At 42.0% G+C, this 247398-nt stretch overlaps 12 protein-coding genes across 18 annotated transcripts in view; 8 read left to right on the top strand and 4 right to left on the bottom strand.

Annotated features, from left to right (window-relative positions):
* The first annotated feature begins 15831 nt into the window (after window positions 1–15831).
* On the top strand, window positions 15832–22058 carry crip1 (cysteine-rich protein 1). Its single transcript, XM_083924222.1, has 5 exons — window positions 15832–15985; window positions 20548–20642; window positions 21356–21413; window positions 21702–21746; window positions 21871–22058. Exons 1-4 carry the CDS (start codon window positions 15946–15948, stop codon window positions 21740–21742), a joined length of 234 nt encoding a protein of 77 aa, XP_083780348.1. The 5' UTR covers window positions 15832–15945; the 3' UTR covers window positions 21743–21746; window positions 21871–22058.
* A 14926-nt stretch (window positions 22059–36984) lies between these two features.
* Window positions 36985–64615, bottom strand: mideasb (mitotic deacetylase associated SANT domain protein b). Of its 5 annotated transcripts, none has more exons than XM_083924638.1 (13): window positions 64475–64615; window positions 56088–57910; window positions 52344–52616; window positions 51524–51863; window positions 51173–51239; window positions 49020–49162; window positions 48274–48377; window positions 45099–45174; window positions 43680–43768; window positions 42966–43109; window positions 42443–42565; window positions 40042–40241; window positions 36985–37460 (listed from the first exon to the last, which is right to left on the bottom strand). In XM_083924638.1, the coding sequence occupies exons 2-13, from the start codon at window positions 57636–57638 to the stop codon at window positions 37223–37225; spliced, it is 3348 nt and encodes a 1115-aa protein (XP_083780764.1). In that variant the 5' UTR covers window positions 57639–57910; window positions 64475–64615; the 3' UTR covers window positions 36985–37222. The 5 variants fall into 5 exon arrangements, with proteins under 5 accessions (XP_083780764.1, XP_083780765.1, XP_083780762.1 ...); XM_083924639.1 differs by lacking the exon at window positions 64475–64615 and adding an exon at window positions 60334–60390; XM_083924636.1 differs by lacking the exon at window positions 64475–64615 and adding an exon at window positions 59970–60096.
* An 813-nt stretch (window positions 64616–65428) lies between these two features.
* On the top strand, window positions 65429–69096 carry ptgr2 (prostaglandin reductase 2). Its single transcript, XM_083923828.1, has 8 exons — window positions 65429–65574; window positions 65678–65796; window positions 66973–67164; window positions 67316–67486; window positions 67821–68030; window positions 68268–68477; window positions 68598–68637; window positions 68740–69096. Exons 1-8 carry the CDS (start codon window positions 65538–65540, stop codon window positions 68817–68819), a joined length of 1059 nt encoding a protein of 352 aa, XP_083779954.1. The 5' UTR covers window positions 65429–65537; the 3' UTR covers window positions 68820–69096.
* A 2216-nt stretch (window positions 69097–71312) lies between these two features.
* tmem62 (transmembrane protein 62) lies at window positions 71313–81487 on the bottom strand. Its single transcript, XM_083923680.1, has 13 exons — window positions 81127–81487; window positions 80210–80321; window positions 79963–80100; window positions 79505–79550; window positions 78859–79000; window positions 78378–78502; window positions 77989–78111; window positions 77408–77563; window positions 76356–76515; window positions 75979–76177; window positions 75479–75574; window positions 75227–75345; window positions 71313–73825 (listed from the first exon to the last, which is right to left on the bottom strand). Exons 1-13 carry the CDS (start codon window positions 81328–81330, stop codon window positions 73505–73507), a joined length of 1941 nt encoding a protein of 646 aa, XP_083779806.1. The 5' UTR covers window positions 81331–81487; the 3' UTR covers window positions 71313–73504.
* A 3530-nt stretch (window positions 81488–85017) lies between these two features.
* On the top strand, window positions 85018–102914 carry ttbk2a (tau tubulin kinase 2a). Its single transcript, XM_083924940.1, has 17 exons — window positions 85018–85078; window positions 85267–85328; window positions 90682–90842; window positions 92586–92733; window positions 94057–94130; window positions 95220–95360; window positions 95780–95884; window positions 96391–96456; window positions 96556–96648; window positions 96763–96888; window positions 97064–97221; window positions 97376–97583; window positions 97679–97902; window positions 98002–98554; window positions 99409–99747; window positions 100543–101561; window positions 102186–102914. The coding sequence occupies exons 3-17, from the start codon at window positions 90774–90776 to the stop codon at window positions 102631–102633; spliced, it is 3771 nt and encodes a 1256-aa protein (XP_083781066.1). The 5' UTR covers window positions 85018–85078; window positions 85267–85328; window positions 90682–90773; the 3' UTR covers window positions 102634–102914.
* Window positions 102915–108858: 5944 nt separating this feature from the next.
* cdan1 (codanin 1) lies at window positions 108859–120760 on the top strand (the record flags this gene model as incomplete). Its single annotated transcript, XM_083923992.1, has 28 exons — window positions 108859–108936; window positions 110405–111123; window positions 111213–111413; window positions 111745–111935; window positions 112199–112318; window positions 112440–112518; window positions 112657–112777; window positions 113345–113454; window positions 113654–113743; window positions 113868–113943; window positions 114098–114303; window positions 114619–114751; window positions 114950–115093; window positions 115313–115479; window positions 115726–115807; window positions 115963–116052; window positions 116145–116199; window positions 116437–116573; window positions 116666–116769; window positions 117029–117178; window positions 117366–117429; window positions 117555–117633; window positions 118448–118674; window positions 118794–118901; window positions 119000–119063; window positions 119219–119430; window positions 119649–119756; window positions 119866–120760. The coding sequence occupies 28 exons, from the start codon at window positions 108859–108861 to the stop codon at window positions 119986–119988; spliced, it is 4038 nt and encodes a 1345-aa protein (XP_083780118.1). The 3' UTR covers window positions 119989–120760.
* A 1668-nt stretch (window positions 120761–122428) lies between these two features.
* stard9 (StAR-related lipid transfer (START) domain containing 9) lies at window positions 122429–155153 on the top strand (the record flags this gene model as incomplete). Its single annotated transcript, XM_083924202.1, has 22 exons — window positions 122429–122667; window positions 126114–126183; window positions 129536–129652; window positions 141828–141944; window positions 142152–142184; window positions 142270–142328; window positions 143216–143328; window positions 145590–145732; window positions 145910–145977; window positions 146168–146265; window positions 146462–146665; window positions 147252–147349; window positions 147439–147516; window positions 147824–147901; window positions 148623–148802; window positions 149812–149863; window positions 150247–150372; window positions 151369–151451; window positions 151701–151762; window positions 152241–152434; window positions 152578–153058; window positions 153239–155153. Coding segments are annotated over exons 1-22 (4416 nt in total), but the record flags the coding sequence as incomplete, so codon positions are not given.
* A 1-nt stretch (window position 155154) lies between these two features.
* LOC310954619 (stAR-related lipid transfer protein 9-like) lies at window positions 155155–167173 on the top strand. Its single transcript, XM_083924201.1, has 11 exons — window positions 155155–160018; window positions 160366–160572; window positions 160676–160859; window positions 161380–161526; window positions 161729–161828; window positions 162085–162248; window positions 162414–162478; window positions 162755–162957; window positions 164045–164124; window positions 164545–164703; window positions 166084–167173. The coding sequence occupies exons 1-11, from the start codon at window positions 155157–155159 to the stop codon at window positions 166213–166215; spliced, it is 6303 nt and encodes a 2100-aa protein (XP_083780327.1). The 5' UTR covers window positions 155155–155156; the 3' UTR covers window positions 166216–167173.
* Window positions 167174–171095: 3922 nt separating this feature from the next.
* sptb (spectrin, beta, erythrocytic) lies at window positions 171096–220330 on the top strand. The gene is made up of 37 exons (XM_083924090.1): window positions 171096–171286; window positions 176735–176990; window positions 190184–190335; window positions 190438–190611; window positions 192942–193039; window positions 194716–194796; window positions 194963–195078; window positions 195212–195324; window positions 195410–195597; window positions 195894–196011; window positions 196728–196886; window positions 198235–198537; window positions 198630–198780; window positions 199516–200386; window positions 200561–200698; window positions 201247–202006; window positions 202219–202421; window positions 204153–204243; window positions 204689–204835; window positions 206128–206394; window positions 206853–207077; window positions 207610–207699; window positions 208205–208495; window positions 208818–208948; window positions 209182–209386; window positions 210242–210465; window positions 210667–210817; window positions 211432–211676; window positions 212952–213090; window positions 213453–213537; window positions 214611–214807; window positions 215019–215101; window positions 216211–216274; window positions 216563–216813; window positions 218093–218266; window positions 218599–218641; window positions 219394–220330. Exons 2-37 carry the CDS (start codon window positions 176843–176845, stop codon window positions 219583–219585), a joined length of 7068 nt encoding a protein of 2355 aa, XP_083780216.1. The 5' UTR covers window positions 171096–171286; window positions 176735–176842; the 3' UTR covers window positions 219586–220330.
* LOC310954825 (uncharacterized protein) lies at window positions 180613–182844 on the top strand (the record flags this gene model as incomplete). Its single annotated transcript, XM_083924513.1, has 3 exons — window positions 180613–181180; window positions 181337–181386; window positions 182758–182844. 3 exons carry the CDS (start codon window positions 180613–180615, stop codon window positions 182842–182844), a joined length of 705 nt encoding a protein of 234 aa, XP_083780639.1.
* Window positions 220331–222599: 2269 nt separating the features above from the next.
* On the bottom strand, window positions 222600–238656 carry snap23.1 (synaptosome associated protein 23.1). Of its 3 annotated transcripts, none has more exons than XM_083924903.1 (8): window positions 238522–238656; window positions 233618–233732; window positions 229121–229162; window positions 228583–228631; window positions 227555–227672; window positions 225907–226080; window positions 225598–225742; window positions 222600–224826 (listed from the first exon to the last, which is right to left on the bottom strand). In XM_083924903.1, exons 2-8 carry the CDS (start codon window positions 233672–233674, stop codon window positions 224764–224766), a joined length of 648 nt encoding a protein of 215 aa, XP_083781029.1. In that variant the 5' UTR covers window positions 233675–233732; window positions 238522–238656; the 3' UTR covers window positions 222600–224763. The 3 variants fall into 3 exon arrangements, with proteins under 3 accessions (XP_083781029.1, XP_083781028.1, XP_083781027.1); XM_083924902.1 differs by lacking the exon at window positions 238522–238656 and adding an exon at window positions 238337–238467; XM_083924901.1 differs by lacking the exon at window positions 238522–238656 and adding an exon at window positions 237109–237161.
* Window positions 238657–246746: 8090 nt separating this feature from the next.
* The window catches only part of efna2a (ephrin-A2a), a gene marked incomplete at its 3' end in the record, with an annotated part of 79467 nt that continues 78815 nt past the window's right edge, over window positions 246747–247398 (bottom strand). Inside the window, exon 4 of the mRNA XM_083924499.1 lies at window positions 246747–246871. Within this exon, the coding sequence (XP_083780625.1) occupies window positions 246747–246871 (125 nt within the window). The remainder of the gene's footprint in view (window positions 246872–247398) is intronic.

Raw genomic sequence — 247398 nt, 5'->3', positions numbered from 1 at the left:
AACACCCTGGGAAAAAGAAAGATACCAGAAAAGTAACAGCCATTCAAACAGAAGGCGGATGTCCAATGTCTTGTCCTCATGGCAGAAGCATGAGTCCGACTTGGCACAGTAACAGATCTTGGACATAGACGTTGTTGCCAAGTGTTGCACAACACGGATTTATGAGCCATCTTTTGTCCATGTCAAAGCCTGGTTAAGCAGTCCAGCATGCGTCCACCTACTGTAAACTTTAAAAAGGTCGGGAAATAGAAAAGAAAGCAAGCTTGGAGCTGCTCAGTGGGAAATGCTTTTAGACTTGTTCTGACTGTGCCAAGTCTACAATGAGGTGACACGAGACCCACAGAGTTCCTAAAAACTGACAAACGAGTCTTGATGTAGCAACTGCAAATCCCATGTTTGCATTAACGTGTCGTCATTTATGTTCCAAAAAATATTAAAATGCTCTACGCAAACATTTCTCTTTCTTTAATAGGCCCGATGGTGCTGAAATAAGGCAGCCTGAGTTGATATCACGGCCAAAATCTGCATCTAATGAGCAGAAATCTTAACACATTCAGAGTTTCGGAGGCACCAGAGGGACGAGAGACTGTCAACAGGTACTAAATTATAGGACTGTGGTCAAGAGATATTTGACACCTTTCAGTGAAAAGTGGCTTGATGTACAGTGAGGATGAGGGGTTAACAGAAGCTGCTGGTTTCAGTGAATGGGAATCGCCTTCGAGAGGAAAGAATCTTGATTTATTGAATGTACACACAGCAGAAGTTGTGGAGGCCAGAACAAAGAGGGCGTTGTGTCTTCTTTTGATCACTTATTGAGGTTGGGTTGGAAACCCATTCCAAACCCAACAAAGTGTAAATATTTAACCAACAGTGTTGGACATATTTCTGCTGTCTATCTTTCACATTCAGCGATCGAAGTAGGAAAACGCTGAATTGCAATCAGATAAGTAGGCAGAGGAAAACGCTGCATGGCACGCTGTTTAGGCAACTGTTAAAGATCATGATTTCACCAGGCAAGTATTTTAAGCTGCGTTCATTATTTTTTTGGCTCCTTAGCTGCAGCTCAACAAGCTGTAAACCAACACTGAGATATTATCACCTTGTAAAGTTTAGCTCTGTTTTTGGTCTCTACCAACTCCTGAGGGAAATATGTGGCTCTTTAGCTGTTAAATGTTAACTTGCTTGATAATTCAATATGATATTTATGCTATATTGTGATATATATGAGATGGAAGACACTGAAACACTCAGTAGAGTTCAGAAGAATCTGAGCTTCTCTCCTCTCTGTCTGTATCATTCGTGTCTCATCAATGCATGTCACTAATTCAACTTCTTCCCTGGAGTTGTTTGTGCTTTGTCGTCTGGCAGGTCTCTGCTGATCGTGGTGGTGCCTGCTGCCGTGGTCCTGCATGACGCTTCCTGCTGCTATTATAATCTATAACCTTAGCTGTGCTTGTTTCTACTATTCTGCTGTATTAACTGCCATAACATATAAGTCATACTCACATTACTATAGATATTATTATAGTTACTGGAAGTGTGTCTGTCTCTGTCTCTGTGTCTGTCTCTCTCTCTGTCCATCTGTCCGTCTTTTCTCTCTTTCTCTCTCCTTTCCTTCCTCCCCAACCGGTGCAGACAGATGTCCGTCCTCCACAGAGCTGGGTCTGTCTGACGTTCCTGTCTGTTATAGGGAAGATTTTCGTTGCCACCGTACTCTACGGGGGAATTGTTGGGTCCATGTAAATCATAAATAAGTCATAGAGTGTGGTCTTTACCTAGTTTGTAAAGTGTCCTGAGATAACTTTTGTTATGCCTGTCACTTAACACATAATAATTCGATCCAGTGTTAATATAAAACTATTGATTAATGCAAATTTAAGAGGAAATACCTCTTGGTTGACAACACCAGGATAGAGGACAGAAAAGAGGAATAAACATTAGATCAGAAAAGCACGATAAGAAGCCAGTTTGCAGAATTGAGCAGGAAACATTTCAAATCAGAGCTGCAAAAACAAGAATACCACTAAAAGCCATTAAAACAAGCAGTGTTTTTCCACAGTACTCTGTTTAAACTGCTGAGCTTTCATTTAAAAAAATATCCCACCTTCAGTCCCACGGCCATTTTATAAAAAGCGCATTGTCTGATTTCGGAAAATTTGAGTCATGCTCTTTAGAATAAAACAAAAATTTGAATCCAGCCTGCCTGGTTACCATTCAGCTAATGAGTTCCAGCAAATGCGGCTTTCGACAGTAAATTTGATATTGTAAAACCGTGGTTCTAAAACCAGCAAAGAAAAAGGGTTTGAAGTATGTTGCGGAGGAGTGTAAAAGCCGCTTATCACCAGGCACTTTCTGTCAACAAGCAAAATAACAGAGTTTGTGAGAAGCCTGAACGCGGAGCTGCTGCTGCTGCTGCTGCTGCGATCCACAGAGCAGACTTACATAGTTGAGAGTGAAATATAATGTTTCTCTCTCAGTCAGAAAACAAATTATGTGATGCAGGTTACAGTGCGATGAACAGGCAAGTACGTGCAACAAATCTTAAGGCTCAGGGGGGAAGACAGTGAGGCTAAACGCTGCGGCGGTAAAACCAGATGTTGATGATATATACGCACTCCTGGGCCAAATATATTATCTAAAGCATCCAAGCAGCAGAACTACTTCGGTTATTTAAGCGCACATCTCATTTTTAATTCACAGATTTATGGTGGATAATATTTCCAAAGTGTAACAACATTTTTACTTACAGCTCCTTCAGAAGCGGCATTTAGTCTGGATTTAGTTCTGATATCGATGTAGAAACGCCCGTCGAGATTACCACTTGCAGACAGTACATGAGGTTTATAAAGATAATTTACCCCTAAAAATGTTGTTTTTTATGTCCTTGTTTTCAGTCAAAGGTACCAGAAGTGCTCGGCCTGCCAGATTGGTTCGGGGTCTGCCATTAGGGTGGTTGTACATCAGGGCTGCCCAATCCTGCTCCTGGAGGGCCACTGTCCTGCATTTTTTACGTTTCTCTGCTCTAACACACTTGAGTCTAATGATTTTCAAACCTGTGACAAGCTTCCGCTGCTTGATGACGAGCACATCATTAGATTCAGGTGTGTTGGTGCAGAGAGAAACCTAAAACATGCAGGACAGTGTCCCTCCAGGAGCAGGATTTGGCAGCCCTGTTTTATTTTTATTCTTTTTGATGAAACGTTTGCAGCTTACGTTAGAAAAACACCTTTTTTTGAAACCCTTCCTTACAGTTGTGCTCTTGTATTCTGGGCTCTGCGCCCTGTTACGGTTGCTAACATATGATCGGACAATCACTGTATTTCATTATAATAATTATATCCTATAATGTGTTTGTTTTTCTTTATAAACTACAGTTGACTTGAACTCGACAGGGACTTTTCTTTCACCTCTTTAAAAGGAAACGATCTCACGGTATCCTCAGAAACATTTCCTGTTATTGGGGAACTCACTGTTGCCATAGCAGCGGACACAACTTCACTGACAAACGATGACCTCGTCTCTAAGGAAATTACGGCTTACCACAGTGTTCATTTGTTTGACCTTTCGGTTCCTTGTAAATAGTTGAACCAGGTCCAAGCATTGAATGAGCCTTAACGTCAATGCTTTACCATCTCAGTGGACGGCCGTTTCAAACTCGGACAATCTGACTGGTATTCATGGGATCCTTGTTTGAAAATGTAATAATGTTAATAATGTTTTTCACTTAATGGTGCCTAATTTGGGCATTCGTCCCTTGACGGTTCCCATGAAGATTCAAATGCTTGACCTGTTCTTACCCCGACTAACAGTGTTTGTACATGAATCTGTGTTTACATGAGAATATTTGTTTTGAATGCGCGCCACAACTGAAAGGCATCCAAGTCAAACATGGCCTAAACCTGTATGTCATCTCTGACTCCTTGCACAGAGGCTCGGAAACACTTACACCTTCAACCACTGGAAGAAAACAAGGCACAAAGTACACAAAACCCGGGCAAAAATGTTTTTCTCTCTTTGAAAGTGTGTTCGAGGCAAATCAGGTAGAGACAAGTTTATTTCTAGAGCAACTTTCAACAAATAACTGAAAGTGCACTTAGACATGGAAATGAATTTAGGTTATGATCCTTAAGATCTTCATGTAGTTGCTCTGATGTTGAATTTAATGGTGAGCATTTCGTCAGCTAGCCTTTGAGTGTTTTTCTTCTTTTCATTATTTGTGATATAAATTCACGAGCACAGGTTATTTACAGGAAACGAAGCATGGATGCAGTGGTGACATGTAACTAAGTTTGTATTTACAAATTCATTTTATATTTAAGTACAATTTTGACGTACTCTTTCTGCTACTTCATACTTCTACTCTACTACATCTCAGTGGCACATACCGTACTTTTTACTGCACTACACTTATTTGTTTACTTGAGTTATTTTGCAGATAATAATACAAAATATAATCAACAAACAAAGTATGACGTACTACTATAGATTTAGATAAAACTTTTGATCCCTGGGAGGATATTCACAAGAACCCAGCGGTTTATAGATAATAATATTAATTATAATTAGTCAAACCTTGACCATCTGCAACAATACATACATGAACACATTAGTGCATGGTAAATGGACTTGTATAGCGCCTTTCTAGTCTTCTGACTACTCAAGGCACTTTCACAGTGTTTGTCACATTCACCCATTCACTCACACTACCCATGCGCAGCACGAGGAGCAATTTAGTGTCTTGCCCAAAGACACTTCGACATGTGGACCGGGGGAGGTGGGGATCAAACCGCCGATCTCTCAAACGGAGGACGACCCACTCCCCACTGAGCCACAGTCGCCCTGATCCAACATTATAATATACATATTATTCTGAAACGGGCCTCTGCCGAATGTTTTACTTTTAAGAACATTTTGATGCTCATACTTTTACTGAGTAAGATTTTGAATAGTATTTCTACACTATGGTATTGCTGCTTCTTCCACCGCTGCATGAACATTTATTTGCCTCAGTACCATACAGAGGTTTTTAAACCAACATGGGCATTTTAAAATCAAATATTTGACAAACAGGAAGCCGGTGCAAAGATGTCAGATGTCAGGTGTGTTTCTGAATAAGCTGCAGCCCTGTAGGGACACCATTACATGAGTTTTAGTAGCACAAGTTACTGCTCCAACAGAGCTGATCAGCAGGTGACTGCGGCCACACATGGCAGCATTTCTACAGCATCAACAGCTCATAAAAGCTTCCCTGTGGCCATCATGTCAACAGGATTCACTCACTATTACAACACTTCCAGCATTCACTCATCTCGTCCAATCAGTATCCTGAAAGAGGCTAAAGGGATCTGTTTGCAAACCCTAAGCGTGCTAAGTATAACTCATCAGAGGGCGAGCGACATGATGAAAGAGATAGAACGCCATCGAGATGATGTGGTGCAAGACAAATGCTGTCAGTGGGCTGAGTGACGGGGATGTTCAGGGCCGTTGTGGAAAAGCTTTATGAAAGCGTGCACTGTTGTGGCATGAACATCAAGAGTATGACACATTCAACATGTCATATCCCCTAAAAATGGAATCACACGGGAAAAAACTTTCAGGTTACGTGTCACCATTGCAACATCTTACTTTAGGTCAAAATACAGCACATACAGTCATCGTCCTGAAGCCTTTCTGGAGGAGAGTTTTCCTCTTCATATTATAAACGTATCATTACCCTTCTCACTGACAACAGCTGCCTACAGCGCAGGACTGATCAAGTCTCCTCCCTCTGATGTGGGGATAAGTAATCAATCCAGAGAAGGCTAATCGCCACAGCAACCACAGCAAAGATCAGATGCTCCAGTGTTTCCCAGTTTGACTCAAATCACAGGAAACACATGAGGAGCATGAGGTAATAATGAAAATAGGCATCAAAGGCAAGCAGAGATAGGAGACACGACAGTGACCTGGGAAAACCTGGAGTGCGTCCGAGAGAGAAAGCGTGGGAGAAGACGGTGGGAGAAGCACTTTAGATCCTTCAGGAAAAGGACACCACTTTAGTATTACTACTAGGATTTCACTGCTGCGTTGACGACGTACAAATATCAATACCACAGCGGAAAATACTCATTACATGTGAAGGTCCTACATTCAGACTTTTGACTAAATAAAAGTAATAGCAAAAAAGTTTTATTTTCACTGTCTGGTGAAACAGTTTTGGTAATTTTCCATGATTTTTCATGATCAGTTAAAGAAGTAAATAAGAAAATGAAGGAGAAAGTTGGTTTTAAGAAGCAAAAGAAAAAAAAAAACGATGAGCTGAAAGATGCTAACTTGCTGCAGAGTCAGGCGATCACATTCATGCAGAATCTGTTTATAGAGATCGATTATAGGCGCTTTATGTACAGTCCGTGATTAAATGTACTTGGTTACTTTCAGTGTGGCTGTATAAGCATCGGCTGCAGATGTCATAGTGCGTGCAGTTATATTCTTCTCTGTGTCCATGCCAACACATCTGACTGTACAGTGCATGCACCTACAATGAATGTATGCGGAGAAGAATATTTTGTACATTGACACTTATATGACACTTGTATGATGCTCTGACAGCTTCACTGAATGGACACAGTGTCCTCGTCCAACAGGCTTCATGTTCTTCCCAGACTCATCTCCCTCCTCCTGGTGTCAATCTGTAGGAGTTATGGCCGACATCTGGCAATGACTTGTGTTTTTGTTTTGTTTAACATGTAATTTTATTAATAATTATTAAGTATGGCACATGAAAATAGGGTACAATGTCAGAGTAATGATGAGAATCATTCATTCATTCATCTCCAACTGCTTTTCCTGTCGGGGTCATGGGGGGGCTGGAGCCCATCCCAGCTGACATCGGGCGTGAGGCGGGGTACACAATGGACAGTCTATCGCAGGACACATAGAGACGAACAGAGAAAGACAACCATTCACACCTACGGCTATTTTAGAGTCATCAATGAACCGAACACCTGCCTGTCTTTGGACTGTGGGAGGAAACCGGAGAACCCACGCAGACACGGGAGAACATGCAAACTCCACACAGAAGGGCTCCAGCCGGGATGCAGACCTCGAACCTTCTCGGTGTGAAGCGACAGTGCTAACCACTATACCACCGTATCACCCATGATGGGAATCACAATCAAGCCATTATTTCAGCCACAGGAACAGAAATAATGGCTTGAGCAGGAACAAAGCACAAGAGACAAAGAATGTATCATAAATAAAATGAAAATAAAATAAATAATAAAGAAGAAAACCCAGTCATTTATCTTTAACGAAAGTATATTTCACCAGACTATCAAAGTAGTTCTGCCACGCCCTGTTTGACTTCACTCCCTGATGGTCTGTGCTCTGTGTGGACCCTGATCCATCACTGTATAATTACAGTGCTGCTCACATACACTCAAATACCAAACCAAGAAAATATATTGAACCAAGCATAGCAGGGGTAATTTTGGGATCCATGACAAGAAATTTATTGGGCTCATTTTGCTGCTCTGCAAATAATTTCAGACTTTTGTCCGTTAACCTTCGAATCGAGAGGCCTCTCTAATTTCCTCTTCCTTTCCCAGTTGATGCTTAAGTGATTTAAACGTCAGATGATGAAGTGCTTTCACAGACAATTTTCTCCCCACAAATTTGGTTGTAGGAATCTAGGATGTCGTGCGTCAGAATTTATGGCTCCCAAAATTAAAACATACTGTGTTTGACAGTAGCTCACAGAAGCTGCTCTTACAGTGGCTTTGCTGCGTTTGGTAAATTTGAGCCTCTGAGCAGCTCTCTTGGTCAGATGCCTTTGGATCACACGGACTCACAGGTCAAAGGTCACCGCACAGTCTGCATGTGTTTGAATGATGAAGAAAATGGAGCACAAAAAAAAAGTAGTGTGACTATCCTATGGAAGGAAAACATGATCAGCGCCAATATTGGGTTCCAGATCCAGGCCCAGTTTTCAGTCGTTAAATATTTAAGCATTTGAATTTTACAAGATTTCAGTGTGCAGCTCTTTGGGTTGTTTTCTGACGGCTGTGAAGCTGAAATGCATTGCAAAGCACTGCAAAATGAAAAATAAAAATAGACAAAACCCTTCTTAGCAAGCAGTTTGAGATTAAAAAAAAAGGTTTTATTCTTTTTTTTACTCAAAAACAAGCTGCTTGATCCAAGATTTTAGAAATACTGAAGTCCCCAGTTAAGTTAATTTAGTTAATTGTTGAATTATACTTTCTGTAAAAACCTGCTGTTTCAAAGCACCCCTCTACGCTGTCTGAAATAAACCCAGTCAAACAATAGACTGAAACATTCATTTATTCATTTATTGACCAAAGTTGGTGGAATTTAATTATCCTGAGTCTAAAAAATGTGGAATCTGCCTACAAAATGAATTACCATATGTAAGATTTTTCATTCTAAATCAGTAATAAATAAAATAAAAAATCAAAGAAGAAAAAGATCTCAGTGTCCTCACTGGTATCTAGTGCCCTGGTTTGCCCAACCACCACCATAAGCAGCTCTACCTGTTCACTGTTTTGAATGTGTGCTCTTGTCTAGGGCTGCAGCCTCTGGTCTGGTCTTAGTCGACTAAGATCTCTTCAGTCTATTAGTCGTTTTTTATGCTTTTTCATGCTGAATGACTTATTTCTAAGAAAGTTATGAGCACCACATCTCTGGTAAACACAAACTTTAAAGTGATGCTTTTGCCTGATTCTTTGTGGGAGAGACTCAATCAGTCGACAAAATTGTATGAGTGTAGTTGACAAAGAGTTTCTATGATCAGGGACAGCCCCTCTTATCTGCCTCTGTGGCTCAACAAGTGTGCAGTAGCCTGCTAGACTACATGTCTGTCCAGTAGACTGTGCACATTATTGTCTTCATGTGGTAGCAGTTTGAGTGTATCTATCCACTGTACTTGATTTGTGATGCAGAACATGAAACCTCCATGTTAATCATGTCTAATTTAAGGGAGGAGGGCTGATCACTGAGAGATATAATTACAGGGCAGTAACAGAGATCAGGGGCTAACCTCACTGGCTGGACCAGAGCCCAGTTGGGGTGTCCAGGCCGCAGAGACCCTCAGCTACCTGGGTGGCTGGGAGAGATTAGCTCTCTGATTAATCTGCAGAGGGCAGAGCTTCTGCTTCTGTCATCCCCAATTTAATGGAAACCATCCCATGAAGAAAATTACAAGGCGGCCCTCTTATCCCAAGGACTTTGGAGATTCTCCCTAAACAGAAAAACCTGCAGGTAAATCTGTCGCTGTAAACCACATATGAAAGGGATTTTAGGGTATTCACATGCTGATTTTTTATTATTTTATTCGGTTATTGACGTTAAACTGTCCCACAAGGTTCCAGACAAATGCAAAAGCACCATCCCTCGAGTCACGCTGCTAATGTGGCTTAAAACATGTTAAAATGGGTTTCTCTTTCTTTGTTTGGACACGGTGGCCACTGCTGTTCATGTTAAGTAACGTTTCTTCTACCAAATAAGTCTCTGACAAGATCAGCTTAATGTTTGGATCTAATGATGATTTCATTAAAGAGATCCTCAGAGGATAAGTTATAGATTAGTAGTCACACTACTGTGAAAACAGGAACCCGCAACACTCTCTGCAGGTGTTTCTACATCTGCTGCCGGCGTACACACTGCGTAAACGTGAGCATAACAACATTACAAATACACACACACACACACACACACACACACACACACACACACACACACACACACACACACACACACACACACACACACACACACACACACACACACACACACACACAGATACAGATAACAGGACAACTCCCCAACCCTCCTGATCAGGTCAAAGGTCGCCTTGGAGTTGGGTGTGTGAGCTGGTTGTATTGTAATGATTACACCCAGAACTCAAAGCGTGACTTCATCATTATCAAGTCCCAATACAGAGTATGTCAAATGCCACAAATTCCAAAAATACCAGGATGTCCTACTAAATCGAGCAAGCCAGCATGCTTTTCTGGCTATTCCAGCCCACAATCCTTTGTGATTGAGCCAGAGGGTCAAAGTTCAAGGAACAATTTCGACTTCAAAGCACTTTAGGTTCAAACCGCATGAACCACTTTACCTGAGCGAGCCAGGAGCAACTTAACACGCCAATGTGTTAAAAAAAAGACTGAAAGTCCATTTTATTTATTGTTTTTGGTTGTTTTGTTTATTTATTTAGGATATTTAAAATGTCTTTGAGTTCTAGTGTTAAATATTCTTTAAAAGGGTGTAATTGCATCAAAAGGGTCTCAAAACGTCAATATAATAGCTTATCACAATCATTTCTGGAACAATTTATCACCAAGCAAAATTTGTTATCGTGACAGGCTTAGAAACAACATGAGTATCATGAGCCCTAATGTCCAAACAATAGATATGATTTCTATAGACCAACATCTGCAGTGTGTGCGTAAAACTAGTCAACACTAATAAATCATCAACCACGTTCCTCTGTAGTGAACAGCCTCACTTGAATGCACCAGAAAAGACACAAAACTCAGACAATCAAACAAATGAACGATAATGAAGAGAAAAAAGAGCAAAAGAAACTAAATAACTTGCCACTTCTTTAAAAAGAGGAGTATAAACAATATAAACTCTGCAGCAGTTACATCCACAAACACACTCATTAAGCAAGAGATGTGGACAGTTTTAACTTAGAGATAGAATTCTTATTGAATTCTGTTTCTATGGTGTTTATACACAACGCCAAGTTGCTAGGCAACACAGTTGTTTTTCTGAGTGAGTTCATTGGGTGTGTTGTACTGACCTGTGTGAACAAAGTGTTGATCTGAACGGCCTTCTGCGACTCTTGTGCAGAAGAAGTCCTCCTCGATCTGCTCCAGGTTCATTCTTGTCACTTCTCTGGTCCCAGTATAACTCTGGTCCCAGTATAACTCCTCTGGTCCCAGTATAACTCCTCTGGTCCTAGTATAACTACTCTGGTCCCAGTATAACTCCTCTGGTCCCAGGATAACTCCTCTGGTCCCAGTATAACTCCTCTGTTCCCAGTATAACTCATCTGGTCCCAGTATAACTCTCCTCTGGTCCCAGTATAACTCCTCTGGTCCCAGTATAACTCCTCTGGTCCCAGTATAACTACTCTGGTCCCAGTATAACTCTCCTCTGGTCCCAGTATAACTCCTCTGGTCCCAGTATAACTCCTCTGGTCCCAGTATAACTACTCTGGTCCCAGTATAACTCCTCTGGTCCCAGTATAACTCCTCTGGTCCCAGTATAACTCTCCTCTGGTCCCAGTATAACTCCTCTGGTCCCAGTATAACTCCTCTGGTCCTAGTATAACTCCTCTGGTCCCAGTATAATTCCTCTGGTCCCAGTATAACTACTCTGTTCCCAGTATAACTCCTCTGGTCCCAGTATAACTCCTCTGGTCCTAGTATAACTCCTCTGGTCCCAGTATAACTCCTCTGGTCCATTTAGAGCTGAATAAGGCTCCGCAGTCTCAGGGATTATTGTCACAAACAGCAGAAACATCCTCACTGAAGGTGGAAGTTCGTCTGGGGACACAGAAATCACTGAATGAGGACCCATCCCTAGTGTTTTTACTTTAAACAGTTAGCTGCTAGCATGCTAACCTTGACCCAGAATGCACCTGTTGGTGACGCAACATCTGGGTGTGTTTGGGTTACTTTACATGCTGGCCGGGCAGGTGGTGCCTTAAACCAGCTTATCACCCTTCTTTTGTTCCTTTCTAACATGGTTTATCAGGACTTTTTCATTTGACATTTGTTTTATTCTGTAACTCCTTCTATCCTGACTTGAAATGTAGCTAAGCACAATACTTGTGATAAAAGTACTTATAGGCCTAATAAGCAAAACGTCAAATTGTAGATTTTTTAGAAATATTCAATAGAGAAAGCTCCAAGTACACGAAAACAACTTTGTTAAACTGTGACTTTTAGCTTTGTATTTCTGTTTGTCCATCACTTTTAGCTAGCTATTAAGCTAGCTATTACTACATTTAAGCTAAATATTAAAGTTTTACTCTGTAAGATATTAATCTATTTAATTGTCTTTTAAGTTACTGTCTATCAAAGAGTGAGTTAAAACAATGGCGATTGGTCACATTACCCACTAATGAAAGCACTTGTATTTGCCTCTTTGCTGAGTATTACAATATCCGTGTCTGTTGCGACATTGGGCTGGATGTAAATACGCCGCCATGTTAGTGACGCAGCTGACAGCGGTTGGTCTGTCATCGTCACCAACGGTTATGCTGCGTTCACTTGTAATCTGAAAATCGGGAATCTCAACTTCTGAGTCAGGCTTTTACTGAGGACAGAAGTGTAATAGGAACATGTTCACTTCAATTCAATTCAATTTTATTTATAGTGCCAAATCATAACAAAAGTATATCAGGACATATTATAAACTAGGTAAAGACCACACTCTATGATAAACCCAACTATTCCCCCGTAGAGTACGGTGGCGTTGAAAACCTTCCCTATAACAGACAGGAACGTCAGACAGACCCAGCTCTTTAGAGGACGGACATCTGTCTGCACCGGAGAGAGAGAGAAAAGGAGAGAGAAAGACACAAAGACAGAGACAGACACACTTCCAGTAACTATAATAATATCTATAGTAATGTGAATTGGACTTTTATGTTATGGCAGTTAATATAGCAGCAAAGTATAAACAAGCAAATGTGCACGTGGGTATGGATTTAAGAGGGGAGATGACGTAGTGAGGTGAATAGCTGTGTTTGAAATCATTCCCTCATTCACCCACTCACTATCCTATTAATTACCAAATTACCAAACAAGATTTCGGACACTACACTGGAATTTTCTAACAAATCGTTGTGTAATTAGATGCGGATATATGTGTGACGGAAGCGGGTGCGTCCAACTTGATGTACATAAACAGAGCTGTAAACCCATTTTACGGCCTGTTTATGATACAAACCTGCACCCAGGAGGAAGGTCAGAAGTTGTATTGAAGTTGCATGTTAATTTCAATGTTAAATCCCCAATAAATTGTTGAAATGTAAATGGCGTTAAAGTGGGGTTTTGTCAACCCAACTGCGAGCTGTAATAGCCCACGATTCATTTATTTCATGAGCGAGTAACAGTAGTAAGCGCATAAAGAACTAGTCAGCTCGTGAGTAACGGTTCTTTGTGATTGCAGTTAGCTCTCTGGCTACCGTTAGCACCTCTTCTGCTTCTTCTTCTCCTCCAGTTAAATACGACCGCATTGCATTGTGGTATAGGAGAGAACAATGTAGTGCACATCCTAATGTACGCTCAAATAATTTGTGCATTGTGGGTATTTTATAGTGGACTATATCTGGCAGTTAAGTCGGACGCAACACCCTTTTAAAATACGATTTCCAAGTCCAAACGCTTCGTTGAAATAAAACAGCCACAACGGCCGAGCATGTGAACAATTACGATCACCTCTATTGCACTAAGACACCTTTTTCATCCATAAGAAAGAGGCAAAATGACAAATACGTTGTTTTTTAAAAAACTCAGATCTGTTCAGACAGCAGGGAACACAGCAGTATAAAGAAATACGAGGCTTGGACCCGGAAATCACATTTTGAAAGGGTTACGTCACGACTTTACAGCCGGATAGTGAATGAAATTAACCACAGAGAATTCAAACCAACTGTCCAGGGAACGCCTCAGCGTCCCCCAGTTAGAGCTGATTAATGTGGCCCGGGAAAGGGAAGTTTGCGGTCCCCTGCTAGAGCTGCTACCCCCGTGACCCGACCCCGGATAAGAGGCTGAAGATGAAATGAGATGAGACAAATTCGAACCCCACTACAAAATGGCGTACACAAAATATATAGTGCACTACTTCTGTGATAGAGAACGATTCTTAACACAGCTGATGTGTTTCAATAAATTTTACAAAAGAGCAAAAAAAAAACATTGAGTAGTCAACACACATAGTGACCATGAACGTGACAAGATGGGGGCTCTGAAAGAACAACCTCGCCTGCAGTTACATCTTACTGCCAAAGATGCCGCTCGAAACAAAATATCACAATTCTTAGGGAGTACAACTTTAATCAAACCATTTATCCAATACTTTTAGCTCACGTTAGGTTAGCTATTTTACATTTAAGCCAGCTAACTATTTTGTCTGTTTATCTATTAGCCTACTTTTAGCTAGCTTAGTATTTTGAACTCTTAATTACCTCAATGCTATCCAACCCTTTTAGCCACTACGTTTAGCTCTCTAAACTGTTTATCCATTACTTTTAACTAAATAAATATATGTTTATGACCCTTTATCCTTAACTTTTGACGTTCTCTGTACTTAACTGCATGCACTTAATATGTGGATATTGAAATCAATCATTATGTGAGCTACTCTATAGTCTTTCCACATACTCAACCCACTGGTTGGGGATCACTTGTGTATCACTTGTGTTGTTACAAAGTATCCTAGGCTACTACAACCACATAAAAAGATGACTTGCACGGCAGACCAAAGGTGTGTTTGTGTTTGTCTTCAGTCACTGCCCAATCCAAAAGTTCAATTCACCTTGACTTGGATTATTCATCATGTGGGTTCACCTGTCATTCAGCGGTGAATGGATTGGTGGAGTCACATATCAAGTCGATTATGACAGAGCAGCAGGGAGGTCCATCTACTCACGTCATACAACCTCAGAGAGTAAATAATTAAGGATCAGGACATGGCAGCTTACCAATTTGACTTTGGCAACAGTTTACTTGTGGAATATAGTTTTGTGTTGTTTTAAACCATGGGTATTTTGTTCCTATATGGTCTTTAATTAGCGTTGGGTGATTCGGATGAGAGTACAGTCATTTATAAAATCCATGCTGCCAAACCCCTTGAGATAAATCACATGGCAAAGGATAGTATGTCCTACAATAAACCTATGATCATATGATAGTATAAAAAAATCATATAATTGTTCACATATAGATCTGCAGCGGCTCTCTCTGTTGAACTCTGGGAAGGGGAAGGTGTGATGCCAAAAAGGAAATTGGGCCTGAATAAGAACAAAAGAAAGGCTTACTATTAATAATTCAGAGATCATGCCACTGACGTGTTCTGAAGGCATTGAGAAGATTATCTAGCAGACTTTGAGAGCATCGTATATAGTATACAGTACATATACTATATACTATATAGTATATACATTCCAGTAATTACCTGATAGATGCAGCTGTTGGCATTGACATTATGCACTTTAGTCACAGTAATAAAACAGGACTTATAACTAACAAACATTATTGCACTTATAAAAAAAAAAATCCACTCCAGTTACAAGGCATATTAAGTTATTTGATTAAAAATACCAGACAAAAACGTTCAATAAACCACTCAAATATTTTTAAGTAGAAATAGCAATACCACAATGTAGAAATACTAAGATTTACCTGAGTAAAAGTATAAAATATATATAAAATATAAAGTATCAAAAGTAGAAGTACACATAAAGCATCTGGCTCATTTAAAAATAATGTATAGTATATTATTTGATTTTGGTAATATTGGTGATAATATTAAAATGAGCACGTTATAATGACTCATATGCTCATATAAACTCAGAATGTGGGCATAATCAGTGCTAAAACTAAAAAACTAAACACATAACAGAGGAGACGGGAGCTCCTTCAAACTGATACAGAGAATAAAAGTTGAATTCGTACGTTTTAGTGCCCAAATGTGACGTTTTCTGCACGCACACGCACAAAGACTTAACCAAAGCCTCTCCCACCGTTGGAAAAAAAAAAGAGCAAAGTTTCAGATGAACTATTTCCTCGCTGCTATAAATACAGGACGGAGCGCACATCTGGCGTGGTCAGTCAGCGCGCACAGGTGGGCCAGCTGCAGTCACACTTCATCCCCAGGATACCTTTTGTTCTCTGCACTCCACTCACACACACACACAGCTGCAGCAAGATGCCCAAGTGTCCAAGGTGCCAGAAGGAGGTGTACTTCGGTAAGATTTGTTCTCTTTATGCATTTTTTCCTCCAATTATTGTTATTTTATGCAGAGAATACCGTTCTTCCTTGTTAAAGGCAAGTTAGCGGTTCTTCTGCATAAACGAGGAAACAGGAAACTGAATTGATCCGGCAGAGTGACAAGCTGACAAGCACGTGGCTGCAGGCAGGCATTTTTTAATGTATATATCATGTGAATAAATTATTAAATAACTTGTCAAGGGCTTTAGAAGATAACTAATGAATGGTGTATTTATTCAGATCAAAATGTCCTGCAGAACTATCACTTGTAACCTATCAAAAACTACTGGTTGTGCAGAATGACAAACGCTGATATATTATTTGGTTATTACTATTATTGATGCATAAAATACAACCGTCATTGTAGTTGTTCCAGGTGAAGCTCATTTGAACTGCTTCATGGACTCTGGGGATAGTTTAAGACATGAGGATATCATACATAGCTTAAATATGTCATATGTGAAATCATTATGTGCAAATGAATCACTATCATTGTGGAATAAATGTATTAGAGTAAACACTGTCAGCCTAAATGTCCCTCTGAAATGTTGTGTAGTATAAGCAGGAAGTAACTGAAATTTAAGAATAAATAAATAAATAAAATAGATCTGCAAAATGAGTACCTAGTGGCTGTGTGTTTACCCCAGATCATACGTATGTACTTTTACTTAATGCTTCTTCCACCACCGATGCATTAACATGTACCCTAAGCAGTGCTGCTTCATGTACTTCGGGGTACTTGTATAATTGATCCTGTATTACATTTATAAACTGAAGTTCTGGATGTTAAATCTAAATCGGAAGAGTAACTATAGAGTAAAAAGTACAATATTTTACTTATACTATATACTTTATACTTGTACTAGATTTTAAGAAAAGTACAGCACTTGGGTAAATGTACTTTTGTATCAAAGTTTTATCAATATGTTATTTGCTTACTTAATCACTCTTTTAAGCTGTCAGTCTACCCTCTTATTTATTTATATGTGTGTACATTTGTGCAGACCAACGCCCAGTTGCCTCAGAAGGTCACTGAACTCTTTAAGCTATCTTGTTATCAGGTTACTTTAGAGTTTAAGATCTGTGCTTCCTGTGGAAATTGAATTGTTTCGAGCTACACGAACAATGACTCGGCTCCTTCTGTCCTGAAATACGGCTCCATCCTTGTAGGTCTGTCTCATGAGGACACCGTCAAAGCAGGGAGCAATTACTGCATCTGGGGGAGGAAAGGGACAGCTCCATTTTACTCACGTCTTAATCTATTTACCACATTGTCTGCAGCTCAGCAGTGCAGCAGAGTAAATCTTTCCGGGGAGATGCACAGAGGAAGAGGGCCACTACAGAATACAAAGCCAAGTCTTTGGACTGTCACTCAGATGAATTGACTGTGCGACCGGGGAGCCACGCTTCCCATTTTTCCTTTTCATGGATAAACTTTCCCCATCTGGCCAAAACAAGCGAACCAATTTGTTTTGGCAAAAAAAAAAAAAAAAACCCAAACCTCTCTTTTTAAAATATAGCTGAGAGAGGAAAAGTAGCCTAAACAAAGCTTTGTATTCTTTATGTGGCAGCAAAGTCTCATCATTATCCTCAAATGTCAGCATCAATTTCCCCCCCCAGACCTCCTCTATGAACTTACTCCGTGTCTCACTACTTCACTGTGATGGCCTCCATCCCACCTCACTCCTCCACTCCCCTATCCTCCTTCTCTCCTTCTCTCTGTCTCTTTTGCGGCTCATCCGTCTTAATGTTTCTATTAAGCTCTCAGATGGAAACAATCACGCTACCGCTGCCTCGCCTAATGATGAGGGGGGAACTTGATTCACTTCCAGATACACAAGAAGCACCAGACAAAATATTTTAAGCAGAGCTACATTGGCCTTGTGTTCCACTGCAGGATTTTGAGTATGTGTTGGAAGCAAAAAAGCTGGCACATAGCGTGGGTTATTATTTGCACAGAGGTCGTGCATGAAGGCATCCACGGAAGAAATTTCTTGAGAGATGATGGAGAATCCTTGAACAGGCTCTTCCCTGGGATCCCACAGACAGCATTTATCTCTGCTTCACTCACTAATTAATATATCATGAAGTATGTTGTTTCTTTGAACCGTACAAAAATTTGATATAATATGTGACTTTGGACCGAGCCAGGCTAGCTGTTTCCCCCTGTTTCCAGTCTTTGTGCTAAGCTAAGCTAACCAGCTGCTGGTTGTAGCTTTAAATTGAATGTACAAACACATGAGTGATATCAATATTCTTATCGAACTTTACCCAAGAAAGCTAATAAGTGGCTTATTTAACAAAATGTTACACTTTATTGGTGACATTTAGAGGTTTTGGTGAGCAGATTTTGCTACCATCGGACAGAGCCATGCTAGCTCATTCTCTCTGCTCAGCAAAGCTCTGGGTAGCTTCTTATTTCGGCTACTTAAACGTGAAAGTAAGTAAGAGAGAAAGTAAGCCTTCCCAACTTGTAGAACTTATCACCGCTGCCCAGCCCATCTTCTTTCAAACGCAAATGTATAACTTCTTCCTGTTAGCATAGTGCTAATGCTAGTTGGAGTTCTAAACATTGAATGAAATTAGGTTAATTAATTATTCAGCAGTTACGTAGAAGCCCTCATAGCTCAGGCAAAGAATTAGGCTATAGCCTGCGGCTGGTTAAAGCCCAAGCTTAGCACAAAGACAAGAGGACCAAACTCGCCTAGTTAGTTCTAGCTAGTCTGTCTGAAGGTAACATGGTAAATGGACTTGTACTTATATAGCGCCTTACTAGTCTTCTGACTACTCAGGTGCTTTCACAGTGTTTGTCACATTCACCTATTCACACAGACATTTACACTGATGGCAGTGAACATCTACATACCATCTAATGTAACCATTCACACCACATTTACACACCCATGCGCAGCACGGGGAGCAATTCGGAGTTCAGTGTCTTGCCCAAGGACACTTTGACATGTGGACCGGGGGAGGCGGGGATTGAACTGCCAATCTCTCGAATGGAGGACGACCCACTGAGCTACTAATCCACATCCGCCCCACCAGCACATTTAAAGCTTACTCATTAATACAACACACCAGGTAGTTGCAGGCTAGAATGATGTGGTAATGCTTTATAGGTGGACAGAGCCAGGGTAGCTCTTCCCCTCTGTTTCCAGTCTTTTTGATAAGCTAGTTGGCTGCAGCTTGATATTCAGCATACAGGCATGGGAGTGGTATCAGTCTCCTCATCTAACCCTTGGCCAGAAAGGAAAAAAATGCCTAACCACTCCTGTGAAACTTTAATATGCAGTTGGTCTTCATGCTGTAAAGAATTTAAGGTCATTCACTGGACTCTAAATGCATCAGCCTCTTTTTTTTTTTAACTTGACAAACAGTTATACGACCTCTCCATTAATCTTTTTTGGGATGGAATGAAGGAAATAGCTAAACAGCCTCCCTCAGTGTGTTTTTCCATTCAGATTTGTGTCCGTGTATGTGTTTGTGTATATTGGACTGCCTCCATAATGCTCCAGTCAGCGTGAGTTGATGTAGAGAGCAGATTGGCTTATTCTCCATGTCTCTCACGCACCATTTCTTGTCATATCTTCAGGTAAAATAAATATCCCCTGCATAAAAAAAAGCATGTTTATCAGATCCATATAATAACAACAGCAGGCTAAAACGACATTACATCACAACTGATCAGGTTGGAGCTCTAAACTTTGAGACTCTGGTCCATTACTGCTTGTACAGGCAAGACAAGAGCTCAATGTTTGCTTAGTCCACTAATGTGTTGTTTGAAGTGAAGTGCAGTCATTATTTGAGGTCGGACAAGCTCCACCGCATTTTGCAGAAATGTTTTCATGCCACTGGCCCGAGAGGCTGACCTCGCCCTAAATCACTTTCCCTGTTTCCGCTGCCTGTTGAATAATCTCATGCCACATCAGGCTATTTTTAGGAAGGAAATATGTCATATCATAACATTGTGGGAAGGTTCGGAGGTCAGTGGACTTCACCTAAATAGTTAGAATTTTATGTTTGCAGAGTCTGCAGAAGTTTATCAAGTGCTGCAGTTGCGACATGTTTCAAGACAACACTTCCTCCTTTTTCAGCGTTTCCTGTGCTTGCCCTCTCTGACCTTTCACGCATTCACTGAGCAAGAAGTCTTTTGTGTCGAGTCTCAAAAGCTGTCTATGCTCTCGTCCATCTCATACATTAAAGATCTGAACTCAAGATCATTGGGTTGTCTTCCTTCCCACTTTTACAGTACTCCTGGTGGGTGTTGTGTACATATCAGCCCTGCAGATAAAGACGGTCTTTATCAGAGTTTATGAGCCAGGAGGAGTAGAGGTTCCTCAGGGACACGCAGTCCTCTTTTCTCCTCAAGCAGCACACCCAAACAACATTCTCGTTATCTGCAAAGACATGATTTTGTTGGTCTAAACCTTATAGTGTGACCCTGTGACTCTTCCATCTCTGCAGACTACAGCTGCTCTGTGTGTGGTGGAAGCTCAAGCTAGTGGTGATTAATTCATTTTTTTATGTCTTTGGCAGCCGAGAGGGTGACATCACTTGGCAAGGACTGGCACAGGCCCTGTCTGAAGTGTGAGAAGTGCAGCAAGACACTGTCGTCGGGCTCACATGCAGAGGTGAGACACCGAAAATACAAACAACACAGTACATACACGGATTCTTTACAATTATACTCAGGGGTGTGGGGTTTGATAGCACTTCATCAAACCTAACCACTATCAAATCTCTACTCTGTCATTGATTTTACAGGTTTAACTTTGAACACTTTGTAGCAACAAGTAATAAAAATACACCAATGTGTATTGTATGGGCATGTGCTTTACAAGATGTGTGTTAGATATGTTAGAAACACACTAAAAATGGAGCCAGTTATTGTATTTGATCTACGGGATATCGCTCTGCTAGCTTCGACCAACGGTCAAGTGTAGTTTAAAATGATGGGAGGGGTTAGCTTGTCATGCTGTCATGCTAAGTCACACTATATTAAGACACATTTATGTTTATGCCCTTGAGTTCAAGATGACTCCTCAAAAATATTTTGACATTTTATAAAATTGATTGAAATGATATTGAAAAGGCTTTTTAATGGACATATATTTAGCATATATAACAAGAGATCAATGAACAATTAAAACTGGCTTACAGCATTGGAACTTGGATTTCTTTGTATTTTTTGTAGTTGGGGTGTTGGAGAGGACAGAAAATAATATTCACATGCAAAATAATGTGTCCAAAAGACTAAAATAGACTCCTTTTAATTTGTATATTTCAGCTGTTTTGATATTGCCAGTACTAGACATCAGTGATAATACAACTCTGCCTCTTACAGCATGAAGGCAAACCATACTGTCATAAACCCTGCTACAGTGCACTGTTCGGACCTAAAGGTAAGCATGTTCTCCTCTGTCACCTTTGCCCGTAAGTCCCTTGGCACTGGAACACCCTGTGTGAGGATGATGTTTTGCATTCAAGGCTGTAAACTGTCCTATTAAAGCACACACTGCCACCTGGTTGGGTCACACACTCAATAAACTAAGTCCTTACTCAAATGATATCATTTCATTGAACTCTTATCATGTGTGGAAGAAGAAGACTCTAGATTTTCAAAGTAAAAGTCTTTAATTTCTCATGTTAATGTTAGTTCAATGATGTAATTCCTGTCTCTCTCCTCGCAGGGTTTGGCCACGGTGGAACCGAGAGCCACACATTTAATTAGACAGGTGGGCAAGTTCATTGTTCATTCACAAAATACTTTGCTTACATTTGTCTTACATTGTTGTGCTATTTGCTAAACAAATCCATCCCTGCACTTCCTCATGTGTGTTTTTTCTGCGTCATCATCAGGTTCGATGTTGCCTGGAAACTAGATTGAAGAAGTCGGCACACTCACAAGTCCCAATAACAACCTGTGCCTGCATTTTTAAAAATGTGTTTGATCTCTAGTTTCTGAAGATGATTGTGTATATCCATGATATAGTAATGGAGTGGTTGTCCTCCTGTCTACACTCTGATTAAACACCTTTTTAAATTTGTGTCATTCTTCATCTTTATTGCACTTTAATTTTCGATTGCAGTGGCTTTGAATAAAACACCATTGAATTAGAGCAGTTTCTTTGCTGATGATGACGATTAGTTCACTTGCATTTTGTTTCCGTGTGAAATTGAATCTACGTTTACTTTCCATTTCAACCCATGGCATAAAGAAATATGGCCCATTTCAAGTTTTGTTGTCTGTTTACATAATTCTTCATACTTTACTACATCATCCTTCATTCATCTTCAACCGCTTGTCCCTATCGGGGTCGCAGAGGGAGCTGATCCCATCTGACATTGGGCCTGAGGCGGGGTTCACCCTGGACAGGACACATAGAGACACACAGAGACAGACAACCATTCACACCTACGGGCAATTTAGAGTCATCAATGAACCTAACACGTGCACGTCTTTGGACTGTGGGAGGAAACCGGAAAACTGGAGAAAACCCACGCAGACACAGGGAGAACATGCAAACTCCACATAAAAGGGCCCCAGCCTGGACTCGAACCAGGAACCCTCCTGCTGTGAGATGTGCACATTAGATTTAATACATTTATTTGCCATGATATACTGAGTACCAAACTTAATAATCATAATCATGAAACTTTTTGAGCTTACGCGACAATAAACATGAAGCTTTTAATTATATCACATGATCGTCCTCAGCAGATGTAGCTTGACATTTTCAATGTAGATTCAGATTCAGATTTCCATTTTCTGGATCTTTTTAATGTCTATGATCCTTAATTTGAGATTGAAATTGAGGTTTATTTGCCTGTTTTAAGTATCAGGTCAGGTGCAAGAGCTATGGAGGGGGGGGGGGGGGGGTCTTGTTGCTAACAATACCTGTTATCATGTCTTGTTGCTGTTATCAATAAAGGTGTCAAATGCCCCAAAATATAATTAAATAAGTTAGAAGTACGACAGTTTAGCGAGACAGGAAACACAAGATGAGTGAGGGGGTGATGACACAACCAGGACATGCCTCTTTTAAATTTCCTTTTTAATTTATTTAAGAATTAAAAAAAACACCAATCCACAGGATAACGTAATAAATCATGTGACTCAACGACAGAAAATTAAATCTACACGAGTGTGAACTTAGTCTTGCATTGCCACTGCTTCTTTTCTGGAATAGGTTAAAAAAAACACTGGCTTGGTTGTATTTCTTTAAACCAATCATAATTGTCCTGCGCGTCTGATAGCAGAAGAGCTATCTCTCATCCGATGAGCCAGACTAGTGTAAACTAAATCTAAAACATAAACAGCCACATCAATATGCCTAAATACGACACAGATTAATAGCTCAAGTAGAATGACTATTTTAAGGCACCAGTATGAAATAAACACTTATCTTGAGGCCCTGATGTTATAACCAGGTTGAGTATGAAGGTTGAAAGCTCAGAAAAATGGAAGTTTTAACATCTACAACTCCATGACAACTGAGCAAACTTCCTCTGCTGAGGAAGAAAATAGCCGTTAAATAGACGTTGTGGTGTGGGATTGATTTACCAACTATTTCCAAGGTCAGGGATAAACTTTCAATCTCACTAGCAGGGATGTTTAATTAGGTTGACCGTGCTCAAAACATCTTACAACACTAAATGAAAAACTGCGCTGGTGCTGGTGCATTGTGGGTAGCCTGAGGAGCAGAGTCTTTGCAGATCCACCAGATGCTTCCTCTTTGGTTCTTTTAGGTCTCCGTTGCCAGACTTTTGCTCTGCACGGCCACCCTCACTGTCCATGAATCACGTAGCACCCTCCACCCTCCACCATGCCTCTGCCATCCCAGCCTGACAGTTGCTATGACAACAGACACAAACAAGCCCAAACAGTGTGCCCGTCTGTCCGTCTGCCACCCCTTTTTCTCTGCAACAAAGACTATCTCTGTCACAGGAAAATCCAAGGTCACAGACACTGAGGCAACTGATGCAGAGGATGGCAATGACGCACTTTTCAGCTTTTTCTCTAAATTGTCTCTGAAATTAAACACAAATGTAGTTTGTTCATGCATTTTGTGAATTTCGTGTTGTAAGATGACCTATGGCTTCAGCCTAAGCTACACATTTTCATTTTTTTAAGATAAACAATGAAATAATATAGTAGAAATAAACAATTTTGGTCTACTCTACTTGCATGTATGTGCATGACATACACGGTAAAAACGCCCCGTGGCTCAGCTGTAAAGCAGACGTCCCATATAGGCCTATAGAGGCTAAAAGTCTTCCCGCAGTTGCCCCAGTTCTTTAATATACATTTGATGGCCTACATGATTTTGACAAAAGGAGGAGGAAGTAACACCATCACACCAATGACTGCAGGTAAAGTTCAAGATGATGGAGTTAGCACGCTAATCCAACTAGCCTCCAATGAGAAGTGAGGGCCAGTGGCTAACTGTCACTCAACAGGCTGCGCCGCTAATTATTCATAAACTTTAACCCCCAATAAATTAAAAACTAGCCTGTTACAAAAAAAATTCACCCCCTTAGTGTTGTCTTGGAGATATGACCTAAACATACAGACCATAATGTTTTTTTTAAGTACCAGGTCTTAAATAAGTTTAATTATGCTGTGAAATTGGCCTGTTTAACATGGGGGTCAATGACAAACTGCTCTATTATGAAACCTGCCCCTAGTGGACACTCTGCGAACTGCATTTTTTGGTTCTTCTTTATTGGATCGACCAGGAAGTCACTGTAGTGGGGGCTTGGTAGAAACTGTAGCTTAATTAGCTAGCTAGCTAGCTACAGTTGATACAGTAAAAATCCCAGGTTTTAAGACAAGAATCTTGTATTATAGAAAAATGAATAAATAAAAAAGGTCTTGAATAAAGTTGATGATTGTGAGGCATAGACTGTATACAGACTATGCTAAAACAAAGAGGCTAAAGCTAACAGGTCCCAGGCATAAAGTTAGCACCCCCTAACCAGTTGATGATCCACAAAAATAAAACTGTATTAAAGAAACTATTAGTAAAGATAGTAGGCTATAGTGTTCCTTTCAATCTGCATATTTTCATGTTGAATGTTACGGGATAAAATGCTTTTGGGATGAGGGCTACTGTGTTCGGTAAAAAATCCCCAAAAAATAATTTACAGTGGCCTCCAAGACATGCACACATTTGCTTTAGCCTTATTTCTACATGGGAGAAGAATAAAGTTAACCAAAAATGTCCTTGTGGTGCTGTCAGGTCTCAGAGGGTTACAGCACCCTGACTGCAGTGTTTCCAATTCCTCCTCTGATAAAATCATCTCATTTTGAGAATGCAAATACCTCTCGCTCACTCTTCTCACAGGAAATACCAACATTTTGGTCGACACGGTGATGCATGCAGATGTGTGTGTGAAACCTGCAGCATTAAAGTTCACAGTTTGATGGCGGTGAAGTGAATGGGTACCAAGAAGATAAAGGCTATTTCTGACTCCCAATAGTCTCACAGCACATATTTGGTCCATGATGTCAAGACCTAATGAGGTTAATTTCCTGACATGATCATAATGAAAGCATCAGGCAGACATTAAACACCTTTATAAAGCACTTATGGTGACTTAGACTGCACTTAAAGTAAATTTACTGTTTTTCCCCCCCTGCTGAGCAGGAGGAAAGGGTTAGCCGAGGACCTGCTGTGTCAGCGTGAATCAGAAGCCGTCAGTCATGAAGCTGTAAAATTAGACTCATAAACAAATTGAGGGCTGGAAAAACAAAGAGGTGTCTCCTGGATTTTATAACTCATACATACATGCAGACCTGGGTGGCCTTAACTCTTACAGTGGACATTAACAGTATGGTATAGTTCACTTTATTTATTTTTTATTTTTTACGAGAGGGCAGATACAATCAATTCCAACATACTAATAAAATAATTATCTTATATTATAAGAGAAAATAGCATCAAGTCAGACATAAAATAATAAATAAAACTAATAACAACAAGTATTACAGGCTTAAACTTCTAAATATTTTTAAACTATCAGACTTTGGCGACTCCCTGTGGTCATTTTGAAAGATACACTGACACAACTCATAAAATACACACTGTATGATTTATGGTTTATTCTACAAATACAGGGAAAACTGGACACTTATTCATCAATCATGATTATGTGCAATCATGGACAGGTGTAGTGTTGCATAACAGTATTTTTATATGTATAAAAAGCATTGAATGTGGTATTGTTAGCAGAAAGAATGTCATTGACATTATTAAAAAATACATAGAAGAAACAAGCAACAGAAACAATAAAACTTAAAAACAAAATGCTAAACGTGAGAGAAAAGTCCATTTGAAAAAGTGAGTTTTCAGCTGCTTTTTAAGTGTGTTAACATGGCAGGCAGTTAATATACACAGTAGTGCACTAGGGCGTGATTTTGGACATAGACAACTTATTTTTAAAACAACTTTTTCCAATTTCTGGCATCACAGAACTAAAAAGGCACCGCAGAATATAAGGACCATACCCTCATGTCGGTGTTCAGCCTGCACATTTGTGTTCACATCTGGAAATACAGGTTCAGAGTTAATGCAACACATAGTTAACTGTTTTAATGCTTTGTTATGAATTAATTTGTGTTTATTTTACTACTAAACCTGCTCAAAGTCTAGTAAAAGAGGCTCTGTGAGACCCTTTAAGACAAATTAGCTTAGCGTGTCTGGTTTTCCTGCTTTTCTAACAGACAATAAATGAGACTGAAGAATGTGAAGAATACATCACATCCTTGAACCGAACAGTGAGCACGCTAAACTGAATCACATGTGTGAAGCTGTGGAAGTCATAAAATCAGGCCTGCCAGTTTTAATATGGACACACACACATGCCTCTGCCAACAGGGTGTTATTATTTTGGACATGACCTTCCTACAAGATTGAACTTTCTTAAGTCAACCACTTAAAATAATAAAGTTTACTTGTCAAAATAATCTTTACATTTACAGCCCGTACACAAGTGGTCTGCTCAGGGATTTTTAATTTTTTTTGTTTTGATGGCAGTAAAAAAGTAAGATTGCTTCATGCTTGAGTGGGATACTCCAATGACAGCAGCAAAGTGTGGCCAGTCTATGAAAACCTGCAGCGGATGCTCCAAGCCCAGCTCGCTGCTGTCTGTGGCTTAACTAAAGGTTGGGGATGGTTTAACTTTTAGAGGCGAAGTGCGGCCACTCCTGCGACTCCTGTGAAATGTCGACCTGTGTTTATACAAATCAACTTCCAACTTGAAACATGAACATACCTCTTGGCTGAAGAAAAAATATAATTATTGCAAACGAGCAAGTGGGTTTGGTGTGTTTTCAGCGTAAAACTGAATATAAATTCAAATGGTTCGCACGAGCTGCAGCCTCCAGTGCTGCAAAATTAAGCTAAAAACTGCAGTTTCTCAAATGACGACTTGAGGCTGGCTCCAAAACCGAGTGAGTCCCCAGACCCTCGTGTTAAAATGCCAAACTTTACAGCAGAAATAAACATGCGCACGAAGATGGCGACGGCCGGAGCCACACACTTGGAGCTTCACTTCGGCTCTTCAAAAACCTATGAGTAATGTCACGGAGACTATGTCCATATTTTATACAGCCTATGGGAGAAGGGCTTGTAGCTGATTCACTGAACCAGTCACTTACATGGACCATTGGTTCCTGTCACTAATGGCGCTGAAAATAGTAGTCTCAACATAAGGCTACAGCCACTGTGTTACAGCAGAGTCAGGGCTTTACAATGTTAGTTGCCGGTATTTAAGAATGTAAACGGGGAATCAGCTAGCCTGATGAAAAATGTTGAGCGATTCACTTAAAGACTTTTTGAAGAAGTTTGCAAGAGGTGTATAAGGACACATGTTAGCTATCGAATACCGGCAACTAACATTGTAAAGCCCTGACTCTGCTGTAACACAGTCCACCAGCCTCCTCATCGCTAAATCTGCTCAGGCCGAATAAAATCCAGTGTGTGAAAGCTGGAAACTTGTCCTAAACAACATCTTGTCTCAAGAAACAGTAAATCATGGAGCGCCTTCAGCCCCGTGAAGCATCTCCCGGCGTCCTGTTAGAGTCTGGCTGAACGTATCAATCCAGAGGCTCTGGAGAAGAGTTTTATTTGTGGCAGAGGACCAGTCGGGATTGAGGCGGTTGCAGAGCAGAATCTGGTCTTCATTGCTGTAATTGAATATGCGTGGTTGTCTCAGATACTCCCTCTGTTCACTTGATTCCTTGATTCTTATTCTTCCTTTCTTCCTTTTCCCTACCATCATCTGTTTCCACTGCAGTGCCCCATCACAGCACATGTGTATAAATAGGCCCTCTGGCGCTGTAATTGCTAATAAGCATCCAATGTGTGTGCAGAAAAAGAAGAAGAGCGGCTGCCATAAGCATTTGTATAGCAGCCAGTTCTCCCTTGACGCACACAGAGAGGGGATTCATCAGCGACTCCAAGCCCTGGAGGAAGCCTCTGTTCTGGGGCAGATAATGATGCAGCCAGGCCTCTGAGTTTGGGTCTAGATCACTGAAAAACATCTTGGTTCATCAATCAGGTTTTTGTTTTTTTACTTTAGTCAAGCCAAAGGGTAAGAGTCTGGTGAACTATCTTCTCCAATTAGGCTTCCAACAGCAGTGATCTCCACATTAGCGTTATTAGCATGCAATAAAATACCAATATTAGCTCAGGCCTACAGTATGTCTATGAGAAAGGTGGTATATCTGAGCTAAAACAAATTCTGGAGTGATTGCTGGATCAACAGAGATCTGATTTTGATGTTAAATGAAGTGATAAGAGGATTAGTTCATTCTGTAATCGGGCCTTGTGAGGCTGTAGCTACTTGGGCACAGTGGTGCTTTGAGCTAGACGCTAACAGCATGCTAACATGCTGAGGTTTTTCTGTTTAGGCCAGCACGCTCACCATCTTAGTTTAGCCTGTTATGCTAATATTTGCTAATTAGCCCAAAACTCACATGGTGCATTCACATGAATCATTGGGGGGTCATCCCTATGTTCCCCGGTTTATCATAGGACTTTTTTTCTTCACAAAAATGGGTCTGTGTTCCCCAGTTGCATATGTCTTCGCTGATTTAATTCAGCATTTTGTTAGAGTTAGGGGTTACAGTTAGGTTTAGGGGTTACAGTTAGGTTTAGGGGTTACAGTCAGGGTCAGGGTCAGAGTCAGAGTTAGGGGGTAGTGTTAGAGTCACCATAGGTTTATTTGCCGTGGAATCCGGCACTGATTGTGGAAAAAAATAACAGACTGGTCACATACAAAGCGGGGAACATAGGTAAACTTCCCTCATCGGATGGTCCCGTTTCTAGAGTAGGGAAGTTGTTCTTCCGACGTCAGTGTGTTCATGAGCATGAACATGGACGCTACAGAGAAGATGTGTTGTATTCTATTGCTGACAGCGTGCCAGGCTCGTTGCTGCATCAGTTGGCCTTCATTCCCTAAACAACACTAACATATCACCTGACATGTTATCAGGGTAAATATCAATGAATAACTTTTCTAACTAATCCAGGTCACTCTGCATGGACAACAACCAACGGTCACAGCCCGATACCATATTACAAATAACATCTGAGCAAAAATTTAGTCTGGCTCACCGGATGTGTAGTGCTGGGATAAAGCCTGACACCTGGGGCATGTGCGATGCCAGGCCCCCGTTTCGAGCTCCGCTATCTTTACTGCAAGGGTACCATCGCAATTTTCCATTCAATTTTATTTATAGTGCCAAATCATAACAAAAGTTATCACAGGACACTTTACAAACTAGGTAAAGACCACACTCTATGACTTATTTATGATAAACATAGACCCAACAATTCCCCCGTAGAGTACAGTGGCAACGAAAACCTTCACTATTACAGGCAGGAAAGTCAGACAGACCCAGCTCTGTGGAGGACGCACATCTGTCTTGACCGGTTGGGGAGGAAGAAAAGGAGAGAGAAAGAGAGAAAAGACGGGCAGATGGACAGAGAGAGACAAAGACAGACACAAAGACAGAGACAGACACAATTGTGATTGCGGTTGGTTTAAAGAAATACAATCATGTCAACGTGGCAAGTCATACCAAAATTATGTTTTTGATTTTCATTCCGACTTAAGGGGGCATTCACACGAATTTTCCAAGTTGGAAACTCATTCTTTCCAACAATGCATGAACGCAGCGACAGAAGGCCTACAGCTAGTTTTGCAGGTACAACCAAAGTATTGGACGAATCAAAACCTTGACCGTTGATGGTGGCGCTAAATAAAAGGAGAGGTGATCACCAAAGTTTTTTAAAATTCATCCTCTGGGGGAATATGAACATTTGTAACCAAATCTCATTGCAATCCATAGAATATTTCTCAAATATATTTCAATCTGGACCGACTGATCTTCTCTGGAGTCCCTTTGCCGGCACGTTTTTCTCTGTTTCATATAATTTTAAATTGAACACCTTTCGATTTTTTACTGTTTGCCAGACAGAACAAAAAGCTTGAGTTCTGGAAAACTGTAATAGGTGTTATTCACCGTTTTCTGACATTTAACAGACTAAGCTCCTTTGTTGCAGATACCACCTCCTGGATTTGGCAGGATATTGGCCTACAGGCACATGCGGTATCATATCGAGGCTCAGCGTAATGACAGGCTAATGAGTGTTTTTGCATGTGTAGAGGGGCATGGAAACCCTCCCACACACACACACACACACACACACACACACACACACACACACACACACACACACACACACACACACACACACACACACACACACACACACACACACACACACACACACACACACACACACACACACACACACACACACACACACACACACACACACACACACACACACACACACTCATTTCCTCTTCTTTCCTCTACCTCCTACACTTGTGTTCTCACAGCACCTGGGCGTGTTCGCTGTGTTGAGGGTTGTAGACGGTTCAACTGTGCGACGGCTGTGATAAATACCCTGTGGTCTCTCTGTGTCCGTGTGATGGATGCTCTGCAACACATGTGAGAATATATGTTATCGTTAAGCCGGAGGAATTTCTCAGAAGTGTGCTTCTGGATGTAAAAGGCGAGACACTTTAAAGACACGAAGAGACGGATGAGCAAGAGGTTTCGTGCAATTTTGAGATTCAGTGTTGCATTTGAAATCTTTAAAGAACTCGCTCTGGTGTCTAATTTACTCCAGCTGTAAAATAAGTCAGATAAAGTGTTGTTGCAATCAGGATTCCTCTCCTCCGTTCCTCGACTCCCATCCCTCCTATTTGTCTTCCTCTTCCTCCTCCTCCTCCTCCTCCTCCCACGGTTTGGAACAGGCAAAAAGAGGAGGCATGGGCACATCTGAGCTGCATGCTGTTCTGCCCTGCTGCTCGCCCCGGTGCTGGTGGGAGTTTGCTTCTCCCATCATCATTTTGTATCCACTGTCAGATCCTCCTGCACTATAGTTACAGTTACAGTTATTGACCATCCTACTTGTACACGGTCACAGTCATATACACTCAGACATGGCAGATATTTTACATTTTCCCAGAAACTGCTTCATCAAGGAGATGAAAACACAGCAGGCAGCAGAAAACACGGTGACGGGTCTAAATAAAAGAAAAACAAAGCAGTAAACGGAATAATCTTACAGTAAGAATACAGTAAGCGCAGCATGGGAGGGGATACTGTAACTGCAGCTCCTTAAACTGTAATAACTGCCGTGAACAACTGGGGCCGTAGTTTAAAAGATGCACCAGGTAACTTTATATGTTGGCAGCTTTGATCGGTGTATATTTGGCATTAAGATAATGCATCCATCACGACTGAGCCAGATGTCTAATGATTGCTTTATGTTTTAAACGCTACCTAGTTTTAACTTTGGGACACTGTAAAATTTGCTCTAAAGTTTAAATATTTCCCTTTTTGTAAGAAGAAGAAGAATTACTTTATTAATCCCGCAACAGGGAAATTCGATTTTTTCACTCTATTATTTTTTTAATCATGTTACACACACACACACACACACAGAGGCCCGAAATACACAAACAGGACCTATATACATGCAATTAACAGAGAGATGTTAGAGCGAGGGGGCTGCCAGTGACCAGCGCCTTGAGCAGTTGGGGGTTCGGTGCCTTGCTCAACAGCACCTTGGCAGTGCCCAAGAGATGAACTCGCACCTCTCCAGGCTCCTTTCATGGTCCACACACAGGGACTCGAACCAGCGACACTCCTGTTCCCAGCCAAGTCACCTATGGACTGAGCTACTGCCGCCCCAATGTAGGTGATGTTGTTAAAATCATCACATTATTGATAAAAATACCTTTTCCAACATTTAACACCAGTGTCGCAAAAAAGGCTAAAATCCCATTAAAAATCTATTTGTCCTACATTTAATCAGGCAAAACTCTTTGAAGTATTAACACAAATTTGGAAATCAACATTTAAAAAAAAAGTTATATACAGCAGAATGATTGCTCACCTTTTTGCTCTATTACTTTGGGGAAAAAGAGCATTTTCATAGGTTTATTATTAGGATGCTTTCTCTCTTTCAGCTCCAAATTGTTATGTATGCTCATATGATGGGTGTTGTAAAAGTCTGCAACTGTACAACAACACAGCAACAGAGACATAAAAGGACCAGTGAGAGAATGACACTGCCACAGTAACAGAAATATTGATTATCGAGCGTTATTCTCAATAATAAAGGAAATTACATGTGATGAAACAGATGCACGACCGCTGTAAGAGTTAAACCTTAGTACACAATTGTAACCCCGAATTAGCTTTGGGAAATTAAAATGACAGTCGAGATCAAAAGTGCAGTAACAAAGTGCCTCACTGTCCGCAGACGTGACGACCCTCCCCCTCTGCTTTCCGTGCAGGTACTGGAGGTGGAGGCGGGCGTGTCAGAGGGTCATCAGTAGAGTGGCAGCATTGGCAACACCTGTGCCATGTGAGGCCAGTGAACTTTTGTGAACCCTGGTGGGCTCGGTCCCTGGTTCTCTCCTCCCTGGGACATCAACCTGGAAATGAAGGTGGGCAAAAATGCCCCAAGAATTCTCAGCATGCCTGAAAAAAAAAACATGACTGAGGGGCAAAAATCCACCCCTAGATTTTGTAAAAAAACAACAAAAAACTATTATATTTCTACCGGTTTAAACCAATTTCTTAATCCTGCATTAAGCCATTATTTCATTTGCTATACACTCACACAGAGAGCTGTTACATGTAAATGCTCTGATTATAGGTAATGTGAATAGACGGCACGCTTTGTACTTTTTAAACCCTTTTTAAAGTGACACTAAAATTTTGTAAAAGCCCTGATTATTTGAGACAGTGGGGCCAAAAATTGCCGCTGAAATATTTTGGAAATGTACAACACTGGTTGCTGCATCATACGACACTGCTCACATACGTTCTTCCACTCATGCACCCACCTACACTACTGAACTTACTGACTACACGTGCCAATAAATGTGTTTACTCGCTTGTGTGCATCTCCCTCTTTTGTGACACAGACTGTAAAGTCCTATGAGACAGTCTTGTGACTTGCACTACATTAAATTGAACTTGACACATTTAACCCGTCAGACCAGTTTAAAGTCTCCACCAAACAAACACGGCTTGGCTTTCAGCTGGTGTTAGGACGGCGCCCTCCTCTGCTCTTTGTCAGTACTTCAGTGCTTCAACTGCTGCAACAATGCCGCCCCCTTGTGCACGATTTCTCTGACATGGCACCATCATCATCACCACCACCACCACCACCACCACCGTCATCTCTAAAGGTCTTGATGTTACATAATGGAAAAGGATACAAAATGACACTCAAAAGCTTCATGAATATCTTTAAACTTTAATATACAGTGCTTCGTAAATCATTACTAAAAACACAGGTGGTAAAAATCAAATTGAAACATAAGTTACACTGTAGTAAAAAGCATTTGAGATTCCTTTCCGTGTTTCATCATTAGTGTGAACCCCATATATGAAAATAGCATAGAAAGTATGCAAACATAGAATTTCATTCATATATATTTTTCTATTTTTAGCTAAATAAACCTTTTGTCCCATTAAAATTCCCTTAACCAACTGGATGAAATGAGGAAAGTTTACAGCTGTTCTGTGTTTGTGTCGACGGCCTCGACTTCATCTGCAACTCTGCTTTTTTAAAACAGCTTCAAAACCTTTTTCCGTGGCGCCAGAACCTCAAGACAAGCCCGAATAAAAAGAAAATATAAATTAACATACCAAACATGTGAACAGTCTGTAAAACCTTTTTTTTTTTTCTTTGACTGGCGTAGTTTAACATTTGACTTCTCTCTCTCTTACACACAAACACACAGACACACACACACACACACAGACACACTAACAAAAACAGTCTGTGCATAGACCCAGGTTCATCTTGTGGAGTAACTAGTAACTGGAGCCGTTTCTCCCCCAACTTCCCCCGCTGTGGTTTGTCCTTTAAAGGAAAATAACCCTATAACCTATTTGTTGTTATGGCAACAGAAGCTAGTTCCGGGCCGAAGGGATTAACATCGAGATATGTAGAGATAGACGGATCAAAACATGGCACTTCCATAGTCAACTCCAGTGCCTGCTCTCAGCAAAAAAGGTAAACATTAATACAAGTCAACCGTGGATACACACGTTTGGGTTAGACATGAAAATACTGAGCCTATATTAACAGACAGGCCGTTTGTCCACCTCAGATGATGTGAATACTCTCCTAACCACCACTAAATGCTTTGAAATTCCTTCCCTGTGCGTTTGTGAGCTGTGTGGCGCTGCCCTCCAGTGAACTGCTGACCCACATAGACAGGGTTTCAAGGGAGCGAACTAAACACAAAACACTAAACGTTTGAGGCACGGGAGAATACATTCTCCACAAATCTGGCATATGTTTCAATTTAGAGCCACCAAATACCAGCAAACAGGGATTTTAGTGTGAAAATATGCCTCATAAACGCATTCAGAACCCTGTGTAAAGACCTGCAAGATTTGAGGTTGACGGTGTGCACAAATGAAAGCTTCTGCCTCTCAACGCACGTTTGTTGACGACCGTAAATCCTTAACTGACATATTTACAGTCCGTGGGAAAGTGTAAACAAGTCAAGCTGAGATATGACAGAGAACATTTATTATAGATGTTATGTGGTTTTAAAAAAAGAAAAAAGGATATCGTGTCTGGATTCAGAATCTGTTAAAACCTTTGAAATCTGGGTTAAGCTTGGTTCACAGTAAAGAATGCTTCTGCGTCTCTTAATAATACCTGTTAGTAAATCATTTACAGTCAACAACAGTCTGGACAGTCGAATAACGTAAACCAACTGAAATGTTTAGGTGGATAGTAAATAATAAAGATAATGTTGACATCTCTAAAAAGCAAAGCAAATGTCTCACGTCGGTGTCAAAACCTGCAAAATCTGGTTTAAGTTTGGTTTTTACGGTAAAAGAACGCCTCTACCTCGCGAAACGCCGGTTTGCTGACGACATTAAATTGTTCAGTAACGTTTGATATGTGGTTTCCTAAAAGCGGATTAAAACAAGTCTTTGTCAGCATTCAAAAGTTTGGTTTACGGTAAAGAACGCTTCTGCTTTGTTTGTATCAGCAAATCGTTGCGCCTGGTTAAAGTTTGAGGGCAAGTACGCATGTCGTAAACATTGATACCGTGTCTCCAATTGGTTTGTGCTGTTTGTTGTCTCTCCCACTTTATTATGTGTTTCCATAGAGACCTGCGGTTTTCAACAGTCGGAGTCAGTACCTCCTATCAGTTACAGAGTTGAATGCGAGGCATCCAGAGGAGCCGGTTGCGAGCATGACGGGTTGGGGGGCTCTGGTAACTGGGGGGTCAACTTGTTCTATTGCACATACATTTCTGCCTTTTCTTCATTTTGGGCTTCCAAAAAAATCTCACAGTTATAAACAGGCAGCAAGTAGCATTATTTTTGTGTTTTTTTGTTTAAATAAAAAAAAAACAACAACAAAGCTATGGACAAGTACGAAAAAGCGCTCAATTAAATTGCAGCCAAAACCAGGATATAATAATAATAATAATAATAATAATAATAATAACAAGAATATTCACAAAAACAACAATAACCATATATAGCGACACAGGCAGAAAAGTAACATTTACCTGTATATATATATATATATATATTTAAAAAAAAAAAAAACAACAGTGTAAAATTGATTGTCATTTCAAGATAAAAAGCATCAAAACATCCAAGGCATCAACAGTGAGGAACAAACCGGGAACTATAAAAAGTGACGAGGGCTGAGGGGGGGGGGGATTCACAGAACTAAAGCCCAAATGAACAACGCTTGGAGAGAGAGAGAGAGAGAGAGAGAACCCATTTGGTGCGCATCATGCGTCTGAGAAAGCTTTTGGCAGCCTTGAGTGCAGAAGAGCGGCGAAACAAAGGCAACAGTTTTACATGCCATCCCTCCATCTGTCGTAGAGCGGAGAAACTAACTCCCTTCGTTCGCGCTGCCGCACTCCCCCAGCTGTCATATTTCACTGTTCATATGCCAAAACTTCATCCAGTTGGGCTGCAGCTTAAGCAAGTGCGTGTTGTGGCTCATCGAGAGAGAGAAAAAGGGGTCCAACAAGTTGTTCGGCCGTTGAACGAAGCAGGGCGAGACTCGAAGTGCTGAGGAAGGCCGCGGCGTGGCGCGGAGAGCAGGAGAGCGCCGAGAGAGGCGGCATGGCTTTGATTTGACCGAGCCCTGTGACCAAGAGAGGTAACTCTTGAAAAAGCTTTTCAAGCAGAGTAAAGGGGGCGTTGGTGAGTTTTCACACACACACACACACACACACACACACACACACACACACACACACACACACACACACACACACACACACACACACACACACACACACACACACACACACACACACACACACACACACACACACACACACACACACACACACACACACACACACACACACACACACACACACACACACACACACACACACACACACACACACACACACACACACACACACACACACACACACACACACACACACGTAAATCTGTCCCTGAATGTGCCAAGCAACGGAAGTCGTGTTCCACAAAATATACACAAAGTTCACAGGAGGGATTCTTCTTTTTTTTTTTTTTCCCCTCCCGTCCCGGAGAGAAAAGCCCAGCTGCGCGTTGCAGTCATTGTGTGCGGACTTTCTCTCACTTCCAGTCCGCATCGTCCTCGTCCTCTGCGTCCGTCGTTTCGTCGTTGGTGCTGTCCCCGCCCCCCTGCCGCGTCCCATTCTGCTGCCTGGCGGCGAGGGCCGCGGCTGCCTCGGCAGCTGCTTTCGCCGCCTCTCGTTCCTCGGCTTCTTTCTGCCTCAGCGCCGCGGCCTTCTTCTCTTGCTCTGCGTGGCTCTTCATGTGAGCGCTGCGGCTCTTCACCTTGGAGAAAATCCTGCAAAAAAAATAAGGAAGGGCTTATTGATTCACATTACTGGTGAAGTCGTGGCCTTTTGTCATTCAGACGTGTGTGTCCGGGCCACAACACTCACACCACATTTGTCATCTGATAAGAATAAGCCGCAACACCTCTGAGCTGGAAAACAACAACATTATCGAGAACAAAAAGCGTTCTCTCCCAGGCTGCATCAGTGACGGAAGATTTTAAAGCCGGTGGGGCATTAAAAATTCATTAATAACCACAGTGGGCGCGCAGGAAGCTTTTCGCAATTCTCACTGGTGAATCCTGTTTTAAAACCCTTTTGATCAGTTCAATCATTTCTCATCTGAAGAATTATGATGCCTGTTTGATTATGTACAAGCATTGAATGACAGTGTTAAGTTGGGACACGCATCATTCTTATTTCCTCACCAGCTGTATCTGAAGCATTTTAATGGATATCACTGCATTTCATGCAATTGGCATGGATGACTGCTGCTCTGATTAATATAAGATGGTTGTTTCCTGGGCTATTTTCACCCTTTCAATGTATCAATGTATGCAACTTGTACCTGGTTGTCGGTAGCCAACAATGCTATTTTCACCGATTTCTTTTGCCTGACCCTAACCACGTAGTTTTGATGTCTAAACCTAACCATGTGCCTTTGTTGCCTAAATCTAACAAAACTGGGTAAATAATAAAGGGGCCTTCACATGATAAGCTTTTTGCAGTGGGCTCAACGCGAGGTTGGGCACAGAGACCCAGTAAACGGCTAAATGAACGTTAGTATTGAAACAACCGTTAGCTCGTAAACTACCTATTCACAAACCTGGTGTGACTGCTTATGAACCTCCAAGCATTATGTTTTCTTCTGAGATCGGGAAACGACTTTAATGTAACGTTAAATAGTTTGGGGAAACTCGGACACACAATAAGTTTTTCCTTGATCTTGAACCGACTTGATGCTCTCTGGTTGTCTAGGAAAGCCTTTGAAAGGTCAGCAGCAACTAGGTCAAAGTTCAACTGATTTGAACTTTGAGCGCAGCGGCAGAGAGGCAAATCTGAGCGGTGCGCACCGCTACCACGGGCGCTGCCGCCTCTTCCATAGGAAATGAATGGAACAGCCGGTGCAAAGCGATTTTACTGCGTATCCTGTGTAGGGGCCTTAAGTCAACATCATTTTAGGTCCTAGGCTGAATGGTGAAAGTCCAATGCGTAACCCACTCACCTACAGTGACAACAATGCCACACTTTGTTGCTCTTTATACTACTAGAAGGCAGCGGAGGAGTGGTCAGATGTAAATAGCCAGATCGCTGCCATGAGGCTATTCTCACCCAGGTGCAAAATAGACATGCTGTTGTTTTTTTACCCTACACCCCGACAGGAAGGGAAAACAGCTAGTTTATTAAACTGATTACATTTTCTTTGTGTAGAAACGCTGACAATTAAGTGATGCACTTACTATAGAGGTCCTATTTAACCTTGTGCTGCTGTGGACGTGAATCTGTTGGAGCTGACCAAGAACCCGCAGGTGAGTGTTGCTAACATCAGTATATGTGGCTAATGGCGTAGCATGCATCACTCCACAACCCCAATTCACATGAAGTTGGGACATGTAAACATAAACAGAATACGAAGATTTGCAAAAACATGTTCAACCGATATTCAATTGAATACACTATAAAACACGCTATTTAATGTTCAAACTGATACACTTTTTTTTGTGCAAAAATTAATTTCAGTTTATCAGTTTGAAGATTAGATACCTTGTCTTTGTAGTGTATTCAATTGAATATAAGTTGAAAAAGGGTTTGCAAATCATTGTATTCAGTTTTTATTTATGTTTTACACCTTCATGTGAATTGGGGTCGTACATACCCTGTATTCTGCATGCACCGTATCATGACCCCCATGCTTTTACAGTTTGGTAAAGTATAACAATAAACAAACTGTTACAGTCTGACTCTGTGGTCAAAGTTCATTATCATGTATGGAAATAAAGGCAGAGTAATAAAAAGGCCATATCATGGATATCACAGCATGTGACACAACAGCGGGTCTATAGCTGCATGACATGTGACACAATAACTGTAAAGTGGATAATAAGCCTGACCGGATTTGCTGTAAACATACTTTATCAGACTCTGAAGTGGTAGATAATCTATAATGAGCACACTTTGAGCAGCGCGAGTATTTAAAGGGCGAGTGAAGCTCTCGTCAAGTCTTCGGGTAGAGTTGCATTGACGAGAGGCGCGATGTGCCGAATCCACTCTGTGATTCGGTTGCTAGGACACAGTTGGCAATAACAGGCCCGGTGTTGCCAGAGGACGCGCTATTATTTAATCAAAGCATTACAGGACGGCTTGATTCTTTCAAACACCACGAGACACTTTCGCCTCTGTTTACCAATACATATTCCAAGTGGGCAACAGCAGCAGCAATATTTCCTGCAGAAATGTTGTACTTTATATCGAGCTAGTTCAGTCGAAGGTCACTTATGCAACTGCTGCTTTCAGCTTTGCATAAGTAAACAGAGCCATGCCAACGTCTCCAACACAACAGCGGTGGCTGACGGGGTATTTCTGATCACTGACCTGCCACATTTCTTGCAGGGGAACTCTCCCTCCTGGGCGGCCGAGCCTTTGTTGCCCGTTGAAGGGCTGGTCCTACGTGCGTTGCTGTCGTAGCGAGTTTTGGCGCTGGGAGGGGGCGGCTGAGGGGGGTGGATGACCCAGGGCAGCGGCTGGTCCCTCCCGGCGTCCTCCTGGCCTTTCATGATCAGAACGGTCCCAGGCTGCACACGCACATACACACACACACACACACAAATAAAAGTGAGAGGCGTTAGTTAACATTAATGTCCCTGTGAGCAATAAGGAAGGAAAATAATGAGGCTAAAGCTAATTTATGAGCACCTTTTTTATGTAGGATAGTATTACAATGTGCCAGTTATGGACATAAAGTTTCAGAAAATAGAAAAACACACAGCCTGGCACTTTTATCCGCAACAACTTTTGCTAAACGGTGAAATGCAAACGCAAAAAAAGGGGATAAAGGTTTCTTGTCGAGTCATTGTTTGCCTGACTGACATAATGGGGTTACACAATCCAGAGAGAGATGGACATGAGCCAAGTGATCTCCTCTGAAATATCCAGCAGGGGGCAGAAATTCCAACAACTGGCCAAAACAGCAGACAGGAAGAGTTCAAAAGGACAAATGTGTCAAAACGCCTGATGAGGCCAACTGAGGTTTCTAAGCAAGAGCATGCAGAGGATGTTCCTACATATTCTGCACGTTACTTGAATATCTGAGTATATGCAGGTGTGTGTCTATACTAATAAAGTATACTAGAAAAAGACTGATAACTCTTTGGCTTTTTGGCTTTTGCATAAATAAACACTTTTGCATAAATAAGAGACAGCACACAGTATGATAAGTAGAATATAACCACCACAGTATTAATTAACTTTAACACAACGACAGTAATCCCTCTGGAGCACCGACCTACTTCTGTGGTTTATGAGGATTTTTGCATAGTTGTATTAAATTCGTAGAAGTAGTGGTTTGAATACATTTACATATTCACAAAATTTGATATTCTGTGTGCGCTAGCTCCTACAGAGAGCGTTGCATTATGGGTTGTTTGTAGCCACAAAGGAGCAAGACTAGCAGGTTCAGTCAGTCCTAAAAGTTTTTAGGAGGCGCAGTTCAAACTTCAAGAGTGTGTGATGGAAAGTGTAACGCAAGAAATATGTATTTACTTCAATCTTTACTGCAGAAACAATCTGTCCAGCTGCAGCCAACCACAGCTGACACTGAATGTCACCACAAAGAGCTCAAACTAAAGAGTTCCACTTTTACAAGAAACAAAGCATTACAGGTGATCTGACGTTTAATCTTAAATTAACAGGATCTCTGGGAAACTTTCCCAACAGGACTAGTCCAAGGCTTCACCCACACTACTACATTTTTGTTCTAAAATGGCGTTTCCAAACAAAACTGATCTCTGCCCACACACAATTGTTTTAGCTAAATAAATAATCTGCGTCCATATTAACGCACCTGTAAACGCATATCTAATGACCGTTCGTGTACAATGGGCACAGGCGTCCCGGTGTAAACTGGAAGCAGATTATTGTCACTCTGTGGTTGAAAAACACGGATTTATTAAACTTGAAAATAAAAAAAATACTTCAGGCAGTTGATTGGCAGTTCTTGTAAGGAAGATACAAGCACATACTAAACCGGTATAGTGGAGCTCTATCCAAAGAAAGAAGCACCCACTAGAGCAGGGGTGGGCAATTCTGGTCCTGGAGAGCCGCTGTCCTGCATGTTTTAAGTTTCTCCCTAACCCTCACACACCTGAGTCTAACAATAACCAAACTGTGACGAGCATCAGCTGCTTGACAACGAGTAAATCATTAGAATCAGGTGTGTTAGAGCAGAGAGAAACCTAAAACATGTGGGACAGTGGCTCTCTTGGACCGGAATTACCCACCCCTGCACTAGAGGGATGAAATCACAAAAGGAATATATCAGCCTAAATAACTCATAAGACTGACTGATGTGAGCATCTGCATCATCGTTTCCAAAGGTGACAGTTTCAGCCCGTCCAGACTAAATCGCAACCAGAGTTTTCAAACTAAAACGGACTCTGAAAAGTCGTAGTGGTGTGGAGGCGCGAGGCGCAAACGTAGCAAAGGATATGCGTTTTTATACAAAAATGCAGTGGTGTGGCCTACAAAAAACAGGTGTTGGAAAACGGGGAGTCATTTGATAAAAGCCAATACAGTAACAGACAAGCAAACTATAAAAATATTCGGGATTCAAAGACAAAAACAACCAACGTAAAATGGATAAAAACAGAAATCTCTCCCCTTGACAGTGAGGGCTTTGAGGGCAAAGACACACTCTTGTAGGATGTAGGAGCGTTTATCCCCTTATCTATTCATTTTATTTCCCTTCCTTTCCCATGCCGATTAATTTCACACTCACATTCTCAGTGGTCTGCAGCGTGTGGGTCACCCTGGTGGGGCCGACATCCTGTTTCCTGTCAGCTGACCCTTCCCACTTCCTGCTGTCCTCCTCCCTCTGTGGCTCCAATCTCTGAGAGCCCTGCTGGCCCAAGGAAGAGAAAGTAAATTACTAAATGTGAGTAAAGAAAGAACCTGAGTGTCTTACATGATAACTGTCAAATTGCATCACTTAAACATACTGGATACTGGATGATGTGCAGTCGATACTGACAAGTGTGATTTCTGAACTGAACATTCTGCAGTTTCCCTTCTAAATGAAGCTCCATGTTTCATCAGATCACCCTGCAGTCAAACTAGTCATTCTGTCGATTTCTAACCAGAGCGCTTCATTAGTCCCGGCTTACTTGAGACAATGCTCCAGAAGCTTGTAAACAGTTTGCGGTTAAAGCATTTAAAATCAATATTTTCTGTCTCGCGGTTCCTTCTGGGGCACAGGTTGTAACGGGACAGAGGAACAGAACAGATGATAAACGTGGCCTGACCTTGTGGTCCGTCTCCTCCTCTGTGGTTTTGCTCTCGAGAGGCTCCGCCTCGCCGTAGATCAGCGTCCCGTTGCGGCCGATCTTGACGTGTTTCTTGTACGTGTAGTAGAACTCCACACACTGTGCCACCGACTTAGTGGTCACCTGTGAACCACACACACATTCGCACGAGTTTAATGGAGTTTTTGTTTTGTCACTGCATGTTACCGAGCACAAAAGGTCATTTTGAAGCTGCTGAATAGGAAAAAAAGCAGCCTTGTACTGAAAGACAGAGCAACCTCAGATGATGTGCAGCTTTTCTTTTATGCATTGCGCTGCATGCATTGTCTTTTACCATTATACTGTATATTTTGCATTGAGAAATGTCCTTCCTAGATAATAAAATACAATTGGAATTAGCCTTTAATCTGTTGGTTTGGCCACTCTTTCTTGATCACTGAAGTGGTTAAAACAAGAAAATGAAACAGTTTTGCAGCCTTGTGGAAAAACAATAATTGACTGTGACACTGCAAATAATTAAACAAGAAGGAAACATTGTTCCAGAGTGACTGTGTTTCCCTTTTCCCCACCCACCCATTGTCAGGGAAAATATTGTGTGCACAGTTTTTTTTTTTTTAATCTCGGGAAGGCTAATCGGCCCGCAGCTACTGTGTGGTCTGGACTAGAACGGAGAGTTTCTATTTTCCTGCTCTTGTGTTTGAAAGCACCACATACCTGTTTCTGCACCATGAAGAAGTCCTTCTTGTATGCAGTGATGCCTTTGTTGAACTGGCGTCGCTCAGCTGCGGTCCAGCTGTCTGATCCTGAGGGAGAGACATTTAAAAAGAGTTTAATTAAAAACACTCAACAAGTATCTGCTCCCAGACGAAATCTGAATGTGTGCAAACCCTGACAAGCTCACCCCCACCCTTAAAACACACACACAAACACACAGACACGCACACACACACACGCGCACACACGATAAACAATGGCTCTCCTGTCTTCTGCTTAGGATTAACCACATGCTGTAAACCCCCTCCCGACTCCCCTCCTTCCCTCATGGCGTTGACCCTGACAATCCTCCACAGTCACCCGCTACCCCCACCCCACCACGGCCCTGACACTCTCACTGCTGCAGCTGCCGTCGCTTGGAGGCAAGGCTTAGGAAGTCACTGTTAAGATGGTTTCAAAGAAATAGGGGAGGAAACTGATTGTTGTCACGGCCATTATTATGAACCAAACCAAAACATAAGCATATTCAGATTTCATCTCGGCTGAAATCAGGATTTTCAACTTATTATGAGTTTGTCTTGAGCGTGTAAATACCAGCTGGGTGGGGTTAACCAGACAAGGCATTAATGGACGCCAGAAAATCATTATTTCTGAATTTAATGAACCTTCTGTGACTGTAATCAACTTCTCATTGTCTCTCGATAACAGTTATGTTTGTTATCAATTAACCCGGCGACCATTTTCCTGATAAATTAGTTAATGGTTTGGTCTAGAAAGTGTCTAAAAAAATAGTAAAAAATTGACTGTTGTTATCTTCAAATAACTTGTCTTTCCATTCAACAGTCTACGACCCAAATATGATGATTCATTGTCTAATAATACAAAATCAATACAGCAGAAAAGAATACAGAAACGATTGATGGATTAATATAATATTTGGCTTTCTGTCGATCATCTTATCACCTAATTGTTTCATCCCTAACCAAATCACATTTATTTATTATCGCAGGTAAAAAAAAAAAAGACATTTAAATTCTAAGTACATTAATTCATTCATCCTCAACCGCTTGTCCCTGTCAGGGTCGCGGGGGGGCTGGAGCCGATCCCAGCTGACATCGGGCGTGAGGCGGGGTCCACCCTGGACGCCAGTCTATCGCAGGGCACATAGAGACGAACAGAGACAGACAACCATTCACACGTACGGGTGATTTAGAGTCATCAATGAACCTAACACACGTGCACGTCTTTGGACTGTGGGAGGAAACCAGAGAACCCGGACAAAACCCACGCAGACACGGGGAGAACATGCAAACTCCACACAGAAGGGCCCCAGCCGGGATTCGTACCAAGAACCCCTGTATTGTGAGGTGACAGCGCTGACCACCACACCCAGAATAATGTTATTTGTATATGACTTACCTGAGTAGTGGTAGTTCACCAGATGATGAGACTTGGTGAAAACTGGGTTCCTCAGCAGCAGGAGGGACAGCGCAGCCTGAGAAACCAAACAAAAAGAGTTTGTTTTTAACAATGCTTGAAAGAGAACTAACATTTGAGCGTTTATGTAGCAGGTCATCCCTGCTAAGTGACTCTTGGCTCTATTAGGCGCTCCAGTTGTAATCTATGTAGCTGTAAACACACTGATCCGAACAATGAACCTGACAGGTAACCAGGGAGTGAGATAACCATCGTTCCTGCACGTATTAGGTACCGAGTGCATCGTATCATGATTGCACTCTGTCTGGCTTTGTAAAAATAAGAATACACTTTGTGTTTTTTGAGAAGTCTTGATTGTGCTTGAATGCTGAAAGGCGGCAGTTTGAGCCGGACTGCTGCTGCAGAGAGTGGGCGCTTTGACACCCCCCCCCCCCCAGCTAATAGTTTCCTTGACAACGTTGGACCAGTATTGGTCGGTAGGGCCTGAAATCTCCTCCAGTTCTAACACAAACCACTCTGACAGCTCTGCGAGTCAACTCCAGCTTGTGCGTCTTCAATAATGGAAGTATTGATTTAGGATCCCTCTTTAAGCCGCTGTAAGGAGGAAAGTACGCCTCTTTGAGTCTTTTTTCATTTCATCAGTGTCAAATAATTCATCTGTTAAAGCCACTGTAACTTATTGTTATAAAACAGGTCTTCTTAGCACAGGACACAAATAGTCTTTGAGTTAAAAATGTGACTTGATTTTTTTTTAAATCATAGATATCTTAACTTGTTTTTTGCCATCATGTTAAAGCACTTTGTAAGTTTGTTCCAATACAGCTTCATATTGCTGTCTGTCTTTATGTTGTAAAGCAATACGTTTGTATAGAAATTTATGTATTACAAATGCGGTGATTAGTCAATTAATTGATGAATGAATAGTTGATTAGAAAACGAATCAGCAACTATTTGGATAAATGATTAATTGTTGATTTTCAAAGCAAAAATGCCAAATATTTGTTAGTTCTAGCTATTTAGATGTGAGAATTTGCTTCTTTTTCTTGTCTTGACATAATAATAAATGTAAAAATTTTTGCTTGTCCATAGGTGACTTGGCTGGGAACCAGAGGGTCACCGGTTCAAGTCCCTGTGTGGACCATGTATGGAACGTGACAGAAAAGATTGATGATTATTATAATATTTGGCTTTCTGTCGATCATCTTATCACCTAATTGTTTCATCCCTGACCAAATCACATTTATTTATTAGGTGCCAGTTCATCTCCTGGGCACTGCCGAGGTGCTGTTGAGCAAGGCACCGAACCCCCAACTGCTCAGGGCGCTGGTCACTGGCAGCCCCCTCGCTCTGACATCTCTCCATTAATTGCATGTATATAGGTGCTGTCTGTGCATGTGTGTGTGTGTATTTCGGGCCTGTGTGTGTGTGTGTGTAACATGAATAACTATAATAGAGTGAAGAAATAGAATCTCCCCCGTTGCGGGACTAATAAAGGAATTCTTCTTCTTCTTCTTCTTCTAATTATTATCACTATAAGATACAAGCTGGTCGCATGTAGCACGGCTATTCTGAGATGCTAAGCGCTCCTCTCTTTTTATTCATCCCATCATCCCTCTGCCTCACATAAATAATAATAAATATGACAGTTGGTATTTCAATGGGGATGATACGACCTGGAAAGAGCCACTCGAGATGCTGCTTCATAACGTTTAACAGTGGCGGCTATCTGGCTTCATTATCACAAACAGCACAAGGCAAGTTTTCCTTTGTGTTGTTGTTATTAACTGTAATCAGGCAGATTTATTATGGTATGGTGTGTTTTATTTGCTCATGGCAACGTGCTTCAAATAGCTGTTTTCTACAGAGGTCAAAGATGGACGGTGGATGTGTGCACTGCAAGCTGCACTCGCCCTGATGATGCACCCTGATGTAATTAGTGGTCTGACAGTGATGCAATAGGTATGAGACACAGGGTGCAACATTGCTGCAGTATAGGTGGAGCACCCATTGGACCAATCCGATTCCTCTGTAACACTGCGAGTGCTCATAAACATTTATGCCTTTCTGACCTTCCTCAGGCATATTTATGACTTGGATGTTTTGTCCGGTTGCTTGAGTTGCTTTCAAGTACATCCAAGTAACGTTTTCATGCAAACCTAATATAATTACATTAATTAATTAAGGGCAATCTGCTGTATAATGCATGTTGAAAGGACGAAACCTTACCCCTCATCATGCTTCCTGTCTTTGCAAATATGTCCGGACAACACGGCTACAACACTTAACCACTCAACAAGGGCTGCAGCTAACAATTATTTTCATTATTGAGTAATCTGTCAGATTAATCGGTTTATCTTTCGGGGCTATGAAATGTCAGAAACAGCGAGAATTTAAACACCCACAGTTTCCTAAAGCCCTGTTTTGTCTGACAATCAGCACAAAACCCAAATACAATCGGTTTATCATCACAAAAGACAAAAAAAGCAGGTTTAAGAAGCTGGAACTTTACTTGAAAGAACGACTTGAACTAGCAATAGATTGAGCCTGTGCATCACACCTCACTGACACCATGTGCAGCTCTTCTGCTCTACATAGCGGCGTCCCTCCATCACCCTGGCTAAATAACCAAACCGTTTTACTATCTCAGTCATCTCAACGCCACCACACCAGTTTCGGTACACAGCGTACTGAAAGTCTACACATCAGTCACTTCCGTTCAGTAATCATCTACGGCTTCACGTGAAGGCATTCAATCACTACGCTCACATGCGCAGGACAAACCAGGTTAGTGAAAGACATCGGATCGAGGCACAAGGTCGGAGGAAACGTGCGCTGGAACATCCTGATTACTTTAACTTTGTGTTTACATGCAGCTGGTCAGTAATCAGGTTCTTACTTTTCTAACTGCTGTGTGTGAGTGTTAGTGAGATATGAAGCTAACGTTTGGCCCCTGTTCAGACCTGGTATTAACATGCATCCTAAGTGATCTGATCCCAAGTGGTCAGCTCTAAGTATAGGTGTGAACGCACCCAGGGCGCACTGAGGTCCAGTCGCTCAGACCGCATTGGGAGGTGGTGTGCATGTGCGGGTTAGAGCCCGTCTCGTGTCTGCACAGTCCACAGCTGTCAGTCAGTGTGGATTGTTCTGTTGCGCTCACCATTGTGTCCCCTTTGCACTCGTACAGACAATGGTGGGCTAACTCCTGGTTGGTGCCTCCTCCGCACAAAACACTGGAGCAGGCCAGGTGCATGAGGTCTTCCACTGAAAGACACAGATATATTGATATTATTTTGAATACAGTGGTGATGACAATACTTTCTTCTTGCGAGGGAGAGAGTAAACATTAAAAACCTGTAATTAGAAGATAATTGATTCAAGTATTAAACAGTATCGTGTGTAGTTCTACTGATTCTTTTTAAATTTTTTAATGATGCTGGATTAGCGGTGCTCCGAGTCCAAAACAAACTTCCCACAAGGACAATTAAGTCTATTTTACCATATTAAATTGCACCATACATAAGGTATCTGGAGAGTTATAATCTTCTCACTGAAATTGCAAGTATCTAAATTAAAAAAGGAAGAAATAATTTGCTGCTGGAGTCGTTCTAAATTGCAACAGCTTGATAAATGAAATTATTGGACACAGAAAGTTACTTCTGGTTTTCACAAACAAGGAAATGCAAAGCTAAGAAAAAAAGAAAAGTGTCTTCATGGCGATTTATGTACAAAACGATTTTAAAAGAATGTATTCAATATAACCAGAAGGTCAGTTTCACAGTAAGTAACGACCTCGCATGCAAATAAACAAATCCAGCTCCTGCAACAAGAATCTGTCTGTCAGTATTTGTACTTTCAGTTTGAGCTGTAACAGCCGTGAAATACTGTGTGTGGTACTTTTCTTACCTTTCTGCTGAAAGTCAGGCTTTTCCTCCAGTTCATGTAGTGGAACCCAGACCTGCTCCGCTCGATGATGATCCAGCTCCACGGCTGAACGCTGCCTCAGCTCTGGCACCTCCGCCTGATACCGCGACCCGATGTTTATCCGTCTGGGGACAGGACATCAGTGTGAGTGACAAGACTTTGAATCCATTCAAAATCCATCAAATGCCATTGCTGTCAGGATGTATTTATTTCAGTCAAGACATCATATATTAATATCAGATTTATTTTAGGTTTAAAGCTCTTGTCTTATTTCTGAGATCACATTTTGATTTCTCTGCTTTTCTTTCTGCCATGATCTTTAAATAGTCACAGGATGATTGTTGAGGACTGCTGCAATCCTCGCACTGTTTTGAATTCCAGCTTGTCACACGGCTCTCCTTTGTCCTCTCATAATGAATAACATGCAAATTCCTTTTTAAAATGTGTATTTTGAAACACAGCGCACTTCTTCAATTCCCTGAACCGAAAGTAAATGGATCCTGATGTGGGACAAAGGTCGCGTTCAAGTAGGAAGAAAGAGTCAACAAATGCATGCATCTTCGTCGGCTTACATGTCAACTGACACCAGATACCTCCCTGCTGTACTTAGGAAACTCATTCTGTGTTATATTAACGGACAATCCTGTTCCAGCATGCACACCTCCCCTCCCCTGCATCTCCAGTAGGCCTGCAGTACTTCCAGCTGAGTGTGTGTACTCTGGCAGCCTCCCCCAGGGAAGGTGGGCAGCTATAAAGTTGAACCGTGATGGCTCCAGTGTGTTTCACCAGTACCCCAGGCCCAGCTGAAAGCATGATTTATGAGAAGCCTCACTGGCTCGTCCCGGACTAACTGCTGAGCAGCTGGCACCAGTCGGGGGAAACAGCTTGCACAATGCACCCCCATGATACTGCACCTCACTGTTGATGCAACTACAAACCAAACTGCAAGAAAGAAGCCCTGACTGAAAGTTGATAGGTTCAACTAAACAGACTCTTAGTGTCCTTTGAGCTCTCCTCACGCTCTAATTTTCATAAACATCCAAGCTATCAGTGGCTGTGTTTACATTTATTGGCTGTTTGGCTGCACTCTACCCTACTGGTTGGTTCAAATTGTTTATATACACTGTTGTTACCCTGCATTTAGGTTATAATCTTTAAGATTCTCATGAAATCAAAGCAAATTTTTTTACATTATTTATGGACAGTTTTTTTCATTACATGCATTTACATCCAGTAATTACGCCGCTATGTAGTTGTTTTTATGGTCACTGTCAGATTGCCTGTATGTATATGGGTTTCACAGGAGACGATGCAGTGTTACAAAAGTTCCTGTTGCTGCTTCACATTATAAGTGTTTCACATGTGAAACACAGGCTTTTATTGTGAAGCAGCCACAGGAAACCTTGTATATTGTCCTCAAGGTTATCACTTACTAAAATCAGTCATCGAAACTGCGCCTGCAAAACACAGGAAACAAGCATTTTGGACTTTCTTTTAGCAGTAGATATTTTCTAGTTTCCTCCTCGGGAAGGCAACTGGTATCAGGTTGCAGCTATTATGACTGACTTCTTCATAAAACAATGTGACTTTGTTTTGGCTGTTAGGCTGCACAGTGAACAGATACACCAGTTGCTCTTCTGTTGTATTTCTGGAGAAGTGAGTGCTTTGTTCCTAGCATTAAGCCGCCTCTTATGTGCTGCCTGCCATTCGTTTTTAAAAGGCTCTAAGGTTTTTCATTTGACGGATAAAATGGAGCTGTTATGATAGGATGCACTTTTACTGAGAGAGGGACATTAGATTGCATAGTTAGATCAGAAGGCGATTGTTGGCGCTAATGCTAACTGTGGATGACGGGGCAAAAATATTCCAGTGGTAACAGGGCCGCCTTAAAGGACAGCTTCAGTATTTCAAGAAGTCTGTGTCCTTGTTCAAGATATTTCACAATTCAGCCCAGTGTTATGGTTTGAATAATTGATTGCAAAGCTACTACTCCAGCTATGATAGTGCATGCTCTGCTTTTGAGTGCCCATGCAATATCTCTGAAAACGACACACAACCAGCCCCCCGAAAAACCCAAAATATTTTTCCAACGATGGGAGAAGAGGATTGAAGGATGTTGAGAGGGAAATACTCACGGCTCTATGCTGACTGGAGTGGCCTCGCCGATAGCAGACAGAACTGGCGGTGTGATGTCGCAGCTGTCTAAAAAGAGCAGCAACACAAGATCCACTCAGTGATATTATCAAAAAATGTACATGTCTCAGTACAAGAGCGAAGAAAAACAAGAATATCTAATGCACAAATAAGTCAGACTCTATTCTAATACTTAAACAGCAACTGTCCTAATTCACTAACAAATCATACATATAGTCTGGTACCAGATTGCTTATGGGAAATTTTGCCTGATGAAAATTACAAGTGGGCAGAGCAGTTAAGATGTCCTGTGGATAATTCAGGGAGGTCCTATCTTTATTTTCTTTACTCACTGGAGCGCAACAGGCTACGTGTTGCCGACTTGGGTGTGGCGGGAGGCGGCAGGCCCTGGCCGCTGGCCGCAGCAGACGACAGGAAAGTGGAGAAGTAGAGGCCGGAGCCCTCGCGGACAGGGCTGAGGATTGGCGGCGGCGTGTAGGGGGGAATTGAGAGCGGGTTTTCGGTGAGACGGACGGGAGAACGTAGATGGCTCTGGTAGGGTGTGATGCTGGAGTAGACAGGAGGGGCGATGAATAAACCGGGTTTAGGCGGCGGGATGAAGAGAGGCTCGGGCCGGGGACGCCGTTTAGACTTTTTGCCGTCGTCGTCTTTCTCCCCTTCAGTTCTTCCATTCTGGAAAAAATAAGTTTGAAAGGCAGATTTAATTTTCATGTGATCAATTCCGATAAACATGCATGGTTTTTGCGCATTTATTCAGAGAAATCCCAAAGAGAAAGAACAAGACGCCCCAACCCTCAACTGTATGGCACATAATGTACAGTATGGCAGCGCTAAACCCTGATAATCTGCCTGATCTGGGACAGGGCAACCAGTTCACCAAATCCCCCCCAAATGAAACAGGGAAAGGGAGAAAAGTGTGGAGGAGTGAAATGGGGGCAGGGAGACATGAAGCATGATGGGGGGATGGGAGTGTGTGTTGTTGGGGCACAAATGCAAGGACTTGTAGCTTCAGACAGACTGAAAACAGACTGAGGAAGACAGTGGAACACCATCCTTCTTTGAACTTCAACAGTTTAACAAATAACGTACCAATTAAAAAAAGTGGCATCAAAGTACAACACCAAACGCATGAATGAATTCATGTGCATCTACCTGCTCTGAGCTCTCCGACAAGGAGTTCCTGAGTGAGCGTCTTCGAGTGACAATGACCGAGGGTTTGTGGTCGGCACAGCCGAGGTCCTGGGGGTTTGAAGACCTGAGGGGCCAGCTGGAGGCAAGGGCCGCTTCTTCTCTGTCGGGAGAGGAGGGTTCCTGCCTGCGCACCGGAACAGACACTGGGATGACGAGCGGCAGGAGGCTGTCGTCTCGAGGCCGCTTGGTGTTCAGACCCCCTGTTTCAGTAGGACTCCACGGCCTGTGGGGCTCCTGATGAAGACGGGGGAAGAGGTGTTACAATGCATCTAACACACTGATTTCTCCTTAACATAAAACATCAAGAGGGTATGCAAATTCATTGCCAAAATTGTACAGAGTGCTATAGATTTTAATGTTATCAGCAGCAAGTATGATTTGAAAATTCACCTAGTTCGATCTTCTTAAATGTAAATATTTACTGTTTTTTACCATTTGCTTTCTTCAGTAATTCAAAACAGAATACCTTTGGGTTTTAATCTGTTAGTCAGACAAAACAACATATTTGAATAGGTTAACTTGGCCTTAATCATAATGGGCCTAACGATTCATCCAGATTGTAACAGTCGATTAAAAATAACGCTTGGCTGCAGCCATACAATAAAACGGCCAACTTGTGTTGCAGATAGAGTCCACTACGCAACAGGAGCAAAATATCACAACCTCTAACAACTTGGTAAGGAACTGTAGCTTAGCTTTCCAGCTTCGCTCACCCCAGCACAATAAATCTTAAAGCAAAACTGACTTGATTGGCTGCTAATTCACCTGGGCAGGCTGCCAAATTATAATCAATACAGTAAACAAGGAACCCTGAAACCTTGTTCCTTACCTCACACAAAAATACAGAGCGAAGAGAAAATGATGTTAATACTTAAATGGAGTGTGAACGGACAGGTCGATACAGCATTAAACAAGCCTGAGGTGGATTTCTAATTGACGGAATCAAAAGACAGTGAACTTCTGTGAAAAAATAAGCATTGCAAGAAAAACACTTCAAGTTTGACCATGTCTTAGATACTTCAGTGAAAACCAAACAAGCATTTTGTACGCCTGCACCTTGCTACAGTACTGTGGGGTGCAGCACTCAATGCCGTGTGACCACTTTTTAAAAATTCTAGTGATGATTCTCTCTGAGTCGTCTGCAGTGTTTAAACCTCGCCTTTTTTCCATCGCTCGGTGGAAACGTGACTTCTGTGACAGACTTCAGATACATGTCAAAGGAAACGTACCCGAAAGCATTCTCCGCATTTCTGTCTTTGAGAAACCATAATGAGTGGGAGCGGGCGGCCTGTGTGCTTTAGTGCAACTCTGGAGCAACTTCAAAGCCATCTAAACCGCCGCATCATTGAAGACAGATGCATTCTGCCCATGCACACTGCATCTTCATGGGCAGGGAGGCATGCGGCGGTGTGGCTACGCTGGATCCGTGCTCATTATTGCTGGTGGAAAACTCCAGCCCTTACACCAGAGCGGTGGAGAGAGATTCTGCTGAGCACTGCAGGCAGGGCAACCATGCACCCCCTCCCTGTATAGAGGGAGGTGGTGGTGGGGGGGGGGGGGGCAGGCTGGAGTTTCTCTCCTTTGATGGGATGGGGGGAGGTGTGCAGGCATGTAACCAAACACACTGCCTGTATGATCAGCTTCCCCGTGAGGCAATCCAGGGCACAGCCATGCTGAACTAAAGACATACTGACTCAGTGCTGTTTGGCAACAGAACTTGTTGCACAATCACAGATAAGTGTAGCACTTCATTGACTTAACTGGTGAGAGTTGAAAAACACATACTTGTGAAGTATACATCTGCCTTGTGACAGTTTTCGCAATGCAAGGTTTCGTTTTAGCTGCAGATTTTCTTCACAGGGAAGAGCTGAGCCCAGCCCAGTTCTGTGGTGTAAACTTTGTTGGGCGTTGATTACATTCAGCATCTCTTCCAGCAACACGTTAATCACAAACAACACAAGGTTCTGGCACAGTGTTCCTGGCAGTTTGCGTTTAGGCCGTTTGTTCCAGTTCCCGCTCTTGTTCGGGGAGCTGAAGTCCCACTGCAATTATACCCTGGTATAACACTGGAAAAATAGAGTTTTTTATTTTTTGCTCTCGTCGAAATATTCACAACTGAGGCTTACGGCTTGCAGTGACGAATTTAGATAGAAAAACTGCCATGCTATGATAGGGGTTCAGAACACTCTGTCCAGTCCTCTTCTGTAAAACCTTATTGCGCTTGAGAGGAAACAGCTGAGAAACACATGAGTGAGCAAAAGAATGAGGAAAACAGAGAGAAAGTTACTGGTAATTACTGCCTCACAGCTGTAATCCTTCACCGGCCAGCTAAGTTGCAGTTTACATTCACCTCTGCCCAGACTCAAAGTATATACAGTGAAGATTTTAAAAGGCATTTAATGCAGGATTTCAGTGAGAAACATGCTGTCTTCACTTAGAGACTGTTTTTACAGAAGAGTACAGAGGACTCACAGAGAGCTTTGTCACATGGTGCAACGACAATCATCTGAAGCTCAATATCAGTGAAGCCAATGAGCCCTCTTCAAGAAGGGACAGAGCGGACTGTTCTTCCAGAGAGGACTCAGATCTTTTAGTGTGCAACAGGCCCCTGCAGATATTCTATCACTCTGTAGTAGCTTGTGCTTAACAAGAAGGCTAGGTGTTCAGGTTGGAACTGGACAGTGTGGAGGAAGTTGAGGTACAAAAATCAAATCCCTCTTGGGTAAGCCTTCTCACTCTCTCAACAAGCTGTGGCAGATCGACAGCTCGTCGCAGAGAGAACGATGAAGGTCGAGATCAAAGCACGGGCGATGCTCCTCATCCGAGTCGAGGCTGTGACACACCGAGCCGACAGACGGCCGGCGTTCGGGGTTGGGCTAACAGGCGAGCGTCTGTCGCCCTACTTTTTGGGCGTGCGTCATGCACCAGTCACACTAGTCCCTCAGCGAGAGAGATCACTCTGAATGAGCAGTTCAGTCGGTAGGGAAGTCAGGTAAGTAAACAAACGGCTAAAATCAAGAGGATGTGGGATTGAATACTATCAGGTAAGATTCTTCTTTTTAGCCATCGCGTTGTGTTGTTAATGTGCTTACTGGCTAACTAGCATCTTGAATCCGTCCAGTTTCGGTTTCCCTTTTTGAATGAGGAATACAGCCTACTGCCGCCTGCTGGTATGGAGTTATTTCCTCTCATTAAGGTGCAAAACGTACGTGCCAGTCGGACGTCAGCTGTAGCCTTTGTGGTGAGTGCAATTTTTTGGGCGAGACACAGGCAGAATTAGGCAACGCAACAGTTGCCACTAGATCTTTGATGTTGCATCGCTGTGTCTGGGCCTTAAGCATAGAGGATGTCGTTTGGTCTACAGATTGGGAAATTTTGAATTTGTGATATTGGGATACGAGTAAAACTGATTTAACTTCAAATTCCTTGAGCTTCGCGGTGAGAGAAACAAAACCAGAGTCAAATTCATGGTATGTGTTCACATGCTTGGCTAATAAAGCTGATGCTGATAGAACACAAAGTTGGAGTTATGACAGTTATTTCTGAGATATCACGTTCATAACAATGAGACTGACGGACACCCTGAAAAAAGGAATGCTTCTGGCCACGGACGTTAGCGGTGAGAAGACATAAAAATTTAAAAAAGTAAAAAAAAAAAATGAAAGAAGAATGGTGAAACATCTTAATACTGGACTGAGCACTTACCTTTACAATATGTGGCGGTAGAGACTCCATTTCCGAGGCCTTCTGAGCGAGGGTCTCCAGGTTGACCTCCTGGGACACCCTGCGTTTCCTCCGCGTGCTCTGGATGACGCCTGTCGGGGCTGCCTGGATGTCACAGGCGCCGTTCTGGGAGCCCTGTGGCCCCGGGGCAGCCTGCTCTGAAGGGACAGAGAGAAAAGGGTTGTCGGATGGCGCCCCGCCTTCCTTTGAGAGCCGTCGTGATCTGCGAGGTTGCGCTTGGGATTGTGTCTGGGGTTGTGACTGGGACAGGGGCTCAGCCAGGAGAATAGGTGGCGGCAGATCTGAAGGCTGCTGGGGTTCTGGGGTAATGTCCTGGATAATTGGTTCCTGGATCTTTAGGGGAGCTGGAGCAGAGGACTCCTGGGAGTGTATCACCGCAGGCTGTGGATGTGGGTGAGGGTGTGCATTTTGTGCAGCAGGGTAATAGTCAAGCACATGAGGGTTTTGTTGTTGCAACTGCTGATGTTGCATTTGTTGCTGTATTTGGAGCTGTTGCTGCTGCTGCTGTTGTTGTTGCTGTATCTTTTGTTGCTGCTGCTCGTGTTGTATTTGTTGCTGCTGCTGAAGCTGCTGCTGCACATGCTGTTGATGCTGAATGATCTGTTGCTGCTGCATTTGTTGATGGTGCTGCTGCTGAATTTGCTGCTGGATTATGTGATGCTGTTGTTGCTGGCGTTGTATTTGCTCTTGCTTCTGCAGCTGCTGCAACTGGTGTGGGGGTTTTCCTTGTGTTGAGTAGTTAGGTGGGTTAGGTAGGGTTGTCCTGTTGCCTTGAAAGCTCTGGTAGTACGCTGGCAAGTGCTGCTTTGGCTGACCAAAGGCCAACTGGAAGGGCTGCAAGACTGAGCTTCCTCCTGGGTGGGATGTGTTGTGCTGCTGGGTGTTCAGCGCCCCAGGTTTCAAGGTCTCCTGAAAGGCCTGGGACTGTTGCTGATCCCAGTCCAGTCCCCGAGCCTTAACAGCATCCCTGTACACTTCAACTGCAGGGTTAGGCCCCAGAGGCTGCTTGTCTGCAGCCCTGCTAGGGGGCTGCTGATGTGGCTGTAAGCCAGACGTCTCATGCATCGACTTTACAAATGCATTCTGAGTCCTTGAATCTGTTACATTAACTCCTCCGATGTAATTAGCAAAGTTTTGACCCCAGTTGGTCATGGTATTCCAGGTGGCAGCTCTCTGCTGCTGGGACAGAGACGGCTGCTGCTGACTGGGTTCCTGGTGGGCCCATTTCATAGGTACAGTCTGCTGATAATGACCTCTGCTCTGGTCGCCCTTATCTGGGCTGAAGATGACAGAGTTGAGGTACATGTGAGGGGCCTCTGGATTGGAAGTCACAGTGCTTGCGGCCTCACTCTGTCCGGGGTCTGAGGCAGTGCCACCTGGGACATAATAGGACCCCTCAGGGTGTTGAGAAGCCTCCTTCATTGCTATGTTTTGTTCGTTGAAAAATGTGATGCGTTTTCCTGTTCTTTTAGCGCTGGGTTTCTGCTGGGCTGGTACACTCATGACGGGCATGAATAAGCCGAGCTAGGAATTTTTTTTTTTACCAAACCAGCTGTTAATGCTTCACTGGATCACTTGAATATATATATATCAATGCAAAAAAAAAAACATCAGTGAAATGAAACTGTTAAACTACATCAACATCAGATTGAGCAGCAGAAAGGTCAACCAAGATAATCTTCTCTTCCCCTCTGAAGTTCTTTGTGACCCACGCATAGGGTCGCCGGCCTGGGGTGAGCAGATCTGAAGACGTTTGTGGGGTTTTCTCATTCATGGGCAACACCCTGTATAAAGAAAATGAGAGGGAGGTCAAGCATTGAGCCATCAGACTAAAGGGGTCCAAACAGGGGAGGGGGGTCTCATTGTCATCCCTGCCTCAGCCATGTAAAAACCTGCTGTTTGCTTTTTCAACAATAGACCTCCACTGAAAGGTATCGGGTGTGAGAACAGAGAAGGGGAGGGGAGCAGGCCTAAACTGTGTCATTATGCACTAAGCTCACATGACACAGGGATAAGTTCCTGCATGCAGGCGAACAGCAGACCTGCATATACTATTGGAAGCTAAATCAATAGTTCCTGGAAATGCCATTACAAGACATTACAGCTTTACGTTAATTGAACGACCACGCCATCAGCACCGGAGGACATACAATCATTGAAAAAACATTAATCACTGAAGCACACAAACCCCTTAAAAAGGCTCAGTTGACCCCTAACAGAGGCTCTTATTCCCGCCAAATTGCAGAACAGACGGCAGGTTGAATGTGATGGAAACCTCTTTTTACAACTGTGTGACTCATCTGAGGTATAATAAAAAAAAAGAATAAAAAAGGGAAGCTGTGCCCTTTGAACCGTGGCTGCAGACTTAAAAAGGAAGGGCAACTGAAAGCGAGCATGCATGAGTCATGATGAAACGTTCTCTGCGAGGGAAAATGTCAAAATGGCCTTGCAGGCTTCGATAGCTACTAGAGGGATCTCGACAATTGCCATGGTAACCTGTGGCGATTATCAAAAATATTATCTGACGGTGGGGTTTTGGAGCAGTTTCTTTTTTTGACTCTGTGCAGTCTGCCAAAATTCAAGAAGCACACGGAGCCTGACTGTTTCTTGTTCAAATTCAAACCCCTCTGCTCCATCTGCAGGAAATCGTATCACGTGTGTGCGGCAGTCAAACACCAAAACAGAAAAGCAAAGACTTTTAATCCTTAATCTGCAGAACTCATGTTACATTAAACAAACTATGTGTCATGCTGATTACATAGAAAGATACTGGAATCTCTAAAACAGGGACATCTCCGACAACCTAGGAAGTGACTGATAATTGTTACCCTTTACTCTGGTGGCCTAGTAAAACACACGCTTCTTAAAATAGACAGCTGCAGCTGTTCAGATCCTGCACTGGCTCAGGGGCACCGCTCACTGAGGATACTGGATGACCATGCTATGTGGCTAACAAACAGTGCATGCACCAGCAAAACCATGTGATGCTGCACATGTATACGGCCATCAAATCCCACGAAACAACCTCTCTGAAAAGGATGCACGTAAATAAATAAATAAAAATCACAATTCTCTTGCAGAATAAGCAAAAAACAACCCACAGCTGCTGCTGCTTACTGAGCGACCATGCTGCGTGAGAGCTGTGCATTAAACACAGGCTCTCCATCCTAGGTGGAGGGATCACGGTGACGCATCACAAGTACAACCTTTCACTTAAGCCTAAGGGTTTAGCCCAATAATAAAAGTAACACATTTAATTGGCTTAAAATAAATGTCAAGCACCGTTAGCCGCCCTAATCCATCCGCTGTGTCCTCATCCAAGTGAGTCCATGTGGCACGGCTCGATCAGCGGCGGGCACTAGGCCTGCAAGCGTGCAAGAGAAGACGAATACAGAGAAATGTATACAGCAAGAGTCCTTCCGCGACGGGACTCTCCCTCCTCGGTCCACATCACTTTCTGGGTCCAGCCAGCTCAGCGCTATTTACGAGAAGCCCCTTTGTTGCAGGAAACGGCTTATCCAGTCACTAATGCCGTGTCCCGCTGCAACGAACCCGACAACAACAACGCAGCCCTGCATGATGAAAGTGTGCTGGCATAGCAGGCAAACAAACACACACATACACAGCGGACTCGAACTTGTCAACAACACGTCACACACACGTCTCTTTCTGTGCCGTCGATCCGCTTTGATCGAGACATTGAACGCGTCCTCGCAGACGAGCGGTCTCGGCGCAAAACTTTGTCAGCGCAACTGTCGACCACCACCACCACCACAACAACAACAATAACAACAACAACGCCGCCGCCACCGTCCTCCAGCCCCGTCTGTCCCCGATACTTACTGTGTTGGTCATGAAAGCAGCTGCTAACGGCGGCTCAGCCTGCAGGATCGCACACTGGCAGCTCTGTGCGGGCAGCGGCAGCAGCGGCAGGCCCGCACGATACAGACCTGCGACGATGACTGCATACATCCCCAAGGTTGACTCATGCTATGCTGCTGACCTCACTCAGACTCACTGGTACCCCCCCCCCCCTCCTCGACCCCCCCTAAGTCAAGAGGAAAACGGGAGTCGATGCGTAAACTGGGTCCACCCCCCCCCCCCCCGGTCGGTCGCAAGTGGGGCGCTAATTTGCAGGAACGCAGGCGCAACGCAGCCGCTGTCTGTTGCACATTATTGCACTGCGATTGCACACAGAAAAACTCACGCTGGCAATGCGGCCTTTTTTTGTGTGTGTGTTGCTGTACAGCGACTCTCTCCGTCTGTGCTCGTCTTGTGATTCCCCCTCCCTTCCCTCCACCACCACCACCAGCTCCAGCTCCCCCTTGGCCACACCCACTTCCATGCCCGTATAAGGTCTTCCTCTGACATGCAAGGCGTTGTAATTTACGGAGCAAAGATCCCTCTCGGTCCATGCGGGAAATTCCAGCACACATGGGAGGACCGCGGGGATGAAGGGGGGAAAGGAGTCATCGCCCCCCCCCCCCTGACTACTGCACTTCTGTTTTACACTTTCCTTTGCACACACTGCTTCTTTTAGTGAAGAGGAGTGTTCTGGAGGAACTCGCAGGAGCTGCAGGAAGGCCCCATGAGGGTGTGGGAGAAAAAAAAATATATATATAAAAAGACATTTGTGTTTGTGTAAGCTGCCGGTGATGGTTTGTTTAAGTTGTAGAATATTCTAACAAAGCAAATGCAGCTATCCTTCACTTTCTATCTCAATGTGCAATAGTAAGATTTTCCCTCTGTGCCTTAGTGGGAATTTAACATGTTTAATAAATATTGTCTATATTGTCATCTCATCTCATCTCATCTTCATCCGCTTATCCGGGGTCGGGTCGCGGGGGCAGCAGCTTTAGCAGGGGACCCCAAACGTCCCTTTCCCGGGCCACATTAACCAGCTCTAACTGGGGGATCCCGAGGCGTTCCCAGGCCAGTGTGGAGATCTAATCTCTCCACCTGGTCCTGGGTCTTCCCCGAGGCCTCCTCCCAGCTGGACGTGCCTGGAACACCTCCCTAGGGAGGCGCCCAGGGGGCATCCTTACTAGATGCCCAAACCCTCTCTCTAAGGGAGACTCCAGCCACCCCCCTGAGAAATCCCATTTCGGCCGCTTGTACACGCTGTTATTATTATATTTTTTTATTTCCCTATGTTCATATTTTTCTATATTTTCTACAATTTATTGTTTCCTAGTGATGCTTCTTCTATGTTTGCTCTGTAAAAAGGACATTTCCCCTTTGTGGGACTAATAAAAAAAGAATATCTTATCTTATTAACAGACCCTGAATTAATGTAAAATGTCGACTTTCTTCTAACCAGCTGCAAAAAATGATAAAAGAACTAATTTTATATTTAGAGAGCGAAACAGAAAGGTCGTCAGTTTCATATTTTGTCCTTATTAATGACTAATAACGCAAAGAATACATCAGGGCTGCAACAAACAATTATATTCATGGTCTATTAACCTGCTCATTATTTTATCAATGAATCATTTGGCCTCTAAAATATCGGTGTTATGAATATTTCAACGATGTTCAACTTAAAATGACAGAAAAAAAAAAAAGATAAGCAGCAAATCCTCACATTGAACTGGATGGTGTCTGGCATTTTTGATTGAAATATACTTGAAATTGATTATTAAAATATAGAAGCAGGGTTTCCCCCAGAACAGTCTGTGGCAAAGGCTGGTGGCGAGTGTTTTTGTTTGACGGGGACGGGCAGCGTTAAGGTAGCAGCCCTGTAGTTCTGTGGTCACACAATCATGGACAATCAAGAAATGGATATTTAAAAAAAGGCCATAACACATAATCCATAGAGCCCTAGTCAGTGATCAAAGCTGACTGAAGATTTGAAAATATGTTTAAACTTTAACTACTTCCAAAAAAATTCATTAAAATACTTTTTAAATACTTTTTAATCCATTTGGGGTCAATTTAGGCTGGTGGGTCACCAGGCTTGCAATACACCGGGGGGAACCCTGACAAGATGTTGTTAAATAACAAGTAGAAAGACATAATGTCTCACTAGTGTACAGTTAAAGACTATTATCTTTGTGTTTCACTGACTTTAACCTGTCTTCATGTGAGTTTCAGGGTGAAACAACACCTAGTGAACCCTTAACCGGGCCCAAATGTTGCAAGGCCCAGTGACGTAATGCCAAACAAATAAAATGATTAGCCCACATGAAGAAGTGACCCCTACGAGGCAAACAAGCATCTGCATCTGTATAAAGCATCCGTGCAAACCCTGAAACTATTAGCTAATTTGCAGACTGCATAGGTGTTTTTCACAGCAGACACGTGACTGAATGAAGAGCAGGTGTAAATGTTAGAATGAACGATGGCTGGATTCCAGTTTCCTGTTTCAGTGTCTGGCTCCTGCACGCGGGCTCACTGTCACAGCGGACTGGGACACTCGAATAGAACCAAACCATTGTTTTTGTTATTGGTGACGCTTGTGCTTCTCCTACTATGAGAAGGTGAAATGTCTGCTCTGAAAAAGAACGATCACAAAGGGAACACGTAGGAAATGTTGCATTATAAACGGCATTGGACATGACCAGGGAAGTGGCATCCAGATGATCCAGACTCTGCAGGGCTTCTCTCTCTCTCTCTCTCTCTCTCTCTCTCTCTCTCTCTCTCTCTCCTCTCTCTCTCTCTCTCTCTCTCTCTCTCTCTCTCTCTCTCTCTCTCTCTCTCTCTCCTCTCTCTCTCTCTCTCTCTCTCTCTCTCTCTCTCTCTCTCTCTCTCTCTCTCTCTCTCTCTCTCTTCTCTCTCTCTCTCTCTCTCTCTCTCTCTCTCTCTCTCTCTCTCTCTCTCTCTCTCTCTCTCTCTCTCTCTCTCCTCTCTCTCTCTCCCTTAAAATAACGTGCAAAGCCTGAAAACATTCACAGATGCTGTTGACAAGAAGTCGAGTCACACTGACATGTCTGCCTACGATGACACTGTGACTGCACTGGGAATTGTGGGGTTTGTGGTGTGTGTGTGTGTGTGTGTGTGTGTGTATGTATGTGTGTGTGTGTGTGTATGTGTGTGTGTATGTGTGTGTGTGAATGTGTGTGTGTGTGTGTGTGTGTTTCTCTTGGCTTTAAAGCTGATACCAGTAGTGCTGAAACGATCAGTTGATTAATCGCAACTGACAGATGATTAGCGACTTATCAGATTATTAATTGATCATTATTTTTTTTAGCAAAAATGCAGAATAGTTAATGTGGTAGCTCCTCAAAAGCAAAGATTTGCTGTTTTTTCCTGTTTTATTTCATTGTAAAGAGAATATGTTTAGGTTTCTGACTGGTGTTCGGATGAAACAAGCACATTTCATTCTCACCTGGGCCGTGGTTTAAAGTAACTAAGTACATTTACTCAAGTACTGTGCTGAAGTACAATGTTGAGGTACTTGTACTTTATTTGAGTAATTCTATTTTAATCTACTTTATACTTCTGCTCCACGTCATTTCAGAGGAAATATTGTACTTCCTTGTAGTTTCTTGGAGTTCCTTTACAGATTCAGATTATTAACACAAAATAGTACCAACAAATGATATAATCTATTATGTTTTAGATCAAAACTACACAGCGGTATGCAAAGTAAATACAATTAGCCCTACCTTTATCAGCTGCAACATTAAAGTGATATTTACATGAATCTATCAATAATTATAGTCTAATATAATATTCTGAAACGAGCTGTTCTGCATAACGAGTACTTTTTGATGCTGATACTTTCGTACTTTAATTTACCGTAAGTAACATTTTGAGTGCAGGACTTTTCCTTGTAATTGAGTATTTCTACAGTTTGGATTTACTACTTATTATTTTCTGACATGGTCCAAACCTGTGATAAAGAACTGACCCTGCAGATTCACTGCAGACATCAATAGCTGCAACCCTTAACACTAGTATCCTGTATTTACCACTTAAAGTACACTTACTTGACCAATACTGTTTTTTTTTTTTAGAAGTGACATAATCATTATATACCGTTATTCTGCAGATCATGATAGTGACAGGTTTTAGAGGAGGGGTTTTCCAGCACAGCACAAATCAGGGACTATGAATGGGGGCCTTTCCTCTGGGGCTTTCTGGGATTTTGACATTTCGTGTGTGTGTGTGTGTGTGTGTGTGTGTGTGTGTGTGTGTGTGTGTGTGTGTGTGTGTGTGTGTGTGTGTGTGTGTGTGTGTGTGTGTGTGTGTGTGTGTAATAGGGGGGTCATGTCAGGTTTGAACCCAGGCACATTCTGTCCAGAGCTTTTTGTCCACAAACAACACATTAACGTGGCTAATAGCAGATCGAAAACACACACACACATCATAGAGTTGTTAATGCATAAGAGCCTCGCAATACTTACATTAGACTCTGTCCCTCCATGACACACACGCCTTCATTTCCCTGTTTTGCCGATGTCCAGCTGCAGCTAAAGTTGACGGCAAGCTAGTGTAACAGTGTGACAGTGCAACAGCAGCGGGTTACTAAAGAAACCCCCGTAAACTTTTTATTTTTTTCCTCCGCAAAGCGTCACTTCCCAGTTTGAAACACTTTTAGCTAGCAATCGATACTGCAGCCTCTCCACGGGACCTACCCGCGTTTACACTCTTTGATGACAAACTACTCATTGCATTGGCAACGTCGATTGTAAATGTAGTTAAATCAACTGCTGGATATAGTTTAATAGCTGCAGAGTTGATGTGCTGTGCTAATAAAATAGTAGCTGTTGAGGACGCGTACCGTTTCTGATTTTCTGTAGCTGCCTTAACGGCTCAACGGCACAGAAAAAGACGAAAAGAGCAAGATAGTAAACCCCCGCAACACCGGAACATTGGGGAAGGGATGTCCCACTTTCGTATAAATATCATGTTAGAGTTTAGATATTAATTTAAAAAAAGTGTCAGATAATTAGGATAATACATTAATTCGACAAATGTCATAGTACGCATGCGCTAAATGTAATTGTCTGCTAAACATTTTTATTTGTTTTGTTTTTTAAAACCTATCTACGGCACTGTCACTAGCTAACTGGTAACTGTTTAATTAAATATGTAATAAATAAATAGATTAATAAATATGAGATGATAGTTGAATATACTTCTGTATCCAGTATTCTGGTCCAACTGCCTAACGGGATTTAAACGAAGACGGAAGTAGGTAACAGGGAATCATCTTGCTTTGAACTCAATGACACTTTCTCATGTTTATGTTCTGCTAGCATTCAGACAACAGAGAAAACCCGTCTGGTAATTTACAACCACAGTGTTTAGAACAGGTTTTGTAGATAGTTAGAGATGTATTGCGTGTTGTACACATCTTTTTAACTCTTTGACTTCAGCGCAAATAGAAGTTAAACGTTTGTTGCCAGGTCTGCTTATTAGTAATTCAGGTACCGACAGTTACTCGGCTCACGTCACTTTTCGAGGATGCAGGTGCAGAGAGTCGTTCTCAACTCGCGACCAGGTAAGACACTTCATAACAGAAGATGACCTGTTTTCTTGTGTCATGTGCTGCAACATTACTGCACCCGTGTGGCTGACGTTTACTCAAACTACTTGCATCACAGGTAAAAACGGGGTGCCAGTTCCTGAAAACTTCCGCCTGGAGGAGAAGACTTTCGCACCTGACCTGAAAGATGGGGAGGTCCTTGTTCGGACGCTTTACCTTTCAGTCGATCCATACATGGTATTCATTTAACACAGGCAGAATAGACACGCATTTTAAGTTATTGTATCTGCTTATGCTTTTTTTTTTTTTTTTTTGGTGCTAAGAAAGAAGGTTTAAAGTCATCCAGCAACTTCAATCACTGCCCCTGAAAACCTCAAATAAAGCCAGAAATCTTGGGGTTATTATGGATTCTGATTTACATTTCGACAGTCACATCAAATCAGTAACAAACTCGGCCTACTATCACCTTAAAAATGTAACAAGACTTAGAGGGCTCATGTCAGCTCAAGACTTAGAAAAACTTGTCCATGCCTTTATAACCAGTAGGCTAGACTACTGTAACGGTCTCCTTGCAGGTCTTCCCAAAAAAACTGTCAGGCAGCTACAGCTCGTTCAGAACGCTGCTGCTAGAGTTCTGACAAAGACCAAAACATGTGAGCACATTACACCAATTCTTAAATCATTACACTGGCTTCCTGTACGTCAGAGAATTGATTTCAAAATCCCCCTGCTCACGTATGAATCACTACATGGTCTAGGGCCGAGGTATATCACTAATATGCTCCCACTACATAAGCCTTCTAGATCACTAAGATCCTCTGAGACCAATCTGTTAGTGGTTCGCAGAGTAAACTCAAATCAAGGGAAAGCATCTTTCAGTCATTATGCAACAAACAGCTGGAATAAACTTCCTGAAGATTTGAGACTTTCGCCCACTCTGACCACTTTTAAAACTAGACTGAACACTTTTATGTTCACCTTAGCTTTCTGCTAAACCTTTGCACTTTTAACGTCCACACTGTTTTTATTATTGTCTGTGTTTTTATTCTCTTTGTCTTTCTGTAATGCATTTGAATTCATGACATGTTGAGCTGTGAAGCACTTTGAGTCTGCCTTGTGTATGAAAAGTGCTATACAAATAAAGTTGCCTTGCCTTGCCTTGCCTTATTAAGACTGTCTGGTATGAATAAATGTTACAAAACAAAAGGTTTTCAGTGAAGAAACAAGGACTCAAGCATCTTCCTGTCATTGCAAAGTTATATCAAGCCGTCAACTAGTCCATGTGTGTTATTTATAGAAAGGAAAGACTCAAGCATGAAACCACAAAGGCAAGACGTATGCATGCATGAAACCGCATGCAAAGCTCTCTCCGTCTCCATCACTCACACTTATCTTTCTGTTTTTGCTTCTCAGCGATGCAGAATGAACGAAGACACCGGTGTTGACTATGTGACCCCGTGGCAGCTGTCTGAGTGTGTGGATGGCGGAGGTGTCGGCGTGGTTGAGTCCAGCCGCTGCACCACTTGCAGTGAGGGAGATGTGGTCACTTCATTCAACTGGCCTTGGCAGACCCATGCTGTCATGAAAGGAAGCGTCTTGCAGAAGGTGTGGCGTGTTAATGCATGTCAACATTGGGATATAGTTCATCTTGCAGAAAGGAAAATGTGTTTTAAAAAATTGCCTGCACGTGACAAGCAAGCAGTATCTCACTGTGACATCAAACAATACCAAATGTATAACCTTCTGTCTATTGCAGGTTGATCCACAGATGGTTGATGGGCACTTGTCCTACTTTTTGGGTGCAGTCGGCATGACAGGCCTCACCGCATTGTTGGCGGTAAGGGAGAAGGGTTATGTGACAAAAGGGGCCAATCAGACCATGGTGTTGAGTGGAGCGGCTGGGGCGTGTGGCTCCATAGCTGGACAGGTAACTAAAGCAAATTTCAGGTCTGGGTCTGCTGATATTTTGGTGTAACTGTAGCTATCTGGTATACTGGCAAAATGCATGCAAACAGCTTTTTAAAATTGTAGGGTTTCTATACATTTACCCTCTTATATACTGAGTCCTTGTGGCGTGAGTTAGAATATTTCTGATTTTAAATGGCTTTAAGTGTAAGAAAGATAAAGGCAAGATGGTAGGGGAGAACTGTAAACAACAGTCAGGGTAGCAGATCGAATCTAGCTACCCGAAGAAATGATATAACCAAGAAAAGGAAGTGAAAGCTTAATGATATAATTTCCCCTGACTTTTATTTCCCCAGATCGGCAGGCTGGATGGTTGTGTGAGAGTGGTTGGGATTTGCGGTTCCGATGAGAAGTGCAGAGCTTTAGTGGATGACCTGGGCTTTTCTGCAGCCATCAACTACCGCCAAGAGGATGTCCCCTCAAGTCTCAAGGAGTGCTGCCCTGATGGGATAGATGTTTACTTTGACAACGTGGGAGGAGCCATCAGTGAGACTGTAATCACACAGGTACTGCTTGAGTGGTGCTTGTGCGAGCAGAGCATAATATAGTGGGTATTGTGCTTTCCTTTGTTAGAAAATGTGTAAATTTTGAGCTGTTCGTTGTTTTTCTTTTCCTAATTGTACTGCTAGCAGCAACAACAACATTTGCGTTGGCTGTGGATTCTGAAGTGCTGCTTCCTCCTGATCTTCACCAGCGAGTGTTTTGTGTCGATCTGATTGAGCCTCACACCTTCTTACCTTCAGATGAACAAAGACAGCCACGTGATCCTGTGTGGGCAGATCTCACAGTACAACAAGGATGTGCCGTATCCCCCGCCGCTCAGTGAGGAGATACAGGAAACCCTGCGCAGCAAGAACATCACCCGGGAGCGATTTATGGTGCTTAACTACATGAACAAAGCAGAAGCTGGCCTCTGTGAACTCAGCCAACTAGTGAAATCAGGCCAAATCAATGTAAGAAGGAAACGGTGAAATGTGGTTGACTGTGTGGGTGTCCTTCTTTTGCAAGCTGCGTCTCTTCATCCGTCCGTCTCTTCGCATCATTGAGTTGTTATTTTGCGTTTCACTTTGCAGGTGCTGGAAACTGTGGTGAATGGCATCGAACATGTGGGAGGTAAGTAGGATTTGATTCCAGTGTTTTTTTCTTTATTGTATGACTTTTTCTAACTGAACTTATCTCGGCCGAAGATGAACCATTCTTTTCATTTTCTTGCAGATGCATTTTGTTCTATGATGAAAGGGGGAAACATTGGCAAGCAAATTATAAAGATCCTAGAGAGAAGAACGTCACTGTAGATGCATCATTATCAGACAGGCCCCTTGGGAAATTAACCTACAGTTGGCTTTCTGTCACTCCCATTAACACTAGTTTAATGACCCCCAGTAAGACAGTGCATTGATTAGCTGATGCCAGTTGATTACATGAATACATAAATTACGAACCATGAATGAAAAAATCAAACAATGTTCTTTGGAATTTTGTGTTCTTGAGAAAAATAAATAGCGTGCTTGTGTGGAAGTTACATAAGTCTTGTATGTTAATTCGTATTGATTTAGACTTTTGGAAGTTGGTGCTGCAGATTTCTAAATGTAGAGTAAAATGCTGTTGTGCTGCCTCATGGTATTAATTGCAACAGTTTGTCATGGTTTGAAAATATTACAGTGTAGAAAATAATGATGATAATAATAATAATGCCATAATAAGACATCAGCACACGTCTTCCTACGTACAGAGCCCCGAAACTGACAAAAGTCAGTAAAAAGTTATCAAACATGTCAAAGACAAAATAGGCTATAAAAATTTATATTGAGTGTTATATATATATATATATATATATATATATATATATATATATATATATATATATATATATATATATATATATATATATATATATATATATATTTAAAAATGTATCTATCTTTTGAAATATTTAATTGGATGCAAAACTAACATCAGTGGAGCAATTGAGAAAACTGTGACACTGCTAGCTTAACATGCTAGTTACCAGGTTTCTCAGCTTGTTACTTAGCCCAAGCTAACTTTCTCAGTAAAACTACACCAGCCAGTGCATGTAGTATACTGTAGGGCCTGTATTGCTTGTATATACAGTATATATACACATCCATGATGTTGGTCTAAACACTTAGCAAATCTGTCAAGCTGATAATCATAATAAGCTAGCTAACACAATTTGGAAGTAGCATTGTATAATCATCTTAAAATGCCTTTTATCTACGTCTTTTATCTTCACCATGAACCACAATGGAAATAAGACTTTCAAATTGGTGTAGATATTATTTAATGTCTAAAATATTAGTAGCTTTGGCTTGCTAACTTTCAGTACAGTTGCTTCCTAGCTTAAGTTCTTAAGCACAAAGGTTTATAGTGAGGCCAGCAAAATGCTACATGATTTTATTGGCTAATTTTTCACACTGTCAAACTAAGGATTTTAAAGTAGGACTAGCTAACTCATTTTGTTTGCATTGGCTTTCCAATTAAAGTGCTTTAGCTTTGAAGACTATAAAGGTAAGCAGCAGCCTATGATAAATATCACATGCACTAGCTCAGTGGTTCTCAAACTTTGTACATGACCGACCACCTCAGTAAATATCAGGCTCTGTCAGGTGACACCACTAAGACCAATGTTAAATACAGTAGCGTACGTCTACACTATTCAGCTACGGACAGGAAGGTTTATTCCTAATCAGAAGATTTTACGTTGACTTCAGCCAATTGGGCTACACAGTAGTGTAGTGGTTAGCACTGTCGCCTCACAGCAAGAAGGTTACAAGTTTGCCTCCTGGCCAGGGCCTTTCTGTGTGGAGTTTGCATGTTCTCCCTGTGTCTGCGTGGGTTTCCTCCGGGTTCTCCGGTTTCCTCCCACAGTCCAAAGACGTGCATGTGTTAGGTTAATTGATGATTCTAAAATTGCCCGTAGGGATGAATGGTTGTCTGTCTCTGTACGTCTCTATGTGTCCTGTGATGGACTGGCGTCCTGTCCAGGGTGGACCCCGCCTCACGCCCGATGTCAGCTGGGATCGGCTCCAGCCCCCCGCGAATTAGCTGTAGGAAGGGCTTGCATCAGACATGTCAGTGTTTTCATTTGACCTCGACTTACACTCTTCCTACAACTACAGTTTAGCTCGTAACTCATGAACGTGGCTACGTAACAGGCTGATATTGCAACAAAAATATGACAGGAAATGCTAAAGTTTACATTTACGTTACAATTACATATTCACAAATCTCAAAAGTTTAAGTATTTTCTTAGTATTATATTAATTTAGTAATTACTCTTTCCTTCAAGTACAACCAGTGGTACAAGTAGCACAGTTTGAGAACCAGTGCACTAGTTGGTTTAGTTTTATGATGAAAAGCCTGGTGTTTAACTTGTTTATACTTCCACCAATGTTCTCAGTTAAGTTACATACCAATGCCAATCTCATTATAAGCAGGAGGAAACATTTTTGACTCATCTGATGCTTTTTTTTTACTGTCTTTTGTCAGTATTTGGAGGTTTATTATGTGTTTAGTGACTTTTTCTGTACCAGCACTGTGTGTGCATGTTATTGATTAAAAACAGAAATTCTGTTATTGTGACGACCTTAGTTGGGCTCCATGTTCTCGTTCGCTTCCGTGCAACATCATGTGCCAACAGAGTGGAGACAAACACACAGTATATGATTTACTGTAATGAACATTTTATTCCACAGCACTAAAAACCATTAACAAAATAAAATTGTGGTCGGCTCTAATTTCAGTAGTCACAAGAAAAATATGTGCCAGGTGTAAAATCATCATCTTTCCATTCATATAGTTAAGTGTTTGAACACAGGAGGGGGATCCAGAATAAGTTAGTTAGTGAACACCAGTACATCACTTACAGTATATTCCCTCGCAGAGACGTAGAGGTGGTGGGGTCGATGTCTGTTTACTTCAAATCGGCGTACGGTACAGAACAATCACAACCAGATTCATAGTTTAACGTGATCCGTGAGCATTTCTAAACAAACTAAACTGTCTCATCAGGATATGGTTTTGGTACTTTTCTTTTTTTTGCAAAATTAAAAAAAACAGTTCCATGCATAATTTAGAGGGTGAGAGTGAAATGCAACACAATACCACCTCCTTGTGGACAGAATATGTAGCTCATGAGAGGTACTGAGCATCTTAAGAGAAAAGCTCTCCAATAACAAAAGTTCATTCATTTTTAAGATCGGTCTTTATGCTGGAATTATACGTTTGTAGTGCTCCCGTACAAAACATGTGTATAAGCAGAGAGGAGAGGGGGGACAGGGGGGGAATAGTTATTAAATCATTGCCAGCAAGAGTGCATATGATTGAATTTTCTCAGTATCTATCAGCACTTCTCATATTAAACTGTGTGCCTTATCGCAGCACTGAGCAATTATTCTGCACTCACGCTGGGTATGGTTTGAAAACAGGGTCGGACTCTGTTGGAACGTCGCTTCTATTAAGAGACTTGATAAATGCGGTCTTCATCCTTATTTATCCTTTTTTTTTTTTTCAGACCAGTTTGCTCTTTTGGGATCCAGGCACCTGCCACCACGGAGTAGAAAAGATTAAATTAGAGCGCAACAGAGAGCGTTTACTGCTCTCACACCTTCACAAAAAAGGAATTCAGGACAATAGAGACAAACATCGTTGTTTTTTTTTTGTTGTTGTTGTTGGTTTTTTTAACACACAAAGCTGTCAAATTAACTTCCAACTCAGGGAATGCCCAGTTCCAGTGCAAAGATTTAACATGAAGGGGAGAAAATTTAAAAAAAAAAAGAAATCACTCAGTACAATCAGAAAGAATAAATAAAAAAACAGCATAGTAGTGGTTCATCTCATTTCACATCTATAACACATTCATTTTTCTTTTGTTTTCAGCCACCACGCATCTCGATTGTTTAACATGGTTTGTCCGTTCACTGAGCTACTATGGAGTATAAAAACATTGTCCTGAAATACTACCGGGGCCGGCCTATTGTTCAAGTGCTCACATTCCTGAGAAACAAACAGCTGCTCTCTGTCGTCACGTTTGAAGGAGCACGAAGAGTCGGGCCCGCTCGCTGTTGCGTTTTGTTGAAAACCAGCGCTGACGTTTTTCTGACTATTCAATGCGAATATCGAGACGTTTTTAAGTGGCAGTTATGCGCAATGGAATACATTTCATTTAAAAACACTTTCAGTCATTAACTACTTGTACACAGATCAACTACAGTAATCGATTGATTTGTCATTTCCTTCCTTTGATTTCCTTTATCACGAGTAGAATAAACTTGGTAATCTGATCGTCTGGGTGGCGTTACCTGTCATCTTTACCGGAGTTACTGTAACGACCGCGCTGTGTTAACCACAGGGGGTTAGGAAAGCTTACAGAATACAAAATGAAGCTTTCTTATCCACACAATTTGTGTGTCAGAAGGTAAACACGAGGGTCAGTTTGGCACGTCCAGCCTTCATTAGTAAATGAAAATGATTTTCAGAGGGAAGAATAAAAAGGTGGAATCTTTCTTATTCTTCCTTTGGCAGTGGTGAAGTGGCATTCGGCCAAGGCAAAACTTCCTAAAAGTGCTAAAGCTCAAGTAAATGAGTCAGCTTAAACCGCAGCAGAATATACTGTTAACTGTGGCGCACTTTGCTCCAATAGGCTATTTTACTGCCAATGTATCCAAGGTGTTTTGTTGTTTTTACACTGTACACATTGCTATGAATATGGCCAGAAATGTGCTCACCGGTGCTTGACAACAACATGCATATTAAGTAAACAATACTATCTATAAACAGGATAGTGAAGTAGTGATGTACTGTGAAGTGGCTTTTGGAAGGAGGAGAAAAAGAAAGGAGGAGGGGGGTTTAGAGGGCTGCTCTGTGGGGAAAATCGAGGCCTTCAGGGTGGATCGACAGCAAAATATACTGTACGTGAGTCAGGCTCCGGGGAAGTCACGGTGGCACAGTGCAATTACTGTCAAGAGGGATTGACGCTCTTGCTGTTGCCTCCGACGAGAGGTGCGGGGCCTGTCCAGGCGCGGTACACCAAAAGCAGACTGAGCCCGAATGCCCACGTGCGGACTGGTGACAGGAAAAAGGCCATGAGGCCGTAGGTCTCCAGGAGAAAGTAGCAGGAGTGGGCCTGCCAGGTGAGTAGCAGCAGCATGAAGAGGTGAACCGCCAGAGTCCGCCAGCGGCAGCCCGGCCGCAGGAAGTGGGATCGGAAGGTGTTGCCACGGCAACGGTGGTGGAGGCTCCAGCAGAGATAACAGGTGAGGGGCATGTTGAAGAACAGCAGCTGGCAGAGGAGAAATGAGTCCAGTTAAATGAGATTAGTTCTTGATTATCACTTTGAGTTGATTAACAAGAAACTACTAAGACAGCAAGGGGGCAAATATGAACGTATAGTTCAAACAGAACATGTTCAGTACAGATTTCTGAATAAAAGTATAGGGCAGAGGTAAGCAACCTGTTTGGCTTGTGACCCTTTAAAATGAAGTAATATTGTGTTTGTAATACTGTGACCTTCCATCACAGGTTACAGTCAATATGACTTGGAAGCAGTTCCAACGTTTTCTCCTTGTCAGATAGTTTCCTTTGAAGCCTTTTCCTTTTTTAGGCTGGTGAGTTTAAAGTATGCAGTACATGTCATATACAGATTATTTTGTAACAAATGTTTCCTTCTTTCCTTAATTATCTTGTGACACTCTTATTTAATTGTGGGACCTCTTGTGGGTCAGTGGGACATATTAAGCTAACCATATTAAGCCAGCGGATATCCGCCGTCATTGTTTACAGTTCAGTTAACAACTTGAGACCAGAGAATGGAGTTGGAGTTCAGCGGCAGCGTCTCTATAAACATATCTGCATATGAATGCATAAATTGTCGTCACACTGTGGGTTTCGTGACTGCATTTCAGCCAATGTGCTCTGCCTCTGTTGCTCTCCACACAGACAGTTTACCTGCATGCGATCAAATCCTGCTCAAACGTGACTGGTAAATTCTACTCGACTTAAAACAGAAGCAGAAGGCGTCCGCTACCCAAACCTAGTCCTGTTGCCTTTTGTTTAGAAAGTTAAATCAGCAATAACTCAGTTTTTAGCCACTTGGGTGCAGCAGAAACAAACTGTGAACACAGCATTGACTATTACTCTCTATTACTGAGCAACATTAACACACATTTGTGTTCCACTTGAATAATGTAAATTCACTCTCTTTTAGTTGTTTTTGGTCTCAATCTCCTGAGGGAAAAATCTGGCTATTTAGCGGCTTAATGCTGCACTGTGTTCACCTTCTAGTCGCTAACTGTGTCTGTCTGCCATTCGATGATTTGTATTTAACATATTTGTTTTTTTATGGATTTCGTGACAATAACAGCTGCTTGCTGTGGCAGAAAACACTATAAGAGCGGTGAGAATGAACCAAAACCATAAAGTTGTGGTCCAGAAAACCAGAACCCATGAGCTGAAAGTCCTTATAAGGCTCTGTAGAGAGATAATAATAATAATTCTCTGTGAGTTCAAGTACAAGTACAAGTAGTCAGTGACCTTAAACTAATAAAACTACTTTGATTACAGCTGCTATAGTCCATATATGCAAATATTCAGACTGTATACACAAAGCATATCAGCAAAGGTTCTTCCTTATATACTTGCATTACTGAGATGCAGATGTGCTGAATAAAAAGTATTTTCTTACTTGAACGACTCCAACAACATAAGTGAGACTGCCCTCCAGGAAGTGTCCATCTATGAACACCCCAAAGGCGAAGCATGCACCACTGTGGCCATCTATCAGCTCTCCTATGAACCACGGACCTGAGGGAAGAGAGGCGGAAACAGCGCAGGAGTTATTTACACGGGAACAGATGCAGGACTAGGAGGAAATCTTGTGAAGAACCATGTCATGCACCAGACATAATGAGCAAACACAACACAGCAGCTGACCCACCTAAGGCTGTGCACAGGTTGAACAGCAGCAGAGAGTAGTAGAAGGTGTCCATTGTGCTGACGTGATGGAGCGACATACACGCTTGAGAGGTCAATCCTGAAGATGATAGAAAAAACAAAATGTGCGCCCGTCTCTTTAAGCTCCCGTCTCCTGAAAAAGCCTATGTCTGCTCTGATTTGTCAGTGTTTGCGTGTCTCCCACATCTGCGCTCTCTGCACTGTCACTGCAGGGAATGATTGTAACGGCACGGTAGCAGCACTTTCTACCTATGTATGCCACAAATAGACAGAATGTGTGCATTTCTCTGTACATTGTGAGTGTTTTGATATTTTCACATTATAAATAGAGCATCTTGACCTGCTTCATAGTCCTAAAAATACATAGAAAGTTCACTTTTCTACAATATGGGACCTTTAAAATCAGAGTCTGATCAGATGATTGCGCTTCGACATGAAATTATGCGGATGTATCGATTTTAGTGGTTTTCAGCGACAGCTCACCTCTCCCAGAAGGAACACGCAGGAACCTGAAGGCCAGCAGCACCCCGACATTCAGCAGCATCATAAAAATGAAGGCCACTCGGCCCAGGATGTAGTGGTCCGTGAGGAGGATGAAGGACTGCACGAAACCGAAGCTGGGAGTCAGGTCGTCCTCCAGGGTAAAGTGCTGCTCCCGCACTGACGACCTGCCTGCAGAGTCCTGACTCGCACACAAAACAAAAAAAAAAAGAAAAGGAGCGTGTTTTTAATTCCAAGTATAAGACAGAGCACATTAAAAGCCAAAGTGCCCGGAGAGCAGAGCTACATCAATTGAATCATAATTGAACCCAAATTTAATCAAGACCTATGAAATATTTATAAATGAATGCTGTACTGACCTCCACTTTAACTCTGATGGTGTGCAGTCCAGTGAGGTAGAGAGACGGATCCCACAGCAGAACATAGAGAGGACCTCCGGCAGAGTGGCATTTCCCCAGAGGTTCCCCATCTATGCTCACGTGCACCGCTGTGATCGAGACCTCAGAGAAGGCCAAGATCCTTTTGGGAACCAAGAAGATAAATGTTTCAATATTAACTAAAATTACCGCCTTACGGTCGTACACCTCCGCCAACCAGTCACATTGCATTTTACACCCAAACTGTCCAGAGGTATTAGGTGTGTTTTTTGGTGAAACGTTGACACTTTAGCACAGTTTCAAGATTAGTGTCACCACGTGAATAATGGACAGAACATGATGGTGTCACAGTGAAGTTGACCTCTGACCTTTTGGATGTAAAATGCCATCATTTTATCCTGTTGGACATTTGTGTGAAATGTTGTCATAACGGCCCAAAATAGGTTTTTGTGAAGTAACTGTGATCTTGACCTTTGACCTCCAAAGTCCGAAGTGGACGTTTGTGACAAATTTGAAGAAAATCCCTCCAGTGATTCCCAGATAACACACTGACAAGTATGGGACGAGCGCATGGACGATCCAAAAAACATATTGCCTGTTGTCGATGGCGTGGAGGCATAAAAATTAGATAAAACCGGTGTTATTGTGCTGTCATAGTGAAAAACTATTAATGATGAACCTCAGCCAAGGTTGCAAACATTTGATACTTAAGAAAACCTGCATTGAGCAAGTACATGAAGTCATGCTATTTTCATTTAAATGTAAAGTGCGCTAATTCACAAGAAACAGACGTTGTTTAAAAGATGCACTGACTAATTAAAAGCTCTACCTAGCTCTCTGCCAAATGACACTGAAAACCTCTCAGGCAGAGGTAACTACAGTTTATTTTAAAGACTGGGCAGTTGCTCTGTAACAAAGTGTGTGCAGGACATCAGAGGAACCAGGTGTTGTGGATGCACATTGGCAGAGCCAGTGAGGGGTTTTATGGTTCACCAAACAGGCAACACACACACACACACACACAGAACAGACACCTGATGTGTGTTGATCTTCGTATTCGACCCAGTGGTTCCACTCCCGGGTGCAGGTACTGGGCGTCCTTGGGGTTGGTGATGAGCACTGCAGGCCACTGCTCGAACCTCAGGTCAGAGAAACTCAGCAGGTCGTGGTCGAAGGCCAGAACCCTGTACCTGGAGACAGACGTGAGACGGGGGTTTCTGCACAAAGTTAAACTTATTTTCGAGACCTTTTTAATACCGCATAAAGCGCAATTTAATACCTATTTCATCGTATGGAAATACAACGGAAACCAGGGAGGATGGGGACGAGAATTATTCATTATGACATATTTCTTCCAGTAAATCCCAACTGTATATAACAATAATAATTTCTACTGATACAATTAATGTAATTAAGGCAACCTGGGCCCAAATAAACAGCATCATTTAAAATGATGTATTTATTTAGGTACATTGAAGCTGGCAAAGGAATGCAAAAGCATATTACAACTAACAGTTTTTGATAAGGCAGCAAAGGGAAAACATTTTATAATTTTGTAAATTGAGTTTAAGACCTTTAAATAGCTTCTAAGGCTCTTATTTTTTGTTTTCTGTACCTGCGGTTGTCCATCCAGTCGCCCAGCTCCAGCTCCAGGGTGCCTTGGGGATGCCGGCTGTGGAGGACGGGCATGAGGCCGCCCAGGGTGTGCAGGTGGCCGCACAGATATGCAACTGCAGATCTAAACACAAGAGGTCCAAATGAAAGAACAACATTGTCACGATGTGCCAAAAACACTGGGACTTTAAAATATTCCACAGGATGAAATAAATGAAAACCAGCTGCTAACCTTCCTCATTCTAAGATTGTGTGATAAAAGTCAAGCTCGCGTGTCAAAAGAGCAGGTCATTGAATGTTTGCAGACAATGGGATGTATGTATTTACACACCCTGTTTAAAAAAAAACAAAAAAAATGGTTTAACATCTGACAATCAGACATTTTCTTACCTCATCACATCCCGAACTCCTGGAGACGGGGAGACGACAGTTGAGGTGGTGTAGTGGCCAAACCAGATCGACTGGTTGCTCTGCAGACTCTCAGCTCTGAACGTGTCCAGCAAGTCCATTTGAGTCTAGTGAGAACAAAACATTAAAATAACTACATGACCCTTTACATTCCTCATCTACAGTGCATGAGCGCTTCATTTATACCTTGGAACACACATTTAAAGCGCTTTTTCATTTAAAGTATGAAGGATACTGTATGTTTTGTAATGTGTGTATATGTGTAATATATGTGTTAGTTCAACCTTCTATTTGCATATTTCTTGAATAAACAAAATGTGTCTTCACCATTTACTAGTCAATGGCCACATTTCCTTATAGAGGAACACTGCCTTAAATCATTTAAACCTCCTTAAATCACCAAGTGTAATAAAAGAAAGTGAATGTTTATGTTCTGTAAAGAGAAGGTGCTAGACGGTTGTACCTGGTTGAGAATACCAAAGAAATTGTACGGCCTCTTGGGTCCTGGAGTCAGAGTGGCATCCGCACAGACAAAGGAGTAGTTGCCAAAGGAAGTTTTGTGAACATAGTGGAAAGAGCCAACTTTCTGATTAGCTGAGTATTTCCTAGGGAAAATTGAAAAAAAAGAAAGAGAAAAGTTGACTCGAGCCAGGGGATACGGTGGTCTGGGATGGAGCCAGCAGCTCCAGTGGAGTCCTGAGATAATTTGATGCGCTTTAAATAAATAAATAAATAAATAAGGCGCGCATTGGAGACAGACTTTGTCTGGCAGAGGACGACCACAACATTAAGGAATATTAAGGAGATAAAAGATCCATCAGCATTAACAGAAGCAGCAGCGTCACATAAAACATCATTTGTGTCAGAAGACAAGAGAGTCGGTCTCTGTTCATGCAGATCCTGCTTCTATTTTAGTCCCCGGGAGGCTAAGACAGCTTGGATTATTGTCAATAAATAGGTCTGCAACTGCTCATGTTGCACAGGCATTGAAGCTACTATGTGCTCGGATCGACTTCACACTCTTGCTTGCTGCTATAACACATGCAGGAGTAGACGGAGACTGGGTGTGAATCGGGCATTTCATGTAGTGGTGACCATTTCATACTGACCGGTAATAATTGTTGACGCTGTCCAGTGACATAATGTTGAAGGCATCTGTCAGAAGAAAATGAAATAATGGTGAGAAAAACACAGCGGCTTCATCGTGCACTGATAAGGACGAGAATGTCTAATGAAGAAACACATATTTAATCCAGGAATCACGTTGTGGCAAGATACCGGAAACAATATTGGACAAACCGACAGGAGGACACACATCAACAACTGCGATCAATAAGAGAAACTCCAGATCCAATAACTAGCCTTATTTTTTTGACAGATATCATCTTTCACATCTAATAGCTTGCGATCAAATAACAGAGGAGAAAACACAATTGAGGAGGAAGGGGGTAGGAGGAGCACCGCAGTTAATGGATGCTTCAGAAAATCTTAATTGTACCGTGGGATGTTTTCATTGAACCAGTACGGAGAGAGGACACTAAGATAACAAAGTGCTGCGTTTAATCACCATGATTTCCACGGATGTCTATCCACCTAGTGCGCTCCATCACGCGGGACCTCTTCAGGATGTTGTGGTAGGCCTGCCACTCCACCTCATGCTGGAGGGACCCCACCTTACTCTCTGTTTTAGCGTCCGTTAGATCCCCTGTGGAGTGAGAAAAAAGATGCATTTGAGAAACAACACGGCTACACCCCGGTCAACCTCATTACAAGACACTTGCCGCGTAGTTAAAGATGGAGGGGATTTACAGTACCTGTTGCGAGCACTAGAGCTGGCTTGATCACTTCAATTGTGTCGGTGCAGAACTTCTCAAAGTCTGGAATGCGCCTCGGGTCATGAAATCGGCTTATGTGAATGTCGGACACCTTGATCCAGACATAAAACCGGAAAAAAAGATTAAAAAGGGCCTTAAATCTGGCTTTAGGACAGCCCTTTTTCTTTTTTTGTGATTTTTATTTGTTTATAGTTATACAGTAAGAGGAGATGTTACATTGTTACAGTCATATATTTAAATAAATCAAAGTGAGAGGCTATCATCCCTTTGGCTCCTCCAGTCCCATTACCCTCAGCACCAACCTCAAACCCTGACAAGGTATTGCAAAACAGTATACATTGCATATAATACATTTAACACACAACTAGAGAAAGAAGGGAACAAATAACAGTAACAAACTGAGTAAAGAATACAAAATAAAGAATAAAAGGAAAAACCTTCTGCCCAGGTAGCCCATAATCAATACAGTCTAGGCAGAAAAAAGAGTGATTATTGTACATTTAGACCAGTTTCCACAGACATGGCAAACATACACAACATATACTGCATGTATCTCTAGCTCCTTTTTATTGATTAGTATGAAAGCTGTAAAACACAAAGGGGACAAAGTCTAATCACAACTTACTGTGTCGCTGAACCACCTTTTTACCTGACAATGACACACTTGTGTGGTCACTGACCTCTTTCTGTCAATCATTCAGAGAGAGTTCAGTGGGTGAGCCACCACAGCTGGATTACTATGACAACACTGCAGAGCCCAAAAGGTAGGTGCTCTACATTCGTGTTTATAACTGAAGAATATAGTGTTAAACTTAGTAATAATGGTTGATTTAGACAGCATCACATGATCAAAGACAAAAAAAATAAGCTAGCTATGGAGACGGAATAAAGCCCACCTGTATAAACCAGAATATATTGCTCAACTCGCCGCCGGGAAATGGTGGTGAACTCCGCTGAGATCCATCTCCATCCCCGACAGTCAGGTGCTGCTGAACGCTCCTCTTCGGGTGCCAAGCCGTGTCATAGCTGTCCAGCACCCAGGAGGTGATGCACGCCAGGGCCAGTCCGAGGACCACCAGCGCGCCGAACAGCTTCAGCATCCTCCTGCAGTGGCGAGAGAGGGGGGCTAGCTGCCGCCGTCTGTCCCGGACAGAGAAAAACCAGCTACTGGTGGAAACAGCTGAGGGCACGAATCACACTGACATCAACTACAGATATCATGAAGCATTCAGCGACATAGCTCTCAGACTCAGACCGTTTCTGTCGCTGCCATCGCGGCCACGGGAGAGGCATTGAGGTGCGGAGGTTCATTCGCGGCTCCGCTCAGCTGCCTTCGGAGGCGGAGGAGGGGGGGAGCTCGGCAGGTTAGCTCGCAGCTAAGCTACCTACCAGCTACCAACACAGCCGGGTGGATGTGGATGTGGAGACGTCACCGGGAGCGTGTGTGGCGGAAGAGCTCCCACTCTGACTTGTTTTCTGGGTACCGCAACGACCGCAGATGCTGCACCTGTTATCGCGAGGATTTCCGAGATTAACGTAAAGGTCCTAACCTGGAAAGTAAGTGCTGGCTAATTTTTGTTTGCTTGTTTTTGTTTTAAAATAAATATTAATTTCTTTGTTTTAATTAATTAATATACTTTTGGAATATATTTTTTATAATAATTAAATTTATAATAATTGCAATGAATGAAATGTAATTATTTAAAATTAATTAAAATTGATTAAATGTATTAATTACAATTATAATAATTTATTTTTTTAAAATTTATATATTTTATATAATAATAATATTTTTGTTTGCTTGTTTTTGTTTTAAAATAAATATTAATTTATTTGTTTTAATTAATTATTATACCTTTGGAATATATTTTTTTTATAATAATTAAATTGAACTATTATTTAATTATTAATTTATTTAATTATTATTTAATTATTTAAAATGAATTAAAATTAATTAAAATTGATTAAATGTATTAATTACAATTATTATTATTACAATCATTTTTATAATTTATATTTTTTTATATAATAATAATATTTTTTGTTTGCTTGTTTTTGTTTTAAAATAAAGAATAATTTAATTGTTTGAATTAATTATTATCATTTTGGAATATATTTTATATATATGACTTATTTTTGTTTGCTTGTTTTTGTTTTAAAAGAGAGAATAATTTAACTGTTTGAATAAATTGTTATATTTTTTGAAAATATTTGTAAAGATATGATTCATTTTAGTTTGCTTGTCTTTTTAAAAATTAGATTTTTTTAAACTAATTGTTATATATTTAAATATTATATCACATTACACCCGATCTATGTTCCATATATAGTTTATTGTATTCTTATCTTTGCAAACAATCCAGTACCTTTCTGTATTCACAATATTACCTTTGTATTACAGTGCAGCCTATTACTGTGGCACTATCATTGCATAGTGTATTTGTAATACATATGATCAGTGGCGGATTAAAGTGGTCATGGGGGCCCACTAGGCTACTGTTTGTTATGGCCCCCCACATTATTAATCATGCTTTATCAGAAAAAAACCCGCTAGAACAGAAGAAGAGTCCGCAATCTTGAAAAATTCTGTCAATTTAGGAATTTTTTTTTAGTAGATCTTGGTCCCATTGTTCTTTCAGTCATTGTGCTTTTCTTTTTCATGCTCCAGTATCACGTTTCCTTAACATTTTGCCGTCATACTGTCTAGTTACAGTGAATGACGTATCATATGACTACAAAACTGACCTTATGAACCCCGCCACATGATGGCAGCTGATCGGGTAAATGTGTCCCGTATCTATTCAATCAGCAACTTCATCATGTTTCTAAGTTTTTTCCCCCAATGTAGTAAATGAAAAATACATTAAATTTGTATGGCCAATCCGGGGCACCTGCACTCCTGGGGCCCTAGCTGCAGCCTAGGCCAGCCTGTGCATTAATTCGCCTGTGCATATTATTATAATGATATTATAATTTATATTATACAATTTATATATAAGGAGACGCAGCCCACAATTTCATGCACCAAAGAACTTGGCATATCAATAAATCTAAGCACACTGTACACACTATACACATTCACTGCCATATCCACCTACCTCATGTATATAAAGTAACCTGAGATAACTTTGTTATGATTTGGCACTAAAAATAAAATTGAATTGAATTAACCTGTGACATTAATCAATCTGTATTTATTCCAACACCACCGAAATACTGTCTTACAGTTTACAAAATTAATTGCATTGCATTTTATATAAATATAGACATTTTGTATATATACATAGCTCACATTGTAGTCAAATATTTGTTGTCATTAAAATGCTTAGTTTAGTGTTAGTTTTTAGCATTGTTTTTTAGCTGTATGTCTAATTCTGTGTCTGCATTGAGAGCAAGGAAAAAACAAATCAAATTTCTTGTGTGTGCACAAACTTTGCTATGAAGATGATTCAGATTCTTGCTCAAACTATCAAATGTTTAAAATTGAGTCTTAAAATGTTTCTGCCTGGCACATTTAAAAGAGACACATTTTCTCATTGGCTATAGTGGGTGTTAATAGTAAAATAGTGGGGTTGTGTATTTTATTTTTCTCATTTTCATTACCAGCATTAAAAATAAAAGCATGAATGAGTATTTTATTTTCTCGTTCACATGACCCATCCCTTGTGGACAGATTAACTTACAACAAACCCAAAACGACTGTTATTATTTTGTAATGTAAACTTTGCACCAATAATAATAATAATAATAATAATAATAATAATAATACATAAATAAATGAATATATTAAACAGTTGTGTTAAATGGTTGTTTTGGTTAACGCCATCACCTGCACATATGCACATTTTATTTTATATTTGATATCTATACCCTTTGAATTTCTTCTTTTTATTTAGTTGTTATTGTTAAATGATGTGTATTCTTGTTTTTATTTGTGTATTTGTATGCGCCATGCACAAAGTCACCAGGTTGATTAAATTAATTAAAAAAAACAAAAAGACACAGGAAGTAAGAAACCTATAGTACTAGATACTAAGTGGAGAAGGGATAGGAATTAATACGCTAATGCTTCTTCCTATTCCTTTTTTCAAACATACAAAGGGTTTTAATGACTCGTGCTTCAAGTGTTATTTATTTTTCACATGTTTAAAATAAAGCATTCATTCATTCAATTCCTGGTATGTCTTTATTTGCTGCTCTATGTGCCCTGAATTGCCCCCCGGGGTCAAATAAAGATTTTTGAATTGAATTGAATTGAATTGAATTGTAATCTTTTGCTATTTGGCAATAAAGTTGATTCTGATTCTGATTAGTAGAAAAACAAAACAAAACAGGAAACACAGTCTGTCTAAATTGACAGAGGAATAAAAGATGTACACTTTGATAAAGTGGATGATTGTTGTTTTTATTGCTGTGTATAACGTCAGTTACCTGCGCCATCTTTGCCACTATGTCGCCTCCCAGTGGTCTTTGCGGAAAGTGTATTTTTTGGTCTTTTCTCTCTGTGGCCGCGTCCCAAACGGAGATTAGCTTACACATTTGTTTGTTTTAGCTTCACTCGATACCGAAAACATTTCTATTTTAACTGAACGACGTGTTTAAAGTCTAATATTCGATAAAACGTGAAAGCTGTGAAGTCAAACACTGAATTGTTGTTGTGCACAGCGTCGACTGTTGAAACCGTTGAATCCGCGAACGAGCTTTTTAAAGACCCCGGCGCGCGCTCCCGTGCTTGTTGCGAGGGGCGAACGAATCGGGGCCGCGCACGCAGAAAAAAAAACCCGGCTGGTGATCAACACAGAGTCGTCACGTCACGGATCCGCAGCAGCGACGGATAGAGATGCTGAGGTGACAGGCGGGCAGAAGGAGAAAAGGGACGACCACACTCAGACATATTTCACCCTGCGCGCCTTCATTTCTAACCACCGACCTCCTCCTCCTCCTCCTCCTCCTCTTCTTCTTCTTCTTCTTCTTCATGGACGCGTCGCTCGCTATGGGATTCCGCTTGTTGTCGTCCCCGCCGCCTCCAAACGTAGAGGATTTGTCGTAACCACACCCGGCTCTTTTTTGGATCAAGGATTGGCAGCAAAGATCCAAGGTAAGGATTCAGAAATCCCGGAGGCCGTGCTTTGCTTTACCCCCTCCTTCCTCTCTCTCTCTCTCTCTCTCTCTCTCTCTCTGCCCTTTTTTTAACCAACCCCAATTCATTATCGCGTTCAGCTGCATGCGCTTAGTCCTGTAACCCTGCATGCATGCATGTTGTCACAGCTTACAGTATAACCTCCTACACGCCAGGCAAGATGAGGGTGCGTGGCCTGTTTTGGACGGCCAATGTGCGTGGACGCGCCTGAGTAAATCTGCTGTGGCAACCCAACTCGCTATGCAACAGCTCTCCACAGCAAAGCCAGTCAGTCAGTCAGTCAGTCCACTGCAGGGAGGGCAGGGGGGTTCGTTTTTGGAGACCAGCCCTCATATAGGGAAATTGCTGCAGCTTTCTACCTGTCACATCCCACTGAAAACCTACCAGAGGTTTGTCATTTTTACATTTTGTCTTGTACTTATTGCTGTTTAAATTAAGGATTTGAATCACTGTCTATTCAAAATAGTCACCTCTCTTAAGCTTGGTTGTTAAAGCTTCATTTGAGCCATTCTTCCATAGAAACACACACTCATCCGTCACAGTTTCTGCAGGCTGGATCAGTTGCATCCATGCTGTGATTGAGTGTGGAGGGCCTCTCCATGCTGGCTCCTCTCCATGGCTTTATCCTGCACACAGACACTTGTTTCATCCAGCAGCAGCCCGACTACTCTCCCTGTCTTGAGCCACGCCACACTCAGATCCCACCCGAGAATAAGGCAGATGTTTTGATTTTTCTTTAGTGAAGTTATTCTCACTCCTTCCACGTGTTGTTGCACATGTATGCATAGATCAGAGTCAGAGCTTATTTGCTTTTTGTCAGTAATTTACTGACAAAAAAAATCTCCAGATCAGTCCTCTGTGGGTGTGATCACTCGTTTTTTTTTTAATATAAAAACTTGTAGCCCCCATCAGACCTAAAAGGGCAGAGGCTACAACAGGCTGCAGTCAGCAAATGAAAATAACACTGCACCATCGTCACCATGGAGATACAAGAGGTCAGAAAGCGTGATTCACCATGCTGGTTGTCATAGATCAGTTTTAATTTTGTTGGCCCAAAGTCTGCTCTTCCTGCTGGACTGTTTTTTTTTTATTATTCATTGATGGTTGTTCTATGGAGGGGGAGGAGGAGGAGGAGAAAGAAGAGCCTGCTACCCTGTGTGGTGTGAGATTAGTCACAGCGTGAGGCAGTCTGGCTTGTGCATAGGTGGGTGCACTTATGTATTATGTGTACAAGCTTGTGTTTGGAGAAGTGTCTTGTTATATGCAGTCTAAGGAACTTACGGGCAGGTAGCATCCCCGTGGCTTTCCTGCTATTCTGACGCACTCGTGGGCTGTTTTTTAGGGATAAGAAAAAGGTATAAGATGGCTTAAACTCATCCACACTCTGCGTCTAAAAGTATAGGTTCGGTTAGGCACCAAAACATTCATCCTCTCTTCCATATCTTCCACTTTTCTGTCAGAAGCGAATGTTTTTCTCACATCTCTCCCGGATTACTCACTCATCCTACTGCGCTCATAAAGAGAGAAATGTCTCACGCACGACAACTGGGATGTGACAGAACACGTGTTTCTCCCCGTAGCAGAAGGAAAACACTAGAACGGGGGATGACCTTGAAGTTGTGACACCAGACTCACAGCGGAGGTTATTTTCTAATCAGTGTTTACAGTCTAGTCTCTCTCATCCCATTGTGGTTAAAGGGGTTTTGTACATCATGTTTCTTCTTTTTTTGCATCGTCAACAATTAACATAATATCAAGAATTCCACTGATGTTTTTACAAGACACCTCAGCTTGGTTTCTCGGTGTCCCAGAAGATTTGCAGATGCTACACACGAGGAGAAAATCAAGGGTTTAGTCCCTGACATTGACATTGACTGTTGCCAGATAGAGACTTTTTTAGAAAATGTGGTTCAGCATTTGCCAGTATGGCTTTAAAAGAGTTAATGGCACCAATATTTTGTTTTTATTCAACTTCTGTTCCTCCTGTTTCTTCTGGGGATGTCTTTCTGTCGCTCCGCCACTTTGGTCCAAAGTGAGATATCTGTACGGGTTGTACTGATGTTCATGATCCACAGAGGATGAATCCTAATGACTTTGATGATCCCCTGACATTTCCTTTAGCGCTACCGTGTCATCTAGAGTGAAATATCTTGACAAATATTGTATGGATTGATATGAAATTTGGTACACACCTCCATGTTCTCCATAGGATGAATAATACTTGTAGGTAATAACTTTGGTGACTTTTTTATCAAGTGTCATGAGGTCATAATTATACTTTTTAAAATTATGCCAAATACCTACAAAACTAATGACATCCCCTTCAGCTTCAACTGTACTTTCTGTTTAGTGCTAATTAGCAAATGTTAGCTAGCCTGTGAAGGGAGCTTACCTTTGTTCCCTTGGTCCTATATTACCCGGGTCCTATGTTACCGGGGTCCTATGTTACCCGGATCTTAAATTTCCCCGGGTCCTATGTTCCCCGGGTCCTATGTTACCCTGGCCCTATGTTACCCGGGTCCTATGTTACCCGGATCTTAAATTTCCCCGGGTCCTATGTTCCCTGGGTCCTATGTTCCCCGGGTCCTATGTTCCCCGGGTCCTATGTTCCCTTGGTCCTATGTTCCCTTGGTCCTATTTTCCCCGGGTCCTATTTTCCCAGGGTCCTATGTTCCCCGGGTCCTATGTTCCCCGGGTCCTATGTTCCCCGGGTCCTATGTTCCCTTGGTCCTATGTTCCCTTGGTCCTATGTTCCCTTGGTCCTATGTTCCCCGGGTCCTATGTTACCTGGGTCCTATGTTCCCCGGGTCCTATGTTACCCAGGCCCTATGTTCCTCGCTCTTCAAAAAAAGGGTCCTATGTTCCCACAATTGGTGTCGAATTCCCTGGCAAATAGGCCTATGTAGACCCTAACCCTACCCCCTAACCCTGACCCTAACCGTAACCCCTAACCCCCCTGTGAACCAGGCAAATTTCCCCCTCCCGTTCAGACAGACAACTGTTTTAGACGACGACTGACAACTTGTCGAGTATTTGAGCTCCAGAAAGTTGCATTTGCGATCTGGTCTGGCCAGATCAACCATACAGTAATGCACGTTGTTAATAATGTTATGCAAAGAAAGGAAATGTTATTATTAAATGGAAATATAAATATAGATTGTATGTTAGACAGATAAGCTCTGCACACAGTTTGAACTTTGCTCTGAATATTAAATGCTGTGATTTGACGTTTTCAAATTCATCCCATTGAGATAAGATGGATTACAAGTTCTGTTTGCGTTCAGAGCACACTTTGCATCTTGATTGTTCTATGTTTTGAAGTATTTCCACGCAGAGCTTGTGGCGGACATCATGTTGTGTGAGCCTACAATAGATGAATTTACTGGGTCGCAGGGAGGTTACTGTTGTGCTGCGGAGTTTTAAATCCTTGATGATTCTGAGAATTGCATCCACGCGTATTCCCTGGATTAAACCCTAATTTAGATACATTATAATTGTGTACAAATGTCTTAATCTTAGACGGTCAGTGTTCATTCTTATGCACATAAATCTTGACATTAGGTCAGGGAATGGTAATAGATAGTAACTACATACAGTACTTAGAGGATTCAGTTCAAAGGCTATTAGTGTAATAACACATCTTAAAGAGAGATTTATAATCACGAGACATCTCGTCCAGTAGCGTCATCAGTGTGTTAGAGTCCACCTCACTCCTGACTCTCAACCCTGGGTCACATTTGATGCTCGTCATTTCGCTGTTCTCTAGTCTAACCACGCTTTGCCCTTTCCCATCTCCCAACCTCATCCTGGTGCATGATGGGATTGATTGCTTCCTTGATGTCGGGATCATGCCCCGTAACCAAATAGTGTTTTGAAGGCTCGTTGCATAACCGTAGATGTCTGCGCGCCGTGTGCAGAATGACGAATCAAAGTCCGGTGTGCTTTTGAGTGTTTGAAACCAGACTGAAGGAAGTCACCAGCGTGTGCTCTCCTGAGGAATGCTTATCTATGACATGGATGTTGTATAATACAGGAGTGTATACACAGCTTTTCCAGGGGAAATTCCATTTAATCCTTGTTGTACCGGCCGCTTTGCTTTTGACGTAATAAGAACAACTTTTGGGTTGCCTGGTAACCGACAAATCCTCCAGCAGGACCGTTGTCTTTTTAGCCTTTTATTTCATTCACCCTCTGGAAAAACCTGCAGAGAATCTGGTCAAATATGATTTTATTTACAATGTATTAGCACGTGTAACTGCAGACTTGGTGGCTTCTTAGAGGGCCCTTAACCCACAAGTGTTACTAATGCAATAACAATATCTGGCTGCTAAATAGAAATGAATATAAAAAGAGATTTTTCACAATCTGGCAACCAAAATGTTGTTGTTTAAAGCTTGTAATGGATCTATAAAACCAAACTAAAGCAAAATAGCCAACTAAAGCCTTTTATTACAGGAGATTTATCAGAAAGTAGTACCAGTTTATGTTTAGGCTTCAGATATATTTAAGAATGTCGTCCAGGACAGGAACTAACTGACTGAGAACCATTTACAGCTGTGAATTTTGACTTTGGCCCAAACATTTAGTATTACAGTGTAACCTTGCTTAAAATAATCATATTGTGATGAATTGAAGTTATCGCGATTCACATTTGTGTAGTCTTGAATTAGGAATAAAAGATCTCACAAACGCACCAAATTAATAAAACTTTATACAGTTCAATATGATGAACATCAGTGTATGTATACAAAACTTCAACTACAGTATGTGATGAGATATTTTTTTGTGCAAAAAAAATAATGCTTTCATGCTCATCATGATGCAAACATCTGCCATGTTACACAACCAGAACTAACGCAAAATAAGGCAGATTAGTCTCATTATACAAGACCTAAAGTACTTAAAAGACCTGCTCCATGCTGCTGTCATACACACAGAAGATAAATGGTTCGGGAAAATGATACTAAGATGACTGCCTTTTTGTAATTTAATACGTAGGACTTTTGCCTGCGAGTTGGTGGGCCGAGTTTGTCTAGAAAGACAGCTGCTGGCAGCGGGTGCGACAGCTGCAGCGATGGTCCAGTATCAGAAAGCTCCAGCCATTAAGCCAGGGGTTTAACAATGTCTGTCAACTGGGGAGACTTTCAAACTTTCACATAGCTCAACCGGTCCCTAAAAAAACAGGCCTTTTGCATATTCTACTTTTAGCAGTTAGCAGTTTGTGCAGATAAGCCTGTACCAGAATTTAGCTCATTACCTCTTGATTTATTGCTCAGTTTTTGACATTTTTGTGTCTCTTGCGCTCCTGTAGGGTTCTCCATCAAGGCCCAAATGCCTGTCCCAGTCTGAGGTTGCTGGTTGAGGGGGAAGCAGTGAGGACAGCGTCCCTGGTCCACAGCCGGCATGAGTGGGGGCACGGAGCAAGCTGACATCCTAAGCGTGCTCTCCCTGGTCAAGGAACGATGGAAAGTGGTGAGTGACGTGTTATTTTGCGACAATAGGCAGTGTGTTTGTCCAGTCCCATCACTGCCTGTCCCTGCTCACCCTCTGTCCCACAAACAACAAACAAAGTTGTTTGTTCATCAAACAATGCTTCCCCCTGCCTGGGATTCCTGCTTTTCTTGTAAAGTATCTCACCTGGATAGTTTGGGGTCGTGTATCTCCATGTCAAGGTAGGGCTACTGCAGTACAGGAGATCCAAAAATAGCCTGTATCTATTTGTGGCAGTGCAGTGTGCTATAGGCAGCAGCAGCCATGCTCCCTGAGGGCCCATGTCTCTCACTGCTGTGCCTGCCTGGGTGCCATGTGAGGTTTTTATTCCTTACTGGCAACCTGGTACCACTTTCTGTCTTTTAAGGAGCAGAATTACGTAAGAACACTGCAGCTAATCCCACGACTTTAGCTCCTAGTGCGACTCAAGACTGCGTGTGTATGTGTGTGTGCGTGGAGGACAGTGAAGGACACGTGGGAGCAATTAAAGCTCTACTAGTACTGAGAGGTGAGAGTGAAACTGTTGGGGGCAATTCGAAAGAGTGAAATACAGACAAGAGCATTGTGACATTAATCACATACTTCTTGGTTTTATATTTATTAAGAAAAGTCTATTTTGTCCTGCTTCAGGCCTTCATCAGAACAAATGCTATCAGCACCACATACAGGAACCATCTACAGCTGAGCTTATTACCTCGTCACATTTATTCTTGTCAGGTAGAACTGAAGCAGTCGATCGATCGATTGATTGATTGATTGATTGATTGATTAGACAGGAAAAGAATCAGCAACTTCTGATAATGTATTCATTCGATAGTTAATCTTTCAAGTCTAACATTTTAGATAAAACGGCAAAGTGAATGTGAGGGTTTTTCATTTCTACCTTCTCTTTTGTGACAGTTAACTGAGTATTTGGGGGTTTGGGGCCGTTAGCGGGACAAAACAAGCAATGTGATGAGCGTTTTTCGCTTTAATCTGCCATTTTATAGCATAAACATGTAGATCTTAAACACTGCTCCCTACTGTACTGGGATGTTCCAAGCCTTCCTACATTAGTCATACCCATCTATCAGTCCGTAAGAATCACACTCGTCGAACTGCCCGCTCTGAAGGGAGGAACATGCTACAGTTTATTTTCAAGGTTTCAGTTGAATCATCTCCTGTCTATTGTACTTGGATCACTTTCACAACAGGCAGTTCTTTTTAAAATGATCACAATATCTGAGGTCAGAGTCTAATATATCAGTACATATATTAAACTCCACTGTCTGTTAAAAGTTCTACATGCTGCGTCAATACAGTGGGATATAATGCAACACATTAGGGTTGTATAAAGTCATTATATTTTTGTTTATTATAATTATAAACAGTACAAATAACACTTGAAATAAGTGTGGATGTAAAACAAAGTTAGTTTTACAGTATATGTATACATAATCACATAGTATATCATACCTAGGTTGCTTTTATTCATTCTGATTTCATATAAATATTGCTATCAAACCTCAGTGAAACCTCCGTGAGGATGTTCTGTTGCTGACCTTGACCCCAGACCTTCCCGAGGAGAGAGCAAGAAATATGAATCTTCCCACGTTTTAATAAATGTCCGTTCACATTACACACTGTAAATGTGGTATTTTTTCATATGAAGTGGGTACTCGTCATACAAACACCTAAATACATGAGTACAAAGTTGTTATGCGATGTTTCCTCATCTTCCTCCAGGTGAAGAAGATTGGGGGCGGCGGCTTTGGGGAGATCTACGAGGCGGTGGACCTGCTGACGCGGGTCAGCGTGGCGCTGAAGGTGGAGTCGGCCCAGCAGCCCAAACAGGTGCTCAAGATGGAGGTGGCCGTGCTGAAGAAGCTCCAGGGTGAGTCCAAATGGATTCAGTGCATTCAGTTACATTTCTGGAATCGATCCATCGTCCGAGTTACGGCGGTGACCTATCGAAAACAGGACACTGAGTGTATCACAGAAATGCTTAAGGAGAAGTGAAAGATTTTCTGTCAATAATTTCTCCTGGATTGATAGAACAAACAGAAAACAATGGAAAAGAGAGCAGGCCGGTCCGGGAAATGTCAAAAGAAAAAAAACAAATAAACAGGGATAGCCTTTGTGCATCGACAGCGCGGTACAATAATCTCTCTCTGTGAGAGCAGATATAGATCATCTGACTCATCTGCAAACACACCGGGGTTCAGCTCACTTTGCATTCTACATTACATCTTGTGTTTTCAACCGTGGTTCATGGAGGGTATTGAAGTATGGAGAGTTTGAATAGAAAAGTTTCCGATGACACCGACAGCGGTGACAGAGTACTAGTATGCGAAGAAGTATATGTTTGTGTGGCCGGACACTCCCAACGTCTCACAGCAGAGACACAGGATCAACACAAGAGAGCTGCTTCAGGGGGGGTGTATAGTTTTACTCCTCTCTCTCTCTATCTTTTTTTTAACAGTGTCTTTTTCCCTCCCCTCTCTCTTCCTGCCTTTTGACCACTATTCCTTTTCTCTCTTTCCCATCTAAGAGGAAAATCAATGGGCTGGGATCATGTTTGCTGTCTAATGGCCTCGGCCTCAGGCATCATGGGTTTGTTGCTTCCACAGGGAACCAGCATGTAACTCGAGACTGACTGGACTCCAGCTCCCCTAAACATTTCTGACCTGCCCAGTGATACAGAGTAAACATCAATCCACGGCCTTATAAGAAACACTAATGATCGGTCATATCAAGCTAATATTATTTATATATATATATATATATATATCAATATTTTATTTGGAACCTTTATGTGGATCACATTGATTTGTTATAGACTTTTTCTAAAAGTAGTGTTTTCAGCTCTGTAAGTAACTGCTTGCTGAAGGGTTTGGGGCGTGGCCGTCTAACTGCCAGTGCAGCAATGTCCTTTGAGACCGGAGCGCACACACATTTGTTCACACACACACACATAAGCACAAACACACAATTCATGCACATGTGTAGACCTGGTGCTGTGTGCTCTAGCCTATAAATCAGCAGGGTAGTCATACAGGGACGCTGGTGACTGGAGGGCAGCGAGCTGTAGAGGGCAGAGAAATATGAACACGCAAACATCAGTGTGATTCATACAGCTCACAGCATCTTACTGACGTCAGGTGACTGTGAAGTGACCTCATGTTCTGAATCTCTCCTGTTCTCTTTTATTTCTTAGGTAAAGACCATGTGTGTCGCTTTGTGGGATGTGGCCGCAATGACCGCTTTAACTACGTGGTGATGGAGCTTCAGGTTGGTCGAAATGCGGAGGACTTAATTCCTCATAAGCACTCACTTTTAACTGATTTCCCCAGCCCAGTGTGACACATTAACCCTGTGCTGAAAACAACAATTGTTTACTAAGCAAAATGGCAAACGTTTGCCAGTTTTAAAAATGAGGATGTCCTGCTTCTCTAGTGAATATAATTGTAAATGAAATCTGTTTGGGGTATAGACTATTGTTCATACAAAACAAGAAATTTAAAGGTCCCATTTTATCGAAAAACGGTTGGGATGTCGCAACTATACAACATATATTATAGGTAGAAAGTGCTGTTATAGTGCCGTTACAGTCAGTCCCCAGCTGCAATGACGCTGCAAAGACGCAGAGGGTGCAGATGCCGGAGCAAAAACGGAAACGCTGACCAATCAGAGCAGACTGGGCTTTTCAGGAGGGGGGTCTTAAAGAGACAGGCGCTAAAATGGAACAATTCAGACAGAACGTGAATACAGGTATATTCAGACAGACATTATGAGAAAATAATGAGTTTTTTGAACACTAAAGCATGTAAACATGTTCTAGTAGAAATTCCAAATACAAGTATGTAGTGAAAATGAGCACAATATGGGACATTTAAAAATGCTACTCGGGGCTCTGGAAAAATCGAGCTAAAAATGGCTAAAACAAAACCCTATGTAGAGGTTTTACTGTTCACATACTGTATCACCTGCTGTGATCTACAGACATATCAAAGTGTTGTCTGGTTTTTATTTATACAACCATACCCACAGGAATGGTACATTTTCATGTACTGCACCGACTTCTGGCCGCACCACGTGTTTAATTATAGATCATCGGAGCAGCTGAATTTATATTTTTTTCTCACTGTTGGCTTGTTTTCTGTTCGCTCAGAATATTTGGATGCCACCACTATCAACATTTCAGCCAGTAAAACGTAGCGATTTGGTTTTTATTCCAGTTACTGTGTGTTGCTTTCACATATATTTGGTATTTTATGACCAGACAGAGTTAATGGTTTGTTAAGACAAACAGAAGTCCACCTGTGTTCTTGAAGGTGGAATTAATCAGACTTACTGATCTCGAACATGTTGCTCCCTTAGGGTCGTAACCTGGCTGACCTGAGGAGGAGTATGACCCGGGGAACTTTCAGCATCAGCACCACACTGCGTCTGGGACGCCAGATACTGGAGGCCATAGAGAGCATCCACTCTGTCGGCTTCCTGCATCGTGACATCAAACCGGTGAGTCACTGTTAGCAGAGGGTGCAGTGGAGGATATTTGCTGCTTGGTTCTTATTTCATTACCTAGCAACTATATATTCCTGACACATGAGAATATTTTTTATTTCTACTGTCTGGGAAGTGTTTGTGACACTTGCACTTTTTCTTATTGGCTGCTGGTATTGTTGCTGATTCGGCATTTTGTTGCACTTACAGTAAGCTGGCTCACTTTGAGTGTTGGATAAATGCCCAAAATATAGCTGAATGTAAATATCTGTCTTCTGAGCTGCTGTATGAAATTATATTCCACCATAGGCACACATTTATTCCCGCGGGGCTACAAGAAAATAAATAGACATAACATTTCATTGTGTTTTTAATTCACACGTCATTCATTCTTCTTAATCTTTGAATCATTACCTCCTGTTTTTGTGCTGCAGTCCAATTTCGCTATGGGCCGCTTCCCGAGTACCTGTCGAACCTGCTACATGCTGGACTTTGGTTTAGCTCGTCAGTTCACCAACTCTTGCCAGGAAGTCCGACCTGTAAGTGCCCTCTTCCTTACCGAGTATACCTAATGTGCTCATCAGTACTGATGGAGACAAAAGAAACTCTCCGGTCAGTCTCCATTGTTTTATTTTGAATATATTTGTTAAACTACTGCTGGCAGAAAGCAAAACTCACTTAGCTGAACATGGTCTAGAACAGTTAGTGCATAGGTTTTGATTGATAATCCCTCGCCACTAGCCTAGATCTACCCACACTGCCATAAGGACAATTAATTTAGTCACAAAACCTCAGAAGTTGTGTTTTTTATGTGATGTAATAATATGTCAGAATTCTGCTTAATGTCGGGCCGCCTGCAAGTGCCAGAAGATGAACGCCTGCAGGTTTTTAATGTGATCGAATAATGTTGGATAAAACATTGGTGAAAATATAAGCTGTTGTGTTTCATTATTTTCTCTTATGTTAGCTGAAAACCTATAATTAAAATGCATTTATATTTTTTCATTTAAAATCTGTTTATTGTCTTCTTTTTTTTTTTTGTCAGCCCCGTCCAGTAGCAGGGTTCAGGGGAACGGTCCGCTATGCATCCGTCAATGCACACAAGAACAAGGTCAGTATCTCATCTACCCTGTGCTGCACTGCACTGTACACCTTTTTTTGTGATGATCAAACGTTATTGATTAATGTTAACTGTGGTGTAATTCTGCAGGAGATGGGTCGTCACGATGATCTGTGGTCTCTCTTCTACATGCTGGTGGAGTTTCTGGTCGGTCAGTTGCCGTGGAGGAAGATCAAGGACAAGGTAAGGACAACTATTAATCGCTGTCCTTCACGGAAACTAAACAGCCTCGTCCGGGGAAGCTGTAAGTGATGTGATGTGACAGGCGTGTGTGTGTGTGTGTTTGTTCATTCCCAGGAACATGTGGGGAAGCTGAAGGACACTTACGACCATCGTCTGATGCTCAAACACCTGCCGGCTGAGTTTGGTGTGTTCTTGGAACACATCTCCAGCCTCGACTACTTCACCAAGCCTGACTACCAGGTGACACAACTTGGATTTGAAGAGTGAAGTGTTATCTGTGAACATTAGAAGCACAAGTGATGATATAATTTGATATTTTAGTAAAGTGTGCAGTGATCTAAAAAGATCTTCTCAAGTCGATATGTGTTCAGAACTCACAAAAAGGGGTTAATTATGTATTTCTGTGTCGTTACAGCTGCTGATGTCAGTGTTTGACAACAGCATGAAAACCTACAATGTCGTTGAGAATGACCCTTATGACTGGGAGCGGACCAGCACTGATGGCACTTTGACAATCAGTGCCAGTGCCACAACACCGCAGCATCACACCCGCCTCACTCCGGCACACATGGGGTACATTTGATTGAAATGAAGACACTTTTAGTCGAGTTAACGCTGGAGTTATTTGTATTAAATACCATAAATAGCCGTGGTTGAAATTCATCACTTTCTCCTGTCTTTTACAACCTCAAACATGAAATGATCTTTGTACCTTTTGTTGCCCCAGTATGGCGAATGCTTCCCTGATCCCCGGCGACCTGCTGAGGGAAAACACAGACGAGGTTCTGCAGGACGAGCAGCTCAGCGACGTGGAAAACAACCCTGCTCCGGAGCGCTTGCCGGGCTCTCCTCTCCACCCACTCCGCAACCAAGAGGCTGACGTCTGGGAGGAGCTGGACCGCAACCGTAACCGCATTAGGACGGCAGTCTGGAAGGTGGACAGCTGTATTAAAGTTGTATCACCTTAAGTAAAATCCACATGTTTATTAGTAACTAATCAGTCACTGACAAAACTGACTGCTTTCCACAGGCAGCAACGGAGGAGGAACACAGCAACAACCAGGGCAACCACGGATATCAGAGCCCCTATGCTGGGCCGAGCCTGGGTTCCCCAGTCAAACTGCAGTCTGAGGTGGTGGCTTCAGACCGTGATGGCCCCCTACTGAGGAAGCTCCGCAACATTCACAGTTTTGAGCTGGAGAGGAGGCTTGGCCTCGAGTCCAAGCCCAGTCCAGATCGTTTCCTGGAGACCTGGTATGTTCATCAAGTAACTGATCCATCTCTGTTAAAATCATTCTTTCCTGAGGATAGAGCAGAGAGTACATCGTTCGTATATGTCTTGTGTCCGTTCAGCTCAGGGAAGCAGCAGCTTGGCACCCAGAACCAGGAGAAGGAGCCTGACGGAGCTGCAATCATCCAAGTAACTCAGGGTGAAGCTGTACCTGCCGGGGAGCGTCCTGATAGGGTCTGGCACTATGATGAGGAATTCTTGTCTCGTGGTGGTTCTCCTAAACCAGCATCCTGTGGATCTCTGGAGCAGGGAGAGGGAGCAGCCAGCAGCGGGGGCTTTGTGGCCCTCAATCTGAGTTCTGGGAGGCAGGACTTTGACTCAAGGGAGTGGGTAATGGTGGAGAGGCCCAGTGGCTCTCCAGGAGCCAAGGCTACCACCAGCCCCTCGGAGGAGGATGAGGAGCCAGAGGTGCTCCTGCCAGGGGACCAGTCTCCTGAATGGGAAAGGGGCAATCCAAGCCCTAACTCTGGAAAAGCTAGACAAGAAAGCACGGCTTCCTCCAAGGGAAGTGCAAAAGTGGACAAGTTGGAGCTTAGCATGGGTCCTGCAGGAGCATTGCCCCCCATCACTCCAACCAGCCCAGCTGAAGCTCTGGCTGAGGGAGTTCTCACTCAGGTAAGTCCTTTTATTTGAAGGCCCTTTCACAACATGGCATACATGATACTGACTGTAGTCAGCATTTTACAAAGTTAAAAAGCTGTACAGAGTCAGAGCTTTAGAACCTCAGTGCTAAAATCATACAAGTCAGTTCCACCAGCTGCATCTTGCTCTAGTTTGAAGCTAAATGTTACTGCTTTATGTCTTCTTGCTTATTCGCTTGTGTATATTTGTTAGAAAAAAGATATTTGAGTCACAGCTGCAGAGCTCTTTTATCAGATCACAGCATGGGGGGGTGGGGGTGAGAGCTTACCTTGACTTCGAAATGCGCTTTGATTTGCATTAGATATCATGCATAATTTATCTTATTTGCAGACATTTGCAGTGTGTTTATTTGGTTTTATTTACCTAACAATTTCAATGATTTATTTACAAACTATGCTTTGGTTTGCTTAGTTTAAATCACTTTTTTGCTCCTTTACTTTTTATAACCTTCAGCCAGCCCACCGAAATCCTGCTCAATCTACAAGTTCAACATAAACAGCCTTTACTCAATTGTTGAGCAGCTTTTTTCTCTACAAGAGGAATAACTGTCCCCTGTTTCTTTCCTACAACCAGAACAACTGCCTCCAAGTTGATAATATACACGGCTTTCCCAAAATCTACCTTCCTCGACTCTGTCTTCCCTTCCCAGCCTAAAATCAGCCCCTTATCGTTATAATCCTCCTGTCGCTTGTTCAGAACAACTCGACAGCGTGCTCCCCACCTGCTTGTCCGCCCTCACAGCACTTCCATTACACCTCCTCCATCTTCTTGCTCCCTCACCAGTCTCACGACCCCTCCTCTCTCCACCTCTCCTTCCCCTCTCTTAGCTGCCCACTTCTCCTCCGTCCCTGCCAGAGGAGGTTGCGATGCGGACATCCAGCCCCATCCCCCTGCGCTCTCCTAGCCCTCACACACTCTTGATCACCTTGTCGGACCCCTTGCACCTGCGCCAGCCGCCGGGCATGAGGCGCAGCCAGTCCGTCGACCAGCAGCATCAGGAGCGTCCCTCCTCTTCCTCCTCCTGCCACGCCTCCCTACCGCTGCCTCCAAACCCTGCCCCCGGCACCCGCTCACCTAGTCGCAGGAAACTGCCGGCCATCCCGGCGGGTGCTGCCAACGCCAAGTTTCCCTCTGTCATACGCATCACTCGTGCCCAGCTTCAGCAGGTGATGAGCTCATCGCAAACTGCTAAAATCCTCCATTCTGCTTCCTCTACGTCAGTAGCAGTACACCGGCTGTCAACATTTTTGTTCTTCCTTTCTTTTTTTACTTTTTTTTTGTTTAAGTTGCTTATTTTGGCTTCTTTGTTACATTGGCTTGCTTATTGTGTTGTTGTCAGGCAGCTCTCTCCTGAAACCATGTGGGGCATTGTGCAGGCCAGGCAGAGCATGGGTCAGATGTGTCCTTGTGTCTGGACTTGTGTCCTTGTGATCTGTATAGGGGGTGTGTGTTTGTCTGATTGTGGCATGTGTGTTTGGAATGTCGAGTCATGACTACAGGTTGCATGGTCTCTTTTGTTTCAGATCGTCTTTGTCCTCTCTATCTTTCTCTTTCTCTCTCTCTCCCTGTATTTGTTCCTCACCCTCTCTTCGCTGAAGCCCCCTGCGAAGTTGCGTGAACCTTTCCTGTCCTACTTGCTGGTTTAGTACTCACAGCTTGACTGACACTGCCATAGCACTTGTGTGTTTCGGTCTGATAATGGTAGCTATGGTATTGCATGCTGTTGCCAAACCAATTACCATTTATTACCCCATATTATTATAAAATTCTTCTCCTTTTACACATCTGCATCAGGCTCTTGCTACAGAACTACAGCACTACTCGACATGTTGTAGTCTATCAGCAACAGGCCTTTGACAATTAGAATATTATTCCCATTTTGTGTATGGTTTATTTTTTTTAAATAACACCGGTTTGTCTTTCTCTTCCCTCCCGTGTCTCCACCTCCCCCTTCCCTCCAGTTGACAGCTCAGCGTCCCTCTGGGCTGTCCTCCCAGTCAGGATCAGAAAGCGCTCCACAGTGCCTCCTGCTGGAGAGGCGTGGTGATGCTGAAGCTGAGGCTCAGCAGCTCCAGGAGCACACAGCGGACATCAGCTCCCCCCGGGACAATGTGCCCACCCGTCCGGGGACACCCACAGACCCCCTGGCTGAGATGCTGGTCAATGGAGACATCCACACCAAAGCTCAAAACCCTGCATCAAACCGTGTGTCTTCCCCTCGCTCACCCCGTTCTCCACACACGCCTCCTTTGCGCTCACCTTCCTCTCCACATTCTCCACACTCTCCTCGCTCTCCTCGCTCTCCCCGCTCTCCCCGCTCTCCCCGCTCTCCTTGCAGCCCTGTGTTTGCCAATGGCCACCTCTCTCCATCTGTCAACAGCCAAAGGGATTTAAGTCATGGAGCATTCCCCAAGCTGAAAGACCCTGAGAATGATTCTAGCCTGACTCCCTGTGCCACAGAGCCTCAGCTAAGGAGCGAGGGGAACAGAGAAGTGAACCATGCCCCAGATCAGACCAACGGACAAGCCTCCTTTTCCCCAGTTGCCCCCCGTAAAGACCCCAGCCGAAGGCATAGTCGCATCCCAGTCCTGGAGCCCTCCAGCCTGCTGGAACTCCCTCCTGCAGGGTCCGCTAAGGAGAAACTCTTGCAGAAGAAAGCCAACCACCATGGCCCCGTCCCCTCTCCCACTGCCTCACCATCCCTCTCTGATAGGCGTGGACCCATGGTGGCCTCTCTTGCAAGGGACCCGCTGTCCTCCACCTCTGACCGTTCTCAGGATGAGGACTCTCTTATGGGCTCCCGTTCAGATCGTCAGGGAGACGAGGCTCCTTCTCTCTCTTCCTCCTCCAGCCCTCTGTCCCGCAAGAGCAGGATCCCCCGTCCCGTTCATTCCGCTTCTTCTGCTGAGCAGCTAGCTGCGCAATACCTGCCACGCCCGCCCCCTGGAAAGCCACCTTGCCGCCCCACAGCGGAGGGCAGGTAATTTGTTGATCTGCATCTTTTGCTTTTATGGATCAAACATTTTATTATTAACGGAAATGTTTTCTTCTGAAACATTTATGATGAACAACATGACAGAAAGGGCATGAGGATGAGAAAACATAAGAAAACCCTCGCTTTTTTACTTTCTTGTAGATGCTGAGATAAAAATATTGATACCACACTCTGTAAAGAGCCAGCAGGTGATTAGTGTAGCTCAGCATAAAGACAGAAAGCAGGGAAATTCGCTAGCCTGGCTCTGTCCAAAGCTAAAAGAAAGCCACCTACCAGCATCTCTTAATTTTACTAATCAACTCGTTGTAGTCTTCTTTGTTTAATTTTTACCATGCTGGAACTATTTCTTGGTTGGGCGCAGTGTCTTCCTGGAATATAACTACCCATCAAACCACAACTTCTTGTTTTTACATTTCTATGTGTGAACGGATTTTAAATTTAGTCAAATTTAGAGGTACTTGCTGTCAGTCTTTATGGCTGGCTTAGATTAGGAGAGTGATACCGACACTCTCATCTAACTCTCAGTTTGAATTGTCAGCCTGTTTTCTAGTTTGCTTTGAAATATGTGACTTGGCTGTTATTCATAACCCTCCCTGCTTTTTGTCTTAGGCTCAGGCGCTACCGCATCCGAGCAGGCAGCAACAGCGACTCAGACCTCCTGACATGCCTTGCTCAGCTGATGCATGGCTCCCGTGGCTCCCCCCTTCACCACCGCTCCTCAGCCCAGCATGGGGGTTCCAGGATGGGCATCTGCAGCCTGACGAGCTCTCCGCACCACCACCGCAGCTCAAGCGCCTCCCCGCGCAGCTCCTCCTCCCTGCAGCGCTCCGTCAGCTCCTCGCCCTCCCGCCACGAGCACCGTGGCGGCGGGGGAGGGGGTTGCCTAGGCCGCAGCCGCTCGCCTCCAAGCTTCTCTGGCTCACCACCTCCCCGCCGCTTCTACCCTCACCACCAGGAGACTTGCTGCAGCCGCCAGGCTCGCACGGGCCCCTTCCACCTGTCCAGGGGAAAAAGCTGTAGCCGAGACGGCAAGTGCTCCAGCAAGCTGAGCAGATAGTTGCCCACCATGTTGCACTGCCACAGCAGGGGATGGGAAGACTCTCATTATGATAGGGTAGACCGCTGTCAGGATAAAAGCCTGAGTCTTCCTGTGTAAGTTTCCCTTTTTTGCTGTCAGTCTGGACCTTTCACTTGTCTCCCTGTTTCCCGCTGTTCTCTTCACTCCTTCTTTTTGCACACAGGGTTTGCCATTCATTTATGTGTCCAGCTTTAAAGGAGCTGTACTCGAAGTACTGAAAAAAAAAGTTGGGATTACCTCCACACAGCTCTCACAAACCATTCCCCAATACGTGAAAAACCAATGTTCTTTCACGGCCACATACATGCGCACGCGGACCGAAACTTGGATTACAACACACACAGAGGTAGAGTGACTTCATTCTCTGCTCAGGACGCTGTTATTCCACTATATCTATACATGGCAAATATTTGTTTGCTGCTATATTAATGCTCTGAATGTACAGTTCCTTTAAAGGGGTACTCCAGCGATTTAGTATTGCACTATATAAAGTTGTGGGACTTAGAGACAGTTTTTGTTTTTTTAAAGTGATCAAAATCTGTGCAGCAGAAGCTGAGATATCCTGAATTTTAGTCCGTTAAGTTCCAAAACATGCTGGTTTCTACATTTCCCATAATGTAACTCAAGAGCGTAAGCGCCTGTGTCTTTCAAACCCCTCCAGTTTGTAATAAAAGGCTTTCTGTTAAAAAGCCCCATCTGACAATCACAGGCTGAAGAGTTCTCCTCGTGATGAGTCGACTGAACCTCATGTGTACAATTGGTGGAGTGCCCCTTTAAGATAACTTATTACTCAAGCAATGTTGACATGCCAGGTTCCTGATTTTATTTATATATTTATGTTATAGAGCAAAATGGTATAGCTGCAAAATTAAGCGGTGATTTCCCAATGCAGGCAGTACTGTAACGTGTAAATCCATAGTTAGGGCCAGTGGACACATAAATAAATCATTTTCCTGTTTATTTATCTTCATGCATCCTGCGCCACAATATAATATAACTTATTTATCCCCAGTAATAATGCACTTGGATTATACTGATGGAATATCAGTATAGCTGATCACAACTAAATTGAATATTGGCCTGAGGTTGACTCAGTTATCTCCTTTGCATTTGGAGATTTCAGGCAGGGTATACTATTTACTTTATGCTATATGTGAATGCATAAAGGCAGAATTAGTGTACAGTTGTATTTATTGAGATATTTATTTTGATGCTTAGCGATGCTCACGACTCCTACCCTCTTCTGTGTGATTGTGGATGTGTGGTTCTGTGTCACTCGCGTTGGTTTTAAATGTCTAAAAATCAAAAGGGATTACTCCAAAGTGTCCCTTTTCATACAATCAGTCAATCAGTGCGTGAGGACACACACCTTTTTGTGCCTACTGTGTTGCTGAGAGGGAATCAAAATGTCACACTGATGGAAGGGATTACAGGCTAGCATTGTGGAAGTTGTTTCAGTAGTAGCAGTAGTACGCTTAAGCAACACAAGGTGCATTACTGACGAGTAATGCTCAGACACAGATGTTTGTCTCAGCGTGTGCCTTGGCACTTTGGGCAGCTCGAGGATTCACTTACTGTTTGTAATTAGACAAAAACAAAAAAAGAGCCAAAAAACAGACTTGTGCCAGCGGTTATAAGACAACCCTTTTCACCAGTATTCTTTTAATGTAGAAAAGGTAGCAACACAAATGTTTGTAAGTCAAACGCAATTTGAACGACAGCATCCTTGACTAGTTATTATTTATAATGACGAAAAAGGAAACATTTCAAGTCAAAATCAGTCTTAGCTGTCCGGTATATAAATATATATATACCAGGTCAGTGTTGGAGATGATACTTTGAAAAAACGATGTGAATTTCAGACCTCAAATTTCCGACCATTGTCAAATGCTATTGAAAATGGAGGCCATATGTAAATATCTCTCTCACACCAAAACGATGTTCCATGCTACCACATGCAAGTTTTTATTTTGTTCCTCCTGCGCCGGAGAATGTCTTTTTATATAATGACCTACAGTACGTTTGTGCACAAAGGAAAGGAATCAGTGTTGTTTGTGTTTGATTTAGTTAGGATTCCTCACTGAAACTCTCCTCCACCGCCACCGCCACCGCAACCGCCACCGCCACCGCCACCGCCACCTCCTCCCACTCCTCTGCTTGTAAGATACTGTAAAATAACTCCTTCCAATGCTACTCTTTGCATGCTCGACAGAGGGAACACAGAATCAACTACTGAGTAAAAAGCTGCATACCACTTCCCGTCTATCTTGTGGAGATTTTAACCTGACGCTACCTTTTTAAATCTATATATTTTCTCTGAACCCTTTCAATATTCTTTCGCTGTTCCCCTTCCCACCTGTTGTATGACTAGTTTTCTGCGCTTCCTGTTCTGACTTTGGATGATTGCGTCGCTGGAAAATGATTTAACAGTGATGCAGAAAGGAATTACCCAGAAAAATAATAAAGCCGACTAAATTTTGCTGTGTCTAAAGCATTTTATTGTAGGTTGAAAGATTGATGGCAGTCATAGTCACTGATGAGAGAGAGCTGTGCAGAAAAAAAAGAAAATAAATCACATTGCCAAATATTTTGATAGATTTTGCACATGTGGTTTGACTTGAGATGTGATAAACATGGGCGCGTATAGAGATTGAATGGGCACATTGCTTTGTAGATATATAAAGTGTGCTGTTTTGTGCGGATCTCGCAGATACCTACACTAGCCTCACAGAGCAGCTATGATGACTCATCCTGAAGGCAGACAGTGTTCAGTCAGTCAGTCGCCTTAATGTCTCCTCTCTGCCCCTCTGTGCATAGCAGGGGATGACTGAGCCTTGTCTGTGTTGGAGATCATTCCACTATTCGGCCAAGCCAAGCCTTCCCGTCACTCTTTGTCTCTTGTGTGTAAGTGGCATGTGCTGCCGTGCCTCTCAGCGAGGTCGATTTATCACCACTGAAATCAGCGCTGTGAGGCTCCTGCGTGTACAAAGCCGGAGAGCTCCCTGTATGGGGGCCCGTCGACCGATCGACCTATTGACCGGAGCAAATGGAAAACTTTCAGGGTGCAGCGTCGAAGGTGTGTCTGTTAGTGTGATGACTGTATGCTCTCAAACAGGGGCGTGCAATTTCTACGTGTCGCCGGCAATCAGTCTTTGAATCCTCCCTCTTTCAACTCTTATTTCAAGGCTCACAGATATATTTCAAGCTTTCAAAGTTCAGACCGCTGTTGTGCAGACTTTTAATATATACCTGTAAAATATAAAGTAATAATTTAAATAAAACAGAATTACTGTAAATCCATAACTTATACGCTAACAGGCTTCGGTGAAAGGGAGGAACAGACGCTAAACAGTGCTGCGGGTTTTAAAAGATAATCAGATTTCTTCTCATGTTTTTTTCTTTTAAATTTATTATTGCACATGCGCGGTGTGAAGTTGTAGTACTAGTGTTGACTTCCAGATGAGATTCTCTTTGTCACTTTTCAAGGTGGACCGCTCATAGAAAGGTGTCATATTTATAGTAGCTTGCTGGGTATCCGTGGTTACAGATACCCCATAGGCCAACAGGACAAACCTAGCTGTTTTATTTTTTTAAAGGTGAGATGGAAACTAACGAAAGCTTTGGCGTGCACCGGTACACTTCTCGTGTCGTGGTCGGATTACTTGTTAGTGACTTCTAAATACTTGACAGAAATTATTTATTGTGACATTTGCTAATTTGCCCATCCATGGTTTTGACTTTGTCGGGATTTTTTAATGGTTGATATTCTTGTGTTGTAACGTGTGTCACGGTTTTGAAATGTAACTGTACAGTCTCAAGGAAAGAATGTAACGCGTGGGAGTTTTTGCATTGTATATAACTGTAATTATTTATGTTTATTCTATCATTTGTATCATATCAATGCCTTGTACAGTGTTTTTTTTTTCTTTTTTGTTTTGAAATTATTTTGTATTTTATTTTTATAAACTGGTTATAAATAAAATACTCATTCCGCATGCAGACATAATCTTGCGAAAGGTTTTCTGTTTTTTTAACCCTGACATTTTGTCCACAGCATGAGGACATAAGGGCGGTAATAGTCAAATTGTGTAGGTTTAAACTAATTCATTTTTTATTTATTATCTTTATTTAAGAAATCCTATCAGACATAAGACTGTGAAAAAAGGAGGGGAATTAAATACAATAGATAGAAATAATACAAAAGATACAACAACATAAATACTCTAAAATCTTTGATATATTTATGCCAATTCATTTTAGTCAGGTTTTTTTATTTCTATCACCCAATTTACAAATTTGCCTCAAGAGGCTTTACAATCTTTACAGCGTACAACACCCTCTGTCCTTCTCAACCCTAGCGTCGGGAAAGGAAAACACCCCCTAAAATAGACATTTAATGGGAAAAATGGAAGAATGGTGGAGCAACAGAAGAAGGATCCGTCTCCCTGGATGGACACACATGCGTTAGATGCCATGAGTACAGAATAACCAACATAATAAAATTACAGTATAGACCGTGGAGATCGTTGAACATGAGGTGTTTATTTTTGTCACAATTCAATTAAAGTTGTGTTTACTCACTGTGCACGTATAGAAGGTAAATAAAAATGATTTTTACATTAGTAGCAATTGAAGACAGATGGCATAATTAAAGGATTGTTGCAGATAAGCTCCAGGTTTGAACTAGGTGCAGTGAGATGAAAAGGGATCTGCCCCAGGAAGTAGAAGTTACAGAGAGGGGGGGGGGTTCTTTTGACAGGAACTGACTGTTAATTAGAGGAACCGTGTGACCAGGGGACTGAAAAACTGTCTGGGAGTGATGGGACCAGGGACTGCCTCAGCAACTAATCACAACAACCCAATGACTCAAATCAAATCCACTTTATTTATATGGCACTTTTCATACTTTGTGTAGCAGTGCGCCTCATAGGGAATCAAAACATAACAAAACATGAACAACAAAGAAACACCATGAAAACCCAAACGTCCCACCCCCAAAAGTATACACACCGAAAGAGAACAAAACATTAACAAAGACATGAGAGGTGAAGAGAAAAAAAGAAGAAAAAGGGGAGTAAGAGAGAAAAATAAAAATAATATTAGCAGCAGTAAAAGTAAATAAATAGTAATAAAATAAAGGGGTGCGAGAAGAGTCATCAGATGACGTAAATACCTTAAAAGTACAGCATGCACTCAGAGTTTTGATGGCTTTTTTGTTCTGTGAGGGGGAAATTGTTGAAATATAGCTGGGATCGGCTCCAGCACCCCCCGCGACCCCGACCCCGGGATAAGCGGTTGAAGATGAATGAATGAATACTGTTCCAATTCTTTCATAAACACAGTGAAGTGTGGTTTTTTGCTTGTGAATTTACATTTGTGAATGTGAAATTTATCATCTCATCTCATCTTCATCCGCTTATCCGGGGTCGGGTCGCGGGGGCAGCAGCTTTAGCAGGGGGCCCCAAACTTCCCTGGTCCGTCGAGGCCCCTCACCTTCACTGCCACCCGTGCAGCAGCGCACCCGACCCAAGTGGTTCCTCCTGCGAGTGGTGGGCCTACAGGATGGAGAGGAGGGAGGTGCCACGTCACTTTTTTGGACTGTGCCCGGCCGGGCTCCGTGGCAAACCCGGCCACCAGGCGCTCGACGGCGAGCCCTCCATCTGGGCCTGGCTCCAGACGGGGGCCCCGGGCTTCCTCCAGGCAGGGTCTCTCTTCCTCCTCGTTGTTTTTCCATTGAGTCTTTGTGAACCATTCTTAGTCCGGCCCCTCGCCTGAGACCACTTTGCCATGGGAGACCCTACAAGGAGCACTAGGCTCCAGACACACAGCCCTCAGGTCCACAGGTCCACACAAACCTCTCCACCAAGATAAGGTGATGGTTCCCGGAGAGGATGTGAAATTTAGCTAACAGTAAAATCAAATTAACAAGAAAAAAAGCATCCTCATTTTTACAACTGTGTTCATAACAACCAAATACAACATTTTAATAATATAAGACCAGGTCTGGGAAAATACAGGCAGCTATAAATCTATTAATCTCATCCTACAGATCCTGAGTAAATTCACAGTACCACCATAATATGTCTCCTGTCGGCTGCACACGTGGTTAGTATACGTCATACGTCATACGCATTACGTGCCCGCGTACGCGCTGACCCCGCCCCCTCCCCTCAGTCCTTCAGCCGCGCGCAGCTCCTCACCAGAATGGCGGCTCTTTTGGAATCTGTCCTGTTGCAGAAAGTGGACCTTAAAACGGTCTCGGACTGGCTCAAGAATGACGAGGTAGGTCCGAAATGATTACGAGCTACATGAGTGAGACACCTTTTACGCGTTTGCCCTTTGACTGATGTGTTTTATGAGATGACATAGCTCCCAACTGATTGTAAACAAAACTTTTAGCTGGAGAGCTAGCGAGCTACGTTAGCTGTAGCCTGGGCTGGACCTGGACTCTGGTCCGGACGGGACGATACGCTGTCAACTTAGGTGTTAAAACCAAAACACTGCTTTCCACAGCTGTTTGCTACTGTTATTATTAGTATCTGAAGAGGGCTGTGCAGTTTAGCGGATGTTAGTCAGCGCATTGTTAGCTAGGTCAGCAAGGTAAGTTTACTTGTGTAGCACAATTCAACAACAACAAGGTAATTCAAAGTGCTTTGCATAAAACATTAAATGCATTGGAAAGAAACGCATATGAAATGCCATTTAAAAATATTGGATAAATAATATTTTAAGAAAAGTGTTGGAAAACATATAAGGTGACATTTGAGTAATCTAAGTAAAAGATCATTGAAAGCATTAACTGTCCATTAAGTATCATTTACAAGACCTGTAATGGAAGTTATAGTGCAGTAGAGGTATTCATTTTTTCTACAGTCTAGATTTAAAAGAACTGAGAGTTGCAGCAGTTTTCTGGAAGTTTGTTCCAGATTTGTGGAGCATTAAAACTGAACGCTGCCTCTCCTTGTTTAGTCCTGACTCTGGGGACACAGAGCAGACCTGTCCCATGTTTAGTCCTGACTCTGGGGACACAGAGCAGACCTGACCCATGTTTAGTCCTGACTCTGGGGACACAGCAGACCTGTCCCATGTTTAGTCCTGACTCTGGGAACACAGAGCAGACCTATCCAATGCTTAGTTCTGACTCTGGGGACACAGAGCATACCTGACCCATGTTTAGTCCTGACTCTGGGAACACAGAGCAGACCTGTCCCATGTTTAGTCCTGACTCTGGGGACACGGAGCAGACCTGTCCCATGCTTAGTCCTGACTCTGGGGACACAGAGCAGGCCTGTCCCATGTTTAGTCCTGACTCTGGGGACACAGAGCAGGCCTGTCCCATGTTTAGTCCTGACTCTGGGGACACGGAGCAGACCTGTCCCATGTTTAGTCCTGACTCTGGGGACACGGAGCAGACCTGTCCCATGCTTAGTCCTGACTCTGGGGACACAGAGCAGACCTGTCCCAGAGGATCTGAGAGGTCTGGATGGTTCGTAGCTGAGCAGAAGATCTGAAAACCATTCAGTGCTTTGTAAACCAACAGAATTATTTTTTAAATTCAATTATTTGACAGACAGGAAACCAGTGTAAAGAACAGGCTATTTACTGCAGAAATGTCCTGCGGATGACCAGCAGTATTTATTGACTTAGTTATTCTCTATCTTGCCTCCATAATGGATTAGCTAACATTGAATATCTGAGTAATTTCAACTTTTTAATGATATATTTTTCACAATGTCTTCCTTTCCAACAGGAGTGTGACAGGCTGGCATTCAGTGAACCTGGGGTGACAGTTCACAAACAAGAATTTGTCCCATTTCTTTTAAACTTCCTGAGAGAGCAGAGCAGTCAAGCACTAACCCATGGCCCTGCCACGCCTGCCAAGACCCCTAGCCGCCCCAGACCTGCTGCACAGACCCATGCCTTCAGTGAAAGGAGGGGTTGCAGGTCTGCTGGTGGGGCTGGTTCTCGGAGTGCCAGCCGTGTCCAGCTGTTTTCTCCTGCGTCATCGGTGTCACCTGGTACCGAGTGGGATGCTGCCGGTCAGTCAGGGTCTCACTCTCTTAGTGGGGTCAATGCATTCAGTAGCCCTTCCTTTACTACGGGATGGAGCCCCGCCTCCAAGCCTTCAGGCTCTGAGCGCCGGTCTGGCCAGAGGATCAGTCTTGGGGAGTACATGGTTTCTCCTCCTGACCAACAGAACAGCCCCAGCTTCCAGTCACAGAAGGGCCGCAGGAGAAGTGGTGGCAGCATGGCAGTGGGAGGGCAAGGGAAACATGGAGGATGGCGTGGAGGACATCAAAGTGATGAGGTTGGTCGATGGGAAAACGGAGGCCGGAGGTCTGGTAGAGGAGGAGGAGGAGGAGGGAACAGTAGGATAAGCCAGCAGGTTTCACCTCCATCTGTGGAGAAGCTCAACTTCAACAACTTGGAGGACTTCCCTCCTGTAGGGTCATCACCCATTTCACCAGCGTGAGTGCAAACAACTCTGTCTAACAAAATTCAACACTGACTCCATCATTGAGTTTTAGATTTGTCTCAAAGTTTCCATTATCTTTCAGGGCAAGCAAACCATCGAGAAGAATAAACCCAACACCAGTCAGTGCAGAGCGGCCACACTCCAAGCCTAAGACGTGCTTCACCTCCACCCCGTTCAGTGAATCTTCTAGTCCCTCGTTAGTTGCAGAGGCGCATGTGGGGTCAGAGACAGTGGGCAGTCCTCTGAGCCTGCAAGAAGAGAGGGAGCTACTAAAGAAGGAAAAGTGAGTGCACATGCAGAATCATGCTACTTATACTGACACAAGGTTGACTCCTTTTGAGGAATGGAGGAAAATGTGACACAAATGTTTGTATATGCTTTTGATCCGTCCAGTGCTAGGTTGTTGTTGGCTAGTACCTTTTTCTATTTCATGTGGATTTGCAGAAATGCACACAATTGACATTTTTTTCATTTTGATTCTGGTATTATTTTACATATTTCTACGCCTATGCCACAATATATCATTTCTACAGTTTTTTCTCTACTGTAGCATCACTTGCTCTTCACCTCAGTTTATCTCTGCTGTTTCATAATCAGAAATTTCTTGTTTTTAGGACGAAGCGTGCTCAGCATGTCGGCTCTCCTCTGCCGTCCTCTCTGGACCCTTGCACCCCCACCAAATCAGGGCTTAGGATGGGATCTAAAGTTACACCAGATCTGCAGACACCCTGTCCCGAACCATCCAAAGTCACCTTCTCTTTGGAACTGGATCTCCTGGCAGAGCTGTACTGTACCTGTATTTCTGGTAAGTGACCACACGGTGGTGTTAATGTGCTATGTGAAGAAAACTGGAGGAATACCATTTTAAAAAAAATGTATTTTTATATATCACCTCTAAAGATAATTACAGGCATTTACAGAGAAGAAAGCAAAAATCTAAAGTAAGTAATTAAGAAGTCAGACCTAAAACATAGAAAATATCATAATTTTTTAGTTAAAACGCATTAGTAGTATGTCATCAAATGTATGTAAGAAGGGTTTTTGAAGATCTCCAAATATGTTTTACAGAAAACCTTGTGCCAAACATTTTCCTGGAGCTTTTCTTCGTGGTGCAGTTGCTAACGTCTCGGTCTCCTCACAATCATGACGATGACGATGAACAGGAGAGTTTGTGTGCAGTGAATTCAGGTGTGTAAGTTTTAGTTTTTTATATTACTTTAGTCCTATGTCATCACAATATTAGGATTTTATGAGGATAATCTTTCCTTTTATTTGAAATTGATATTCAGCCCCTTTTTCACATTTTTAGAAGTGCTGGAGAGGTGTTTCCTGAGACAAGTACACAACTGTGTGTATTTTGCGGTGAAGGTTCTGGAGAATCAGTTTCAGTGAGTTGTCATATCTCGTGTTGCAGTTGTCCTAAATGTTCTCCTCTTCACTAACAGGAATATGTCAGCACACAACTCTATAATTAGGTGATACTCTAGTCTCCCTGAGTTGATTCCTAACAAATGTATTCTTGTCAGGTTGGTATCTCATTTGGACAAGTGCACCTTGCGTCTGCTGGCAGAGAATGAAAGAGTGGCGTCTTTCTCGCCGTATCTCAGGGACCATCTGACCCAGGCCCAGGATGGAAGCACAGCCCAGGTAACACACTTGTCCTGTATTTTACTGCGATAAATGTATTTTAATCCCAGAGTGTTAATGAATATAATTCAATATTGGTACCAATACATCAGGCTGTTTTTAAGACAGCACCCATTACTACTACTAAATATTTTTTTATCTTTATTAGATTGTGTTAGTAATGTTTAGAGCTGCAATGATCAGTGAAATAACTGATTAGTTGATCAACATTAAACTCATCTGTAACTATTTTGATAATCTATTAAATATTTGAGTAGTTTTTCAAGGATAAATAACCAAAATTTGACTTTTTCAGCTTCTCAAATGGGAGAATTGGTTACAAAACAAGACATCTGATGGCGTCACCTCAGACTCTCTTTAATCACCAAACACTCGATTAACTGAACAATAATTTTATTTATCGGTGATAAGAAATAATCATTAATTGTAGCCATATTAATGTTTAATAAATATATATTGTAGATGCACTTCTTTTACTCATTATTATATAGAAACGTTAATAATCCTTGTCTATACTACGCTATGTCTTGTTTAATTAATATGTTTTTATTCCTCCATCTGTTGCAGCTCTCTCCTTCAGTTTCCACTTTCATCCACTCAGTCCCATTCCAGCCTGCTACTGACAACCGGTCCAACTTTGGTAGTGACAAGGCCTTCCACATCTTTAAAAAACAGAGGTATATTACTGTTTCTTTGTCCTTTTCACGGCTGTCCTCTCCCTACATGTCAAGTAAAAACTACGTGTATGAAAGTTGAAGTGTGTAGCAGATCACTTCTGGACTTGGAGAGTTCATGATTACAAACAGACACTTCAAGAAATTGCCTAATTAGACTTTATCATCACATTTGCATTCAATGTTTTTGCTCTTTCCTCAGAGATATTTTTTACGAGGTGTTACGGGAATGGGAGGACTTTCACAAAGAACCGGGGTGGAACTTTGACGCTGCTCTCGGCACTAAGATAAGGTAAGTCCAGTTAACTTTAAACATTTTAGCTTGATTAGGTGTAATTCAAATATTAAAAAAAGTTTCAATCTAATCAGTTTCTCTGATCTACTTTTCTGCTTCATTATTTCATCTTCTTTTTTAGAGGAATGATGAGTCAACTGACCTCTGCAGGAAACCATTCCCATTTTGCCCGTCTGTTCCTGAAGCAGCTTGTTCAGGTGGACTGTGGCACCTCATTTACACTAAAACTATAGCTCTTAACACATACTACTTATTTATGTCAAATGGACTTTTATCTACAGTGATAACATGTCTACGTTAAATGAACGAGTGGCATACAACACACAATAACTGCCTATGTTTTTTTTTTAGATGTGTAAAGGCCCTCGTGTGAACAACTCTCCCGGGGATACTCCAGATGCTGACCTGCTCGGCATGCTGGGAGCTGACAGCCTGGGGCGACTGAAGCGCCTTGAGGAGCGTCTTATTCAGCCTCATGGAGTCGTTGGCCCCTGCCCTCCTCCGTCCTTCCCTGGTCACCAGGAGTTCTTCAGGGATTTCCTGCAGAAAGCTAGCTGGTAAGAAGATACCAGCAGTTGCACTAAACCATATAAAAAATGATGAAATAATACATTTATTTTAGTGCTATTTAACCTGACTAGCCAGTTCGAGTCTAATCTTATATTTCAAGATATATTGATATATTTCAAAATGGCATTGATAATAACTCATTATGTCAACTTTGTAACACTAGTAGTTTTAATTTTTGAGCATGTTTTTCATTTGCTAGATTTCCTTTTTGAACTGAATTAAACATTTTTCTTTCGACAAAGGCTAAAAGCTTTCATTGTCTGTTGTCTGTGATCTAACATGTCTTACATCTTGTGTACCAGCTGCCAGCTGAACCAGCACTTGCAGGACAGCCTGTGCCAGCAGCTCCTCCAGCTGGACGAGGTGTCCATCCTGAGCCCTCCAGTTTCCATTGGGGAGGTAGAGGAGGAGGGAGATGGGGACATGGAGCAGCAGGTATACTATCAGAGTCAGACAGAGGGATGTTATTGAAATGTCAGTGTCACAGATTTATTGCTCTAAGTGCCCCCTCAGTGTGGATCAAGCTAGCTTTACAATACAGCATTCAGTGGTAAAGAAAAAAAGACAAATCTGACCAACATGCTCTTAATTATTATAAAAACCTGTGTCTCTCCGTTCCATCCACCTCATCAGGATGAGAAGCAGCGCTTCACCTCAGTGCTGCTCCTTGCTCGTCTTCTGGCTAAGTTTCTGGGGTTCATTTCCTTTCTGCCTTACCAAACATCTGAGAGACCATCCAGGGAGATACAGGAGACTGCTATAGCCCTGCGCAGCAAGGTGAGCAAAAAAAAACATTATATTACTCTACTAAACTACATCCTGTTTTAAAATAGAGCAGGTGAAAGCCTAACTAAAGTATAAGTTTCCTTTGTATGCTGTATCTCATAAAGAAAATGCTAAAGTTTTCCTCATTTTAGTCCAGACCAGCAGTAACTAAATAAATGCATGTTTGCTGCCAGGTATTTAATTCATAAAACCAATGTCTTGGATCCTCAGAGTGTTCCAGTGCTGGATGTGTGTGCTGTGCTGAATAACAGTATGAAAAGGAGGCGCACCATCCTGACTGTGCCCTGGCTGGTGGAGTTCCTCTCCATGCTGGACTTTATCGGCCCTCTGCTGCTCTGCTATAGAACTGCATTGGGCAAACTGCTCCTCTTGTACAGGTCTGTCTCAGTTTCTGCACATGTATCCAATAAATATTTGATAGCCATTGTAAAATATCAAATAAACACCCTTTTGGTGGTAAAACAATTGATTCACATTCTTGCCTTTTTAATAGTGTCATTATTGGAGTCATCTTATCCACTTTAATTTTCCCCTTAAAGTGTGAAATTTAAATAACAGCTTTAACAGACTTGTTGTTTGACCTCTGCCTTCTTAGGTTTAATCTTACTTTCATATGCTCGTAGGAGAATGTTGCTGGGCAGATGTGGAGAAGTGTGTTACCTGAACAAGCTACTAATGGTGTCTGTGTTGGGTTGGCTTTTCCAGGTGAGACACAACTTCTGGATATTATTTGTTTTTGTATATCGTGAGAAGTAAAACATGACTGGTTGTTATTCAAAAACCTAGAGTGCTCGTTTCTGTTTGTCTTAAAGTCATATTCATTTTAGACACAACATTGTATGTCATTGAACTTTATGTAGATCCCAGTGATTCCTGAGGACATTTTCTTCACCAATGAGTTCACTGAGGTAGCCAAGCTGGAGGACGGCATCACGACTGCTGCAGGGCTCGTAAGTGAAATAAATATTCATTCAAGTACCTGTCTGTCTACCAAATGCTTGTTTTTTATTTATTGAGTTTTTTTTCTTTTTTATTTTCGTAGGACTGCATTCCCCTGGTGGATCAACAGCTTCTCTATACATGTTGTCCATTTCTTGGTGAGTGAAACATGGAAATACATCTTTTATGTCCCCTAAGGGATTAAAGGCACATTTCTGTGTGTATATTTTGTAGTAGTATATTTACAGTGTTCTCTATAGAGGAGGTAAAAGGCTGTTAATCAGGGGTCGGATAGCTTAGATCACATTTAGTTTATAAATGTTGACTGGGCCACAAAGCGGCATGCGCTTGTTCCCGATGTGGATCGATGTTCTGCCTTGTTTTTATCGGTGTAGGTGAGTTCCGTAAGCTCCTCGCTGCCTTTGTGTCGGGCAGCACAGCCAAGAGCGGAGGAATTATCCGCAAGATCACTCCCACTTCTGCCGAGCTCAGGGATGCACCAACTGCCAACAGGTCGCAGCAGAAACTACAGGTGAGTCAACGGGAGAGGCAGTGAAGCAAAGTGTGGAATAATATCAGTGAATTGCCTGTGTGCAAGTGTTTAAACCAACCCTAATGTGACAGGTGGACCTTGAGCAAGCCTTCTTTCACAACCAGCCTCCGTCACTGCGTCGCACCGTGGAGTTTGTAGCTGAGAGAGTTGGATCCAACGCGGTCAAACATATGAAGTTAGTATCAAAGCTTGATTGTTGGGTCTGGGCAGTGCACATGAGCAGTCGTGGATTTCTGAATGAACCGTGTCTTTCACATTTTACTAAGCAGTTTATCAGTCTGCAACTTTGGTGTGAATTCACCACCCTGTTTAGATGTATGTCTATCAAAACCATATTTTTAACATAATCAAAATTGAATTGTACAAAATGTCAGTGATTGTTGTCCGTGTATGTGTGTTTTGTGTATTCACATCTATGTGTGGATCTGCAACAGGGCCACATTAGTGAGTGAGTTGGTGGAGCGCGGTGAGAAGATGCTCAGAGACGGACTGAAGTCACCAAACTCAAATCCTTCAAAACTGAATGACTCCATCTGTGCTCAGCTGTGTGTCTCAGGACTGGAAGCCCTGGCAAAGGCCACCAGGTACGACAGCTTCCTTCACAGGCAGCTAGCAAAACTGTTGCAGGTTCCTTTTTTAAAAGGGTTATATGCAATTATCAGTGAATGGCCATTTCATTGTTGGATGTAAAAGAAACTGTTGCCCTTCTTGGTTCCTCATCACACCATTTTTATTTCACTGCTGTGTGCTAATCTCATTGGGGTTTTGCAGATTTTGCTCTGAGAAGAGTCCAGAGGCCATACGTATTCTACTCCCAGATGAGACCTCCCCTGCTGTAAGTCCTGTAAAAATCACCAAATCAACCAAAAATAATATCATGTAAAAAAGAATACCCAAAAACACATTAGAAACGTGTGTGTCTGTGTTGTTCCCATGTTTTGTTACACACTATCTCTGAAGGTCCTGACCACATCTGAAAACATCACCAAACGTCTTGCAACAGAAAAGGCCTGCAGCTGGCTCTCTGCCAACATCACAGGTAGCTACTGCACCATGCAGGGCTTTTGCATGTCTTTACTGTGCCAAATACAAATCATGTACAAGCTGAATTGATTCATTCTGTTTTTCCAACACAGGACACAGTATTTTTGTTATTTTTGGCTTACAATGTCCTTACAATGATTTTTGTATAAAAATGTGCTTTATAACTTCAAACAGGACATACTGCAATGATGTACTGCTTCATTAATAATGTATGTCAAGCAACTTTAAAGTATACCTCATTCTAGTGATACCATGCAGTGATGCGAAAGCAGTTCTCTCTTTTTCACATATTTAATTTGAATTAATTAACATGTCAGGAAGCCAGGGATCGCTGTGTCGCTGTTGACAAAAATGTGAATTGGTCATGTCATTTCCGATACCCAATATGCTTAATAACATCCGTATTGGGGCCAGAAAAGATCTGCCGTATCGCTATTTTAATGTTGCTGCAAGTTGATTTTCATGCCACAATGAATGGTAGCTACTGGCTTCCATGAAGTCAGGAGAAAGCATTCAGCTATCCAAATTAAAACACTGTTACATGCCTCAGTTCCAATGTAAAATTTTTGTGTAGATCATAGTTTGTATTTTTGCAGGCCTGTTGAACTGGACTGATTAAAATGTGCAAGAGTGTTGCTGATGCTGTATGTAGTTAACATGTAAACACATCTATCCTTTAAAGAACTGGACCTTTAACCCTCTCAGTGCTGCCAGGATTGCGTTACACAACATCATTGTCACTGTAGAAAGGAAACCAGTGCTGCACTTCAAGGATCCCTAAGATTTTCTTTTTGTTTTCTCACCATCAGCCCTGATAAGACGAGAGTGGAAGACCAGGTATGATCGTGTGGTGAAGGCTATGGGTAGCCCAGTGGCTCCGGACTTGAGGGATGTGGAGGGTCCTGTGCTTGAGCTGGTCACCCAGGAGCAGTTGACCACTCCGAAGAGGAAACAAGGAAGTGAGAGAGGGACATCCTGCCTTCCACACTGCAACCACAGTGCTCCACTGCCCTCCGACATCCTCATTGAGATTAAGGTACGCCTGCATGAGAGGAAATACAGATGCAGGGGAATTGCACAGAAGTTCACTGTTAAGTTGTTCGTAGGCTAAAAGGAAAGTTTTTCTTTTCTTGACATGGTTGAATTTTAATACAGGAGTTGCTGAGCGTTGCAGTAGGCCCCAGGACTGATGAGGAGCTGCCGACCGGCTCTCAGCTCAACACGCTGCTACAGAGAGTGGGAGACACTCTGGCCTGCAGAAAGGTACATGAGACACACACGTGCAACAAAACAAAACGTGTGATGCTTTTTCTGATTTTTGCCAGTATTCATCACATTTTGTTCCTCTTCTTTTCACTTAGTTCTCAACTGTGGTGTCAGAGCAGATGCTACTGAACTCTACTGTCTTGTTGGCCTGCAAACTGGGTAAGGGTGAACGAATGATATGCTCTTAATTAGAGTGAAACTGTGTGATTTTTGGCATGCAATGTGTTCACTGTTTAACTGTAAACTGGTTAAAAGCAACATCGTGTCTAGTTGATGTACGGTGTAACAAAGCTGCCTTTTGTGTGTCTGCTCAGTGTCTGCAGAGCTGCCCATACTGTCTAAGTCAAGGTGCAGCGGAGGTGACAGGGTTGTTGTGGGTCCTAGTTCAGGATCAGAGCCTCCTGTCAGAGCGCTCCTGGAGCAGCTTGCTGAGCTGTGGGAAGGAGACTGCTGTTCCTCCACCCCCCTGCGCCTGCTCTTCACCCCACTCACTGTCACTGCTGTGCTGAAGGCCAGTGACACCGAGGTATGTCTACCACCGCTGTCATGATGGATACAGAATTATTACTGATGCTACTACAACCACTTCTACCCTTTTATATGCTTATAGGATTTTCCCCTCAAGTACTTCATACTGTATGTGCATGACCTTCTGTAGACACTTAAAATTGATGACATTTTTTGTTTGATTTCTTTTAAAGTTATTTGACTCTGTCCGTTTTCTTTGTTATTCTGTCTTTTTAGTGGAACAACTACCTGTTTCTGGTTAGACAGCTGGTTGACAGAGGACTCTTGAGCGAGGACGAGGTCATATCTCATTGGAAGAAGCTAAAAAACTTGGCTTTGCCAGCGGTGAGGCTTCACTGCATTCTTGTCATCGTCTGTTCCTTTTACTAGCAATTTGACCTCTTTGACTTTTTCCTTTTGCTCACTTTGTTCTCTCATTTCTGTGTAATTTCAGGAACTGATAGAAAATTTTCAGCTGCAGTCACAGAGTGTTAAACCCTCCTTGCCTCTGGCTGAGTTGCAAAGCCACATGGATATGCTGCAGGTCTCACAACAGACAGTAGAGGGAGCTACATGACAACAATAATCCTACCCAGCATCCCACGGCATCTTTTCTGTGATAACCACAGTGTTTTACGTCACATCTGTCAGTGTGTTATTCCAGAGAGAGAGACACAGATTTTTCTTTTTGTGTACCATTTTTCTAAATTGCCACTGCACATCACATCAAAGCTGTTCCACAGGCAGCCTCTGCACAGGCTTTCCAAGCTTCAGACTTTTGTTCTTCACCTGTGAAGTGTCAGCAGCCTTTCATGAATCCCTCTGCTCTTTAGCTGAGGTGCAGGTTAAAACCAGAGAACCCTGCCAGTCAGAAGCAGCGGTGGGACCACACCATCTCACACCTTAGATCTATTGAACTTTCCCACAAGCAAACCTGGTAGATGTGTTTGTCCGAAGGGAAAGACTAGTACAGCCGATAAGCCTTTTCAAACAGTCAAAGCCATAGCAGGAAGCTGGCAAAGACACAAGAAGGGTCAGCATCAATCTGACAAGGACTCAAACCGAGTAACTTTAGTGACATTACTCATTTATTATGTCCCCAAGTTTTACACCAGACATGCCATAGATCCCCAAGAAACACTTGTTGGTAAAATCGACTGAAAATGTGATTTTTGTTCTGGTTGTTGTTGGTTTTTTAGACTCACCGGAGAAAATCTAACGTCTTAATTTTAGTACAGCACTTTCACACACTGCCTTGACCGTTACTACTAGTGATTGCATGTTTATTTCATGAATGCAGCTCTGCGTTTGTGGTTGTTTTTAGTTCATGTTGAACGAGCGCTGCATTCCCTGCTGCTTTTTAAATTTAAATATTTTTTATGTTGCCACAAAAATAATAATAATAAAGATGTATTCTGATTTAAATATGTATTATGTGTTGTTATTTAAAAGATTTTTTTTAAAGGGGACATGTGCTTATTTGGTTCAGACTTGTATTTTAGGTATCTGATAGACCAAAAACATTATTTTAAAGATTTGTTTTCCTGCTTAAGACCCATGAACACACCTCCTGGCAGCAGAAAAATGTAATTGTGACGGGCGACACTTCACACATGCTGCGCTTTCTGCATATATGTTGTGACATCACAAACTTACAAAAGTCCTGACTGCACGTTTAAAGGCGGTTTCTGAATATGGGATGTTTGCATTTCTCTGGGGATTGAGAGTTTTGATACATTTAGAGTATTTAAATATTCACCTCGACCTTTTTTAAGACCTATAATATTTCAGGATGGCTAGAGCAGGGGTGTCAAACTCAGGCCCGTGGGCCAAATCTGGCCCGCAGTGTAATTATATTAAGCCCGCAAGATCATATCAAGGTTCTATGAGAGTTGGCCCGCGAGTATAAAGCACATACACGTCTACTTTTCTGTTAACAACCATGAGCATCCATGCTACCAGTCTCTACAGACAGACTTAATCCACCCCTCCACAAAAATGACCAAAGAAAGCTGGAAAACAGGAGCTTTCAACACCGCTTACAATATTACTTGTTTATGAATGTAGAGACCTGTTTGTCCTGTCTGCAGAGCCACCATGGCTGTAACAAAAGAATAAAACGTGAGAAACACCACGACAAGTACAAGGACCTGCACTGAAAAGGTTCAACATTTATCTGGAGAGAATGTTTTTTAGTTAATTTAAAGTTTGCCCGCAACTTTGGCCCAGTTTTTAAATTTGGCCCACTGTGAGTTAGAGTTTGACAGCCCTGGGTTAGAGAGAGAAATTGCATGAATTCAGGGTGTAACAAAGGGCGACGGTGGCTCAGTTGAAGAGTGGTCCAAGAGATCGGTGGTTCGATCCCCACCTCCCCCGATCTACATGTCGAAGTGTCCTTCGGCAAAGACACTGAACCAAACTGAATTCATAACTGAAACACTGTAAGTTAGAGTTTGACAGCCCTGGGTTAGAGAGAGAAATTGCATGAATTGAGGGTGTAACAAAGGGCGATTGTGGATCAGTGGAAGAGTGGTCCAAGAGATCGGTGGTTCGATCCCCACCTCCCCCGATCTACATGTCGAAGTGCCCTTGGGCAAGACACTGAACCAAACTGAATTCATAACTGAAACACTGTGAGTTAGAGTTTGACGGCCCTGGGTTAGATAGGAAATTGCATGAATTCAGGGTGTAACAAAGGGCGACTGTGGCTCAGTGGAAGAGTGGTCCAAGAGATCGGTGGTTCGATCCCCACCTCCCCCGATCTGCATGTCGAAGTGTCCTTGGGCAAGACACTGAATTCATAACTGAAACTGTCCAAAAATCACCTTATTATCAGCCAACAAAACAAAGTAGCCTCGTTTAACACTTTAAATAGTAGATTTAAATAATAACAGAAATGCAAAAAAGAAAAACACATTTGAATATGTCGTAGTAGGTAGGGGGAGTTTCCAGCAGCATCTCCCCTCCCTTTGTACCCAGCAGGAAGTTTCACTCCTTCAGTTGGGAGTGAAGTTGAGACAGCGGGCGGTTGAACCCACGACCAGCCCGGAGAGATGACTTGAACAGCGGATGGCAGGACACCTCCCTCCCGCTCTTTTAACTCTTTTATCGGACTAATATGCAAGAAGACAAAATGCTCACACGGGAACTGTTACTCTACACCAGCTCCGAGTTAAACCACCGTAGAGAGTTGTGTCCGTGAAGGCATCATGGCAAACGTTAAAGTTGCTATCCGAGTCCGTCCCCCCAACGCGAGGTGAGTCACAACATTAACTAATTTAGCTAATGTAACGCGAATTCAACGACTTAATTCACGGACATTATTAGAGATAGCTTTATTATTGTTGCCTCCTCATTTGACTTCATACCCGAACTGTTTGTTGCTGCCAGTCATGGGACTTTGGCTGCTGCTTGAAGCTGTTTACACACAAAACAATAAGCTTGTTTTTGTATTAATTAGCTTTAACAGACACCAACGTCAACTTGGACAACTAAGTTAGCTTGCTAGCTGCAGACTGCAGGGGTGCACATGGTTGGGGATGACAACTGTGGCTGTCAGTAGTGTTGTGTGACTAAGCATCTTGTGTGCAGGATAAGTGTGTGTGGTGCTGCTGAGTAATGTGCAACACATTTGGAGCTAGTTTAGGTTTAAAGTGTCTCACTTCTGCAGCTTTGGTTTAGATTTACATTTGTTTCAGTCATGTAAAAAAGATCAGAAGAGGTCATAGGGAAAATAATGATGTTACACAACTACAAAGCTTAGAGATGCATGAATAAAAAAGTGCTTTTTTGACTAAGCAGTGGGAAGTATACACTTATTTTATCCAACAACTTCTTCACAATCCATTGTTAGTAAGTTAACAGTTTCCTCTGTCATACATTTATTTTTTTTATTTCTTTATTATTATTATTATTTTCCAAACGTTTTAACTTATAAGTATCATACAAAATACAACTTATTTCTCTCATATGTTCCCATCAAATATATATTATAATTTATTGCATAGCCTATTTATTTAATTTAATAAAAAATATAAACGTATTGATGTATTTTATATATATTTTTCAAAATATAAATTAATTAAGAATTAAAAGCTAATTTTCTTTCCACAACAACCATTAAGATAATTAATTAATTCAAATTTAATTTTGATGGATTAAAAACACCATTGCTGTGTGTGTGTGTGTGTGTGTGTGTGTGTGTGTGTGTGTGTGTGTGTGTGTGTGTGTGTGTGTGTGTGTGTGTGTGTGTGTGTGTGTGTGTGTGTGTGTGTGTGTGTGTGTGTGTGTGTGTGTGTGTGTGTGTGTGTGTGTGTGTGTGTGTGTGTGTGTGTGTGTGTGTGTGTGTGTGTGTGTGACCCAGGATGAGGTTTTTTAAAACAATCAAGTAATATTGTACGGAAATAAAGGAAACACATGACAAATTAACGGGCCCTAAAGTTTGATCTCTTAGCCTATTTACCTTTAAATAAAAACATGCTGAACATTTGATGGTGCCTGCATCTCAGATGTGCTTTCCTGCATTATATCTGGGTAATATCAGTGGGTGTTGTATGGTTGGTTGGACAAAACAAGCCATTTAAAATGTTTTTGGAGACCCAATGCTATCAAAATTAAAAAAAAAAAGTTAGTTGCAACACTGCTCATCCCACATTGTCTTACAGTACCATGAGGGTATAGTGTATCAGCTTGTTCCAGCTCTTTTATTGGAGTTAAGGGATGTTTACACTCAGTAACATGGCTCAACCTTTCCATCAAATGGAAATACTCTTATCGATATCTTGTGCATCATTTTATAAACTTGCCACCAGCAGTCAACCTTGCATTGATACGTAATGCAATCTTTGGAATAGCCACTTAAAATAAACTTCTGCGAGTTCAAACAATGTTTTCCTGTTTTACTGAATACATTTGTAATGAATCAATCTCAGCATCCAGAATCTGTTTTAAAGGGTTTAGTAATGAATAGCCCACTGGAGTAACAGTGGTGTTTAAGGAAATGAGATTACGTCAACTAATGCTATTAAGGCATGTATGCAGTTAATGCCTTTTTTCAGCCCTAAGTATATCATTTACAAAACACACTTAATTCTCATTTGCTCGTTTTACTTTCAGCTATTCCCTTCGTTTAGTGTGAGGCATTTATGGAAAAAGTTCTCCTCTTGTTTTACAGTGCTGTGAAATCTGCTGTTTAAGTAGCAGAGTAACGCTGTGAGGTTGTAAAGTTGCTTTGCTTCACTGGAGCACCCCAATTGCTACATCATGTTGAATAACAGGCCCTCAGGGTCTGGATATATAGTACATATAAGTCCCATAGTAGTACACTGAATTAAATTGAACTCCTGCAGGATGTTTTGCTGGGGTGCTTAATCTGAAGGCCACTACAGTAGCGTAACAAAGCATTATTCAGGCTATGAAGGGCTGGACAATGATTCTTTCAGCCAGTCTTCCTGGTATTTTGCATAACAAAAGCATTTCTTATACATAATGTTCACTGTCATGCAAATCCCTGCTTCCTGATTTCTGGTTCTGTCACTCTCACTCTCCTCTGCTCTATTTTATTTTAAAATTTTTAAAGTGACGGATGTATTTCCTTACCTATGTACCTATGAATAAGAGCCGGCTATGAGACAGAGATAAGATTAACATCCTCATGGTTAGCTGTGTCTCTCATGTAGCCAGGCACAGAACAGTGTGTCCTGCTCTTTGAGAGTGCAAGAAGCCACTCGCATGTGCAAAAAACACGTCAGTCGTCTTGGTTGGTGTTTGTACCGACACACATTTTTACGAGGTTTCCCATTTTTCCACCACCGACCTCCTCTCCTTCATGCTACTTGGAGCCTGACATTGAAGGTTTGTGGTTTTGGGTTGGGCCACTGCTGGGGTTGGCAAAATGAGTCCCGCATGGTGAGGCACAGGGAGAGCTGAAGATTACAACAGCCTCCTCGCCTACCCCTTACCCACCACAGAGACGGAGCGAATGCACTACAGGCAGCATTCAACCATCATCATCGCTCCTGGAGATCCAAATTCTCTCAGCTCCATGTTGTGATTGCCTCCAGTTTCGCTTGTGTTGCATCAGATGTGCTTGGTCCAGCTGCTGAAGCACACAGAGCTGAATTGACCTTGTTTTACACGCATCCAAGAACACACACTGGTCCCAATTACACACACACGCACCCACACACCCACACACACACACACACACACACACACACACACACACACACGCTCTCGAATTTGTGGAAACAGCCCCAAGTCTCTGGACTATGTGAGGGTCTGTTTTCATTTGAATCTGAAACTGGTCAGTGACGATTTCACGGATCACACTTACAAAGATTCATTGTGTTAACTGTCATGTGACGGCCTCAAGTCAAGTGGCCTTAATTTATCTGGACACCCTCTCAATTATATCTGCATCTTCAAAAAGGGGGATTTAAACCCATTTCAATCTGTCTGCAGGGCGTTGAATCCAAAGTGAAACCTTTTGTTTAATCTCTGTCCAGTTCGGCGTTGGAGACACTGATCAATACTGATGGCGTCCTTTAGACCTCCTCCTCTTTATTGGAAGCACGTGTAAATGCTTTCTCTCCGATCTGATCTCTCCCTCCCTTCTCATGAACATTTGTCATATTTCTTTAAGCTTCCAAATATGGATGTTTACAGAGTTGACAGAAGCATTTGTCGTCTTCTTCCTCACAGGGAGAGTGCGGATGGGGGAAGGCTAGCAGTACAAGTGGAGGACAAGCTTGTGAGGATCAAAAATGTAAAGGTGAGTATTTTGGTGTGTAAATATCCAAACCGCTTCCCCGTTATACCCAATATTGAGTCTCTACTTGTTTGTTTTTTTGTTGTTGGTAGGACTGGGTACATTGGGGGGAGTGTGTATAGGGTATCTATCACAGCAACAGGATGTTTACAGCTTTGGATCAGCCTTTTCCTACTATATGTCACGGTTGTTTATTATGTGTGTTGAGCTCACACATACACCCGGATTGAGAGACCCCTCCTGACGAACCCATTTCCATCTGATACACTGCACGTCAATACAAACAGTACTCCAGACTGAGTTGCTTTGAAATTCTTTTGGATGGAGATTTAAACCTTAAAATCACCAAAAATTATTCACACTAAATGAAATAGAACGCAAAATAGCTTTGGTGTTAAATTAGCAGTTCGAACAGGGACTCTCACCCCAGGCGTTATAAACCATAGTCCTATTTTCCAAGTGAGGAACAGTGTGAAATGATGTTTTATACTATATTTTTGTTGAAGATGGCCATTTTTGGTTTGCTTTTTGTTTAAGTTATTAGTTTAGGTTTCAAGGACACATTTGGAAATAATTACTGTGTGAGCTTCACATTCTTGTAAGCTGATACTTTCTCCAACTTACCAACCTGCTGTGTCAGATGGCTGAGTAGACCTGTCTGATTGGTTAAGCTGCATTGCCCGCAGGCAGTCTACTATTAACACCATGTTTTTCCCTTGAGAGTGTTTGCATTAGCTAATATTGAGATGATAAAACTTTGGGAGTTTGAAGGGGATGACTTACAAATGCAAGTATAGTTGAGGATCATATATCAATGTCCATTTCTAGTGTGTATAATTGATGCAAACATCCAAAAAGTGACAAGTAATTTCAAAACTCACATTTAGTAACAACCTAGTCACAAGAATACGTGTGTGTTGTTGGTAGTTACAGAGCTGCTCCTTTTTGTTTACATTTGAAATGCTGACGTATAGAAAGAAGTTTGGCAGGAGAGAGTCTGTTACAAATGATGTGACAGAGACGAACCACATATGGCCTCCCTCTGCCATGGAAAGGGATCAAGCTCCACGGCTCACGCGGGTCTCATGGGAATAATTATTTATGGAAAGTGGGACAGTTTGGGAAGATCTGAGGGTGGAAAAGAGGGTGGATTCCAAAGGACAGTAAGGCTAACTAACAAGTACTACAACCTATAAAACCTACTTAACTACATTAATGAGTGTGAAACAAGAGAACGTTTCCCGTCTGTTCTTTTCCCCTAACTTGATTTAACTGTAAAACGTGAGTCTTTATCAGTGGTTGGAGCGCTATTGGCCTGTGGCTGGTGTTGCTATTGGCTCGTCCCTTACACTAAAAGGCCATTGCAGAGTTTCCTAAAAGTGTTGGGGGGTTAAACAGTCATGTTTTCAGATAAGCCAGTTGCTGTGAACAAAACTGATAACCAGAGCTTAGTGTGGCCTAATGCTGTAGGTAGAGAAAGGAAAGGCTATTTACATAGATGGTTGGGTGGATTCATCGTTTGGATGATGATTTAGATAATCGACTGCTTGGTGTAAGATTCAAGATTCAAGATTCAAAGATTCAAGAAGCTTTATTTATCCCGAGGGAAATTATTGTGCAACAGTTTCAATACAAAGGTGGGAAAGGATCAGAGTAACAATAAGCTAACATAATCAGATCAAAATAAAGCTAAGATAAAATAAATCAAACAATAAGTAAGTGTGACAGAGTGCAACAGACATTGTGGTTAAACGTAGGTTTATACAATATACAACAATACGCACTGTGCAGTTAAGTAGCATATTGAAATAAAATAAGTACAAACTAAATAAGTGATAAGGAGCGATAAGTGAAACAGTGTTAAAAGTGTAGCAGCATTTCTGACTGAAGTAAGTTACAGTAAAGTACAGTGAAGTGTAGCAGCATTTCTTACTGAAGTAAGTTATAATACAATTAAATAAAGTGATGCAGTGGTGATATAAAGTGACAAAGTGACATTTTCTCAGGATACAGTGTCTCCACTGTTCCTTACCTGACCGGGGGGAGATGAATTATACAGTTAAAGCACAAAAGTGACTAAAGGACCCCTTGAGTGTCCTCGAGCAGGACATTTAACCCTCACCAACTCAGACCATGCTGTTTTTGCAGCTGGACCTGCTCTCTCCAAATGTAAACATGATGCCCTGATTTCACCTCACAAATGTCCAAGTGCATTGAAGTCTGATAGTAACTCATCTCATATACCAAAAATGAATGGTAAATATCAGGTCTTGGTGTCAGTCTCTGGAAAAGGGCTTTCGAGTCTTGGTGGTCAAACAATTGTTTATCAATATTCATTAAATAACATTGTTTTTTATAAAGGTTCAGATCATTACTGATGTGTTATTGTTTAACATAAATCCTGCATGCCATCATGCCTTTTTATTAATGATATTATGCTAATATATTTCCCAGCTCTATCAACAATCCTAAAGGGAGACATCCTCAGCCCCTTTCTCTACTTTCATTAACCTCAATAGACCAAGATTCAATGCAGCTAAAATACATGTTGTCCTTAGATTAAGGTGTTTCACCACAATAACACACACACACACACACACACACAGTGTGCACAAACCTGCTTTCCACTTAGAATGAATTCCTCTATATGCAAATAGATGGAGTTTTAGGTAAAGTGGATATACCTGAAGAGATCTTTTAACCTTGTATTGAGTTTAAAAAGATGCTGGAATACATTGAACGTCACAAATGGAAGATAACAACATGCTGAGTAAGAACAATATGTCTCTCCAGGTTAAATGCAGTGATTTTGAAGAAATGTTTACACGCTTTACTGTTTTTCCAGTACAACCGTTGTGCCTGGACAAGTCCAAATGCTGCTGTGCTGTCTTTCCTCAGTTCAGAATTTACTCTCAGTGAGCAGAAAGGTGTTTACTGTTAATGCAGTGAGGCGACTAAAGCACTGGAGGAGGAGTGAAAGCATTGCTGATGAATGGAAACCGTTCGCTTGCAATTCCACACCTTAAAAGTCCCATAAACAAAAGCTATAGTACCTGGGTTTTATCACTGGAATGATTTTATATCGCTCCTAATTCTCTTTCTCGACTCTTTATCTTATTAAATGTAAGAACGTGTTGTCTTCTTACTTTGAATTGCAGTATGCAACGTATTAGCTGTTGATAAAGTACTGTAAGGGAAATTCCTTTACTTATTGTACTTACCAAGTTAAGGTTAAGTTAAGGCTTAATCATACTGTATTCCTTGCCTTGTTATGCTTTAATATTGACTCGTATTAGATCATATCATGTAAAAAATAATCCTCATGTGCTTTACTCTTGTGTTTCCTTCCCTGAAGCTGGATGGCCGTACAGATGGTGCTGTAGATTCCAGGGAGAAGCTTCTGGAGTTTTGTTTCGACTACTGCTACTGGTCGGTGAACCCTGCAGAGCCTCACTATACCTCGCAGGAGGAGGTAATGACCTAACTGACTGTTTTTATGCAAACTGGAATATCCAGTATCTGACCTTAGTATCTGGCTATTTTCCAATGATACGTTTTTCACATTGGTTGCTCACTGAACTATTACAATATTCCTATGATTTTCCCATTTGCGTGCTATGTTGCATAGCCTGAATAATGAGTCCGGTACATTACAACATCAGAGTTTACATCTAGTATTCAGCCTCAAACCAAAGTGTTCTCTTATGTTGCTACTGTGGTTCCTTCTTGTGGTTATCTTGATGGAAAAATATAAAAATAAACATAACTTTGACGGATTGCTCATGTTCTCAAGTGGATTGCGAAAGCAGAACCAGCACAAATAAGGTTACCATGGGAGGAAAAAAAAAATCACCATATTTGTTCTATTTACATGGCATCTTTTTAATCTGAGTGTTGTCTTGAATGTTGTACAGTAGTCGGTACAGTGAATGAGATAAGTCAGTGGTAAATGTTTTTGTAATGGATGAATATATTGTATATCTGTAAAGAGGTAGGCTCTGGTTTGACATGTAGCCATTTGTGCAGCACTGCCTAAAGATTTGTCTCATTTTCGTGCCATGTTTTATGCCCTCTTGTGGGCGGAGACCAAGTGCGTGCTGATCCAGGCTCTTGGCCACAAGTCGACACTGGGCAAACACAAGCTCTGTTCCAAGAAAAGAGCCCAGAGGAAACCCTGTCCTTGTCGACAGACCACAACAAGACGGGTGTGTGTGTGTTGTTTCGTGCATGTTTTTACACAGTTGGCCACTCGAGGGATATGATATCAGCTCCATCTGTTACCCAGAAGTCTCTTTGCCTCAGAAATGGCATAGCCAGAGTCAGCTTGTTTTTCATGTCCCGGCTTTGATTGAGCCATTAGGTATTTTGTTGCTTTGATTAAAGGGTGTTGCTGGAACCTGAGATAGGCTCCAGATCAAGAGGAAGTGGTCCCCAAGTCCATTGCAGGGAATGTCACCAAAAGAAATGTGGTCTTTCCAAAACCTATTTCTTTTTTTTTAGATAAGTTGCCTTGGTATTAATTTGTATTTCCATCAAGTTTTCATTATTCAGCACAATAGCCACGGCCTAACTCGGTGCACATCAGTAACCCGAAAATGTTCTAACCCCGGTTGAGGGAATAATCTTATTATTGAAGTTCCCCCAGTATACATGAGCGGGGCAGAACGGGAAAATGACGGCGTAACTCGATCTCCGGTACAGTAGGTGGCGCGCCGCCAACATGCAGCTCGTCAGAATAAGACTTTTTCTTGCAGTTCACCTTTGTCATAATCACAAGCCGACTTTTGGACAGAATAACGTCAGAAATGGGTTTTCTTGGTAGTGATGTTACTTGCCACGGCGAAGTCCTCCCTTGGTTTAAAGGTACCGCTGGTGTTGGTGTTATTTTTTTCAGGTTGTTATCGGCACTGTTGCTTCCAGTTCAAAAGCCACTGCCGCGCTGTGTGGAGAGTCGGTTATAACCCAAGGGGGATTGGGAAGACGCAAAACCCAATATAACTCCGGTTAAGCTGTTTACATGCATGAATACCCGGGTTTCTAAAGGAGTTATCTAGGTCTGTAAACTGGGGTAATAAAAACTCTGATTTTACCCCAGGGTAAGGTGGGTGTTTGAGAAACCAGAGTATTGCCTCTATCCGAATATAATCAGGTTTTTAAACTGCATGTAAACGCAGTTACAGTCACTTCTCTATACTTTCTCTCCTCTGCCACTCCCCCACTGCCTGTTTCTCCTCTTGTCAGAGCCGCCTTTGTGTTTGAAAAAGACCAGGCTGTGATGACGGCCTACACACTGCGCGGAGTAACAGACAACACAGCACTTCTTCCTTTTTTTAAACCTCCTTTTTATTCCTCACTCTGGCTCTTGCTTTGGCTGCCGCTGTCCTCAGCAGAATTGTGTCCAGTCACAGTGGCCCGGGTTGTCACAAGACATTCCTCTGTTGACCCGTGGTGGGTGAAAGGACACCAGTAAAGGACAGAGCCGCTGGATTTCTGACCTCTTTTCCTGCACCAGAATCCAAAGAATCGCATCTTTAACAAAGAATCTTGTAGAAGACGACGTCAGCCGTTTACTGATCCCATCACAGTTAAATGTATTTGAATGAGGCATTTCTCTGGTGGATGTGAAGACACAGTGCCTGACGTAAAAAACAGACAATACTGTGTTTAATGTTCAAGGGCAGCAAGCCAGATTAATAGAGCACAGTGGCAGGTGAACACTATAATTCAAGAGTCACTTTAACCATTTTACCAGACAAATTGCTTTTTGGAACCGTGTAGAGTCTGTCTAAGTGGCAGGTTGAGGAGGGAAATTTGTTTCCCTCAACCAAAAAATCACAGCATTGTTAGAAGTTGATGTAATTTTCCCACAATGTTGTGTCGCCTAGTTTCACTTAGTGGCATTGCATTTAGGTAAAGTGATGTTATTGATTTAGTTTCTCTCTTATCTGGGATCTGAGAACCGCATATTTACAACACATTAATGAGACACATTTCTTTTGCCAGCAATGGAATTCCCTATGGTTTCTACTTTCAAAATATCATTGAGCATGGTGTGAATGGTTGTCTGTCTCTGTTCGTCTCTATGATCCCTGTGATAGACTGGCGTCCTGTCCAGGGTGCACCCCGCCTCACGCCCGATGTCAGCTGGGATCGGCTCCATCCCCCCGGGACCCGACAGGGACAAGCGCTTGAAGATGAATGAATGAATGACTGCTTTTCTTTTTTCAGTGCAGGAAGAAGGACTTGCTCTGAATTCCTCTTGTACTGCAGTCCCCACGAAACTCAAACAATCAGAGCCAGTGGTGGAATGACACAAGGGGAAAAATGGATCTCAACTCTTGCTTTTCCAGTCCAGCGCGATCCCACCATACCCAGCCAGCACCCCTCAGAGACTGGCCGGCCCCTCCCCACTCCTGAGCTCGACATGTCCATGCATCACTGATAGTTTACACCAGATAACTGTGGGAGGCTTTTGAGCTCATACACTGTTATAACACAGAGAGTAGACAGGAATTCGGTGTCTAACTATATGTTGGGTTGCAGACGTGGTTGTATTCTTGTCGCTGAGGGCTACCCACAAGACAAAAGCGTGTCTTGCAGTATTGGAGGCTCAGTTTTGGAGTTGTATATTTGAAAGAAAATCCCAAAAGAAGGTTGAGTAGAGAGGAAGGAGTAGGGCTCTGCCAGGTGAGAATAAATAGGTTTTTGGGAGAGAACCATAATCCGTAATGGGAGTCAGCTGTTGGGACTGTTTGTCTAAATGCTGCCTTTGTTTTGGGGCTAGATATTGAGCTAATAAATAGCTTTTCCACTATTTAATAACACAGACCCCTCACTTTGTTTATTGCTTCTGACAGTAAGAAACATGGAAGAGGGAAATGAAAGAGAAGCAGAGGCAAGAGAAACTGATTAGGCACAAAGAGAGAGTGCAAATGTGAATTCCTCGGGTAGAGGAGGAGCAGGAGGAGGCGGGGGAATGGGCAGGGGGTCCACTGTGCCTCTGCAGCCCCCAGCTCTCGCCTGCCAAACTCACAGCTGCTTCACTAAGTAATTTTTCACAGTTAAATTTCAGCGCAAAGACGTCACTGCTGAGGATTCGTTCTGAGAGCACAATGCTGTTTTTTATTGCCAAAAGGAGTCGGCTTGCTGGGGTTTTTCCCTCTTCTCCTCCTTCTCCTCCTCCTCTTCTCTGTGTGTGTGTGATTTGATTATGCTCGCAGTGTTTCTAGGTCTGTGTGTCAGTGGTGCTGCAGACTGGGGAGAGAATAGCTTCTCTGTTTATGAGAAGAATCCTCCACACGCACGTGTGCATTTGCTCCCCCTCAACACAGTCCGGTTCAGTTCAGCTGGGTTTGAATGAACCACAAACAGGACACCAAAAAAACAAATGCTGTCACCAAAGAAATCAACAACAAGATCTACGCCATATGGAGAAAAGGCACCTGTGATTTATGTAAGGACTTCCTGCTTTCTGTCAGTGAAGGCAGCTGATGAGTTGAAACAGGAGAAACTGAAAGTGTATCAAAATAGGAGCTTTTGATGATTACTACCTAGATTACAGTTGATTTTATAGAGATATGGCATCTTATTGGAGTCATCATAGCTGTTATGGTTTTCCCGTTTTTTCTCTTAGCAGAATATCACAAAAACTTGTGAAGAGATTTTAGAAGAAATTGGTAGAAAGCTATCAGTTTTTGCTACAGATCTAGAATCATCTCCTGAAATTGTTTTCAACAATTTCTAATCAGTAGAGCATTTTTAAACATGTTTATATTTTCTATGCATGCTTGGTATGCTGCACATACTTGACTAAAGGACATCTGGCATGTGTATCCCGTCATTAATCCCTTCCACATATGCACTGCAAATTACTCAGCAGGGCTGTATGTGAGAATGCAAATAACCAACAGGACAGGGCATTAAACTGAGTTTACCTTGCCAGCTCCCTGGTAAAATTACGCTTTAATCTCTGAGGGAGCCTTTGTGCAAATACAGCCACTTATTCTCAGGTGTATTCACAGAGAGAAAATTGGCATCTTGACATTTCTATCATGCTGCAGACCAACAGCAGAATAAAACAAACCTCTGACAGTGAAGAAAGGGGATTTTACACAAAGATGGGCATAAAAATGTTTCACTGGAGACACACAAGATTTGGAAACTTCTGTTGTTAAGGATCAACTCTCAAACCTTCGGACAAACTCAAAGAACAGCAAGAGACTCCATCGGTGTCGTGTAACCAGTCATGTCCTTTCTCCTGCACACTCTACGTAGGCGCAAAACAAGTTATGTCCACTCCTTTTGTGTAAAAGAGAAACTTTGTCTGGACCTAATTCTCCTGACATTGTCACATCTGATGTTATCATTGCATTTCCCATTTTCTCCGAATAATTTCCCCTTAGTTTTGATATTATTTGACCAACTGATGGGCGTGGGCTCTTAACTCAGACACTCAAATGATCTCCAATCGTATAGGAATAGTAGTTAAACTCATGTCTGACTTAAGTAATATTGCACCAGCTGAATCCCTGGTGGATGTACATACAGTACCACTGTACCCTATGGATATCACACAAGGCTCCCATCAGTCTGACGGCTGGAGAAGTAATTTCCAGCCTGCCATAAAGAGTGTGACATACATCTCCACTCTACAGTGTTCTGGCCCATTTAACAAGGATTGGGGGAGGAGCGGCAAATCCCCAAACTCTCTCCAGATATGGTTTTGTTTATTTGTTTTAAGTCCAGCCTTTGCCCCTGTGTCCGTTACAACAAGAGTTTATACTGAGAAATAGAATCCACTGCCAAACTCTGTAATTTTTTCACTTTCCTGTCCTCTGTTCCTCTTTTTCCCACATTCCCATGTGTAGGGAGGCCTGAGTAACGAAGAGCAGCCTATCTGTTTGGCCTGCACATCTCTGTCTCTCCCTCCTCCCTCTCTTGCAGCCTCTCTGCCCTCCCATGCTAATTTGACCTACAAATTCTGTCCAAGTGTGACAAACGAGAGCGTTGTTGAACTCCAGCCAAACAGCTTCCCCTGTCTCCTAATCTGCGTCTTCCCTCCCTCACTGTAGTCCACTCGACACATTTCTCCTTCCCTCACCTCTGATTCTATAACCTAGATTCTTTGCAGGAAGTCAGGATCTCCAGTGACATTGATTGTGTGTCTAAACAAAAGCATTTGGCTTTTGCTCAAGGCCCAGCTGTTTGTGCAACCTAGTTGGAAAGCGTCAGATGGGAACCACGCAGCCCTCGCCTTGTCTGCAGCTGTCCAGTCTTGGACATGGAGGAGAGTGAGGGAAATTGTTTTTCAGGAGTTGATAGCTTTGCTTCTTTGACTGACTGTTTAGGAGAAAGTTGCATCTCCGTTATTTTTTTCACTTGCAGTTCTTTGCGTTGAGCTCAGAGACGTCCTTCCAGCGAGAGTGGTTGTGGAGGGAAAAGGAATCTCGGTCCTCTTGGTTGTGTCAGACCTGGCAAAAGCAATGAGAAGCTGAAGTTTTTAAATGTGGCGAAGTGCTTCACTTTGCTTGCCTGGCCTTTTGCCATCACCCTTGACGACATCTTACACAACCACACACACACACACACACACGCACACACACACGCACACACGCACACATTACGCATACATGTTGCTGATGTTTTTCAACCACTTCGCTGCCTTCCTCCACTTTTTTTTCCTGTGTTACCAGGCCACCAACTAGGCTGCCACTTTGGGAATAAAAAGTGTGTAGTACAAAGTTTTTTATCTCTGGCATAAAACCCAGCTGGTTCTTTGTTTTTCAGGAGACCTCATTTTCCTCAGAGAGGTCTGCTTCAACTTAGACACCATGTGACATTTCAACTTTCCTTTTAAGATCTGTTGCCAAAGTAGGATTTAACAAGATCTCATCTCTCTCCGTCTGTCACCGCTTTATTTAAACGTGGTTGTCCTGCATATCATGTGGCTGTATTATAATTCAAACGTGTGTGTACATTATCCAGCTCTCTCTTTCCATCTCCTGACATCACAAATGTGGATCTTAGCGTTAGTCTGCATGCATTATATTTGGATATATGAGTGTGCTGTGATGGTGGGGTTTGCAGATGAGAGAACTATGCAGCCAAATATCTCCGCTAAGGCATCCCTGCATGGCTGGATGATAAAAAGCGAAATATAAAGATGCTGTGAATATTGCATAAGTCTGTGACATGCAATAAAGTCCCCCTCTTTTCTCTGAATGCTCTTCCCTCACCTCTTCTACTTGATTATATGGTTTGTATTGGAGAGAGGTTAAGATGGTAGAAAGTAGGTGACTTATGCAAAAATCGCCTCTTTTGTATTATAACCTGCACTTCATATATATACACCGCAGTATATGTCATGCATTTAAGCCAAAGAGGACCCTCCTTGTCTATGCCTTCTGCGAGATCTGGAGCCCTTATGCCACCTTTTCTAACCCCACAGCCTTGTTTTACTGTTCCTTCCTTCCTCTATGTTTTGACCAGATGAATTTGACCTGCATTTCCTGCACAAGAATGAATCTATATTCTGCTTTTCCTCTTTCATTGTTAGATTGTGTGTACGTTTTCAGAGGAAAGCAAACTCTGAGGCTTTTGTCCTTGTTGTGGATGCCGTTTCCTCCAAGTGGCTTAACCGACCACAGACAAACACATGCGCACACACGCACACACGCACACGCACACACACACACGCACGTGCAGCGGCCTGCTGATGACAACCCCCTTCCTGTTAATGGACGTGTTTAGTCTGTCCCCTGTGTGTTTTTTGGAGGCGACCGACCAGCTTGCACTCTTACTATGGCTCTTGCCCAGTCACTTTATCTCCAAGCTGTTTTTCTCTTGCTTCATTAGATCCTGGAGTACATTTCCATTCCCACAATGCAACCTGCCGCTTGCCTCAACTGCTTTGTTCGTCCTCAAATACCTCCCAATGCTGCAGGAAAACTTTGAAAGTAGGTTGTAGCAGAGGGCCATGTCGTCCTTTTTAAGCAGCCAGAGGCACAAATGACAAAAAATTGCAATGTTCTGATATAATTTTGTGTGACAGTGATGACAAACAGGATTGTTTTAATGTTGTCTGACATGGCCTGTCTAGACAAACTAATGCACACCGCTTTAATTTTCCCAAGAGGTTGAAATAAGTTTACGCTTCCTCTTGTGGTTTTGTTCAGAGGTCATTTAAAGCATTTTTTTTGCAGACTTTTGACAAAACCAAACTTTTCATTTTGGCTAAATGAGGCAGAAACAGAGAAAACAAAAGGGATAGTGTACAGGGAGGAAAAAGAGAGAGTCAAGTTCAGAGACTGAGCGCACAGATGAAGTGAAGTTCCTGCTCTTTGTGCTAAGCCTGGAGGGACCCTCGGCCTTGTCATAGCCCCCACAGAGTAAATTTAAGAGGGTCAACTTTAACAAGAGCTGTATTGATTCTGTGTGTTTGAGGGAGGAGAGGGTGTCTGTGTCTGTTTTTGAATAGTAGGACGAGGACAAGACAGGGGCGGCGCTGCTTTTTGTCTTCATGTTTAAGCCTCTATTCAGCAAAGAGGCAGGGGGCAACACTTGGTGGTCTGGACTCCAGGGGGCTGCACACTTTTGTCACATTTCTATTTCTTTGGCAACAGTTACAAAAGGAACTCACTGTTTGAATTATCTCTTTTTTTAAATTTAACATTAACATAATATTTAAGTCAGGAAAATAGATTCATCTTTGTTTTTCACTGTCCATGTTTATTTACAGAATATTGATTGAATTTCTGTCACAAATGTCCCCCGGGAACATAATTGTAACAGCAGTTAGTTTGTTAGACTAATTGCTTCAGCACTGAATCAGTTGGCAGAAAATAAATCAACAACCATTTTGACAATTCATTTATCACCTCAAGTCACATTTCAAGCAGAAAGACCAAACCTTTTCTGTGTCCGGTGAATGGTTCCTCATGCTTTCCTTCATTATGTAAATGATTAATTGATTAATGATTGAAATAGTCTGCAGAATAATGCACAAGGAAAAATTCTTGTTTGTCGTTGCAGCCCTAGTTAGTGCTAAAAGTGTCAAAATGGATTCCATACCTGGGAATAATGATGTGCAAGATGTCTCTACCTCAGTGCCTGTTGGGTGATTTATAAGGTCATTGAGTCAGACAGCCGCTGTGGCAGCACTTTTACTAGTTACACGTGGCTGTTGTGTGCAGATGGTTGGCCAGGCTACAGGGTAATACTTTAAAATGAAGAATGTGTTTGTTGGGTTTAGGGCTGCAGCAGACACTTATTTTCTTCATTGATTTATCTGTGTCGCTATCTTTTGATAAATAGCTTAGTCTGTAAACTGACACGACTTTATTATCAAACATCTTGTTAATTTTTCTTTTAAATGAATAATTCAAAGCGTAATTCAGTCAAAATTTGGCCGACATAGTTGTTCTTTTATGGTCTGTCAATGGTATTATTCGATAATTTCATTGGTTGATCAATAGAAAATGTATTGGTATGGATTTTTATTATTATGGCTTTGATTTATAAAGCGCCTTTCTCAGTGCTCAAGGCGCTTTACAGAGTCCAGATTCCATTCATTCACACAGACATACATGGGGGTGGTGAACTACGCAGTAGTCACAGCTGCCCTGGCTGACTGAAGCGTAGCTGCTAATCAGCGCCCACGGCCGCTCCGACCACCTCCTCAAACATACGGCAGTCATACACGTTCACACGAGGCAAGGTGGGTGAAGTGTCTTGCCCAAGGACACAACGACCATGACACAAGTAGGGCAGGGCGGGGATCGAACCGCCAACCCTTCGGACATTGGCCGATTCGCTCTACCAACTGACAACTGACAACTCTACCATTGTTCTTTGACATCTTGCATTAGTTGATTAATCGATTGATAATGGGCAGATTATTCAATACTTAAAATAATAGTTGTAGCCCTAGAATGGATAAAGTGGTGTTTCAAATGCATATTCTGTGACTTTTGAAAGCAAAGTAACCCAAAACATAATGTTGCATAATGCTGATAGAGTTTTAAAAAGTCTCTGTCCTAACCATGGGTGTTTATTTATACACTGGTTTTTGCTTTATCAAATTGTGGTTAGATAGGACATTGATCTCTGTGTGTGAGCTTCACTCCACTGTGCCAGTGTCACATTTGACTTTTATCAGAGAAATATTAAGGCTGTTGAATATTAACACACACGAATTCACACACTCCTAAGAACAGCCGGATGAACATTGAATCCTTTCAGGTTGCTTTCACAAGGCCGGGGCCTTTCACAAGAGCTTTCAACCACATCCAACCTAAACCTATTCCCACCGCTTCGTAAGCCCAGAGTATACACAGGCTTAGCTCCAGGTTCTCGCTTCTCCTGACAGTGGTTGGTCTTCACACACATGGGAGGTTTGTTGAAATGATTCCTGTGTTTGATCCGTGGAGGTCGTGGAAGCTTTGAGAGCATTCCTCCCTCTCTCCTCTGTGTACTTACCCACCAGTATCTGTGGTCCAGGCCTGAGCGCAGGGTCCAGGGGAGTGGACCCCTCACTGATCCCCAAGGTGTGTTATGATTCTGGAGGGGGGAATGTGCTGTGTCTCAGGTCTGGTCTAGATCAGGTTGCTGCCCCCCCTGTGCACGTGTTGCCTTTGGACAGAGATTTTGGGATTACTTTTGGGAACACACTCGTTCTGATGAAGTTTCTTTTTGCTTATCAGTAATGAACAAAGGAACGATAACAATAGAGAAAATTGATAATTTTTCCCAAAATCATAGGGAGTGTGTTTTGCAGGTTGAAAATGTGAGGCATGACACACTGCCTTTTTTGTTAAAGATGCCCTTATCAGACAGTGTCTCCAGCTGCGTTTTTATTGTTATTCTTGCTACAAGACGTCCATCGAATCACCTGTCCTCGGCAGTTGATTTGCTGTGAAGCTAAATGACCTTGCTCTGTGTTGAACTTTTCTCAACTTGAGGCATCCAGGGCACTAAAATGCAAACCTAGCAATGCAAAAAGCGGAGAAAACGCTTCACTCTCATTGAAAACAATGACAATCGGGGCCTTTAGGCACTGCTCTGACCTATAATTCATTATATAAAGTGGAAAACACCCACATTGCTCACCATTCACAATGCATCCTGCGTAGCAAGGTGTTTCTTTATCAGTTCTTATCACAATGCAAATTTATTTGACACTATAAAGATAAGTATCTGGAAATTCTAAGCCTCTGTGAAGCCAAGGACATACAGGTTTGCTGGTTGGCTGTTTGTAAGCTCTGAAAGTAAAAAAAGGTCCATATTTATCCCCTGACGCCAGTTATGTCAGCCACTGTAAGTGTGATGATGATGATGGTGCCAGATAAAGAGCTGAGCAGATTAATCAACAGCACCCCAAACGGCAGCCTCCAAAATTATCATAAAGTTCAAATCAACACTCCTCTAAAGCAGTTTCAGCAAAAACTGAACATGACAACCTTCATGTAGGCTGCCATTTATTGCAGGACTGTTTGACTGCATTAGTTTAAGATGGACGTACCTAAGAAACAGACAAGTGTGTACCCCAGGATGTAAATCTCACTCTTGTTTTGTTGTTGGTATATAAGTAAATTGGATTAAATCATGCCGCACTTTAATTATTCAGCACATTCTATTACAAGACTAATTTGACATGTGTATGACTGTGAGTCAGTAGCAGTGAATACGTGATGACCATCATGAGTTGTTGTCGATGATGGCGCATGGTTACTGTGACAGTGATGAATGGATTTTTCATTTCCCTCCTCCCTCTGTACACAAATACTTCCTCTAGTAAGATGTTTGAACAATATTTCAATCTGCAGAGCACATTTAACCTCTGTTGATTTTCATTCTTTTGCTTTTGATGTCGCTGATATGACGACACTACGCAGGCGTGCTGACGACAACAATGCTTTTTACCAAAGGTGATGTGTTGCTTTGCCCTGATTACAACCTATCCCTTACTGCAAACATAAAACATATGAAAACACAAATTTCATACAGTGTCCACCACCAGACTCCTCATACAAATAGTGGTTGTGATTTGGCCTCATGCTAATAATCTCCAGACTTCATCTCTTGAGAAGGAAAACAAGAGGCCTCAGTTGATTGTTTTGAGTGGGACTCTCCCGGATCCCCCCGTCTCACAACCGCACTTTTAAGCAGGGTTTATTTTCCTGACCCAGTCGCTTTTTTCAGACTTTTTACCCTTACATTTGATTCTCTCACATACACATTCTGCAAAAAGTTGTTTACCCAGAGTATTAACTGACCTCCCTGCTCCTTACCCAAACACCTCAGCAGGAGGAAACATTACCTCCCCACCACTGGCCTGGTGCCACAGCATTGTGATTGTGAAACCTTGGTGTAAGTCTACACTTAGTAAAAACACAATGTGATCGAGATCAAGGATGTCAGCTTACACAGTAAACATCTCATCGGTCCATGAGAACACCTACTTTTTTAGTGAAACTCCTTCGGTTGTACTCATTTACATGTAAACATGAACATGAACGGATTTTTATCCTGAATCAGCTTCTTAATTATCTAGACATTTTTGACTCCATCCAAGTTATTCATAGACATTTCTTAGTCAGTCTTTCTTTGTATATTTGTAATTTTTGTGTGTGTGTGTTAACGTTCCTCAGGTGTTCCAGGACCTGGGTGTGTCGGTGCTGTCCGGAGCCTCAGAGGGCTACAATGTGTGTCTGTTTGCTTACGGCCAAACGGGATCTGGAAAGACATACACCATGATGGGAACACCGGTGAGGAGGACACTGGAATCACTGCATGGCATTATATGCAAACTCACTAGGCACATTTTAGGCATCGAAACTGTTACACAGAGTATAATCCTAAAGCTGGCTGCACTGCAGATGTGAACATTCTGTTATTTGTGAACCAATTATATTCGGCAACTGTCAAAATAATACTGTACACTTTTTGTTTTGTTCTCTTCTGTATGATGCCAGGACGCCATTGGCTTGATCCCTCGGATCTGTCAGGTACGTCAGCGGATTGAGCACACTGATCCATCAGCCACTTGTGTGTCCGGTATTACAGTAAATTGCTTTTCTTCTTTCCTCGCAGGGTCTCTTTAGGTCTGACACATTTCCTGATGGTCAAAACTCAAGCAGAGTGGAGATCAGGTACTGTGTAAATAATGTCTGACTGTGTGATTGTTTTTCCCTTTTTAATAACTGCAAATTAGTACACGTTGCACAGGTACTTAAGGAACAATTATGCTGCAGAGATGCAAGCAAGACAATGCAAATCAAAAGGGATCTTCTTGTCACGATGTTTATTTGACAAAGCAGATATTATGCTTTACCGGTTCTCCCTGCTGTTCATTCACAAGTAAAAATTAAGTATTTTTTACAACTTGAAGATTAGAATATCCATAGTGTAGACTGGGTAACAGCGTAGACCAATTAACCATGACCACGACCCGGTTCATATAAATCCAGGGTCCACTGTGTTATGTCACCCCCCTCCTTTAAGTCTTTGACCTGTCAACTTAAAGGTTAACTTCAAGTTGTATTCCGTAAGATTTGTATCCATTTAATTGTATTTTACGTGACTATCTATGAAAGAGTGAGTCAAAACAATGGTGAATGATCATATGATCCACTAATGAAAGCACTTGTGGCGACATTCCCTCTCTAGATGTTAATAGGCCGCCATGTTAGTGACGCTGTTGACAGCAGATATAAGAGGGTAACATATAGGGGACAGACTGGAAGTAGAGAGGTGAATGTGTCAATGAAGTTTACAAAAGAGAAACAAAAGTAAAAACCGTGAACGTGACGAGATGGAGGGCTCTGAAAGGGCTCATCTGCATTACATCTAACCCCAAAGAGGCCGCTAGACACAATGTATCTCAATTCTTACGGAGAATACAACTTTGAAAATTGTTTCTGATATGTTTTGGAAAATACAGTTGATGAACTTCGAGAAGAACTAAAATGATCATCATTGACATCATATTGAGCGTGTCTTTATAACAGGAAGTTGTATTATCCCTCTGTCCCTGCAGCTTCCTGGAAATCTATAACGAGCGTGTGCGAGACCTGCTGAGAGGAGGAGAGCAGAAGAAGAGAGCCTCCCTGAGAGTTAGAGAACACCCTGAGAAAGGACCCTATGTACAAGGTGAGTGTCCGGGGCACCTGCACCTGTAGTTTGTAAAGCAGTAGACAGCAAAGACATATTGTACCTCCCAGGGCTAAACTGGGTTTCAATTTAAAAGGTACCCTTGCTTTGCCAATCTACCAAGAATAAGATAAAAAAAAAAATGCTGATTCTCAGCTTTTGCAACACCAAGTGTTTTTTAATTTATTTTAATTTAACTAATATATTTGCAATGAAAAACAGATGATAAATACAGGGAGACAATCCTATATACAGTACACACACACACACTTAGATGTACACCTATCTACATGCACATACAGTAAAAAGGTAGAGAGCTAAGGGTAGTTTCAAAGACAAATTAACTGAATTCAAATTCAATATTCAAACATGAGCCCACAGTTTGAAGTGAGATTACACCAGATGCTAAACTAAACAACAACAGATAATTTCTGCTTTTTGTCTTTTCCTGTATCGCTGATTAAATACTTAATTAGAGGTCTAGAGGCTTCAAATTCTCATGACCCCACTAGGACAATTTATTCATTCATTCATCTTCAACCGCTTGTCCCTATCGGGGTCGCGGGGGGGGGCTGGAGCCGATCCAGGGCGTAAGGCGGGGTACACCCTGGTGAGGACGCCAGTATACCGCAGGGCACACAGAGACAAACAGAGAAAAACAACCATTCACACTCAAATACAAACCTACGGGTTATTTAGAGCCATCCATTAACCGGACACCTGCATGTCTTTGGACCGTGGGAGGAAGCCGGAGAACCAGGAGACAACAGACACAGGGAGAACATGCAAACTCCACACAGACAAGTCCCAGCCCGGATTCGAACCAGGAACCCTCTCGCTGTGAGGTGACAGTGCTCTAGGACAATTGAACTAAGATTTAAACAAGATAACATCTGTGCACAGAAAGAACTTTCTTTTGAATAATCTTGCAGCGACTTTAAGTCTCAGACATACAGTATGACGTATATTTAAAGCTTATGGTCTAAAAGATTAGGTGCTTTCACTTGTGATGAGCTCTAACAAGGTATCCACTGTCTATTTGTAAAATGTAAACAAACACTCGGCAGTAGATCATGCAGCAAAACAATCAGTCAGAAACACTTTGCATTAAGAGAGAGAAGATGAGAGCGGAGGTTAAAATTTAAATCTCCTGTCTCTACACGCTCAGACACATCATTTTCAAATTCTGGGCTGGGATGTGTAACGTGGTCTGCAGTATTTTTAGTAATGCTCGTGTCTTGTAAGTTTAGTTTATAAGTCACTGCGGTATGTGGTCACCGGGGGAATTTTGTTCTGTTGTTAAGCTTTTGATCTGTCCCAGAATTGTCCGTCCTGGCTCTAACCCAGACTCCTCTTTTTAGCTTGTCTTACTTACTTTCTTTCTCTCTCTCTTTCTCCCGGGGTCTCCTCATCCTTTCCTTTTATTTCTTCCTCATCCGCTTGCGTCTCTATGTTAAAAGCCCCACATCCACTCATTGTCAGTATCAGGAGAAATCCCAGTTGACCAGAGGAAGTGAAGTCATTTCCTCGTGGTTCCAAGGAGAGCACTTCGCGCACACACACACACACACACACACACACACACACACACACACACACACACACACACACACACACACACACACACACACACACACAGACAGCACATTTAGGGCTCCCAGCTTTTACTTCTTCTTTATCAAACAGTGTTTTACTGTCATTCTGTTGGAGTTCAAATATTTGTATGAAACAAGGAACAAGAAACATGTTTTTGCACCATGAGACTTTGTGGTAATCTGTGTGCATGTCTTTTTCACCCACTTAAGTGATTCACCCTAGGAAGAAGAGCATTGTTGCAGACTTTTCATGCTGTGGGAAAATATTACGAACCAAGCTGGAGCAGCTATTAATGAGACATTTCCTGTTTGAGTCTTTTTCGCATTTCTATCTCTGTTACCAATTATTCCTATAGCAGCCATACATAACCATAATCTTAAACAAATAAAACCTATATCCTCTTTTATCTTTGAGCTTAATTCCTTTCAATATCTCTAGAATATTCTTCAAGGTTACATTATTTTAATCCAAAGGGTTGTATAATGTACATCTTGATACACAACAATGTAGCTGTACTGTTCTCTTACAGGAGTTTCACATCGATTACCGGTACTTTTCACTGTGGCAGTAAATTAAAAAAACCTTTTGAGGTTGATATAAAAACCCAACCACTCTAGGTTTACTTGCTTTAGATTTCTCAGCATTTTTTGTTTCTCTATAATCAGACCTATCACAGCACCTGGTCTCAGACTGCAAGCAGGCCATGGACCTTCTGGAGGAAGGCATCGCCAGCCGAATCACCGCAGCGACCCACAACCACGATGCCAGCAGCAGATCTCACGCCATCTTCACCATCCAGTACACACAGGTCATCATCTCTCTCAGCCCTCTGTTCAGCTTATATACAGCTACACGCACCTATTAATGAGTCGGTCTGCTGATGATCCTCTTTATAACTTTTGCCAGTTATTGCTCTGTGCTATTTTTAGTTGGTACATGCATCATGTATCGTTCTAGTCTGATTACTCTTGACTTTTCTTCACAGGCAATCCTAGAGAATAACCTTCCTTCAGAAACTGTCAGCAAGATTAACCTGGTGGACTTGGCTGGAAGGTAAACTGTTATTTCCTTCTGTTGTGTTTGACTCAAAAGACGTTAACAAAGACATTGACTAAACTGCCCCCTAGTGGATCTTGGAATTTTTTCTTTATTCTCAGTTCCACAATTTTTTATTCAATAATTTGTGTCTTTTATCATTGCAAACGACGTGAACCTCATGTTATGTTTATGTTGTGTCTAACAGTGAGCGAGCAGACCCCCACTACTGCAGGGATAGACTGACAGAAGGCTCCAACATCAATAAGTCGCTGGTCACTCTGGGCATCGTCATATCTGCTCTCGGTAAATGAAGACATTGTTTTATGATTCAGATACAAGTTCAAGTGATAATGTCTAAAGAAGTTTTCTATTTGGAATTAAATCCAGCATGGAGCTCTATAAATTACTATTTTTCCTTCCGCTTTTCCTTACTTACAGTATTCCCTTCTCTTCATAAACCCCTTAACCTGCGCACCTCTTCTTCCCACTGCCCCTACAGCCCAGAACTCTCAGATGTCAAGCAGCTGTCAGAGCATCAACAGCATGGCCTCTGAGGGCGACGGCAGCACGATGGGAAGCCACAGCAGCTCCCTGTCTGGAGGAGGAGGGAGGAGGCACTGCTTCATCCCATACAGAGACTCGGTCCTAACGTGGCTGCTGAAAGACAGTCTGGGTGGTAACTCCAAGACCATCATGATTGCAAGTAAGTGGTGCAGGTGTCCGTATTGTGAAAGGACCATGGTTGTGATTTTTGCACATTTTGGTTCATTAACCATAACTTGCGTGTGCATAAATAAGCTTTCATTTAAATTTTAGAGTTGAAAGGCGTTGCGATCATGAGCTGCGTTCTATCAAAATCAAACCCTAAAGGCAAACATGGAAGAGAATAATTGAAAGTGATAAAGTAAATTTGGTAGTTTATTTTTTAATTCCAACAAAATCTTAAGTCTCTGTAACAGAGTTTCTTGCAAGCACTTGAACTCACCAATATTGAGAACTTTTCAAAACGGATCTTGCTCATCACAGCTGCTGCAGTGTCAGAACAGGCAACTTGAATGTCCGAAAAGATAAACGTCTGCAAGGTTTTTGTTTGTGTGTAATCGAATGGCTGGAAGGTTTGAAATAAAATAAAAAAATATGGTTATGCTTTGGAAAATGGTTTAAGTAATGTGACCACACCGGCAAATCCACTGATATGGCGCCTGCAATAAGTGCTTATTTGTGTGTGTGTGTGTGTGTGTGTGTGTGTCTTGTATGTTTTGTTGTGTGTGTTTGTGTTTGTGTTGCAGCGGTCTCGCCCTCCGCTAACAGTTACAACGAGACCCTCAGCACCCTGCGCTATGCTGCCCATGCCAGAAATATTGTCAACAAGCCTCGGGTTAATGAGGTCAGTGGCTGTTTGGAGTGTGATGCCAAGACTTAATGTTTGATCGAAATGTGTTCAGCAAGTTAATGTGCGCTTTGATTTGTGTGCAGGACGCCCACGTTCGGCTGATCAGGGAGCTGAGGGAGGAGATTGACAGGCTGAAGAGCATGCTGCTCAGCTTTGAAATGGTATGGCGACCTTTTTATCATTAGAGCATAGCACTTACTCTCGCAGGGATACACCCTACGGGGTTTGCCTCCTCCTCTCAAAAAACCCTCTTTGTGCTATAAGGCGTGGAATAAAAGAGATTCCCACATTACATGTTTTTGCAGCAAAGGCTTAATACAGTGAATGCAGTAGATACAGTGAGTGCTTCGTGTCTTTGTGAGAGCTTTAATCCCCCGGGTGGTAAAGATTGAATTGCATTGTAACATGTGGCATTTTTCCTTTGGCACAGTATTTTGACTGATCATTCTTTACCCTCTTGACTGACAGCAGCGAAACCCCAGTCCATCCCTGAGCGACGAGAGGGATGGGAACCTTTCTGACATCGTGCTACAGAACGAACTGAAGGTAACACGGGGTTTACACACATGTTGACGTATGCCTGACATGTACAGTAGTCCTCGAGTGTGACACTAATTTTACTATAAAGAAATACAGTAACATATTATCAGACCGTCTGACCTCACTGACATTTTGACGGGTCCAACATCACAAATGCGAATTTTATGGACAAACATTATTCAAACTGACACGTCTTGAATTATAAATTATAGTCAACAGGGTTTTAGAAAAGACAGAAATATATTATGCAGATGTATTTGTACATCTGTTGTCTTCTGACTTAATGAGGATCTTTCTTAATAGAATCTTTCAGGGAGGTCTGTAGAGTATTCTGGGTAACTAGGACATTGTTTCAATGTATTGAGCTCTGTAAACAAGATCTCATTCACCTCTGTTGTATTGAGATGGCAGCAGACGTCTCAGCAGTGGATATCGGAAAAGCTGTGTGGTTGAATAAGTACATATCTTTGACACATTGTAACATGTTTTTTCTTCTGACTTTGAAACTTGTAAGGGAATCATTGGTATTGAAACTTGTACAAATATACTATGAAACACACGTCTTTGTTAGTAGTTGCAGCAGAAGCATTAGAAGTGGCTGCTGTTGGTATCATTTAGCGTCAGCATTATGCATTAACTCACTGACCACAAGTATTTTCCACTCTGGTTTCAACCCATTTCTCTTAATTGCATTCTTTCATCGTCTTCCTCCATGTCTTCTCGCCAGGTGGAGCAGCTGACGAAGGACTGGTCGGAGAGCTGGAGGGACAAGAAGGAACTGCTGGAGCAGTACAGTGTGGACATCAACCGAGACCGGGCCGGATTCCTCATCAACTCCCTCCAACCACACCTGGTTACTCTCGATGGAGATGTTCTCAGCACCGGGGTCGTCTTCTATCACCTCAGGGTACGATGATTAAAAAGGCAGATAGATGTGTTGTGTCCATAGATAGTATTGATGCTTTATTCTGGTCTTTTCTTTATTAATTTTGTGCAGGTTTTTTTTTAGTGTAAATATCAGAATGCACGTTAGGTATAGAAAATGACTGGTATGATTGTAGCGCAGTTGTATTGTTGTATTAGACGGTACTAAGCGTGTACTGTCACTCCTTCATTTTTCTTTGTACGTTTCTTTTTGTCCCCAGAGACAAAGCGCTTATTTGAACAACATGATGCAAACTATTGCAAAAATATTTTCTTTGCATTTTCTCTACTTGTCTTCAATTCTCAAGTTCATGGTTTTTCAGTAGTCTCGACTAAAACCATCTTTTCTTTCCTGTTAGATTCTTCCCCCTCCTCCTCACACTATTTCTCTCTGTTCTGCTACAAACACTCTTAAGAAAAGGTGCGTTTCTACTGTCTTTTCTTTTCACCCTACCCTCCAACTGTCCTGTCGATCTCCCATCTTTGTGTGTGTGTGTGCGTGTGTCTTTATATGTGTGTGTGTGTGTGTGTGCATATGTGTGCGTGTGTCTTCCGCAATGCATAAAGCTCGATTGGATAAGAGGCTCTTAGTTCTGAGGCTAGGACTCAGGGGAGATTAAGCTGTCCTGATTCTGACAATGACAAGCATACCCTCAGGCCTGACAATTACACTGTTTCCTGCCTGTGAAGAGCTGAGGCCACCTGGGAACACATGTGGTCTTGACACCATATAATAAAGCCTTTAATCCCTTTAGATAAGACTTCAAAGTAAACAAATTATATATTTTTTTCTGTCAGCTAAGTGGAAGATCAGAAGTGAAAGGACAATAGTTCTCAGAATCACTTTGAACATTTTTTGTCATTATATCCACTGTTGCTTTTGTTTTGGGCATAATGAGCGCTAGTCCAGAATGCACAGTAGGTCTTTTGATGTTTTTGTTTATGTTCATTTTAGATAAAGCTGCCATGATTACACATTTATTTTCTTACAGGAAGGAGTGACCCACATAGGACCTCAGGAACAGTTTGAAGAACCACAAATAGGTATTGTTTATTCAGTTGGTCTTCATGTTTCGTCATCCAGCTGCAAATATTCCTTTTCAGACTGTGTAATAAGATTTTTTTTTTTTTTCAACCGTCGTACATTACGAGAGTCTTCAAAGCATCTTACAACGATGCATTATCGCAGAGTAGACATGCAGCAGACTGGCATCTTTAGACAAAACAAGCAGAATATAAAACATGAAACATGGCAGAATATACAAGAGAATGCATAACAAATCAGTATAAATCCTAAAATGGACTTTTCACTTTTCATAAAATGCTGCATTGAGTGTTGAATGCTTTTAGCAGTACAGTAGCTGCATTGATACAGCTTTCTAAATCGGTTTGTGCGGTTGTGTTTTTCTTCTGCATTGTGTCTGTAGTTCTGCAGGGCAGTTCCAGCTGCGAGATTGAAAACCATGGAGGGGTAGTAACATTGAGACCGCTGCCGGGCTGCGTCTGCCTACTCAACGACAGAGAGGTCACTGAGCCCAATAGACTGGCTCAAGGTCAGCTTTATTCACACTGTCTTCTTCCCACTGCATTTTTTACACATATTGGATATTTTGTAGTCAAAGCGTACAGCGAAAAGAAAGTTGTAGCATATTTTTAATATCTGCTCTGTGTCTCGTGGATATGCAGGCAGGCAACTTGCTTATCACTTTTATTTGACTGATTCAAATTCTTATAATAATATCCTGAGAAAGCTATTGTCACTTCAATGCCTTTAGAAGCTTAGCTTAGGTACATCACTGATCCAAAAGATTTCAGTTCTGTTGTCGACACTTGTTTATTAGCACTTGTTATTGTATTACTAAGGCACTAATGGTGTATTAATAATACCCATACTAAGTAAATATTAAGTCCCATAAGTAATTCAAGTAATAATAAGTCCCAGGTTTCTGTTCAAAGTGACGCGTTTCATTTTTAGTGCATGGCAGTGGTAGTAGTTTGCCACTGACATTGCAAACTATCACGCAGAGAGGTAACTAATGACTGTACATTAATTATTACTTATAGCAGAATTATTGCTAAACATAAGTACTACCAGAACTGCATGCTGTAAGCATTATTTGTTGTTAAAAAAAATGAAGAATAGTAGATAGAAAAATATCCTTTTAGCAGAGGTAATGCTGTCATAATATACATAAACATTCAGTGATGCCTAAAATCAGACCTAATCAGCACTTCACACTAAGCATCGAGGCCTGTCATGTGATTGTTGCACTATGCTGGATATCATATATAGGTTAATATACAATTATATACTCATGCTGAGCAGATAAGATTTGATTACATATGTGGGTTAATGTACAATTATATATGCACGCACACTGAAAGGTGGACAGATTCTTTCCAAAGGGCAAACATATAGACACACACTCTCATACACCCTGCACCACTGATACACTGCAGCACATGAACCCACTGTCCTCAGCTTACATCAACACACTGCTACAGGCTGAGCACAGCTTGTGATGAAGGATATGCCTCTCTGTCTCTAGGGATGGTGATCACCTTGGGAGGAGTGCATAAGTTCCGCTTCAACCACCCAGCGGAGGCAGCTGTCCTCCGGGAACGCAGACGGGTGGGTGCTGCTCAGCTAAGAAATGAAAAGGATGCTGTCGGTTGTGATGGCAGCCGTGATGATATTGATAATGAGCATATTAATGAGTTGCTGTGGTCGATATACAGTGATGCTAGTGATGCACAAAATTGTTTCAGATAGTTTTCTTGCAAAATACAGTATACAGTTTGTTCTGATAATAGCTGTGATTGTTTATTTTTTCCTATTTCTGGTAAATATTCAAGTTGATCTTTTCTTTACTGTTCCCAGGCCAGTGAAGGTGGTATGACGTGCACCTACATTGACCTTTGCCCCTTGACTCCTGACCACAGGTAAATACTGTCTCCAAAAAGAAATTCACAGAATAATACAATATTCATCACTCTGTGTATGCTGTATGTGTGTGATACACAGAGAGCCAACTCTGCCAGCATGCAGAGTACATTACATAATTGATAAGATGTACATGTGTTGTACATGTAGAAATAGGACAGTGCTCCATTTGTGTGTCAGTTGGTGGAGATCGCATGTGTTTCCATCAGCCCCCACCGTCCTGAACAATCCCAGTTCGCTGTTTACAGAACGGGCTCAGCCGTTGCTGGGTTACTGCTGAGCCTCTGAAATGAAAACCACAAACAGAAGCGTTTACTTTAAACCTGCCACCACCAAACTACTACATTTTAGACATGATTTTGTACCTAGGTGAGGTGAAAATACTTCTTTGACTTTTTTCTGGGTGTCTTTCTGCTTTTTTCTCATCATAGTCTCCTTCTTTGTATTTTGCCCTGGATGTATGCGTCTGTTTTACAGTGTCAAAGAAGTGAAGCTCAAAGGCCAGCTGGGTGCCTGTCTCTCCCCCAGTGAGGAGCCTACTGTTAGGCAGTGTGTGGAAGAACAGCAGCGCTACGTGGAGAGTTTGCGACAGGAGATTCAGGCTGAACAGAGACGGGCTGAGAGGGAGCTAGAGAGGGAGCAGGCCCATCTCCGACAGGAGCACAATGAGAGTAAGCCGACTTCACACACACACACACACACACACACACACACACACACACACACACACAAACACACAATGTTATTGCTCATGCAGAAATCTGTTAAGATATCAACCCCTTATGATTCCCTTCTGTAAATCTTTAACCAACAGTCCGGCAGTGGATTTTTCAGCAAAAACAGCACCTAACTACTGTAGAGCTGAGAATATCCAATGAGTCTGGGGTTCAAACGGACCTTATCCCTGTACCCGTCCTGGAGCGAGTCACATGTGAGGTGTCGGAGGATCAGGAAGGTCAGGTATTTGACCGTCTGTCCCAGGTGGTAAGGGCCAGGAAGAAGGCGGTGCAGGAAGAGCTACTAAAGCATCACGCACTTTGCCGTGCTGAGAGCCGCATCCGTCGGAAAAAGTTGCACTACCAGCTGGAGAGAATCGCCCGCAAGCAGCATCTTTTGGAAGCTAAGAGGGAATTACAGCGGCTGGAAAGGGCCCTGCCTCCTGGACCAGACAACCCAGAGTCTCCTGAGATGGGATCTCCAACAAAGCTCAGAGGAAGACCATTTGTTTCTCGGAGACACTCGTTCTCTGCAGATCTTCTGTCCCGGCTCTACCCACAGAACACCCCTATCTTCAGGTAAGCACATAGAGTCGTAAAACTTATAGAGTTCATTGCATGGAACTTCTTTGCTTAACTAACAAGCTAACGCAGTACAAAATGTTTCAGTACTTCATTTTTATCCTTCTGTTTTGTGTTTGCTTGTACCACCTAGATATAAATTTAGATCTTAAATTAGTCTTTTTCTCTCCTTGGCAGACACTTCCTCAAGAGAAACAGATCCACAGAACTGATGTCAGATTCTGACTCCATCTGCAGCAGGAAATGGGTTTCGGATGAATGTCTTCCTAGGGAAAGAACCCAGAGTTGTTCCGGTACAATGTCATCAGGACAAAGTCAAGCCTGCAGGAGTAGAATAAGCTCCTCTGAAAACATCAGACAAACCGCCAAAGAAGAGCACCAAGCTCTGCCATGCAGAGAACGACCAGAAAGAAAACCTCTGCTGCCAAACCGAGACTTGTCCTTTAAGAACAGATCGGATCAGAACTCAGCGGTTACTCTGAAGTCACCACTTGGAACTACTTTGCAGCCAGTCAGCAAAGAAAATACACAAGGACACACAACATGCAAAACTAGTTCTCAGGTTGTGCCATGCATGAATGAGATAACTCCACCTCATGCAGGTAACAACAAACTGGAAACCATCAGGAAGACTTTTTCTCGCTCTGTTGGGCCCAGGTTAAAAACGGCTTTCTCTAAAGTGTTTAGGAAACCACCATCGTGTGTGAATGGAGGACGAGGCCCCAAACCTCTGGGGAGGATAGCAAGCAAAATTCACTGGAGACAAAGAAGAGACCGGAGCCTTAAAGATACAAAGATGAGCCTAAGCAAATTTGCTGTTAAAACGTCAGTCTCGTGTGAGCAGCTTGACCAGAAGACTCTTTTTGAGCACACTAAACCGAGGCGGTGGCATAGTACCGATGCTCTAATGATGAGTAAGACCAGCAGATGGGTCGACAGTCAGCAGGAATTGATGGGATGGGAGGAAGAGCAAGAAGACAGAGATGAAGGAACGTCAGACTGTGACAGCCTTTTCTCGCTTGATTCGCTGTCCTCTGCTTATGTGACAGCCCTAGCAGAACAGCTGAGACAGGAGGAAGCAGCTCAGAGTGAAGCAGAGAGCGAAGACAGTCAGATGTCAAAAGATTCATTGGCAATGGAGAGCAGTGGGAAATACTCAACAGTGGTGAAACTTAGCCAAACAGTGGTGCCAGCTTATTCCCTGGTGACAGATTGCCCCCATCCACCAGCGCGACACAATAAAGCAGCTGAGATCAGTTTAGACCGGGACGAACGTCAGAAACCTCAGATTATCCCAGCAGAAGCGTATTGGAGCCAGCAATGCTGCCCAAAATCAAGACCCAGCGGTGCAACAAGGAAGCCTCCTTCCCTCAACTCATTAGCAGATTCCAGAGGCAAAGACACTGTACACAAATTGATTGAGGACTTTGGGAACATGCAGACTACTTTGACCATCAGCCCACGCTCCCTGAGCAGCTGCAGTGTGAGGGAGCCAGAAAACATGCTGGCACTCACCGATGCCTGGTCCTCCACTGACGCAGCAGACAGTCCCAGGATTCACAGGGATTCTCTGCCTTTCCAAAGAAAAATGATGTTCAGAGGGTTAGAGAGCGGCGGCAGCAGCAGCAGCAACCTCTCAGATTGTCTGAGCGAATCTAGAAGCTGTAGCTCAACATCCACCAGCACTGAGGGTGTAAATATAAGGGTGCAGGAACGCGGCCTTGACACATCCGAAACATTAGATTTTCAAGACTCCCAGGTTCTAACATCATCAGATGAAGCCCAGAAGGAGGTAGGATGTGTCGAGCAATCAGAGGGACAAGTACAAAATGTAGATAAGGCAGTTATAGATACTCCAGACAGCAGCATCAAAAGTCCAGCCTCCTCACCCACCTTAGATCAAACCACTCGTGTGACACCCACAGAGCTCCACTGCACTAAACAAGTAGAATCGCTTCAGGTGTGCACAGATGTATCTGACACAGTGGCCGCTGTCACTACGTTGTCCTCTGACACAGAAATGTGTAAGTCAGTTTCTCAATCAGTAACGCATTTATCTACAAGTCCTACTAACCAAGGTCATGTATCGAACACAATGTCAAACTATTCAAGTACCTTCACACCGTCCAGTGAAGATGAAGTACGTAGCCGTCTAGATGGCGCTACAGAAATGTTGAAAACTATTCAGCAGCATGATATCGGGAACACCGAATATGTATCTTTTACAGGATGCAAAGTGTTGGAAGAGGCTGAAACCAAAGGGACCGAGCAGTACATTGCACTACAGCAAGAGCTTGTTAAATCAGCTTGTAAAAATCCCAGGAAGAGGAACAAAGACCAACAGGATCCTTTCATGGGCAGCTTGAAAATTCCAAAAAGGAGCAACGGCAAAGAGTTGGTAACTTTGTGCTCTGCACCAGCTGGCAGTCAGGAAGATATCTGGCTCGATGACAATAATAACACCAGTGACTCCAAAGGGGAACAATCTGCCGTGGAAGCTGACAGCCCTGGATTGGATTCTGTCTGTGTTGATGGCAGCATTAGACAAGACACGGTGGCTTCAGAGGCGTCGCCAGTTTCTGATCCCAGGAGCAGGAAACTTGGACAGATCTTTGATTACTCTGAATGTGGTGACAACAATCTTCAGAGTGGTACCTCTGCGGGAGAGAGGAGGACGGATGACATACGAGATGTAACAATAAAGGCAGTCACTGCAGGAACAAAAAGGGGGGAATCACAAATGGATAACCCCGGAAAACATCAAGAAAGTATAAAACCCATATGCAAGTCTGATGCTATTTGTAGCGCAATTGACCTGCGGATCTCCAAGGTGGTCAAAGGACACATGAGTCTGTCGTTGATTGGCAGCAATTGTGACAGGGAGAGCAGGAGTCAAAGCATAAATGGCTTGCCATCATCTGTGTGTCATTCTGGCTGTAATAGTGATTCAAATAGATATACAGATAGAGAGCTGCGAGATGAAATGAGTGATCAGGTGAAAGAAGGAGCAATCCTTGAAGAAAACTTTTCAATGGAAAGGAAGACAAGTGAAAACACAGTGAACAGCGAGCGCCTGACATCAGATATGCCAGCTGAATTGAGGACTAGCCATGAGACCAACAGGTTTAAATCTGCTGAAGTAACACAGAAGATTGACCACGTTCATAACGTCTCTGATATGACATCAACCTGGCCATTAATTGATCATTGCGTTTCCCAAAAGTCCTCTGCCAAAAACGACATCCGATCACACCTGACACTCGACAGCCACGGAGAGTCTGAGCACTCTGGCAGCCCCGCTTTGCAACCGATTTGTTTTTCCGTAATAAGTGATTCCTCCATTGATTCTCAAGGAAATGCTCTTTTGGAGAATTATGCGTCAATTATGTGTCAAGAAATTAATGACTCAGGTAAACAAAAGGTAACATCTCATCCTATCATTAATGGTGCATGCTTGAATGAAGTGGGCCTCCCTGCTGTGACTCCTGAATGTCACCAAATAACCCATAAAACAGCATCATCCATGGGTGACACAAAAGAAAAGCGTGACTGTAATCCTGTAAAAGATGTCAGTATGGAAGCTACATCCAGTGCTGAAGATAAAGGCGGTAATTCGAACAATCAGACCTCGCCATGGACGAATCAACAATATTTAAAAAATAGTCCTCATTCATCTAGAGCTACAAAATTATTATCTGATGGAGGAAGTCTTAAACTCAAGCCACATGGACGTCACGGCAACCAGAACATAGCCACTGATGAGAATGCCTTTGTGAAAGGGTTTGCTGTTTCTCCTGGCCATGATGGAAATAGTGAAATGGAGAGCACAACAGAGGATAAACCTTGTGTCGCAGCACAGGATGAGATCAGCTGTCCACAGGCTCGTCCCAATGTCTTGGCTCAGACTTGTGTGGTCAATATGAATTACAACAACAAATGTCAAAATCTATCAAATCCACTCTGCAAATTTCATAAGGATACTCAAGATTGTGTAATAAATAGTGAAAAAGAGACGGTGACCCCAAAGATCTTTGAAGAGTCAAAATATGAAACGAGTATTTCCATGCAGCCACGACACAAAATTCTGCAGGGGAACGCCATTAGAAATACAAGTTGCTATGGATCTGTTATGTCCAAGCAGGTCGAGCTAAAAACACAGGATCCTTCTGCTCTTACGTCTAAAAAGGACAAGTCTAAGAGGTTCAGAAAGTCTAAGATCCAGACTTATCCCACCTCTTGGTCTGAGTCCTCTAATAAATCATCGGACGAGGAGGATGACATTACCACGGTGCACCACAGCCGGCTCTCCTCTAAATGGGTTAAGCTTGGCGCTCAGAGTAATGGCAAAGACGTAGTCAAACAGGGTAGAAGTAAAGATGCAGATATTTCTACCAAAGTGTCAGCGAGCAAACCTAATTCGAAGACTTATTCAGCTCGAACTCAGGGTACAAGTGAAGTTAAAGTAAGTAGAGATTACACCCAAAAAAGACTCTCTCTATCCCCTCAAGCAGCGTCACAAAGGACAAATGGAAAAAAAATCATCCCGTATGCAAAGAAAAGAGAACCACAGCAAGACTCCCCTATGCATTTTGCCTCCAGTGACATCAACCCTTTTGCTCACCAGTGGCAAGACGACGACCCTGACCAACACCGTTATAAGAACCCAGCATTCGGAAGTGCTGCTGACCTATCCAGTAAATCTCCTCTTTTGAACAGCACTGAGAAACGTATGACAAGATGCTGCAGTGTTGACAATGGTTTGAACGGGCAGAACTCTCCTTTCTATTCTCATCTGAGCACTTATGCCACCGACAAGGGGCTCTCCAGTACGCTCAGCAGCATGGAGGATTATAAAGAACATGGGAAGAAAACATCTCAGCTCACAATCCGTCAACAGGCATCTGTTGATATTCATAGTCACATAGCCAATCTGACAGTGTCCAGTGATTCTTCAACTAGGGATGCTCCTGGTGGGTTTGGTAACAACTCCAGTCAGGTGGATGAAATTATGTTTGTGTACACATCTGAGCAAGAGTCCCAGGCAAGCAAAACATGTGCCCAAAGGCGGAGGAGGACATGTGAGCATGGCACTCAAACCGAGCGTGGCTTTCAGGTGGTCAATGTTGGTAACAGCAGTAGTGCTCCAAAGAGGAGAGAGCGCCACAAAAGGAGTAACACTGATGTACCTGCAACACAGAAAACCAAAGTGGACATTAAGGAATCTCCAACGTGGGCCAGTATGGAAAGCATGTCGGCTCACCTCTCAAAGCTGATCGACAGCACCTCAGACCTGCTGGGGGACGTCCAGGGAATGAGAACAGGCGACGCCCTCAAGTCAAGTCTGAGGAGGAGCGTCAACTCGTCAAATAACAGCGTCTCTTTCAGTGAGTCTAATGACTGCACACAAAGAGATTGCGCGACTCAAACAGCCGTAGATGTTGGGATCCAAACCGAGAGGTCTTTAGCACCAACGGAGAAGGAAGTCGCTGCTCATCAAGCACCCAGCGAAAAGTCCAAATCTCACGAAGTCAACGTGATAGTGAAAGTGATTGGTCCTGAGGTCGTCAGCGTGTCCCGAGAAAAGAATGTGCACTGCGCTGTGAAGAGTACAGTTGAAAAGATACGGAGCATGCCTGACCTGAGCTGTTTAACTTCTGCTGCAGCATCAAGGTCTGCCTCGCAATTAGAGAATGGCCCTTTAAAGACTGCAGGTGAAGGTCAAAGACGAGTAAGATCGGCTTCTACTAGAGGCACAAAGCAAAGCACGCCCAAAGCACTGTGCCACAAAAGTGTTGCGATATCGGAATTCTCCTGTGGATCATCGAAAAACGTCTGCCAAGAAAATCACAGACCCTCTTTAAGAAATGACCCATCACTTTCTTCAAAGAAACATGCTACATACACAGACCGTGCATCCTCTCCCATACTGACTGTGGGAGCCAGATCACATATGAAGAAGAAAGGAAACCAATTCACACTAAATAAACACAAAAAATCTGAGAAAGACAACTTTACCGTGTCTTCTGGCACACAATCGGCCCGCACAGCTGTTTCAGAGGATGATCAAAGGTCCAGACAGGATTGTGATGTTTCCTCTTGTACATCAGAATCTGTATCACTTGAGAAGGTGAGTGAAATGAGTTGCTCAAGTCCTAAAGCATCTGATAAGTGCTCTGTGAGCCTTAGCTCATCACTGGATAGATATACAGACACTGACTGGAGACATGTTACAAATAAAGAATCCAAATGGCAGATGACCTCTCAGCAGTGGAGGACTTCAACAAAAGATTTAACAATGCCGAACCAGATCTCTCCCATATTAAGACCGACCGATGTGCGCGAACGGCGGGCTGGACAGACAAGACCTGTAGTTGATTCTGTGGATTTTTGCGTTGATTCCTACAATTCTTCTCAGGTCAGCAACGGGACTGTTCAATTTCAAGAGGACGACACGGTGTCACTGGCACCCAGCGAGTGCAACACAGATGTTCTTGTGAACATTAAACCCATCACCAGCGTGTCTGAGTGTCAACACCATCACATAGCTCCAGAGGACCTGCCCATGCACAACAAGTTCACCAACTGGTCTGGCATCAACCCCCTCCAACATTCGAAACCCTCCAACAAACTCGGCACGTGTCTTACCAAAGATGACGACAAGAGACGAAACCGCGCCGAGTGGGGTGAGATGGAGAGCTGGGGCTCAAATGTAGAGTACACGACGCGGAGCGATAGAAGGTCGAGAGAGATAGAGAGGCTGCGACAGGAGAGAGAGCAGGTGATGGCGACAGTCAGCCTCAACGTGAAGCCGACACCACTGACTGTGGAGCTGACGGAGGCCAAGCTACATTACGGCCTCGGAGAGACGGATGCACTGTTAAAGATGCTGTCGCCAAGGACCGGAGAAGAGTCCGAGCCACCGACCTCTGTCACTACCAAACAGCAGCTGTATGATAGGTAAGGACACAACTGACCCAAATACTTTATACAGTTGTCTTTCAAAATGTCAATACAGGCTTGGGTTACAACTTATATATGTGTAGTTCCCACAAACCCTTTTTTCCCCCATTTAACAAAAAGGTTTCATGCATCAGTGTTTAATAGTGTTTAATAGGAAATATCTGAACAAAGACTAAGTAAAGAAACACAAAGTCTGACTTTGCATTTGATGCCAGCTTCTCATACCATGTTTGATATTTACAGTATTTGATGCTATCTAAAATGTATTGTATTGTATGCAAAATTAGCTTAAAAACCTCTGTTTTAACATTCAATTTTTTATTTCTGTGAACTTCTCCTCTTAGACACCGCAGGAGTATCGAGAGTTTGAGGCAGGAGAGGGAGGAGCGTCTCCAGACTTCCCGGAGAGCTCGTAGTCTGAGTCCCAGCAAACATCCGCGCTCCGCTCCACAAGAGGCCGTATACTGCTCCAAGGCACCTTCTTCCGCCATGCCCACTCGGCGTAAAGAGTACCTACAACAGCTGCGCCAAGAGGTGATAGACAGCACCAGGTAAGACACTATACCCGTATTAGTCTTAGATTTAAAACATAAATGTTTTCAGGTTAAATGATGGTAAACCCACTGAGTTCTCACTGAGTTATTTAAATGACAGAATACCAGAGCCCCCACGAAGAGAGGGCCGGTGTCCGTCTGACATTGAGCAGCTTTTGCGCGACTACGGACGAGCCCGCGAGGAGGCCAGGACAGAGATCGCGAAGGCACGAGAACGACTGCGAGAAAGGACGGAGCAGGAGAAGAGGAGACTACAGCAGCAGGCCCTGTCTCAGGAAGTCAAGGTCTGTTTTTGTGTCATAACATGAAATTTTAGTTCAGACGTGTGTCAGAAAGAGCTAATAGTAATCATCTGTGCTTTAGTCAACTCGCTTAAAGCACCAGATAAGTGCTGCAACTCAATATGTTGATTACTTTTTTGATAAATCAGTTAATCATGGTGTGTAAAATATCATAAATGCCTGTTACAAGTTCCCAGAGCCCAAAGTTGTCTAATCAACATTTATAAACCCAACGATTTAATTGACAATCATGAAAGACAGAAAAACAGCAAATTCTCATTCTGTTAAATGATCAAGATTGTTGACATTTGATTAATCCATAAATAGTTTTGGTTGAACATTAGATGTATTCGATAAGTTATTAATAGATATACAAATAATTTGCCAATAAGTTAGGCAGAAAAGTAAATATAGTCAATACAAAATATCATCAGTGGATTTTGGGGGACTTTCAGTTTCATGTAGGACACCGAAGTATTGCCAATAATTTCACTGGTATCTCCCATCTCCCTGTGTGGGGCAGGACGACCTGAGGCATCGGACAAGAATCAGTAACAGCACCTTGTGCACAGGATCAAGCCTGAGCCTTTCCTCCGGACCTACGTCAGGGTACAACAGCGGCAACACTACCCAGTTACAGCACGGCAACAGACCACTTCTGACTGGACTGGTAGGTACACTGATGTTACACATTACAGTAGAATGAGAAAACTGGGATTTAAAAAACTAACCTCGGAAAATCCAAGAGTGTAAACAAAATGTTTGAGCTTGTTTTTATACTGCAAACAGCTCATCTTGTGTATCGTATTGATTGTAATTTTTCTCTTTGAGTGAGCATCACAGAGGGTAATTGTGTCGTTACTGTTCTTCAGATCACAGGGTTCCAGGATCAAGGGCTGAAGGTCAGGACACGTCCTCCTATATGTGGTCCTCAAAGTGTGAAGACACAGAGAGCCTGGTTGTCTGCTCATGGTGAGGACTGGACTTTGATTCATAAAATCCAACCAGACATGGGTGAAACATTGTCAAACGTATTCTTAAATTTGCTCAAATAGAAAAACAAAACAAAAGAAAGAAAGAATCATTGACATAATTTTAAATTTTGAATGTTATTTACAGTATATGATCCCAAAGTACTTTTGTCCGTGTCTGTCACGGGTGCAGCACTTAACCCCCCTCCACATTCTCTGTATTGAAACTCCACGTTAACCTCCATGTGTTTCACTAGATGTCCGCCTTGAACCTCCTGTCACCGGGTTTGAGCCCCTGATGAGTTCATCTCCATCATCCCCAACTACACGTCAACGCACCGCCTCCTTTGGCTCCTCCTCTTCAATCTCCACAACCTATCAGGATATCACATCTAGTCTCCTCGGTCGAGCTCTGGCTGAGGTAACACAGACCTGAGCTCATTTAAAATGAAAAAAGCGTTATTATTTATTTCAGTGAAAACACCAAAAATTCCGCCTTGAGATGTAGTTGTGATGATTGTCCCCGATTACATCCATTCTTTCAGACGTTCGTATCGTGTTGAATTGCAAATCTCTTCCTGCACAGGTGCGACTAGCTTCCTCTGGGGATTTGAGCAACCTGCTAATGGGCGAGGCCGCAGCAGGCTGGAGGTGAGCTCAGTCATTCTCTTTGATAAACTCATCCAAAATTCAGCTACTGTCGGGACTCAAGGACTCTCCGTCTGACGTTAATTAGCTGCAAAGTGAAGCCTTAACTTAGGATCACAAAATCTGATAAATATTAAATATTTCATGTTCAAAAGGAATAGGAAGAAGTTAAAAAAAAGTTTCTGGTCCTACCTGGCCCTCTTCTTTTTTATAAATATTTTTAAATGATTGATCACAAACATTATTATTAATTCGCTAATGACGTTTGTGTTTATTCAGATACCAGGGAGAGGAACGAGGCATCCAGACGTACTACAAGCCCTCCTCCAGTCCATCTGTCCATTGTTTCCTTGGGGCCGGGGAGCTGAACAAATCTCTGGACAGTCTGTGGAACATAATCTGCCAGCTGTCCAAGAGCCACATGTATAACCAGTCGGTCCGTTCTGTGTGGACACGACCACTAGATGACAGCACTCAGCTGGGTGAGCCGGCATGTCTGCTCATATCCTGGCGGGGTTTATATTTATTACAACACCAGTGGTTAAATGCAACCAAGTGCTTTTTGTCCAGAGCTATACTTAAGTGCAAATATGAGTACTTTTCTCCTTATGCCTCTTTATATGTCTACACATGTCATTACTATTCAGCAGGAATTCCACTACATTTAGTTGACAAATGTAGCTACTGTATACATACATACATCTTCAACCGCTTATCCCTGCCCGGGGTCACGGGGGGTGCTGGAGCCGATCCCAGCTGACATCGGGCGTGAGGCGGGGTACACCCTGGACAGGACACCATTCTATCACATTGCAGCTACTATATAGATTTACTTAAAAAAACACAATACTTTCTTAGAATATGATGATCATTTATTTTACTTTTAAAACTTCAAGTGTGTGTTGCTGATTATACTCATTTCGGATGCAGTTCCTTTATGTGTTATGACTACTTTTACTTAATAAAAGGCTTAGAATAGTTTCTCCACCACTGGTTGATACAGGGTTGTGATGTGATACACATTAATAATGTCATTGGTGGATTTTCTGAAATCCATTCATCCAAGGTAAGCAGTTTGCAACCTGAGCGTCATGTGATGGAAGAGTTTTTATTTCTATTGTTGCAAGAATACAAAGGGAGAAAAGTATTTATATTTTTGTCTTTGCTGCAAAACTATTTATATTTTTTGCAAGGTGTTTATGGACCCTGCAAAATTATTTGCTTCAAATGACACTTCTGCATCCATTGGCTATGTATAGTATAGTACAGTACACAGTCCCATTTATCACTGACTAGTTTATTGTGTTGCGTGGCCAACTCCATTCTCACACCTGCAGTATGTCACATTTAATACCTTTGCAAGATCATCTGGTTTCTCTTATGTCATCTACTCTGCTGTGATCAAAAGTTTTATATTGAATTTGGCTTCCCCCCCCCCCCCCCGCCAAGGGGTTAAAAAATAAATTGCTTTTTTAATCTTGTTTGACGATAAAGTTATTTTCCATTGTCTTGTTTCTTTTATATTTCCTTTTATTACCAGTCTGATACGTTCTCTTTGTATTTCTCTAGTTTACTTACTGACAGATCCGTCCACTTGCCACCTCAGCCAGCCGCGGGACTTCTGCTGCATCAGCACAGAGTCCAAACAGGTGAGCACAGCTGCGAAATCAACCAGCCGGTCCTGATGATTACTGCTAGTCACCCTTGTAAAAGGCCCACTGAGCATTTGCAGCAGAGTTGTACACAAAATCACGCTTGAGTATGATTGAGATAATTGAATTTACTGTCTTATTAGTGTGTCAGCTAACCAGGATGGGACAGCTTTGTCTTTTTTTAAGGAAGACCAATTTATCATTAACACTGTTACATTACATTTTTCAACATTTCATACAGCATACTATTTAGACACCACTCACGCTCATAGAAACAACAGTGAACTACAGTAAACATCACTGACCCAGAGGCAGTGGGTGTGGAAGGAACTGTGTCAGTGTACAGTTGCCTCTCGACTGATCAAAAGGCTGCACCGCCTGTTTTATTGATGCTTTTTCTTTTGCTCTCTGCCTCAGGGTGGCTTGTCCATTCTGGCAATGCAGTCTGTGTTCGAGGAGTCTCTGCCTCGTCCCAGTGTGGATGCCGTCCGAGGGGAGATGATGCCCAGTTGCTGGATCCTGCAGCCAATTAGACGTAGTGGACAGGAAGCCACCAGGGTCGTCTACCTTCTACAGGTGAGATTCAACTCAATTCAATGAAATTTTATTTATAGTGCCAAATCATAACAAAAGTTATCTCAGGACACTTTACAGAGTAGGTAAAGACCACACGCTATGACTTATTTATTATTTACATAGACCCAACATTTCCCCCGTAGAGTACGGTGGCAACGAAAACCATGGTTGCTATAAAGTAATTCGCCGGCGGATATACTGTAAGTATTGTGCTGACTAGGAACACCAGCACATTTAAACTGCCAGTAAAAGCACAGATGTTTGTGTTGGTCATAGACGGATATATGTTTTCTCTGTGTACGTGGAAGTCTCAAAACACTGACGTTAGGAAATCGTCAGACTCGGACCACGACAGTATGGATGTGAAAGTGTTGTGCAGGAATTCAACCAGCCTGATTAATGATTATGAACTCACTTGCAATCCAAGATTTCTTGTATTGTATTAAAATGAAATGTGCCGTTTTATAAAAGTGGAATTTCAGCCTGGAAACATGCAGGACAACTTTACATTTCACCATTGACAGAATACTCGATCTGATTGAAAGTAACTTAGGCTTGTTTAGTATTTTTATGCCTCCACGCTGATGACGGCTGTGACCAGAGGCGTTAGGATTTTGGTTGTCAGTCCATCCGTCCTAGTCTTGTGAACGGGATATCTCAGGAATCCCTGGGAGAAAATTTCTTCCAATTTAGCACAAATCTCCACTTGGAAATCGGTTTTGGATGTCAAAGGTCAAGATCACTGTAACGAAACGAGTTTCTGGTCATAACTCAAGAATTCCTACACTTATTCACACAAATAACTAATAGGAAAAGAAATAATGAAGTGATGACGTGTCATGTCCAAAAGGGCAAAGGTCAACTTCACTTCGCAATCGTAACGTTCTCTAAAAACTCTTTTCGGGCCATTATTCAACACCATAACTCCAGAACAGAAGGGTAGGTATAAATCTTCTGTGCTGCTGGTTTTAAGCTGCGTGTGAAGTATCCGCGTTGGGCAAAAAAAAAAAAAAAACTCTTTAATATCTTTTTATTCAATTCCTTCTAAGTCTTTACTTCCTATATCATGTAAGTCTAGACCGACATGGATGTAAACTGCAACTTGAATGGTGGTGGAGGATTACAACTGCCAGGTGGTAATTCTAGTTTCAGATTGAAGTTGTTGATAACAGAACATTTGCAGGTATACAAATACCGAGCTGTCTATTAAAACTGCCCGGCATTTTCCTGAAAACGTTTAAAAAGTACAACCTTTTACATACATCGCAGTTTTACTCTTCCGTCTTACAAATTCTGCCTTCGACTTGGATACAAATAATGGTCGCTAGGCAGTGCTACATGTGAAAAAGGTCATGTCTATATCATTTTGTTCTTCTCCAGGTGGACCTAGGAACTCCATCCTTTCCTCAGCGACTGTTGAACACTGTTGCCAGAAGACAGGCAGCTGTCATCGCCGATCTTGACCTTTTCCTCGCTAAATCCACAGGAGTCATGACGACTCATCAGCAGTGAGCACTTGGACTAAACCTTCTCCATAAGGGAGTCGGTCTGTCTTGTGAATTTGCACCTGAAATTTATTTACTTGACTTTTTTTGTAATTATTATTCAAAGAGCACTGTTACATTGACTCCAAGTTAAAAAGTTGAAGCAGCTTTTTTTTTTTTACATATAAACATATGAAGGTATTTTTTATAAATATTGAAACTGTATTTTTATATTTGCGATGTACATGAATGCTTGTAACAATCATAATCCTATTTTACCAAAGATCTCTTAGAAGGCGAATGACTTTGCATGACCCATTAAATGTGTTGCGTTTAGGTTTAAACAGCTTGATAAGTTATGATCAAAAGCTACAAAGTTTCCCCACCTTAATGAAATAATTCATTCAAAGGTTAATTATAAACTGATACGTAGCAGCCATTTAACTCCCTTAGAGGTCGAAATCTATAGACACCATATTGCTAACACGCATTAAACCTGGGGCTTGGCGAGGTGGGGGTTTGGTCATCATACTGTAAATCAAGTGTTTTGAGACAAATCTAGACTCCTGCTCCTCCTCTTTGCCCCGTTTTCAAGCTTTGGAAAATCTGAATTAAAATCTGCAGCACGTGGAAACATAACAAGAAAAAACACCACAATTTGAAGCAGAGTGAGACCTCTTCCTGCAGCTCTCCCTCTCCGCCCTGTTCTCCGTCTGAACGCTCTCTCTCTGAAATGATTTGATTGGCCAAAGTCTTCCTACACTTCTAAAGCCTGAAAACAGCCCAGAGGAGAGAGAGACCAGCAGTCTAGTTTTCTCTCAGAACGCTTGAATTACAATATGATAAAAGATTATTATGGATTTTTTTGCCCAACGGCTCCAAAAATAAACCGCCTGCCACAGGTTTAAGGCCTGTTAGCAATACAGTGTCTATGGATTTCTACCATATTGTATTGTGCACAACCGAATGTGTAAAGGTTAACAGAAGTCGGTCAACAGATAATCGAGGGATACATTGATTTGATATATATATATATATATATATATATATATATATATATATATATATATATATATATATATATATATATATATATAAACTACGAAGGTGTGTTTTCACCAGTGTGTAGTTTTTACCCATCTATGATTGATCGACGCAGCCCGCTCTGTTGTGTCAGTACACCTGAGATAAAGGCCGTATACAGAAGGAAGCATCACTTTGTTCAAGATCTGGGTCATGCGGTATTTTCTGCTTGACATCTTGGAAAGATGATGAGGGGAGTTTGGCAGATGTCACAGTAAAATGAAAGCTGGAAGTATTTGAAGGTCAGTTGAGCTTTTTTTTCTTGTGAACATCGGCTGAGTTGCCCTGACGAGGTGAACCACATCCAGACATATGAAGGAAATATTTGCAAATAATGTCTAAGCCTGATTTGTCACTGTATGTGTACTGATTTGATATGGCACTGCTTATTTTAACCACTCAAAAGCCTTCAATCTGCATAGTATGAACCTCAAATGTCCAGCAGTTTTGCAGCACAAACGGAGAAGGTAAATAAATGTATGGGACTGTACGGATGTTATTGGGAAGGAGAGTCTTCTTGGAGAGCACGGGAAGGTGTTTAATAGTGAATAGTTGCAATTTAAAGTTTTAGCGAAAACATCAATAATGCTGCGGATGGATTTACCTTTTGACAAAATTAGATATAAGTTCAACTCCCCCAATAATTTACATACAGTCCCTGGTTGTTGTGCTAATGAGACAGTGTATTGATGGAAACCTAAGAATTATTTAGTTATTTGTAACGTGTGAAACCACTCAGCCGCACGCGTTCACTGCAGGAAACCAAACAGTTTTGTAGCAAAACAGGGAGGTGGTGAATTAGACAGTTGAGAACTTTTTGGATATAAAAAGTAAAAGGGCGAGATACTGACGATCCTACTAGTTCTGCGGAGGATGCTCAGTAGCTGAGCCTGACCTCTGACCTCCCTTTAGTTCTTTATTAATGTTACAGTAACATACGGACACATCGTGGTACCCTGAACCTGCATAAGCTGACTTTTGTTCTCACCTCTTTTGAAGTCTGTTGTATTTATTTTGTGCCTTCTGTTTGAAATGCTGTTGAATGTGTTTTACGGCTTCGATGGGATAATTTTTTTTTTTTTACGAGCAGAGCGCGGTGCTGTGTTTACAGCTACTTGCACAAAACTGTTAGTGCATTTATTAGTGTATTAAAAAGTGATTTTGTTTTTGTTTGTACAGTGTTGAAGGCTATGCAGACGCTGATCAAAGGCAGGGCTGTTCTCAGTCAAAGCTGGGTCGGCTGCGTCCAGATATGAAGCCATATTATTTACAGCAGTTGAAGGTTCAGGGCTGTTTTGGCAGCGCTCGGTTTGTTCCCGGGGCAACCAAAGAGAAAGAGACACAAATACTGAAGACACAGAGTGAAGGAACATAGTGACAACTTTTTGTACTGATTTCTTTTTGTATGCGTTTCTCCATGTTTTTAAGTGCTCGTTTCATTTTTGTAAAAAGCATTGTTATTTATGTTTTGATGATGTGTTGTAAATGTATTTTATTATAAACACCCTTCTTCTTCTTCTTGTTGCTAATGAGATGTTATGTGGCCTGTGCGTTTGGCCATTTTACACGAATACAATACATATTTGAAGTGAACTGTTGTTTGTCTTCTTTCTTTCAAATAATAGTGTCTGTTCAGTTCCCAGAATGATCCATAAAGGGATATTTCAGATTTTTGTTATGGGGATATGTAGTTGGACTATATCAATAGTTGGTATATTACCTAAAGAAGATGGTAAAAATATCAATATCACTTATATTAAGAATATTCTCACCGCTTTACCTTGCTGTCAGACAGCCCTGTTTAAGTTTGTGCTGGGAAAACTGAAGCCGTTCAATGCTCCGTTCAAAACCACCAGACTTTGACAAAAACTGTTATTTTACCTCCCAGAACACAGGAGTTGCTGGTCTACATCTGCCTCGATGAGTTTGTTTGTTTGTGTTATTGTTTGACTTTGTTTGTTCCCTCTGAACAATTTAAAAACGGCAAACTAACCGATCAACGAAGCGAAGCGCAAAGTGTGAGATAAATAAACAGTTTTAGTCTGAGTATATTGTAGGTAATACACTGACTATGGACAAGTACCTCATCCATTCCCACTACAAACCATCCAAACTATCCCCTTTTTTGCCACTTATACATCAAATTAGCCATTGAGACAGTTTTTTTCGTGTATGAACTATTAATAGTGAAATCCGGTAGAGTCGCTAACTAGCTAGATTAGCTCGGGCAATAAGGTGAAGGCATTAAAACGGCTTTTTTAACCACAAATACTGCTCAAAGTAACACCAAGCCTCCGCAGTAGCATGAGAAGAGTCCCTACACATAAAACAAAGCACCAATGGGCTCCTTCCTTTTGGATTGACCTTGGTAATCCACTTGAATGGACTTTACTACGAGAGGAGCTGGTACAGGGGCCAGTAGGTAAGTCTTTCAATAAACTCCCGGTTCAATTACTATGTTGTTGGTGCTTCATTTTTAGGTGTAGGGACTCATATCATGCTACTACAGAGGTTTGGTGTTAATTTGAGCAGTGTTATCGGTTAGCTGTTTTAATGCTTTCACCATAGTGCCCCGAGCTAATCCGTGTTAGCCACGTCCAGTTGTTAGCGACTCTACCAGATTTCTCCGTTAATAGTTCATACACGAAAATAACTGTCTTGATGGCTTATTTGATGTATGCATATGCCAAAAGAGATGCAATGGTTTTGTCCCGGAATTACACTTTTAAGTGTCAACCAAGAGTATTTCAGAATCTTAAATTCCTCTTATTTATCTCATCTCATCTTCATCCGCTTATCCAGGGTTGGGTCGCGGGCCCTCCTCTTATTTAATAGTCGACAATTAGTGTAAGTAGGCCTGGTCATGAAACTCTTGTCTTTTCTGATTTAAAGAGTATCAAAAACTCTCAAAAGCCGACAGTGAATCCTTGCTCAGATTTAAACTTGTCTGCCCGTTTTTCATACTCGATGCTTTTGTTCATCATATTTTTGAGAAGCTGTTTTAAAAAGAACAGGTTTTGGTATCGATGCTCCGGTACCGGGTCAGCACTGTGATATAAACATACTTACTGTAAGTCACCTTTTGAGAAACGTTTTGTTTTAATTAGAGATAATGTTTTTGTAACATTTACTAAATCTTTGATTCTTTGTGAAATATTGGATGATCTTACCTCTTTGGGCCTTGTGCATAGAAAAAAAAAATACATACTGTACATACTTTAATAATCCCAGTGGGGAGCTTGACTGTCACAGCAGTTTAAGAATCATACCACACTTCCCAACACTTTAATTTAAAAGAAACCACTTTTCTGTGGAACTAACCGCTCATAGACTTGAATCCTGACCAGATTTTAACATTGACTTTTATTTTATTTAAGTTAAGTTAAGTTTAACATAAAATGGAACTATTCAAGTACCTCAGAAAACTTTCAATAACTGTATTTACTTACTTTCCACCGCTGATGTCAGATTATGTGACAGGTGTTCACACTAGTGTAACTGATGGACATCCTTTGTAATGTGAGGATCTTTCTCCAGGACGTGTTTCCTCTGTGTGCTGCGTGTGAATGGCACGCAGAGGCAACAGTGGAGGTGACATTTCTGAGAGGGTCTCGGTGGGTGTTGTGTGTGCGATTAGAGTCCGTTTGGGGCGGGGTGAAGTGTGTGTGTGTGTGTGGGGTGTACAAGAGATCACAAGTGTCTCTGCCATTTAGAGTCACCAGCTCTTGTCAGGAATGTGCGTCCTGCGCGCACAGATCATGTACTGGATGCGCCCACTTTATTTTTAACCCGGCAGGGTGGGTCAGTCGCTGGCTTTCGGGAATGACCGTGGAGTGCGCGGCGCCTACAGCCCCTTTCCCTCGTCCCCCCTTGCAGGACCGTGCCCTACGCGCACTTTGGAGACGTCCGTACGCTTTGACCAGGACCCCCGCTGCTTCAATGGGATTATAATTGGTTTATTGGCAGGGAGAAGGCTCAAGATAAACACTTTGGGACAGGACAACATCCAGAAGCAAGTAAGTGGAAATTGAAATCGGAGCTAGTTGCTCTTTGGCCAAATAGTTTCTGTCAGCGGTCACAGAATGGCGCGTTATTGTTTGCCTTTGCTCGTAGTGGAGTTAAAAGTTTCCTCCAAAACCACCTGTCGGAGCAGGCTGCCATGTTTAATAAAGGCGTCGTTTTCAAAAAGCTCTCACACTAATTATTTAAAGTGAGAGTCACCTGCTGTTAGAGTGACTCACTTTATTATTTAGTTTGAGTTGAACTGCGTGTTATCAGTTCATCTTTTAGTGGAGGCTTCGAGCAGGGGGACGGTGAAAGTGCGCACAATGACGTCACTGCGCGTGGAGAAGTGCGCTCTCCAAAAGTTGTCTCTAATGCTGAGACGTGCTGGAGAAAGTATTTAGATACCTGAGTAAAAGAGGCAGCACTGCACTGTAGAAAATACTGTAGATATTTTAAATGCCACCCAAATCAAAGTACTCAATTCAAAGGATATACATTTAAGTTTCAGCATGAAATAACAAACACATCTAAAATGTTACACCATTATTATGGTTTTGTTCATTATTATTTAATTTTTTTTACTGATGCATTAATGTGTAAGTAGCATTTTTACTTTTGCAAATTGGTCAAGGTGGAGTTTATTTACACATGTTAACCATTTAATATAGTCTACTTTTGGGATAGTTTAATCTGTAATTGCTTCATATTTCATGTTTTTTCATACAACATTTTTAACCTGGGAAGTACTAAAGCTGTCAAGTGAATGTAGTGGAGCAAAAAAAGTACATTATTTTAAATGTAACAGACGTATGCCAGCATAAAAGGGAAATACTCAAGTACAGGTATCTCAAACTTGTACTCCAGGACGTCAGAAAATGCACTGAATCCACCACTGTTGTTAAACTAAACCCAGCTACTTTACACAATTGCGTATTTCCTTTATTTTCCTTTCCTAAAGCACTTGACGATGCATATTCCCTCCTAAAATGTTCCCTGAGCAAAAGAGACGTTCCCTCTCATTCCCCTTAAAAGGACAAGTGTGTGAGAGTGTCGCCGTGTCTGGACGAGCTGGGACTTTTTTTGTGTAAACACACTCTGGGAATAGTTTACTATCGATTCCTCATAACCGGGCTCAGTATTGCTGCAGTCAAAACATCATCGACCACAACAAAGGAACGGTTTTCTCACAGCTTGTGTACATAATCAGTGGATTATGCTAAACAGAGTAGTTTTATTCTGTCTCCCTCGTGTTTTCCCTCATATCTTGTTAAAGTACATGAGTAATAGTTAGTTTGATGTTGTTATTGATGGTTTGAGGATCATTTTAGAGATGCAGACTTTGGTGAGTCCAGTAACCCCCCCCCCCCTCCTCCTTCTCCTCCTCTCCCTCCATATTGATCTCTGTCCATTCTGTGTTTATGTCTCAGATTTACTCTCTGCCGGACCACAGGCCTCCCTCTCCTCAGTCCAGTTGCTGCTACAGTTTCACACACACTGTTGCTCACACATCTTGAACCACGCCCAGCTCTTATTTCATCCTCTCCATCTGACTCAGAATAATGTGCTCACTACTATAGCCAGCTAATGTGTTTTGCTGCTCAGAGTGCATAATGCATAAACACAGTTGACTCACAGCTGGGGGGGCATCGTTTCCAGAGTTGTTATTCATCGCAGGTGCTGATTCGATGCTTAAATCGTACTTTCTTTGTTTACAATGTAGTTTTGCAGTAACATCAAATCAGGGAAATCACAGGCAGCGGGAAGTTTATCATCAAAGAAATGTTTTTTTCACACCCCAGAAGCAAGGAATTGTTTTGTTTATATTCCAACTCCTCAGCAAATCTTAAGAGTCAAAATCTCATTCACACATTTTAATCATTTCCCCAAAACGATACGCGCAGAGCTGCATCCAAAGGCAGGCTGCATTATTATCATGCAACATGAGTTCTGATTTAAAAAAAAGCAGTGCTTGGAAATCTGGAGAAACTCCAGCCGGCATTTTAATCATCCCTCCTGACATTTATACAACTTCTTAGAACTTATCCGTCCTCCTCTCACAATGTGCAGCCACAAAAATGATGAAATGCTGAACCATGTGCTGAGGTCTTTATCTCGAGGTGATAGAAAGCAACACCAATGGGGGTGCCAGTGTATTTTATCATTTGTTTCTTTAGTCCTATAATAACTTAACGTGCGTTGTATCAACCTCATATCACATTTATACCGAATACCTCATAGTGGTAACAACAACAATATGACTTATGGTAACATTACGTCATTTATGTGTTAATGATGTTAGCTTTGTGGAAGTCAAACATGTCGTGCTGAGTAGATTCCTTGTTAGTCATCTGGTGGATTGCCAGAACGTTAATCATCAGATTAATCGTTTAAATCCTTTATCAAGAAAAACAGCAGCGTTTTAAGCCTCTTAAATATGAGGATTTGATGCTTTTTTTTCTACTTAATATTATTGTAAATTGCATATCTTTGGGATTTGGACTGGTAATTGGACATTACAAACAACTTTTATCATCATTATTTTAAAATGTCAAAAAAGAAAAGTGTCAGAAATCATCAGAAAAATTTTAATTTTCCATTTTTCTTCTGTTGCGCATTGAATTTAATATCAAATACAAAGAAAAACACTAAATCTTCACATTGCTTGAAAAACAATTTAATACATTATGACAATGGTTGCATATTAATTTTCTGTTGATCAACTAATCCATTCATCAGTTAATTGTTAATCGTTACAGCTGTACATTGAAACTTAGTGATTTTCAAAAATCTGCGTGTGCACCAAACACTGTTACTCTTGCACTCAGCACTCTAACTATAGTGATTTCATCTTTTTTCTAGACTTTAATGCTGCATTGCAGGAATTTATAGCGACAGGGTGACCCACCGTGAGTCTTGCTCAAGGACACCACAAGAGGACACCTCAGTTTTGACAGACAGGACACTTGCTGCGGCAGAGAGTGAACTTCCCGTCACAGGACTTGTCTATAAGCAGCTTGCCTGTGATACAGCTCTGAATGAAGCCTAGTACTGTCTCAGGGAGTACGAGACAGTCCCAGCTCCGTTTGGAAGCAGTCAATGAGCTTTTCCACGCGATTAGAGTCTTATAGCTTTTTGTAGACAGCTGACGGTTTGCGGAGACGGGTTTGTACGGTGTGTAAAGAGGGTTTGTGCAGTTTGATTGTGTTCTGCAGTGGTCCTGTCCAGGTTGTGTGTGAGGTGATAAGGGGATCCCCGGTGGTGGGTGGAGCATCCCTGGGCTGATAAGAACCCTCTGCGGAGAACTGATACTGAGCAGGAGGAGGAGGAGGGAAACCTGTAGGGTGCCATGTGCATCACTGTGCATCACTGAGGGCCTCTTCTCTGAATGCACCTCTGTAGTGAAGAGATGGGAAGTTTACAACATTGGGGCACCTTCCATTACCTGCTGCTTTGTACTCCACTATAATGTAGAGGCGAATATTCAGTTGTATGAAGTATATTTTTACATAAAAGTACTAATATCACAATTAAAAAAACCACTTAGTTGTAGTAGTATAAAAGTAGAAGTACAGTACTCACTATGCAGCCAAATAGGCACTTGTTGTTAAACTATTATGTAATGTAATATTAGAGTATTATTATTATTATTATTATTGATGCAGCAACATGTAAAATGCATTTTAATGTTGTTGCAGGCTGCAATAGAGAATAGATATTTTATACTGCTGGGGGGGTATGAAAAACAATTTATTGTATTTCATATACCCATTATATGTTTTTAAAATCTTCTTCTGCAAAGTAACTATTAACTCAATTCATTAAACTACAAGTTAGTTGCAGATCGCTAACGTTAGGCCAGATTCAGAATTTCTCAATGAGGGAGAAACAGTCGATGTGCTTCCAGCTGCACGTCTGAGTTTTTTTTTTTACTTTCTATGTGGGAAATCCATGTTAAACCAAATATAGAAGAGGAGTTTTTAGATATTTTGACACGTGTCTGGGGTGGGACTTTAAATCTCTCATATGAAAAATATCCCAAAAGTATGTGGCAGCTGTTGTACTTAGTCAGTGCCACATGAGGACACTGTCATGTTTCTTTTTCTTCTCCACCTTTGTTTACTACACACAAGTTGTATTCCCCGCCTCGTTTCAACTCACATGCTTATTCTCACAAGTACTCACCGACGGAAACACGCAAACACACGCTGCTCAAACTACATGAGCGGCATCATTCAAAAGAAGGTGGTTTCTTCATGTCCTGCAGGACGGAGGGGCTGCCCTCCCCCCTGTGTGACACGATAAGAGAGCTATGCTGCACCCAGATAGAGAGCTATCTGAGCTGCTACCCTTCAACCCGCCATTCCACACAAAGAATACACAGACACACGGCAGGGTGACAGTTGAGCACAAAATGGAGATTGGGCTACAGGAGCTAGTGGGGCCCACTTGAAAGCTATGATAGGCGGGTAAGAATATACCTGTACCACATCTGAGATAACATAGATTTCTTCAAATTCCCAAAATGACATTCTCATGACAGGTATACGAAGATACAGCTCGTCCCCAATGGGGCTGCTAGATTGAAGCGTAACAGTTTAGTCCCTGCAAATAGTTATTTTCAATATCAATCAATCATCAAAGGATGGTAAATCGTAAATGGACTAAAGGTGCTTTAACACTACATGCCACTTTCACCCAATCCCACATACATTCATACACTGATGGCTGCCATGCAAGGTGCCATCTGCTCACCAGGATCTAATCTAACCCTTCAGACGCACATTCACACACCAATGGCACAGCCTTCGGTTCAGTGTCACACTGCAACATGCGGACAACCCGCTCTACTTCCTGAGCCATAGTCGGCCATCGTTTTTTTAAATTCTTTTTTAAAAGCAATCCCCTAAATGTTCTTTTTCCATGTGGGAAATAATAACTCAAGTCAAAAAGATTAATTGATTATTCAAGAAATAATCTGTACATGAGTTCTATAATTAAAGTAACTGTGAGTTGCAGCCCAAGTGTCACTCATTATTTTCTATTTGGATGGCCTGGGTGACTAACTGTGCACGTTATCATAAATAAGAAGTCAGATCAATCAATCAGTTCCTTAATTCTCAGTCATTACACTGAAACATCTTGTATGGGTTTGAAACAGCAGTTTATCGTAGTGTTTCAGCCTAAATCTGCCTATTTGATCACATCTGTATACGTTCACTTAAAGATATGATTTAAGAAAAAAACTGCTTGAGATAATATTTTGTGTCTGATATGGTCTTTCCACTAAAAAGTTAAATGACTCTGTTTAAAGTTGTCTCCTTCTCCGTCTTTAAAAATCCAGATATCTATGATAAGTAAATATTGTTAAAGCAGCCTCAGCTTCAGCCCTGTGTACGTTGAACCTCAATTAATTATAATCAGTCGTTATGACTTCTCTCTGTCTTCCCCCTCTGTTTCAGACTACCTCCAGTATTCAAGGTCCATTCTGTCTCATCTCCCTACACGCACGGACCACCTGAGGACGCTGCCTGCCGTCCCCTCGCCCGCTTGCCACGCTGGCTACCGCCATGACTTCCACCACAGACTTTGACAATGCGGAGATCACGCAGCAGTACAGCCGCATCAACACCCGCTTCGACCTGACTGACGAGGAGCTAGACAATGATAACAGCTCTGCCCGGCTGTTTGAGCGCTCGCGCATCAAGGCCCTCGCAGGTGAGTGTGTGCGTAGTAAACAGGCTGCGTCCTTTCTGAGGCACTTGTGTGACACATTTTTGAGATGACAGTGTCTTTTTAAAAGCGTGGGAAGGGCAGCAAGGGTGAGTTATAATGGGTGTCTGTTAAACTTCGGGAGGTTTGAATGGGGATCTGTGTCTCTTGATATAAACTAACATTGTAAGTGATTGGTAAGGGCTATCTTCATAGGTCAGGTTACAAAATAACAAGGGGAGATGGAGGTTTTAAGTGCAGTTGGGAAGAATATGTCCAGCCACTGTGGAGATATCTATGTCAGAAGTCAAGAAAACTATTTTATAAGATGTGTGACCCTAGGATAGATACTTTGAACATTTGACCTTAGGAAAAATATTGCTGAGAACATAAAACCATTTGAAAGGTCTCCTTAATTGTCATATTAAAAGGATATTGAGCTGGGGAATATTGATATACTCCCTTTAAATGGGCTGGAATGTGGCACTGACCTTCGCTTAGATTTAATCAGAAAATTACAAAACCTCACTCCAGGTGACCCTTGATTTTACTCCAAAGCTCTCAGCCTGAGCTCTGCAGGTGTTGTGCTGTGTGCTTGTGTGTACACGGTACTCGTGGTGTCACCCCCCCCCCCCCCCCCCCCCAGCAGCTGAGCCCTGCTCTGCCCCCCCCCTGCAAGTACGTGGGATCGCTTGCACATTCCCAGAATGTCTGCCGTTTGACCGCTCTGGACAGCTGCCCTGCCCGTCTGCCTCCCATAGCACAGATCTCTGGCATTTCAGAGCTAAGCTGGTATGCTGTGACACACCTGTGGGGCGGCTGCTTGGGGTTTTAAAATAGCAGTGTTTCTGTGGTCGAAGGAAGCGTAACAGAAAGGGGGAGTTGGGGGTCACAACATGTTTATTTCTGTAAAGCCGTAGACACAAGAGAGGTCAGCCACAAGGAGGCAAAACATTAATTCAGCTCTGTGGAGAAGGTACTTCTGGGTAGCACTAGTGCGATACGGACACCAAAACATTACTTTTTTTGAGTTGTTCATCCGTCCGTTTGTTCCATTCTTGTGAACGTGATATCTCGGCACTAATGTCCACTTGGACTCAAGAATGAACGGATTAGATTTTGGAAGTTAAAGGTCACTGTGACCTCACAAAATGCATTTTCGGCCATAACTCAAGAATCCCAACACTAATTATGATAACATTTTACACACATGTCTAATAGGATCATCATGTTTCTGTCCATTATTTAACACCATAACTCAGGAACAGAAGTGGAGACATTTAGTCGGATACTGAATCGTGGCACAGTGGTGTGGTGGTCACCTCACTGTAAGAGGGTTTCTGCTTCGAATCAGGGCTGGGGCCCTTCTGTGTGGAGTTTGCGTGTTCTCCCTGTGTCTGCATGGGTTCTCTTCGGGTTCTCCGGTTTCCTCCCACAGTCCAAAGACATGCACATGTTCGGTTAATTGATTACTCTAAAATTGCCCGTAGGTGTGAATGTGAGTGTGAATGGTTGTCTGTCTCTGTTTGTCTCTATGTGCCCTGGGATAGACTGATGCCATATGTCAGCTTGGGGCTCCACCCCCCTCCCCCACCCACACCCCCTCATTACATTACTTTATGAAAAATAAGATTTCTACAAACCCTTTCTTAAATCATTAAAATAAGCTTACATGTAAACACAAGCGGATATACAGTACAATCATTTTGCTGATATAAAAAAGGTTATATTTTGCAAATTTGTAGAATAAGTCTGGTGATATTCTAACTTATGTGAAAAGACCAAAATCAGCAATGAAATGATCCCAACAATGTATTGTATTCCTTTGTGCTACAGAGCTCCATTGTTGTCCTTAAAAAAACACTGATGAACTACGCTGTTGCACTTGTTACTTGAAGTTACCACAAATGACCACAGGAATCTGGGACTTCAAGTAACTTCAAGTATGTTTTAATAGTACAGGCTAAACAAAAGGCGTGCTCAACTCAAATGTCTATAGACTATAATGGGTGCCGACATGAAAATCACAAAATGAAGAAATTAAGTCTTCAGAGTTGACGAGTAAGTACTTTTAATGATGCACAGCAGTAGAAGGAAACGGCTAAAGCCTAGGGTTGAAACATGTCTGTTTCCTTCTGCTGCTGTGCAACATTCAAAGTGTTTAATAGCGCAGGTCCCAGAGTGTGTTGACCACTGCACATAGCAAAAACACATAAAGCACATAAAGCACATGTAGCTACTCTGTCAGAAATGCAAGAGAGGAACTGAAACTTCTGATTGCAGCATACAAAAACCAACTGTAGTACTATTTTATGATCAAATGATGTGTTCCACATACATGAAATTCTTACACGCACAAACTTTCCCTGTTAATCCCTCGTGACCCGGTATCTCTTCTACTGGATGGATAAGTAGATAGATAGATAGATGGATAGATGGATAGATGGATAGATAGATAGATAGATAGGAACTTTATTCAACCCTCTGGAAGGTTACTCAGGAAATTGCACTTCCAGCAGCAGCACATCATATCAAAATAAAATTAGAGTTAAAAAGAAGTCGAAATGTGCAAAAGTCAAAAATGCAAAATATACATATATACAGGGAAATAATATACAAGAAGAAATACTATACAAGCAGGTATTTACAGAAGGTGTGCATAAACAGTAACCATGAAGCCAGCTGTCAATACTCGATGCTCTACACACATTTCGGCCTGTGAAGACACAATACAAGGTGTTGAGGCTTGATATCCAGCCCGACATCTGGGTGCTGAGTATATTTAAAGTCATGTCTGCTCTCACCCCTTTATTTCTGTCTCTTTAAGGGATGAAGGCTTCTGTGTGGGTGTTGGTGATATTGTGTTAGAGTGCTGCTGCGCTGATGTTTCTGTAATGCAATCAGTGTTTCCTGTCAGAGAGAAAGAGAGAAAGAGGGAGACAGAGAAAGAGAGAGAGAAAGAGAGAGAGAGAGAGAAAGAGAGAGAGAGAGTGAGAGAGAGAGAGAGAGAGAGAGAGAGAGAGAAAGAGGTAGAAAGAGAGAGGAAAGTCAAGACAGAGGCAGAAGATGGGAAAGGCTCTGAATGATGCTCTCTGCTGATTTACAGCTTGTGAACTCAGAAATATGCATCCAGCGTGCCTCCAAAGCACAGACATAACGTATTGAATATCCGGCTACTTACACCGTCATATCTCTTTTTAGGTTTATGTAAGGGGCAGTTTTATGTTGGATCATTGGCACAGGAAATACACTTCACATTCAGTGATGTCACGACTGTGTGGGAGTGCTGGGGTAGAGGGAGGGAGTTTTGTGAGCACGTGGATTTATTGAAACATATTGTATGCATGGATGAGGCTGAAGAAACCACTCTGAACTGAACCGAAGGCTGCCTGAGCCCTTGTGCCGCCTGAGAGTGTAGGCATAGCATCATCACGGCAGCAGTGAGAAGAGACTGAGAAAGAAAGAAAGAAGGAGGAGGGAGGGAGGGAGGGAGCAGGAGTGAACACGAGAGGGATCTGGAAAGGAGGACAGAGAGCCAAGAGACAGAGAAGAGGAGAGACGTGGAGTGCCAAGCTCCTCTGCTGGCTCCAGGCTGTGTGTTGTTGTTGCTGTTGTTTTGGGGGTCAAGATGAGCAGCCCGTGCCTGCTGCGTGCCGCCCCTATCAGCCAACCCCGGCTCCGGGAGGTCAAGATCAGCCTGAAGGCCAGCAGCAGGGAGACCACAGTCATCCGGAGCAGTAGCGGAGGCGCCAGGGAGGCTGCCAGCCGGCCCTATGCCTCGTCAGAGAAAGAGGCCCCCGCTCGGGTCGGCATGAGCATCAGCCGGAGCAGGAGCACCCCGCCGGTCCACCGGGCCCAGAGACCTGAAAGTAGAAAGACAACGAGGGGGAGCAGCAGCAGCAGCAGCAGCAAGCAGCAGAAGCCCGAACCCCACTCGGAGAGGAATGGCACTCTCCTGCACCTCCCACTGGCGGTGGCGCCCGCTGGACTCTCCCCCTTCTCTTCCTCCTCTTCCTCGTCCTCCTCCTGCACCCCAAGACGTCAGCGGCCCTCTCACCCTCACCCTCCCCCCGCCCTCCTCACCTCCTCCTCTTCCTCCTCAGCAAAAAGTATGAAGCGGGCGCGCTGGCTGAGTTACAGCACCTCCAACATCTGTTTCAACTCCATCCTGGACGGGCGCTTCAGGCAGCTGCAAGGTACAAGGGTCCCGATGGACGAGCTGTGTGTGTCTGTGCATCTGCGTGCGTTGAGAGGGAGTTTGTCCATCCTCTCGCTGCCTCACTGATAAGATAGAAAGAGATAACACTTCTCCAGTCACGCCCCTCCCTTCCCCAACTTGTGTTTGTGTTTAGGCCAGGACGGGGCCGCAGGGAGGTTGGGCTGTGATGTGACTAAGTGTGAGGTTAGTTTGACACCCAGGTGTGGGAAAAAAAAAACAGTCTGAGCTTCCAAAGCGGTTGCTCCTTTATTGAATGTATAGGGTATTCATTTATTTATTTTTCAGGAAGCCGTGGCTCTGTCCCAATTGTTCACTGACTTGGCTTTGAATAATTCATAGGCAAACTCCTAAAAAGGTTGTGATGTTTTTTCCCCATTCAAAGGTAGTGTTATGAACTCTCATGTGCTTCTTTTTCTTTAAAATAAAAACATATTCATCGCTTTAGCTTCCCACCTATTCTCCATACGGCCCTCAGCCTTCACAAACTGTTCTAAAGAACAAAGCATTAAGTGGGGTTTGATCCTGTAACCTACTTTTCCCCCCTGAATGATTTGCATTGGTGGTGATAAAAAAGAATCAATTTCTCTGGCGCTTTAACGTCTCCCTGCCTGTGGTATTAAGGTTATAAGAGAGAGGTTTGCCGTCACTGTGGATTTTTGTTAACTTGCACTATGCTATCCAACTCCCTGATGACAGGAGTGCATTAGCGAGAGGAAGAAAATGGAGGAGACGATGCAGGAACAAAGAGGGAAACATGCTTTTTTTCCTGCCTCTGCTACATTTCAAGTATAGACTGATTCTGAAGACTGCAGAGTCATCTGATACGTGAAGCGGCAAACTTCTGAAGCTTTCCCAAATGAAAGTGGCTGTTCTGAGCCAAGTTTATTGATCCACCAATTGCATTTCATGAGATTTTATTTACTTTTTATTTCACCGTTATTAGGGAGATCTGCCCAAGACTGCAGCAGAATGAAGTTGGACAGAACAACAATGACACAAAACTTAATAAATAGAGAAAGAGAGGGAAGCTGCCTGTGCTTTGCATTTATTGATTTCAACCATTCATGCATTTTCTTATGTCTCTCTTGGAATTTGACACAGTCAGTGTTGAGTATTTCTGCTGCCCTGTTTGCAGACAATAATTTTTTCCATCTTTTTTTTGTGACATGTTGACCTTTAACCTTGTACTGTAGTTTCTCCAGCCCAGCCTCAACACCTTCCCCTCCAAGTGTCTGGGCCCTGCATCTCCTGCTTACTGTTTAAAAAATACAATCTTCCCATGAGTTTGAAATGATTGCGAATGTATGTTCTTTAAGTACATGTCAAGTTCTGTGGTTCATGTGCTCCTTTTGCATCATTTAAAAAAAGAAGCACACCCCTAATTTAGCATTGCACTGTAAGATTGCAGTAATGCCAAGTGCCCACTCTCCGACTTAAGCCCTGATATTCCACTCGCTTACAACTTTTGGAGCTCCCCAGAACTGTCGCAAATCAGGGTTGACTCAGTGCTCGCTGCTCAGAGCACAAGCGTGATGTGGGAACTTTTCAAGGCAGGTTGAGCGGCTCACTGGTGCACCAAGAGCCACGGACGCCTCCGCTGCCCCGGGGACCGTTGAAGCGGTGAAGGAGCTTCTGCTGTAGCCGCAGATAGACCCTGCTGCCCTGTGGGGCCGGCGAAGCAGCGAGGTGAGGTTCCTGGCCGGAAGAGAAGCCCCAGCTGCTTACAGCCCTCTGTGTATGATACCGGCACCCTTGAACATTGGTTTCAGCTGCACTAGGCTTTCAAGTGTAAACCCATCTGCAGCAATATTAAGTGCTCCAGTTTGGAGACCAGACACACACATTCTCAGGATTCTCCTGGTGAAAGATCTTGCAGTTGGTGACTCCCTTTCTCCAGTCAGTGCTGGTAGTGTGGAAACCACAGCAACTTCAAGACTCCTGACACAAGACATCAAGTTGTGTAGTTTGAACAAGACAGCAACCCGCCGACTTTGAAAAGTTTTGTCGTGGAAACTTGGCATAAGATGATTGGCAGGATCAAAATCGATGCAGCAGAACCAGAGATAACGTATTTATTTACTCCACGCATTCTTCTTCCTCCTTGTCAAAATCTGATGCCTACATTACCCATAAATCAATTCCACCGTCGACAGTTTGGACAGCGATTCTGGTGTGTTATGCTGTAGCGACTAATGTAGCCCCCAGCTGCTAGCCTCAAACAGGGATGAGGAGCGGAGTGAAGACTTGTAGTCTTCAGCCCGAATCTATGCTAGTGACATCATTTGAGGCAGTTGATCAGATTTCCTGCAGCTCCCCCTGAAGCCACAAAAGGCTTCAAACAAGTTTTTCCACATTTGCAATACTCAAACTGTAAACAGTTTTTTGTGTAACTCCTCTTTTAATCCTTACGAGTCAAAATACCGGTACGTTTTGCTCTTTACAACATCAAGAAACCCTGACAGCCTCTAATGTGCATTCATCTGATGTTTAGCCATTGCAGAATGTGAGTCCGCATATCAAAAGCTCGGACTATTCATCTTGTCTTGAGGAAGCGCGTAAACAAAGCTAACAGAGGAGATGTTTCTTTTAAACTCCTGGACAGGCCCGTTAATAAAGACATGGCGTCATGGCTGCAGGACATGCAGTGGCATGACTCAGGCATGTAGCTCGGTGCTGTGGGACCCACTGGGCACCATCCAGTAAGAGCTGACTGTGGGGAAAGATGGATCCGGGTGTAAACAGGGAAAATCCATCAGCATGAATAAGTCATTGGGCTTTCACCGGAGTCAAAGAGTGGATGAGCGATAACACAGTAAAAGCATGTGAAACAGAGGGATGTTTAGTAAAGAAGGCACTGATATGCATTGGTAAAGGAAGTGACAAGGCGCCGCTGCAGTCCAGTCAGTGTGGAAGAACCATCAGAAGGGTTGGATGCTGCAGATGACTGCTGCTCTCGCTCAAAATATTTAATTCATGTCCAAAGACGGTATTACAATGGTAGCCTCTGTTGCAGCACCATTTAGTACAACCAAACATTGAACATACAGTAAAGTTGTGGTTAGCTTTTCGTATGAACTCTTACAGCTACTTTCCTATTTATGAACCTAAAAGAGTCCAAGCCTCCGTTTCTGTTACAGCTCTGCGATTAGTGAAGTGAAAATCATACAATGAGTAAATTAGAAATTACAGCTTTCATTCACATTTAATTTCAAAAGGAGGAGAAATCCTGCTTGTGCACTCACTTTAATGTGAAACCTTAAAGACAAGCTAGAGTAAACTAACCAACCGAGTCAGTTGGCTGACTTAATGACTTGTGTTACATTTAAATAAAATCAGGTATTAAAACGCAGCGTAAGATAAGAGAGACGTCATTGTCATCCATCTCTAAACAGTGCAGTACAGTACATAGATGATCAAAACAGTTTTTTGTCCTGGTACCGGTGCAAACATGTAGTGCAATAATAGGCAAATATAAATACAAGTAATATATATAAATATATATAGTGTGTATAGACATATATAAACACAGTTTACCTCACTTATTCCTGGTTGTGGTCCCATTTGACTTGTTCTCTGCTGCTTAAAAAAATGTTTTAAAGAAACTGACTCAGGAGAATTATCAGTAAAAATCAAAGTTTTCAACAAAGGTTACATAGACATCCTCCAAAGGTGGGTAAAGTATAATGTATGTAATTTTATATCACAAAAGCAGCATATAGACAAAATAACTAGACGGGAGTTGTCCCAATATATCCTAAGAATGGCACTCAAAACTAAAAAAGCGAGTAAGCTCAGAAATGCTAACTGTACTGTAGAAGACCTGGAAAACACACTACAACGCATATATCCTGATATTAATCTCACACAACATTGAATCTCACATCACTAATAATTCAGATATTATATTGATTTTCAGTCCAGGTTTACTGCTACTGGAATTTTGAGGTGAATCCGAACTTCGTTTTCAGACTCGGTGCTTAAGGCTTTGTTCAGCAGCGAGCGCACACACGCAGAGCTGCTGTCACATCGAGCTTGTTGAACGACTCATCCCGAGACGGCTCTGTGGGATGTATGCAATCCTTTCTTCCTCCTCCTGCCTCTCTGTTGTCCCGTGCCTCCTTATAGCCAGGAGCATAGATGTGCACTCTGTCTCCTCTCAAAGTCTTGTGAAGTGAGACGATACGGGGGAACCATGTGTATGTTTTGGGAGATGTTTGCTTTAATGGTCCTCGCCTGTAAAATCGCGAGGCAGCACCCCAAATAGTTCAGAAAGCATCGGTCACATGTCTTATTGCACAATGAGCTGTCTTGTTGAGGTTTTTTTTTGTCTCTGCTGGTAGACTGTGATGTGATAACTATTGTGCTAAATCGACTTTGACACCCCTGTTGGAGTTGTTGCATGTTTTAATTGCCATTACTTTTTCATGCCGCGGTAATCTGTGATGACGTAGCGGAGTGGTGCGTGCTGTTGTTCTGCTGAGGGAGCCGAAAAGGCATGATTTATTTACCGTATTCTGCTGCACCATGTGTTTTACATACAACAAACCCTGGTTTCTACTCTTTGATGATGCTAAAACTGGAGCTGGAGCTTTTGTGGTCATTTTTTTTAGATACTGTAGGTAATGTGTCTTGTTCTATTTTACTGGTTGGGTCCCTGCAGAAAGCCTGCATCTCTCTCTATTACTTTCCGTCTGATCCGTCTTGCCCTCCAACTCCTGCCCTCTTTTTCTCTTCATCCACTTCTTTACCTTTGCTCCAGTCTCTCCTCCTCCCTCCCTCTGTTTTATTGTCGTATATTTAAATCCTTCTCTTTACCACCCTTTCCTTTCTTTCCTCCATGTTCTTCTTATGTTCCTCCTCTTTAGTGTGTTCCTTGCTTGTTCTCCACAGCCTCAGGGTCTGAATCATTTATTAGACAAGTCATTAAGGATGCAGGCCTTTGCACTCCTTAGTTTGCAGGGTTCAGGAGTAAACAGGGAAAGTGTAGCAGGCAGAGCAATGGGAGGTTATGTGTTGCAAAATAGGACGACTCAAGGGAAACTATCTCATTACGAGTGGTTGACCTGATAAACTTTAAGGAACTGTGTGTGTGTGTTTGTGTATATACGTGTGTGTGTCTGCTGGGAGCTGTATGTGCAATAATTGAACTGTAGATAGTCTGCATCGTCCTTCTGTCCTCCTTGCTCCAGATTATTATAAAATACTCCAGTCATAAACTAGACACTGCAGCTAATGATTATTACAAGCTGTGACAGCGAGGCTGGTATTGTTTTCACCTTATGCGTCCATCTGTGTGTGTCATCATGGCAAAATGTTGTCCTGGAGACACCGACTGTAACAGGAACTACCAGAGGGGCTTTTGAGCATTTTGCCAGATTTTGTCAACTCGATAGCTCCGTAACCCTGCAGTCATGAAATTTTACAGGTGTTGAAAACAAAATGAGCTAGGGTACTGGAAGCAGGGGGCTACCCCCCCCCCCCACTTTACGCCCCTGGCCCGATTTGCCACTGTGGCTGGTGTGATCCCATTGCAAGATGCTCTCTAGTTTTCATAATTAGATAAATTAATTGGCCTAAAAAATGTTAGCAAAGACTAAAAAAAAAGCCTAATGTGATATTTTTGAATATCCTTTTTTTCCTGAAACCAAAAATTTAGAAACTAGTTTGGAACAAGAATAAAACTACATGGCACAGAAAAGTCCAGTATTAGTTACTTTGAAAGTTCTGATATGTGTGACACTGTTATTATTATTATTATAAGTTTAATATTATCGTTTATTGACATTGAGTCATATAATTAATATATAAGATCATATTGTGTTGAAATTTCTGTTGTCCTAATGAATGATTCCCAGCTTAGCTTTAGCATCAGAGCACCTTATACTTTAGACTACTATCAGAATTATTATCTTACATTTTACTAATTAACTGTTTAGTCAGTTAAACATTTTTATTTTCATATATAATTAAATGTGTATGTGTATTTTAACAATGTTGCCAAGCCCTTGAATTATCTGTAAATTAAACATATTGGCTAATATGGCAATGAGAACCTGACAAAGCTTTTGTTTTAACATGTTATATATTCTTAAAGTTCATATGTGCACATGATGTTGTTTCATGCTAGATCTGTAACTGACTGGGCTGTTATTAGCTTAATGCAGATATATTGTTTTTGGTGCATATTTTAGACGCAGAACTATTTGCTGCTAAATTTAAAACCACTCAGTACATGTCCTGGTCACAGTTCTTGTACTTTATTTTCTGTCCTTAACGTGCAATAAGAGACAATTTAAATCATGAAGGGCATTTTACATGCTTTCTTAATGCAGACACAACCCCCAGTCACAAGCACTCCCACCCACTCACACCACCCCCGTTCCCATTCACATTAAGTGTGTCCACAAACAAAATAAACAGAGTATAGTACATTGGGTCATGCTGACATATGGTCAAAATCAGTTTTATTTTTGCTGCTGAGTAGGAGGCACATCTGCCGCGCACTGAGGTATGATTTTTAAGTATGAGCCTGGCTGTCACCATGTGGGCAGCGCTCATCCTCCCGAAAACATCATCCAAGTCTGATGCAGCTCCCCGTCCATCATTCCTGAGTTTTCAGGCAAAATTGAAGTCGTGGAATTTCAGCATAAATACTAAACACCTGTGTTCAACTATGCAGCGAGCTTGTGTGTGTTTATTTTTTATGAATGTGATGTAATTATGCGGCAATACTTGTTCTCTGTCTACTCTGCAAGGAGGACGAGGAGACATTGACGGTTAAAGTAAAGCTTTTCCTCTGGGTATCTGTTTGTGATGGTGTGTATCAAACTTGCAGCAGGCAAGTCCTACAATGTATTAGTTTTCATGTCAAGCATTTCAGATAATATCCAAAGCAGGAGTCACCAACAGTGTGTGAATAACAGGGGATAGCTTGGCTCCTCTTAATAAGGAGAGCTCCCCTAAAAAAACATGATTTGTGAAATTTTGGGGGGGTTTCTAATATTGACAATATGCTAGTTTGCCACGCATTACTACTTTTCTGTATCTTCATCTTCATGGATCATACATACAATTATGTATGATTCCTGCATGCATGCATTGTTGCCATCACCAGCGAGGTGTGGCGGTGCAATATTAAAGACTTTTCTAGCTTTAATTTAGAAATTCTGAATCAGAAAAAACCCCGAAAGATCAGAAAAAAGCCTTTCTTAGGCTGAGCAGAACTTTGATGTGGTCATTAACTGATCATTATATACAAGATGAGCTGACACAAATGCATGCTTGCAGCAGCGAATGTTTCTTTTCTATGGTATTGGTATTGTCAATAATGACTTCTGCTGCTCCGATAACTGAGCGAAAAGGTCAAAACTTTCAGCGTTTCATCAGGATTTTATGGATTGATACTGCTCCAATTAAAGCTCCAATAGAAGAGATGCGTAGTACAAATTTACAGCGGGGATCATGTGACTGATCCAGATGTTTTAACCTTCATCCTACCAGCTGGGGTACCCGCAGACCCCAGAGGTTTATTATGTTTCTCTGGTGCTTTGTTCTATCAGTCAAATTCTATATATTTTTGTCAATCAATTTGTCCTGAATGACTGAATTGTGTTGTTTTACTGTTTTAATTAGGGCTTTTTAAAAATATCCAAGGGTTCTGGGAGACCCCGGTCAAAAGCATCCAACTGCAGCCTGTACAGTTTTAAAGAGTCTATAGAATAGATAGATGAAATGTAGGAAAATTATGAAATGAAGTCAGACAGATGCAGCAGACACACATTTCCTCGTGTGCTCTGTTTATTTTCATTTAACATAATATGCAAATTAACTTTAACCGTTTTTTTCTTCAGAAGAAATTCATTACATAACTAATAATGTTGTGAGAATAAATAAGTTAACATTTTGCCATGATGGTTGTTTCTCACAGCAGTTTATTCCTGGGATCCCCCGGCGGTAATCCTTGCATGTTAAATACGTTGATACAGAATGAGGGTCAAAGTGGCCTCATTTTAACGTGTCCCCATTTGACACAAGTGTAACAGTGCGGCCGCTTTGGCAGCAGGGCAGCACTGTGTCGAGGTCGACCATTTAATTGACTTTAATTGAAGTTTTAGTGATGGTCATTGATGCATTACTGAGCAGGCCTTGTGGGCGCGAGCCTAAGGCCCTCAGAGACGGAGCTCCGTATAAAACTAGGGATGGTCCTGATCAGATATTGACCTGCCAATCAAATCCGATCCGAGATGTGTTGGTTATTTTTCCTTCACACAGTATTAAAGCTGCACAGCACACTGAGGCTACAGTAACAGTTAAGTAACAACAGGGTAGCTTTACTTCAGGAAAATACAACTTGTCTATCATGTTTCTGTTGATGGTTTTTAATATTCTGTATAATGCTCTAGCATTTTGTTTAATATCTGTGTAGAGGAGTGTCAGCGTGGACCTGTTATGGCAGGAAGCTTTGGATAATGTGTGTCTCTGGCTTTATTTCCAGCATGATTCATAATTAGGTTAAGGTGAAGCGGAAGCAGCACCTGAGAGTTCTGCTTCACCTGCATAATGACAGTTGCCCGGGGCCCATTGTCTCATAATTGTCCCATTATGTAAATCATATTTCTTGTTTGTTAACTACTATTATTAAGTGAGTTGGATTATATTGGTGGAGCCACAGAATCATTTTTGATGCTGTGTTTTTGCTGCCGACAAAGCTCACTAGCTAATACAGATAACTGGCTATGTCCAGGATGTATTTTCTCAGCAAGTGGCAAGAGTGCAAAGCTTAACTCTGCACTGAGGACTCATTTAACCCGTAAGATTTCTCTGTTTCCAGAGGAAATTCAGCTCAGGGTCTCCATCTATCTGAAGAGCCCTTAAGCAGGACGAGTTAATCCGCACCAGCTCCAGAGGTGCTGTTCCGTAGATGTGTTATTTCATTATTCATGGAGCTCATGTGCTCTTTTAAACTTTTTGCTCCCATCAGATGAGCGTGAGGCGGTTCAGAAGAAGACCTTCACTAAATGGGTCAACTCGATCCTGTCCCGTGTCGGCTGTCGAATCTCTGACCTCTACCTCGACCTGCGGGACGGACGCATGCTCATTAAGCTGCTGGAGGTGCTGTCCGGCGAACGACTGGTAAGAAGCTCCCTTGTCAAACCTTACATTTTCTCCCCTTCCCCCCTTTGTTTTATCCCCCTTTCTCTTGTGATCCCTTTTCTTTTTTGTTTCCATCTTCAGCCAAAACCCACAAAGGGCCGAATGCGCATCCACTGTTTGGAGAATGTGGACAAAGCTCTGCAGTTCCTCAAGGAGCAGAGGGTCCACCTGGAGAACATGGGCTCCCACGACATCGTCGACGGCAACCATCGCCTCATCCTCGGCCTCATCTGGACCATCATCCTCCGCTTCCAGGTAAACTAAGACCTTGGCTACAGCGAAAGCTCATATTTAGCTTTACACACTTCTTTTTGCTGATTCCAATCACTTTAAGATGATCAAACTTTTAACTATTCAGTGCGTTGACTGCGTTGATTTCAAGTTGTGGGTAAAAGTAAAAACCCTGACATGGACGGCTTCTAAATCTGCTTGAATTGAATATATATCACTTCACTACCTGCTATTTCCCTCATCAGTCTGTTACAGGAAGCGTGATGTTCTCTTAACCACCCTTCCCCGTGAAGTGTTATGTATTTCTCATCAAAACACAGAAATGTTAAACTTTCTATAAACTGTATATAGTCACCATTCCTTCAATTACGTCCCTCATCAAAATAAGATGAAACGTTATTGATGAGAGAGGAAATTCAAACAGCAGCACAAGAAACAGGCTAACAGATGAATAACTAATTAAAAAATAGAAAATGCAGCTAAATCATAATAATTATGTACAGTGCAATACTTAGCTGTGCAAATACATATGTACAGAGGTAAAAGGTCTAGTACTGCAACTCCACAAGCCTCACTGAGGTCCAAATGTGACTTGTTAAGAGTCATACTGACATAGTGTGTGTATTATACAGTACATAAATATAGGTATATAGATATAACAGTAAAAGCAAAATATATGAAATACACTGTAGGGCTATGTAATTCATAAGGCAAGCTAGATATGTTTAAATGTACACCACAAAATAGGACGTATGATGAATTATAGTCTATGGCTATATGTATCTGTATACACTAGTCATTAGGGATGTGCATCTCCAGACAGAGGCCGGTACGATTCGGATCCCAATGCATTGCCAACGAGCTGATATATATTAAAGATACGTATGTAGCAACAATGATGCGACCTGAGGCGTATTGAAAGCATATTTAGTCTATGAAGAACTCATTTGATTATATCTTAATCAATCAGAATATTCTCTACTTTTAGTTGAGATTGTTTTTCTAGTGACTTTTACTTGAACTTAAGAATATTTGAAAGCTACTTTTACTCAATTACATATTTTCAGTACTCTAGGAACATTTGTGGTAAGAAATGATGTTTGTAAGAAAATAATGGACTATTTCTTTCCAACGATTCTTTACCAAAACTTGTTTTTAGCTTAAAATAAAAGGCTTTTTAGAACCAAAAGACTAAACACAATCTTGTTCAGCATTTTCTTACATCTAAAAATGTCACTATTAGAGTTGCGGTTCTTGAAAATCAAACTATATTAATGTTACAATCCTCAAATCACATGATGAGCTGGTGATACGTGCTGCCCGGCCACAGTTCAAATATCACTCATCTTCAACCGCTTATCCTGGATCAGGTCTTAGGGGCAGCAGCTCTAGCAGGGGACCCCAAACTTCCCTTTCACGGGCCACATTAACCAGCTCTAACTGGGGGATCCTGAGGCGTTCCCAGGCCAGTCAGATATGACTTTAATAAATGTTATTATGCTACATATAGACCATTATTTAAATCAAATCAGGAAACATCTGATTTGGTTTTTATTCTTAACCTGCTGTGTTTGATGGAGACGTCTCTCGTTCACTTATTAGTGTTATTTGGGTGTTTATGCACGCAGCACAGAAACAGTTTCAGCTGGCAGCCCTGGTGTGTTTTTTTTTGGCGTTTTACTTTTTCCTGGAATGAGATGCCTTCAGGCTCCAGAGCCATTATCATCTGCTGTAAGAGGCACATACAGAACATCAGAACATGTCTGTTTGACTCTTTTTATCTTCTTGGAGAGGGCATGTGTTTATTTTTAATTTGACAGCAACACTGTTATTTTTAGACACTTTAGTTCAAACAAGGTGGCCTACTGCATTATTCAGCCTTTTCAAACAAACAAAAAAAGAGGAATCAGGCAAAGAAAGGAGTTGACTTGGTCGCGTCTGTATCTTTTCAGTCTGCATAAACCAAGGAGGACCAAAGCTGGCTAAATTTAGCCGTCTCTCAGGGCCTGTCTCTCAGATCACATCGCTGCTCTAATTACTGGCCCACTGTGTGGGAAAATAAGAACCTCAATAATTAACACCCCTCCTTCCATCAACTGGACCCTAGGTTGAGATTTGTGAGAATCCAGTCGGCTAATAACATCAATGATATATCACTTGAGATTACATTTAGTATTTCTGTGCGCTATAATAAATGATGAATACCAAAACGTTCCCCTACCGCTGCATCATTAGCGACATGTTACCATCAGTTAAGTTTTTGTTCTCTGCTGTGAATTGTTGTTTGCAAACCTCACAGTCATTAGTTACATTTCATTATTCATCATCCAGCTGCGCTTGTTGTTTTTAATCAGATCCAGGACATTATTGTGGAAACGGGCCAGGCAGACCAGAAGGAGACACGCTCAGCCAAGGACGCTCTTCTTCTGTGGTGTCAGATGAAAACAGCAGGGTAAGTGGGATGCGGGACCTTTAGTGAGAATCCACTCCCGTGCACAGCTGTAAATCTTTAAGTGGTTAAAGATATTGTTTTGTGTCTTCAAATTCAAAACTCATCTTTTAGAAGGTCTCATTATGATCCCATTATTATGCTGATTCAGGTTCTTACTTGTATTTTGGGGTTCTGCTAGAACATGTTTACATGCAGTAATGTTCAAACAACACACTGTTTTCACACTTCTCACACTGTTTGTCTGAATATACCTGTCTTCACTCTGAAATGCTCTGTTTTTAGCGCCTGTCTCTTAATAACCTCCAGAAAATGCCCAATCTGCTCTGACTGGTCAATGTTTCCATCATTGCAGCCGGGGAATGACTGTAACAATACTGTAGCAGCACTTTCTACCTGTATAAAGTATAGTTATGACATCACTACTTAAAGGAAGTCCTGATGGCTCATTGGTGGTTTCTGAATGGTTTCTGAATACAGACTACGTGCATTTCTTTATGAATTGAGCATTTTAATACAGAATTTATATAGCACCCTGACTCACTTTAATATATATATATATATATATATATATACATACATATATATATATATATATATATATGTGTGCATACTATATCACATGGATATTGCACTTTTTAGAGGGACCTTTTGGAAAAACTTTTAATATTTCATTTGATGTCTTTTTATGTTTTCTAGGTTCTCATTTACCTGTTTAATGTGTTATGTAAAACATCTTTAGGCATCTTGAAAAGTGTTCTATGACTTCTAGAATGAATTACTTTATTAGTATTATTTTTGATTAGTTCAGTTTTTATGGTAGTAAATGGGTTTACAAAAAGCAGTCACACGCAATTTGATGAATTTTCAATCTTATCATCATCATTAAGTGAAAAAAACAACAACTAATCTAATAAATGTGCAGCACAATTAATGTCCACTCAAAACCACAGTGTAGGTGTTTTCCATTCTTAACATTACATTACACTTTACAGAACACTGATGAAGCCATAAATTATGAGAGGGTTAGACGAGAAGATCAATGTGATCCAAGAGACAGTCAGCTGAGCTTAGCCTAGGTTAGCATACAGGCTGGAAACAGGGGGAAACAGCTAGCCTGGCTCTGTCCAAAGGGAACAAAATCCACCTACCAGCAAATCTAAAACTCACACATTAACACATTATATCTCAATGCGTAATTTGCATAAAAGACAAAGTATAAAACAGCATGTTTTGGTGTTATAGGGGTTATGTGCTTCAGGGCTGATTTAACGCCTCGGACAGAGCCATGCCAGCTGTTTCCCCCTGTCTCCAGTCTTCAAGCTGACCCTAGATAACCGTCTGTAGAGAGCGGTATCGATCTTCTCATCTACCTCTCTGCAAGAAAGTGAATGAGCACATTTCCCAAAACGTTGAATTATTCGTTAGTGTTGTGCTCTGCTAGCATCTATTTGGATTCTGTCATAATTCAGAATCTGTGTCTCTAAATTTTTGGGATCCTTTTGAGTGAATCATAAAATGCGACTGAGTCTGCTCCGACCTGAAGCTGCAGAAATTAGAGGTTCATACGTGCACATGTGGAGAAGCAGACCCTTTCCCGGTCGTTGATTTAAAACAGAAGCTTCTCAGCAATGTCCCCTATGTCCAGTCAGTGACGTCCACTGCTCGTTGTCTTGCAGATATCCCAACATCAACATCACAAACTTCACCACCAGCTGGAAAGACGGCATGGCCTTCAACGCTCTCATACACAAACACCGGTAAGGAGAGATGAATGGCTAAATCCACTCTCACCAGCTCTGAAATGTAAACACGCATGGAAAACGGTCTGCTCAGTGTCTCTCCTCCTCATTCTGCTTCTTCTCCTTCACTGTCTCATTTTCCTCTTTTTCTCTCTTACTCTCTCCATCTTTCACCGTCTCTCAGGCCAGATTTGGTGGACTATAACACTCTGAAGAGGTCCAACCCGACCCACAACCTCCAGAGCGCCTTCAACGTAGCAGAGCAGCAGCTTGGCGTGACCAAATTGTTAGACCCTGAAGGCGAGTGACTGATGGAGGCTGTGCCCTCATGTAGAATAAATGTTTATGAGCTTTAAGCCTGGTGGAAAAAAAAAAAGACCAGAGATGTTGCTGGCTTGACTGTGACTGACTTGTGTGCCGTTTTGTTTTGTAGATGTGTTCACAGAGAACCCAGATGAGAAGTCCATCATCACGTACGTCGTGGCATTTTACCACTACTTCTCGAAGATGAAGCAGCTCGCCGTCGAGGGCAAGAGAGTGGGAAAGGTGAGATGGAAAGATGACGCACACTGACTGAAGAATTTCTTTGTTTATCCCCGCCTCCCTGATTGTCTTTGGCCTCCGTCTTCAGGTTCTGGATCACGCCATCGAGACAGAGAAGATGATTGATAAGTATGAGACGCTGGCGTCCGATCTGCTGACGTGGATCGAGCAGACCATCATCGTGCTGAACAACCGCAAACTCGCCAACTCTCTGACTGGAGTTCAGCAGCAGCTTCAGGCCTTCAACACCTACCGCACTGTAGAGAAGCCGCCCAAGTGAGTCGAGCCAAGACACCCTCACATTACATCACACTCTGTCTCACCAGGCATAACAAAGGGCTTTCTTTGAATAAAGAAAACTCTTACTTATATGTAAATAAAAAAAGGTCGCTGTTGGATACATTCATGCACAACATAGAGAAGGATATCTTGAATCAAGAGTCGGTTGAGGCCATAAAGTGACAAATGCTGTTATTTTCATGAATGGTTTGAAGTTGGGAGGATGCCAAACTGCCGAAGAATAAACAGCTTCATTGTGCCGTTTTAAGTGACCTGTGTTTGTTTTGTGTCAGGTTCCAGGAGAAGGGAAACCTTGAGGTGCTGCTGTTCACCATCCACAGTCGCATGAGGTCCAACAACCAGAGGGTCTATACGCCTAAAGAGGGAGCCCTGGTCGCTGATATCAACAGGGTGAGAAGGATTGTGTTTTTGTTCCTTTATTGATTCATCCATATATTCCCTAGGGAGGTGTTCCAGGCACGTCCAGCTGGGAAGAGGCCTCGGGGAAGACCCAGGACCAGGTGGAGAGATTATATCTCCACACTGGCCTGGGAACGCCTCGGGATCCCCCGTTAGAGCTGGTTAATGTGGCCCAGGAAAGGGAAGTTTGGGGTCCCCTGCTAAAGCTGCTGTCCCCACGACCCGACCCCGGATAAGCGGATGAAGATGAGATGATGAGACGTATATTCATGTGTGGTTTTTCTGTGTTTTAAATCATTTTGAATGTAGTATCTATGAGTTTTGAACTATTAGTTGGACAAAACAAGACATTATGAAAACAACACCCTGGGCTCTCTGAAGCTCTGATTCATGATTAGTTTGACATTTCATAGACAAAATAAATAAATATATAAACTGAATCCATCAAGAAAATAATCATTAGTTGCAGCCCTAATTGTAAATTCTAGTGAGTATATACTATATATTCTACCCTACAGCGTCCTTGAACGTAACACTCAATACCAATCACCTTCGGGAGTTGTTCTGTAGTTGACAGTGACCTTCGAGGTCTTTCTTGATGGAATCAAGCAAAGGACTTCTAAACTGGAAATAGAAAGTATCATATTGCTATTACCCCCCTTCAACTAGAAAAACACAACAAACATCCTCCCATCATCTGTGTGCAGGCCTGGGAGCGTCTGGAGAGGGCGGAGCACGAGCGGGAGCGAGTCCTGAGAGATGAGCTGATCAGACAGGAGAAGCTGGAACAGATGGCGAGAAGATTCGACAGGAAGGCTGCCATGAGGGAGACCTGGCTCCTGGAGAACCAGAGACTCGTGGCTCAGGTAAAACAGCAACAACAAAACTATATATAAATGATGTTATTAACTGATATTTGTTCTGAGGTTTCTCTTGAATAAGGTCTCGATCTCAATTAGTCTGCTTGATTAGATCAAAATGACTTGTATAACAGTACAGACCTTTACAGTCAGTATTTGCATTTGTTAATTGACACAGCAGGTTGTTTTGCACACGTGATTATTGATGATGAAAGTAAACAGCTGTAACATGAATGAGAGATGAGAAAAATGAGAGGTTGACAACAACTAAAAAGTGTCAGTTGAAGTAAAAAAAAAGCAACTTTCTTAGTGTAAAAACTTAGTTAATGTTAAAGAAATGCTTATATGATTTTACACAAAGTGGTGGATGTTAGTATTAGCGGAAGAAGAAGTATTAAATCCATTAAATGCCCTGGGAACCCAAATCCACAATATCCTTCTAAATATGTAGTTTATGAGTGAATGTACATACAGTAAGCATATACAAAGTATTAACAATTACTTTAAATTTAAATTTGAAATATTGTCATTTTAGGTTTTTTTGTAACTTCATGGTAATGGATTTGAAGTGGGCGTGGTAATATTCAGAGATTATGACATAATTTTTTTTATAAAAGCTCTCTGCTCCCGTCTCTTTGTAGAGTCAAATTAACGTTCACTCTTAACCTGCGCAACCTTTGAAATTACATATTTGATATATCGTTCTTCAGCTATCTCCTAATCTAGTTAGTTGTCTAGCTATCTACCTATGTATCATTTTTTTTTAAATCGTTCGTGTTCCATGTGGAGTTTTTGACCTTCTGTAACGCTATTTAACCGTTTTTCTATGATTTCTCACATTATTACACTGACCTAAGGGTGGCGGTAATGATAAGATATGCTGCAATATGCCAGCAAAAGTCATAGAAGAAGACACCACCTAGTAAACACGGGCATCCAACTGGGCATTGCAATCAGTCAAGAAAAAGAGACAGTGAAACATGTCCTGGTTTCTTACAGGAAGTGTCAAGAGACAAAAATGCTGGATGCTGAATTCAAAGTACTTAAAAAATCAGCTTTGCAAATGTTTTATAAGGGAGGATTTGCATTCAGCACATTTGTTAGTGCACAAGGATTCACCCAATACCTTTTGGCGAGCAACACTGAATGTAAACATACAGTACCATGTGGTTGTTAACAAGAAAACATATTTAAGTAAAAGAAGCAATACCTCACAGTGTACAAAGTCCACTACAAGTAAAAGTGCTTTTAAAATTTAACTTGAGTAAAAGAAGAGAAGTATTATAACCTAAATGCACCTTCAGTTAAAGCTTTAACTAATAAATCATGAGGCTTCTTGATGTCCTCTCCTCAGGATAACTTTGGTTACGACCTGCCAGCAGTTGAGGCGGCGAAGAAAAAGCACGATGCCATCGAGACAGACATCGCTGCGTATGAGGAGCGCGTTCAGGTCCTGGTGGACATCTCAAAGGAGCTGGAGTCTGAGCGATACCATGACGCCAAACGCATCGACGTGCGGAAAGACAACGTCCTGCGCCTGTGGGACTACCTGCAGGAGCTGCTGAAGGCACGTAGGGCGCGTCTGGATAAGAACTTGACCCTGCAGAGGATCTTCCAGGAGATGCTGTACATCATCAGCTGGATGGATGACATGAAGGTAAAGCCCAGGAGGCAATAAACAACATCGACTGATAACTTTAATTCTCTCGACACTAAACTGATCAGATCGTTCTTACCGCCTCTCTTTAGGCTCGACTTCTGTCTCCTGACTTTGGGAAACACTTGCTGGAAGTGGAAGACTTGTTACAGAAACACGCTTTGTTGGAGAACGACATCGCTCTGCAGGCGGAGAGAGTGCAGAGCGCCAGTGGTGCCGCTCTCAAGTTCGCCAACGGAGATAGTAAGTGCAGTGATGGGGACACTAAACAGATTGCAGGCCATGGATCTTGACCAGGGTCAGGTTTTGAGCTTTAATACTTTTGGAGCACATCCCAAAATGTGGCTGTTGCATTGAAAATGGAAAGCTGTCTAACCTTTTGAAAGTGAACGCCTTTTCCACACCTTACTTGATCGGATATTTCCTACTATTTTATTTTGTAAAAGTTCATGATTGGATTAAAAACAACATTAAACACTGCTATGTTTATAAAGTTTAGCTTGTTTTATGAACAGAGAAAATAAATGTTCTTCAGATCAGGGCATTGAGAAAGTATGATATGGGTATAACATTAAGGTCATGTTGACACTGTTATGATAAAATTTCAACCAGTGCCCCAATCATAAATTAGTGATATGGATCTTGGGTTTGAAAAGGCTGACAAACAGTACTAACATGTCATCCAATCAAAAAATGTGATTCACACCTGCATGTAAAGTACATTTAGTGCTATTAATATTATGTTTTTTCATTTTAAATTCTACAACAAAGACCGCAGATCATAGTAAGTCATATATATAAATAAAAAGTTATAATAAAATATACAGTATAATTTAATATATAAAATAATAAATGTGAGTGTCCTTTTTTGCCCTGTCCTTCCTGAGATGAACACTACAGAAGAGAAAATTAAACACGTACAGAAATGGAAATGAGTAAATATATATCATGATTATATTGTGCTTCATTTTTCCCCAGGCTACAAGCCATGTGACCCCCAGGTGATCCGTGACAGGGTGCAGCACCTGGACTTGTGTTACCAGGAGCTCTGTGCCCTGGCGGCCCAGCGAAGGGCTCGCTTGGAGCAGTCCCGCCGCTTCTGGAACTTCCTGTGGGAGGTGGCGGAGCTGGAGAGCTGGATCAGGGAGAAAGAGCACATTTTCTCCTCCCTGGATTATGGCAAGGACCTGACGAGCGTGCTGGTGCTCCAGAGCAAACACAGCGCCTTCGAGGATGAGCTCAGAGCCCGCCGCGCCAACCTTGACCAGATCTTGGCCGAAGGAGATAAGATGATCCAGGCCAAGCACTTTGGCTCCCCGAAGGTGCAAGAATGCATGGATGACATCAGCAGGCAATGGCAGCAGCTGGAGGATCTGGCTGCGTTTCGGAAGCAAAACCTTCAGGACACCCAGAGGTTCTTCCAGTTTCAGGGAGACGCCGATGACCTCAAGGCGTGGCTGCTGGACGCTAAGAGGCAGATGAGCAGCGATGATGTGGGTCACGATGAGTACACAACGCAGCGGCTACTGAAAAAGCACAAGGACCTGAAGAATGAAACCATCAAGAACGGAGCCACCATAGATGCTCTATCCAAACAGGCCAACGTGCTGCCAGAGGAGCTACAAAACACCCCTGATATCCAGAGGCGTCTGAGAGACATCAAGGACCTGTACATGGAGCTCATGTCTCTGGCTGACCAGAGACAGAAGAAGCTAGATGACGCTATGGCCCTGTACACAATTGTCAGTGAGACAGACGCCTGTGAGCTCTGGATGGGCCAGAAGGAGACGTGGTTGGTGGGTTTAGAGGTGCCTGAGAAGCTGGAGGATCTGGAAGTAGTACAGAATAGGTAAACAGAAGAACTCATGTTATTATGCACTCTAGATTACATCTTATTCTCTCTCAAATTGATATTCAAAAACAAAAGCAAAGCATACATTTTATGTAATCATGTATCCACGTGTATATGCATCATATGTATCGTGCTGTTTTTATTTTGAACCAGCACTTTTCTTGTTTTTAGGTTGAGCATTCTCGCTCAAGACATGGCAAATGTTCAGCAGAGAGTGGATGACGTGAATAAAGCGGTGAAACAGCTCGAGGACAGCAGACACCCTCGCACCAAAGAGGTCAAAGAATGTCAGATGCGACTGAATAAGAGGTGCCTTGAATCTATTCACTATAAGTGTCATAAACTTTACTGTTAATTTGCTTTTTTCATTCAGCGCTACACCTGAAATAAAAAAAACAAAAAAGGTTCATATTTTGAGGTTTTCGATTTCGGTATCCCTTTATTTTATAGGTCTATAATTTCCTGATAACTTTAAAGAAGAAGAAGACCAAAGAAGTCGGCCATTTAGCACTAATAAGAGTTCATTGCTAGCAAACTCTTTCAGTCAGTGCATTCATCTGGACATGCAGAAATGTGAAATGAGTCCACAAGGAAGCATATAATTTTTAACATATATAAAGGATAAAGTTTCCAATTATTATGAAATAGAAAATAAATTGATTATATTTGCTTAAGTTTAAGTAAATGAAGCAGTACTTCCAATAATTCTTCCCTACAATAAGTATGAAACTACACGGTTCTTTCCAGAAAATCTCAGGATTTATGGGAGATTATTGGGAAATAACCGATCTGTGAAATAAGGTATGGTGAGCTATTAAACATACCCTGATGATGATCAATAAATACTTGTCTTTCAGGTGGGAGGCCTTCAAGGCCATGGTGGAGGACAAGAAGAGGAAAGTGGATTCTGCCGTTAGTCTGAACAACTACGGGCTGGAGTGTGATGAGACAGAGACCTGGATCAAGGACAAGACACGGGTGATCGAGTCCACACAGGACTTGGGCAACGACCTGGCAGCCGTCATGACCATCCAGAGGAAACTGTTCGGCATGGAGAGAGATTTGGCTGCCATCGAAACCAAGCTTACCTTCCTGAGGAACGAGGCCGACCGGCTGGCTAAGGACCACCCGGAGAGTGCAGATGACATCTTGGCCCGCAGGGGCGAGCTGGACGCGGCCTGGGACACGTTAAGAAAGACCCTGAAAGACAGAGAGGACTCTTTGGGCGAGGTCAGCAAGTTACAGACCTTCCTCCAAGACATGGATGACTTCCAGTCCTGGCTTTTCAAGACCCAGAAGGCTGTGGCTTCAGAGGAAATGCCCGCCACGCTGCCGGAGGCAGAGGAGCAGCTCAGCCTTCACGACGCTGTGCGTGAAGACATAAACAACCATGAGGAGGACTATCACCGCGTGAGGGACACCGGGGCTCAGGTCACCCAGGGTCAGGAGGACGATCCTCAGTACCAGCAGCTGGAGCAGAGGTTGAAGGGGCTGGACCGCGGTTGGGTTGAACTGCAGAAGATGTGGGACAGCCGCAAGAACTTCTTGGACCAGGGTCTGGGCTTCCAGCAGTTCATGAGGGATGGCAAAGCTGTAGCAGCCATCCTCAACAACCAGGTACTGTAATGCGTGTGTATGAAGAGCAGGATTAGGATTATTACCCTGTCTTTGAAAGGAGGAGTTGTCAGCTTCCATGGAGTTAGGGTTTACTTTTTAATGATGGGGTTGGTGTTGCAGAAGGTATTGAGGAATGTAGCATGGTCAGCTACCACACCACTGGTTGTGTGTCTCAAGGGTGTTTGTCTTTTTCTGTCTTTGCTTTGTTGCAGGAGTACACCTTGGCCCATGTAGACAAGCCCGACACCTTAGCGGGGGCAGAGAAAGCTTTGAAAAAGCATGAGGACTTTGTGAGCACCATGGAGGTCAACGAGGACAAGATTGACGGCGCTCTGCAGGGCGGGCAGCGACTGGTGGACAGCAACAATCTGTACTCTGGGAAAGTGCAGGAGAAAACGGACTCAATCCGAGACAGGTCAGTCGTTGTTAGTCTGTCTGATTTCAAGTGTTTTCAAAAGAGCTCTTGAGTTATTATGACAGGTCTTTTTTTGTTTTGTTTTTACTTCTGAGGCATATTTGACATGATTTCAGCCACATTTGGTATTGATTGATGGACAGGTTTTGACTTAGAGGGGTTGTTTTTGTATCTTTCTCACAATCTCAGTCATTTTACAAACTGGAACTGGTCAGGGAAAATTTGAATCTATAATTACCAAAAAGTTTTAAAATGACACTTAAAATCAATCTTAATCTAGGAATAAAACACTTCTTTGCTGAGTGTGAGCAATAACACGCATTTATCAAGCGACTTACTCCCACCTACTGTGAAGTCTAAGAGCAACATTTAATCATATTTATGCAAAAACAAGATCAAAATGCAAAATACAAAGACAAAACTGGAGCATAAACTATATTCTACGGCTGATCAACCCCATCTCTATCAAAATTAGGTTCCCGCAAAACTAAAGTGCATTCTCAGTTACATTTAAAGGTAAATGTTCTTTGTAATACCCTGGATTGTGGTCACTGAGTCAAACACCTTGTTAACATTGTGAATTCTAACACAAACTACTTGGTTAGGTTTAGGAAAAGAGTGTTTTGGGATTAAATAAGTATGTTTAATATAATGTATATCACTCTAAAAACATGACTTTTGGGTGCACCATGACCTCCTCCCTCAGACTTCTGCAGACTTTCTGCAAACATCAAAAAGAAATGATGTTTCTCCTCCAAACGTTGATTTTGAAGGCAGTTTTGTTTCAGAATTGGCTGATGGACAAATCAGAGAAATCATATAATAAGCAGAATTTAGTACCACATTGACAAGTTCAGACAATAACTACCTATGTAAAGTGATTGGCAACAAAGCCACTGCCAGCGTTATTCTTGTTTACACATGAAACCAAAAGAAGAAAGAGTCTATACCCTGCTTTTAACGGCTTTTTGTTTTGTTATCTAGTATCTACTCTTAACCAACTTTAGAGTCTTTTGTCAACAGGTCAAAATGTCACTTCTATTTCATTCTTACTGACTGCCAGAGGCGATGCTTAAGCACTGGATGCTCCCATCTTGCGCATGCGCAGGTCGAGTAATTATACTAACAAAGTCACCTGTGACACCTGGGTGACCCATGAACATCTGTGTATTCCAGGGTCACCAAAGGATCTGTTTCAACTGCATGTTCTTGCGAAAGCTGAGAGAACCAAGTATCAGAGAACTCAGGCAGTCACCCAGAGTTCATAGAACCGCAGTTATGTGCGTAGCTCTCGTTTTAGCAGTTTGATAAATACTGTACAGGCCCTGATCTTACGTAGAAAAATAGTTCTTTTCAGTGAAACGTATTCTTCTTCATAGTTTCAAATGGCTCAGCAGTGAAGCTGTTTTCTTATCACCGTATCAATATTGTCAACAAGAGGCAGTAGAGGGGGCATAGGAGCATGTCCTATTAAGTAGCTTGCCAGACAGGCGCCCGCAATAATGGATATTGATCTTTAAGTGCGAGCCGTTCTTCACAGTGTAGCAGAGAAAACAGATGACTCTTTTGGGTTACTGTGTCAGGTGTTTTTCCTGTGTGGAGCAGGCATACTGTAAGGATTCGCTCTCACTTGGTTTCTTCCTGTTATGTCACAGTGAGAAGTGTTGAATTAAAAAGTGGAGGAAGATATGCTCGAGTCTCAAGTTGTATTTTCTCGTGTTTGTCTTTCAGGCAAAACAAGAACAAGAGAAGAGCCCAGGAGGTGTCAGAAAAGCTCAGAGACAACCGCGACCTGCAGCACTTCCTGCAAAACACTCAGGATGTGAGTTCACCGTCAGTTTACTGTTCATGTAATCACTGGGAAACATCAGTTAGTACTTGAATTATTATCTTAATTATTCCCTCACTGATATTTGATACCACAGTGTTTATTATTGTAGTCAATTTGCTGAACAAACGCTGCGTTTTTCTTATTATGGCACAGTGGTACTTGAGACTTTCTTTCTCAGTTTATATCTTCCCTGTTTGGGATGGGGGTCCCATTTGGCTCATTGGTAAATGCTCTGTTTTCAAAAGATAAAGAAGTAAATCCTGCTCAAAGAAAGTCACCTCTGCACAAAATTAAAAAATGCTGACGTTTCCATGACTTTCCCAAGTTTTTTGTTTTAACTGTGCGTACTTGAATCTTAGTTGTTGATTCGGATCCTTTTTTTTTTTTTTTTAAATGTGCTAATCCCTGATACTCACACTTCCTCTCCGTCCTTCAGCTGACTGTGTGGATCAATGAGAAGATGCTGACAGCTCAGGACACGTCCTACGATGAGGCCAGGAACCTCCACAGCAAATGGCTGAAACATCAGGCTTTCATGGCTGAGCTGGCCTCCAACAAGGACTGGCTAAACAAAGTAGACCAGGTTGGTAATGCTGTGAATGAGAGAGGGGTGTTGATATAAAACTACTTTTTCTGACCTATATTTGGCATATAATAAAAGATACCTGAACAATAAGGGACAAAGGATAACTTTTGCAATTGACATCTTATTAAACTGTGCCTTAAATGTACCATATTATGCACGTTTTCAGCTTCATACTTTTTCATTTTGGGTTTCTACTAACATGTTTAAAATGTTCAATTTAATTTAATTTAAAATAACATCTTTAATGTTCAAATACACTTTATTTTTCCCTTACTGTCCGTCTGAATATACCTGTATTTACCCTCTGACCCTTTGCTCTGATTGGTCAGCGCTACTGGGTTTTCCATTACAGCCAGGGAAAGACTCTATTAAGCAGTAGTATAGTACAGGGGCGGAGTGGGACACAAAAATCCACCGGGACAATTCTGACTGCACCTGCCCACCACCGGCCCACAACGGGCCCAACCCATCCTCCACCTCCACCAGCACTTAACGGAAATATGACCACTAGATGATAGAAGGCAGGAGGTTTAAAGCTTTTATGTGTTTGCTACAAATAAACAGATGCTGAAATATACATCTGACACGAGTTAAATGACAGCTGGTCGGTCATGAACATCACTCGGCTGCGCAGAGCAGTCTACCGGCCGGTTCACTTGAACTTATTTGCCGCCGGCCGACTGAGAAATCTCCCAGGTTTCCCGATGGCCACTCCGCCCCTGGTGTAGTATAGTATAGTTGTGACATCACAAGCGTACAGAAATCCTGACCGCTCGTATAAAGACACAGTTTCTGAATACGGGCTGTGTGCATTTCTCTGTGGATTGAGGGTTTTGATACTTTCACAGTATTTAGCACCTCTACCTGCTTTATAATCAAAAAAGAAACAGAAATCACACTTTTTAAAATATGGGATCTTTAAAGGAGCATTTATTGATAAAGCATATTGATTAAGTGAAGGTTTTGGTTGTCTCTGTTTTCAGTTTAAACAGCACAATTCAATTCAATTCAATTCAATTTTATTTATAGTGCCAAATCACAACAAAAGTTATCTCAGGACACTTTACAGAGTAGGTAAAGACCACACTCTATGACTTATTAATGATTTACATAAACCCAACAATTCCCCCGTAGGGTATGGTGGCAACGAAAACCTTCTCTATTACAGGCAGGAACGTCAGACAGACCCAGCTCTGTGGAGGACGGACATCTGTCTGCACCGGACACACAAGACTTAAACAAATTATGCAGTTGTGAATCTTATCTACATTTTCATTTTTCATTTGCAGGAGGGTCAGGAGCTCATGGAGTCCAAACCCGAGTTTGAGCCCATCGTGCAGGAGCGTCTAGCCAAACTCCACGAATTGTGGGACAAGCTTGAGTCCACAACCCAGGAGAAAGCCCGACTGCTGTTCGATGCCAACCGCTCTGAGCTTTTCGACCAGAGCCTAACTGATATGAAGAAGTGGCTTGGGGGGCTGCAGCAGCAGCTGCATAGTGGAGACGAGGACGTCAAAGACCTGACTAAAGCCAACATCCTGCTCAAGAAGCATCAGGTCTGTGTCCTCGTGGCCTTTACTGTATATACTTTACTTTGCATGCTTATTGCGCCTGTAATGCACTTCTTAAATAATGCAAAATGAATTCTCACCATGGGAGTGAATACATCAAAGTTTTAGCTTTAGATTATGTGCTTTCCTAGGATTAACTCTGAGTAAGTGAGCACCAGTGTTTGATCTGTATTTGTGTTTACTGTGTGCTTCTGAACAACAAACAAAAAGGTTGTAAATCTAAATGTGAAAATGAATTACATCTCTGGGAAAGAACCACTAGAACACCATAAGTCTTCTAAATTATATTAGAGTCAGTGTTGCATTAAAGTTTCATAATCCGTAGCTGAAAACATAAATAAAAGACAAACTAACTTTTGGTGGGTTTATACTACAATTCATCCTGATTAGACTCTTGAAAGGCTATTCGTCTTTTTTCCTGCAATCGTATCTCCCCGTGCCAGATGACAGAGAACCAGGTGCGAGACAGGGCGCGGGAGCTGGAGGAGCTCCAGGAGGCCGTCAGGAAGCATGGTGGAGGTAGGGAGGACCAGCCGGAGCTTGAGGCCGAGCAGCAGGCCCTGCAGAGGGATTTCCAGCAGCTCCTCACGCCACTGGCCCAGCGCAAGGGCAAGCTGGAGGCCGCCAAGGCTGTCCATCAGTTCTACAGAGACCTGGCCGATGAGCTCGTAAGCATGGATCCAATTTCAGAGCAAAAATGAAAGTGTTGAAACTCCCCGTGCTCTCACAAAATGATTGATAGCACAAAATCAGGAGTTGGATTAATGTGTGCTTTTGAATGACAGCAAGATAACACGCTTTTGGAAATATTGAAGCCTAAACTTCAGAGTATGTTTTTTCGACCTTATTAATTTGGAAGTTTACAATTGTAGTATGTGCACTTTGTATGCAAGACCACCAGCTCTCTCCATGAAATCCACTGAATCTGGGTAAAAAGCTTTAATCCCTTATTGGTTTCACCACCTAAATCTACTTCAGTCAGGTGAAGGAAACAGCTAAAAGAAGGATTTTTACTATTTGAGATGTTGAAGACGTTTTATGAAGGGGTAAAATTCAGTTTAAGGACCGTCTTCACATCTTTTTATACTCTGTGTACATCTGAGATCTGTAAAACTGTTCAACAGAATCAAGTCACTGCTATTTTTTCTTTTCATCGTCATAATCTTCTTCTTGTTCTTCTCCTCTCTCTCTCTCTCTCAGCTCTGGATTGAGGAGAGGATGCCCCTGGCAATGTCACAGGAGCACGGCCACAATCTTCAAACTGCACAAATGCTGCTGAAGAAGAACCAGGTGAAGGGTTTGTCTGTAGGAAAAGAGATGTACTGTAGATTAGCTGCTTATAAATGATTACTTTTTATTATATTTGTACTTCTTTGATTGATCGGATTTTTTAATCCAGGGGACATCTTCAAATAGCTGCTTTTGCCCTGCCGACAGTCCAAAACCCAAAGAGATTTGGGTTCAGAAAAGAAGCCAGAACAAGTTTCACTATTTTGTGAAATAATAATGATAATAATAAAATGACTGAAACAATTAATAAGTTATCAATTACAGTTGCAGATTATTTATCTTCTCTTTCTAGAGAGTATCCACTACTTATCCTGTCAAAGCAAAGAAAACAACAAACCCTTGAATGCACTTTGTTTCCATTTATATCACAAAAGTATACATGATTGATGTGTGAAGTTCTCTCGAGCAGTTGCAGAGTTTAGAGCCACTTGGATCATCTAAGGAAATCATCATCATATCGTCTCTGGTGCGATGCTTTACGCTCACTGCCTTATTCTCTCATCAGACGTTGCAGAGGGAGATCGAGGGCCACCAGCCTCGCGTTGATGAAGTGGTAGAGCGAGGGAGGAGGATGGAGGCGGCCGCGGGCGCAGAGGGCAGACCGGATGCAGAGCGAATCACAGACCAGCTGAAGGAGCTGGAGGAGGCGTGGGCCCGGCTCCAGGAGGAAATGGCGAAGCGCAGGGAGCGGCTGAGCGGCTCCAGCTTGGCCCAGCATTACTACAACGACGCGGACGAGGCCGAAGCCTGGATAGGGGAGCAGGAGCTTTACATGATCGCGGATGAAAAGGCCAAGGTGAGGAGCGAGTGCTGCTTGTTACAGAGAAGGAAGCAGGAAATCAACCACAGATGTTCTGAAACAGCTTTTATTATCTAAATCAAAATCAAGGAATATCATAATGTGCAAATAACAAGTGGCACTGCACGCATTAGCATGATTACATGGTTAGGGTTTTATTAAATTAAGTTGATAAGCTTTTTATAAATGGCACCCTCTATTCTATTGAGAGCTCATTTGGAGTATTTTGTTTTGCTTTGATCTGTGTCTCCTCTCCCTTTGTCACATTCATTTCATAGCTGTTTTTCTTCTTCCTCCTCCTCGTCTTCCATCCTTCCAGGACGAGCAGAGTGCCATGCTGATGCTGAAGCGCCACATGATCCTTAAACAGGCCGTGGATGACTATGCAGACTCTGTTCAGAAGCTGGCTGACCGTGCCCAAAGAATGTTTGCTGAGGACCACCCCGATGGGTTTGTTCTTTGATCATTTGATGTAAACACTGAAAAAAAATTACATCCGAGGATGCTCATTCACTCATGTTTCCTCAGTCAGTTGTGGTTTAGGGTGATAAGAGAGACAAAGCATGTAAAGCGTATCCTAATCGCACGCCTCATCTAGAGTAAACAAAAAAATCCAATCTCGTTGCCATTTTTCTCTTCCCTCCCTGAATCTCATTTCCGTCAATCTTTTACTTTGTCTGCAGTGAGGAGATCATCAGGCGACAGGGCCAGGTGGATAAGCAGTATGCGGGCCTGAAGGAGCTGGCGGAGGACCGCAGGAAGAAGCTGGACCACACCTATCACCACTTCCTCCTGAGCCGGGAGGTGGAGGACCTGGAGCACTGGATCGCAGAGAGAGACGTGGTGGCCTCCTCTCAGGAGATGGGCCAGGACCTGGACCACGTAACGGTATTATTTGCACAAAAACATTCACATTATGGCACATACAGAGAGAAACATTAACCGAGACACTGGCCACAACATTAAATTATCTTGGACCTGATCTACGCCAACAGGCAAGAAACTTTAGGGCTCATATATCACTAGCACTTTCTTTTTTTCATCTCAACAACATGACAAAAGTGCAACCATTTCTCTCTGAGTGATAGAGAAATATGGATGCTTCTTTATCAAGCAGGCTTTTATCTGTTTCATTTCTTCATTTGTATTCTTTTTATTTATTGCAAGCATACGTTTCAAACTGTTTTACTGTTTACATTTGTCTTATTATCAACTCTATTAAGCCCTTTGGATTGTATGAAAGGTGCTGATACTGAAGTTTGAGTGATTGATTTAGTAAATACACATTGAGATGCATGGGGCATTGCTTTATGTGCCAATCCATTTTGTCTAATACTGCAGCTGTTTGAGATAAGACAGTTATATGCTCACTGACTAGAAGTTTTGCATTATTTCAGAGAACTGAAAAAAAGGGAAATGATAGAAATGTCCCATAAACAACCAGAGAAAAGCAAGAGGATAGTTTTTCTATTTTATTATGTTTTGCTTTTGCTTCTTTTCCTGGAAAGTGATCACATACAATCTGTTTTGATGAACACATGAAATGTGCAGTTTACAGATATCACATCGCATGATTTGTTGGGTATCTAAGTGTAAAATTGTTTTCCCTCACTGCCATATGGGCTCCTATCTTGCACATTGTACCATGCAGCTGTAGAATTATGCGAAATTCCAATTCGCATACAAAAAAAAAATGCTCATTTTGATTCTGTTGTTACCAATATATCTGTCTTTTCCCTTCAGCTTCTGAGGGATAAGTTCAGAGAGTTTGCACGGGAGACGGGGATGGTGGGTCAGGAGCGAGTGGACATGGTCAACGAGACGATAGACGAGCTGATCGAAGCTGGCCACACCGAGGCGGCCGCCATGGCAGAGTGGAAGGACACCATCAATGACAGCTGGGCTGATCTGCTGGAGCTCATCGACACCCGCGCTCAGCTACTCACAACATCTTACGAGCTGCTCAAGTAAGGACCACTGTATTGATGTACCAGACAGTCATCTCAGATTGAGGCCATTTAAATGTCACGCCTAATCCTGTAATGCACCATAACGTGTCCAAACAAGTGAGAATGACATCGATATCTGGAGCAAATAATGACATCAAACCAGAAACTTTACATTGATTATCGTGAGTTGGATGACACATGATCATTTTTTTCTAAAAGGTACTTTGATGACGGGAAGGAGCTAGTGGCTCAGATCCACGAAAAGCAGAAAGAGCTGCCCGACGATGTGGGAGAAGACTTCAGCAAAGCCGAGTCCTTCCACAGAATGCACGCCGCCTTTGAGAGAGACATCACCGCTCTAGGCAAACAGGTACGGGTCAGGGGATCAGCCCTTTTTACTCTGAGGGAACACAGCAGGCAGCGGCCAAAAGGCAAACTTTGAAGATTCATATCGAGGAGGAGGAGAGAGGGTTTTGTCAAAGGGTGACCAGCCATAAACGCTCGTCCAGTTACATTTGCTTCAGCCTCTTAAACCCATTGCTCTGAAATGATCAACCCATTCATACGATTTAGAAAATGAAAGATGCAGTAATTATTTTTTTGTATCAAAACTGGGTCAAATACATATATGCACATGAAAGGGGTAAATCTTGGTGACATACCCACAGAGAATTATCACCCCACTCTGCTAATTTACTCAGCTCAGTCCTTTAAATATCTGTGATGGCTTATTGGATCATGATCGCCCAAGTTGTGATGTCACAAAATCCTACTCATATGTTCACGTCTTAGAATTTATAATGGATACAGAGAAAACTTCCCCCCCAACAGGAGATGAATGTGAAAACATCTTTCTATTGTAAAAAACCCAGCACATACATCATGTGAAGTAACAATAAGCAAAACATGTTTTTTGAATTGAGGGAGACTTTAATTTCTCTAACTAACTTAAATGATCGGACTCTTGATTTCTCCCTCCTCCAGGTTCAACAGTTCCAGGAGACCGCTTCACGGCTTCACGCTCAGTATGCAGGGGGCCAAGCGACCGCCATCCAGGCCACGGAGCGAGAGGTGGTGGAGGCCTGGAAGGGCCTGCTGGACGCATGCGACGGCCGCAGAGCGCAACTGGTGGATACAGCTGAGAAGTTCCGCTTTTTCACCATGGTGCGAGACCTGATGGCCTGGATGGAGAGCACCATCCAGCAGATAGAGACTCAGGAGAAACCCAGGTGAGCAAACACACACACACACACACACACACACACACACACACACACACACACACACACACACACACACACACACACACACACACACACACACACACACACACACACACACACACACACACACACACACACACACACACACATATACATGCACACACAGTCTTTGATAAGGAAACGATTCCTATGAGATTTTGGGAGCATTCATGGACATGACTATAAAAAAACAGCGCAAAGAGAGAGCGAGCAGAGGAGAGGAGAGACAGTTTGTGTGTATCATGGGACTGAGACATTCTTAATGTTGCGAAGTGAACCTAATGAGTAAGCACTGTGAACACACACATACATACATACACACAACGACCAGTGTACAGATACACACACACAAGTACAGACATATGTAGAAAAGCACATGCAGATCTAGACATTTACAGAGACATGGCATGAACACACACACACACACACACACACACACACACACACGCACACACACGCACACACACACACACACACACACACACACACACACACACACACACGTCCAGATATATGTAGAAAAGCACATGCAGAGCTAGACATTTACAGAGACATGGCATGAACATACACACATGTACAAAGACACACACACACATACATACACACACACACACACACACACACACACACACACACACACACACACACACACACACACACACACACACACACACACACACACATCCATTCAGCTTAATATCCACATTGATTTCTGCTAATTCCAAACAGCAAGGACATTCAGACAGATGAAAAACAAACCTGAAACCTTGCCCTTTGAAATTTTGAGTTTCACTTTTTTTTTCTTCCCATCAATTTAAATTTTCAACAAAAAAAAATAAATTTAGATAAAGATGGATAAAAAACATATAAAAATGTAAAAAAAGTAGATACTGTACAAAGACTGTTTTCTCTTTGAGATATGATTTGGACGCCTGAAACCTTGCCTTGAGTATTTGACATATCTTTCAAATGACTCACATATTCTTTAGCAGTTGAGTATAAATCCCTAAAAATCAATTTGTTCACAAGCCTAAAATATAATTATCTTTTAAGCTTTAGTATATTATTTCGTTATCTTACTATAATAATTTATATAGTACAACTACAGTATGTTTGCAATAGATAAAGGACGCTGTAAACTTGCCAGAGCCTGGTCTGTATGTTGCAGTTCCAGGCCCTACCAACAGAGGTTGATACTTCATGCATTATCTTTTATTAAATACCTTCCCTCCCTTGCAATAGGGATGTCTCATCCGTGGAGCTCTTGCAAAAGTACCACCAGGGGATCCGCTCAGAGATCGAGGCCAGGGGAGCAAACTTCAATGACTGCATAGACCTCGGCAAAGCCCTGCTGACACGTAAACACAGAGACTCTGCTGAGGTAAGGCTTCAGCAGAAAAGACAGCTTCTTTTCATCCTCAGATGGGCATCAAATTGCTGCTTTCATTAGATTTAATTACTTTTCTGGGAGCGATTGTTCATGTCTGGCACAATGGAACCAATTGGATTGCAACGAAAGAAAAATTTCCACTCATCTTGCAGTCATCAGGGAGACTATAAAGCAAATACTAATTAGAAATGAAAAAGCCAAAGGAATTTAAATGAACAATTGACCCCGACCTGAATTTAACGTACGGTTAATTACTTCACAATACTAATTCTTAGAGGATAATGGCCAGTCTCGGGGCTGGGTTGTTTAATAATGCTGACGTATAACTGCGACTGTATAACTGCTTGTGTCAGATCAAAGAAAAGCTGGTGCAGCTGATGGAGAAAAGGAAGGAGATGATGTCCAAGTGGGACGACAGATGGGACTGGCTCAGACTCTGTGAGTAAAACCACACTAACCTCTTCAAAACAAATCCTGTACATACATTATTCCTATCTAATGATCTATGCTAAACTAGCATAGGCCAAATGATGTGAAAGATCATATATGTACAAACCTTTGCCCATGAAAGGGCTTTTGTGCATCAAAACCAAGCCCCCACCGCAGCGACTTCCTGGTTGATCCAATAATGAAGTGCCAAAAAAGTGCAGTTCTCTGAGTGTCCACTAGGGGCAGTTTCTCATTGACCCCCACGTTAAACAGGCTGTTTTCACAGCATAATTAAACCTATTTAAGGCCTGGTACAAAAACACATTCTAGTCTGTATTTTTAGGGCATATCTCTGTGAAAACACTGAGGTCCTTTTTTTGTACCAGGCTAGTTTTCTATTTTATTGGAGGTTAAAGTTCATGAATAATTAGGGTCCTCTTGAGTGACAGCTAGCCGCTGGCCCTCACTTCGCTTCGGAGGTATATGTCAGTCAGATAGACGTATCTCCCTCCGCTCAATGTCACATCAATACCCTTTTTCGGTAAAAGGAAATGAGGCGGAGTTAAAGTCTGACAAGATGGGCGTGTACGATTGGATCCAAGTTGAGAGAACGGACCTCGACGAAGATGCTACGTCCATTTTTTTTATACAGTCTATGATTGAAACAATCTCTGATAGTGTTTCTGTATAAAAAAAAACACCGGGTAGTTCCTCCAACTAAACTTTGGAATTATATATTCACTTTTTAATGTTTTCAATATGCTTGTCTGTTTTACAAACCTCCATATTTGGCCTATACAGAATTAAACTCGAGAGACTATGCCACTTCAGAATAAGCTGATTGTAATATTCTTTATGTCCTCACTCTCTAAAGTATTCGGCATTTTAACATTTTGTCACTTTCCAAAAATACGCCTTCAATTTCTAAAAATCTTCATACTTCCAAAATATCGTTCTGTCTTTATCTATTCCAAGTATAAATAATGACCTGCATTGAAGTTAAAATGGTATTACTGTGAGATCCAAACTACACTGGAAAAACTCCCACAATGACCTCAGTCTGTCTTTGTTGCTTCCTCCAGTGCTGGAGGTGTGTCAGTTTGCACGGGACGCCTCAGTAGCAGAGGCCTGGCTGATAGCTCAGGAGCCCTACGTGGCCAGTAAAGACCTGGGCCACACTGTGGACGAGGTTGAGAAACTCCTCAAGAGGCACGAGGCCTTCGAAAAATCCACCGCCACATGGGAAGAGCGCTTCTCTGCACTGGAGCGCCTCACTACGGTACGGACAAAAAAACATGAATCATTATGGCTGCTGGAAAATATTATGGTTGATTGGGGAAAAGACTCTTAGCTGCACGCTTACACAGCAACTTTAAAGAACAAACATTTAGTTCATTAAGGCTGGAGAGGATGGCAGTTTCTGTCACATGACTTTCCGTAACAACAACTCATGGATTAGGTCTTGATTCCACTTCAACTCTGTGTTGCAGCTGGAGTTGTTGGAGCTGAGGAATCAGCAACAGGAGATGGAGGAGTTCCTGAAAATGGAGCAACGTTCAGATAAGGACAGCAGGTACACACTACATATACAGTACATGCAGGCATTCACATACTGCACATGAGTGCTTCTCAAAGTTTGAGTTTTGTCCATTCGGGGAGCCAGATGTATGATTGAGGACCACACAGGAAAAGTGCACACATAAAATTAAATATGTTTTCCATCTCACTTCCGCATTAAACTGCAGAGAAATTGCTAACTTAAGATAACAGCACTAGCATTGGTGACAGAACATAATTCCTTTATTTGTCCCGCAATGGGACATCATCATTTTACACACACACAGTCACAGACAGGACCTATATACATGCAATTATGGAGAGATGGGGGGCTGCTAGTTACCGGTGCCTTGCTCAACAGCACCTTGGCAGTGCCAGAAGAAGATGAACTGGCACCTCTCCAGCCACCAGTCCACACTCCATTCATGTCCACACAGGGACTTGAACCAGCAACCCTCTGGTTCCCAGCCAAGTCACCTATGGACTGAGCTACTGCCGTCCATTTCTTGAAGCATTTTTTTGGACATATTATTTTTTGACCTTTTTTGACATACTATAACCATGACTTTTTTTTTGGGGGGGGGGGGGGGGGGGGGGGGGGGCTAATATTTTGGACACAATTTTCTTTGATTTTTCAATAATTTTCAGATTTAAATTTCCAGACTTCAGATTTTTCAATATTAAATATCTGAATACCTGCTGCTGATGGCCGTCGTTGGTCTTTCAGCTGCTTAATTATGCTTAATTATGCTGTACATGCACGAGTGCAGCCATAAGCATCGACACTCAAACAAGCAGTCCTCTACAGGATAAGTCTGGAGCTATCCTCCTTTTTTCTTGCTGTACACAAATCCTTTAGAAAACACCCAAAGCCTAACAAAAACACTACACTCCTGTTTGAGTGCTAACAAAAACTACAGTGCCCATCTGTTTTAGCAAATTACATAGAAATGACTTAGCAACTGCAACGTTTTGTCTTTTAATGAGATTTGTAACAATAACAAGAAGAAGTGAATATTGCAGACCTCATCCTTTGGACGTCCTTGCACACAGTCTGTCTCTCTACACACACGTTGTTCATCATCGGTCTCTCATCCTGACCCCGTGCTGTCCTCTTTTCTGCAGGAGAGAAGACACAGGCTTTGTGGAAGAATCTTCTCAGCTCTACACCATTGAAGAACAGACTCTGGTTAGTAACTACACTCACTGAGCTCATGTCCTCTCTACTGTATCATTTTGTGACCTCTGTTTAAGCATATACAATAATATTTCAACAACATCTTAAAAAGAATACCAGCAAAAGAGCCCTTTTAAAACAAACCACATTAGACTCTGTTGAGAACCTTTTTTAGCACTTTAAAAAATGATCATGGATGCATAAATCAAGGGCACACTCTGCTCTCCTGTCCCCTCTAATCATGCAGGTTGATTTATCAACGAGTTTCGTTCTATTTCTGTCTCTTATTTTTTCCTCCAGTCTGGGTCCGGCGCAGTCGAGCCAAGTTCAGTTCTGCTGGAGGAGACAGCCGGTGACTCCACAGTGCCCATAGTGTCAGAAATAAGAGAGAGTGGTTCTCTGGAGCTGGACCTCTCAGTAGTGACCCCAAAAGAACCAGAGAGGGCTGCCACCATGCCCACAGAGACCCTCAGAGCCCAGACTGTGCTGCAGGAGGGCATGCTGGGCCGCAAACAAGATGTTGGGGGCTCGGGAAAGAAGGCTTCAAATAGGTAGATCATTTCTGTGTGTTAGGAAAATCTATTACCACTTGAATACTTGCTTATCTTTTTTAATCCATCATTTCATTTTTAGTTAAGTTACCTTATATACATTCTACTCACATGAATGCAGAGGTTATACTATCACAATATAGGACTGGTATGGTAGTAAAGAAACATGTTTAAAGCTACAGTACAACTGTAATAACATTTAAACATGTTGTGGGGAGAAAGAATCAAGTCAAAAAGAAGTGAAAGGTGATTTTGCAATAGTAACATGTTTGCCAGCCCGTGAGTCTTAAAAGTAAATAAAAATATAGCAACTGTATAACATACACTCAACTGGAGAAAGTAAATCACTCCTCGTGTGCATGTAAATACAAATGTTACAGATATTTAAGACATGCACAGTTCAAGAAGGAGCTAATGAAACTCATACATATGCATACATACATTGAGATACTGCACAATCACAGCTGGCAAATGAGAGAAAAGGTTTTAAAATCTCATTTAGTTTCAGTAATTTTGAGTTTTTGTTCACAAACATCATTCATTCATCTTCAACCGCTTGTCCCTGTCCGGGGCTGGGGCCGATCCTAGCTGACATCGGGCGTGAGGCGGGGTACACCCTGGACAGGACGCCAGTCTATCACAGGGCACATAGAGACACACAATTCACACCTACTGGCAATTTTAGAGTCATCAATTAATCTAACACGTGCATGTCTTTGGACTGTGGGAGGAAACCAGAGGACCCGGAGAAAACCCACGCAGACACAGGGAGAACATGCAAACTTCACACAGAGGGGCACCAGCTTGGAATTGAACCAGGAACCCTCTTGTTGTTGCACTTGGCGACAGTGTTGACCACCACACCACAGTCGAAACATCTTGACCTCCTCCTTCTAAAGTTATAACAAAGTGTAGACGTTATTTTGTATTTTAATATTTTAAGCATCTTGTGTTTTAACATAAAATTCCAGTTATTAGTGTAAATACTCAAGCAACCCATAATGTTTTCTTTTATTTTTATTTTTTTTATCCCTACCACATGACTGCTGTCTTACAGAGGATCTGGGTTCAGCTAATTACAGTTGTTACAGAGTAGTGAGTTGCTCCAACTGCTCTCTTTATATCTAATTAACTGAATTAAGTCTTAATGGAGTGGGGATGTTGCTGTGGCTCTCATAATTGGGATTCAATTTAATTTTTGTTTTACTGCCTGAAATTAGCAGCCAGAAAGTATCAGTATTTAAGCCCTCTTTTTTCCTACCCCTCGTCTTCCTCTCAGGTCCTGGAACAACGTATACTGTGTGCTGAAGCCAGGTCAGCTCTCAGCCTACAAGGATGCTAAGAGCTTTGGCCACGGGGCGACGTATCACGGCGAGGACCCCTTGTCCCTCAGTAATGCCAGCTGGGAGATCCTCACCAACTACAAGAAAAAGAAGCATGTCTCCAAACTACGGTGAAAAATCACATTTTGTCAAATAGACTTGTTTGTTTTCTTGCCAAGAATCAGATGAGAAGATAATGCGCAAAGTTTATTATCATTATTGGCCAAGTGCAGCTACTCCCGACCAAGAGATAGTCCACCGTAACACCACAACATCTTATTTTAGGGTTTAGAACGTACACATTTAGTTATAACGTTGTTGCTTAGAGTACTGAAAAATGTGTTTGGGGAATTAGTTTAATTTTAATGTTACTCTAAAGGTCAAAATAGTAGAATCAAACCAATCGTTCCTCTTTCGTTCCTTCACACAATCAGTTAACTTCCCTTTCTTTTCCCTCACTCAGTCTCGGAGACGGCAGTGAATATCTGTTCCAGTGCAAAGACGAGGTGAGTTTTTAACCATCGAGAGATAAACAATCAATAACTTTGAACAGCGTTCCACGAATCACATGAGAATGAATGTTCTGCACTTAGCATGCAAATATGTATGGGGTGGCAGTAGCTCAGTCCATAGGTGACTGGGCTGGGAACCTGAGGGTTGCTGGTTCGAGTCCCTGTGTGGACCATGAGTGGAGTTTGGACTGGTGGCTGGGGAGGTGCCAGTTCATTTCCTGGGCATGTATATAGGTCCTGTCTGAGCATGTGAGTGTGTAAAATAATAGAGTGAAAATTGAATTTCCCTATTCGCGGGACTAATAAAGGAATTCTTCTGCTTCTTCTATATGATCTTTGCCCTTATGTACTGTCGTGTAGGAGATCTAGGATGGCATACAGTACATATTTACATTTCATTTTATAAGCCGCTAGAGTTTGACAGTAATTTGGTCAGGATATCTATGTAAGTTGCCGACATTAATGATGTTTTTCACATTTCCTTATTCACCATCAGTTAGCGAGACTACCCTACCAGTATCATTATGTTTTACAAGATACAATAATTCACAGCGAGATAGTTTTCATCTATATTACCCAGATTCAGCTTCACAAACACCTCATTTAAAGTGTCTTCGCTAAATGCGTGAACCACCTTCACTTTATTATTTTTTTTAATTTTAAAAAAAACACTGCTTGTCTGGAGGTGGTGTTCCTTTTGCAAGCCTTTGTGCCATGTGTCTGTGTGTTTTTGTGTTTAATTTTAGGAGGAGCTCCAGCGTTGGAGCCAGGCCATGGAGAAGGCCGTTCAGCCCCTGGCAGCGGAGGAGGCGTCGGGGCCCTCAGGGGCCAAAGCCCACAGCCTGCCTCCTCCCTCCTCCTCAACTGCCCTCCCTGAGCCCAGCTCTGCCAAGAAAGACAAGGAGAAGAAGTTCAGTCGCTTTGCCAAGAAGAAATGAAAGGAGACGAGAAGGCCATTGGAAGGGGGGGTTGGCATGGCAACCTGGAAAGAGAAAGTAGTATTTGTGTACAATCAGTCAAAGCAAGATTTTTAATCACTAGATTTTTTTTTTTTATACATATATTATTTTGCAAGAATTAACATAATATTGTAGTTTAGGCCATCACTCTTTTGCCTGTATTTAAGCCAGTGTATCATTGCAAAGGTCCACTTTTTTTTAGTTGTGTTCTTTTTAACAAATGCCAAATTCAAAGCAATTAAAGCACAGGAATGCTCCTTTCACACTCAACCAAAGAATGTTTGTACAACTTTTCTTTTGTTGCTTTTGCTGCAGTTTTCTTTAGTATGGCATGCTTTGATCTAGCCATGTAAATGATGAAGGCCTGTAATGAACATAGGGTGACTCAAGAGTACTAAGGAGTGCTTTTAATAATCTGCCTTATACAATGGTTGTGAACTGTAATACTGTGCTGTTTGAATTTGGACCGCTAAATGCTACTTATAGAATCAGAGTGACTTTAAAAGGCTTTAAAAAAGCTTTGTAAATGCGGTGTTAAGACTTGGTGACAGGCAAACCGTAGTGCAGTGCAATGCTGTACAACACACACACACACACACACACACACACACACACACACACACACACACACACACACACACACACACACACACACACACACACACACACACACACACACACACACACACACACACACACACACACACACACACACACACACACACACACACACACACACACACACACACACACACACACGCACGCACAAACTAAATGCTCTATGCACTGTGAAGGGTTGGACTGTTGAGATTGATACGAGCAGTCATGAGACACCACAATCAGCCGGTTTGGAATACGGATCTAGTCGGGTCGTATTCTCAACTCAACTGTGGCATTATTTATTTCTGTGAACTTGAAATATATTCAACACTTGTGTATTGAACCCTAGATTTCATATCTATTCATTAACACATATACATATACAGTATATATAAATATATATATATACAGATGCATGTTTTACGTTAGTTTGATATGGTGCTATTGTGATACTCTTGAACCTTCAGTCAAGACCGTCTTGACCTGCCTTATTTGTCTTCAACTTTGGCTTGTGAGATATTAAATCTATTCTGTTAGCATATGTGTGAGGGGTGTTTCATAAAGGTGGCATGAGCCCGACAAACATATCTGAATCTTTTCCCTACAGTCAAGTTCAAGGTTTATTTTGCAAAACAAACCAGTCATGAAGAACTGATAATAGAATAAAAAAAACAAACTGACATTTAAAAACAAAACTGCGACATTTGCACAAAAAACAACAAAACTCAGACTCAAGTTGTAGCGCTCTACTTCCTGAATGTATGGGTTCAAGTCCTGTGGGAGTGGTATTATAGGGCTCAAAATGTAAGTATAGATGTACAGTATAAGACGCAAAATACTATTAACTACATATATAAATATAAATATACCACAAAACCTGAGCTAGAGAATTTATTTGATAGCATGACAATAAGATAATTAGCATTTTTAGTGAGTCAGTTGGATTTTGCAACACCTCCATCAAGTGAAATGACTGTTATATACGTTAGGAATGTCTTCCTGCCTCTCACAATTTTAATAGACTTTCTGGGTTCTTTCATTTTAAAGTTGGATTTAAAGAGAACAGATTCTGTTTTTTATGACTCGACGGTCACTAAGTTTTTTGGCTTTATTCAAAGTGCAGATTGATTGCAACACTGGTTTGACCCGAGGTAAAGCAAAGCCTAAACAACGAAACCATGCTCGTCTGGAAGGACAAATGTCCATGGGAAACTAGGTGAGACTTATTTACAAATCTAACTCGTATAGGTCTGAGAGAAGCCTGGAAATGTTGCTTTATGAAACATCCCTCTGATCCTATCGAGCGTCAACTTAAAGCCAACTAGAATTGAAACCAGGCGTTAATTATGCAACAGGTTTTACAGTTACCAGCCAAAGTCTAGGACAAGCTGTGGGTCGGATGAATCTTGACTGCCTTTACCAAAACCACACAACAGGATCAGGCATGCTCTTTATCTAAGGCAAGGGTCACGCAGTAGCAGTATGGAGCTGAGAGAATGTGTCTGTTATATGAATGTAAAGGAGGAAAAGAAGGAAGTGAGAATTTGGCACATTTTATCAAAAAAAGCCACTCTAGAATAAGGAATTCTAATCGATATCCACATACAGGGAACACAGAGTATGTACAGTATATTAATCTACATTGATAAATGTTCATTTGTCACCAGGGTGGTGTCTTACACACACACTACTCCACTGCCGTCTTGCCTTGTACTGTGGGCTCCGTCCCTGAACTACGATCCAACTCGTGACCTCATTGAAATGATGGAAGTCAGGTGTAGAAAGATAAACGACTGTTCAGCTCACGAGGAAATATTGTAGCATCACGGTGATCTCTGTCTAGATCATTTTATTAGGAACAAATTATTCATCTTTGATCTTCTTGCGGCCATCTAAACATGAAATACAGCTATTTTTCTGTGTGCAGAAGGCAACAAGAACCTCTACGCTACCATCACCAGTAGTCCAATGTTTCTGTTATGAATGCACCTCAAAATGGTTTGGGAAACTTAGCATCACATGTACTCCGCCTTGTTTTTATCGGTCACTATATCTACAGTAACTCTGATTCTGATACTTACTACTCCGTCACCTCCACCCACTTTGTCTGTGCCTCCACGCCTTCCTACCTGCCTTTTCTGTTGAGTGGTTTTTAAATCTGCATTTTGTACTCTCTAGCTATGTAAAATATCCAAAAATGTTGACAGGAAATATCAAAATACATTTTGAGAGAATAAACTTTAAAAATAAACTCCTGAAACGATACAGTTTGTATTTCTTAATTGACATTTGAATCTCCTTTGATAGCCATGTCCATAGTTGTTCATTTGCATTTTTGTTTAATGAAGCTTCATTTTAATTGTTAATACATTCAGGGTGCGATAAAGTGGATTTCAGATTAGATTTATTGAATAAAAACAATTTAACAGAGGCAAGTGTCAAACAAAAGGCATTTTTACACACAGTGTAACAGTCATCTGTTAACCAAGCTAATTTCAGATAGAACGAGCTGCATACGAACACATTTATAAAATTGTTGGTAAAACAATGAATAAACAGCCTGATGACGGCGAGTCAGCCTTCGGGCTAGACTAAGTAGATCTCAGCTGACGACAGGCTGAGGGAGAGCACGTATAGCAACACAAAGAATAACAGTTCATTTCAATCTTTACAAACTCAATAGGTGTACGCCTGCAGCAGAGCATTCAGATGCTCATTTTTCCTCAACACTAATAAGTCAGAAGATGCATACGAGAGATATTTTCAGCACACTATATTGCTTTTATCATTAGCCAGTTTTCCACAGAGACGCCTTGACAGAGCCCGCCAGGACATATTCCGCTCCTTCATTTACCCCTTAAACACATCATTCATTTACATGGATACTTTTGCATCTTGCTGCGAGCAGTAATTTCTCAGCTATGACTTCCACAAAACAAATTATGCTTTCCATCATCGGATATTATCATTTCACGGCAGCTCTGCTATGGAAACTAGCTACATGAAGAACAGGTGCAAGAGGAGCTGTTTGTGACACAATGGCTGTTACAACACAACCATGGATCATCTATAAGGCATCGACAGGATTCCTGCACAGTCTCCCATTGCTAAAATATTAATTTAACTTAATTTTTTACCTTTCTTGGTTGTTTTCATTTTGACAAAACTGCTGCATATGCCATAATAACCTAATGATAATATGAGAAATGATGATGGATTAAACAATGTACAGCCGTGTGTTTCGGAACTGAACATTTGTTTTCATACTTTTTTACAGACTGTGCAATTATCAGACTGGAGGCTATTCATTTTCCGCACATTACCAGACTTGTGTAGAAACCCTGCACACGCCGTTTCATCTCCTCTTGGGTGCTATAAATTTCTATTAACCAGAAGGTGACAAAGAAAGGCCGATGGAATTGGATTAACAGAATGACTTTAGGCGATTAATATTCACAGCTACAATGTTTCAGTATTTACATCAAGACTGCAGTCAGAGTGGAAAAACCGCAAGACACTAAATATGAAGTACAGCAGTGGATGGGGTGTTATTCAACCACATATTCAGTGTTATAAAATAACCCGGAAGCGTTGGAGGTTTCTTTCACCAGTTCAGCACCTCACATTCTTCTTGCAAATAGTTACAACCTTAACATCTCAGTCAGAAATTAAAAAATATATATATCAACATTAAATTGCTATCATTCGGGGTAGGTGCTTTGAATTCCAGCATGAAAGGATTTGCCGTGACTCACTACAAAGTACATTTAATATGTTTTGAAATAACTTTTACATCCGACATGGCATAAATGACATGAGAACAAACTGTTAAAAAAACAGCTTTATTCACAAGTAATTTCTGCTTGATAAAGAAGAATTAAATAAGCACATCATTGCAAAATAATACACAATACAATAAACTTAATTACACACTGAACCGATAAGAATTTGAATAAGATGCATTTGTTTGTCAGTGTGTTTTATGATTAAACTAGATGTAGCCGATAGGACCAACAGGGGGTGACACAGTATTCAATGCTGTGTTGTATATCATTGAAAAGACAGCTAATGAGCATGTATGAATGACCTCATCCACACAAACCAGACACAGACACAAAGGCAGTCCATAGTTCTTTACAGAGATAAACAATGAGACAGAAAAGCAACTGATCTGTGCTACTTCCCTTCCTGTGAATGTTGAGATATGATACAACAGGCCTGGTGCATATTTGGTATCCAACAGCAGTGAGAGGCAGTCAGCCACTTCCTCTTTGATCTACTTTCTGATGCCTTTGCTGCTTCTTAAGGTCCAGCATGACTATGACTAATGCCTGCGTCAAAGATGGTGGCCAATTTATAAAATGTAGCAAGGTTTGTGTATTCTACCTACATCCTAGTGCAGTATAAGGCTAGCAAACTACTGGCAAAGATATTCTTCCTGACTGAATTTCTTTTTTGATGTCAAAGAGTGTGTGCAAGTATGCAGTGTGTGTGTGTGTGTGGGTGCAGCAACAGAGGCTCAAGGTTGATAGAACTGGCAGAAGAAGGATTCCTCGTTTACTTGATGAGCTTGTTGGCTCTCTGGTTTGCTTCGTCAATGCGGAGCCTGTTCATGTCCGCCTGAAATAAAAGAAACGGGTGAAAGGGGGGTTTCTATACAAATATTTTCATTTAGTAATTCAGTGACTTTAAAGGTATTGAAAACAATTGAGGTTCCCTGTGGAGTTTTTGGACTCTAGTGCCATTGAGCAGGGTTTTTTATAAGTGGGTCTCGTGCACGAGGTTTCACATGCACACGGGCGAGTCCTGCTAATGGTTTTGTCAAAAATTTCGCAAAATTTATGCAAATTATAAGCTGACCTTCAATGAATGGCTTATTTTGAAACTTTTTTCACATATAAGGCGCACCACATTATAAGGCGCATAGAATAGACGCTAAAGTCAAGGCTGGGGTTACGTTCTGCATCCATTAGATGGAGCTGCGCTAAAGGGAATGTCAACAAAACAGTCAGGGGAGGTCGTCTTGTTGCTTCCTCCACTTCCGCACCATCGATTCGTTAATGTTAAACTCTCTCGCTGCTGCTCTATTCCCGTGTTCTTCTGCGTGACTAATCGCCTTGAGTTTAAACTCTGCGTTGTAAGCGTGTTAATCAACTGTCCATCTGTGGAACAGTGTGAAACCATAGGCAGGTATGTGTCACGTTGCTTGTGTGCCCTAATGCACATGTTACAAACAAAACAAATGACTTGAAGCTCCATGGTGCTACTAGTGGTGAAAAACCCACAGGGCTTTATCATCATAAAGGTTGACATAACGAATAGCAGAGAAAGTAAAATTGACAATAACAGGGAAAATCAATTGAAATGCCATAAACGTCGAACGACTCCTACCTTCTCAGTGATGTTGTCAATCTGTTTGTTCTGATTGTCGATTTCATTCCCCATGTCGACAGCCATAGTTTTCAGGTTGCCAATTATACTGCCCACTGCATCCAGATTCTCCTCCATCTCATCCTCGCGTGCATCGTTTGTTATCCTGTAGATGTAAATTAAGTTTGTCCACATCTGTCAAAATGTGTCTTACTCTGTCATTTGTGACTAGCACAATTGAAGACCACATAACATTTCTACATTAACAACATGCTTCTGACAACATAATGGTAAAAGATCCCTAAGGAACCAAAATGAACAGGACCCTACCTCTTGATGTACGGGCCTGATGACGCAGAGGCGTTCACCTGGGCAGGTTGGCCATTCCGAACACCTGAGGGCTGCCTTGAGACTACTTTTGAGCCATTGGAGTCACTTTCGCCGTCAGCTCCTCTAATACCCCAGGTACGCTTGTAACGCGAGTCATGCTCGATAGTCGACACCCTGGGGGAAAAGCAGAAAGTCAATACACACACCAGGAAATCTGGAAGGGTTTCAATAAAACCCGGAAGACGGCTATTACTACAGTCACAGATGTTCATTCAATCGTGAGGAAATAAAAACATTTCCCTACCTTATCTTATGGTACTCATCAAAGAATCCTCTTCTCCAATTTGAAAGCATTTTGGGGAGATTTTATTTCTAGGTTTAGAACCAGATATGATCTTACTATGCACACACACACACACACACACACGCTGTATATCGATTCGGTTTGTTGGAGGTGGTTTTAAAGAACGCTCAGCACAGAGCAACACTTCTGTCATGTTAAGAACTTGCCAGGAAAACTGTCACATTCTCTACTCATTCATAAACCATTGGGGATGCTCACAAATTGTATATGCAATCTTTTGACCATAAAATGCACATTTGACAGGCAAATGTGTGTTTGACAGGATTGATGTTTTTCTCTCCGTATCAAAGTCATATTTCACGCGGTGTAAAATCACCCTGACAGATGAGTTGTGTCATGGAAGCACTCAATAGTGTTGTGACTGGAAAGAGGCTGTTGGTTGCAGAAATATTTTCCCCAGTTCTGTATCACTATTTAAATTTTGTTCTTTTAAGGAAATACTCAATGTTACTTCACATAGAAACACAGGATTTTCCTGGGTAATGAAACAATCGCAATTTCAAAGATGGAGTGGCCACAAATTTTAATTATTTCAACTTTGTTAGGATTTCAAAATCCTGCTTTGTTTGGCCTGGCGGTTGACTCTAAAAACCACACTGCCCATTAGCATAGACTCCTGTTGCAATGGAAAATGCTCCAGGCAGAGGCACCAATCAGAGCAGTGGAGACGAAGAATTAATTTAATTAGAGAATTCAAAACATGTTGTTGTAGTTGGGAACAAGGTACAGCTCCATAGGTGCTGAAATAATCCAAACTTGACCCAGAATCCCAATGTGAATGAATACAAGCTTTATTATTGGTTTAATCAGCACCATAATCTTTAACGTCCAACAGCTGTTAGCAGCACTCTTAACAGAATTTTAAGCCATAATGCTTTTTTTTTAATGTAAACAAGCCAGTAGCCTCGACTTTTTATCAAATAAGCAGATATTTTGTTACACAGTTGGTTAACTTTGTTAAGTTTAACCAAGCTGTAGAAGTGCTCTAAACAAATGGGATCTTTGCTTCTGCAACCAAGTTAGCTGAAATAACTCCTCCCACTCTACATGATGTTAAAAAGATAAAAGCGTATCAAAGTAAAATATGCTAATGACGGGAAACTTCCCTTATTTTATGCAGTCTTCGCCTCTCTATTGCTAATTGTTAACACTGAAGTTCATTCAAAAATCAGCCAAGTACTAGTTCCAAATGATCACAAGCACAGCATGCAAAAAAGTAGAGGAAAGCATGATAACACACTACAGTGATTTGGAGGCTTCAGTAGCTCTGAATGTACAGTGTACCTGTCACAGGGGCAGACACAGAGGCCGCAACACTTGGAGAGATCAGTCAGGTTTTTCTCAGCCAGTCTCATGTCCTGGTTGATCTGGTCCATGCCCTCGTCCACACGCCTCAGCTGCTCTGAAACACACACGCAGGCACACCACACCATGTCAGACTCTCCTTTTCTGTATCTGGGTACATTTTATAGACTAGGCGTTCTCGTTGTTTATTTTGCCTCATCTATCACATTTATGTATGGATTTTTAGAATACATTTAATCTAACTTTAATGGACCCTGTGAGGATTCATATATTAGGTCAATAACTGGGTCATGTCAGCAACAAAAACAAAGATAGAGGTTTCCATGATCACTCTGGCCACAAATGAAGCACACTCAAACATGGATATTTTTTATTTAATTTCAATAGCACCTCATTAAGGGAAGCGCTGCTGTTATACTGTATCTGTGTTCCTTGGTGAAAATGTGTTAATCACAGCTTTATTAACCCCTGTGCCTTAAACGACTGGGTTTTTAAGTGCTCATAGTCACGCATTACACTGTCAAACATCTCTGTCCTTGCAATTTCTCTATAGCAGACACATCCTGGAGAGCTTCTCTGTGTGATCACGACTGCCTCAAGTGAAAAATCAAAACAGGAAATGTGTTCCCTTAAACCAAGACATGTTTGAAATGCAAAGATTATTGGAATAATGGTATTTGTATTGTGGCACAATGACATCTGGTTAATTTTAGCTGTAATAAGTTTTAAAAAGTTGCAAAAAAATAAATGAATAAAGCATTCTGATGTACAAGGATGTGTTTATTAGTGTTTTTTCAAAAAACATTTAGAGTTTAATAGTATTAGCGTGATATTTGTCATCATTATTCACTTGCAGTTAATTCAAAATGAATGTATGTAATATGACTATGGATGACTCTTTAAACTTAACAATTCACTATTAGCATATATTATTTGCAACAGACAAAGATCAACAAAAAGTGGGAACATCTGCATCAAAACTTGTAGTGTTCATGCTGTATATCTACCTCCTTGCTGGTCCAACATCACCATGGTGTTGATGCCAGTCTGTTTGCTCTGGAAACACAAGAGTCACAAAAATTCAGATCCAATGAAAAGATTATAGAGAGATTTATTTATTATGATAGAATGGAAATACTCAGGGTTGGATATATTTAAGCGTTATTAGGGATATTGGCGTCGTTCAGAATTGGAAAACGGACAGGCTAATATAATTAGTACAAAGAAAGCTTTTTAATAGCTGAAACAACCCGAAACAACCATTCCCTTGTAATACTATAACTTGATGAAATTGTATCCCCAAAACTTGACTTTATAGTCAGAATGTAACTGGTAATTATAAACAGTGGCCCTAATACTAATAACAATTAAAAAAGGACTATATAAACTTTTAAATTCCAAGCATTCAAACTATATTATTGAGAATCTTCATCCAGGTAGAGGACAATAGTAAACCAACATGGACCCACTTTATCTGGTCAAAACACAGCAAGTGTAAGATGATGATCTGCTGTTGTGTTAGTAGCAGCATCAGCAAAGTCTCACCTCCTCTGCCATCTGCAGCATCCTCCGTGTGCTTTCCAGTGACTGTGGAGGAAAGAAAACAGGAGAAGTTAGTGAATATAAAAGGAGGTGAGCAATAATTACACTAATAAATTAATAAAAACACTAAAAAAATAAGATAAGATATTGTAAATGACAATAACCAAAATGACATCCATGTGAGATTCATACATTTTGGTTTTAGTGATTTTTCTAAAGAAAATCAGGCAAAAGAAGCGCCACGCACGCACGCACGCACGCACGCACGCACGCACGCACGCATTTTACATTTTATAGACCAAACAATTACATAGAGAATAGTAATTTACAGATTATTTTTTCACAGCTGTGAGCAGCTCCTCTCCTTCAGTTAAAACTTTTAGTCAAATCATTGATTAATTGATAGACAGAAAATGAATCGTCAGATATTCTGATAATTGATTAATCATTTAGTTTTCAAGGAGAAAAAGAAAAACACAAATATTCTTTACCTCACTGACTCATCCTCATCACTCATAGACAGCACACTCGAAGGAATCAGCATTTACTTTGCATAATATCTGGTTGGAGTATATTTTATTTTGTCACTTCTTCAGTGTGAACCTACTAAAACCTCCTTGAAATGAGTATGAGATATGGTTTTAGGACAAAAGTTATCGTGTTCTGGAGTCTAAACTCTCACTGGTCAAGTGACGTGGGTACAGCTGGCACAAAAGTTAACAATCTACAGCAAAAAGGACAAGAAACACACATGCACGTACGGACACAAACGTTGACGGTTAAGTGGAATGCAGTCAGTTCAGGTGAGTTGCGCCTTTGTGTCGCTATTAATAGCAAGTGCTGTAAAGAGAGCAGAGCATCCAAAGGAGCCAAGCACAGAAGGGACTCAGGGCATGACTATTGTTGCAGTCACTAATGAACTGTTAACAAGAGAGAGGGGACCAGATTCCTCATTCTCCCTGTGTTATGTTTGCTCTGAATACATTAATCAGCAAGTTGAGAAACAGACAAATACAGAATTGGCGAGAGGAATGTGTTGAGCTCAGCCAGGTTTTTGTTGGCTTAGCCAGGACGTCACTTGGGTGGATAAACATTGCGTTACGTCTCCTACTGTCAACTTGGCTAATTAAGCCGAAAATTGCAGTTTTAGCCAAATTTTTCCAGATTGGGGTGCTGTGATAAATCTTTGAGGTACATACAATGGCGTGATATTTTTATCATTTGTTTGGGATGGCTTAAATGGAAGTAGAGTTAGACGGGGTATGTGCATGTTTCATCAAGCTACATGTTAAGGCTTGTTTGTTTTTAAAAAATGTACAATTCAAGTGTTATTCTATCAAATATACATATAAAAACACACTATGGGCATTAATTGGCTGCAATATACCAGGATGATTAGGAAGTAGCACATAAACGATGCATTTCAATAACTTTGACATGATATTGGAGAGTATGGAAGCCATTTTTAAGTACTGGACACAGTATGGGCAAACAGCCTTGAAATTTAGAAGACAGCTTGTGTTGGACTTTCTAAAAACAATCTTATCATAACCAGTTCCGATGTTGCCCTGATACATTGCCAGCCAAATGCTCTGAGTGTTTCAGCTATGAGTGGTTACCCAAAGCCAGAGTGTGAAGAAGCGTTAGCAGACGGACCCTCCCATGCCCTGTCCCTTCTATGATCTGTTAAGTCAACCAGGAAGTGGTAATCGGAGGAGAAAGAGAAAAGCAGAGGTTAAGTCAGAAACCACACGCGCACACACACAGAAAAACATAGTCAAGAAAAAAAAGAGGAAACTGAACATACTGACAATTAGACATGTCAAATTCCAGGAAGGTGAAGTGCACAGCTACAAGCCCTTGCCTTTGAATAAGATAGCTGATCATATGATGCCCTGGAGTGCTGATGAAACAATTATCTCCTTGATAATAAAAGCCTTAGATATCGCTGACAACATTCAAAACTGTTAAAACCACAGAGGGGAAAGGGAGCCATCAGGCTAAATTAGGCATTGAGCCTCACAAACCTACTATTAATGCTTAGCTAAATCGCCAACTGTGAACAAACGCATTGCATCCAATTACCCACCAAGTGCTCTTTCAATGCGTTAGTGTATTTAAGCATCACTGATATAACAGTATTAAAGTGTGTACGTTCTTTTCCTCGCAACTGATGCTTTTCCAACTAAGTCAAAATTTACTGTTTCAACTGAACATTAGTGATAGACCGATATTATCTGCTTTTTTTTACGTGTATCGGCCAATGCGTTCGCCGTAGGAGCGACATGCTTGCTGGCCACGGCCCGTTTGGGAGAGGTGGGCTTTTTTAAAGCACGTTTGCACAAGCGTGCGCACGAGCGTGTGCACGTGTACGGGCACGAGCACGAGCACGAGGCCTACGGCGGTTCTGATGTCATTTTATGTGCCCTTGTTCGGACATAGAAAAAAAGAAGGAGGGACCATGCGAGGACATTTAAAACAATGGCGGCGAAACGTTCACGTTGGTGTGATGCGGGGGTGGAGTGTTTACTGCAGATTTGGTAGATGAAAAGATTCAAAAACAGTCGACAAGACGCACAAAACTTTGAGGTCTATGGAAAGATTTGTAAACAAAGCAACGCATCGCGATGACGTCATCAATGCGTGTGACGTGTTACGGCGTGATGACGTATAGGCAGCAAGAAGCATTCGCCGAGGCTCAGGTAGTGTGAGTACAAACAGGCTTGGCCTGCGGGGGGAGAGGGAGGGGCGGGGGACAAGTACCCTAAAGCACGGGCACGGTACAGACAGACAGTGTGAGTGCGCCCTTACAGACCATGCGTAGCCCCTCCCCCACTAGTAGAGTGCTGGAAGCCTGCTCTTCAAGACAACTGTTATTTTAAACTTTCAAAGCTTCCTTTAACTGTTTAATTTAGCTGACATATTGACAACACTTTGAAAGTGGAAACATGGATACCAATTGCATGCTCTATATGTGTTTTGCTTCAAACTCCATCTAAGCAAGTTTGTCGATAAAATGGTAAACGGGAATGCCGAATACCTCATCTATAAAACTGCTTGCCATAGTGGCTTTATGCACTCATACGGTAGCTGTTACGAAGACTGGTCATAGGTTTAAATAATGCTGACGTCGTTCCGTGGTTTTGTAGGAGTTTTATTTAGCAACCACCTTGCTGGAGGTTTGGACGACTGTGTGTGCATTTCTCTCCCTCGCTCCCTACTTCGAGTGGGCAGAGTTCCCTTGCCATTGCAGTGATGTCATAGTGCAACCCCCCTCAAGAAGAGCTTTAATGATGAGAGACATGTTTTATAGGTATTTATCATGTACCAGACAATATCTGCTCAAGAAAATTGGCAGACGGCACGGGTTATCGTCTAAGGCTGATGAAAAAAAATGCCAATGCCAAAAAACAAACAAACATGTAAGTGTGTTTAAACTTTAGAAAAGTCAGGCTAGCCGCTTAGCATAGTTTCTAGTTTCTTTGCCTAGCTATACGCTAGCTGACTATATCTTCTTATTTGGCGTACAGACATGAGAGTGGTAGTGAATCCCATGTCTTACTCGAGCCTTTTCTAACGCAAGGAAGCAAATGTCAAAAATGTCAACCTATCCCGTTAAGACCTTGCATTCTTTGGGTTCATTTCAATTTGAACTGCGGTTTTGCATCCAAAATGAATTCATTGTCCTGATAACTTGTGTGTTGTTAATTAGCGTACATGTATTAAGCCTCTACCTAAAATGTCCCTTTTCAGTGTCACACAGTTGAAAGATGTCCGTATAAAGTTAGCCGTTTCATCCTAGCCCCTGATTTGCTTGTACTGGTTGCCTTCATTGGATGGGGTTGGTTAGTTAGGGCAGGCCTTCGCCATTCTATAATTAAAAAATATATAAAGTTTTTCCTTTAAATACAGTATAAACCGAAGTAAATATTAATTTATTATAAATCTAATAGTGTGGGTTTTATCCTTCACATACATACGTAAGTGTTTGCTTGCCTGTAGAAAAAAAAAAGTCACATTTTTGCATGTTCAGCTCATCCTTTGTGTTTTTACTAATAGACTCTAGCTTATGCCAGCAATTAATTAGAATTAATTAATTGGTCGTTTATCAGTTAGTACCAAAATTCATAATTATTTCTAGGAAACATTAGTTCAAATTATTACACAATTATTTGGAAATGACTGACCCTTTAAACATATTACCCAAAACAAAACAAAAAACTATCACCATCCATAGAAACACTTCTGCTACATTACCCACTTCCTCACTGCCCATCTGTATGCTCAGTAGGTTCCAAACACTCACAGTTTCATCATGGCTTTTGTCTGTAGCTTGCACAGTTATGGCATTTGATGTTAACACATTTTGGGCAGAATATCAATTTGAGAAAGTTTCATTCTCAGAGAGAAAGAGAAAATGAAAGAAAGAGGGATATGTGTGTGTGTGTGTGTGTGTGTGTGTGTGTGTGTGTGTGTGTGTGTGTGTGTGTGTGTGTGTACCTCATCAGTCACTTGGTTGGCCTTCATGGTGATCTGCTCCACAGTCATGTCTTCCATTTTGCTGCTGTCCTGTTTGGAGGCTCCCCCCGTGGCACCGAGCTCGATATTCTGCGGCCTGGAAGAGCAATATTTCAAAAAGGTCACATCAGAGGGCATCAATTATCATAAAGCCCTGTGACTCAAACAAATGTGAGACCTAGCTTTAAAGTAGGCAAAAATAAAAAATATTCTATGACCATACAGGGGAAAAGCAAAACACACGGCTGGCCAAGGACTGAAGTAATGTAACTTTGAAAGGGCCTATAGTATTACATTAATTCTAATTATAATAACTTGACAACTGATTATTTGATCAACAGAAAGTGTCAATATTTTGTAGTTTACAATATCTAATAACATAGTACCTGCTGATATTATTATTTTTGTTAAATATGACAAATAATTTGACCAAGACTTGTCCTGAATAAGACACTGGAGATATAAATTATATTATATCAGCATTCTCCAGTCGACAAACTATAACAGAGACAGTTTCTAAATTACCTCAAACATACTATATCATAATATTATATATATATGATTTAATACATAATCATAATATCATCAATTTTTAAGTTATGATATTGTGAACTTTTTGAACGTTTCTGGCCAACAGGGAATCTAAGCCCGATATTCACTCACCAACTTCTGTCAGAAATATATGACTTTTTTTTTATGTACATCACTGTTTAGTGTCTCAATGCCACCCGTTGCTACATCCCATCATTTCTATTTAAACCACAGTACTACTCAGGGTTCATTGCTGTAGAATATTTCAGTGTGTACGCTTAAAATACGGAGAACACATTAAGGACCAAACATTTCAGTCATATGGAGAGGGAAGAAGGAGATGCAAAACCTAAACAAATCAGGCTCTTTACATTCCCCTGGAGGAGTGTTGGGAGTCTGAGCACATACAGAAGGCTTGCTGATAAAATGGAAACACAAATCCATTTCAATGACGAAGCCAAACTATCTTTTTGTGAGCCTACAGCAGTTCCTTGTTTGTGTAAGGCTTAGCTGCAGTGTGGCTAGCAGAATGTATGCTAACAATGGGGGAACGTTGATGAGGAGGCTGTGAAAACAGAATCATGAAGTATGCACAACGTTTCCAAACCAACGGCAATACAAAGTATACATTTAAAATAGCAGAGCAATAAAATATGTCTATACAAATAAATAAATTAAACAAACTAGAGGCCATCTTGCAATGGGATGTGGCCAAGGGCTTAAAGTTTTGGGGCAATGGCCACTTTGCTACGTTCTACCGACCACACCCATCTTCAGCCTCTGCCATCGTTTGGATCTCAGTTACACCCTCGTAAAGTTTTGTGAATACATCTTTAACAGTTGTGATGGTATCAGGGTGACAAAATCTGGCCACAGGCAGACAGACAAAATACTTAAAACCGCCTCTGTGGTAGTTTCTGCTACAGTTACTCCAGCAGCACATTTTGCCATGATGACATCTACAGATGCACAAGGTGAAAACAATACCAGTGTTGTGATTCATAAACAGTTAAAAAAAAAAATAATTATATGCAGTGTTGAAAGGGTAGGCCTTTGAAAATAAGCTGTCTTTGAATCGCTAAAATTAGCATATACTACTGTTAGCGTTTATGATCTAAACAAAGACAAGTATTGACTGATTTTATTTGCAGTTTTTCTATCTCATTACATAATCATAATCACATATCTTAAATAATAGCATTATAGAGTCATTTCTGCATGGAAACCCAATAGCATCCTTCCAAATGAACAATGAAAGAGCCTACATGCTCACTAGTATCTGTATGGACTGAAAATGGGGATTGTCTAACAGTGGAGGTGATACCTACTTGCAACAAAGTTTAGCTTTGGTTCCACAACGTTACAGACTGAATGCTTAAGAAGTCTCAGTGTCAAGTTACTGAATCACAACAAAAAAAAAATGCTTCCGTTTAAAAGGTCACAGATACTTCAGTTATACAACTGATCTCATGTGACTTCCTGAAAATGAACTCCCACCACTAATCACATTGGGACAAATTGAGTTGCATCTTTACTTGACAGCTCCATGCAGACTGTGCATTCAGATTCAATTTCAGATTTCAAGGGGTTGCAGAATATGCGCAACAGCAGGGTGGGCATGATGTCAGGAAGTGTCGCTGGGAAGCATTTGCTGTGAATCAGGATGTGCTGATCAGGGTTGGCCGCTACGTTTTTTAAAACATCGCAAGGGGGGAATAGACTTCATTAGTGTTCAGGCAAAGCATGGAAAAGAGAAGTGGATCAGAAATAAATGCCTCTATGGATTTGAAGAAGGTAGGAGCAGGAGGACAATGTGAGAAATATAGCAAAGGAGTAACCCCTATAGTACTTTCAACAGGACACGTACTGATTCTTGTTTCATTTACAAATACAACTACACTGACAGGCGGGAGCAGACAGAACTTGAGTTATAGCCGTGGTTTCACTGAGTTTTTCCTATGTAATCCATATGTAGATATATTCTGATCACTACAGGAGCTAGACTACCTTGCAGAACAGTTTAGTAGATATCCAAACAATATCTGATTTATGCATCAAGCGACCTTCAGGCAGCCCTGCGTCTCAGGATGCACTGAAATAACTTGTGTAAGGCAGCCTCAGATGGCCTTTGGTGCACAAGGTAACATAATATCAAGATCACCGTAAGCCAAGACTTAATGTTTTCTATGATACAATAACATTGCACTTTCAAGGACAGAGCCGATTACCCATAAACACAAAGCTCTGCCTTTTTTCCAAAGATACCATTCAGGAAACAGCTTTATTCCCTTTTCCTTTACTTCCTCCCCTGTCATCCTCTTTCCTTTAAAGGTTCAAGAGGCATTATCTTGTTTTTCAAATAACCCCTGAACTTCAGGTTCCCCTTCAAACCTGCAGCAGCTAAACATCCTGAGACAAAAAAAAAAAAAGACAGGGAAAATGGATAGTCTACTTGGCAGACGGATGAGAGGATTTAATGTTGTTGACTCTGCATTTTCTCTCTGGAAAGAGGGCACTTGGTTCACACAGACTTGACTGCTTTTTCTAACTGATTATTGGACTTGGCAAGATACTCATGTGAGTTTACAACTGTAACACTGAAGGAGGACTCATTCACACATATTGCACTCTTGAAATACCAAGCCACAACAAGAGCAGATAAACATGTCGACACTTAAAATATCAATTGGATTTGCAAGTAAAGCAGACCTCTTTATAACTGATGATTTATCCACATGACACAGTGACGAGGACGTTACACCTAAGCCACACATTGGTAAATACTAAATGCTATTGTTCACTGTGCAATTTGAGCCTATCATCACATAACAGAAAGCCCTATATTTTCACATCTCACACTAGATAACACCACAATACTGACACCACGCTACACGTGTTCACATCCACAAAAAGGAACCGTTTAATAAGCCTAAAGGACATACCCATTCATGTTGCAGTTTCTTCACAGCCCCAACAGCAAGTCTCTTAACACAATAGCTCCTACAGGGAAGCATTTCTTGTTCTTCTACCCAAACCTGTTTCTCCAGAACTGACTGCAGCGCGCACACACACTGACGTCTTTTCTTATTCTCAATCATGTTATGCCCATCTTCATATCCTTGATCTTTCTCCACATGTAAACATAAAGGCTATTTCTCAACTAACTTTTCCTACGTCCTGTCCTCAACGACGACGACACATTTATTTTGGTTAAGTGTGAAATGTTTTGGGCAGGGTGGTTTGCTGATAATGCAGACCTGCGTACAATAACAAACAGCAAGAGGGTCAATGACATCATGCTGTACAGACAAAACCTAAAATATGACCTTTTATTTCTTTCACATTATTATTTAAAGCAGGGGTCTTCAGTGTTTTTTAGGCCAAGGACCCCTTAGCTGAAAGAGAGACAAAGCAGAGATCCCCTTCTACAAATATTGTATAAGATGTTGTTGCGTAATTAATTGGTCCGAACAGCTAGGGTGGCCTAAACATACAGCTTTTCATGGTGGATACAATACTAAGCTATTATATTAACATATTCATATGCTTATACATCATATGTTAATGTTAAACATACACCTGAAGGCACATTGCATCCTTGTAGTATCTGTGCTGGGCTACCTTGCCTGTAAACCAGTAAGCCTATCATCAAGGTTGTGTAAATGTATTTATTTATTTATGCACAAATGTATATTTGCTACTAATACATTGCATTCCCATGAATGTATATTTTCTGACAAGTTTCTTTAAAAAAAACAACAACTGAGGACCCTGCTGTTGAAGATCTCTGGTTTAAATGATTTAAAAACAAGTTTCACCTGTTTCCACTTCAGCTGCCAATTACACAATAAACAGGAAGAAATAGGACATGCTGTTAATCATTTCAGTCGTTACATTTAAATAGGTGCAATGCTGCATCCACAAACAGCTGACCTTGGTAATCACATGTTAAAGTCAGCAACTTTGCAACGAGGGTCACTTGATAAACGGCTGACGTCAGGCTGAATGACAAACGTGAAGGAAATACATAAAAAATAAAAAAAACACTGTCCCCCACCCACGACACCACAGTTGTAGCAACAAACTCCCCAAAACAACACTTTTAAACTGAATGAAAGAGGCGTAAAGAGACAGAGAACAGTCTGTCAAAGCATATTAAAGTGTTCTTACATTGTCTGAAAAGTTGTTTTGTGGGTCGTGAGCGGGGCAGGATCCGTGGGCAGCTCGTTAACCTGTTAGCTTGCTAGTTAGCTAGTTCCGCTTTCCTGTCAACTACTTTACGCCCCAACTCAAACAACACATGAGAGAGAGAGAGAAAAGGGAGAGAGATATTTATCTAGGGAGTCAATACTTACAGTTAACCCTCCTTGTTTGGAATAAACGAGCTTGTTACTCCTCCTTCTTTACGGTATGCGAACTTAGTAACTTCTGGATTCCTTCGGTGGTTTCAGCGTCTGCCTGTCCGGAGTGTGTCGGTTGGTGCCTTCAAGTCTCGTCGGAAATATCGCGATTACTCGCAAAGTAAAAGTAGTAACAAACAACAATGGTGGAATGAGTACTCTAACTCAAGTTCTGTAATTAAGTACAAGTTGGAGGAACTTATGCTTCTTTATACTAAATATTATGTTTTTACTCCACTAGCCTAAATTCAAATACAAATACAAAAACTCCATGGTTAATTAAACGTATCTCCACCTTTACCAGTTTCAAAATAAAAGCAATACAAACGTAAATGCATCAATAATTATAATCCAATAAAATATCAAATTCGCAATTCTGCACAGTAATAAGTAGCCCGCTTTTATTTTTAGTTCTATAATAATGTAACAGTATTTTAGTTCTCCTCTCTGTCTGTATCATTCATGTCTCATCAATGCATGTTACTAATTCAACTTCTTCCCTGGAGTTGTTTGTGCTTTGTCGTCTCGCAGGTCTCTGCTGGTCGTGGTGGTGCCTGCTGCCATCGTCCTGCATGACGCTTCCTGCTGCTATTATAATCTATAACCTTAGCTGTGCTTGTTTCTACTATTCTGCTGTATTAACTGCCACAACATATAAGTCATACTCACATTACTATAGATATTATTATAGTTACTGGAAGTGTGTCTGTCTCTGTCTCTGGGTCGGTCTTTGTCTCTCTCTGTCCATCTCTCAGTCTTTTCTCTCTTTCCCTCTCTTTTTCTTCCTCCCCAACCAGTCAAGACAGATGTCCGTCCTCCATAGAGCTGGGTCTGTCTGACGTTCCTGCCTGTAATAGAGAAGGTTTTTGTTTGCCAACGTACTCTACGGGGGAATTGTTGGGTCTATGTAAATCATAAATAAGTCATAGAGTGTGGTCTATACCTAGTTTGTAAAGTGTCCTGAGATAACTTTTGTTATGATTTGGCACTGTAAATGAAATTGAATTGAATTGAATTGAATTATAATAGCCCATGTTTGTACTTTTACTTAAGTTCAATTTTGGATAGCCTACATGGATTTACTTGTATATCTATTTACCTACTTAGTCCACCACAATACACAAGTAAAGCCCATTTAGCCTACCTCGAATTCATAATTAAGGACAGTAGGTTTCCTGAGTAACTGAACTTGATTACTTCCCATCACTGTAGATGGAGCAGGGTCTATGAAGTCAAATGTGATTGTATTGTTTGGTAAGAAAACAATTAGCATGGTGATGTATTTATATGTTTTCTTCTTTTTTTTAATTCACAGTGAGCTTTGGCTACTAGATTAGTTAGAAATCCCCTCATTAATTCTGCTGCAGTAGTAGCACATTATACTCATTTTTAAAATTGTGTTACATGGTCGATATGTTTGAGCACATGTATTTCATAGAGGAAGAAGCTTTCTATGAGCACTTGAACGCAGCACATGATGGTGCGCATGTCCTGTCATATGACTCCAGAGAAAAAGAGGCGCTGCTCATTTTCCCCACATGAGAGCAGCATTTACCCTTCACCCAGACCTCCCCCCAGCCCGCCTCCACTCCCCCCTCCTCTGTATTTTACATGAAGATATTTTTCATAGTGTTTCTGAAAGATGCTCTGAAATAAGAGCCTCTAGCATTGAGTCTGCTGTGTAATTCCCCAAGTCATATGGTTTAAACCACAAAAGCCTGTTCAAGGTGACTGCAAAGACACCGGGCAGAGAGCCAGCCAACATATCAACTGACAATGTCTAAAAGGCAAGTGTTATTTCCCCCCTTTTCTAACTGCAACTAAACAGTATTCCTTGTTGGGTCACCTACAGCTGAATACCTACAAGCAAAACATTTTTTTAACAACTCCCAATTTTCACAAGGGATACTCCAGAGCTGCCCTCACCTAACTGCCCATGGTGCCCGAATGGTGCCCAGCTCTCTCTGCCCATGTATCTTTTATAGAGTCTACATAGCATGCATTATTCAGCAATAACACATGGTCCATCTGGGCTCCTGTGCCTGTGCATGGGTGTGTGGTCCATAGTTAACTGTCCTGCTTTGCGATTTCACCATTTCACGCCACATCCAACAGTGCTTGAAGAGCTAAGAATTAGTATTTCCTCTGTAATTACAGCTAAGGTATAATGTGAGTGTGTTTGATAAAGGATATGTGTGTGTGATGGAGAGAGAGTGAGAGCAAGGGAATAAAGGAGGGAAGAGAAAGAATTAAAAGTAGTGAGAGAAAGACATAGATTAAGGGAATGTGTAATAGTAACTACAGATGGCACGTTCAGGATCAAGCTCTTTCATCATGCAGTTCCTCATTAATAGAGATGGGAGCGCTGCCCTAATTCCATAATTCCTAAATCATGCCAGTTAGTTAAATACGAGGAGACAAAAGTACATGGGACAGAGGAGAATACATTAGCCTATTGCCTGATAATGTGTCTGTGAGAGAAAGAAATCAACAGAATAGATGAAGAGAGGAAAAGAAAAGAGAGGGGTCGCCATCTGCATTTCCTTGCTTTCCTTTTTGGTTGCTGCCAAAACAAACATCATAAAGGCCAAATTTATTCTTGCCAATTACTCTCCCACATGCACGCCCGCCAGTGAAAATAGCTGAAATAATCAAGTGATTAATAAGATCTTAAAGGAAATACTTGGGGATGTAAAAGTGTGTGCATGTGCGTCATGACATAGCCCAGATCACTAGTTTCCCATGATTTCAAGAAACGCATCTGTTCAATTCTGGCTCTGTTCCAGTTGTATCACACATCCATCTTTCCTCTCTCTAGGATTGAGACATGGGAAGGTTTTGAGCCCCTGCTTGATCGGGTTTAATTTTATGTATGGCTAATTCCGCTGGTGCCCGATACTTGTCAGGACAAAGAATAGGCTGACCAAGTGCACGTTTCAATATTCAGAGATAATTTCATTCCCTCGTATCCTTTTTCAGTGGGATCTACTTTTTCTCCATTTGAATTGAGCTCTCATGAAGCAATTTAATGGAAACCAGAGACATCGATAGCCATTAGCCCGCTTTGCACAGAAGGTCCAAACATGGCAAGCCAAGGCTCATTTATTATTCATGTACCTCAGTTTTCCCTAAAAACGGTGTTTCTGATATTCTTTTTGCACCATGCTGCCGAAAGGGGCGAGTCAGTGGTTTCAAATAACGCTTTTAAAACAGGACTGATAAATGTTTCAAGCTAGCACTGGACCATACAAGCTCCAGTGGGGGTAAGTGTCTATCGACTATCTGTCTATTCATGGCCAGATCTGGAGAAAAAACCCACTGAGCTCAAAAAGTAGAGGAAACATTTCACATATATAAATATATATATATATATATATATATATATATATATATATAGATATATTTCTTTTAGACATTCAGTTTTTAGGTGTCACCAGCATGTGTTGTTCCATGTCTTGTTCAAAGACACCTTAGTTCAATTTCCCCGTTGCGGGATGAATAAAGTAATTCTTCTTCTTCTTCTTCTTCTAGATTTCAAAGACAAACTATTTGTGGTACAATGTAAAAATATTCTATTACAAGTAAAAGTACTTTTTTTTATGACAACTAAAAATATAACCTGCAAATGTATTTAAATCATCAAAACAAAAGGTACTCATTCGGCTTAGTTGTAAGTTGATTTATGTTCAGTCCAGTGGTTCCCAGACTAGGGATCAGGCCCAAAGATAAATCTTGAGATGATTAATGAGGTAAGAATAAAAAACTAAGTTCTGCAACACAAATTTGCAATTTTTTCTTCCCTTGTAATTCTTTTTTTAAATGTAATATTAGATCATTTTACCTCTTGGGCCTAAAGCAGTTATTTAAATGAAACCATGTGAGAAGTTAAGAGGGGAATCCTAACTCCTCATAAGCCAATTTCCATCCAAATGCAGCACAAATGTTTAACAAATTTCTAGAAACATTTGGAGTTGGCTGCATCAAGATAAACAGCTGGTTGTTATAAATCTCCACTCAGACGCAGATAAACCGTAGAGTGCTACAATATGACATATTTTTGCAGACCAGCCCAGAAGTTTGCATCGCACTTGTTCCCTTGACAAAAAAACTATGGGATTTTTGATTATTGCGGAACTTTGACACTAACACGTTTTGCTCAGCAGATAATCTTAGATGAACACTTGACTTTCAAAGCACAGATGCAATCCCCAGAAGTAAATAGCTAATGTTAAGCTATAAAAAAGCTAAGCATCGGTCACATGACTACAACATCACCATCACTAGTGATTTGATTTGGCATTTACTGATGTATTTTGTGTCGTAGAACACACTGTGACGACCTCCAGCTCGTGTTAACAACACACCTTATTTCAGGCATCCATTCAAAAAACATGGAGAGTTTTTGCGAGTATTTGCAAATCTAGGCTTACCGTCTAGTCATGACTCAGCTTTTATGAGTTGTTCCTGCATTGCTCTATTGCACTCTTCGTGACATTTGGACTTTTTTTTAATGCACATAAAAGCAAGTGGATGGAGACAAAGACGAGACCCCAACTCGACAGTGCTTTTTTGTAAGAAGTCACAATCTAAGAAACCACCGGTTAAGCTCAAAACTTGATCAGTGTTTTTAAAGCTCATGTATATTTTAGTCAAAGCTAAAAAGTAACTGTAGCTATAAAGTAAATACACTGAGGTGAAAGTATAAAGTAGCAGACGTACTGAAGCGTACGTCTTACAGACATAAGTGTATGGCACACTAAATGTAAAATAAATCAACCAAGTGATAAACTCGTAAATATTAAAATTTCATATTGAAAAATTTCATATGAAAAATTTCATATTTCATATTTTTAATAGATAAAAGTCTGACCAATCATCCTGCCTGTCATCTGTCACTCCGTTTCAGTTGCGCTGCTCATGCTGCTTTCCAAGTGCCATGGGATGTCAGTTTCCGTCCTCCAACTAGGCAAAGTGCACTGGAATGCCTGTCAAAGGGGAACCTCCTACTAGCGAATTCGGGGTAGGTCAATCTCCCTTGAATTCGCTAGTAGGAGGTGCCACTGTAACAGGCATTCCAGTGCACTTTGCCTAGTTGGAGGTCCGAAACTTCGGACTTCCTATGAAATGCTGCTGAACGCAGCATTTCTCTCTCAACTGACGCGTCAGAGGAGGAGGGAGCATCAGAGGTCAGGCAGGGGGAAGAGGGTGGGACTTGGGATGGAAGCGCTGAGTGCTCTAATTGAAACATGCAAGAAAGGTAAGAACTGCTTTAAGTAAGCATAGATCAAAATTGTACACTGTAAGTCCAGTATGTAAGAAAATGCACTTGGTTACTTTCCATGAATGGAAGGCCAGACTGCTGGAAATCTGATGGAAACAGGAGAGGAAAGGCTATCAAGCTATTCAGTCTCCATGTTGTCAGCAGTTCAGATTAGCTGTCACATCGCCAAGGGAGAAACCGCTCAAGATTTGAGAGGGTGATTTCATCTGAATAATTTCATGCTTTGACTGGCAGAGCTCGATGCTTACCGTCCCAAGACTTTGACGTCAGAGGAAGATAGACTGAGCAAAATAAAGACCCAGGTGCAGTCTAATAAATGAGTACAATCGTCTGCCCTTTGGGGAGGGGAGAAAAAAAAAACATCAAATGAGAAATTAATTCACATTTCCACTGAAGAAATTCCACTCACTTGGCCCGGTTATTCGAGTAGACAAAAAAACAATCTTTATTTGTGTGTTTCTCTCCTTGCTCTGACTTCTGTGTTTACTTTTGACTGACTGACTTTAATGACTGAGGTCAGCTCCCACAAAACATCACAAACAGAAAAGGAGACAAACTCATACATGACGCTCAGACCTGGAGGCATCCTACCACTACCAACCATGGATCACAAACCAGAGAAGAAGAACGATAGAAGGACAGCATCAGTGGAATAGAAGAAGAGAAAACACATTTTTTTAATCTTCCACAGGCTATACCCCATCACTGCATCCCACACAGGAGTAAATAACAGTGATTTTAAATGCTACAAAAATAAGATGAAACAGGGAAGGAAGTGCTTCCCGTTGTTTGTGTTTTCTTGTGTGTGTGTGTGTGTGTGTGTGTGTGTGTGTGTGTGTGTGTGTGTGTGTGTGTGTGTGTGTGTGTGTGTGTGTGTGTGTGTGTGTGTGTGTGTGTGTGTGTGTGTGTGTATGTATGTGGGTGTGTGTCTTTGTACATGTGTGTATGTTCATGCCATGTCTCTGTAAATGTCTATATCTGCATGTGCTTTTCTACATATGTCTGTACGTATGTGTGTGTGTGTGTGTGTTTGTGTATCTGTACAATGGTCGTTGTGTGTATGTATGTGTGTGTTCACAGTGCTTACTCATTAGGTTCACTTCGCAACATTAAGAATGTCTCAGTCCCATGATACACACAAACTGTCTCTCCTCTCCTCTGCTCGCTCTCTCTTTGCGCTGTTTTTTTATTGTCATGTCCATGAATGCTCCCAAAATCTCAGAGGAATCGTTTCCTTATCAAAGACTGTGTGTGCATGTATATGTGTGTGTGTGTGTGTGTGTGTGTGTGTGTGTGTGCATGCGCATGTGTGTTTTTGTGATGCTACCACACACGCTTTGCCTCATTTGCCACAGTCTTTGCGCTTCCCTTATTGGTTTAGCCCTCAGACCCAGGACCAGCTTCAGTCAGTATTTACGTCCATTGTGATCTGGCCTGGGCTCTGAGGGGCTGATTTCCAGTCAGTTTCGCCCTGTAGGTCCATTTATCTCCCGGCCATTGCTAATCCATCAACGACCGAAAGCCAGACAGGAGAAACCGTTTGAGGAGAGAGGCTGAATTTTCCTTATGATGTCTGAAAAAGTCTCAGGGAGAGCAAGAGAGCAGTAGCAGGGTGTTGTGGATTTTCCCCATGAAAAAATATATCATCGTTACAAACAAGATTGAGCTGAAGGTTTCACAGTGGTCATGCAACTTGAGTGTCGCCTCCTTTTTGTCATCTGTCCTCCGTTCATCCTTACTTTACTCTTCTCCTCCTCCTCCTCCTCCCACACACCTCCCACATTCCCCGACCCGTTCATCCTGTCAGTCCGAGAGAAGGTACTGTAAGTGACCACAGTCATAATAATACAGAAAGACAAAGCGGTGGGTGACCAGTGGTACATTCATACATGAGAAAGTCATGGTTCCAAAAGTCACCCGACCCAGTCGACGTTAGACAGTGCTGAAGAAGCCTGTGCTGACCAGGCTGTGATAAATGCTTTTGTTTAGAAACATGAATAAGACAGAATACATCCCACCTGAAAATATACACCTCACCAAACCCACCCAGAACACCCCCCTACACGCCCCACCCTCCCACTGAAACAGGCTATGATTACACTTGTCATTATAATGTGATATCTAAGCTTTCTTAATAAAAAAAACATAAACAAAACCCCCTATGATTTATACCACATTGCTGTGAATATACCCTGGTCTGAAAATATCAACACATATAACATTACATTTCCCATATGGCCGTATTTATTTTAATCCGTGCCCACATTGTTTTCCCTTTCGTTTCTGCACAGACGGGTCACTTTTTCTCCTCTCCATCTCGTTACGTTTGCTGTTATTCTCGTTGCAGTTGGAACTGGCCCAGGTTGTGTAGAGTTCCAATTACAATGCAAGCTTGGCCATTTCCAATTCTTGGTTTGACAATAGGATAGCAATGTAAGAAAAATCCAATTTTTGTGCATCCAAGCCTATCGCCTAATGCATCCTGCCGTGATTGGATGATAGGAATTGTATTGGAACGACAAGTTTAATCATAGCCACGGCTACATCTACCCCATCAGTGGCCAAGAGTCAATAGACAAATCAAAAGGACCCCCTGATATGAGTGCAGAGACATTTCCCTTGTGTTTTTCAGATGAGCGGTGCTGTTCCACCCAGAATTCAGGGATCAGAGATGAAGCGAAGCTTCCCAGACAGCTCAAGACCCAGCCCTCACAGCCAGGCCTGGGAACAGTGTCCGAGGCTGGTAGTGGGGGTGGTTGGTGGTTGTATAGAGGTGGCGGTGGGATGGGGAGGGGAGGGGGAAGGGGGAGGGGCTTCCCTGAGGGATGGTGGATTGAGAGGGACAGCCAGCCCAGCCCAGCAACCCTGGGTGGGAGCTCCAGGAGGAAGGAGAGTGGGGTCACAGCCCGGAGAAAAGTCCCAGGAGCAGTGAGGCCAGAACAGCTAATAGGGCGATGGACCCTGGCCTCCAGCATGGACCTCCGTCAGTCAGAAAGGGCTCCGGAGAGTCATATCCTGACCCATCTGAAACGTAAAGAAGAGAGAAACGACAAAACATCTGAACTGAGAGGGACACACAGACAGACACAAAGACAAGACAATCTAAAACAAAGTGAATGAAGAAGGGAGCGGGCTTATAGAAAGACAAAGAGTAGACAAGTGGAACTATTATGGGGGGAAAAAATGTGGCTAGTGAGCGACAAACCACAAAAAACTCTCACCCTTCAAAAGCTAAGGAAAGGCAGAGAGAAGACGACAGAAAAGGATGAGGCGAGGGAAGAGGGAGGAGGAGAAGACGACAGCAACTGAGCTCTGCAGGGGGTTTAACCAACCTAATTACAGTTTAATCACAGAGACTCGGAATCTGGAGCAGCTGACACACACACACTCAACGACACACATCCCCTCACATGTGTAACCGCTCAAAGCTCACTCCAGTGACAGTATTTCACAGATGAGATGGAAGTTGCAATGTCAGACAGATCAATTTAAGAGCACAAAAAAGCAGAATCTCAAAGAGAAGCTGCGCCAATGACAGAATAAAGGAACGT

Source organism: Echiichthys vipera (assembly GCF_963691815.1).
Source record: "Echiichthys vipera genome assembly, chromosome: 12".
Classification (NCBI taxonomy): domain Eukaryota; kingdom Metazoa; phylum Chordata; class Actinopteri; order Perciformes; family Trachinidae; genus Echiichthys; species Echiichthys vipera.
Note: the sequence above shows the minus strand (reverse complement) of the source record. Positions and strands in the feature narration are given on the sequence as shown.

What these genes read in the sequence shown, in the direction of transcription:
- crip1 (XM_083924222.1), top strand. Translation starts at nt 15,946, where the DNA reads ATGCCCAAGTGTCCAAGGTGCCAGAAGGAGGTGTACTTCG. An exon ending in CGTCGGGCTCACATGCAGAG is followed by an intron (nt 20,643 to 21,355) that starts GTGAGACACCGA and finishes TGCCTCTTACAG; the next exon opens with CATGAAGGCAAACCATACTG. An exon ending in TGCACTGTTCGGACCTAAAG is followed by an intron (nt 21,414 to 21,701) that starts GTAAGCATGTTC and finishes CTCTCCTCGCAG; the next exon opens with GGTTTGGCCACGGTGGAACC.
- mideasb (XM_083924638.1), bottom strand. Translation starts at nt 57,638, where the DNA reads ATGCCCGTCATGAGTGTACCAGCCCAGCAGAAACCCAGCGCTAAAAGA. An exon ending in TGTCGGAGAGCTCAGAGCAG is followed by an intron (nt 51,864 to 52,343) that starts GTAGATGCACAT and finishes TATTTTTTCCAG; the next exon opens with AATGGAAGAACTGAAGGGGA. An exon ending in TCTTCATGGTGCAGAAACAG is followed by an intron (nt 43,110 to 43,679) that starts GTATGTGGTGCT and finishes TGTGGTTCACAG; the next exon opens with GTGACCACTAAGTCGGTGGC.
- ptgr2 (XM_083923828.1), top strand. Translation starts at nt 65,538, where the DNA reads ATGCAGGTGCAGAGAGTCGTTCTCAACTCGCGACCAG. An exon ending in TTTCAGTCGATCCATACATG is followed by an intron (nt 65,797 to 66,972) that starts GTATTCATTTAA and finishes TTTGCTTCTCAG; the next exon opens with CGATGCAGAATGAACGAAGA. An exon ending in GTGAGACTGTAATCACACAG is followed by an intron (nt 68,031 to 68,267) that starts GTACTGCTTGAG and finishes TCTTACCTTCAG; the next exon opens with ATGAACAAAGACAGCCACGT.
- tmem62 (XM_083923680.1), bottom strand. Translation starts at nt 81,330, where the DNA reads ATGCTGAAGCTGTTCGGCGCGCTGGTGGTCCTCGGACTGGCCCTGGCG. An exon ending in ATATATTCTGGTTTATACAG is followed by an intron (nt 80,322 to 81,126) that starts GTGGGCTTTATT and finishes GTCTGGATCAAG; the next exon opens with GTGTCCGACATTCACATAAG. An exon ending in TCTTTGGTATTCTCAACCAG is followed by an intron (nt 78,503 to 78,858) that starts GTACAACCGTCT and finishes TGTTCTCACTAG; the next exon opens with ACTCAAATGGACTTGCTGGA.
- ttbk2a (XM_083924940.1), top strand. Translation starts at nt 90,774, where the DNA reads ATGAGTGGGGGCACGGAGCAAGCTGACATCCTAAGCGTGCTCTCCCTG. An exon ending in CGTGCTGAAGAAGCTCCAGG is followed by an intron (nt 92,734 to 94,056) that starts GTGAGTCCAAAT and finishes TTTATTTCTTAG; the next exon opens with GTAAAGACCATGTGTGTCGC. An exon ending in CTTGCCAGGAAGTCCGACCT is followed by an intron (nt 95,885 to 96,390) that starts GTAAGTGCCCTC and finishes TTTTTTTGTCAG; the next exon opens with CCCCGTCCAGTAGCAGGGTT.
- LOC310954619 (XM_083924201.1), top strand. Translation starts at nt 155,157, where the DNA reads ATGTCAAACTATTCAAGTACCTTCACACCGTCCAGTGAAGATGAAGTA. An exon ending in TCGGTCGAGCTCTGGCTGAG is followed by an intron (nt 162,249 to 162,413) that starts GTAACACAGACC and finishes CTTCCTGCACAG; the next exon opens with GTGCGACTAGCTTCCTCTGG. An exon ending in AGATGACAGCACTCAGCTGG is followed by an intron (nt 162,958 to 164,044) that starts GTGAGCCGGCAT and finishes GTATTTCTCTAG; the next exon opens with TTTACTTACTGACAGATCCG.
- sptb (XM_083924090.1), top strand. Translation starts at nt 176,843, where the DNA reads ATGACTTCCACCACAGACTTTGACAATGCGGAGATCACGCAGCAGTAC. An exon ending in CAGATGCGACTGAATAAGAG is followed by an intron (nt 200,699 to 201,246) that starts GTGCCTTGAATC and finishes CTTGTCTTTCAG; the next exon opens with GTGGGAGGCCTTCAAGGCCA. An exon ending in GAGACTCAGGAGAAACCCAG is followed by an intron (nt 211,677 to 212,951) that starts GTGAGCAAACAC and finishes CCCTTGCAATAG; the next exon opens with GGATGTCTCATCCGTGGAGC.
- snap23.1 (XM_083924901.1), bottom strand. An exon ending in TGTGTCTGCCCCTGTGACAG is followed by an intron (nt 226,081 to 227,554) that starts GTACACTGTACA and finishes CTTTTCCCCCAG; the next exon opens with GGTGTCGACTATCGAGCATG. An exon ending in TTGACAACATCACTGAGAAG is followed by an intron (nt 224,827 to 225,597) that starts GTAGGAGTCGTT and finishes CTTTTATTTCAG; the next exon opens with GCGGACATGAACAGGCTCCG.